Source organism: Xenopus laevis, chromosome 1S, assembly GCF_017654675.1.
Source record: "Xenopus laevis strain J_2021 chromosome 1S, Xenopus_laevis_v10.1, whole genome shotgun sequence".
NCBI classification, from domain to species: domain Eukaryota; kingdom Metazoa; phylum Chordata; class Amphibia; order Anura; family Pipidae; genus Xenopus; species Xenopus laevis.
The window spans coordinates 78,087,840-78,307,273 of record NC_054372.1 but is presented as its reverse complement, the minus strand read 5'-3'; the positions used below and the strand labels follow the sequence as shown (position 1 = coordinate 78,307,273).

The following is a 219,434-nucleotide window of genomic DNA, read 5'->3' as shown; positions in this document are numbered from 1 at the left end:
ATAATGCCATTCACTTGGACAAAATTTTGAATGTGATCCCTTAACAAGCATTCAAATAATTTGCTGGCCTACAATTGCCAGGCTAACATCTTAATCCCTTTTTAAATATTAGAATGAATCAGCTTTTCTCCAATCCATAGGTACCATACCAGATGAAAGTGAATCTGAGAAAATCAGAAATAAGAGCTGGTCACCTGAACTAAGCTCTCTTAGAACCCGGGGGTGTATGCCACCTGGCCATGGTGCCTTGTTTACATAAATTTTTGATATGAATCATATCCTGAGTCAGCCACTGACTAGATTGAGCTGAGCCATCAGGGCAGCTATGAAGTGAGCCTAGGAACTTGGACTCCTCTATTGTATACACTGAAGAAAAGAACTGATTTAGCACATTTGCCTTTTCTGTATCTGTTACAACATACTAGTACCATTGTTTAAAAGAGCAACACTCTCAACCTGCATCTTTTTACTATTAATATACTTAAAAAAACTTTTTGTGGTTAGTCTTCGCCTCAGCCGCAATGCACTCTTCATTTCCGGATTGCTGTTTTACAACATTTATTATAGTGTTTATATTCATTAAATGCAGCTTCTGCCCCAACAGACTTCTAACTTTTAAATGCCTCTCTTCTTTTCTAGGGATGTAGCGAACCGCCGAGTATGTGTTCGCGAACGCAGTTCGCGAACACCGGCAAAAAATGCGAACAGTTCGCGAACTTCGAACATCCGAAAATCGTTCGAATCGAACGATCGAAGGATTTTTAATCGTTCGATCGAACGATTTTCGTTCGAATCGAACGAAAATCGTTCGATTTTAGCGACCGAATGGTCGAATGGTCGAACGATTTTGACGCGAACGCCTATTGGAGAACGTTGCGCGACGTTCGCGAACTTGCGGCGGACGCGAACAGCCGATGTTCGCGCGAACAAGTTCGCCGCAGAACAGTTCGCTACATCCCTATTCTTTTCTATTAACTTATTTACTTTATTATATACATATTATATTAAGCCACATAGGGTGATTCTTAGTGCTTCTACATTTACTCCTTAAGGGAATAAATTGAGAACCGTAACAATTTAATTTCATTTTAAATGACAGCCAGTCCTGTTCTGTGTTTTTAGCTGTAAACATAATGCCCCAATTAATACTCTGAAGGGCAGCCCTCAAGTCACTAAAATTAGCCTGTCAAGAGTTAACACTGCTCTGACTATGTACCTATGTTAGTGCCAATTGCAAGACAATATATAATATCATGGTTGCCCCTATAACAACAGTGCCCATAGCAAGGTTGTATAGGTTTCCTTTAATTTAAAGTATGTTCTACTAAAAAATGCCCATGCTCATGCAGATGTATGAAAACATCGCTGTATAAGCATTTTAGGAATAGTTTAATACTGCAGACAGTAAAAGTAATATTCATTTAAAAGCAGTTTACAGTAAACATGTTGACCCAAATAAGATCCTAGTTGACCTTGGGTTTCCAAAGGCATTCTTCCCAAGTCTCAACCTTGAATTCAGGATAGGCCCCTGAAGCCACTCACTGTTTCTGCTTGTGCAGGGGTCAGGCCCAGAGTTGTGGCGAGGCATGCCACCCAGCCACATTGGGAACACAATGTTCCCCATTGATATGCGCAAGGCCGTGCTTGCACGCGTGCAGGGGCGATGCGAGCGATTAGTGGGTGCTAGGACCGCAAGGCTTTGGGGGGTGCCGTGGCTGGAAATCAAGCCCTGGCAAGGGTTAATCACTGCAGTTAATAACCACTGTTGCAGTTTATAAAGATTTCTGTTACTGAATATTATGAATATATTAATTTTGCTAACTTCAGAATAAAGACATGCTATTTCAGTAAAGAGTATGACTAAAAATAAGGCTATCCAGTGCTAACAAACACTTTCTTCTACTCTAGCTGATCCTGCCGCTCTTGGTTTTATTATCTCTCCTTGGTCTCTTCTGTTGCTGCCCTCTGGAAGTGTGTCGTTTACAGATGAAAATGTCTCAAACCAGGATCTGCGAGTCTTTACAGCTCCTGAGGTTCTCCAGGCCAAGTCAATATCATCACTTTCAGATATTGAAAAAGTAAGTTGATTTATTAATACCATGAAACTGTTGTATTATCTGTTACATTGCATGTGGAGTTGTCATTTGGTAATGCAATGAAATGTTAAATCTGATTTTACGAGCTTTAACTTATTATTTATCATGTACATTCTAATTCTAAAAATTAAAAATGAATTAGTTTAATTTTCCCCTCTTATGTTTCCCAGTAATCACTCAGTATCGCAAGTTGCTAGGTTTCAAAACTGTTACATGTTTAATCATTAGTTCAGTGCTGTCCAACTTCTGTGGTATCAAGGGCCAGAATTTTTCTGGCCTATGTGGTGAAGGGCCGATAATGGAAGCCAGTGCTGGCCACTCCCCTTTTAACCACACCTATTCAAACCACACCCATTCAAACCACACCCACATCTCAAGAACTAAGACCATGTCCACATTAATGGTGGTAACACACCAAAAAAAACCCAAATGGCTGGTGTTCATTGTAGGGATATCACTCATCACTCATATGTGGAAAAATGTAAGTCATACCCTTAAATGTACCATAAAGATACCCTTAAATCTATATACATGAACAAACACCTAAAAGACCCCTAACAACAATTTCCAAATGCTAACAAACCCCCAGAACAACCCCTACCAGGCTCATGTCGCAGAGGGTGCAGAGCAGGGCAAGCAGAGTATGGCACACCCAGGAAGCATACGGCATGCAGAGTATGACACACACAGAGAGCATATGGCAAGCAGATTATGGCACACATAGGGGGCATAGGGCAGGCAGAGTATGGCACACATAGGTAGCATAGGGAAGGCAGAGTATGGCACACACAGGGAGCGTAGGGCAGCCAGAGTATGACACACACACAGAGCATAGAGCAGGCAGAGTATGGCACACACAGGGAGCATAGGGCAGCCAGATTATGACACACATAGGGGTCATAGGGCAGGCAGAGTATGGCACACATAGGGGGCATAGGGCAGGCAGAGTATGGCACATATGTGGGGATAGGGCAGGCAGAGTATGGCATACACAGGGAGCATATGGCTGGCAGTGTATGGAACACACAGGGAACATAGAGCAGCCAGAGTATGGCGCATACAGGGATTATAGGGAAGGCAGAATACAGGGGAACTGGTTCAGGACTCTCAGATGAACAGTTCATTCTGTGCTGCATACAGTGAAACAATGCTGTTGCTTCTCTAGCAGTTTGTCTGGGATGTGAACAGGTGAACAATGTGGGCCATTTCAGACTGGGTTTGAGGTATGAAAAGTACAGGGTTTTAGGAGTGGGAAAACTAGAGATGTTATGTGTATGAACAATGCAGGGGGATTACAGGTGTGAACAATGCAGGAGTTTACTGTCTGAGGGTAAATAATGCAAGGGCCAGTTAAATCTCAGTACTGATACCTTTCAACGTTTACACAAGGCTAGGGAATCACAGTGGACAGACGTTCATGTGGGGGAACAGTTAAAAAGAAAACACCCAGAGGTAAATCTGTTAGCTAGGGCAAAGTTGTTTTCAGATCTCAAAATTGAGTAAGGTCAGGTTGGTCTTTTCATTAGCCAGCACAAACGAAAACATCAAATCTACTCATCTGCTTGGAATTTTAACCTATTTTAACCAATTACTTTCTAAGGAAATAAAATGTTGCACATAATTTATTAACACACTCTACTCTGCATGATCAGTATTTCAGTCGATTTGTATCAGTCAGTGATTTTAAAGTTCTATTTAGAGAAAAATATTGAATAATATTATTATTTCAATTACCATCACAGCAAAAAAATCCTCACCCTGTGTTCACATTGTGAACCCTGTGTTTGTGTTTGGTTCCTCCAGAAACACCCATACTTCAAAAAACATTTCAGAAAGTTACTGTGATGGAGCGAAAGATTGTAACATGGCACCAAAGCCATAGTCCGTTTATGAGATTTCAGTTTATGAAATGAAAACTTCATTGAAATCAATCGTAAAATTGAGAACTCAATAAGTTTGTTCTCATTTAATTGAATATGTCCCAATATCTGTAAAGTGGTGTGGAATATGTCAGCACTATATAAATAAATAATAATTTTCTTGTTATCGGTAGAATATTTTATGGGCAATGTTACATTTTCCCATTCTAATTTCTTACTAGTGGTCTTTTTATTTATTTTGGTTGCTTGGAGTGGATTGTGTCAGCCACAAAATAAGTTATGGGATAAAAAAAAGGCCCCATTGCTCAGCATATAAAGGTACAGGTATGGGATCCATTGTCTGGAAACCCATTATCCAGAAAGCTCAGAATTACAGAAATACTCCATTGTATCCAGATAATCAAAATTGTTACAAACCAGCCTATTGGATTCATTTAATGTTTACATGATTTTCTAGTAGACTTAAGGTATAAAGATCCAAATTACAGAAATTACAGAAAGATCCTTTATCAGTAAAACCCCAGGTGCCGAGCATTCTGGATAACAGGTCCCATACCTGTATATTAATTGTTAAATATTCTATTAAACTATGCAAAAGGGATTATTTTTATGGATCAAAACACAAAAGCTGTATGTCTTCACTAAGATACCATAAGATAGTAGCATGATCAGATCAATCCAATCAATATGAAATGTCTAGACTACCCTTATGGTCGGATTTTAATTAACAAACAAGGGAAAGTTGTGCTGACCACTATTTTTTAAAACCATTAGGCGGGGGTGCAATGAGGTTGTGACCACAAAATACATATAGACAAATACAGGTATAGGATCCCTTATCTGGAAACCCGATATCCAGAAAGCTCTGAATTACGGAATGTCTCCCATAGACAACATTTTATCCAAATAATCCAAATTTTTAAAAATGATATCCTTTTTCTCTGTTATAATAAAACTGAAGCTTGTACTTGAGCCAAACTCAGATATAATTATCCCTTATTGGAACCAAAACCAGGCTATTGGGTTTATTTAATGTTTAAATGATTTATAGCAGACTAAAGGCATGAAGATCCAAATTACAGAAATATCCGTTATCTGGAAAACCCCGGGTCCCGAGCATTCTGGATAACAGGTCTCATACCTGTACAAGAGTCCTCTGCACTCAACCCATTATCAATATATTTAAGACAGAGACATTTTGTGCATACTGCTACTGAAAAATGCCTTACCCTTTAAACAAAACAGGGATTGTTTGTCCATATATTGCAATATATTTAAGCTGGCCAACTACGTCGGTCATCCTATATCTGGCCAGTCCTATGCTCAATTTTATCTGATTCAATGAGAATTCTATTGCTTCGTTATACATTTTACAAAGGGACTAAGTTTTACCTGCAACTTACTAGCTGCTTTCAAAGTAAAACTCCCAAACTTGGCTGCCCTTTTATTAGACAGCAGTGGGATCACCTGACTGGAGCTGGTCACTGCTCCTGTATAAACTATAACAAACAAGGGAAAGTTGTATTCACCACTATTTTTTAAAACCATTAGGTGGGGGTGCAATGAGGCTTTTAATTAAGGCTAGGGAAGGCTAAGCTTTCCCAAATCTTGCTGATAATAAAGAAGAAAAAAATACAAAAAAGAGCTTCACGTCTTTTTTCCCCCCTCAGGATGCAAGTCCTGGTAAAGCCTCAAGAGGATTGGCTAGGCTGGTGAAAGAAATTTGAAGCTTCCGGCAGCCTAGCCAATCCCCTAGTGGCAGGACCAGGAAATGCACTTTGAGGGAAAAAAAGCTGAAGTTTAGTCCTTGTATGCTGCTATGATTAACTGTTCCTGTTAGTGGTTTATGTGCATCAGGGCCAACACCCAGGTACCTTTTTTTCTTTACTCCTTTGCTTTAATCCCCTTCTGCCCCTTTTGCCACCAGCCTGGAAACATTAAATAATAGTAGAGCATGTGTATCAAGTATGGTTTGCCACCTGTCCAGATTTCACCCAGACAGCCCAGTATTTGGTAGGGCTGTCTGAATGAAACCTTCCTGCCCGGATTTCCAAATTAGGAAATCTGGACAGGACATTGAAAATAATGACATGAGTCATCAGTCCCGCCCCCGACATCACCGCCCCACCTCCAACATCACCAGCCTCCGACACCATCTGTCTTGCCCATTTTCCAGCAGCAGAAAAGATGGCAACCCTAGTATCAAGTTAGGGAAACATGAATTAAGTGCACAGAAATGTGGAGGGGGCCACAATACAAGGTTAAAAGTAAAAACTGCAAAGGAACCGGTAAATTGATAGAAGTGAAGATGGATTGGGTAAATGAGAAGAAACGAGGAAAGGGGGAAAAAAATAGAATGTATAGTTAATGGTGGAAAACAGTATAAAAAGAGAGAGAGAGACAAATTAAAAATTAGGAATATAGCACCTGTAGATAAGACTCTAGTAAGAGAGCAAAAGGATAAATACACGGGAAAGCAGAATAGGGGGGTGCATCCTGAAAAAAGTGTCAAGTGTCAAATGCACCTCCCCTATTCATTAACTACTGTCTCTTATTGTGTGTTCTGTGCCTGTGCATAGCCGTCTCCTGTTTATTATGTGCTTGTTGTTCCACAGTCAATGTCTCTCACTATATGATGAGCTTGGGCTGTCAATAATGTAAAAGCATTGGGCAAATACTTTATAGCAAAATTATAAGAAGCATGCAAAGTCAATTTTATGGTAGAGGTAAAAAAGGTTCATTTTCTGGTGTCAGTATCTCTTTAAGTAGTGGGGGAGATGATGTGCCTTTACCCCTTACTCTGTGTGCACTAGATCCTAACCAAACCCTAAACTTCATCTACTTCCAGGGTTCATCCTGCAGCCCCATTGAAGCTACTCCATGTCTGGTCCTTGCACAGCAGATAATTAGATTCACTGTTTTCTATTATGCAGTAGGAATAAGCACTACACATACCCATCTTGCCACTAGTGAGAGGAAAATAAATGTCTTGGTAAAAAATCCGCTGGCAGCGCAGGTAGACATATCCACGGGAGGCGGTAGGATTAATATCAATAAGCGGCTTTATTTAAACATACATAGTGGTACATCAAGAGTGGGAGTGCGAAGAACTAACGCGTTTCGTGCCCCAAACAATGGGCACTGAGTTCAGTGAAAGTGACGTCAAAATTCAAACAAATAGCTTTGAACACACGTGTTGCATATTAATCAATTGATTGGTATATATCGTGCTATGCAAATTCATGTATCTTTAAAATATGTGCAATAGAAGGAAAAAGCATAAAGTCACACTATATATATATATATAATTCATTAGTGTTAAGGGAACAAGAGTAAAGGTTATAGCTCGTGATTATTATGTGTAAAATTCATTAAAAGTGACAGTTAATTAATTAAAAGTTACATTAATTCCATAAAAGTGATTCTATAAATTGTAATAATATCATCTTTATAATGCTACTATTAAAAGACTAAGCATATAACTCTGTATACATTATGTACATATTGTCAAGTTGTCCCGAAAATGTACTTTTTCAACACGTAAGTATAATACTTCTGCTAAGATGTAACTAGGTTCATCGGGGTATAATAATTAACCAATTGGTTGTTGGAATTAATCAGTAAAATCATTGCTAGTTATTTTTGATGTGATTTTATAAACTTATTATAAATTTATTCACAGGCACATGTATATTTCTCTCTCCAGACTATATAATTTATTTATTATTTATATTGTTTATTGTGGTAATAAGTCTGTTTAATCTATATAATATTTGATGTCACACTCCTTATTTAAACCTTGCGGTATAACTGTTTCCAGTGTGGACATCCATTTGATTTCCCTTTTAGACAATACTTAATCAAAGTCTCCTTTCCTCTTCCCCATTCTCATATTCTCTCTAACCTGGAAAGAGACAAAATTTTCATTAGGTCCATGTTCATCCAATATATGTGCTGCAATGGCTGATGACATGTCCTTCCTATTTACGCAGGCTAGGTGTTCAAGAACTCTATCCTTAAGTCTCCTTTTTGTCTTGCCCACATATTGCTTTCCACACCGACACGTGGCAAGATATATAACATTCGTAGTTCGACAGTTGGCGTATGTTTCATTCTTATGTATCTTGCCATTACTTGTACTGCATATTTCCTTAGATATTTTTATGAATTTGCAGCATTTACAAATATTGGCACCACACATATATGTTCCTACTGTATGTAACCAATTTCTATTCTCATTCATTCTTTCAGGTAACATACTTGGTCATAACTTATCCCTCAAATTATAGCCTCGTCTATACGTGAATTGTGGTCTCCTCAATTCCAATTGAGAGAGTAACGGGTCCGACTTCAATACTTGCCAGTGTCTGTTAATTATATGTTGTATTTTTCTTGCCTCAAGGTTATAAGTTGAAATAAACCTCATTCTTTTTGTTTTTTGTGTCCCTCGTTCATTCCTCAATATGTTATTGTCTTTATATGTTTTAAGTAAGTCATTCCTATTACTTAATACGGCCCTGTCATATGCTTTTTTTTATTGAGATCGTATCATACCCTCTATCAAGTAGTCTATCCCATAGTTCCATAGCTCTCTGCTGGAAAGCATCCCAAGTCGAGCAGCTTCTCCGTAGCCTGATGAACTGCCCTACTGGTATGTTCTCCAGCAGAGGCTCAGGGTGACAGCTCCGTCGCTGCAACAGGGCATTTCTGCTAATGCTTTTCCTATATATATCTGTGTGTATCTCATCATTCTGGGAGGAGAATTGGATATCCAAAAACTCAATTGTGGAAGGGTTAAATTTATGTGTGAAAAAGATGTTCTTCCCATTATCATTACAATAATCAACAAACTGTTGTAGTTGTATTTCAGTACCCTCCCATATCAATATGAGATCGTCAATATAATGATAATATCTCTTGATGTCATTTAGATATATTGTATCTTCTTTAAAGATGTACATCTTTTCTAACCAACCCATAAAAAGATTGGCATATGAGGGCGCAAATCAAGCCCCCATAGCTGTCCCACACTTCTGTAAGTAATAGTCATTTCCAAACATGAAATAATTATGGCCCAGCAAGTAGTCAATAGCTTGTATAATAAATTGGTTTTGTTCCGGTGCATACATATCTATTTCTCTCAGCCAATAGTGTACTGCTTGCAGACCATCATTATGTCTTATGGAGGAATACAACACTGTCACATCCATAGTCACCCATAAGTAGTCCTGTCTCCATTCCATATCACTGATCTTATTGATAATGTCCCCACTGTCTCTAAGATAGGATGCCATTTGTATTACCATAGGTTGTATAAGTTTATCTATATATTCACTTAGTCTCTCATTCAGGGAGCCTATTCCGGCCACTATTGGCCTACCTTTAGGTTGTACAGGATCCTTATGTATCTTGGGAAAGGTATGAAAAATAGGGATCCTGGGGCATTCAACCCAAATATAATTGACCTCATTGTCATTTAGGATCCCCATTTCTCTACCGTATTGTAACAGACTCTTTAATTTGGTTGGGAAAGCATATGACAGGGCCGTATTAAGTAATAGGAATGACTTACTTAAAACATATAAAGACAATAACATATTGAGGAATCAACGAGGGACACAAAAAACAAAAAGAATGAGGTTTATTTCAACTTATAACCTTGAGGCAAGAAAAATACAACATATAATTAACAGACACTGGCAAGTATTGAAGTCGGACCCATTACTCTATCAATTGGAATTGAGGAGACCACAATTCACGTATAGACGAGGCTATAATTTGAGGGATAAGTTATGACCAAGTATGTTACCTGAAAGAATGAATGAGAATAAAAATTGGTTACATACAGTAGTGTAACGGGCCCGAAGGCACAGTAATAGTGTAGACCAAAGAGGAGACCAGACCAGGTTCGAGGTACAAAAGGGTTTATCCAAAGAATCGTCAAAATACAGGCAAAAGGTCAGACCAGGCAGAAGACAAGCAAAATCGAAGAACAGGCAGGAATCGGTACACAAGAATCAAAATAGATAATAACACCCAGGAACACTGTAGCAGGAACCTATAGTTGGGCAAGGACTGGAAGGGGAAGTGAGTTTAAGTAGTCCCTGGGTTGGCGCCAAATTTTGACGCGCTTGCGTCAGACGCAGACGCCAGCGTCCCCACGCTGACGTCTTGACGCCGGCGCCCGATTTTGACGCCGGCGTCCATTCCGTCGCCGACGACCAATCCTGGACTGGGAAGGAGATGAGGTCATAGACCTGTGCCCGGCAGGAGCCATGTGGTGAGGCAGGCGGTCGCCATCTTGGACGCCATCTTGAAGACTTGGAGTAGATTCCATTACAGTACCCCCCTCCTTAGGGGGGGCCTCAGGACCACCGAGTCTAGGGGAGAGAGGGAATAATTTATGGAATCTACGAACCAAGATGGGCGCATGGACATCTGAGCTCTTGACCCAGGAGCACTCTTCGGGACCGAACCCCTTCCACTCGATGAGATATTGAAGAGTGCCCCTGGAAAGACGAGAGTCCAAAATCCTCTTCACTTCGAATTCCTGGTGATTGTCAACCAGGACTGGAGCTGGGGGAGAAGAAGAAGAAGAAAGAGACACAGCAGGCTTAAGGAGAGAGACATGGAAGACATTCGGGATCCGCATCTCTGGGGGGAGTTGAAGACGAACCGCCACCGGATTGATGATTTCAATGACAGGATAGGGACCGATGAATCTGGGACCAAGCTTTGGGGTAGGAATCTTCAGGCGGATGTTACGGGTGGAAAGCCAGACCTTATCACCAGGAGCATAGGGCGGAGCAGGAATCCTCTTCTTGTCGGCAAACCTCTTTTGGATCAGAGAGCTCTTCTGTAGATTAGAGGCAACAGCAGCCCAAATCGCCATCATGTGGGCAGCCTGGTCGTTGGCGGCAGGAACATTGGTGAGGAGAAGATCCTGGGGAAACGCCAATGGATTCTGACCGTAGACACAGAAGAAAGGGGACTGATGTGATGAAGAATGCAAGGCGTTGTTATGGGCGAACTCAGCCCAGGGAAGGAGATCCGACCAATCGTCTTGGCACAGGGAAACATGGCAGCGAAGAAATTGTTCCAACGCCTGGTTCACTCTCTCAGCAGCTCCATTGGATTGCGGGTGATAGGCAGAAGAAAATTGTAAAGAAATGTTGAGAGCTTTGCATAAGGATCTCCAAAACCTAGAGACGAATTGTGAGCCACGGTCAGAGACGATCTCGGCAGGAAACCCATGGAGACGAAAAATATGATGGATGAAAAGCTTGGAAAGTTCAGGGGCAGAGGGAAGTTTGTGGAGGGGAATGAAATGAGCCATCTTGCTAAACCTGTCAACGACAACCCAGATGACAGTGTGACCGGAGGAGACAGGCAGTTCCACAATAAAATCCATGGCAAGATGAGTCCAAGGACGAGATGGAATAGGTAATGGAAGAAGGAGTCCTTTAGGGGGAGAATGTCCAGACTTGGAAATGGCACAGATGGTACAAGAAGAAACAAAGTCTTTGACGTCTTTCTTCATGGATGGCCACCACACCAGGCGAGAAAGGAGTTCGGTAGTCTTCTCTACTCCGGGATGACCAGCCTGTTTAGAACTGTGAGCCTGGGATAGAATAGACTGGCGACAATCAGGAGGAACAAAGGCAACCCCTAGAGGAATATTGTCCGGAGCAGAAGCTTGAGCTGAAAGGATTTGCGAGGCCAAGGAGGGAAATAGGGCAGCTACGATCTTGGAGGAAGGCACAATGGGTTCAGGATCTTCGGAACAGGGAACTTCAGGGATAAAACTTCTAGACAAAGCATCGGCCTTTCTATTTCTAGAGCCAGGACGAAAGGTGATGACGAAGTTAAAACGGGAGAAGAATAGTGACCATCTGGCTTGTCGAGGATTCAAACGTTTGAGGGACTGGATAAATTCGAGGTTCTTATGGTCTGTAAAGATGGTCACGGGAATGGAGGATCCTTCCAGTAAATGTCTCCACTCCTCCAGGGCGAGTTTCACTGCCAATAACTCACGATTCCCCACATCGTAGTTCTGCTCGGAGGAGGAAAACTTCTTAGAGAAGAATGCACAGGGATGCAATTTCCCATCCAAGGAAGATCTCTGTGACAAGACAGCTCCAGCTCCCACATCTGAGGCGTCGACTTCGAGGAAGAAGGGAAGAAGAAGATCAGGGTGTCTGAGAATAGGTGCAGAAGAAAAGGCAGTTTTCAGGGATTCAAAGGCTTCCAGGGCTGGAGGAGGCCAGTGTTGTGGCTTACCCCCTTTGCGGATGAGGGCCAGGATAGGAGAGATTTTGGAAGAGAAACCTTTAATAAATTGTCTGTAATAGTTGGCAAAGCCAATAAATCTCTGGATAGCCTTGACACTTGTGGGGAGGGGCCAATCAAGAATTGCTGAAACCTTGGCTGGATCCATCTTGAAACCCTGCTGGGAGATGATGTACCCAAGAAAAGGGATGGAGGACACTTCAAACGAACACTTTTCCAATTTAGCGAAGAGATTATTCTTTCTTAGACGAAGAAGAACTTCCTTCACTTGGGAGCGATGCTCGTGGAGATTTTTGGAAAAGACAAGAATGTCATCCAGATAGACAACAACACTTTGCCCCAACAGGTCTCTGAATATATCATTCACGAACTCTTGGAAGACCGCGGGGGCGTTACATAGTCCAAATGGCATGACTAGATATTCATAATGCCCATCTCGGGTATTGAAGGCGGTCTTCCATTCGTCCCCTTCACGAACTCTAATGAGGTTATAGGCACCCCGAAGATCCAGCTTGGTGAAGATCTTGGCCCCTCTTAACTGATCGAAGAGTTCGGAGATTAGGGGGAGAGGGTAACGGTTTTTAATGGTGATTTTGTTTAACCCCCTATAGTCGATGCATGGTCGCAGACCTCCGTCCTTCTTTTCGACAAAGAAAAATCCAGCACCAGCAGGGGAGGAAGAAGGGCGGATGAAGCCTCTTTGGAGATTTTCCTGAATGTAGGTCTTCATGGCAGCCGTCTCAGAGGGGGAAAGAGGATAGGTGCGACCCCGGGGAGGCATGGAACCAGGAAGAAGTTCGACTGGACAGTCATAGGGTCGATGAGGAGGAAGAATCTCTGCAGAGCCCTTATTGAAGACGTCAGCAAAATCTTGATAGATGGACGGAAGGGTCAACTTGGGAGAAATAGAAGAAACTTTGATAAGGGGCACAGCAGGCAAACAGTTCTGTTGGCAATAGGGGCTCCAGCGGGAGACTTGAGCGGAGGTCCAGTCAATGACTGGATTATGGGTACACAACCAGGGGAGCCCCAAAACAAGTGGAGTTGAAGGGCAGTCGATGATTAGAAAGGCCAATCTCTCCAGATGCATGGTGCCCACTCTAAGAGAAAGTTCGACGGTGGTTTGAGAAATAATGGCCGAAGACAGAGGGCGGTCATCAATAGCCAAGACTCGCAGAGGAGAAGCCAAAGGTTGTAGAGGAACCGCATAGCGAGCAGCAAAAACTCTGTCCAAGAAATTTCCAGCAGCACCAGAGTCCAGGAAAGCTTGCACTGGGATCTTCTGGGAACCGAATTGGATCTGTGCCGGAAGAAGGAAGCGTTGAATAGAGGGTTGGGGAGAATGACAAACACCACCCAGATAGGTCTCCCCAAACCTACCTAGGTGCTGGCATTTCCCGGCTTCACAGGACACTCATGGGCGAAGTGTGATTTGCCCCCACAATACAGGCATAGGCCGGCAGCCCTTCTCCGTAGCTTCTCCTGTTCGGAAAGACGAGCCCGTCCGATCTGCATGGGTTCCTCAGTAGATGGAGCAGAGGAAGCAGAAGCCGCAGGAGTAGGAGAGGGGAAAGCAGAAGCCGGATTGAAGAGTAGGGGTCTCTGAAAGCGAGGAGCCAGGGTGGATTGGAACCGGGGATACTTCTTCGAACGCTCTCTGTCGAGCTCGAGTTGAAATTCCCTCTGTCGGGTGTCAACCTTTATGGCCAACGCCACCAGATCCTCCCACCGAGAAGGAATTTCCCGGGAGACCAAATCGTTTTTGATCCGCATGGCTAGGCCGTTGTAAAAGGCGGCATGGTACCCATCATTGTTCCAGGTGGTCTCCGCCACTAGGGTGCGGAACTCAATGGCGTACTCCGGAACAGAGCGAGTGCCTTGCTGGATCTGGAACAGGCGAGCAGAGGATGCCGTAGCTCGGCCAGGGGCATCAAAGACAACCCGAAGTTCACGGATGAAGGCACTGGCATCTTCAATCAAAGGATCCCTCTTTTCCCACAAAGGTGATGCCCACTCCAAAGCCTTCCCCTGTAGGCGAGTAATCATGTACCCCACTTTAGCTTGTTCAGATACAAACTGACCTGGCAGCAGGGCGAACTGGATCTCGCACTGGTTGATGAAACCTCTGCATGCAACAGGATCGCCGCTGTAGAGGGGAGGCGCAGGAATGCGAGGTTCCGAAGGCTGAAGTGGGCTTGCAGGAATGGCCACAGGGACCGGGGCCACAGGGGACAACGCCGACAACTTGTCCAGGATAGCTTCAAGAGCCTGACCGAAGTGTGTCTGCTGGGCTTCGTATGACTGCATGCAGGAAGCCAAACCGCGGATAGCACCACCGACATCAGGTGGAGCTGGAGTCTCCTCCGAAGGGTCCATGGCCCAACTATACTGTAACGGGCCCGAAGGCACAGTAATAGTGTAGACCAAAGAGGAGACCAGACCAGGTTCGAGGTACAAAAGGGTTTATCCAAAGAATCGTCAAAATACAGGCAAAAGGTCAGACCAGGCAGAAGACAAGCAAAATCGAAGAACAGGCAGGAATCGGTACACAAGAATCAAAATAGATAATAACACCCAGGAACACTGTAGCAGGAACCTATAGTTGGGCAAGGACTGGAAGGGGAAGTGAGTTTAAGTAGTCCCTGGGTTGGCGCCAAATTTTGACGCGCTTGCGTCAGACGCAGACGCCAGCGTCCCCACGCTGACGTCTTGACGCCGGCGCCCGATTTTGACGCCGGCGTCCATTCCGTCGCCGACGACCAATCCTGGACTGGGAAGGAGATGAGGTCATAGACCTGTGCCCGGCAGGAGCCATGTGGTGAGGCAGGCGGTCGCCATCTTGGACGCCATCTTGAAGACTTGGAGTAGATTCCATTACAAGTAGGAACATATATGTGTGGTGCCAATATTTGTAAATGCTGCAAATTCATAAAAATATCTAAGGAAATATGCAGTACAAGTAATGGCAAGATACATAAGAATGAAACATACGCCAACTGTCGAACTTCGAATGTTATATATCTTGCCACGTGTCGGTGTGGAAAGCAATATGTGGGAAAGACAAAAAGGAGACTTAAGGATAGTGTTCTTGAACACCTAGCCTGCGTAAATAGGAAGGACATGTCATCAGCCATTGCAGCACATATATTGGATGAACATGGAGCTAATGAAAATTTTGTCTCTTTCCAGGTTAGAGAGAATGTGAGAATGGGGAAGAGGAAAGGAGACTTTGATAAAGTATTGTCTAAAAGGGAAATCAAATGGATGTCCACACTGGAAACAGTTATACCGCAAGGTTTAAATAAGGAGTGTGACATCAAATATTATATAGATTAAACAGACTTATTACCACAATAAACAATATAAATAATAAATGAATTATATAGTCTGGAGAGAGAAATATACATGTGCCTGTGAATGAATTTATAATAAGTTTATAAAATCACATCAAAAATAACTAGCAATGATTTTACTGATTAATTCCAACAACCAATTGGTTAATTATTATACCCCGATGAACCTAGTTACATCTTAGCAGAAGTATTATACTTACGTGTTGAAAAAGTACATTTTCGGGACAACTTGACAATATGTACATAATGTATACAGAGTTATATGCATAGTCTTTTAATAGTAACATTATAAAGATGATATTATTACAATTTATAGAATCACTTTTATGGAATTAATGTCACTTTTAATGAATTTTACACATAATAATCACGAGCTATAACCTTTACTCTTGTTCCCTTAACACTAATGAATTATATATATATATATATATAGTGTGACTTTATGCTTTTTCCTTCTATTGCACATATTTTAAAGATATATGAATTTGCATAGCACGATATATACCAATAAATTGATTAATATGCAATATGTGTGTTCAAAGGTATTTATTTCAATTTTGACGTCACTTTCACTGAACTCTGAGGAAGTGCCCAGTGTTTGGGGCACGAAACGCGCTAGTTTTTCGCACTCCCCCTCTTGATGTACCACTATGTATGTTTAAATAAAGCCGCTTATTGATATTAATCCTACCGCCTCCCGTGGATATGTCTACCTGCGCTGCCAGCAGATTTTTTGTTGGATGCATTCAAGTACTCGGCTGAGAGTTACCGAGATCCCGCGATAGCTGCGGTGGACGAGGGAGAGAGGAAGGAGTGGGGAGAGCTCCACCATCTACTCCTCTTCTATTATTGGTGTCAACAGCTTTTACTACCCTACCTCCCTGAGATATGACATTCTAGAGCATTACCTATCATAGACTTAATACAGTATAACACAGTAATTGTGCTTTTCTTTTATGACAGGGTCCCAACTTTTTTGTACTATGAGCCACATACAAATGTAAAAAGAGTTTGGAAACAACACAGACATGAACCAGTTCCTGGGGCTGCCAAATAAGGGCTCTGATTGGCCTCTGTATGTACTGACAGCCTACAGGAGTCTCTGTTTGGCAGGCCTCTGTTTGTAGGCTTGCTTCCAAACCTTGAATTTCAAAAAAGAAGCACCTGCTTTAAGGCCACTGGGAGCAACATCCAAGGGGTTTGTGAGATGCCCTGTGTTTACAGGACATAAGCAGAGAGGTAAAATCAAATCATCTGGGCAAGGAATGGGTTAAGTAGCCTTCCCAAGCACAAAAATCACCCTCCACCTATGTCCTCCTTCTTCAACAATTTGAGACACACTCACGTTTTTGCCTAAAAACTCTCAGTGATCAACTGCTGCAACATTGCAGTCTCATATAGGGTTGTTTAAAACATTTTGTTCCTGCAGCGATTACTATTTCCGTTGAGGGGGACAAAATTGTCCCAATTTATTATAGTGTATGGTAAGGTAGATTTAGTTGATAATTTACAGATGTTCAGGAAACAGCTTTAAATAAATTATACATTATTATTTTAATATTATCAGTGACCAGATATAAAAAAACAAAATCCTGCAAATGTAACATTTTATTCATTTAATGTTCTCCCATAGACTCCATTATAATAAAATAATCCAATTTTTTTTTAAATCTTTCCTTTTCTTTGTAATAACAGTACCTTGCACTTGATCCAAACTAAGATACTATATAGCTAATCCTTATTGGAAGCAGAGTCAGCCTATTGGGTTTATTTAATGTTCACATGATTTTGTAGACTTAAGGTATGAAGATCCAAATAACAGAAAGATCCGTTATCCGGAAAACCTCAGTTTCCAAGTGTTCTGGATAAAATTTCCTTGTACAAACAAGCATTAATATTTCTATGTACTTTATCACTGTAATAATAAGACAGTAATCTGTATTTGATAGTAACTAAGCTGACACAAATGTATGTATTGACAGTACAATCCTGTAGGGGTTTTAGAAGGGGAAATATACATTTTATATTGTGTGTGTGTGTGTGTGTGTGTGTGTGTGTGTGTGTGTGTGTGTGTGTGTGTGTGTGTGTGTGTGTGTGTGTGTGTGTGTGTGTGTGTGTGTGTGTGTGTGTGTGTGTGTGTGTGTGTGTGTGTGTGTGTGTGTGTGTGTGTGTGTGTGTGTGTGTGTGTGTGTATATATATATATATTATTTTAATATTATCAGTGACCAGTTATAAAAAAACAAAATCCTGCAAATGTAACATTTTATTCATCATTTCACTGTTTGAGAGAAAAGTAAGAGGCAAAATACGGTAAGAATCAGAACATAAATTGGGTTTAGAATACATTCATCAAAAATCACTTTTTCCCCAGTGACATTGTTTTTTTTTTTAATTATGTTACAGCTGTTGTAGTACTCAAACACAATTTGCCTTATATTATTAATCATTATTTTATATTATTTTATATTATGATTTTCGTATAGATGCACATTTATTCCCTTGGAATGACCATGTACTGGGGTGCTGACTATGAAGTACCAGAATCACAGGTAAAGACACATTACAAAATTATAGCTGAAAACACAAAATGCCCGAAAGACCACACATAACAAAAACAATTGCTCATTGCAGACATTTTAATATGAGCTCTGTGAGGTCAACACAGTAGGAGGGGAAAGGTAATTTTACAGTCTTTTTTTTTTTAATCCTTTTCAGTACAGTAGTGGTTGGTGGCAACACAAACTTCACCTCTGCCTGCTCACAGTGGCTACTGAGCACAGAAGTTGTGCATGTTAGTTAATGTGTATTAAAATAGTTAATAGGCCATGTGCACCATTTTATATTAAAGGTAATTATAGGCATTCAATCAGTATGAATAGGTTATGATTAAAAAACATGTCCTGTCTCTTTTCAATTTTTAAAGAAATGTTTTGGTGTTTGTGATTAGTTGCAATAGGCAATTGGCTCGTGCTTCCGCCTGTAGCAGCCACCTTTGGCCTCGGGAGGAGCCCTCAGCTACTCAGATGCCGCCAGGTCTTATAACGAGAGGTGCAAGGCGAAAGATTATGACCAGGCAAAAGGGGCACAACGGTATGCAAAGTCTTTGGGCAGAAGGTCGTAGTACAAGGCGTTAGGCAATAGAGTAGTCAGCTCAGGCCGGGTCGGGGCAGACAGAGAATAAACTTAGTCAGGCAGGCAAGGGTCAAACCAGGAAGTCAATCAGAGGGGTTAAGCAGAATCAAAGTCAGTATTCAGGCAAGGGTCAGGATTCAGAAGTCAAATAGCCAGGCAGGGGTCACAACAGGAATCAAACCGGTTCAAACAGAATAGCACAAAGCTCAAATAGCACCAGGAACAAATTTCTATAACGGGCAGTGTGAAAATACAAAATACACCTTTAAAAACATTTGAATTTCACACAATTGCGCGCCGGCGTCATCACGCCAGCGCGCATGCACCTATATAAAGAGAAGATGCGCACATCCTTAGTTTACCGGATGGAAGTGGCTCGCGGCGGGTGTCCCTGCCATCCCCCCACTAGGCCACTAGGGTATGTTTTTACTACATCTATATAATATATCATATGATGTGTTTTATATTGTGCAAGTATTTGATTCTTATACAAGACTACACTAACAAAGTAAAGCGAAGTGCATATAAGATTTTTTTTTTTTTTTCGCAGGTTGATCAGCTTGGACTCAAAACCGATGAGCCAGATCGCAGTCAAGCAATCCGTGACAGATTAAGGGGAAAAGGACTTCCTACAGGTAGGAGAAATTCTCTGCAAAGCTTTATGATGTCTAAGAATGTATTGTCTCAATCTATAAAGCAAGGAAACAAACATCACTACTGACCTCACTTTCCAATCAGTGTTATCTTCAGTGACACTTGCACTGTTTGTACAACATAAACACAATAACTTTGGTAAGTTACATTTTGAATGTAATTTTTTACAATTATCAAGTGTCACTTGAAAATAAATATTTTAATACAGGAATAACATTCCAAGGTAGCTTACAAAATATTTAGTTTAACTAAAGTGACTTAAGTATCTCAAACTTTGGAAGAATTCTGTTTGGTGATATTTTTCTTAAAAGTAATTTTATACATATGCTCATCAGTAGGGCTAAGGGGAAGATTGTTGACCTAGGGCAGTGATCCTCAACCAGTAGCTTTTGAGCAACATTTTGCTCACCAACCCTTAGGATGTTGCTCTCAGTGGCCTCAAACCAGGTGCGTATTTTTGAATTCCAGGCTGGGATGCAATTTTGGTTACATGAAAACCAGGTGTATTGCCAAATAAAGCCTCCTGTAGGCTGCCAGTCCATATAGGGGCTACCAAGTAGCCAATGACAGCACTTATTTGGCTTGTGTTGCTCTCCAACTTCTGAATGTGGCTCATGAGTGACAAAGGTTGGGGACATCTGTAATGTAATAAAATACACTCTTTGCCCAGGAGCAGTAACCCATAGCAATCAGTCAGCAGGTAGCATTTACTGGTCACCTCTGATTAAAAGCAAACACCTTACTGGCTGCTATGGGTTACTGCTCCTTAGGAAACTTAGTCCATTCTATTACATATGGGGGTAGTGTTTTGTGAAGTAGGTGCTCTGGTTGCATGAGTGGTCTGAAATGGAATATCATGACACAGATAGGGGGTAGCATTTTGGTGAAAGTGGCAGCACTAAAACAGTCCACTAAAATCTCTTATTTTAGGAGATCAAATGTTTCCATCCAGCACAGAGCAAAAAGTACTGTTTCCAAGTATAGGATCTGTATCTCTGCTACAAAACATCCAGATTTTAGACTGTGCAGGTGGCAGTAGCATAAGACAGCCTGTCATGTTCGCTGAAGCAATGCATCTTTTTAAGGCTGATATCTTGAGAACCTGGATGTTATTATTTTAGGAGGATATTAGGATTTTATAGGATTTTACCTAGAAAATTACATAACTGACCGTGAGAAAATTACATAGCTGATCTTGCTCACCTTGATAACCGTAGAGCATATTTTAATCATGTTGCTCAGCTTTTGATTTTTAATATTTTCTGTACTGGAATTTCTTGTACATTTAATAATGGATATCATCACAAGGTTATTCTTTATAGGAAAGCTTTCTTTAAAAAAAAAACTCTGTATTTAGCACTTAATGATTTTTTTTATTAGCTATTGTATGGATCTGTTCCTTTAATCATTAATCCAAACCCAGTGTGAATAGTTTATTATGAATTATTTTCAGTCTGTTAAAATGCTACTACTTTTGAATAGTACTGAATAACTGTCCTTTTAAGTAATATGTTTCATTAAAATTGTTTCCCTCCATGCTCTTTATAATGGAATGTTAAAATTTGCCCTTCAGGGACTTCCGGGGGGCGGACCCGCAAGATAGTTACATAGTTAGTTAGTTACATAGTTAAATTGGGTTGAAAAAAGACAAAGTCCATCAAGTTCAACCCCTCCAAATGAAAACCCAGCATCCATACACACACCCCTCCCTACTTTTAATTAAAATTCTATATACCCATACCTATACTAACTATAGAGCTTAGTATCACAATAGCCTTTGATATTATGTGTGTCCAAAAAATCATCCAAGCCATTCTTCAAGGCATTAACTGAATCAGCCATCACAACATCACCCGGCAGTGCATTCCACAACCTCACTGTCCTGACTGTGAAGATGGCCGCGTCTTAACGAGCTCCGGCACCAGCGCTCTGGTTTTTGGCTTACTACCTGCCATATCTCCTCAACCTCGAGGTATAAACAGTAGCGGCTGGTCCCTGGATAATTGAGGAGTGAAGTGCCATCATCCAGCGGCCGGCTTCTCCTCACTTGCAATCCCGGAAGACGGCACACTTATATCGTGGACCCGGACCGTGGTACTGCACCAATTTCGCAAGCGCTCTTGTGGCGTGTGGCCTAGGTGGGACGATCGCCTCTTTGGGGGGCAGTACTGGCCACGGGAGGACGGAACCACATCAGCGTCTGTACATCCAGCTCCGGCGGTCTAACTCTCTGCGGCAGTCAGACGCGGGCCTGCACCACGTGGCCATTTGCGCATACTACTGCGCGCCGCCATTTGCCTGAGAAGACGCAGTGAGTACCGTGATATAAGGGGGTTGATCTAAGACACAACCGCTTGCTTCTTGGGCGGTGCTTTTCTCCCACCTGTGCAAAACGTCATCCCTTCACGGCTCTACTCACATAGCAGGCCTAGCCTCCCATTCTGGCCATCACGTTTCCTACTAGGAGCTGTATTAGGCCACTTCAAGCTGATATAAAAAATAGGGACATACCATAGTGGCTACAACAACAGGCCATATTCTATCTTCTGCTGCCTACATCACACGGCTTTGTATAGCACATACTGCTACTGCCGCACAGGCCTCGACCTCTACTTTTGTTTCTGTGGACTACTGCTTTGTGTGCTTTTTGCTTGCCATTTGTATACCAACTATAAAAAGGTGAACGACCACTCCGCCTTGTCCTTGCCCTCTCTTTATACTATGTGACGGACTCGATGAACACTATCTTACCCACTGCCTAATAACTCTGTCTACATGATGTGATAGTTATATACGTCTGTTCTGTGGGGGATGCCGATCTAACTGCCATTATTGGACTTTCCTGTATCACGCCAAGGCTTCCTAATTCTGTTTACAATACTATGGAAAAATACTTGAGTCCAAATCCTACCATGCCGCCGAAAGCTGCGAAAGCCAAACCCAAGGAGAACAAGAAAGATACTTCTTCCACCTCTCCTGATATGGAACCCTCCACTGCCCCTCCACCTTACAAATCCAAACTCAAGAACTTCTCTCTGCTCTGGGACCCTTGCTGGATCAAAAATTGGAAGGACTTAAAGAGTCGGTATAGGAGGTCCTAAATCAGCTTACGACCCAATCTCAGTGGATAACGGAAGCTGAGCAGCGAATCTCTGATTTGGAGGACAGCCTGGAAAAAGCTCAAACAACTCTGGACACACAACAACGCGAAATTACGATACTTGCGGAAAAAGTTGATGATTTAGAGAACAGGAGCAGGAGGAACAATTTACGTCTAGTAGGAGTCCCGGAAACTGTAAAAGGGTCAGACCTGGAAATTCTACTGACTGTTAAGTTGCCAGAACTACTGCATATGGACCAGTCACTTTTACCATACCAAATCGAACGTTTTCAACGGATCAGACCCCCCCCTGCGAAAGATGTTACTAGACCTAGGCAGGTCATATTCAAGCTCCTAAACTTTGTAGACAAAATGAACATTCTTGCAGCCTATAGGAAGATCAAGACTCTTTACTATGATGACCACAAATTGCTTCTGTTTCAAGATTTTTCCGCCTCAGTGGCAGCGAAACGAAAGGAATTTAGTCCTCTCTGCAGGATGCTTTTCTCGTCAGGACACAAATTTGCCTTGTTGTTCCCTGCCAAACTCAAAATAATAAACAAAGATGATGGTCGACCAACATTTTTTGAGGACCCTGTTCAAGCCATGTCCTACTACAAAAAGCTTCCCCACGCAGCTGGAGCACAGTTTCGACACCTGACTGCCTCTTCAACGGAAGCTTCGGACCTACGGGAACTGATGGGCCTAGATCCTTTCTGGAACTTGTGGTATCACTACCTCTAGGTTTTTGATTGGTCATGTTTTACTTCCTTATTGCTTTTAATTCAGGAAGACATTATTTCGTTGCTTTTTTCTACTTTTTCAATGGGTATTAGATATGTTGAACAAATGTTACGATTGATACGTAATTTGAATTTCACTTCTATGTTGTTATTTTGGTTTTGCTTGTTCTTCTCACTTTATGCTCTGACTTTTGATATTAGACTTCACGATTTTTGGGATCCTTTTTTCCTTAGGCCATGTATACTCGGGATGAGATCTGCTCGCTGGGACAGTTTCTCCCCCACTCACAACTGCCATATTTTGATGCCCCACCACAAGACGGGTATAGGGTAAATTATTATGGCGGAACCACATGTGACCACACAAAACTCTGTACATGCGATTTCACATTTAAAAACAATTTCCTGGAATGTGGGCGGGCTTAATACCCCAATGAAAAGACGTAAGGTCCTAGACCGGCTTCACAAAGAAAAAGCTGATATTATATTGCTACAGGAGACCCATTGGAAGTCTCAAGATAGATTATCTCTTAAGGCACACTGGCTCCAAACAGTTTTAACGGCGTCCTATAGAACCAAATCTCGGGGGGTTGCGATTCTACTTAACAAATCCATGCAATGTTCGATTCTGAGAACCTATAGTGATAAAAGGGGTCGATACCTGATAGCTGATATAGAGACTCATAATGTATTGTATACTATTGTCAACATTTATGCTCCTAACACTAACAAATTTTTTTTTACAGATGTTTTACAGAAGCTTGACTCCTGGGGGGCGACCAACTTTATCCTAGGCGGCGATGCCAACGTACTTTGGGACTCCTACATGGACAAATCCGGTAAACCTGTCTCACATACTAACACGAGGGCCAAACCTCTACATACCCTCTGTGAGCTCTTACACCTCTATGATTCCTATCGCCATTTGCACCCGACCACCAAAGATTATACCTTTTATTCAGGAGTTCATGGTACCCATTCTAGGATAGATTACATCTTTGTCTCACAGACGCTGCTGCCTCTTTTAACTGCTACTACAATATCCCCCATAGATATATCTGACCATGCTCTGATTTCAATGCAACTCAAATTATCGCAACCGCTAATGCGCTCCTCTAATTGGAGATTTCCGGCATATTTAACGTCTAATGATGACTTTGCTCTTTTTCTGAAATCTTGTTGGGCTAACTACATTGATGATAATATCGAACATTGGGATGACTCCCATCTGCTTTGGGCTGCATCGAAACCTGTCTTGAGGGGGCATATTATATCTTACCTGATTCGGAAGAGAAAACTTTATTCCGACAAATACACTCTTTTACAACGACAATTAACCCAACAATATACTGCTTTTAAATTGTCTAATCTCCCCGAGGACAAAAGTAAATACAAGGAGACTAAACAACTGTTTGATACTTTATTGACAGAAAAAGTACATAACTCATTGACTCACACTGCTAATCTCTTTTATAGATGGGGTAACAAATCTGGGAGTCTTTTAGCGAAAATAGCGAAAAAACAAACTGCAAATCACTTTATTCAGAAACTGAAATCCCCACAAGGCTGGACTAAAGACCCCACCCAAATAAAAGACATTATGACATCTCACTTTATGGATTTCTATAAAGCCCCCTCAGATGACCCCACTGATGGCCTCAAGTTTCTACAGGAAGCTGGCCTCCAGAAATTGTTGGTCCAGGACAGGGAAATCCTTGATGCCTCTATATCAAAGGAGGAAATTACGAAGGTGATTAAACAGTTGAAAACTAATAAAACCCCAGGCCCTGATGGCCTCTCGGCGGAATATTACAAATTATTAGTGAATGAAGTTTCCCCTATTTTGGCAAAACTGTATAACGCTACTCTACACGGCTCTCCGCTGTGGAGTGAAGCAAATGTTGCACGAATAATTCTAATCCCAAAAGAAGGGAAGGACCCTAACTGACGAACATCGTATAGGCCGATTTCCCTGCTTAACCAAGATCTGAAAATATTAACTAAAATTATGGCTGACAGATTACAGCTTATCCTACCCACCATACTTACCAAACACCAGGTAGGCTTCCTCAAACGTAGACAACCTGTGAAATCCATCCGACAAATACTGACGGTCGTCTATCATTGTAACCTAGATAAAAGGAAACAAGGCATGCTGATAAACTTGGATGCAGACAAAGCCTTTGATAGGATCTCACACGCCCATATTAAAAGGCTATTAAAATTCCAACACTTCGGCATACACATGCTTAACCTATTCAATAATCTGTACTCGGACCCCCGTACCTTTGTTACGGTTAATAATTCAAATTCTGATAGATTTACAGTATCTAGAGGGACGAGACAGGGATGCCCACTTTCTCCCCTACTTTTCAATTTGGCATTGGACCCTCTCCTACGCCATTTTCTGAAAGATCCACAATTACCCGGGATATTGATTAACCACACCCAGTTAAAAGTTACAGCTTTTGCGGACGACATATTACTTTTCATACAGACTCCGGCCTCGGAAATTCCACACATACTCTCTATAATCCACAGATTTGGTCAAATAGCTGGCTTTCAAATTAACGTGGATAAATCTGAAGTGTTACTACTACATGACACGACAAAACAAAACTGGCCTCCGGACTTCCCCTTTAAAAAGGCCACCCATTATATTAAATATTTAGGTATCAAAACACCAAAACTTACCACCTAAATATTCGAGCAATCATTGACAAGATTCACCAAGACACTGTTCAATGGAAACATATCAATCTAACTTTTCTAGGTAGAATCCATTTTATTAAAATGATTCTATTTCCCAAACTTTTATATCCCATTCAAATGTTGCCATATTGTGTAAAGAAATCCGACCTGAAAATACTTTGTACGTTCATATGGCAGAACAAACGTTTCCGGATTAGTCTCTATAAATTACATCTACCTAAAAACTTTGGGGGGGTCAATTTACCAAATATTAAACAATATAATGAAGCTGCACTGTTACGATATGCCGGGGACTGGCTCGCAGATCGTAACTGGTTTACAACACTGGATCTAGATGGATCCCATTCTTGCGGACTGACTCTAAACTATCTCCTACATTGCCCGCCTTCGGCCATTCCGCAACCTTTAAAAGACAATCCGCTTTTTGCAGACATCTATAAGACTTGGCGTTCCCTAAGACTAAAGTCCCAACTATCTCAGCAACACTCACCATATCTTACCTGGCTGGGCAATGCGAAATTTCCTATAGGCATGTCGAACCCAATCTTACAGGCCTGGAAAGGAGAAGGTTTATATACTGTACGTGATCTATTTAAAAACAACTTAGACTTGCTATCCCTGGCAGACTTAATTGAAAAATTTCCGTTTACCAAACCCTATCTTTTCCTCAGCATGCAATTATTACACTTCGCTAGAACTGTTATTCACGATATAAGAGATAGGGGCTTTAGTCTTGCAATAGACACTCTTTGGAAGGATTGACAAACGTATCGTTCTACTTCCCAAATCTATAGTGTGATACGCAGCAACATTGATGTAGACACTGTGGGGGACTCTTTGTTTAAATGGACGCTATCTATACCGCAAATGAACCCCACGGACGTTTTGAAACTCCACGTCCAAATGATGAAGTTGCTCCCAGCCAGTCGTTATCAGGAAATGACCATACAGATTCTCCACAACTCATACTTAACCCCCGAAAGACGTTATAAAATGGGTAATCTCCCCTCGGATAGTTGTACTCGATGCCAAGCCCCCAAAGCAGATCTCTTGCACATGTTTTGGTTTTGCCCTAAAATTTCAAACTTTTGGCTGGATGTCTCCTCCTACTGGACGCAGATGACAAACAAATTGATTCAACCTAATATAGAATGGGCATTGTTTAGCTCGGTGAAACTATATACAAACTTAACCAGAGAAGAGAAACACTTGGCGACCCGATTGGCAGCAGCTTCTAGAAAGGCAATCTTACATCAATGGCTCTCTACGGACAGCCCATCCCTTTTACTTACCAAACAAAAGCTACATTACATCTTCCATATGGACTGGCTGGAGGCCACGGCCAAAAAAGAACAACAGGTGGACAAATTCTTCTCTGTTTGGGGCACTTACATCAATGGCCTCCCATATCCGCTTAAATATCTAACCACATATACTTTCCAAAACACTACTTGGTATGACTTAGAAACTCTTAGGGATAATCCACTATTACGGGAAACTTCTCAATATATTCGAACTACTCTCTGTGGAAACGCGACAGATCCAACCTCGCCCCCCAGGACTCAGCGAACTAACAGGCTTTTGGCCTCATATTTACGGTAACTGACCTTTACCTAAGGAAATACTTTGATTTTCTTTTTTTTTTTTTTTTTTTTTTCTTAATTACGTTTCTAGATAAGAGCATATACTTCCTGCCTATTTGTTTGTTTGTTTGTTTCTGGTTTGTCATTCTATTTCATTATATATCTCATTTATGACTCATGTACATGTATCTATCTGCTATTCCACTTCTTACCATGGGTCTCTGGTAGACCCGAATGTTTTCATGATTGTACATGTCTGGCTTTCAATAAAAACAATTTGTGAAAAAAAAAATTTGCCCTTCATATTTTCTAGATTACCTTTCTTGTTCCCCAGGAAACTGGGAAAAGGGCAGTTGTATTGATTTAAAAGCTATTATTAAATGTGTGCCAGTGGCATTTTCCTTGTTCTACAATTGGACAGAATCAACTCCTCTAAAGTAGGGATGCATTGATTTTTGCTCAATGCAGGAAATACTTTTAAACTTCCTATTCTGCCTGGCATTTCATTCTTTTGCTTTTATACCCCAACATTGTTGTTTTTATGGTATAAAAAATGAAACTATCACAACTTTCACCAATTTTAGAAAATTTATTTCTCATTTCATTCTTCTATGGGTAACTTTAGCAACCATATATAGTAATATTACTCAACTGACAACTGGAAATCAGGTAGTTTGATGTTTGTAGAAACAACATTTACTGAATCTTTTGAGTTTATAGAATGTTTTTTGAGACTTCACTGAATATGGGCTTCAACCTTGATTTAGAAGTTTTTATAACCCTTTATCATTTACCTAATCTAATGTTTTATGAAAATAAGATACAGTTGCTGGATTCATGTGTTAAATCTTTGCTTTGTTTCCCTTTTCTAGTATTCTCACTATCTTTCTGTGCATTCTTATCTGATAAGTTATATACATCAACCGTGTTTTTCTATCCTTTCTGTTATCCTTCTCCTTATTTCAGATCTTTGCTTCTTATCAGTCTTTCCTCTCTACACCAATGGTCTTCCTGTCCCTCCCCTGTATATTCTTTGGATTTTTACCACCTGCTGTATATCTATTTAATAGCTCATGTCCAAGATGTTTTTCTTTAAAGGTAACTTTATTTAGTCTTTTGTTATGGATACTCTGCTGCAGAAGCATTTTCCTCATACCATTTTGCTATACGTATATATTTGCTATGGTAACTTTTAAGTAAAAAAGTAGATCCTGCTTACATTTTTATGTATTTTTATTTCAGGGAGAACCAAAACTGTTGATAGCTTTGATGCCCAGTCTGCTATATCACAGCAAGCCTTCTTTAACCGTGGCCATAGCAAATCCATGGGGTTTCTTGCATTCAAAGATCAAAGTGAGGAGGAGGACTCATGTCATTTCACATCATCTGACTGTAACTCTGGATATGAGAATGAAATGAACTCTCATCATCAGCTGATGACAAGTGAATTAGATATAAAAAACTATGATGGTGGCCAAAGGAAAAAAAACTGGGTATCTTCCTTTGACTTATTATCACTGAAGGATCAATCTACAGAAAAAGATTTCTCTACAAAACATCACAGGCCTCCTCGATACCACGAAACAGAGACTATACAGATTAGCAGTCTGCCTAAAATTAAAGATTGCAAGCACTCTGATGGAAGTTCATCCACTGATGTATTGGGTCCCTTTAGATTGGATCAAGCCCGACATGGACCTGAGGTGCCAACAGCTGTTGCAATTTCAAGTGCCTTGGACAGGATTCGTGAAAAGAAACAAAAACTTCACGTGTTGAGAGCAGCAATGACTCTAGAAGGTCAGTTTCAAGTCTGCTGTAGTGTATACTTACAAATATAAATATAAGTACATGCTGCTCTTTGCCTGGCATTATGGGCATTCACTGAAAATCAAACTGGGGATACTGACTGTGAATATAACGGATAAATAGAGAGTATTGGGGACAATAACACTGAGATTTTAATTTAAAAATGTCACCAAAACAAAGACAGCTGGGAGTTATAGCAAATACTGGACTTTTAAAGTTAAACTATCCTGCTTACAGATATTAACTATGGTTTAAAAAAACAGTAAAATATACATTATAAGAAAATTAAACTATCTCACATAAATAGTGATGATTGGGAACTCTAATACTGCTCTTTTAAAGTAAGACTTACAATGATTTTATGCCAACACTGGTCTTTTGAGTGTCTGTTAATAAAGCATTTAAAAGGGAACTTTAGGAATACAGATACTCTCCATATGGCAGAAGCATTAAGGATATAATTAAATGTTGTTTTGGAGGACAGAGCCTTTTGTCAGATGTGTACATCTATGTTAACTACATACAGTTTCTGTCTATGTTATCAAAAGTTATGTAACCTACCTAACATTTAAGGTGTTGGCACACAGGGAGATTTGTTGCCTGTTGGAAATCTGCATTTCCTTCAGACAGCAAATCTTCTGAAACATTAACTAACATTAATATCAATACATTTAAAACTCTTTACTTGTGGCAATCCAGAGTTTTAATAACATTTCACATGTGGCGATGCCAGTGTTAATTAATGAAGATTTGTCCCACACGTTTAGCCCACAATCCCAGAAGGCAGCAAATCTTCCTGTGTGCCATATCCCTTAAAGGGGAACTAACCCCTAAAAATGAATATGGCTAGAAATGCAATATTTTACATACTGAACTTATTGCACCAGCCTAAAGTTTTAGCTTCTCAATAGCAGCAATGATCCAGGACTTTAAATATGTCATAGGGGGTCAACGACACTCACATTCTCAGTGGGCTCTGAGCAGCTGCTGAGAAGCTAAGCTTAGGGGGGGGGGGGATCATCATAAATTATGAAGCATAAAATTAGGTTGGCCTGTAATATAAGATGATGCTACAGGGCTGATTATTCTGAAGATCACATGTTCTTTTGCTCTGTAATAATAAAACAGTATCTTGTACTTGACCCAATGGTTGGAACCCAGCAGGAATGAACCTGGGACAGGGCATCAACATTGCCCATTTCTGACCCGGGCCTATGTTTCACTGTGAAACAGTAGTCCTGCAGTGTGAGGAACCAACGATTCACTCGTCTATTGGTCTCCTTCTTTTGGGCCATCCATTTTAGAGGTGCGTGGTCCGTAATAAGGTCAAATTTTCTGCCTAAGAGGATATACCTTAAGGCGTCTAGGGCCCACTTTATGGCCAAACACTCCTTTTCAATTGTGGCATACTTCCTCTCACAATCATTGAGCTTTCTGCTTAAGTAAACCACGGGATGCTCTTCCCCATTATAAAGCTGGGATAATACTGCCCCTAAAAAAAGTCCACAGACTGATGCGTCTGTCTGGACCACAAAGTCCTTTGAAAAATTTGGGGAATACAAGACTGGTTGTGCACATAACGCATCTTTGAGGGCCTGAAAAGATTTTTCTGCTTTGGGGACCACTTGATCAGTTTTTTCACTTCGTTAAGTCTGTTAAGGGAGCAGCCAAGGTGGCAAAATGAGGAATAAACCTCCTGTAGTAGCCAGTGATACCCAGGAAAGCTCGCACCTGCTTCTTATTAAGAGGGCGTGGCCACTGTTGAATGGCTGCTGTTTTCATTACCTGGGGGTTTTACCACACCTCTGCCAATGGTGTAACCTAAATACTTGGCCTTCTCCAAACCAATGGCACATTTCTTGGGGTTGGCCGTAAGGCCTACTTTACGGAGAGCATCCAACACAGCCTGAACTCTGTGCAGATGAGAGTTCCAATCCATACTGTGTATCACCACATCATCTAAGTATATAGCTGCATACTGTTGGTGAGGTCTTAATATTCTATCCATAGCCCTTTAAAATGTGGCTGGGGCATTTTGTAGGCAAAAGAGCATTACTTTGTACTGGAAAGAACCACTAGGAGTGACAAAAGCAGTTTTTTTCCTTGGCCTGTTCAGATAATGGTATCTGCCAGTACCCTTTTGTTAAATCCAATGTTGTCAGATAACGAGCAGTACCCAGCATCTTTATGAGCTCATCTACCCTAGGCATTGGGAAAGTGTCAAACTTGGACACTGAATTAAGCTTGCGGAAATCATTACAGAACCATCAGCTACCATCTGGCTTGGGAACAAGAACAATCGGGCTAGACCAGTCACTACTAGACTCTTCAATTACCCCTAACTCAAGCATTTTTGCGACTTCATCAGCCACAGCTTTCTGTCTAGCTTCGGGAATCCTATAGGGTTTGAGTTTAACACAAACCCCTGTTTCAGTGACATTATCATGCTCCACAATGGCAGTCTTTCCTGGGAGATCAGAGAAGGTATCCCTATTCCTCATTAGAAATTCTTTTACCTCCTGCTTTTGGGAGGTGGTTTCTGCAATGGTAACCTCAGGGACCAGAGGGGTCTCGCGAGTTACATTAGAAACAGCATAGGCTGGTACTGCAACCAATGACATCCTGTCTTTCCAGGGTTTAAGTAAATTAACATGATAAAGTTGTTCAGGCTTCCTCTTGCCAGGTTGGTGTACCTTGTAATTTACCTCCACAACTCTCTCAATGACTTCAAAGGGTCCCTGCCATTTTGCAAGGAACTTATTCTCCACCGTGGGGACCAGAACTAGTACTCCAGGTGAAAAAACACGTATTTTAGCATTACGGTTGTATATCCTTTGTTGGGCAGCCTGGGCTTGGGCCAAGTTTTCCCTTACAAAGGGCATAATTGAAGCAATTCTATCTTGCATCTGTGATATGTGTTCAATTACACTCCGGTGGGTGTCACTTCCCCTTCCCAGGTTTCCTTGGCTATGTCTAAGAGCCCCTTAGGATGTCTCCCATAGAGTAACTCAAATGGAAAATAACCTGTGGAGGATTGGGGGACTTCCCTAATAGCAAAAATAAGATAGGGTAAAAGGCAGTCCCAGCCTTTCCCATCTTTGTCCACTACCATTTTCAACATACTTTTTAGGGTCTTGTTGAGCCGTTCTTCCAGACCATCTGTCTGAGGGTGGTATACAGAGGTCCGCAATTGTGAAATTTTAAACAGTTTACAGAGTTCCTTAGTTACTCTGGACATAAAAGTGGTACCCTGATCAGTGAGGATTTCTTTAGGGATCCCAACCCTACTGAACACCTGAAGCAATTATTTGGCAATGGTTTTAGCAGAAGTGTTGTGCAAAGGAATAGCTTCTGGGTAACGAGTGGCATATTCCATGATCACTAAAATATATTTTTTGTCCCGGCAGACTTTAACAAAGGGCCCACTAAATCCATTGCTATCCTCTCAAAGGGTATTTCAATAATAGGTAATGGGATTAGGGGACTATGAAAGTATGGCTTTGGAGCAGAACTCTGGCAAACAGGACAGGACCCGCAGTATGTCTCCCCAAAACATATGAAAATGAAGTACAAACAAAGTTCCAACCTTGTAGGGATTCAAAAATCTCTCTTGGCTCACACAGACAGCTTCCCTGTGTCTTTTTTCCTCAGACTGCAGCTCTGCACTCTGGCTTAAGCTGCCTTTTAATTAACCACCTGAGATGCCTCAGGAAAACTCAAAACACCTGGGCTGGACTAGCAGTCCCGGAACCACTCTGTTAGGAACCTGGGGCATAAATAAGCTCCGTCCTGGACTTTCCCCCGGGATCCTAGTAGTGACCTCACCACAGAAGATCTAATTAAACCTTCTTGGAAGCAAAACCAGCCTATTGGGTTTATTTAATATTTACATTATTTTTTAGTAGACACGAGTATCCATATTGCAGAAAGATCCGTTATCCAGAAAACCCCAGGTCTCGGACCTGTAATGCCTTCAAAACCACTTACCTTTGCAAATAATTTAAAATGAATTCAGAATGTGTCAATAAAATATATTGGACTGTTGCTTAGAATTGAATGCGAAATGTTCTACATGGAAAGGCGTACTTGAATACTGTCTAGTAGTGCTCCAGTTTCGTCAACTTCTAAACCATTTATTACATTCCAATTCATAGTTTTCAGAAAACCGCTTAGTACAGAAAAAACCTTGCAATGCACTGGTCCATCAGCAAGACCAAGAGCGTGTGCAGTAAACAGTCTTTCGAGGAGGTGCATGCAAACGTAATTCTTCTCATGTGTACAAGAAACGGCTACGCGCAAGGAGAGAGGGAGCGCATGCGCAGTTCGTCTATCCTGTCACTGGTCATGACATAGGATCAGTAAAGGTGGCAGCTGCAATCAATGCCCACTACAGATTGGAGCAGCGAGCGTAACAAGTGGTATCTTGGTATTTAAACTTTGCGATCGGAGAGAGGAAGGACTGCCTAATTAAATGATGCATTCTTTAAAGAAATCCTTTTCTTGTCCTTTAAGATGTACTATAGTGCTCCTGTAAGGTTTCAATCCTCTTAATGTCCATTAGGGTGTTATTATATGGGTGTATCTTATCTATCCTCAAACAGCTGACAGTTTCTTGTAGTAAGCAGAAATATGTTGGATCTTTGTCATTATGCTTTCCCTTTATGCCTATTTGGCTCAATTTAAGATTTAGCTTTGTACAATGTACAAATGAAATATTTCACAGATTAATTTTGCTGTCTTCTAGAAAAAAAACATTATTTTCTTATACAAGAAAGTCCAAAACAAAAGACAGTTGACTTTGTTTGTACAGCGATCAGTATCCTGTGACAGCGGTTTATGTTTCAGAGGAAGCTGCTTGTCATATACTGACTAAGTGTCATGCAGCGATTTCAGGGTTTCATGTATTTAACCTACAAACAGTTAGTTTTTTTATGTACTTCACTTAGGTCAACATTATATGGATACTCATTGCCCCTGTTTTTTTAGATGATTACCTTCCCTACAGTTAATTTCTCACCCCCATTCAGTTATCATAATCTCTGTAAAGTAGCCATGAATGCACCAATATTAACTGTTTAACCATCTATTTATCCTTTATAGAGCACCAAGTCGTTAAGGCGCTTAGGTTGTTCATCTGTAAAGTGAGGTTCAATGCTGCTTACATTGTAAGGCCCCTGCCATGCACACATATAGACACACACTATGCTCAGTTAGTAGCAAATTTACCTGCCTATATATTGTGTGGGAGGAAACTAGGGTACCATAAGGAAACCAAAAAAGTTACTGGCAAAATATACCCACTCCTTGCAGCTACCACATACAATGCAAGATATACTAGTGCAAAGGACAAATAAAATGGCCAATTGCACTTTGCACATTTAGCACTGACCATAAATCTCATGACTGTCTTCTATGCACTCAACTGGGGCTCATTTATCAATACTGGGCAAATTTGCCCATGGGCAGTTAACTATAGCAACCAATAAGTGATTAGCTTTTTGAAGCCAGCTACAAGTAGAATAATGAATGCAGTAAATTGATTGGTTGCCATGGGTTACTGCCCATGGGCAAATTTGCCCAGTGTTGATAAATGACCCCCACTGAGTGCATAGAAGACAGTCATGAGATTTAAGGTCAGTGCTGGACGTACTGTGCAAAGTGCAATTTGCCATTTTATTTGTCCTTTGCACTACTATATCTTGCATGGTATAACTTGCCTCAGGCCTCTGTGCTCCTTTTAGAAGTGAGAGAGGTGCAATCAAAGAACTAAAAGGAGAACCAAAGAACTAAAGCTTAAATAAAGAAGTAGTGTAGAAATGTTGCACATTATGTAATGGTCTTCTATACCAGCCTAAGGGAAGCACATCCCTTTAGCATGGACGATATGTGCCTCCAAAGATACCCCCCAGTATCCCCCCATCTATTATTTTCACATCCATATGGTATGGTTTTTTCTTTTGTGGTTTGTTATTCTAAGCTATAACCAGCACCCAGGCAATTACCAACTAGGATCGAGAGTGCACCACTGTGGACTGTATATAAGCGACAGATGGGATATTGTCAACACTGACACACATCTCCCTTTTCTTGATAAAAAGAGACCCTTATTAGCTTACCGTAGAGGACAGAATTTGGGTGACCTTCTGATGGTGAAGGATGTAACAGCTGAAGCCAAGGGGTCACTGACTTGGCTCAACAAGCCTTTGAAAAAAGGATGTTTTAAATGCTCCAATTGCCTGACCTGTAGTGGAATGCTTCAGGGTTCGTACGTCTCACACCCCAGAACTGGCCACAGGTACAGTATCAATCATAGACTAACGTGTATGTTTGATCACGTGATCTACATGGCACGGTGCCCCTGTGGGTTACATTATATTGGCAAAACTGTGACGACATACAGGGAAAGAATGAACAAAGTGTTCTGCATACTTATTTTTGTTGACCTACAGTGATACTGCTACTTTATCTTTGACCAATTGAGCAGCAAGTACTGACTTTTAGGTACCTGGATTGGGTCACCACCAGGCCAGACATAACAGATGGATTAGATGTAATTGACTACTTTTGGTTCTTTTCATAATTTTTTTTTGGTCTCATTTTATTGATTTACAGATACATGATGACAGATTGCTTCCTGTCATATTTTCTACAGTTTATTGACACAGGACACTGTGTTATGATCCATAAGACATGTTGTAAATTATCACCAACAATGAACTAATGGTCACTTAATGACAGTACAGTATGAGATAATGCTTCATTCCACAAATAAGACTGATGCTACATAGTTACTAAGAAGGATAAGCCAATTGAGCGTGTCATATTAATGTATACAGTGTTACAGATGAAACTTAGTGATTGGTTATACTATGTGTATTGTTCTTTTTTCCGTCTTCACAGGAATTTTTTCCGCTCCGTGGTGAGGTGTAGTTCAGCCATAGTCGAACGCCGGCCCCAGACAGGGTTTTGGGTTACGTGAGGCAGGACCTGTAATGATGTAAGACTGGGAACAGTTAAAGCCTATTTGCCTTTAGCGCTGTCCATCAGACCGGACGTCCTGAATTCTCTGCCCCCTTCCAGCAGAGACTATACATTGGTCTTTTCAGCACTAGATTTGAATGTGACAAGGGTGCACTCATAGCGCACACAGTGAACACTGCACAGGTCGGAGTGCCGAAAGAGTGGAGGTCTCTCCTATTGCTGAGCGGTGGGAGCGGTCTGACATTCTGGCAAAAGTTGGGTCCGTACTGACCCTGATTGGTTGCGACCTTTAATAGTCACAAGGAAGTCTCGCTTGTGCTGTAGTATGCTGCAAAGGTCAGTATAGTGCTGGGATGTAACATATGTGGTACAACAATTGGCACAGATCACACCAGGCAACTCAAAAGGCTTAACGGTGTTGGAAACAGGTAACAGGTCCTGCATTTAGTACGTTTCCTCCGTACCCACCACGGAGGTAGGTGAGGGGGATACTTCCTGACCTTACTATAAGGTCGTAGGGAGATCCTTTGATTGTTTTTATTTATTTCACTCACAGGGTATGTTTTTCCCTGTCACAACAATCACGTAATTTGATACTGGGTGTTTAATTAGCATTGAGAGTCACTGTAGTATTCACCTATACGTGATAGGTGCACTCCTATGACACTACCACTGATACAATGCACACGATTGGCTCAGCTCCATGACACTATCTCTAATGCACTCAGTACTGTAACCACACCCACTTTTTGTGATGTCACTGGCATGGTTTTGGCGCCATTTTTGAATCCTGTGTGTGTATATAAATTCATGTTCACTTTAGGCTCTGCCCTTCCTGATGACGGCTTGAGTTTGTAAGCCGAAACGTTGAAATAAATCTACCATCTTTTTTTCACTTATCAAGACCTATGTGTGCGGAAGTTTCTTTGCTTTATATATATATATATATATATATATATATATATATATATATATATATATATATATATTTTCGTCCTCGGACTGGAGCACTCATACAAACAGAGGCCAACTGCCTGGGTGCAGGTTTAAGAAAAATGTGTACAAGGATTGGAAAAACCGCACACACAGGACTTGTATAAATGAAAGAAAAAGCTTTATTGCGACGTTTCGGCTCTGATACTAGAGCCTTCCTCTATATATATATAGATATAGATATATATATATATATATATAATATTAAGTGAATGTGATTAGAGTGTTCATACAGATGAATAAAGGGATATTTTCACAAGAACTAAAACTGTATTCTCATTATTATACTGCAACACCAAATTATTTTCAGTTCATCAAATTCCTCCTTGTTTTTACATGTATTGTTGCAGTTTCTTATGCAAGTTACTTGTGCAAAAGCATCTGAGTATGTCCAGCATATTGAATTTTTTTTTCCTTATTTGCTTGCAGAGCCGCCCATATTACATCGACCTTCACACAGTGATGCCTACAGTACCTCCAGTGAAAGCCCATCCATTGTGTCGTCGGACCCAGAACTTAGGCAAGGTAAAATGATTTGAGGCAGGGTTGTCCAACTGACTGTCTGCAAGCTGGATGTGGTCCTCCAAATGACTTTTATGTCCCCCAGTCTGCTTAAAGTCTCCTTAGGCTTCCCTATATGATATCATCATTGTAATTTAATCCATCCCTCAAAGATACTGTATGAGAAATAACTGACCCCCTAGATGTAATAAGCTGGACAGCGCTGAATTGAAAGAACCATAGGTGGAGAAAAATTGAGGATCAGGAAGGCTTAGGGGCCGATTCACCAAGGGTCCAAAATCTAGGGTTAATTAACCCTCGATATTCGACTGGGAATTAAAATCCTTCGACTTCGAATAGCCAAATCGAAGGATTTTAGCGCAAATAGTTTAAAGGAATAATCCTGGATCGAACGATTAAATCCTTTGAATCGAAAGATTAGAAGGATTTTAATTCAACGATCGAAGGATTGACCTTCCCCATAGGCTAACATTGACTTCGGTAGCTTTTAGATGGCGAACTAGGGGGTCAAAGTTTTTTCTTAAAGAGACAGTACTTCGACTATTGAATAGTCGAATAGCCGAACGATTTTTAGTTTGAATCCTACGATTCGAAATCGTAGTCAAAGGTTGAAGTAGCCCATTCGATGGTCGAAGTAGCCCAAAAAACACTGAAATTCTAAGTTTTTTTTACTTCGAATCCTTCACTCGAAGTTAGTGAATCGGCCCCTTAGTCTTCCCAAAAACAAAAAACTGCCAAGGTACATATAGTTCTCCCATGGAAAATCATCTATTGGTAGCCTCTTAAATGCATAGTTAACTGCCCTCTCCTGAAAGGAACATTGTCATTGTTTCTTTACCTATTATATGACAAAACACTGTACATCATTATATAATAAGAACGGAGAAGCACACGTACATTTAGGGTTGAGGCAGACGGGCAGATTTGGGGAGATTTAGTCGTCTGTTGAACTGCCTTCCGTCTGCTTGAATGAAGAATCGTCTGCACTAATGCACTCGTGGCGCTCCGATTTCAGAAGTCGCCGAAGTTTCCTCGTGATGGTGCTGAGTCTTTGACTTCTGGCCTCTTCAGAGTAATCTTAGGTCATTGATTATGGTTTGTTTGTACATGCTGATAATTCTTGGATTGTGTTTTGTTTGAAAATAGTGATTTATGGTATCATGGTGTCTGTTTTAGTACAGTTGTAAACACGTCATATGTGGTCAAAGGGTGACAGAAGGAGCAAGCTGGGAAGACTAAATACCATTTACATTTTGTGTATACTCCCATAGGAATTACAAACATTATAGGTACTGCCACATGAGGCTGGTCAGCATTACAGGCTGTTCACTTGCAATTGCTCACTTGTGTGTCTGCACCCATTGGTGGCCTAGCTGCAGACACACTGAACAGATTTCAGTGAGAAAATACATGAGCATGCATTTTTGCATAGAATTATTTGGTGTGTACACTGATGTAGTACTCCTAGGTGCAGACATACAAGTAAGCAGATGCTAAATATACAGGACTTGAGTCTTTAGAATGCATACATTTTAAATGTAATTGCTTTTTGCAGGGTGTGAATGCAGCATGTAGCTAGTATTAATATTAAAAAATTAATAAACTTAGCTGTACCAAGCAATGCCTTTCAGCAGCAGCAAGGACAAGCATGGTATTATACTGTATTAAAAGGAGAATAGTTTGACAGGAGGAGAGGTTAGCTTTCCAAATCAGTGGTTAAGCCCCATCTAGAATATGCCATGCTTCAATAATGAATACAATTATGTTAATGAAATAGAAAAGATATCTGCAAGGTCTCATTTAACTATGTATGAATATACAGTGGGGACCATACAATTAAGTCTTTGATGCTTTATTATCTATTTGATCTTTCCACCAGATGCAAGGGCATCTATTCAAATTCATCTTAAAGAGATACTGACACCAGACATTAAACTTTTTTTTAAAATCCATCATAATATTTTCTTTGCATGCTATCTATAATTTTGCTATAAAAGTATTTGCAGATGTTTTTACATTACCCATCTGATCCCCCATTTTCCTCTATAAGGAGGCTGCCATACTTGAGCTTCAGCAGTCCGTTAGCATTAGAAACGCTAACTGGCATGTTAAGAAGGGACAGGTTGGCAAAAGGTTTAGAAACTTCAAACAACAATTACTTACAAAAGCAGCCCTATCAGAGGAAAACGATCAACATGAGCTACAGGTAACTTTTGATGTACTAATAATTTTTTAGAATCAGTATCACTTTAAAGGAATTCTGTCATGATTTTTATGATGTAGTTCTATTTCTAAAATACACTGTTTACACTGCATATAATACACTCTACAATATAAAATTTAATTCCTGAACCAGCAAGTGTATTTTTTTGTTGTTGTTGTAATATTGGCCTGTAGACAGTCATCTCAGGTCATTTTGCCTGGTCGTGTGCTTTCAGAAAGAGCCAGCACTTTCTGGCAGACTGCTTTCTGGCAGACTGTTGTTTCTCTTACTCAATGTAACAATGTGTTGAAGTGGGATCAGGATTTTACTATTGAGTGCTGGTCTTAGATCTGCCAGGCAGTTGTTATCTTGTGTTAGGGAATTTTATTTAAAATAATCAAAATTACAAAAACAAATCAGATTAGAACAAAGAAAAATATTACATTACTTACAAATCAAACATTTGAAAAAGACAAAATTAACCCCTTCCCACAAATCTTTGCACATATCAGAAAACCCAATCTCCTTAGTTTTAATAATAACAATATCTCGACAAATAGCATTGGTGAGATTTTCAATTGACAGTTGCAACTGACTCAGGGTTATTCTGCACCTCATTTGCCATAAGTGATACCTCATAACTGCCAGAATTATATACAGTGTGAGTCTGTTTATGCTTCCTGCTTTATCGTTCTTAATGACACCATATGAAAGTTCAGCAAAGTCCAAATCTCTGAACATATTAAGAGCTAAAGCTCTTGCCACACTGTCTCTTAGAGAGGAGGAAACTGGACATTCCAGTAGGAAATGCTGCTGCGTCTCTTCCACCCCACAACCCCATGGACACTCCCTGTCAACCACATTTAAATATTTCAGATTGCCTCTGACAAATAGGGCGACATTTATAAAGGCTTGTATGAATAATACGCATACATTTACGCACTAATATACGCTAAATCGAAATCTGGCAATTTATTAATGTAGTTACCGGGAAAAACTCGATGGCTGCGTTATACATACACCATGATTCGCAAGTCACGAGATTTTCTGCCACTGGAAAAGAATCGCTTATTCATCAAGTGGCGTTTTTATTTCTCTCTATAAATTACGATCCAAAATTCGCTGTTAAAATACGCCTATGGATCAATGACGATTTTATATTGGTTGCTGTTTTTGCCTTAATAAATGTTGCTGAAATTCCTTGTTAATGATCCAGTACATATAGCAAAATGTATGTAGCTCCATAAAACATAATTAGAGCTAGATGAAACAGTTTAGACAGAGACCATGATCGCTATTTAACTAGCTACGTAGAGAAATAGAGAATGAAGATAGATAGGTGAGTCAGTGGCACAAGAGGCTCCACAGGTGAATTATCGCAGGAGAATCGGTCAGTGGCACAGGTGAATCAGTCAGAGACGAGAGATGATAGATAGATAGATAACGAGGGGGAAGAGAGATGGGTAGCGAGGGGGAAGAGAGATGGATATAGATAGACAGACAGATAAGAGACTGTATCAGCCTATACATATACAGACAGACAGACAGACAGAATAGTAATTGATAAAAAAAAAACTACTTCTCAGCCAACAAAAGTACACCAGAGACTTATTTTTATTGTGTAAAGTTTACTTATGCATGTATATCAACTTTGAATTATTAACTAGGCAACACAATGGTCTGTTGTGTTACAGTAGCTCTTATTATTCTCACAGTCACATTTGAGAACTTTTAGTTACTATTAAAGAATTATCTGTAGATTAACATAATTAAACACAGGAAAACTTTTTTGGCATTATTTGCAATTTTTGCATTATCTTCTCAATGAAAATAAAGGAAGGGTAATACCCAATAGCATATGTTCAAAACATAATTACTTATGTAATATGTAGATACACATAATTTACTTATGTGTTTCTATCAATTTTAGAATATGTATTGTCTCCTTAATTAACTATGCAACACAATGGTCTGTTGTGTTACAGTTATTATTAACACAGTCACATATAGGATAACATAATTAAACAATAGAAAAAATGTTTGGCATTATCTGCAATTTTTGCATTATCTTATCAATGAAAATAAAGAAAGGGTAATACCCAAGAGGAATAGTGACACACTCCACATTGTCCTCCAACCTCTCTGAAGTTTGACACCCCCTTTCAATGAGAAAGAGAAGAGCACTCAAACACAGATTAACTGCTTTGATAAATGTTTATTCATGCTGCTAAACACTGTGTTTAGCAGAATGAATAAATATTAATCACTAAACAGACGATTGAGTGCTCTCCTCTTTCTCAATGAAAGGCTGATATTCCAGGATGATCGTTAAATCCTTCTGAGTGGATTGAAGCTTTCATTATAAAAAGTGCAATTAGGCTGAACGCAGATTCCTACATTTTTGTTGACACCCCCTCAAGTATGATGTCACTCATGAAGTTACTGACTGATGTGAGTTAGTAAAACAAAGTATTGCGGGGATGTGTGTGTAATTGAAAAAAAATTGTAAAAAAAATTCACTGTTTATATTCCAAGTTGGCATGTTGTAGTTAAAATATGGAATGTGTTAAAATATGGAATGTGTTAAAATATGGAATGTGTCACTATTCCTTTATCTAAAAAAACCCCATAAATCCATTTTTTGAAGCAGAAAGTCCACTTTGTTGTCCACTTTCTGTATTATCTCTTTCACTTCAGTTAGGTGAATGTCACAATCACATGTATGTTTTTTCTTTTTGTTTCTTTTTTTAGATGAAGGCATTGCATTTGTAGAAGTTGTTGAATCAATTGTATCTACAAAAAAAACAAATAACTTTATAACACTGCTGCTCATCGTATACAGTAACTGATCATAAGTTCACTTTTGACTACAAATCGATTCTATACAGGTGATATATTTTGAAAATGTTTTACGACAGACTGAGCTTCCATTTGGATTTGCCAAATAATTCTCTATTATTGATAATAGTAAGTAATAACTATAACAGTGTTGCCTATATACTATTTTTCTATAGACTTCAACATTATTAAGAAAACAGAAGAAAGTAGAAAGGAATGTAAGCGAAAAGTCTTGGGAAATAGGGGGAGAGAGAGAGAGAGAGAGAGAGAGAGAGAGAGAGAGAGAGAGCGAGCAGATAGAAGAATAAGGTAAATACAGTAGTCTAAAGAGAATGATAGCAAGAGTTGTAAGAAAAAAAGAAATGATAAAGGGAAAAAGATGAGGGAAAAAATAAATATATTCATCATTATACCTGATGTTTGGCTTTTTTCAGCTTCATTTGTTGAAGTTTCACCCTGGGAACTTGCTATAAAATAAATATAAATTAAAACTGATAATAGAAACAACGATAAAAAAGTTTTGAAATCATAGAAAGACATATATAATTACCTGTTTTTTGACTTGTACCAGGTTCATTTTCCATGGCTTCTGTTGACTTACCTAAAAAATGTATATGATCAGTTAATACAATAAATAACATAAAATAACTCATACTCATATTGGTATAAGGCATACAGTATATGCACCTATGTCTTGTAGTATCTGTAAATATAGCTTCTTTTCCCTTCTTTTTAGATCTGAATAGTGTACTTGAACTTCTTTTATAGATCTTTGAACTCCAGTCTTGCGTCCTAATATTCGCACTAACTTTCCCATAACTTTGTGCTTATAAGCATTCGTATTCACAACTGGTGGATTGTCATATGTATACTTATCTAGGTAGTCAACCATAAAATGCAGATCCTCAAGGGTGAAAATTTTTTTTTTGGCTAACACAGATTGTTGCTCCATTCTTCTGTTGTCCAGTGTTATCTCTATTACACATTACAAAATCTCGCGTGATTGTGGTAGTTGCGTGCGTAGCGTTATTGTGTGATGCGTATTACGCATAACGATCGCCGCAGGACAGTGAGTAGTCGGTGAGAATAATGGAAATGATTTTGTCAGACCTATCGATTTCATTAGCAAGAAGAACCATAATACACAGAAGACAGCGTGTCAGTATAACCTCTAGAAGCAACAACGCTGACAACCACCAGAATATTGTCAGAAGGCCTAGACTATTTCTAGAAAGAACTAACCTTGACAACCTAAGTGACAGTGAGATAGTTCAGAGATATCGCCTAAACAGAGAGGCTATACTCAGCTTATATAATAATATAAAAGAAAAAGTTGAACCTTTGACTGGCCGGACACATGCAGTACCTGGACAAGTAAAATTACTGGCTGTATTACACTTTTTAGCAACAGGCTCCTTTCAGGCTGTCACATCTATTGTTTCAAGCATAAGTCAACCTACCTTTTCAAGGTATTTAGAAACTGTTTTAACAGCAATTGCACTTAAAGCTAAAGAATACATTAAATTCCCTCAAAACAGAGCACAGTGGGATGATGTAAAAATTGAATTTTTCCGAATAGCTGCAATGCCTAATGTGTTAGGTGCAATTGATTGTACACACGTTCCACTGCGGCCTCCTCGCCATGGTGAAGAGCAATATAGAAACAGAAAGCACTTCCACTCAATAAATGTACAGATGGTCTGTGATGGTAAACATAGGATAATGAGTGTTAAATCAGGATTCCCAGGTTCTACACATGACTCGTATGTTCTTCGGCAGTCCTCCTTATTTCAAAAATTTGAAGATGGACACATGCCAGATGGTTGGTTACTTGGTAAGTATATCTGTGTATGCATTACAATTCATGCCTAAATAACTTACATAACATAAGCATATGATGTAAAGGAGCTTTCAGATTAGCTAACAAAAAAAAGTTTAAAAATTTAATAAAGGGGTGGTTCACCTTTTAGTTAAAGGGGAACTATAGCAAAAATGAAAATTTTATATAAGCTTCCTCATACTGAAGTAAGAAACTGTAAATGCAATCAGTTTTAAATTCTGCTTTGTTTCTGAAATAATCAAGTTTTTTTCCACTATCTCTCTCAGCATCTGTTTCTCCTCATTCTGTCTCCATGCAGCAGTTGGGTGTCCGATGAATGATCCAATATCTCTCATACGGGGCTCCTTTTGCATAGAAGATACAGAGTTCACTGTACATGCAGATTTTGTGCAAAAGGCAGTTCATTTGTCATATTATGATTGTACTGGAATCAGTTATTTGAGTGAACTCTAATACATCTGCTAGGAAAGGAGCCCCACCTACAAGATATATTGGATCATTCATCTGACACCCAACTGCTGCATGAAGACAGAATAAAAACAAACAGATGCTGAGAGAGGAAGAGTGAATATAAACTTGATTATTTTAAAGTTTGTTATTTCAGTATGAGAAAGCTTATATTAAATATTCTTTTTCGCAACATTTTCCTTTTAATTTTCACATTAATTAGTATAATGTGTATATTAATGCATATATAGTATATATGATGTATATATTATTTCTTTATTGTCTAAGGTGACTCTGGTTACGGATGTCGTCCATGGCTCATGACTCCTGTACTAAACCCACATTCACAAGCTGAGGAGAAATACAATGAAGCACATCGCAGCACACGATCAGTAATTGAAAGAACATTTGGATTGTTAAAAGCCAGATTTAGATGTCTACCCAAAAAAGTAACAAATATCATTATAGTGTGCTGCATTCTGCATAATCTGGCTTTAAAGCATGGTGTGCCTGACATAGAAACGTATTCTGAAAGTGTGCAAGAGCAGTTAAGCTCCAGCTGTAATGAAACTACTGACAGTGGAAGAAATGTGAGGATGCAGTTAATCAACTCACACTTCAGATGTAATTTTTTGTAAACTTTTTATTTTGCTTACAATGAACAAATGTTAACCATATTCTTTTTTTCCCACAGAAAATGTCAGAAATGGATTACCAATTCTCAATGTCAGTTATCTGTGACAATGTAAATTCTACGGAACCATGTCAATATTGAACTTCAGAAGAGCACTTTTTGGAAATGCAAACTTTCAAAAAATAAAACATGCTATGGAACAAAATTTGTGTTTTGCACTTTTTTTTTACTTCTTTCTCTTTTTAGTGAAAACTTTCTCAGATGTAATTTTAGCAGCATTGCTATCATTTTTATTGCGACCATTGCGGGTATTGTATTTTTGTGAACTCAAAGCAGCAGCAGAGACAGCTTCAGTAGTAGGATTACAGTGGTTTACTTGTTTTGGTTCCTGTAATATCTTGTGCAATATTTTATTATTCTCTTGCATCAGAAATAACTTTCTTGAACGGTACTGTTTGGTTCTCTGAGAATCTGCCCTTTGCTGATTATGAATCTCTAACACATGTTGATTTAACATTTTAAGGTGAGCCTCAACCTTATTCATCTTTTTTATTTTCCTTAATTCCAGCTTTCTCACAGCATTTGTATTGGTACTAAAATTTTCAATGACTTTTGAGAGAAAAAGAAGATCTGAAATTTCTCCTCTATCATTATTTTCGCTTGTATTAGGATATGTTCTACCAGGGTTGTCCATGTGATCCCCTTCACTTTGCAATACAGGTTCCAGTACCAAAGTCACAGTTGAACCAGCATCATCATTTGGGATATCTAAATCAAATATATTAGTTCATTGTATGTGACATATATACTGTAATGAAAAATAATAAACATACATAATAATACTAACCAGGGAAATCACTAGAATATAGTATGTTGTCCTCTGAAGCATCATGTTGGTTTGAAAGATCGGTATCATCTGTTAAAAAAAAATATTGTTTAGCCAACAAACTATGCATGTAGAATTTAGAATAAACATATAATACATACCTATGTCACTAGGTCCTCCAGTGGTTGCTGATGAATTTGTACCTTGAGTGGAATTTAACATCTGAGTAGGATTTTCATGGTTTCCAGTCACCACAGACCTTGATGAAACTGCAGACTCTTAAATAAAACAAATAAATCAAAGAAATAACAATAGCCATGGGGCATTTTAAATATGGCTCAATAGCCCAGGTTGATAGCAGATAACACATAAGCGCCGTTTCCCCTTGTAATGGCTGCCCACATGGCTACACAGCAGCGTAGTTTTAACAGTGCAGGGCAACAGTACATTGTTTCATTGTTTAATTTGTTCCTTTAAACAAGAATGTAAACTGCTGTAAAGGGGTACATACATATGAACATAAGAAAAAATAGAATAAAAAGAAATCTTACCATCAGTGTCAATGTGCCCATCGATGCCATCTACTACCGTATATACTCGAGTATAAGCCGATCCGAGTATAAGCCGAGGTACCTAATTTTACCTACGAAAACTGGGAAAACTTATTAACTCTAGTATAAGCCTAGACACAACTACAGCCCTGTCTCCCAGCAGCGCACCTTCCGCCAAAGAGACTCCCCCAGCGATCGACCGGACTTCTTTGCAAAGTTGATGGTGAAAGAGAATTGTGCAGAGAGTGCTGTGTGTCATAAAACCATCACTGATCTTTCGTATAACCAACAGATGGCGCTGTGTGATATTGCCATCACTGTTAATCCTTTATTCAACCAACAGATGGCGCTGTGTGATATTGCAGTTACTGTTATTCTTTGATATAACCAACAGAGGGCACTGTGTGATATTGCAGTCACTGTTATTCTTTCATACAACCAACAGATGGTGCTGTGTGATATTGCAGTCACTGTTATTCTTTGATATAACCAACAGATGGCGCTGTGTGATATTGCAGTCACTGTTATTCTTTGATACAACCAACAGATGGCGCTGTGTGATATTGCAGTCACTGTTATTCTTTGATATAACCAACAGATGGCGCTGTGTGATATTGCAGTCACTGTTATTCTTTGATATAACCAACAGATGTCGCTGTGTGATATTGCAGTCACTGTTATTCTTTGATACAACCAACAGATGGCGCTGTGTGATATTGCAGTCACTGTTATTCTTTCATACAACCAACAGATGGTGCTGTGTGATATTGCAGTCACTGTTATTCTTTGATATAACCAACAGATGGCGCTGTGTGATATTGCAGTCACTGTTATTCTTTGATACAACCAACAGATGGCGCTGTGTGATATTGCAGTCACTGTTATTCTTTGATACAACCAACAGATGGCGCTGTGTGATATTGCAGTCACTGTTATTCTTTGATATAACCAACAGAGGGCGCACTGTTATTCTTTCATAAAACCAACAGAGGGCATTGTGGGATATTGCAGTCTCTCCCCAAGTGTACTGTTGGTATAGGAATGATTAAAAGTGACTGCAATCTCGGCTATTGCCCGCTGACCCGAGTATAAGCCGAGGTAGACTTTTTCAGCACATTTTGGATGCTGAAAAACTCGGCTTATACTCGAGTATATACGGTATATCTGGTCCTATCACCTTTTTAAAATCTTCTTCATATTCCAAATAATGTATTTCATGTGGAGCACCACCTCCAGTACCACGTGCATACTTCTTTTCTTCAGCTAACTTTTTCTTCAACAACCTTTTGATGTCGCTGACTCTTTTCTTGCAATTGTCAATTGTTCGTGGATTAGGGATGTAGCGAACGTCGGAAAAAAAGTTCGCGAACATATTCGCGAACTTGCGCAAAAATGCGAGCGGTTCGCGAACGGTTCGCGAACCCCATAGACTTCAATGGGAAGGCGAACTTTAACATCTAAAAGAGACATTTCTGGCCAGAAAAATGATTTTAAAGTTGTTTAAAGGGTGCAACGACCTGGACAGTGGCATGCCAGAGGGGGATCAAGGGCAAAAATGTATCTGAAAAATCTGCCTGTGTGTGCTTGGAAGAGATAGTGTAGGGGGAGAGCTGTTAGTGATTTCAGGGACAGATGATAGTAAGTTTGCTGGCTAGTAATCTGCTTGATACTGCTCTGTATTGGAGGGACAGAAGTCTGCAGGGATTTGAGGGACATTTTAGCTTAGGTAGCTTTGCTGGCTAGTAATCTACTGTTCTCTTTAAACAACTGCCATACGTTGACCTTGTAGGCATTGTTTGCCCAGTTTTTTTGGACGCAGCCACTGAAGCACAGTTGCCAGAAAAAATATGCCATATAAATGCTGAAAATAGTAATTTTTCGCCATACGTTGACCTTGTAGACATTGTTTGCCCAGTTTTTTTGGTTGCAGCCACTGAAGCACAGTTGCCAGAAAAAATATGCCATATAAATGCTGAAAATAGTCATTTTTTGCCATACGTTGACCTTGTAGACATTGTTTGCCCAGTTTTTTTGGTTGCAGCCACTGAAGCACAGAGGCCAGAAAAAATTAAACCAGTAGGGTTTGCACCCTAGTTTGTAACGGTGGCGGAGGGAGGAGGACGCTAAAGGACAGCTGTGTGTGGAGTCATGAGGCTTGAAGAGAAGGACAGCTGCATAGAAGTCAGAACAAGTCTTCCGGCGTGCAGTAACCCTCCGAGATCCACCCCTCATTCATTTTAATAAAGGTCAGGTAATCGACACTTTTGTGACCTAGGCGAGTTCTCTTCTCAGTTACAATCCCTCCTGCTGCACTGAAGGTCCTTTCTGAGAGCACACTTGAGGCTGGGCAAGACAAGAGGTTCATGGCAAATTGTGACAGCTCTGGCCACAGATCAAGCCTGCGCACCCAGTAGTCCAGGGGTTCATCGCTCCTCAGAGTGTCGATATCTGCAGTTAATGCCAGGTAGTCCGCTACCTGCCGGTCGAGGCGTTCTTTGAGGGTGGATCCAGAAGGGTTGTGGCGCTGCCTTGGACAGAAAAACATTTGCATGTCTGACGTTACAGACTGGCCAAAGGGCTTTGTCCTTGCAGGTGTGCTCGTGGCAGGATTACTGGCACCTCTGCCCCTGGAATGTTGATGAGTTCCTGAAGTGACATCACCCTTAAAAGCATTGTACAACATGTTTTTGCAGGCTGGTTTGTAAATGCCGCATCTTTTCGGACTTGTGGTATGTTGGTAACATTTCTGACACTTTATGCTTGTACCGAGGGTCTAGTAGCGTTGCGACCCAGTACAGGTCCTTCTCCTTAAGCCTCTTGATACGGGGGTCCTTCAACAGGCATGACAGCATGAAAGACCCCATTCTCACAAGGTTGGATGCAGAGCTATCCATCTCCGCTTCCTCATTATCAAGGACTGCATCATCCACCGTCTCCTCCCCCCAGCCACGTACAAGACCAGGGGTCCCCAAAAGGTCACCACTAGCCCCCTGGGAAGCCTGCTCCTGTTGGTCCTCCTCCTCCTCCTCCACAAAGCCACCTTCCTCCTCTCTGGCACCTCTCCCTGCGTTGCAGCAGGTGCCTGGGTTCGTTCTGGTGATTCTGACCAGAAATCGCGCGCTTCCAGCTCCTCGTCACGCTGGTCTACAGCCTCATCTGTCACTCGTCGCACGGCACGCTCCAGGAAGAAAGCGAAGGGTATTAGGTCGCTGATGGTGCCTTCGGTGCGACTGACCATATTTGTCACCTCTTCAAAAGGTCGCATGAGCCTGCAGGCATCGCGCATAAGCACCCAGTAACGGGGGAAAAAAATCCCCAGCTCTGCAGATCCAGTCCTACCACCCAGTTCAAAAAGGTACTCGTTGACGGCCCTTTGTTGTTGCAGCAGACGTTCCAACATAAGGAGCGTTGAATTCCAGCGAGTCTGGCTGTCAGAAATCAAACGCCTGACTGGCATGTTGTAGCGCTGCTGAATGTCAGCAAGGCGTGCCATGGCTGTGTAGGAACGTCTGAAATGGGCCGACACCTTTCTGGACTGGGTGAGAACGTCCTGGAATCCTGGGTACTTGGAGACAAAACGTTGGACTATTAAATTTAACACATGTGCCATGCAGGGCACATGTGTTAAATTGCCCAGTCTCAACGCTGCCAACAGATTGCTTCCATTGTCACACACCACTTTTCCGATCTGCAGTTGGTGTGGGGTCAGCCACCGATCGGCCTGTGACTGCAGAGATGACAGGAGTACAGATCCGGTATGGTTTTTGCTTTCCAGACACGTCATTCCCCAAGACAGCGTGACAACGGCGTACCTGGCACGTCGAATAGCCTAGGGGGAGCTGGGGGTGCACAGGTGTGGAGGAGGAGAAGGAGGACCCAGCAGCAGAGTAAGAAGAAGAAGAGGAAGAAGACGAGGTAGAGAGCGATGGAGGAGTAGAGGTGGTGGCAGAACCGCGTGCAATCCGTGGCGGTGACACCAACTCCACTGTTGTTGTTGAGCTACCCATTCCCTGCTTCCCAGCCATTACCAAGTTCACCCAGTGGGCAGTGTAGGTGACATACCTGCCCTGACCATGCTTGGAGGACCATGCGTCAGTAGTCATATGGACCTTTGGCCCAACACTAAGTGACAGAGATGCGGTAACTTGGCTCTGCACATGTTGGTACAGGTGTGGTATTCCCTTTTTAGAAAAAAAATTGCGGCTGGGTACCTTCCACTGCGGTGTCCCAATTGCTACAAATTTGCGGAAGGCCTCAGAGTCCACCAGCTGGTATGGTAAAAGCTGGCGGGCTAAGAGTGCAGACAAGCCAGCTGTCAGACGCCGGGCAAGGGGGTGACAGTCAGACATTGGCTTCTTACGCTCAAACATGGCCTTCACAGAAACTTGGCTGGTGGCAGATGACTGGGAATGGGAACAGGTGGTCAAGGTGGAAGGCGGAGTGGAGGGTGGTTCAGACGGGTCAAGGAGAGCAGAGGTAGAGCAGTAAGATGCTGGACCAGAAGGAGGGTGGCTTTTAGTTTGCCTGTTGCCTTTGAGGTGTTGCTCCCAAAGTGCTTTGTGCTTGCCGCTCATGTGCCTTCGCATAGAAGTTGTACCTATGTGGCTGTTGGGCTTACCAAGGCTCAGTTTCTGACTGCACTCATTGCAAATTACAATGCTTTTGTCAGAGGCACACACATTAAAAAAATCCCACACTGCTGACTTTTTGGAAGTGTGCGATCTGGCGGTAACAGTAGAAGTTGGCGGCATTGGCGGCAATGGCGGGTGCGTTGGCCGGCTGAACACAGGTGCCGATACATGTTGTTGCCCTACTGATCCCTGCGGGCTGTCCTCCCTGCTTCTTCTAAGTCTTATTCTCCTACTGCCTCTCTGACTCTCCGTCTCTCCATCTGAACTACCCTCCTCTTGCTCTCTTCTACTAGGCACCCACAAAACATCAATCTCCTCATCATCATTCTCCTCAGATGCATCAATTTCTTCTGACACATCACAGAAGGAAGCAGCAGCGGGGACCTCCTCCTCATCACTCATTATGTCCATCTCTATCGTGTTCTCTGCCAGAATTAAATCTGGTGTAACGTCCTCATCTCCTTCTGGCAATAATGGTTGCGCATTACTCAGTTCAAGAAACTCATGGGAAAATAACTCCTCTGACTCCAGTGAAGAAGGGGCACCGGTGGTGGAGGAAGTGTTACGTGGGGTGGCCATAGCAGTGGAGGATGAGGAGGATGTTGTGGTAAAGTTAGAAACGGTAGAGGATGGGGTGTGCTGTGTAAGCCAGTCAACTACCTTTTCAGCATTTTGGGAGTTCAGGGTCATTGGCTTTTTAAAACTGGGCAATTTGCTAGGGCCACAGGATTGCATAGCAGCACGGCCCCTAGCACGGCCTCTGCGTGGCGGCCTGCCTTTGCCTGGCATTATTTTTAAAAAAACAACAACAACAAAAACTCAGTTGGTTTTTCTGGAAACGATAATACACACAGCTAGATGGCAGTTTGAAGAAAACAGTGTGCAAATAATGCCTACAAGATCAACGTATACACTACTACAGCGGTGGATACGGATTACGTAAAATATATGAATGCTGCTTGAAAAAAAGTAACTCAAGTGGTTTTTCTAGAGACGATAATATTATCAATATTTAGACAAAATGTGAACAAGCTCACACAGCTAGATGGCGGTTTGAAGAAAACACTGTGCAAATAATGCCTACAAGGTCAACGTATACACTACTACAGCGGTGGATACGGATTACGTAAAATATATGAATGCTGCTTGAAAAAAAGTAACTCAAGTGGTTTTTCTAGAGACGATAATATTATCAATATTTAGACAAAATGTGAACAAGCTCACACAGCTAGATGGCGGTTTGAAGAAAACACTGTGCAAATAATGCCTACAAGGTCAACGTATACACTACTACAGCGGTGGATACGGATTACGTAAAATATATGAATGCTGCTTGAAAAAAAGTAACTCAAGTGGTTTTTCTAGAGACGATAATATTATCAATATTTAGACAAAATGTGAACAAGCTCACACAGCTAGATGGCGGTTTGAAGAAAACACTGTGCAAATAATGCCTACAAGGTCAACGTATACACTACTACAGCGGTGGATACGGATTACGTAAAATATATGAATGCTGCTTGAAAAAAGTAACTCAAGTGGTTTTTCTAGAGACGATAATATTATCAATATTTAGACAAAATGTGAACAAGCTCACACAGCTAGATGGCGGTTTGAAGAAAACACTGTGCAAATACTGCCCACAAGATCAACGTATACACTACTACAGCGGTGGATACGGATTACGTAAAATATATGAATGCTGCTTGAAAAAAGTCACTCCGGTGTTTTTTCTGGAGACGGTAATATTATGGATATTTAGACAGAATGTGAACAAGGTCACACAGCTAGATGGCAGTTGGTTGAATAACACACTGGGCAAAAAATGCCTACAGGGCAAATAATGCCTAAAAGGTCAATTTATACACTAATACAGCGATGGATACGGATTACGTAAAATATATTATGGCTGCTTGAAAAAAGTCACTCCGGTGTTTTTTCTGGAGACGGTAATATTATGGATATTTAGACAGAATGTGAACAAGGTCACACAGCTAGATGGCAGTTGGTTGAATAACACACTGGGCAAAAAATGCCTACAGGGCAAATAATGCCTAAAAGGTCAATTTATACACTAATACAGCGATGGATACGGATTACGTAATTTTACGTAATCCGTAATATTATGGCTGCTTGAAAAAAGTCACTCCGGTGTTTTTTCTGGAGACGGTAATATTATGGATATTTAGACAGAATGTGAACAAGGTCACACAGCTAGATGGCAGTTGGTTGAATAACACACTGGGCAAAAAATGCCTACAGGGCAAATAATGCCTAAAAGGTCAACTTATACACTACTACAGCGATGGATACGGATTACGTAAAATATATTATGGCTGCTTGAAAAAGTCACTCCGGTGTTTTTTTCTGGAGACGGTAATATTATGGATATTTAGACAGAATGTGAACAAGGTCACACAGCTAGATGGCAGTTGGTTGAATAACACACTGGGCAAAAAATGCCTACAGGGCAAATAATGCCTAAAAGGTCAACTTATACACTACTACAGCGATGGATACGGATTACGTAAAATATATTATGGCTGCTTGAAAAAAGTCACTCCGGTGTTTTTTCTGGAGACGGTAATATTATGGATATTTAGACAGAATGTGAACAAGGTCACACAGCTAGATGGCAGTTGGTTGAATAACACACTGGGCAAAAAATGCCTACAGGGCAAATAATGCCTAAAAGGTCAACTTATACACTACTACAGCGATGGATACGGATTACGTAAAATATATTATGGCTGCTTGAAAAAAGTCACGCCGGTGTTTTTTCTGGAGACGGTAATATTATGGGATATTTAGACAGAATGTGAACAAGGTCACACAGCTAGATGGCAGTTGGTTGAATAACACACTGGGCAAAAAATGCCTACAGGGCAAATAATGCCTAAAAGGTCAACTTATACACTACTACAGCGGTAGTAAAATAAAAAAAGTAAAATAAAAAAAAAATGAATATTAAAAAAAAAAAATTAAAGTTGGTGCTGCTGAACTACTAGGAGCAGCAGATTAGCACACCAGTCCCACTCCCCAACACTGCTAGACTAATAGCACTGGGCTCTTATAGTAGTAGTAGTAGTAGTAGTAAAACAACAAAAAAATAAATAAAAGAAGTCCTTACAAGGACTACTGTTATTGCAGCAGTCAGCAGATGAGATCAGAAGCAGGACAGCTGCCCACTGCAGCTACATACAGAGCACTGCAGTAGAAGGTAGATTACTAGCCAGCAAAGCTACCTAAGCTTAAATGTCCCTCAAACCCCTGCAGACTTCTGTCCCTCCAATAACAGAGCAGTATCAAAACGATTACTAGCCAGCAAACTTTCAACTGTCCCTGAAATCACTAACAGGCAGCAGCTCTCTCCCTACACTATCTCTTCAGCACACACAGGCAGAGTGAAAAAACGCTGCAGGGCTTCGGTTTTATAGGGAAGGGGAGTGGTCCAGGGGAGAGCTTCCTGATTGGCTGCCATGTACCTGCTGGTCTGGGGTGAGAGGGCAAAAAAAGCGCCAACAATGGCGAACCCAAAATGGCGAACGTCGCGCGACGTTCGCGAACTTCCGGCGAGCGCGAACACCCGATGTTCGCGCGAACAAGTTCGCCGGCGAACAGTTCGCGCCATCTCTATCGTGGATGAGCACCCACTGCATTAACTGCTTCACATATTCTCAGCCAAAGAGCTCTTTTACGTGCCTGAGAAGTTTTTGGAGCTAAATGCCCATAAATGTGATCATAATACTGAACAACCTTGTCTACCAAAGCGCAGTTCTCATCGAAGGTGAATTTGATATTTCTTCCGGCCTTTGTTGTATGACCACCACTTTCAGAGTTATCATCAGCCACCATTACAATTCCTTCACAATGAGAAATGTGTGTTTTGCGAAGATACGCAAAATTTCAACCATGCCTTATAACAAAACGTGACGTAAATGCCAGAGCATGCGCATTAGCACCAGTGAATGCTACGAAAACGGAGGTAATGCTCATGTGCAGTAACATAACACGTCACACGTTATTCGCTGATTTACACATAATAATATCCGCATCAAATTACGATTCAGTGCGCTAACCAATCGCCCATAGTCTGCCCTGCAGAGATAACCATGTGATGTCCCAAAACTTTCTTGGCAATCTCTTATTAGTAAGAAAATGGAGACTCTCCTCCCATCACCTCCCCAGGACAATCTGCAACACTTATTGGAGAAACAAAATACAGATCTAAAACTCTCCAATAAATGACTTTCCTATGCACTAATCTTAAATCCTCTGCACTAATGTCCCACTTCTTCAGGATCTTTACAGTCTGCCTCAGATATGTGGGTAAAAAGCCTCCTCTTATCCGGACCTCTTTCACTCTGCCACCGAGTAACCAATCTCTAATAAAAGGCGATGCCCAGTCTCTAACACTGATTTCCCACAGAGATTCTCTCCCCCGCACCACCCCTCCAAAGTTAAACTTCAGAAAGATGGTGCAGAAGAAAGCCACGGGACATGGCATGTCGAACCCTCCCCTTTCTTCTGCAGGAACGTGATCCCCCTTTTTACCGGGTTGAGCCTATTCCCCCAAAGCATTTGGAAGAACAGGCTCTGGATCCGGGCATAGAGAGATTCTGGTAACAAGAATATGTAAGAAAAAAAGAGAAACAGCAGAACCAGGAAAGTCTTAATAATGTGAATCCTTTCTCTATAGGTCAGCTTCCAGGATTTCCACCGCTGAACCTTTGCCAGACCTGCATTCAGTTTGTCTTCCCAATTTTCCTTAGCATGATCTCCCTTCCCAAATTTTATCCCTAAAATTCTAACTAAACCTGGGGCCACTGGGAATTTCTCAAGCCTGAAGCTTGGTTCCCCCTCTTGGTTGATCTGAGACCCTGAGGCCTCAGAGTAACTTTCGATGCACTCCAAAACCTTTCCCTCCTCCTCAGGTGAAGTGGACTCAGAGGACATCCCTGTCTTACGCCAGCTCTCACCAAAAAGTCCTCACCTTTCCAACCATTAATCAATGGGAAGCTACTTGCCCCACTGTACAAAACCCTTAGCCATCTAATGAATTCATCCAGAATGCAGTATCTTTGCAAATCAGCCCATAGATATTCATGATTGACTTTATCAAAGGCTTTTACTTGGTCTAAAGAGAGAAAGTAGTTGCCCCATTGCCAAGCCTTGCACCTCTCCAGTGCTTCCCTGAGAGAAAGAACAGCACCAAAAATGTCCCTTCCCCCCCAGTGAACAGAACTGAGAATTAGAAAGAAGAGACCCAGCCACCAACCCAACCTTTGTGAGAGAATCCTAGCCAGAATCTTCCTATCACAATTGAGAAGGGCAATTGGCCTCCAATTCTCAACGTGCCTCGAATCCTTCCCCTTTGATATCAGAACCAGAGAGGAGGACTGCATAGATTTAGGAAGGCATCCCCTGGTCAGACAGTCATTAAAGACTGCAGTAAGAACCGGAACCAACTCTTCTTTAAACGTGCTGTAAAACTCCGCAGTGAAACCATCTTGCCCAGGGGCCCTTCTTTTATGCTGTTTTTCAATTGCCTGCAGTACTTCCTCCTCTGTTATCTCTGACACCAAAGGGGTAAAGTCCAAATTGTCAGTGTTTTAAACTGGGGTCGCCTCCAGGAAAGCTTGAATCTTACCTTTATACAAAGCCCTTTCTTTGTAAAGGTCAGTGTAATAAGACCTCACCACCTCCAGGATACCCTCCCTAGAAACTTCTAATTCACCCTGAAGGTTGTAAAGGCCCTCAACCCGCTTCTTTTTAAACGTCTCCTTACAGTTCTGGTAAGGGTCTGGGGAATTTGAGTTCCCGAGGTCCCTCTCCAGAACCAGGGACTTAAGCCGGTTGTACTGACACTGCCTCAACAAGTACGGGTAACTTTTTCTCCCCCCTCCCCGTTCAAAATACAGATCTCAAGTTTCCTTCTTAGAGACCAGCTCTCTTTCTCTCTAGCCCTCCCTTTTTTAAAAGAGGCAGTTCGGAAAGAAGTCCGGAAAGTATCCTTAGCTGATTCCCACCAATCTGAAACACAATCGAAAAACTCTATCTTAGATACTTCATTCTGTAAAAGATTCTTAAAAGTCATTCTAACACTCTCCTCCTCTAGCAGCTCCTCCCCCAACCTCCAAAGCCCTTTACCAAAACCCATCCTACCTAATAGACCATAATGAAAAAATAAAGCTAAATGGTCTGAAAATTCAACCCCTATTTCCTTAAAATTAGAAAAACTTTCCTTCTTTTTGATAAAAACCATATCAATTCTGCTGCTGCACTCCCCACATCTATATGTGTGTTTTCCTTTTCTCCCATTTACAATGGCTAAGCTCTGCATCTTCTATCAGAGGCTTAAAAAACAAGCTCTCATATTTATTCAGCCTCCCAGTTCTGTCCTCAGCAGTTAAGACCTGGTTAAAATCCCCAGCAAAAATGATTGGGACAGAAGTGTACAGAACTGCTTGACATTAGTCAATAAAGTTCTCCTCCCATAGATGTTAATTAGCCGTAGGAGTTTCCCTTCATGCTGAATATCAAGCATCATGCACCTGCCCACCTGTATGTCCACCACCTTCTTAACCACAAAGTGCTTACTGCCCTTAAAGAGAATGGCTACTCCCCCCGCTGGCTCACAGGCTATGGACCAAAAGGAAAGTCCCTCCCTCCAATCTCTCTTTGCTTCCCTGATCTCCTGTAGGGATGAAAGTCTGGTCTCCTGTAGGAAAATAATGTCTGCCTCTGTATTTCTGAGATATTCAAAGGCAACAAAGCGGGTTCTCCTGTTCTTAATGCTACAGGCATTTATAGTAAGGAAATCAAGCGACAGATCCATCTTTATGTTTTTTGTTTTTATTGATAACTGATCTGTTACTGGCCTCTCTCTTCCCACTCTAACTCCTGAGACTCCCCAGCAACATCTTTCTTTTTCTTTTTCCTACTGACACTGTCTTTTTGACAAGCGTTTTTCCTTTTCTCCCGCTCCTCCTCCTCCTCAGTCATCCTTACCAGCTCCCCCAATTCCTCCTCCACCATCTCACCCCAAGAACCCCCCTTCAACACCGCAAACCTATTTCCAGTATCAAAAGTTACTTTCCCAGGTACATTCTTTGCCTTAGATGCTTTTTTCCCATCTTTACCCACAGTTTTCCACTCATCCACCGACTACTCTTTGCAGGGGCACGTGTGTCTCTTTGTACCTTTTTTGTTCCCCCACCCTCCGTTCTCTTCTGAATGGGCACCGTAGCTTCCTTCTCCCCAGCACCCAGCACACACTCAGTACTCAATACAGAGGGAACAGCTTCAGAAAGTTTTTTTGCTCATTTGCTCCTCTATGTTTGGGCAGGACTTCTTTATGTTGTGCCAGGCCTCTGGGCAGTCCCTATAAGCATGGCCTTCCCTCAAGCATAGATTGCATCTGATCTTATTCACACACTCTTTGCAGGGATGCCCAATCTCCACACAGAAAGCACACTTTTGTACAGTACATTTCCCTGCAAAATGGGATTTTGAGCCACATTTAAAGCACAGCTTTGGCTGCCCAACATAGTAACACACACCCCTGCTCTTACCAATAAAGAATGAATTTGTCAAGTGCTGCTGAACATACCCCTGAGAATTCAGTTTTACCTGGACCTTGTACCCCCCCACCCAGAAATCCTCCTCATCATATATCTTGACTAGGGGAGACAATACAGTGCACTGCCGCTTTAGCCACATGACAATGTCTTCTGGGTGCACAGACTCACTTTTCATGATTATGGTGACATTCTGAGTTTGTGGCTTAGAGACAGGTGTTACTCTGAAACCCTCCCACTCCTTTGTCCTATTCTGCAGATGGTACAATCTCCAGAATTCCTCCAGCCCCTGTGGCAGTTTGTAACTTAGATCAAACTCTGTGTCAGTGATAATCAGCAGGGGTAAATCCCATAAGTCCCTTAATCAAATTTCTTGCCGCAAAGCGCCGGCCTGGAAATTCCTCCCTCTCTTTCACCCATTTGATTTTAACCACATTCCTTCTTTTATCAAAATCTTCCTCTAACTCTTCATCTGCATTCACATCAAACAGACACATTTGCCCCCTCTCTCCCAACAGATATTCCTGAAGCAGTTGCAAAAGACCCCCAGGCAGAGAGATACCTTGCTGCTCACTCTCATTTGCACTCACCTACCTATGGGGTGCCGTTTGTCCCAAATACATTCTGTATACAAAACTATCCCTAATACACAGAATGAATGTCTCTCATGAGACATTCTCAAGAATTTGTGACCATACACAGAGAAAAAAAATATACAAAAGACTTATTTCTATTAAAGAATGAAAACAAAATCTGGTTAGTGCACAAAAGGATGTCATATCACAAACTCTATTCTGTACAGATTAACAAGCAATCTGTCTCACAAATGTATAACCTCCATGTAACGGACACACTTATGTGCAAAGTTACTTACAGAATGAATTATGTAAAAACAAAGTTGGACATAATATATAATAGTGTAAGTAACTAGTGCATGTCAAGCTAGATTTGAATGACAAAATAGATATCTGCGACAGAAAGCAAGATTTTATAGCACAGGATTCATTCTTTCCACAAAATGACAGTTTTGTTTCACAAAACAGATAAAATAGCCATTCTGTGAAGCAACACTGTCAGTCACATTCCTGAACCAATAAGAACAAAGCTTATTGCCATATACAAACAAGATGAGAAGTAGCCAGCTCTGCTCCACATGGCTAAGGCAAAGTATCCGACATGCTATAGAGGGCGCCCTCTAATATCCCCTGTGCTTAGGGTTGCCACCTTTATTAAAAAATTTTACTGGCCAGTGGGGGGCGGGCACCAAAATGGGGCGGTCCGTGACTAAAAGGGGGCGGAGCTACGCGGGGTGCCGCGAAAGGGGCGGAGCAACAGCGCTGGAAAAAAGGTAAGTTCTTTTCGAATTGGGGGCAGGCCAGGGGCTTTTTTTAAAGGGTATTACAAATTACCGCCAATTGCATTGCAGGTAAATTTGTAATACCGGCCCCGGCCTCGGCAGGTGTTTTACCGGCTAGGCCAGTAAAATACCGGCCGGGTGGCAACTCTACCTGTGCTGCATAGTAATAAACATGAACAAACCTTTCCTAAAAGAGCTGCTGTTAAACACTACAGGTTCATAAATGGAAGTTTTTACAAATGGCTGAGAAATATAATGCTGCACTTATAATGATTGTAGAGAAAAAAGTATGTAAAACAAATATGATCATTTTAGGTGATATGGCTATTCTTAGTGTAGTAACCTGCTTGTGTGGCCATTTTGGTTAAGGGCATTCCTGCTGTTTTGCCATTATCTTATGACTCACTCCTGTTCCTCTTCCTGTCTAAGCTGAAAGCAATAATGGGACAGGCCACACCCATTTAAATGTACCAGAAGTTACTGTGCTTGTCTGGCTGCTTTGCCTGACTCAGAGACAGTTATGAGTTTTGTATATGATAGTTAGACTCCAATGTCTCCTCCTAGCTGTAATCTTGCACCAATTAGCTTGTAGCAGTCTCTTAATAATGTGCTTAGCTATAGTTCAACTACTACATAATAGCTTTAGCCAGAGACTTGGGACGGAGTATAACCTTACACGGAGGTTATACATTTGTGCTACAGATTGCTTGTTAAACTGTACAGAATGGAGTTTGTGATATAATGACATCCTTTTGTGCACTAACCAGATTTTGTTTTCATTCCTTAATAGAAATAAGTCTTTTGTATATTCTATAAATTCTTATATAACATGAGAGACATTCATTCTGTGTATTAGGGATAGTTTTGTATACAGAATGTATTTGGGACAAACGGCACCCCATACCTACCTGCAGCCATTCACTCCCAGCTGCGCCTCCCCCCCACCATGCATCCCATTCACTTCATCATGCAAGCCACCACTTCATCATGCAAGCCACCTGCCTCACGAGGAAACTTCGGGCGACTTCGGAAAACGAATCGCCGCGTGTGGTTAGCGCAGGCGATTTTTCATTTTAGCCAGGCGCAGAGCGAGGGGAGGCATTCGGGGAGAAAAGTCGCGGCGATTAGTCGCCAGGCGACTAAATCTCCCCAAATCGCCCAGTGTGTCCCTACCCTAAGCCAGTATCATGATCCAAAGTAACAGCAGCATTAACATCAGAATTTGGCATAGGGACATTTTCCTTAAGCAATTGTGTAACATTTGTGATCTCTCCAGATGAAGCATTTGCCCCCTTTCCCACTGCAGACATACCTGGAGCAGTTGCACTGAGACCCCCAGGCAGAGAAACACCTTGCTGCTCACTCTCCTGCCTGCAGCCATTCACTCCCAGCTGCCCCTGCCATTTAGTGGATTATTCAGCACACCTGAGCCTGTACACTGACCAACAGAAACAGAAATATTTGCATGAGAACTTTGCATTGAAACAGTTTCCTTTAGCAGCTCTGTAACTTTCATTATTCTCACTGATGCAACATTTCCTCCACCCTCCCGCATCTCCTAAAAGCGTTTTTTATTATCATAGAGTTCTTTCCATGGCTCAATATAGTCTAAAATGTCTTTCATTTGCAGGTCAGTCGCCTCCAACTCCTTTTTTACAAAAGCCAATTCCCTTATAGCCTTGGCTCTGCTTTCCCCAGTTAGCAGGTTTAGCTGTTGAATCAGAGAGTCAATGCTTTTAGTCAGAGAAATCTGTTTACCCTCCAAACATTTTAAGTCTCTTAGAGATTTAATGATCTTCCCATATTCTATAAGTCTCTGCTCCAGCTTTGCCTTTATTTATAGTCTCTGCACCAGTATCACCAGCACCTTGCAATGCAGTTTGTATCACAGTCCCTCCATTACTGGTCACTGCAGTCTCTACTTCAGCCTCCCCCTCACCTGGTAGCACAGTCCCTGCTCCCACTATCCCCTCACTCACCAGCCTCTCGTTTCTTGCCTCCATCGGAGAATGCTTTAACTCCATGCTGTCTCTGAGAGCACTCTCAGCCACTTCCAGTGCAATGTAGCAACCTGGCTCCTCAGCATCAGCGGCCATTTTCTGTTCATTAGACTCCATACTGCCTTTCCCAGCAGCAGCACTGACTTTTGAGGTTGCCTTTGTTGCAGCTCTACAGCTCCCCGCAGATACTCCAACTCCAGCTCCCTGCTCCAGCGCAGCATCCATTTCAAGACTCTCCTGGGCCTCACCGTAGGCAAAGCCATCACTCTCCATCAGAGTCTCATCTGTAGCCAGTGTCAGCTTTGGCTTGCTTACAACAGCACTCTCCACAAGCTCTGCCATATTGGAAGTGGCAGTCCTCCTGCTAGAACCCAACCGGGTCTTCAGCACACGGATTGAAGGCAAGGCTCCCTTCTTCTTCATGATAGAAGAGGGGCTAAAGGGGTGATGAGGGGGGGGAATGGGGAGGGGGTAGCTTTGCAGAAAAAGAAACTTAAAAAAAAAAAATGAAAAAATAAATGAGAAAACTAACCCCCCAGACCCGCAAGGGCCTGGGAGAAAACACAGCAAACAGAGCACACCCTCCACACAACCTCTCTTGTGTTAGGGAGCTGTTATCTGGTTGCCATCCCATTGTTCTGTTGTTAGGCTGCTGAGGAGGAAAGGGAGTGGGGTGATATCACTCCAACTTGCAGTACAGTAAAGAGTGACTGAAGTTTACCAGAGCACAAGTCACATGACAGGGGGCACCTGGGAAACTGACAATATGTCTAGCCCCATGTCAGATTTCAAAATGAAATATAAAAAATCTGTTTGCTCTTTTGAGAAACGGATTTCAGTGAAGAATTCTGCTGGAGCAGCACCATTAACTGATGCGTTTTGGAAAAAAACAAAATTTTTTCCCCATGACAGTATCCCTTTAAGATGTGAAAAGAGTTTTTTTTACAGTGAGGCTGTAAAGTTGTAGAACTCTCTCTCTGAGACAGCTGCATTGGCAGACTCATTGAATAGTTTCAAGAGAGGGTTGGATGCAAAGATTGATGTTAATTTTTAGTTCAAAGTTTTACATGAGCAGATTCAAGTTAATCGTGTGAAAATGCCTTTTTGTGCATGTGAATCCCTGCTGTAAGTGCCATTTGCTAGTATTTTTTCAGTGTTATGCTGCAAACAAAACAACAAATTTAATTTTATCTTTATTAACCCTTTAAGTGCCAGCAGAATTGACCATTTTGGTTACGCGAAATGCCAGACTTTTTGGAACATTCTGTGCTCTCTCACTTTAGGGGCATTTTCTGAGGGGAAACCTATAGTTCACCTAGGAAAACTATACATTGTTTTTTTCGGGAGAAACTGAGCTTTCTAAATCTGCCTGAGTTTTCATGTATTTCCACCTCTGCAAAACGATTTATAGTGCTAAATACAAAAAAAATGAAAAATTCCTATTTTTCACAATATATGAACTTATACCTGAAAAATATTTAATTTTACGCATGACAATCCAACTGATTTGGAAAGCCTCATGTCTCTCAAATGGGCCAATACCAAATATGTATAGTTTTAGGCAGATTTAGGACATCTGTACAGCAAAAACTCCCGGCAGTATATTACCAAATTTTGAAAGCAGAAGGCAGAAAACGGCATACTTTTGATTCCAAGGCCACAAAATCCTGAAACAGTATGTTTACCCCAGAAAACCATATATTTTTGGAAAGTACACATTCTGCCGATTCCAAAATGGGTAACTGTGTCTCTCTACTCCTAACTACCAAAAATCAAAGCTTGTCTGAACGTAGCATTTTTTATCAAAATGTATCAAAATTTTTAAAAATCACTTCAAAGGTTTTTTTTTGCTGCTCCGCATATCACACACTATATTAGATACCAAGAAAAAGCACCCTGAATATGATTGCCAGGGGTCCACTGAACAGTTTGATCCCCATTGTGCATAGGATTACCAAAGTACCTGGCATTTAGAGACCCCAATATGAAGTTAGCACATCCAAATTGTCCAGGACTTTACTTCAGCTACTGAAAAATCAACACATTGACTGCATTTTTTGTGGGGTAAAAACACAGAAATATACGTTTACCCCCCAAAACCATATATTTTTGGAAAGTACACATTCTACCGAATCTAAAATGGGTACCCATGCCTTTCTGCTCCAAACTACTGAGTCGCAAGGCTTTCCCAAAATTGTCGGTTTTGGTGAAATATCTGAAAATTTCCTAAAAGCTTCAAATTCCCAGCACCATATAACCCATGTATCATTACATACCAAGAAAAAGCACCCTAAATATGATTGCCAGGGTTCCTCCAAACACTTTGGTGGCCATTGTTCATAGGTTTACCAAAGTATCTGGCATTTAGAGGCCCCAAAATGAAGTTAGCGCATACAAATAGTCCTGTGGGTAACTTCAGCTAATAAAAAATCAACACATTGACTGCATTTTTTGTGGGGTAAAAACACAGAAATACACATTTACCCCCCAAAAACATATATTTTTGGAAAGTACACATTCTACCGAATCTAAAATGGGTACCCATGCCTTTCTGCTCCAAACTACTGAGTCGCATGGCTTTCCCAAAATTGTCGGTTTTGGTGAAATATCTGAAAATTGCCTCAAAGCTTCAACTTTCCAGCATTATATCGTCCAAGTATCATTACCAGCATAAAGCATCCTAAATATGAATGCCGGGGGTCTACTAAACAGTTTGATTCCCAATAAACATAGATTTACCAAACTATGTGGCATACAGAGACCCCCATATCCAAATAGGGCATATGAATTTTCAAGTATGACACTGGCTACTACAAAAAAAGCACCCAATGAGACCCCCTAACAGTATGAAGACCCTAGAAAACTATATCGTTTCTGAATTTACACATTCAGGCGAATCTAAAGCAGGTAATTACATCTTTCTACTGCAAACTACCAAACCTCAAAGCTATGCTAAACATAAGGCTTTTTTTTAATTTTCTGAAAATAGTCACAAAGCTTGCATTTTACCCCATTATATACCCAACATTTTGTAACGTACCAACAAAAGTCATCCTAAATATGAACACCAGGGGTCTACTGAACAGTTTGATGCCTGATATGAAAATATTTACCAAACTAGGTGGCAAACAGAGACGCCCAAATGAAAATAGTACATATGAAATTTCACATATGACACTCTGACTGCTACAATACAAGCACCTGGTATGTGCATTATGCACCATAAGACCCCCTAACAGTATAGAGACCCTAGAAAACAATATATTTTCTGAAAGTACACATTCAGACGAATCTAAAGCAAGTAATTACATCTTTCTACTGCAAACTACAAAACCGCAAAGCAATGCTAAACATAACGCTTTTTATGGAATTTCTGAAAATAGTCACAAAGCTTGCATTTTACCCAATTATATACCCCACATTTTGTAACGTACCAGCAAAAGTCATCCTAAATATGAAAGCAAAGAGTGTACTGAACAGTTTGATGCCTGATATGAAAAGATTTACCAAACTAGGTGGCATACAGAGACGCCCAAATGAAAATAGTACATATGAATTTTCACATATGACACTCTGACTGCTACAATACAAGCACCTGGTATGTGCATTATGCACCATAAAACCCCCTAACAGTATGGAGACCCTAGAAACCCATATATTTTCTGAAAGTACACATTCAGACAAATCTAAAGCAGGTAATTACAATTTTCTACTGCAAACTACCAAACCGCAAAGTAATGCTAAACATAACGCTTTTTATGGAAATTCTGAAAATAGTCAGAAAGCTTGCATTTTACCCATTATATACCCCACATTTTGTAACGTACCAGCAAAAGGCATCCTAAATATGAACGCCAGGGGTATACTGAACAGTTTGATGCCTGATATGAAAAGATTTACCAAACTATTTTGTACATAGAGACCTCCAAATGGTTATATAGCAGACAAAATTTCCAAGGTCAAAATGAAGTAACAAAAATCACTAAAATCCAACAAAACCGCAAAAATCAATGCTTTTTTTTCCCGCCTACTGTAATCAGCAGTCAGAATCAATTTTTGGTTATTTTAGCATGGCCAAATAGGTTTTACAAACAGGAAAAGGGCAACAACACCTTTGCAAAGCTGAAAATGTAATAAAATGGCAAAACATGCAATAAAATGTCTAAAAATGCACCAAAATCACCAAAATTGCAGTATAATCACCAAAATAACATACAAAAGGTATTGTGCAGTGCAATTAGCGAATACGCTATTCGCAATGGCAATAAAACTGTTTTTTCAGGAAAAAAAACGACAATGCGATAAGAAAAAAAAAAAAAAGACAGTGTAAGTGTGTATGTGTGTGTACAACTGACCAATTGCATGTTGTGTGTGTGTGCAAGCGTGTGGGGGTGCTGTGAATGTGTGTGACCCCCCTGATCCCCCAAAAATGTATGTGATTGTGTGTAAGTGTGAATGTAAGTGTGTAATGGGAAAATAAGTGTGTGTTTGTGTGTTTCTGTGTGTGGATGGGCACTAACCTGGGGGAAGCAAGTCCAGATCATTGTGCAGGGCTGGAGGAAGAAAATGCTGCTTCACCCAGGAAGATTCGTTGTGAGGGGGCGGAGCTTCCACTCAGGAAGTGAAAGCAGCAGCAGGACATGCAGTTTGCACGTGTCTGCTGCACGTGTCTGCTGCTGCATATGGGTGCCTCAGGGGCCACTCGTTCCCGGCCCCTGCTCGTTGTCTGGGGGCTGGGGAATGAAGAGGAACGGAGCAAGTGGCTTGAAAAGCCGCTCCTCCGTTCCCTAACTCTGAAATGCTGCAGAACGTAGAATCTACGTTCTGTGGCATTTCAAGTGCCATCCCCACAGAACGTCGATTCTACGTGGGGTGGCACTTAAAGGGTTAAAAGTGGCTTAGTTTAGGGTTGTTTACAAAGGCAAAGGAAATGTAAATAATAAAATTTAGTAATGCTAATGCCAGACGGGGATAAAATTTGGTCTGCTAAAATATGCAGGCAGAGAATCAATCTGATGCGGTCTTATTTAAATCATAGCTTTCCTGGCACTGGTCTTGTCTGAGAGCTGCTTCTGGCAAAGCTTTGTAGTGTAAATTCTGTTCTAGGTGTGTACATTGTCAGGCCTGCAAAATAAAACCAACCAATTCTGTTGAAAAACCAATTGCAAAACTATAATTTCATGTTTTAAAAGCAGGGTTATAGTAAAAAAAAAAAAAGAAAACTGACCTGGTAGGGTTGGTTCTGGTGGTTCACAGGAAACGAAGAATGAGGAAACGGCACACAGAATAGAATGCAAAAGGGGATATACCCCTATGGATTTATTGTGTCAGACAGCACAACGTTTCGGGGGCAGGCCCCTTCGTCAGGTGATATCATATCACCTGACGAAGGGGCCTGCCCCCGAAACGTTGGGGTATATCCCCTTTTGCATTCTATTCTGTGTGCCGTTTCCTCATTCTTCGTTTCCTGTGAACCCAGGGGAGTGCCGTCTCCCTAGAGGACTGAGCACCAGATTATTTAATACGAGAAGGCCTGGGAGTGCATACAATTTCTACGCTGGTTCTGGTGGTTAGCATTTGGAAATTGTTGTTAGGAGCCCCTAAGATGTTTAGTCATGTGCTGGGGTGGGGGGTGGGATGCTGTGGTATTCACAGGGGAGGAGGAGGCATATGGATTTAAGGGTATGTTTAATTTGGGTGTGGTTTAAAACAGGGAGTTGTCAACACTAGCTTCAATTATCTGCCCTCCAACACATAGGCCGGAAAAAATTCCAGTAGGCCAAGGAACCCCCTATCCCCCCAATCTGCACCTTTACATTCAATAAAAAACACAGAGACATGTTATGGCAAAAATCTGTGGAGGTCACAAGCTTTATTTAACAGTTAAAATCAAAGTTTAGGTACACCCTGACCCCAGCTGCGGCTCTCATTCTCCAAACGTGGGCTCCTGCCCAAAAAGTTTCCAAAAAACCTGAAGCAGGGATCACGGGGCCGGGCGCACTCAGTGACCGCCTTTTTGCCCATCCCCCTGCTCCCTCGTTGTGCATAATGGCGCTAACCCAGTCACTTGCATGCATCAGAGAAGACCGTGCAGTCCCAGTCTGATGCACACTCGTGACTCACCAAAGGTAGGCCTGCACTATAACCACTTCGTAGACCTAGAGCCGCACTGATGCCTTGACCACCACAGATAATGGTACTCCAGAGGAAGGCGAAAACTCTAGCACTTTTCAGCCAATTTAGTGCTAAGAGAAAAATTCCTTCCTGACCCCCAAATAGGCGATCGGTTGTAACAACCCTGGAGCACCTTGTTCTCGACCGAATCCACCTTACCTAGGGAGGGAGGGTGGGAAACAAAAACAAGTAAGTATGAGCAAAAATCACCACAGCATCACCTTAAAACACTGACCTGCCCCACGCTCCTCCTCTGCTTCCTCCCCCAACCCGCCCACTTTTTTCCCGCCGTGGCTAGCCCCTTCCTTTGTTCTACCTGAGGGGCTAGCTGGGAAGGGTTGGGGGATGCTAAACACGGGCACATTATGGGGGAAGGGGGGCCTGGCCTAAATCCATTCCTACCTAGACGGTCCTCATTCCCCCTAGGCCAAGGAACCCCCTATCCCCCCAATCTGCACCTTTACATTCAATAAAAAACACAGAGACATGTTATGGCAAAAATCTGTGGAGGTCACAAGCTTTATTTAACAGTTAAAATCAAAGTTTAGGTACACCCTGACCCCAGCTGCGGCTCTCATTCTCCAAACGTGGGCTCCTGCCCAAAAAGTTTCCAAAAAACCTGAAGCAGGGATCACGGGGCCGGGCGCACTCAGTGACCGCCTTTTTGCCCATCCCCCTGCTCCCTCGTTGTGCATAATGGCGCTAACCCAGTCACTTGCATGCATCAGAGAAGACCGTGCAGTCCCAGTCTGATGCACACTCGTGACTCACCAAAGGTAGGCCTGCACTATAACCACTTCGTAGACCTAGAGCCGCACTGATGCCAACCAATGGAAAAAGGGGAGGGGTGACACCTAACCTTTCCAATGGCCCCACTACACCACCTGTGACCTCCACCATTCCTCAATAAACACCTTAATGTTCCCAATGAACAAGTGCAAACCTTCTTCCGATAAATGAACTCCATCCTGTCTGTACAACCTTGTTGCCTACATTTTATATTTTCATGCCTTATTACACCCCCCCCGCCGGAAGAACACATGAATTTATGCATGGCCCTGTTAACCTTCTTTCTGACCTTCTCAATACCTTTTGGGGAAGAGGCGCCTCTCCAATTGCTTCTAGGAATCATATCTGACCATGCCACACATCGGATTCTCCCTTTGCTCAAAATATCTGTTAAGTCAGCCTTCATGTTCTCAATAAGAGCTGGGGTCCTATGTGACGTAAGGTCATTCCCCCCCGCATGTATGATTAATAAATCTATAGGGTTCCTTCCTGCTGCTTCCAAGGCCATACTTCTCAACTGCTCCCATCTCATCCCTCTCTTACCAAGCCAAGCGATCTTCATGTGTTCCTCCGGCAAACCCATCTGCTGTCCTGCAACCCCTGCATGCTTCATTGCCCAGAAAATAAATGAATGGCCTAATATCAAAATGTTGCAAGTTGTCGCACCTCCTGCTGCGACAAAAACAAGAACATTAGTTAAAATCTTCCCTTGCATTGTTTAAAGGTCTTATGTATTTTTTGTAAGCCTTTGACTTCCATCTTCCCAACGCCTTTATCCTCTCACTACTTTCCCCTCCCATTGCTGCTTCAGTTGCTGCACCAATTCTAAAAGAATGGGACCCGAATTTCTTAGGATCCCACCCATTATTGATCACCGCCTTTTTCAAGACCTGTCTGAACTGAAAAGCAGAGAGAGGGGAACCATCCTCATGTAATAATAATAATAATGGACCTCCTTCCGGGCGCACTACCATATATTCCCGTACTAACCTAACAGGGCATGACACTTCACCCGTTTTCGGTATACTTACCCATTTTCCTTTTCCCATCTGATCTGTCTTAGAACTACGAATATGAATCAACAATTTATTTTCTTGTATAGACACGTCTTTGTAACCTAACCCCTTTCCCATTGCCTTTTTTGAAGGTGGCACTAACTCACTGATACGAAATGCTCCTCCAAATGCCAATGCAAAAGCTGCTCTAAACAACACACACTCAAACTGGTCAAAACAAATCCCCCCCAATGATACCAATATCTGTTGCAACCTATTCTTAACAATGGGCTCCCTTTTATCCACCTTAGGACCCTCTAATCTACTCCAACCTTTTAAAAGCTTTTTAATGATAGGATTCCGTGTAAAATCAGGTCTCCCTTCTGCTAAAGAAAAATGTGAAATTGCCGCTAACGTAGTCACCGCCATCGCCTTGGACTTCCCCTCCTTGTACATTTCTTTCAAAAATTCTAACAAATCCTTAAACGCATAATTTTTCTTACCACCAGTGCAGAATAGGCGCCACCTTTCCCATGCCCTTTTATAGCTGGCGAGGGTTTTTTCCGACAACGACCTCGCATATAACTCTTCTAATATGGGTTCACCAGCTGCCACAAATGACCAGGGCACACATGAGCCATTTTTTCTGCCTTAGGGGCCAGTTTAAAGAAAAGCTCCCATCTCTCCCTTGACAATGCGTCTGCTAATGTGTTCTCTACACCTGGCACATGCTGTGCTTTGAATGATATATTGAACTTCATGCAAATTAGCACCAGCTGCCTCAATAACCTAATTACTGGAGGAGAATCGGATGACAAATTATTCACTGCATGAACTACGCCCATATTATCTGATAAAAACCTTATTGCTTTATTCTCCAGTTCTCCCGCCCACAACTCCAGCGCTACCAAAATAGGGAACAACTCTAACAGTGTCAAGTTTTTCGTTAACCCATTCGCCTGCCATACTTTTGGCCACCTACCGGCACTCCATTTTCCTGCAAAATATGCCCCAAAACCAATACTCCCTGACGCATCTGTGAGAAAATCCAATTCCTGGCTAAGCCTAGCCTCCTCAATCCATATTCTTATTCCATTAAACTTATCCAGAAACTTGTCCCACACCTTCAAATCCTCTCGTAATTCCTTTGTAATTCTGATTTTATGGAATGACTTTTTTATCCCTGCCATGGATTTTTCCAGTCGCCTATTAAAAATCTTACCCATGGGAATTACTCTACAGGCAAAGTTTAACAAACCCAACAATTTTTGCATTTCTTTCAATGTTACCTTCCCTGCTGTTATCACCTTCTTGACTGCCTGCACTGTCCTATCCACCTTATCCTTTGGTAGCCTACACACCCTTGCTTCTGAGTCAATTTCAATTCCCAAAAACGTCAATATTGTCGTAGGTAACACCGTCTTTTCCTCAGCTACTGGCACCCCCAACTCTTTCAGCATTTGCAAAAATATTATTAACGTCTTCTGACAAGTATCTTCATATCTCGGCCCAACAATCAAAAATTCATCCAAATAATGAGCTATAGCTACACTCCCTGACCTTCTGTACAATAACCAATGCAGAAATGTGCTAAAAGCCTCGAAAAACGAACAAGATATCCCACACCCCATAGGTAAACACTTATCCACATAAAAAACTCCTTGAAAATAACAACCCGTCAACTTAAAACTATCAGGATGCAATGGTAAGAGCCTAAATGCCGACTCTATATCCACCTTTGCCATCAAAGCCCCTTCTCCCTGCATCTTAACTATCTCCAATGCTTTCTCAAAAGACTGATATTGAACTGAACATTCCTCCTTGTCCAATGCATCATTTACTGATGCCCCTTCTGGATATGACAAGTGCTGGATCATCCTATATTTCCCTGGTTCTTTTTTAGGTACAATACCTAATGGTGACACCACCAAATCCTTTATGGGCATTTCCTCAAATGGACCCGCCATCCTCCCTGCCTTCAATTCTTTCTCCAGCTTCTGTTTCAATGCTTCTTCATGCTGAGTAGCCGACTTTAAATTCTTATATACTTTAATTGGAGTCGGCACCTCTAAAACTGGTATTCTAAACCCTTCCAAAAAACCCTTTGCCAAGAATTCTGCTTTACCTCTATCTGGGTAATCCCGCAAAGCCTCACTTAGCTTGCCCACCTGTACTGGCGTTTCCGCTCTTCTGTTGAGCTGCTCGAAAGGGCTGCCTAATCCCCTCCTTCTTTTTGCTGCATTCACTTACTGCATGTGATAAACCACAAGCTGAACATGCATGTCTAAATCTACAAGCATACCCCCTGCTACAGCGCTTTTCATTATAAGCAAAACAAATATTCCTTGGTTTATGAGATATCAATCCTCTACTCACATTGTTAAACCCACCTTGCTCCTTTGCTACCCATCTGGTCCATAAATCTATGTCCTTTTGACCAAATGACAACATCTTACTATTGACCATCTTTTTTCTAAATGCCCTGTCATAATCAGACCATGAAGTGCCCTTGTAAAAAAGATATGTGTCTACTATGGTATCAATGTACTTAATCACATTAAGGCATTGCTCCGGTTTTCTTTCCAGATAAACGCTAGTAAAAACCAAAAAACCTTTCAACCAATCAAAAAACGACTTATTCTTCCTTCCTTCCCCTTCAATCCTAACCCCATCTTCCTTGGCCTGCACCATTTCCCTTGTCAAATCATATATATCGACAAATTTCTCATCTTCAATTGCCTTCCTCAATTTTCTAGGCAAATGTGCTGCTGTTTCTGTCAAGGCGCATGCATAAGTATCTGCTGCTCCTACCAGCACCAACTGACTCCTCTCCTTTACTGAATCCCCTGCTTTTTTCTCCTTTCCCTTACCTTCCTTAAAGTATTTTTTAATTAAAGCCAAAATTTTCCCCCCCTCTGTCTCACTATCTGAAGTCTCTGATTCTGAATCCCGATTAACCAATACATTAGATCTCAACTCACCCAAAGCACCAACCATCCCAGATGAGCTGCGACCTTCCTTCTGAACCTGATGAACTGCTGGCGATGTAGCCGAGATGCGACTTTCCTCCCTCACAGAAAGACTTACTGCCGAAGTAGACGCCTGATCCCTCAGACTTCCAGCTTGACCGCGCCGCTGTTCCCTTCTCTCTTTTCTCCACTGTCTCCAACTGTCCTCCTCCTCTTTGTTCCTGAAAAAGAAACCTTGACCACAGTTATTATCACTGTACCTATTTCCTCGCTGCTCCACCCACCTAGGCCTCCTTGCATATTGGCAAGGACTATGATTCTGAACGCCATAATAACTGCAATCATCATAATCCTCATAAATGCCATCATCAAAATATTCATCATCAACCTCATCACCACCATAATCATCAAAATCCCCCTGGTCCCGATATTGGAAACCTCTACTGTACCTTTGCCTCTGAGAATCATGAATATATCTGACCCGGCCATTTCCCCTGAACCTGACCCTGCAACCCCCCCTTGCTCTTCCTTGCCCCAACCCCCTACCCGTAGGGGGAGGGGCAGACTCCGTTCCCCACTCCCCGTCTTCAGATTCCTCCTCCATGGCCCATCCCCCATCAGATTCAGATTCCCCACTGTTACTGTCCCCATCCTCCCACCCCCCCTCAAGAACTGCCTGCCTAAATCCCCCTCTTGAATTTGAGGCCGAGGAGCCTCCCCCTAATTCGCTGGAGGAACCACTATCATTGGAGGGAGTGGGACCCCTTCGCCCCCCATTTGCGTTGGAGGCAGTGGGACCCCCCCTAGGACCGCTAGGTGAGCCCTTATCGTTGGTGGAAGCGGGACCCCTATCATTGGTGGGAGCGGGACCCCTATCGTTGGTGGGAGCGGGACCCCTATCGTTGGCCGTTCCACTTTGCCGGGCCCTACCCGAAGAAAGATTTCCGGGACTCCTTCCCAGGCCCCGCCCCCTAGAAGGATTCCTCCCCGTGCCCCTCACCACCTTCCGATGGCTCGGTCCCTCTAAAACAAAAACAAGTAAGTATGAGCAAAAATCACCACAGCATCACCTTAAAACACTGACCTGCCCCACGCTCCTCCTCTGCTTCCTCCCCCAACCCGCCCACTTTTTTCCCGCCGTGGCTAGCCCCTTCCTTTGTTCTACCTGAGGGGCTAGCTGGGAAGGGTTGGGGGATGCTAAACACGGGCACATTATGGGGGAAGGGGGGCCTGGCCTAAATCCATTCCTACCTAGACGGTCCTCATTCCCCCTTCTCTGTACCACAGAAGTTGGACAGCACTGGCGTTGGTTAAATAGTTGATAACTAATAACACCATTATGTTTTACAGAGGTTATCTGCTGTGTAATTGTAGCCTTTTCCACCTTGAATGACTGCCCCCATTGCTACACAGCAGCTTATTTATATAAACAATAGTAATGTTTCTGACACAAAGCACAGCTGTTTTACCAGTATAGGGCAACACTGCATAAAATTTTTATTATTTTAAAACACATTAATTTTTTACTGTCTAAAGTTAGAATTAGTTTATTCTATAAAAAATTAAAGTGGTATTTTTTTTAATCCCCCCAAAGCAAGTGTTAAGAGTACCAATGGATGCAAAATCTCACCATATAGGGAAGATTTATTAAGAAGAGAGATTAGAGGTCACCACAGACAACTCAACCACTTTCTATTCATTACTAGGTGATTTTTCCACGTTAAGCACAAAATAAAAACTGTGGTACCGTGATAGCCAGTAGCAAAAATAACAAATAAAAAAACAAACAAATACAAAAAGTATTGTAGAAGTGATACCTATATTGGCTAACAATAAAAATACATTGCAAGCTTTCGGAGCATCAAGGCCCCTTCGTCAGGCAAAATACAAATGAAAGCTAGAAAGTCACAGCATATATACTGTTAGATCAGTGAAAGGTATTCATGGGCAGGTTCGTAATCCCTTTATCCCTGTGCACTTCTCTGCAGTAAGTGACATAGCAAATGAGAGATGAGAATGTTGCATGTTAATTATTGTGTCTGACTTACCTTAAACACATTTAAATACATTTTAGTTATTTTCCAGCCCTTTATTTTGCTGTGCTGTTCATGTTATTTGACTGTATAATTTCATGGTTTTATATTATGTAGGGAAAGCAAATGAAGGCTTAAAAAGAAAGGATTCAACAAGTGTTCTGGCTGGATTAGAAGATACAGATCGACTACAGTTTCCAGGATTGAGGTGCATATCATGTAGTTTTGGATGGCCTATACCCAGCCATGCTTTTTCTTTTAAATTATTTTTTATTAACATTTAGAATTATGCAAAATGGATATCAATCTATGGTTGGCAATGTATGGATTTCAGCTATCCATTTTAAAGGAAAGTAATAGTAAAGAAGGAAGAAAGGAAAAAATATCTTTTTCTAAGTTTCTGTACCTTGAAATGTCCCTCCTGGGCCAGAAAATTGTTATCCTCCCCGTCTCCCTCCCCTTCTTTGTCTCCTTCCTGCATGATTGGCACAGCACTGGGGACTGACATGTGGGAGATTTGCAAATCTCTTGAGTGTCTTCAGTGCTAAAAACTCAGTGGCTGGGTGGCATGCCAACCCTGAATTTCTGCCGCCCTAGGCCTTTGTGACCTTGACACATATCTGAGTCTGACCATTGTAATGTTTCTTAATATGAAGTGGCTATTAATTCAACTCTGCTAATTTCACCTTACCATGTAACTATCCTTGCAAGTCGAAGCACCACAGAAACCAGTTTTGTCTTACTATTCCTGCTAGTCTGCCAAAAAAAAAAAAAACTGGTCCATTGTAATAGTCAGCTCTGTGCATACATTAATGTATCTCACCTTATACATTACTAGTTCCAATCAGCATTATGGAAACCCACCAGATGGTGCAAATTTTAGACAAGAGATGCGAAAACGTCAAGAAGAAGATATGATTGAAATGCAAGCTAAAATCAGGCAGTCACGATTAAACCTCTACTCTGGTGATGTACCCCGAACTTTCATGTTGGACCTTAGTAGGGATCCTCTGAGAGAGATTGCCATGGAAAATCCATTGGCACAAAGAAATCTAAGGGTAATTTTTGTAAAAAAAATAAATAAAAAGAAATCGCTAGTCTTTGTATTTAAAATCCCTATCTTAAGATTAAACCCAAATGTACTAGAAAGCTGTAAAAATGCTCTTGCCACCTAAAGCCAATTCCTTACTATTTCTTTATTGCAAGACTAGGGCTGTCTTTGCTTGAGTGGTTTTGTGGATGGCTAGCACATTTTACACAATTGGTGTGCAGTAGCTTTTGACTCAGGGAGCAACCTGCAACCAAACAGAGAATGACTGTCAGCCACAATCCAAACACAAATCAGATGTAGAAAATAAGCAGTGGAGCAGTCATCACAGAATAATGTGCTGATAGGACAGTCCTAGGTCTTTTACATTTTGCTACTGTTCCATTCTGGACACCAATATCAATGAGTCCTTACTGTAAAATAATTAACTTGCCCTTGGTTGCATGTTTCAAATACTATAGGGCTGTATTACATTACATCTGAAACGTGATGACATTTTACTGTAGAAAATGGAGCATTTCTGTCAGATAGAAAATAGTAACATATAGACCTACTGAGATGGTTTGTTTAAAAATCCTTCAGTTAACAATGTACAATATTGTAGATTGTGTATAATATTTTTACGTATGTATTCTAATCTAACCTGGTTAACCTTTATGTGGAATTTTAGAACTTTTTGGGGCCAGAGTTTGTAAAGATGACAACAGAACCTTGCATTACGCTGGACCTTCCACCATCCATCTTGGTAAAACAGATTAAATATCACTGCAGGAAGTTAATGAAACAGCAACTCCAAAAATAAAATAATTTTAAAGTAATTAATATATTATGTACTGTTGCCCTGCAGTGGTAACGTGTGTGTTTTTGTCAGAAAACTATAATTAAACAATCTGCTGGAAAACCCTGGGGGTGGCTATTCAAGCTGAAAAAAGAGAAAAGGCAAAGGTTACATCACAGATAACGGATAACTAAAAGATAACCGATCTCCAAATTTGACACCTTCATCATGCCACTTCAGAACTGGCCTAAGTAATTAAAGTCTGTGGTTCCAGCAGAAGTAGCTGTGTTAAAAAAATGATCAACTGATTTTTTTACACATCATTTTCAAGCCACAGCTGGTTTCATGCCAGAATAAAGGAAATATAAAGGAAAACCTTTACACCTAAAATTAATAGACAACTTGAAAAATGTGCCATCTTTAAACGGCAGTGCCTTGCAACCAGATGGTGATGTGTGGTGTATTTTGTTGCAATTGTGCCATACAGCATAATAAACAGGCCATAATGTTTCTAGCATAATTTATAACTAATTCCCACTGTATCTTTATTTAGGGCTGTTGGGGGTTAAGCAATGAATATAATTACACAAGTTGGGGATTTACTATTAGTTCTTTGTAACAGATTACAAAGAGCTAATAGCAATGCACACTACTTTCTAAAGACTTTTGTTTGAACTGTAAATTGAAGGGAATTATTTTCACATCTGTTATAACTAGTCCTTAAACAGTCTGTCATTACATTTTCTTCTAATATATCTTTTAAAATATGTAGGCTAAGAAGGGGAAGACAGATGAGATCCGTTGGAAGTTAGACATAATCCTCCTCAGAGGCTTGAATTGACTTGTGACACCAAAGCTACATGCAAAGATGTCTTTGACATGGTTGTAGCCCATGTTAGACTGGTTGAGCATCACTTATTTGGTTTGGCGACCATAAAAGGTAATTAAAATATTGTTAGCATGTAAAGCCTGGTTCTCAGCAAGAATTGGCAATTTGCAGTCCTCTAGACTGCTACAAGTCAGTAGCATCCAAACAACTTTGACTTGCCCATTGTTTATTTGGTGTGTTGGAATGTTTTACCAATTTAGTAAATAGGACTACAACTAATCTAAAGCCTAATCAAAATTGTTACAGGTTTTCATCATGCTAAACAGATATTGTAAAGGTGGTCTGCATTTGAAGAGAAGCTGTTATCACATCAGGAAGTGACCCTTTAGCTGTTGCTATTAAATTACATTTTACTTTATCTAAGGTTTATGGGAGTTATTGCTTGCAGCAGAAGGACCAAACCAAATGATCCAAGAGCTTCTGCTTTAATGGAGACTGTTATACACAGTAAAGCATGTGCAAATAAATGTTTCAGGAATGAGATCTAACAGCCGATATTGGGACACAGTAAAACTTTGCTATTTAGCTGCAAATTTCACTACTTGAATTGGACTTCTATGCAAAGTACCACCACTTACTATACTGTCTCTAACTATATAGCACTTACGTAAACTTTGTCCTGATATATTTTCTGTGTATATATTTTTTTTTTGTTTCAAACACTTTTATTATTTTTTAAGGTTTGACACTGAGATGGCACAAACATACATTAGTTCAAAAACATCTTTTCTGATAACATAGTGACTTTGGTTACATAGTCTCATACAAGTTGTGAGTATTATTAAACACATTTTTCCACATTTGATTAATATCTTTACATCTTATACAATACAGGTTTCAGAAACAGATGCAGGACACCACGCACGCACAGAGGTGCATATTTTGAAGATTCTATTTCATGGGGTCATTTAACCTGGATGTGTTATAGTGTGGGGATTTTCTAACCAGGGATTCCATATCTGTTCATATTTATCTGGGCATCCCCTGTTTTTGTAGGTTATTGCTTTATGTGGGAGTGCTTTGTTCACTTGATAAATCTAACCACTTAGCGTTGGGCATTGTGGTGACAACCATCTACTGGTTATGTGTTTCCTTGCACAGTGAAGTAATTCTGCCATCACTATTCTCAAGTATGTGTTGGGGTATAGATCCTCTATAATTGCCAATAGGCAGACTTTAGGGTCCAGAGGAACTGAGGATCCTATGATATCATGTATAAACTCGGTTATTTGCACCCAGTATCTGGCAATCACTGGGCAAGCCCATACTAGGTGGAACAAGTCAGGACAATTGGAGCAACATTTGGGGAATTGTGGGTTTGTGTTTCTGTGAAAGTGCCTAAGGGTTAAGAGGGTAATGTATGCTCTATGCAGGATATAGGTTTGTACGTTCACGTACATATGGGGAGGTGTATTTAGGGGCCTCCAGGGCCTCTTCCCACTCTTCTTGATCCAGCTGGCCAACATTGTCTTGCCATGCAGATTTGGAGCATTGGGTGTGTGTGTTAGATTCGAGTGTTAGTAGAATGCCATATAGTTTCGATATCAAACCCTTAGTGTATCCAGCGTTGCATCAACTGTGAGGAGATATAGTATGGATAAAATGGGAAAGCGCTAAGCCTCCATTAGCGGTTGAGTTTTGTAGGAGGGCCAATCTAATTCTAGGTCTAGAGCCTTTCCACAGAAGTGTGAGTACATGGGATGTAAGGGTCCGAAAGAACTTTTATGCCAGAAATATCGGGGAGTGCATTACCGTGCATAGTATTTTAGGGAGGAGTACCATTTTTACCAGGTTAATTCTTCCAGCAACTGTAAGCGGTAACTTCCCTAACCCTTGTGTTTTCTCTCTTGTGTATTTCAGTAGAGGATATACATTTTCAGGCAGATAACCTAATGGGTCTCTAGTAATGCAAATGCCCAAATATTTAAGGTTATTGGTTATAAGTAATGGATGTCTCAAGGGAGGTGTATGCTCTCTGCTTTCTCTAATATGAAAAACATTGGACTTTGCCCAGTTTATGAGGAGGCCCGAGTACTGACCCATTTCATCAATTATCATAAGTGCCCGGTCTAAAGACTTGTCGGTGTCTTTTAGGAGCAGTGTTATGTCATCTGCATATAGTCCCACTTTATCATTACAGTTGGAAAGTGAGAGCCCTTCAATAAGTATATCATGTCATATTTTAACCGCTAGGGGTTCAATGGCTAGGGCGTACAACAGAGGTGTTAATGGGCACCCCTGCCTTGTTCCTCTGCAAAGTGAAACAGGTCTAGATGTCCAGCCATTATTTATCACCTTGGCCTGGGGCAGAGAGTATAACATCTGCACCCAGGCTATAAACTCCACTCCACGGCCTATTTGCTCCAGTACTGCCCACTCTACAGAATTAAAGCCATATGCACTAACAAGGTACCAGTACGCTCTCCATGTTCTAGATAATTTTGTTTTGTAAAGAATAATTCACTTTTAGCCTTAACATGTAAATAGTTAATTAGTTCTCTTTCACATAGTTTCAAGTGATCATAATTGGGGCCTGAGTGGGTCAATGTATGCACGGCCTCAGCCTTTGTCACATAATTGGGTTTCAATTACTTTGCTCACATGCTTAATGGCAGTTACCTGTGCAATCAGAGACCCCCTTAGGTGGGCTCTAAATGTGTCCCATACTAGTCGACAATTAACATTGGGGTTGTTGTTATTAAAAAAACATTTCACATAGTTGCTCCAGTATTTCCTGTTCAGGGAACAAAGTTAACAAAAAAGCTTTACACTTCCACACTAGTTGGGGCTTCATGTCATACCATTTTAACATGGCTAATATAGGGATATAGGGGAATGATCAGAAATGCCTTTTGGCAAATGCTCAATTTTAAGGATAAGCGGGTGCGTTGATTTATTCACAAACACATAGTCCAGCCTAGAGTTCTGTGTGTTGCTGAGTGACAAGTCAATAAGCGCGTTGTGGGGTTATCGTGTCGCCGCGGATCAGTTAGGCCCAGTTCAGTCATCAATCTAGCAAATGGGGTATTTCCTGATGGAGATTGTCCTGGTTGTGCCAGTACACTAAGGGGTAACTTGTCCAATGTACGGTCCGAGGTGTTGTTAAAGTCACGCAGCCAGATTGCAGGGGTGAAAACTGAGACATAAACACTGCCCCTTGAATCACTTCAGGGTGGAATGGTGGTGGTATTAACAATGGATGGGAGTTTACCACACAGTTAAGAAATAAATATCTGCCTTGTGGGTCTTGTTGTATTGTGGACAAATAAAATTGTACGGTCTTCCGGACTAAGATCGTGACTCCCCTTGAGTACTGCGAAAAGGTGGCACTGTATGCCCATCCCACCCAGGGGCGCTTGAGGGCAAGAATTTTATCACCTGTAACATGGGTCTCTTGAAGGCATAATATGTTTGGTATTGCTTTGCAAATTTAAAAACTGCAGCCCTTTTAATCCTGTAGTTTAGGCCCCTGACTTTCCAACCCATGACTCGCAACTGTTGGCAAGTTATCTTCTTTGCTTCACGTGCCATTATGCATGCAGGGGGATTCTATTTACTTATATGTCTTGCTTTTGATATCTGTGCATCGCCATCTCAGTATAACAATTTAACTGGTAACAATATATGGGGGGGGGGGGCTAGGGCTGTTGGTGCAACAGGCTGCCAAATGGTTTCCAACTGGGGGTTTCCATTCACATTTCCCACCCTGCTGCGCATTAATAACTAGTGCAGGCTTATACCCTAACCAAGGTAACTGTCAACCAAAAATATCAGTTGGGGGTATATTCCTTTCAATCACCCAAAATATGTAGCAGGTGATAATTGTGGGGTAGAGTCTATTTACATCTCTCAGTAGCGTATAGTGCAGCTATACTGAATTGAGGCTAAGTTAGTATTTATCCGTTTTGACATTGTATACCCCTGACCTCCTTGGAGACTTTGCGAAATTGTACTGTATGTTGTCTCAAGCCAGTCATGGACATCCTCCGGTGCTGTGAAGAATGAAGCTTTCCCATTATGGGTGATCTGTAGTTTTGCAGGGTACAGCATGGTGTAGCTCTATAGAGAAATCCGGGATGAAGGATACGTTGGTGTTTTCGAACTTAATGGGTCCCTTCTCCCCGGAGAGCGGAGTCCCGGTAGTTCAGCATCTTGGCAATGAAGGTTCTTGAAGGGCCCCCAGGTATGGGTGGTTTAGATGAGATTTGGTGTGCGCGTTCCACTGCAAATGCCGTAGAGAAGGCCTCTCTACCAAAGTTGCTGATCAGAAATTTTTCCAGTAAAGTCTCCGGATGATCTCCCTCTGTGCGCTCTGGAAGGCCTACTAGCCTAATGTTGCTGTGACGCATGCTGTTTTCCTGGTCGTCCGCATGGGCCTGCAGCACTGTAAGTTTGGTTTCAAGTTGTCGTACCGATGTTTGTAATGGTGGCAGTACATCCTCTGCAGCGCTCATCCTGTTCTCTGCCTCGGTCACTCTAGCTCGAATGTTTTGTAAGTCCTGGCAGAGCAGAGAGATGTCTATTTTAACCTCCTTGATTTTCGCTGTAAAGGTGGTTGTGAGCGCGGTGGTGACAGAGGTTTGGCAGTTAAAGATAGCTTCCAACACCACATTCAGGTCTGTTCCCGCAGGTGGAGAAGAGGACACACGCTGGCCTTCTTCCAGCGCATTGCACGCACCAGTACTTTAACCATCTTGTTCAGGCCGCTGAGTCTTTTCGAGCTTATCTTGTATGTCTTGCTGCTTTTTAGGAGGAGGCATTAAGCTCAGGTGGCACTCTACTACTCCTGGAGATAGATAATATATACAAAATTAAGGCTTTATCCTCCTGATTTACTGATCGGATAACGCTGAGAGAGGAGCTCTACTCAGGCACGTCTAGCTACATCACTGGTCAGGCAATGCCCCTCTGTGTATATTTATTATGTGATTTGTCTTTCCTGTGTATAATATATATATATATATATATATATATATATATATATATATATATATATACTTTACATAAATACTTTGACCCAGCACCCACGTTTATGGAAGACTGGTTCAGAGTGCAAGCGTCTGACTCAGGTTTTATATATATATATTTTTTTTTTTGTTCCTGAAGACGGCTCCAGCGGTCGAGCCGAAACGTTGAATAAAAGGTTTTCTATTTTTGTATAAAGACCTGTTGGTGCGGTTTTTCTCTCTTGCCTATGACTATTGACACATGTAACCAGCACACAGGCATTGCTTTTTTCGGTTATCCGTGTGCACTATACTCAAATTTGCTATATATATATATATATATATATATATATATATATATATATATATATATATATATATATATATATATATATATATATATATATATATATATATATATATATATAGTACTTTTATGCATTGTACAGCGCTGCGGCTCCTTAACAGCGCTTTACAAATAAAGTTATACATACTTACTATTATGACCATTACCTATGGGAGAATGAAATGACACACCCAGCCAACCTTTTAGACTAGATGTAGAGTTGTAAAGATCTATCTTTAGTTCTGACAGAATAACAATTCAAGAGGTAAAACATAATTAAAACCATTTTTGACACTAATTGATAAAGTGAGGGGGTATACTAGGAAATAAGGTTGATACTTTATATTGATTCCTAAGTGATTTTTAGAAGTACTGGTGAACTTTAACTTATATCCATGAATAAATACACATTTAATAATCCCATAGCAATCAATAGAAAGTGTGGTAAAATATGCCCCCTTTGTCTCTCTTAATAATAAGGTCTCTTTTAAGTAAACTGATTTCCTTGTATATAAATGATTTCTATAACTCAGATAGTTGAAATAGAAAAAGTTAAACAAGTCCCTAATCATTTAATTATGTGTCTATACTTTAGCAGACCAGGGATTTTACTTCATAGATCTTGGCCTCAAACTGTCCAAAGTAAGCCCAGATGGCTGGAAAGAGGATACAAAAAGGAAAGGAAAATCTGCCATAAACTTCACCTTGTACTTCAGAGTCAAGTTTTTTGTGGATGACATAAGCTTTCTACAGTAAGTGCTGGGTCTATAATTGGTGTTTACTTATGATAATATTTTTGAGAGCACTTTAGTTTGATTCAAGATTAAATCTTTTTAACACGTGAGACACATTTGACTGTAGAAATATGGGAGCAACACAAACACAAGCATGAAAAATGCTCCAGGAGGTGCCAAATAAGAGCTTTTGCTTAGCTGATGTTAGTCCCTATGAGAACTGGCAGCCCACAGGAGACTCTGTTTGGCAGGACACATGTTTTTTATGCAACCAAAACTTGCCTCCAAGCCTAGAATTAAAAAATAACATCGGGTTGAGGTCACTGGAAGCAACACTCAAGGACTTTGTGAGCAACATGTTGCTCACAAGCTGCTGTTTAGGGATCACTGCCCTAGATGCTTTTTAACAAGCTAAATTGTATGATCATTAGCCCTAAAAACTTTTTTTTTTTTTTGTCAAGGCATAGCCTCACATGCTACCAGTACTACCTACAGTAATGGAAAGACATCCTGGATGGAAAGCTTTACTGTGATGATGAAGCAGCCATGCTCCTGGCATCGCTTGCTCTTCAAGCAGAATATGGAGACTACCAGCCAGAAGTATGTACGGTTATTATTTTGTAACTAAGGGTTATTAAATCCAAAGCTTTTGTTGTAATGTACATTTATTTTTTTGCATTTACCAGTCCCACAATTTATAACATCTTGATATATATAATAAAGTTGCTATTTTTAAAAGCACTTTTCAAACATTTTTAGGACAGTGAGCTCTGGCACTAAAGAGGCAAGATAATTTAAAAAGCATGCCTTAACATAAATTATATATATTATTTCTCAAGGGTTAATGCAGGCCTTTATATTTAATGAGGCAGCAGAGCCCCACTGCTTCAGGGTTGTTACGGTCCTCTTCTGATTTCCACTCCTTACTTGGCTGCCCTCTTGTTCATCCTGGGGCCCGCTAGATTGATTATATAAATCTGCTGCTGTACTCGACAGCACTACCAGAGTCAAACTTTCTGTTAAAAAAAACAGGTTTGGCTCCTAATCCAACTTACAATCAATGGAAGCACATGCAACTTATCCCAAAAGGCTTAAACATGTCACCGCTGCATGAACACTGCCTCAGATAATAATAGTATCTAATCTCTTGCACTCGTCATGTGTGTGTGTGAAATTTGTGTACTCCATAGTGCAAGGCTAACATCAGTCTTTCACCTGGACATTGTCTAAATAATCTTCTGCTTAGCAGTACTGGTAAATCCCTCTTTGATATGTGTGACTATTTGATATTTGCAAATATTATTTGGTGTTTTGGGGTAAATTGTATTTATTTAACTAGTTTTACTCAATAAATTGTTTCTTAAAACTGCCTCATACATTCTTTAATGCACATCTTACACATTTTATTGACAAAGAAAAATCCAGACACATAGCTCTATTTACAAATACAGACAAACAGAAATGACTACAAATTCAACATTACTATTCATACCTTGGGAGGAAATTTGAATGTCAATTAACAGTCTTTAAAACCCTTTATCCTCAAGAAGAACCCCCATTCTGAGCCTCTCTGCAATTACTAAAGGGTTAGGCCAGTCAAGGGAACACAGTATTGGAGTTGGATGGGGTACAGGTGGGCAATTTGCAACTTGTTCCACTGACCAAGGTTCTGCAAAATCCAAGAGACCAGCTATAAAATATTAACTTCTTGTTATTATAGACTCCACTTATTCTGCAAACAGTTTGCAGACAGACATTGTTGTATTGCCTCTTTGCGCCACATGTTTTGGAAATAGGCTCCAGGATATATTTCTACAGGGATTGTGTAAGGAAAATGTCCTAAGAGATTATAGGTATAGATGACCCAGCCTACATGTTCTACCTGGACAGGCCCTCCTCTAGATTTTTATTTTCTATAATAGAATCACATCTACTAAATGCACTGGAAATACCCTGATGTACACACTGATGTACACACTGTGATGGGCTAATTTGGCCCGCGAAATGCGTCAGAATTGTTGCCGGCGCATTTTTGCTGCAAATTCCTGAGTTTATTCGCCAGTGGCGAAACGTGGAAATTCGCCCTGAATTTGCGCCTGCCGAATAAATTTGCCCATCACTAGTACACACCAATAAAACAATGTACCAAATTTGTATCTATGTAATCTTCCTGGATTTTATTTAAAGGGACCCTTCATCCAACAACAGTTTTTTTGCATAATGAAAAAATATAATTCTAAGCAACTTTTAAAACAATTGAAAGTTTGTAATTAAAATATTTTGAAAGTTATTTGAATATATAATGTTATTTGAATATATAAATGTGTCCGGTCTCCTCTAAATCTTTTAGTAAGTTGGTTTGCAACATTGTTTCAAGAATCCGCTCCAGGAAAGCAATGAATTATATTTTCTTTAACTATACAAAAATATTTGTGGGTGGAGGGCGTCTTTAAAAAAATATTTTTTTCTTTAGACTTTTACTCTCTCTTTTACCACCTCATGATACTTTCTTAATTGTGCCTTTATATTCACCTCCCCACACCCTCCCTACTACCCTAATAGAGACTCAATGTAGAAATAGCTTGCTATGCTTTCCTCATGATTATCATTATTATTATTCTTACTTATCATGGCAATGTTAATGCTAATTTTTGTACATTTAAATTAAACAAATTTAAATAAGTTTGTTCTATTATCACAAAATGTTCACAAAGTGCTAGTTTTATTATAATCTTTGCCATTACTTTTTTCAGGTTTACAATATGTCCTATTTTAGAATGGAACATTTTTTGCCTGCTAGAGTGACTGAGAAACTGGAACTCTCTTACCTGAAAGAAGAATTGCCCAGACTGCACAGTACCTATGCAGGAGCTTCAGATAAAGAGGCAGAGCTTGAATTCCTAAGAGTAAGCAAGTTAATTATCTCCATTGTCTCCACAAATACCCCTTGGGAAAACAGCTGTTTCCTAGACTCCGAGAGTTCCATCTTTAGTTGCTTCTGCCCTACATTGTTTCACTTTCTGAGATTCAAAAGGAAGTATTTCACTATGTCTTGATCCTTTGCTATGTACTTTAACAGAACCCACCAGTGAAAGGGGGACCACATGAGGTGGCCAGATCTCAAGGGGGGTCTGGATCAGTCAGTTACAGGGTTACAGCTTCAATTCCAGTTAGGGTGAGATCTGAAGAGAGTATGTATTTTCTGTCCTATTTATTCCTGAAAGCCTAATACAATTTTTTTTAATACCTCTGTAAGATAAGGGGGTGATAAGGGGGTGATAACCAAATGTATGCATATAAAAGGGAAGCTTAAAACCAAAAACATTTTAAACCCACTGGAATGCAGAGTACTAGAATATTTGTGGGTACAACACACAGCAAATAACAAGCAATACAATTTCAGCTGTCTGCCACTTAAGACAGCTCTACTTTCTCTTTTTTATTTCTTGCATGATGGATTTTATACAGATCTTCTTTTCTGACAGGTGTGTCAAAAGCTTCCTGAGTATGGTGTACATTTTCACAGAGTGCAGCCAGAGAAAAAGTCCCAAACTGGAATCCTTCTGGGGGTATGCCCAAAGGGAGTGCTTATCTTTGAAGTTCACAATGGTACTAGGACTCCAGTGCTTCGTTTCCCATGGAGAGAAACAAAGAAGATATCTTTTAGTGTATGTATGCTAAATGTCAAACACCAAAGATGCCAGTAATAAATATGCATAAACTATACACATTATAATTATTTTAACAGGTATGGGATCTGTTATCTGGAATGCTTGGGACCTGGGGGTTTCTGGATAAGAGATCTTTCCAGAATTTGATTCACCATACCTTAAGTCTACTGATTTTGTATGGTTACTGGCAATAATTCCAATATCAGAAACTTTATTTTTATTCGCTGATATATAAACCATAAGCTTGTTATGGATTGAAAAAGTAGTAATACTCCAGCAAAGCAACAGATTATTCATAAACCATTATTTAAAGGAGAACTAAAGAAGTAGGGCAATGCTGTAGATTATGTTTTGGGCTTCTACACCAGCCCAAGGCAACCACAGCCTCCAAATATTCCCCCAGTAGCTCTTGAGCTTCTTTTCTGCTGAATCACAGCACATGCTCTGGGCTGCTGTCAGTTACTGAGCTTAGGGATCAACTCATAATACAGTAAACTGATTATATCAAACTTCAAACTTTGACAGTATAAGGGCATCTCTGCAACATATTAAGTGGGAAATGCGTTTCACAGGGTTAAACACAGAACAAAAATGGGAAGTCTTTAAAATGCTGCTTAATAAATATACTTGTCAGTATATCCCACTTGTAAGCAAGGAACGTCGTTGCAAAGCAAAACCTTTTTGGTTCAATAGAAGCGTTGGTGTTGAGGTGGGTAAGAAAAGACATGCTTTTAAGGCTTTCAAGTTAACTGGGACAGCCAAATTAATTATAAGGTACAAGGAGGCCAATAAATCATGCAAAGAAGCTATAAGGCAAGCTAAAATTGATATAGAAAAGGATATTGCAGCAAGCAGTAAAAAAATCCAAAATTATTTTTTAAATATGTTAATAGTAAAAAAATGAAGCAGGAAGGGGTGGGACCCTTACTATCAGAGGGGTGTCAGCTAGTTGATGAAAACAAAATAAAAGCGCAGATTCTGAACTCATATTTTTCATCTGTCTACACAAATGAGGAACCATTAATTGAAGGTTTCCTTCTTAATAGTCCCAATTCTAGTAATACAACTAATGATGCATGGTTCACACATGATGAAATTCATAATTTAAGTACTCCATCCCTCCAACCAATTTAGTTGTAGGGATGTAGCGAACGTCGGAAAAAAGTTCGCGAACATATTCGCGAACTTGCGTCAAAAATGCAAACGGTTCGCGAACGTCGCGAACCCCATAGACTTCAATGGGAAGGCGAATTTTAAAAGCTAGAAAAGACATTTCTGGCCAGAAAAATGATTTTAAAGTTGTTTAAAGGGTGCAACGACCTGGACAGTGGCATGCCAGAGGGGGATCAAGGGCAAAAATGTATCTGAAAAATCCATTGTTGACACAGCGCTGCGTTTTGTGCTGTAAAGGGCAGAAATCACACTACATTTCTAAACTTGTGTAATAAACTGCTTTAAAACGTCCGGCGTCTACATGCCAATCAAGTCGTGTAAAGGTTACAGCCTGTTCACACGCAAAGACGAAACGCGGCGCTTACTGCAACGCAAAAAAATGCAAAGAGCTTTAATGAATGATACCGTCAAGTGAGCAAATAGTAGTTGTTAATTACTAGTTGAGCTTGTCACCTCCAGGATGTTCGTCCTGTCGGTGGCAATATTTCTGTAGTGGTGTGTTTAGCAGTCACCGTGCTTGTGCGCACGTGCACGGTCAGGCAGAGGTAATTCAATGTACAGTGAAGCGAACCAAAAAACACAGATTCTGCAGTGTGGGCCCAGTTTTGGTCTACTTTATTGATCACCTGCGGTGACCATAAAAGATGCGATTTTGCCACTGTTGCAGAACCCTGAAAAATTAGGCATGTGTACTTTCCTGAAAAATTATGTTTTTTTTGTCGCAGCCACTGAAGCACAGAGGCCAGAAACAATATGCCATATAAATGCTGAAAATATTAATTTTTTTTTGTCGCAGCCACTGCAGCACAGAGGCCAGAAAAAATATGCCATATAAATGCTGAAAATATTCCTTTTTTTTGTCACAGCCACTGAAGCACAGAGGCCAGAAACAATATGCCATATAAATGCTGAAAATATTCCTTTTTTTTTTGTCACAGCCACTGAAGCACAGAGGCCAGAAAAAATATGCCATATAAATGCTAACAATAGAAATTTTTTTTGTCGCAGCCACTGAAGCACAGAGGCCAGAAAAAATATGCCATATAAATGCAAACAATATAAATTTTTTTTGTCGCAGCCACTGAAGCACAGAGGCCAGAAAAAATATGCCATATAAATGCTAACAATAGAAATTATTTTTTGTCGCAGCCACTGCAGCACAGAGGCCAGAAAAAATATGCCATATAAATGCTGAAAATATTAATTTTTTTTTGTCGCAGCCACTGCAGCACAGAGGCCAGAAAAAATATGCCATATAAATGCTGAAAATATTAATTTTTTTTTGTCGCAGCCACTGCAGCACAGAGGCCAGAAAAAATATGCCATATAAATGCTGAAAATATTCCTTTTTTTTGTCACAGCCACTGAAGCACAGAGGCCAGAAACAATATGCCATATAAATGCTGAAAATATTCCTTTTTTTTGTCACAGCCACTGAAGCACAGAGGCCAGAAACAATATGCCATATAAATGCTGAAAATATTCCTTTTTTTTGTCACAGCCACTGAAGCACAGAGGCCAGAAACAATATGCCATATAAATGCTGAAAATATTCATTTTTTTTTGTCACAGCCACTGCAGCACAGAGGCCAGAAAAAATATGCCATATAAATGCTGAAAATATTCCTTTTTTTTGTCACAGCCACTGAAGCACAGAGGCCAGAAACAATATGCCATATAAATGCTGAAAATATTCCTTTTTTTTGTCACAGCCACTGAAGCACAGAGGCCAGAAACAATATGCCATATAAATGCTGAAAATATTCATTTTTTTTGTCACAGCCACTGAAGCACAGAGGCCAGAAACAATATGCCATATAAATGCTGAAAATATTCATTTTTTTTGTCACAGCCACTGAAGCACAGAGGCCAGAAAAAATATGCCATATAAATGCTAACAATAGAAATTTTTTTTGTCACAGCCACTGAAGCACAGAGGCCAGAAACAATATGCCATATAAATGCTGAAAATATTCCTTTTTTTTGTCACAGCCACTGAAGCACAGAGGCCAGAAACAATATGCCATATAAATGCTGAAAATATTCCTTTTTTTTGTCACAGCCACTGAAGCACAGAGGCCAGAAACAATATGCCATATAAATGCTGAAAATATTCCTTTTTTTTTTTGTCGCAGCCACTGAAGCACAGAGGCCAGAAAAAATATGCCATATAAATGCAAACAATATAAATTTTTTTTTGTCGCAGCCACTGCAGCACAGAGGCCAGAAAAAATATGCCATATAAATGCTGAAAATATTAATTTTTTTTTGTCGCAGCCACTGCAGCACAGAGGCCAGAAAAAATATGCCATATAAATGCTGAAAATATTAATTTTTTTTTGTCGCAGCCACTGCAGCACAGAGGCCAGAAAAAATATGCCATATAAATGCTGAAAATATTAATTTTTTTTTGTCGCAGCCACTGCAGCACAGAGGCCAGAAAAAATATGCCATATAAATGCTGAAAATATTCCTTTTTTTTGTCACAGCCACTGAAGCACAGAGGCCAGAAACAATATGCCATATAAATGCTGAAAATATTCCTTTTTTTGTCACAGCCACTGAAGCACAGAGGCCAGAAACAATATGCCATATAAATGCTGAAAATATTCCTTTTTTTTGTCACAGCCACTGAAGCACAGAGGCCAGAAACAATATGCCATATAAATGCTGAAAATATTCATTTTTTTTTGTCACAGCCACTGCAGCACAGAGGCCAGAAAAAATATGCCATATAAATGCTGAAAATATTCCTTTTTTTTGTCACAGCCACTGAAGCACAGAGGCCAGAAACAATATGCCATATAAATGCTGAAAATATTCCTTTTTTTTGTCACAGCCACTGAAGCACAGAGGCCAGAAACAATATGCCATATAAATGCTGAAAATATTCCTTTTTTTTTGTCACAGCCACTGAAGCACAGAGGCCAGAAACAATATGCCATATAAATGCTGAAAATATTCCTTTTTTTTGTCACAGCCACTGAAGCACAGAGGCCAGAAACAATATGCCATATAAATGCTGAAAATATTCATTTTTTTTTGTCACAGCCACTGAAGCACAGAGGCCAGAAACAATATGCCATATAAATGCTGAAAATATTCATTTTTTTTTGTCACAGCCACTGAAGCACAGAGGCCAGAAACAATATGCCATATAAATGCTGAAAATATTCCTTTTTTTTGTCACAGCCACTGAAGCACAGAGGCCAGAAACAATATGCCATATAAATGCTGAAAATATTCATTTTTTTTTGTCACAGCCACTGAAGCACAGAGGCCAGAAACAATATGCCATATAAATGCTGAAAATATTCCTTTTTTTTGTCACAGCCACTGAAGCACAGAGGCCAGAAACAATATGCCATATAAATGCTGAAAATATTCATTTTTTTTTTGTCACAGCCACTGAAGCACAGAGGCCAGAAAAAATATGCCATATAAATGCTAACAATAGAAATTTTTTTTGTCACAGCCACTGAAGCACAGAGGCCAGAAACAATATGCCATATAAATGCTGAAAATATTCCTTTTTTTTGTCACAGCCACTGAAGCACAGAGGCCAGAAACAATATGCCATATAAATGCTGAAAATATTCCTTTTTTTTGTCACAGCCACTGAAGCACAGAGGCCAGAAACAATATGCCATATAAATGCTGAAAATATTCCTTTTTTTTTGTCACAGCCACTGAAGCACAGAGGCCAGAAAAAATATGCCATATAAATGCTAACAATAGAATTTTTTTTTGTCGCAGCCACTGAAGCACAGAGGCCAGAAAAAATATGCCATATAAATGCAAACAATATAAAATTTTTTTGTCGCAGCCACTGCAGCACAGAGGCCAGAAAAAATATGCCATATAAATGCTGAAAATATTAATTTTTTTTTGTCGCAGCCACTGCAGCACAGAGGCCAGAAAAAATATGCCATATAAATGCTGAAAATATTAATTTTTTTTTGTCGCAGCCACTGCAGCACAGAGGCCAGAAAAAATATGCCATATAAATGCTGAAAATATTCCTTTTTTTTGTCACAGCCACTGAAGCACAGAGGCCAGAAACAATATGCCATATAAATGCTGAAAATATTCCTTTTTTTTGTCACAGCCACTGAAGCACAGAGGCCAGAAACAATATGCCATATAAATGCTGAAAATATTCCTTTTTTTTGTCACAGCCACTGAAGCACAGAGGCCAGAAACAATATGCCATATAAATGCTGAAAATATTCATTTTTTTTGTCACAGCCACTGCAGCACAGAGGCCAGAAAAAATATGCCATATAAATGCTGAAAATATTCATTTTTTTTTGTCACAGCCACTGAAGCACAGAGGCCAGAAAAAATATGCCATATAAATGCTGAAAATATTCCTTTTTTTTGTCACAGCCACTGAAGCACAGAGGCCAGAAACAATATGCCATATAAATGCTGAAAATATTCCTTTTTTTTGTCACAGCCACTGAAGCACAGAGGCCAGAAACAATATGCCATATAAATGCTGAAAATATTCATTTTTTTTTTTCACAGCCACTGAAGCACAGAGGCCAGAAACAATATGCCATATAAATGCTGAAAATATTCCTTTTTTTTGTCACAGCCACTGAAGCACAGAGGCCAGAAACAATATGCCATATAAATGCTGAAAATATTCAGTTTTTTTTTTTGTCACAGCCACTGAAGCACAGAGGCCAGAAAAACTCAGGATTTACCTGGATTCAAATTAAACCAGTAGGGTTTGCACCCTAGTTTGTAACGGTGGTGGAGGGAGGAGGACGCTAAAGGACAGCTGTGTGTGGAGTCATGAGGCGTGCAGAGAAGGACAGCTGCATGGGGAGTCAGAATCAGAAACTCAGAACAAGTCTTCCGGCGTGCAGTAACCCTCCGAGATCCACCCCTCATTCATTTTAATAAAGGTCAGGTAATCCACACTTTTGTGACCTAGGCGAGTTCTCTTCTCAGTTACAATCCCTCCTGCTGCACTGAAGGTCCTTTCTGAGAGGACACTTGAGGCGGGGCAAGACAAGAGGTTCATGGCAAATTGTGACAGCTCTGGCCACAGATCAAGCCTGCGCACCCAGTAGTCCAGGGGTTCATCGCTCCTCAGAGTGTCGATATCTGCAGTTAATGCCAGGTAGTCCGCTACCTGCCGGTCGAGGCGTTCTTTGAGGGTGGATCCAGAAGGGTTCTGCCGCTGCCTTGGACAAAAAAACATTTGCATGTCTGACGTTACAGAGTGGCCAAAGTGCTTTGTCCTTGCAGGTGCGCTCGTGGCAGGATTACTGGCACCTCTGCCCCTGGAATGTTGATGAGTTCCTGAAGTGACATCACCCTTAAAAGCATTGTACAACATGTTTTGCAGGCTGGTTTGTAAATGCAGCATCCTTTCAGACTTGTGGTATGTTGGTAACATTTCTGCCACTTTATGCTTGTACCGAGGGTCTAGTAGAGTCGCGACCCAGTACAGGTCCTTCTCCTTAAGCCTCTTGATACGGGGGTCCTTCAACAGGCATCACAGCATGAAAGACCCCATTCTCACAAGGTTGGATGCAGAGGTATCCATCTCCGCTTCCTCGTTATCAAGGACTGCATCATCCACGGTCTCCTCCCCCCAGCCACGTACAAGACCAGGGGTCCCCAAAAGGTCACCACTAGCCCCCTGGGAAGCCTGCTCCTGTTGGTCCTCCTCCTCCACAAAGCCACCTTCCTCCTCTGACTCCACTTCTGACACCTCTCCCTGCGTTGCAGCAGGTGCCTGGGTTCGTTCTGGTGATTCCGACCAGAAATCGTGCGCTTCCTGCTCCTCGTCACACTGGTCTACAGCCTCATCTGTCACTCGTCGCACGGCACGCTCCAGGAAGAAAGCAAAGGGTATTAGGTCGCTGATGGTGCCTTCGGTGCGACTGACCATATTTGTAACCTCTTCAAAAGGGCGCATGAGCCTGCAGGCATCGCGCATAAGCACCCAGTAACGGGGTAAAAAAATCCCCAGCTCTGCAGATCCAGTCCTACCACCCAGTTCAAACAGGTATTCGTTGACGGCTCTTTGTTGTTGCAGCAGACGTTCCAACATGAGGAGCGTTGAATTCCAGCGAGTCTGGCTGTCGCAAATCAAACGCCTGACTGGCATGTTGTACCGCTGCTGAATGTCAGCAAGGCGTGCCATGGCTGTGTAGGACTGTCTGAAATGGGCCGACACCTTCCTGGACTGCCTGAGAACGTCCTGGAATCCTGGGTACTTCGAAACAAAACGTTGGACTATTAAATTCAGAACATGTGCCATGCAGGGCACATGTGTTAAATTGCCCAGTCTCAGTGCTGCTAACAGATTGCTTCCGTTGTCACACACCACTTTTCCGATCTTCAGTTGGTGTGGGGTCAGCCACCGATCGGCCTGTGACTGCAGAGATGACAGGAGTACAGATCCGGTATGGTTTCTGCTTTCCAGGCACGTCATCCCCAAGACAGCATGACAACGGCGTACCTGGCACGTCGAATAGCCTAGGGGGAGCTGGGGGTGCACAGGTGTGGAGGAGGAGGACCCAGCAGCAGAGGACAAAGAAGAGGAAGAAGACGAGGTAGAGAGCGAAGGAGGAGTAGAGGTGGTGGCAGAACCGCGTGCAATCCGTGGCGGTGACACCAACTCCACTGTTGTTGTTGAGCCACACATTCCCTGCTTCCCAGCCATTACCAAGTTCACCCAGTGGGGCAGTGTAGGTGACATACCTGCCCTGACCATGCTTGGAGGACCATGCGTCAGTAGTCATATGGACCTTTGGCCCAACACTAAGTGACAGAGATGCGGTGACTTGGCTCTGCACATGGTGGTACAGGTGTGGTATTCCCTTTTTTGAAAAAAAATTGCGGCTGGGTACCTTCCACTGCGGTGTCCCAATTGCTACAAATTTGCGGAAGGCCTCAGAGTCCACCAGCTGGTATGGTAAAAGCTGGCGGGCTAAGAGTGCGGACAAGCCAGCTGTCAGACGCCGGGCAAGGGGGTGACTCGCAGACATTGGCTTCTTACGCTCAAACATGGCCCTCACAGAAACTTGGCTGGGGGCAGATGACTGGGAATGGGAACTGGTGGTCAAGGTGGAAGGCGGAGTGGAGGGTGGTTCAGACGGGTCAAGGACAGCAGAGGTAGAGCAGTAAGATGCTGGACCAGAAGGAGGGTGGCTTTTAGTTTGCCTGTTGCCTTTGAGGTGTTGCTCCCAAAGTGCTTTGTGCTTGCCGTTCATGTGCCTTCGCATAGAAGTTGTACCTATGTGGCTGTTGGGCTTCCCAAGACTCAGTTTCTGACTGCACTCATTGCAAATTACAACGCTTTTGTCAGAGGCACACACATTAAAAAAATCCCACACTGCTGACCTTTTTGAGGCTGGCAATCTGGCGGTAACAGTAGAAGTCGGCGGCGTTGGCGGCAATGGCGGGTGCGTTGGCCGGCTGACCACAGGTGCCGATACATGTTGTTGCCCTGCTGTTCCCTGCGAGCTGTCCTCCCTGCTTCTTCTAAGTCTTATTCTCCTCCTGCCTCTCTGGATACGGAATATATTATTGCTGCTTGAAAAACGTCACTCAGGCGGTGTTTCTGGAGACGGTATTATTATTGATATTTAGACAGAATGTGAACAAGCTCACACAGCTAGATGGCCGTTGTTTGAAAATGAAGAACACACTGGGCAAACAATACCTACAAGGTCAACGTATACACTTCTACAGCAGTGGATACGGAATATATTATTGCTGCCTGAAAAACGTCACTCGGGTGGTGTTTCTAGAGACGGTATTATTATTGATATTTAGACAGAATGTGAAAAAGCTCACACAGCTAAGTGGCAGTGGTTTGAAGAACACACTGGGCAAATAATGCCTGCAAGGTCAACGTATACACTACAGCAGTGGTGGATACGGAATATATTATTGCTGCTTGAAAAACGTCACTCCGGTGGTGTTTCTGGAGACGGTATTATTATTGATATTTAGACAGAATGTGAAAAAGCTCACACAGCTAGATAGCCGTTGTTTGAAAATGAAGAACACACTGGGCAAACAATGCCTACAAGGTCAACGTATACACTACTACAGCAGTGGATACGGAATATATTATTGCTGCTTGAAAAACGTCACTCAGGTGGTGTTTCTGGAGACGGTATTATTATTGATATTTAGACAGAATGTGAAAAAGCTCACACAGCTAGATGGCCGTTGTTTGAAAATGAAGAACACACTGGGCAAACAATGCCTACAAGGTCAACGTATACACTACTACAGCAGTGGATACGGAATATATTATTGCTGCTTGAAAAACGTCACTCAGGCGGTGTTTCTGGAGACGGTATTATTATTGATATTTAGACAGAATGTGAACAAGCTCACACAGCTAGATGGGAGTTGTTTGAAGATGAAGAACACACTGGGCAAACAAGGCCTACAAGGTCAACGTATACACTACTACAGCAGTGGATACGGAATATATTATTGCTGCCTGAAAAACGTCACTCGGGTGGTGTTTCTGGAGACGGTATTATTATTGATATTTAGACAGAATGTGAACAAGCTCACACAGCTAGATGGTTGTTGTTTGAAGAACACACTGGGCAAATAATGCCTGCAAGTGCACTACTATTGGTGCACTACTATGAAGAACAGCAACAGCACTGTACACGTTAAAGAACAGTAAGATAAGTAAAAGAAAAAAAAAATATATGTATATTAAAAAAAAAAAAATTCTTGGGTTGCTGCTGCTGAACTACTAGGAGCAGCACAGCAGCACACCAGTCCCACTCCCCAACACAGCTAGACTAATAGCACTGGGCTGTTAAAGTAGCAAAGTAAAACAACAAAAAAGAAAATAAAAGCAGTCCTTACAAGGACTATTGGGTTATTACAGCAGTCAGCAGATGAGATCAGAAGAGATCAGTGCCCACAGCAGGCAGCTACATACAGAGCACTGCAGTAGAAGGTAGATTACTAGCCAGCAAAGCTACCTAAACTAAAATGTCCCTCAAATCCCTGCAGACTTCTGTCCCTCCAATACAGAGCAGTATCAAGTAGATTACTAGCCAGCAAACTTACTATCAACTGTCCCTCAAAGAAATCAGTGAAATCAGTAACAGCTCTCTCCCTACACTAGCTCTTGCAAGCACACACAGGCAGAATGAAAAAACGCTGCAGGGCTTCAGTTTATATATGGAAGGGGAGTGGTCCAGGGGGTGTGGGGGTGGTCCAGGAGGGAGAGCTTCCTGATTGGCTGCCATGTATCTGCTGGTCTGGGGTGAGAGGTCAAAAAAAAGCGCCAGGTAAGGCGAACCCAAAATGGCGAACGTCGCGCGACGTTCGCGAACATTCGGCGAGCACGAACAGTCGATGTTCGCCGGCGAACAGTCCGCGACATCCCTATTTAGTTGCACGTCTCTGCACTCTCTCCAGCTCATTTATATCCCTTTTAAGGACTGGAGTCCAAAATGGGGTGATGAAACGCCATTCCTGCACGCAGTGCAGTTTTGGACTCCAGTCCTTAAGAGGGATATAAATGAGCTGGAGAGAGTGCAGAGACGTGCAACTAAATTGGTTGGAGGGATGGAGGACTTAAATTATGAGGGTAGACTGTCAAGGTTGGGGTTGTTTTCTCTGGAAAAAAGGCGCTTGCGAGGGGACATGATTACACTTTACAAGTACATCAGAGGACATTATAGACAAATATTAGGGGACCTTTTTACCCATAAAGTGGATCACCGTACCAGAGGCCACCCCTTTAGACTAGAAGAAAAGAACTTTCATTTGAAGCAACATAGGGGGTTCTTCACAGTCAGGACAGTGAGGTTGTGGAATGCACTGCCGGGTGATGTTGTGATGGCTGATTCACTTAATGCCTTTAAGAGTGGCTTGGATGATTTTTTGGACAGACATAATATCAAAGGCTATTGTGAAACTAAGCTCTATAGTTAGTATAGGTATGGGTATATAGAATTTAATTAAAAGTAGAGAGGGGTGTGTGTATGGATGCAGGGTTTTCATTTGGAGGGGTTGAATTGAACTTGATGGACTTTGTCTTTTTTCAACCCAATTTAACTATGTAACTATGTATATAGTACATTTTACAATATAAGGCTGATTAGTGAATAATTCACATTATTTGAACATGGCAGCTCAGAAACCAGCACAATCAGTCCTGTAGCATTAGCTTTCATGAAACCCCGTTCCTGTTTAATGATACATTTGGTGTGCCTTATTTTACAAGTAAATATTCTGTAAGTGCATAATAATGCTTTTTATTAATAAATGTTTGATGTCATATACCATGGGAATTCAGCACTTTTTAACTTATATCTTGTGATTTATGATATCCCCTAAGCTTAGCTTCTCAATAGCTGCCCAGAGCACACTGACCATGTGCTTGTCACAAAATCCAAGATGAGAAACTCCTTCGACAACTTTGAAGGCCTGGATCATTATTACTATAGAGATGCTGAACATTTAGGCTGGTTCAGTAAATTAAATATGGCATTTCTAGCCATATTTTTTTTTAGGTTTAGTTCTCCTTTAACTGGACTATTCACCAAAAAAGTGCTTTTGCATAATGAAAGAAATTCTAATGGCCACTTTTGGCTAATTCTCAGCCTGCAGATAAACACAAGCCAAGAATCAACCCCCTTTGCTTGAATCAGCGTCTGCATCCAGAGCCACTGTATTGGCCTGGCCTTTCAACATTTGCAATGTAATTGCAATTATTTATTCCCCTGGCACTCTCCATGTCTATACTCCTCGGGATAGCCCCTCCCCTCTCATCAAGAGAACCCAACCCCCAACGTAATAAATTAGGTGTCTTTTTTTGGGTTCTTTTCCCTCTTGGCTCCTGAGTACAGGAGCCTACTATTTTCAGGGAAAGGAGCAGGGGCTGATTACGTCCCAGAGACAAGGGTTTTTTGCCTACCTCAAGGGGACGCTGCGATAGTCCTGCTGTGTCTCCCTGTTCCTAGGCTTCAATCGGCCTGCCTCTCCAAGGGTGTCCGATAGCTGAGGGGCTGTTCACTGTTTTTTTTTTTTATTAAAGCACGCCCAGATTCTTAATATGGGGTTTATCTCTGCCTTGTTTTTGCAGATTTTTTTTTGAGCCCTGTCGTGTCCCAGCTGCCACCCCAAATAAGTCTTCTTCCCCTGGTTGAGGTAAAAAAAAACATTAAGAATGGTTTGGAGCACTTATATTACCATGTGTATTTTCTGGTTATAGTGCCATCATGAGATCGTCCAGATCAAAAGAAAGGTCCAAGGAGTTACCTGAGGACTACGAGGATGTCCAGAAGATCTCAAACATTACTTGCATGGGTTGTGCAAATCCTCCATTACAGGACAAGAAATTATGCCAATCATGCCTTACAGTGGCATTGGGCATAGAGGCAGGTTCTAGTGCAGGAATCCTAGCCTGGAAAAGGAAGCAGTGGCTAAAGAAATTTCTAGTGCTACGGCATCTACATCAAAAACCCCTCAGGTGGAGTTAGACCTGGAGCCGGATGACTCTGTGGATGCAAGTTGCAGATGACCAATTATCTCTATCATCTGAAGAAGAAGAGGAAGTTCAATCTTCCTTTGATTTCACTCTAATTCAACCCTTGATCAGGGCAGTAAGGGCGTCATTGTTATTAGAGGATGAGAGTCAAGCGTCTACTTCGACATCCTTTTTGCCATGCTCAAAATTGAAGGGGCAGACCTTTCCATTACATAAGGAAGTAATGGAGCTGATAAAAACTGAGTGGGATATCCCTTCTAAACGCATCACATTGCAATCCAGAAGCAATAAGCTATATCCGTTTAAAGAGGAGGAGGTCAGAGAATTTTGCACCATGCCAAAAGTGGATGCTACAATGTTACCCATTGAGGATCATGCGGTTATGAAAGACCCAATGGATAAAAGATTGGATGCAGATCTAAAGAGAATATTTTCCACTGCTGGGGAAGGTCTCAAACCAGCAATTGCTAACCTATCAGTAGCAAAGGCATTAGAGGTCTGGCTGGCCTGGATGCGGCCTTAAGATCCTCTTAAGGCCGTGAGACATCGGAGATCCTTGAAGGTCTTAAGGAGTTGTAGCTAGGATCGGTATTTCTCGTAAATTCTTCGGTAGACCAGATCTGTTTGCATCCAGGTCCTTGGCTCTATCAGTCTCGGCAAGGAGGGCATTATGGCTGCTGGCTTGGGAAGAAGACTTGGCTTCTAAAGCGGCTCTATGTTCCTTACCATTTCAAGGTCAGGTTCTGTTTGGAAAAAGATCTAATCTCCAAGGCCTCAGGTGGCAAGAGTCAGTTACTTCCTCAAAGGAAGAAACGGTAACCATGGTAACAACCAGCAAGGGGAAAGTCTTCAGGCTAAATCTAGATTTGTGCCTTATGACCGTTGGCCTTTTTGTCCGGCAAAAGAATCTCCAAGACAGGACAGCTGGAAGGCAGGCCAATCAGGTTTCTTTTGCCTTCCCAAAGGCAAGGCAGGGGAGAATTCCAGTAAGCAATTATGAAGGTGGTGCAACCCAGGAGCCTGCTCTAGGGGGAAGACTACACCTTTTTCAGGTGGCCTGGGAAGCATCCATAGAAGACAGATGGGTCTTAGGAATCATAAATCAAGGCTACAAGTTGGAATTCAAGACAAATCCTCCTTTTCCATGCTTTCTAACTTCTCTGTTACCAATGAATGTTCGACAAGAAGGCGGCTCTAAGAGCTTGTCTTGTCATGTTGGAAAAACAACAAGTGATAGGTCGTGTTCCACTAGACCAGAGAGGAAAAGCAGTATACTCTTGGTTCTTCATAATCCAAAAAGCATCAGGCTCATGGAGACCAATCCTGGACTTGGGAAGTGTCAACAAGGTATTGAGAATCCAACATTTCAAGATGGAGTCAATAGAGTCAATAAAATTGGCCATATCTCCGGGAGATTGGAGGTGCACCATGGACATCAGAGATGCCTATTATCACATCCCCATAACCACAGCAGATCAGAAATTTCTCCACTTCAAGGTGGAAGACCATCATTACCAATTCAAGTGTCTACCCTTCGAGCTAGCAACAGCCCCGAGGGTGTTTTCAAAGGTCCTGGTTACCTTAGTTGCCCACCTCAGATGGAGGAAGGTCCGTCTATTCCACTATTTAGATGACATAATCTTGCGGTAATCAACAAGGGATCAAGCAATCATCTAAAGGGATCTATGTCTGAAAACCTTGTCAGCTCATGGATGGCTTATCAATCAGGCAAAGAATCATCTCACTCCAACTCAAAGAATTACTTACCTGGGAGCCTCAATAGAGACTGTGTCAAGACATCTGAGGTTATCAGTGGAGAGACAGACCTCTCTGGCTTCATCAGCAGAAAGGCTAATTACAACATCAGAAGCCCCGGCAGGGACATTTCTGAAGATCTTGGGAAGGATGTCTTCCTCAATTGGGCTAGTCCCATGGGCTCATTGGAGGATGAGACCTATTCAAATGTTGTTTTTACAACAATGGGACGGAGAATCACAGGCCCAAGGGATAACATCATCACAGATAAGGTCATCTCTGCTTTGGTGTAAAGAACGGAACAACCTCAACAGGGGCACCAAATCATTTCCAGATGCCTGGGTCATAATGTCCACAGACGCCTCAGGTCTAGGTTGGGGAGCAGAGCTGGGATCCAGAATAGCACAAGGTCGTTGGCTCTATCCATTATCAGACGTACCATCAAACGTCCTGGAGTTAAGGGCAATAGGACAAGCTTGTATCTCCTTTCAAGACCAACTCAGAGGAAAAAGACTAAAAATAAAGTCGGACAATATAACAGCAGTAAACTTTATAAGAAGGCAAGGGGGCACAAGGAGTCTAGGCCTACTGGAAGAAGTCCAACCCATATTTCAATGGGTAGAAGACTTTTTAATAGACGTTACAGCGGTCTACGTTCCAGGTCAGCTGAATGTAGTAGCATATCTGCTCAGCAGAAACTTCACAGAAAGGCACGAGTGGGCACTGAGCCAGGAAATCTTCAGAGCACTAGTGCAGAAGTGGGGTCAGCCTTCGATAGACTTGATGGCATCATCCAGCAACACCAAGTGCCCTCAGTTCTTAAAAAGGAATTGGGATCCGAGAGCATTGGCAGTGGATGCCCTGACTCAATCATGGAAATTCCATTTAGGCTATATTGTTCTTCCTCTTCCTCTGATTCCGAAAGTGATACAAAAGATCAAGGAAGATCAAGGAAATAATCTGCATTGCTCCAGCTTGGCCACGAAGGCCTTGGTTCACAGACCTGATCCAGTTGTCAATAGACCATCCATGGAGACTTCCAACAGCAGGACACTTATTGATCCAGGGACCATTTGTCCATCCGGATCAGGGATCCCTAGCCCTCACAGCATGGAGACTGAAAGGCAAAATCTAGAAGCTTAAGGGCTTTCCAATGGAGTCATTCATACTTTATTACAGTCCAGAAAATCTTCAACCAGCAACAGATATGCTAGGACGTGGGATTTATTTTGATCTCACTCAAATTAAGGATCTATAGAATCTATATCAGCCTCAAAAATCTTGGAATTCCTTCAGTCAGGTTTGGATAATGGCTTGAGGCCAGGAATTCGATTTCCCTCTGGTATCTAACTCTTAAAGTGGTTTTCATGGTGGCCATAACTTCTACAAGCTACAAGCCCTAAGATTCGCGGAAGACAGTCCGGCCATTTTTCAGGACAGACTAGTATTTAGACTTTGTCCCACATTCAAACCTAAAGTGGTTTCTCCATTTCACTTAAAGGACGAGATTGTAGTCCCGACTTTTACACATCAGAATCCGGATTCGGAACTTAAGGAATTGGATGTGGCAGAACACGTCAAAATGTATTGCGAAGCAACTACAGCAATCAGAAAATCAGAAAGGCTTTTCATCTTGCCAGTTGGGGCAAGAAAAGGGGAAGCAGCAGCCAGTTCAACTATCTCCAGTTGGATACGGTTGGTTATGAAGAAGGCCTATTCTCAGGCAGATCTGACAGTGCCAAATAAGATTAAAGCACACTCAACCAGGGGCCAGGCAGCTTCATGGGCAGCAGAAGCGGGCATCTCCCTGAAAGTTATTTGCAAAGCGGCATCTTGGGCTTCTCCAACCACATTTATCTCACACTATAAGTTGGATGTCAGATCTTCAGAATATACACTATTTGGATCTAGCATTCTGAAATCAGCTTGTTCAAACAAATAAATAATTTTGCATTATTGCGTGATTCTACTTGACCCACCCAGGGACAGGCAGCTTGCTAAATCCCGAGGAGTATAGACATGGAGAGGGCCAGGGGAAAGGGACGATTGTTCCATACTTACTGTGATCTTCCTTTCCCTGGCCCTCTCCATGTCAGGTTTCCCCCCTCTGTTGGTTGTTAGAGACATAGAATTTGGTACCAGACACCGAGGGGAGGGAGTCCTCCTAATTTATTAAGTTGGGTTCTCTTGATGAGAGGGGAGGGGCTATCCTGGAGAGGGCCAGGGAAAGGAAGATCACGGTAAGTATGGAACAATCTTCCCTTTCCTTTCTGTTCTCTGCTTGTAAAAACAAGACATTTAACACAATGCTGTTATGCCCCTTTATTGTAGTTTAGCAAAAAAAAAAAATCAATTTTCTAGTGAACTTAGGTATGATGATCGAGATTATGGAAAGATTTGTTATTCAGAAACTTCCAGGTCCCAGAGCATTCGGGCAACAACAGTTAGTGACAAAATCTATGCTTTATACTTGTCACGGACACGGTACTTCCAACTGCACGTGACTTTAGGTGTGGCTATCAGGGGTCACTCACTCAGTCTCTCACCCAACTTGCACACAGGTTAGACTAACACAAAAGCACCCCAAACACCAACCAACACCCACAAAACTCATTCGCTGTCACCATCTATCATTCACAGGCGATAGAAACCTAATGTGACTATTCCCCTGTTCTCTCTAACAGGTAATAACTCACAATACACCAATGCATTAAACACTCACTATAGTCAGTAGAGATGTCGCGAACTGTTCGCCGGCGAACTTGTTCGCGCGAACATCGGGTGTTCGCGCTCGCCGGAAGTTCGCGAACGTCGCGCGACGTTCGCCATTTTGGGTTCGCCATTGTTGGCGCTTTTTTTTGCCCTCTCACCCCAGACCAGCAGGTACATGGCAGCCAATCAGGAAGCTCTCCCCTGGACCACTCCCCTTCCCTATAAAAACCGAAGCCCTGCAGCGTTTTTTAACTCTGCCTGTGTGTGCTGAAGAGATAGTGTAGGGAGAGAGCTGCTGCCTGTTAGTGATTTCAGGGACAGTTGAAAGTTTGCTGGCTAGTAATCGTTTTGATACTGCTCTGTTATTGGAGGGACAGAAGTCTGCAGGGGTTTGAGGGACATTTTAGCTTAGGTAGCTTTGCTGGCTAGTAATCTACCTTCTACTGCAGTGCTCTGTATGTAGCTGCAGTGGGCAGCTGTCCTGCTTCTGATCTCATCTGCTGACTGCTGCAATAACAGTAGTCCTTGTAAGGACTGCTTTTATTTATTTTTTTGTTGTTTTACTACTACTACTACTACTACTACTATAAGAGCCCAGTGCTATTAGTCTAGCAGTGTTGGGGAGTGGGACTGGTGTGCTAATCTGCTGCTCCTAGTAGTTCAGCAGCACCAACTTTAATTTTTTTTTTTTAATATTCATTTTTTTTTTATTTTACTTTTTTTTATTTTACTACCGCTGTAGTAGTGTATAAGTTGACCTTTTAGGCATTATTTGCCCTGTAGGCATTATTTGCACACTGTTTTCTTCAACCCGCCATCGAGCTGTGTGACCTTGTTCACATTCTGTCTAAATATCCATAATATTACCGTCTCCAGAAAAAACACCGGAGTCACTTTTTTCAAGCAGCCATAATATATTTTACGTAATCCGTATCCACCGCTGTAGTAGTGTATACGTTGGCCTTGTAGGCATTATTTGCACACTGTTTTCTTCAACCCGCCATCGAGCTGTGTGACCTTGTTCCCATTCTGTCTAAATATCCATAATATTACCGTCTCCAGAAAAAACACCGGAGTCACTTTTTTCAAGCAGCATTCATATATTTTACGTAATCCGTATCCACCGCTGTAGTAGTGTATACGTTGACCTTGTAGGCATTGTTTGCCCAGTTTTTTTGGCCACAGCCACTGAAGCACAGAGGCCAGAAAAAATATGCCATATAAATGCTGAAAATAGTCATTTTTTGCCATACGTTGACTCAACGTATATGGCAAAAAATGACTATTTTCAGCATTTATGTGGCATATTTTTTCTGGCAACTGTGCTTCAGTGGCTGCAACCAAAAAAACTGGGCAAACAATGTCTACAAGGTCAACGTATGGCGAAAAATTACTATTTTCAGCATTTATATGGCATATTTTTTCTGGCAACTGTGCTTCAGTGGCTGCGTCCAAAAAAACTGGGCAAACAATGTCTACAAGGTCAACGTATGGCGAAAAATGACTATTTTCAGCATTTATATGGCATATTTTTTCTGGCAACTGTGCTTCAGTGGCTGCGTCCAAAAAAACTGGGCAAACAATGCCTACAAGGTCAACGTATGGCAGTTGTTTAAAGAGAACAGTAGATTACTAGCCAGCAAAGCTACCTAAGCTAAAATGTCCCTCAAATCCCTGCAGACTTCTGTCCCTCCAATACAGAGCAGTATCAAGCAGATTACTAGCCAGCAAACTTACTATCATCTGTCCCTGAAATCACTAACAGCTCTCCCCCTACACTATCTCTTCCAAGCACACACAGGCAGATTTTTCAGATACATTTTTGCCCTTGATCCCCCTCTGGCATGCCACTGTCCAGGTCGTTGCACCCTTTAAACAACTTTAAAATCATTTTTCTGGCCAGAAATGTCTTTTCTAGATGTTAAAGTTCGCCTTCCCATTGAAGTCTATGGGGTTCGCGAACCGTTCGCGAACCGCTCGCATTTTTGCGCAAGTTCGCGAATATGTTCGCGAACTTTTTTTCCGATGTTCGCTACATCCCTAATAGTCAGTTAGTTCCTACTGACTCAACAAGTACTTCAGCATGCAGAGGGTTAAGGCTCACAGTTACACTCTTTCAGGCTAGGTTCGTTTAAAGCATCAAAGACAATCTTATTAAATTCTCTTTAATATTTTAAAAGGTATAACAGTGCAATATACAAAAAGATGTTACAAAAAGAGACATACATTCAATAATACAATTACAAACAGTTGTAAAATAAAAAGGAAAACATGGAAAACCTATACTTAACTCCAAAGGGCAAGGGGAAACAAACGGGATAACTTCCAATCGCAATTGGTCCTCCAAAGTAAATCCTAAGTTTAGTCAGAAGAGCTGACTATTTATTAGTGATTTCAGGGCATCAGGTAACTGCACACTCCCCCCTCCCTCAGGAATGTAAGGGGGTGTGGCCTAGCAGGACACAGATTGAGTTTTTATGACCTCCTGTGAGAAGAAACTGGACCAAGAATATAATGACCATAACTCTCCATTGGAACATAGGAGAGAGATTATATTATATTCATTGGTTATTAATTCTCTCATGGATTCCATAGATACTAAACATCTATACTGTGTGACCTGCCCCTGCCCAGATATTCACATCTAATATACAGAGTACCAAATCTAGTCATGTTTGGACTCGTTGGAAAGATGAAATTGCCTTGAACCCATCACCAGTTTTTTATACTGTTGGTACAACAGGTATGGGTTCTGTAAGGATAAATATATTTGAGTATACGTTATATGTGACCTTCACTTCACCTGTGAGGGTCTTGCTGGAACTTTAAATTCTCACTCCTTGGGCTTCCCCCTCCCCATGGAATGGCTCTTATCAGCCAGGGCATGGAGGAGGGCATTACAGCTCTGACCCCTCTGACCATAGTGAAAAGAGGCTTGTTATGTGTCTGATTTAGATGTTGGCAGAAATATTTCTCATGATACCTTGGCCTGTTTGATTAACTAATACAGGCCTGTATCATGACAATACTATTCGTAGAATATATATTTAACTGCATAATTTCACCCCTACAATCCAGCAGCAAGTATTAGGAGTCTGCCAAACTAAGCTCGGTTGGAGCATTTCAATAATTTCTACAAAATATATTTTTTTCTGAACTTCAAAGAAGTAGGCCCTCCCTGTAAGGACATCTGCATATATCCCAAGATATTCAAAACATGTTCAAAAAGTTGTAATGGCCCGAAAATACCCGATTTCTCTCAAGTGGCCGCACTGAACAGACATAATGGTATAAATATGAACAATTCAGAGCTCATTGAATCTGTGATTTACTCCAATCTTTGCTTTGCCCCTGTTCCAGTGGGGACCATGTCATGGACTCTATATAACTCTCTATCGTTATTCCAAAATAGATCACTGAATTAATGTTAACTGTATGGAAAATTATCTTATAGTACATTGCATTGTGACTGTGGGTACAACTTCAGTAAGGTAATATTATCCCTTGAATGCTTACGTCGCAAAGGCACAGAAACTCCACATTGTGTTTGCCAAGTGATCCTACTAAGTTTAGAAGCTCCCTTCCACCTATTTCTGTCATGTCTCCCTGCCTAGAAGGCACCACATGTCCCAAAGACCCTACTTTAGTGTGTATATTATATTTATATTATATGTCATTGTATGTCATTGTTTATGTTTATCAAATATTTGTAACATGTTGTGTTTCATAACTCTCTTGGTTTGCAGAAGAAAAAAATAAGCTTGCAGAACATGTCAGACAGCATAAAGCATGTGTTCCAAACAAACAGCAACAAGACTTGCCAATACCTCCTACAACTCTGTTCATCTCAGCACAAGTTCCAGCTGCAAATGAGGGCCAGACAGAGCAGTCAGGAAAGTAAGGAAATTGGTAAGTTACTATATAAATCATTTTGGAATCTAAATCTAGTAACACCACATGTTACTTTGCCCAGGGACAGCAAATGATTCTGGTGGATTAGATCCAAGTGATCACAAATTCTTCTTGTGCCGTTCAGTGTGTATTCTTTTAAACTCAAAAAGCAAATAGCACTGTGTTTATGTGCTGTGTTGTTCATCCATCTTCCTTTGCAGAGTGAATTTTCTGAAGCACACAAAAATTCTGCAAAATGTTATGTCCGGTGAAACATGAATATAATAATGTCTCTAATATCAAAAAATGTTTACTTTAACAAGCAATGTTTTACATTGCAGAAATAACTTCTATGAGGAGTCTAAACCTACCGGGAGAGTCTGTTCAAGGATTCAATATGGGTCGAGCCATCAGCACTACCAGCTTGGCAAGCAGCACATTAAATAAGGCTGCAGCGAGACCTATGTCCATTCAGCCTGATCTTTTAAAAAGACTTTCATGCTCTGACCTATCTTCCCTTCAAACCCACCTTGCCAAAGGAACAAGAGACAGAAAGACAAAAAATCCATGGGATGACAGGCCAAGGATCATAAGCAAATCATATCATGACCTTAGTCAAGTTGCTTACTCACCGCAGCAGAGGTTGCTTAATGCCAGAATGGACAATCCCCCTTACAGCATTGAAGGGTTAATGAGCCAAACATCATTACATCAAATGGCTATGTCTGATGCAGAATCAGTAATTGGATATGGAAGGTTAAACAAGTAAGTTGTTATGACTATTTGTAGGTCTTTGTATATCTGTGCTACAGCCAGGTGTCTTTTTCTGGTCTACACTAGCTTTAAGCATACTGTCAAGTTTACTGTCTTTCCCAAATTCCTGAAGTAGTCCTGCTCCAGTTGTTGATTTTTGTTTTGTTTTAAGGCAACCCTTTTTTATCATCTGTAATCCAAAGGAAGCAAGTGGTAGCAAACAAATGACATTTTCTCCATTGAGTCTTTTTGAAGTATACAGTGTTTCAGAATATAATAGTACTGTTATAACAATCCATCGATTTATGATTATAATATGATACTTATATAAAACAAATTATGCTTAAATTGAAATGTAGTGCGATGTCTCACTAGGAACCAGAGCCATTGTCATATTTCTTTGCAATATGTGAGAATCTAATTCAAAACAATCCTTCTGATCTGATACTTGCCTTGTTTATACCCAGAAGTTTCAGCAGCGTTCATAGAAGCCTTGATCTACGGAAGCCAGAGTCTGATACATCTTCCATGGATGACAGTGGCCATGCATATGTTGTAGGTCAGCATCTGATCTTAACTTGTATCTCCTAACATTAAAGCTTTAGTTATGCAACTCTTTAATTTTTAAATGTTGAACTTGATTATAGAAATAAAGGGAACGTGTTAAATTAAAAGGTCACTTTAGGCTGGTGGCACAAGGGGAAATTAGCCCCTAAGCAAAGTTTATTTGCGATGCAACTTTGGGTGACTTTGGAAAATGAAGCGCTGCAAATTCCATACCACCAGCGATTTGCATTCTTGCCAGTAAGAAGGCATTTCGTCGTGATTAGTTGCCTGCAGCAGGTAGGATTTATCGATTGGCGACTAATCTCCCCGTGTGCCACCTTAAATGAAAAGTTTGTATAAAAATGCATATTTTAAAAACTGCTATAAACTTGTTTCTTTTACCTTCGCCAGCTTGTTTTTTTTCTGTTAATGCCTTGTTATCATGCAGACATACTGTTTATAAACAATAGCCTTCTCTAAATACTGTGGTCTGAATGGTGAAAAACTGACCATACATAACAAAACAAAATAACTGGTTTATCCATGTTCTTCTGAAGGATAGGGCATTGTTGTGCACAAAGCAGTAGTTCAAAAGTAGCCAAGTTGTCAGTATCTGTCTGTTTATGCATGCCGTTAATAAGAGAAGCAGAGTCTCAGTCATAAAACATAACTGCTGCTTTGTGAGATTAAAGAAAATAGGATTTATTTCACTTCACTTTTAAAAATTTTAAACATTTCACATTTACCCTGGTTACAGTCACAAATCAACAAATAATAGTGATCCTTTATTTAAATAGTAAGTGCAGCAACAGAATGAAAAATAAAATTATTCAAAACCAAAGCAAGCCAGAAGGGTCTGGATAACCTAACAGTATGCAGTGCTCCAATTAGGGCTCTGTGAAAGGTATTTTTCAAAGGAGATAATGTATCTGTATAACCATTTTTGTATGTAAGTTTTAATCATCATTGGTACCTGTAGTAAGAATATAATTTTGTGGTAATAATGCATCTTATGTTTACTCCCTTCCTGTCATAAATCTGCTGTCTAGGCATATTTAATTATTACTTACTGACATATTTTATAACAGTGTTTACAGACCAGAAATAGAATGTTTTAGAGTCCTTTAGAGCATGCAATGTAGGCTATATGTGTACAGTGGCAATTTTATATGTATGTGCCTTGCATTGCATGTGCTTTCTTTGGTAATTTCTCACAATTTGGTAATTGTATGCAAGTTGAATACAAACACCTATACATAAAGTGACAAGGAAGCTGACACGCAAAAATCAGATGCTTGGGCCTGCTCCATTATTTTGTATGATGTGATATACTGTATCATGAAGGTACTTATATTTATTTATATTTATTAGAGACAATTCTCAACAATTTGACACTGAAAAAGTCATAATGTACCACTTGTGCCATTATCCTAAAGCACTTGCCCAGTTTTCCATTGTTGTTTTGTTCAACAAAACATCTTACAACACCTGATGAATACATGGTCTGTTTGGCCAATATATTTTGTCAAATTTGATAGATATATGTAAATGCTTGATAATTTTACAGTGTTTTTACTGGTTACATTTGTTTTGCTTTTGCAGGTGTTAGTATGCACAATATAGCAAATTCATCTTCACCTATTGCCTTCAAAGGAAACGGTATGTATACAGAATTTATTGCCATAGCAGCTAAGTAGCAGACATCTAGTTCTTCTACTGGCATAGCAGATATGCATGGTCATACTAAAAACAAACACAATAGTTGAATTATTCATAATGTTGCAAAGCAAATCACCTAGATATGAGGAGGTCATTAAGTAAACGGTTTTACCCCAGTGTAATGTTTACATTCCTTTATAAACAGCTGTGTACATAGTAGTGATCATATAGCTTCCTGCTTATCCAACACGACTCATGTTTTCGGTATTTTGTATGTCTAAAGCATAAAGTGTGAAATATTTACTGTTTACTTCATGGAATTTTTCAGCTAAATTATACATCTAATTGAGGTAAAATAAAAAATGAACAAACATTATCTACAGAGGAAGATATGAGTGCAGGTTTTGTTAGGACATTGAATACGGTTTGCCATTCTCTGGTAAGATAAGAAATGCAAAATCTGCAGTTAACTCTATCACCATTAAAACTATTCATTCTGTTGGTTATATAAATGTTCTGGATGCTAATTTTTAACATTCTTTTGGTTGCTGGCCAAAGCTTCCAAAGCTTATTTTGTCCACCCTACAGTTTGTCCTGAGGTAAACAATACATTCTTTTTTTTTCAGAACTGAAATTATGATATTAATACAGCCAATCTGTTACCCAGAAATTTAACTTTAGGATACTAAACAGGAATTAAAAAGGGGGGACCAACACATAAGAGTCAAAAGCTGGCATCATAATATGAAGTACTAGACAACTGGACTTTTAGGTTGCTATACTGACCATTAAAAATGTAAATGAAAAAATGAAAATTAATTAAAATAAAAAATGAATGAATCTTTTAAATAGCACTATTGACCCATCTCACTAGTGAGCCTGCAGAATAGAAGTGGTACACTGTTAGCCTTTAAAATAATGGCAAAGGAAAAGCAAGAACACTGGTCCCAACCTCCACCCACTTAAAGGGGTTGTTCACCCTTAAACACTTTTTTTCAGCTCACTCGGTTTCAGATAGTTCACCAGTAATAAAGATTTTTTCCAATGACTTTCTGCTTTCTATTTGTTTTTCTAATAGCATAACATCTAAATAGTGGGGGGCAGAGCTAACTGCCGATGCGGACGGAAGCTTTCTAGGGAGCTCCGTAAGGGGGAAATCCACATAGCAGGCTGGAGCACCCTAAACGCCAGCAAAAGGGTCGGAAACCTGACCTAAACCCACCGGACATCATGGGGAAGCTGATACTAAGGCTCCACTTTTTTCTTATCAAGGAACTCACCCTGAAGGCGTTAAGGGACAAACAGGACATCCCTGAGAAATACAATATGCTCCAATGCTAACCTGACCTCTCGGCCTATACGATGAAAAAACGCAAAGAATTTACTCCCATAACCACAGTGTTGCGAGAGGCAAACTTACCCTACAGATGGCTGTTTCCGGTGAAACTTCGGGTCATGTACAAAGATTCAACCTACATCATGTCGACGCCACAACATGGGGCCCAACTATTGCAGCAATGGCACCTCCTGCCGAATCAAGAAAACCCGCCACTGGCAACCACTAAACAGCCCAAAATTCCACAGGATTGGCACGTACAAAAATCTGCACATCACAGAACAGAGACCAGACAAGATACTCTTGACCGAGAACCAGGGATGGCTTCAGATGTCACTTGAAGACTTGCGCCAGCTGCAGACATCTCCTGACGACGAGCAGGATAACCAACTCCACACCTGATGACACTTTTGACAATTTTGACACTCTCCCCCAACGGAAGAACCCCTATGATGTGACCGTCTCCCCCGACCATGGCTTCACAGTGCAATACACCGCACAATATAACTCTTGAGTCAGATAGGAATATCAATGACAACCATCAATACCCAGAAGCCACTCTACTCGATGCTATCTACAGTATTGATGTACTGTACATAAGTTTCTCTATGTAAAAGTTCTTACATTACTGTTACTAATGTTCTTCTTTTCTCATACCTTTTCTATCTTCCTCTTTCCCTACATCCCCCCCCCCCCATCCCTGGCCAAGGTTTGATGATCCTTAGTAGGAAAATGCCGAAGACAGGTGCGGACACAGCTGAAACAACAGCCCAACCACCATTCCTGAGGCCTCAAACATCGAACTCTATGCAGCATCAAACAGTGAGTACCAAACCACAGCACCACGCCCACACCACATTCAAATGCCGATCACTGTTACCACGTTAAATGTCAACGGGCTTAATAGCCCGAACAAAAGGTCCCACCTTCTACTTTGGGCTAAACAGTCTAAAGCTGGCCATAGACGCAAAGATCCGATCGTACGAATCAACGTACGATCGGACTTTCCCATCTCACGACCCTCCACTAACCATTCAGATCAAAGTCTTTACCATTCCGATCAAATAAGAACAGATCACCCAATGTTCTGCCCCTGACAGCAATCGTACGATACTTATGTCTGACAACACTAGTGACAGTCTCCCACTGAAAATCGTACGATCGGCAATACATGCAGAGATATTATCGGCAGGCGACAGAAATTTTCTAACCTGTCCGATCGACCAAACGACCGATCTTCGACGGACGAAAAATGTCGGGACTCTCCACACATGGTCCGAAAATCGTACGAATCCACGATTCGTACGATCGGATCTTTGCGTCTATGGCCAGCTTAAGGCTTCCATACTGTGCCTCCAGGAAACCCATCTCACTAATGAGCAACCTAATAGATTAGCATGCAAGGATTACCCACTGCAACTCTATGCGAACAGCTCAGTGAAGAAAAGAGGGGTAGCAATTTGGTTCCACTCTACCATCACACCCCGTGTGCTTAAACAACTAACAGACCCACAGGGCAGATACCTCATTGTCACAATTGAACTACAAGACCAAATATACACTGTAGCATCTGTCTATGCCCCAAATGTGAAGCAATCCTATTTCTACCGCACCTTCTTTAGAACACTGGACAAACTGAAACAAGGCAAGATAATAGTAGGGGGTGACTTTAATGTACCACTAATACAGGAATTGGACACCAGATCTGAAACAGACTAGGGATGTAGCGAACTGTTCGCCGGCGAACTTGTTCGCGCGAACTTCGACCGTTCGCGTCCGCCGAATGTTCGCGAACGTCGCGCGACGTTCGCATTTTGAGTTCGCGTTCGATTCGAATACAAATCGTTCGACCATTCGACCATTCGAATTCCTTCGACCGCTAAAAATCGAACGATTTCCATTCGTTCGAACGATTGTAAGCATTCGATCGAATGAAAAACATTCGATCGAATGAAAAGCATTCGATCGAATGAAAAGCATTCGATCAAATGCTTCGATCGTTCGATTCGAATGAAAATCGTTCGATCGAACGATTAAAATCCTTCGATCGTTCGAATCGAACGATTTTAGCGGGTGTTCGAAGTTCGCAAACTGTTCGCGAACGTTCGCATTTTTTGCCGGTGTTCGCGAACGGCGTTCGCGAACACCAAATCGGCAGTTCGCTACATCCCTAAAACAGACCACACTCCTAGAAGAGAAGGACTTACTCATGCACTCAATTTGAAAAACCTTTTGAAAAAGCATAACCTATTTGATACCTGGAGATCGTCCCACCCAACGGAAAGAGACTATACACATTACTCGCACTCGCATACCAGATACTCTAGACTAGATTATATATTTACGGACAAGGACACCCTTCAAGCTACTGAAGAGATACAAATTGGTTTGATGACATGGACTGATCATGCCCCAGTAACTTGGACAAGTAACTTCCACAAATCGGCACCGTTCACTTCACACTGGCGACTTAACGAATCACTGCTACTAAATGGAGAAATAGCCCGAAACTGCAACCAACTACTACAGGAATACCATGATAATGGCGAGGTCTCGACCCCTACAGTTTGGTGTGCACATAAGCCAGTGCTCCGAGGTCAACTTATTAAATATGGTTCACTGATTAAAAAACAACGTGAAAATAATAGGCAAGTACTAACAAAACAACTGCAAGATCTTGAACTGCAAAACAAAGCTCACCCCAACAAACTAACGACAAAACGCATTAGAGACGTGAAGAATCAGCTATGTGAAATAGACCTATTCAAAATGCAATACCACCTCCAACGATTACGCCTCGCCCACTACACGAAAGGCAACAAAGCCTCAAAATTACTAGCAAACTTACTGCAGCAAAGACAAATAAACCAAGCTATAGACCACTTGAAGAGCGATGATGGAGGGAAAATTAAGAATCCCAAAGCCATAGCAGATACATTTGCGGACTACTATGCTACTCTTTACAATTTGCACCGAGACATCAATACTCCACAACCGATAAAACAGAATATCGCTGACTTCCTGGTGCGAGCCAACCTCCCTCAAATCTCTTCGACACAGTTAGATCTCCTTAATACACCTATCCAACCTGAAGAAATTCAGAAAGCGATCAACTCCACTCCGATAGGGAAGGCCCCAAGACAGGATGGTCTGTCCGCCGCCTATTATAAAGCTTTCCAATCTATACTGGTCCCTCAACTGACCCGTCTCTTCAACTACATACAACAGCACGGCGAAATACCAGAAGAGATGCTGAAAGCTACGATATCAACTATCCCCAAACCGGGTAAGACCCAAACCAATGCCCTAACTTTCGGACCATCTCATTGTTAAACGGTGACACCAAACTGTATGCCAAAGTTATTGCCAATAGGCTGAAGGAAATCCTACCTGACATCGTTCATAAGGATCAATCTGGCTTCACCTCGAGGCGACACGGGGCAGACAACACTAGAAAACTCATCTCTCTGATTGAAAAAAACACATGCTACCATACACCTACACTCCTGCTAGCTCTGGACGCCGAGAAGGCATTTGACAGAGTCCACTGGCTGTATCTGAAAGAATCCCTTCAGGCTTTTGGATTTAGAGGGCAGATTTTACAGGATATCCTGGTGCTCTATTCCACACCAACAGCGCAGGTTACCAACATGGGCTTTCTCTCACGTCCCTTCTGTATCACAAATGGAACGAGACAAGGTTGTCCCCTCTCCCCGCTAATATTCAACTTGATCCTGGAGCCACTAGCAAAAACAATTAGAGATTCACCAGACATCACTGGAATCACATGCGCCCACTCAGACCATAAAGTAGCGCTTTTTGCAGACGATATTATGTTAACGCTTACCAATCCAGAGACATTATTGTCAAAGCTCACTCAGATACTGAACGACTATAGCCAAGTGTCCTATTACAAGCTCAACGTAAGTAAGACACAAGCCCTCCTACTAAATGACGCAACGAATGACAAGAAAGCATTGCAGAAATTATACCCATTCCAATGGAGGAAAGATACGATATCCTACCTAGGTATTGAACTAGGTAATACAGTGGGGAAAACATACAGTAGTAACTATCCAAAACTTTTGAGAGCAACCCAGACGCAACTAGAAAAGTGGAAGACTCTTTATATCTCCTGGTTGAGAAGAATTGCCGCAGTCAAGATGATGCTCCTGCCCAAGTTCCTGTACCTTTTCCGGACTCTCCCAATCATGGTGCCAAAATCCTTTCTCCAGCAGTCACAACACACTATAGATACGTTTATTTGGGGAGGGACAAAGCCTAGAATCAAGCGAAGTCTAATGCAACTGAGCCAGAAAGAAGGTGGTTTTGGTGTTCCAAGCATAGATTACTATTACAAAGCTACTATCTTAGAACAACTTACCCTATGGAACCTTCCGGTCAACTGCAAACAATGGCTAGAAATAGAACAAGAAAAGATCCATCCACGTACGCTGCAACAACTAATGTGGTCCAAGTCTCCCTTACATAAAACAGAACCCAGCTCACTCTACCATACCACTTCGACGGCTTTAAAAATTTGGACTTCGTTAAAGAGGGATGAGCACATTCATACATTCCCAACAAAACACTCTCCTATCAGGATGCTAGAATCGGAAATCCCTGATATCACTCGGGCCAATTGGGAAACACTCGTAATTACAAGCATAGCACAACTGTTTCTGGATAAAGATCTGAATAGGTATGAGTCTTTAAAAACTAAATTTAATCTCCCTAAACACAATTTCTACAAATATCTACGAATCAGACATTTCCTGAACTCACACATAGAAAGCCTATCCAGACTACCCACACCCTTTGAACGCATATGTTTTTGCAGCGCTGGGAGCCGAAAAGGGCTGTCCAAAGTGTACCAAGCTATTATGCCTGGCCTAGGGCCAACCAAACCGTTGCTCATTCAGAGATGGGAACAGGACCTCAACATTGATCTCCCATTGACGCAATGGACCCAAATAGCAATTATTGCTTCCAAATACACCAAATGTACAAACCATGTAGAAAATGGTAGAAAGATATTGTTTAGATGGTATAAAACATCTTCAATGCTGCATAAGATGTTTCCTAATGAGTCAGACATTTGCTGGAGGTGCCACACTGTGAAGGGTGACATGCTAAATATTTGGTGGACCTGCCACAAAATATTGCCGTTCTGGCAACTAATCATTGACCTACTCTCAGAGATATTCAATACACCAATACAAGTAACACCAGCGATGGCACTTTTAAACCATGGCATACCCGACCTAATCCCAGAGGCTAGAAAACTAACCTTTCATATCCTCACTGCAGCGCGCTTTCTAATACCACGGCACTGGAAATCTATGGCTATACCTAACAGAGAAAGTCTACTCCGTCTAATAGATTCGAACCTTATACATGAAAAATATGCTGCCACGACCCTTGCACAAATTGACAAGGGTATAGTAACGCACAAGTTGTGGGAGAAATGGAAACAGGAGCATCCAACATCCAACACCTGACCACACCAGTTGTACGATCTCGAAAACTGATGAACACACAGACTATTTCAACTCCCCACTGGTCGATCCAATGGCACCGTGTTACATGACAATCATCAAACCTTCCCCCCCCCACCCAGGTTAAACAGCATGGATTCGTGGACAATGCCAGCCATATCCCTTTCCACTCCCCCCCTCCCCACCTCTACTCACCTTTCTTGCTTCACTGCTGTTTCTCTCTTCTCCCCAGTCTCTACTGGAAAATTTCTTTGTTATCTGAAAATCAATAAAAAATCTCAAATTAAAAAAAAAACATCTAAATAGTGATGTGCAGGTTGGGATGCACAGCATCTATAAAAGATGAACCCGGAAGTCGATGGTGGCGAACACGCGAAGAAGAGTGCGGGGGCGGCCCCCTCAGCTCTGGGAGGGGGGTTGTCGACACTGTAACTGTTCTAAATTGATAAATTTAGTTGATATATTTGTTGTATTTGTCCCTGCTAAGCTGAATCCCTGAGTTTAATTAAAGGCAGCTGTTAGAATTGATACAATAGTTGCTAATATTCTGCAGATACGGCTGAGAAATGTATCAACTAAATGTAGCAAATTGTAACAGTTCAGAATGTGTTCCTGGATCACTGAGCTGCCAGACTGAAACACTAGAGACAGAAACATTAAACTTTAAACTTCAATTTTCGAAAACGGTAAAAAATAAAAGATGGAAAGCAATTGAAAAAAAGTCTTTCAAAATTCTGAAAACAACTTAAGTGAAAAAAGTGTTTGGAATGCGAACAAGCCCTTTAAACACACATAACCCATGCATCATATCACAATTAGCATGTATAAATAATTTTTGACCATTGGTCAAAATAGGGGCATTTTGACTTTTAAAAGGTGTGATGTAAACCCTCCATGGTTTTTCTCTTCCTATTATAATAAGTCAATATCTACTGTGTAATTGTCCGCACAACTGCACATATGTAATTGCTCACTTTGTGACTAAAAAACATCCTGTTTACACTAGTGTCAAGTCGATTCCATTCAAGTAATTGACAGGCTGCCCAGCCTTGTTCAAGTTCTCCTCCACCAGCTGTAAAATGGCAACAGGCGTTATGTTGGTTTTCAAACATACTGCTTAACATTTCCCCAGAGACAAGAAAGTGTCTCCTCGAGCACTATTGCTAAAAAAATGCAAATACTGGCTTACAAAGAGAAAAAAAATGTAAAAAAAGAATAATGCCATGGTTTCAAGAAATGCACATGCTAAATTCATGGTTTCAGGGTTCTGGTGCAGACTTTATTGTAATTTCTTTTAGGAGTCAAATAGCTTAAAGGGGCAGTGTATGCTGTAAATGTTTATGCTGAAGATACCTAGGAAATGTGTATGGTTTTGTTATTTTTTGTAATAAACCAGGCAGCCTCTGAACTGAAACTTGTTCTAACACGCTTGATTATAACATGTAACCAAAAAGCTTTCATATAAGGAACAGCTTCTACATACAAAAGGCTTCTCAGATTACAGCTATTGTTTTCCCCCTTTTGGTGCAAGAAATTACAAAAAACAAATATATTTCCTAATCAACACAATAGACAAAAAGTATGTTCAGCACAAGACCCAATTAGAGAATTAATGTTAAAAAAGTGAGTAATTTGCCACTTCAATATGCATTTAGGTATAATAGACAACAATTAGATTTAATGATCAGCAATTTGTATTAAATACTCTATAAGGAAGAAGACCTGATTGGTGGCAATTGTGCATTACGTTTTTTTTATACCTGTACTATTGTATTTCTACAACTACCATTTTTCTGGCTTTCTTTCCTTAGAGAACCCACATAACTGTGTAACTGCTACATCTACATCTGAAAGAGAGATTACTCTGGTAAAGTTTAAGAAAGACCCCAAGTACAATCTTGGTAAGTATTATCAAACCCATTATGTCCTGTGGGATTTGTTAAATCAATTTTTGTAACTTGAATAACACTTTGAGCAAAAAAAGAGCGGTATTAAGAGATAAATTAACTAAACGTTTTGCCTTTTTTGACAAAAACCATGGCTGACCGTGTAATAATCTACTTGCAGTGTCGGACTGGCCCACAGGGATACCAGGAAAAGTCCCGGTGGGCCAAGGTGTCAGTGGGCCCTCATGCTGCTAAACATTTGGCCTATTTCATGGCCATTCCACAAAGTGGCTAAATAGATTGAATAATAGATTATAGTATGGAAAGAAAAGGAGAATAAATTAGTGAGGAAAGGAACAATAATAGTACTAAGAGTGGGCCCCTGGTCTAAGATTAATTGGTGGACCCCTAGTCGAATGTTTTTGGGTGGGCCCCTGGTGTCCCAGTCTGACACTGTCTACTTGTGTTCTTTGCCTAGAAAGAGTAAAATACATTTGGGCTACTACCACACAGGGGAGTTTCTAGGCAGATCCACTTGCTTGTCTGCACTTACAGGCATTGTGTTGGCCTGGGTGCAGGCACACAGAGTGGACTTCAGTGTGAAAAAAATCTACTTTTGCACTTTCACACCAAAATCCACTGCATGTGTCTGTATCCAGACCAGTGACTGTCATTGCAGACTGAGGAGTTAGCAGAGGCGAGAGGATTGGCTGTTTTTCAGCCTGTGTTTATATGGTAGCCCTGTGTTGCAGTAGCCTTAGGTGACCAATTTAATTCCATAATTAAGAAGGCTGGGAAAAGTATGATTCTCCTCAGAAACAAAGATTTAGGTTAAAAAGCATGTAATGCAAACAGTAGTATGTTTGTTATTATCTCTAGTAGGACAGCTATAGTTTAAGATCTTTTATAGTTAAAGGAACAGTTCAGTGTAAAAATAAAAACTTGGTAAATAGACTGTGCAAAATAAAAATGTTGCTAATATAGTTAGTTAGCCAAAAATTTAATCTATAAAGGCTGGAGTGAGCAGATGTCTAACATAATCTCCAGAACCCAACTTCCTGCTTTTCAGCTCTATAACTCTGTTAGTCTGCAACGTGAAGGGGGTTACCAAAAGGTTGCAAAGTTTGGGCCCCCAAAAATACTAGCCAGGGTATATACTGGGGGTCTTTGACCAGTGTTAAGTGCCTCAATGCTATGGTCACATTATTTTGTGTCTTTTGCAAATGGACAGGGATTCTTGCAAGAAGTGCTGAACTATGCTGAAACAGCCTTTATTGCCCCCCAATATATCACCCAACCTATGCCTCCTGGGTATTACAGAAACATTACCACTGAGACCCTCTGCTAAACTATGCTATTTACAGCTATATTATTAAGACATAAAAGCAATATTATTACACTGGAAATCTTCTGGGCCTCCTGCACTGAACTTTTGGAAAAATATCATAAATTACTGCATACCCAAATAGATATTTATATACCAAACACATGGATGCCCAGCTAAGTTTGATGCTATTTGGGAAACATGGCTAGAGGCAAATTACTCGACTTAACTGAGTACTAGATACTAGAACAGAATACTTAGCTAATGTTCCTAACCCCCATTTCTGCCCCCCCATGAGCATATTTTGTTCATGAGCTTCTTAACCCCAGTAGGATCACTGCAGAAATGGATAACAAGCACATTAACCTTGATTTACCAGTACTGCAATAACCCCAGTTTTACCATTATCACTGCGAAAAATGGATATTGAGCATATTAACAGAGCATGCTGGTACAATCAATTGATTACATTAGCCATAGATTCACCAGTAGGATCACTGCAAAAATGGACAGTGAGAACAAAGTAACTTCCAAATCTAGCAGCAAGATCAATGCAGTAAATTGATAATGAGCACTCCATTAAAATGACTGGAAAAAATTAATAATGAACATACAGTAGAACCTCAATTTTCTTATAGTAAATAAGAGTGCTCATTATCAATGTAAAATGGGGGTTCTACTGTATTAACCCTAGGAATGCCAGTAAGATCCTAATGAAGTGAGTTTATTCATGTATCTTTAAAGAAACAGATGTTTTGGGCATACAGCCTAGTGTTAAGTAAGCAGAGGACAGCTATTGCTTAATGTTGGAATGGAAAGGTGACTAGGAACCCAATAGATATAACATAGTGCATGTTCTTACAGGTGGTTAGGTGAGTACAGCATTGTGGGTTGGCTGGTACAATCCGATGGTGCCTTGGCACTTGTTAGGGAAACCATACTCTAAGGGTTAATATTTTTAGTTGTTGGCTGTGAACCAGTGAGATTTGGTAGCCATATGTGCTCACCTAATTAGTTGATTGACAAAGTCAAGGTAGCATATGTTTTTTTGTTATTTGTACCTTATAGTGGACCAGGCAAACTATTGAAATATGTGGTCTTATGGCTATTTATTTTTTTTCAGGATTTCAAATTGTGGGTGGTGATACATCTGGAAAGTTTATCACTTCTATTACACCTGGAGGACCAGCAGATCTTGATGGTCGCTTGAAACCAGGTATGATTGTGTATCAAAGCACCTGCCTTTAATATTTTGTAACATTTAAATTAGTGGTGACTAAATAGCTCTTCTAGTTTTCTTAGAGAAATAAATGACTCGCATGTTTAGATTTCAAAGTTTTGTTTGATTTCAAAACAGGTATCCATCTTTAGATACTATAATCCTTGTAATCTTCCCATCCCTTTGTGTCTCGGCACATTCAGTTGCTCTACTATCTCCTCTTACTGGGGTTTAACTGGGAAGGGTAATTTGAATAACTACAACATCCTCCTTCCACAATTGCTGTAAAGAACCAAGGAGGTGGGATCAATAAAATTTAATTTGCACTCCAAGGTCCCCCTCTCTCTCATCGCCTAAGGGACAGGCAAAATTAGCTTACACAGGGTTCCTTAATATTTACTGTAAATTTACTTTAAATAATGTTTATATTATATATATTTTCAGACTGTTTCATTCTGTTTTTTAATTTTGTGCAGGGGACCGACTAATATCCATAAACAGTATTAGCTTAGAAGGTGTCAGCCGCCAGTTCGCTTTAGATATTCTTCAAAGCTGTCCAGAAGATGTCTCCATTCTTGTGTCTCAAGCAAAAGAAAAATGTCTTAAAGGTAAACATTTGGTTTCTGTTAATTCCCCTTCTTTGATCATTTGTACATAAAGTAACAAGTTATCCTTAAAGGGTAAAGGGTCACATAATCTCTGTTGTCATTGTATGTGTTCAGTTATGAGGGTGTTTTAGAAAATTACTATTCAAACCTGTAATGTATTTATTAGTTTTATATATTTGTTTATATATTTTGCTTTGTAGATAATCAATCCACTCATTCAAGCAATCAGTCACAGCGAGTATTTCCTCTTCAAGACATTGAGGCAGATTCCTCCTCAGAGGAACAGAGCAAGTTACGAGGGCACCAAAGACTAATATCTAGCAGCTCATTTGGTATGTCAGTAGGCAAATGTGAAGGAAGTTTATGCTCCCAGGATTCACGGACAGAAAGTGCAAGCTTATCAAATAGTCAAATTAAAAGCCCAACTAACTCTGCTAAAGAACACACAGAAAAGCAATCAGCACGTACAGCCAAGTACCTTTCACTAGACAGTACTAGGAATGGAGACAGAAAGAGAACACAAGGGGATGGCAGCAAAGGAAAAAGTATGGGCTTGACAGAATCAGTAGACTCTGATAGAGGAGACTCTGACATGGATGAAGAAACCTATTCAGGTAGCCAAGCGCAAAGGACAACCAAGAAGGTTCGGTTTATTTTTCAGATTTAAAATATTATAGAATCATTTGTCACGTTCCACTTGCTTCTGTTAAACAGAAACTGGTATAAATGATGCAACTTAAGTGTTGCCACTGTGGCCCTTTGCTTTATCCATAAAATACAAGTGGCCAATGTGGTTAATTGTGTTATTTAAAAAAGATAAAGTTATTTTTAGTGATGGGCGAATTTATTCGCCAGGTGCGAATTTGCGCGATTCGCCGCCAGCGAATAAATTCGCAAAATGCCCGCGAAAATTCGCCTGAAAAAAATTCGCCGGCGTCAAAAAAAAATTTCCGCTGCGTCGAAAAATACGGCCGCCGGCGCGGAGACGCCTGTGCCGTTTCACAAATTTTCCGCCGTTTCGTGAAATTCGCGAATTTTCGGGCGAAGCGAAACAGCGCAAATTCGCCCATTACTAGTTATTTTAATTAGACATTTTACTTTGCATTTGCTCACGTCTGATTGAGGAAAAACTGCCATCTCAGACCCTTTTGCCTGCCATCTACCACCTATGTGGACTTCTAAGTTCTCTTCAAAATGCTTGACAACCCCATGTTCCTGTGGGGATATATTTGATAATCACATGATTGGTTTATCACTTGAATACAATTCATTTTAAACTGAGACATATTGTGCAAAGAAAAAGGTGTATTATACACGTTTAAATATAAAATCAATGTGCTTTAAAAAGTTGTGTTTGGGGTTGATTTTTTATAAGATTGCAATTCCCCATTCTTCTGTGCTTTTTGTAGGGACCGTTAAAACATCCCACTTATCATTTCAAAACCAGACAGGGACAGTATTAGATCTATAGGGGTCCATTTTTAAAGATATCATTTTTAGCCCAGAGTGAAAGCTGACACATATATTCATTATGTCTACCTGATTAGGGGGTTTCACTTATACTATAAGTTCCCTAAGTGTTATAAAATGCATATTCCTTTTTAACAGAATGTTCTACTTCCTACTGACTAGCATCAAGTAAAACTGGCTAAATTAGAGTCACTTTGAGCAACATCTATAATTGATGTTTGGCAATGTCACCCATGCCAGACTGCTCATTGCATCACGTAACAAAGTGAATGAGGTTGGACCAAGACTCACACCCATATATAGTAGATCTTGCTCCTCCCATTTTTTATTTATGTTTTTTTGTGTAGTTTGTCAAACCTTTCTTAAAGGTATAAACTTAATTTTTCAACCATTTGTTATTGTGAAGCTTATAATGGTTGTAAATTAATACATATTATTTTTTTAATTTTAAGTTTTATTTTAACAATGGAAGTAGATAATTTGGGATCAATCTGCTTTCTCAGTCTTACTCTATTCTCAAACTGAGCAGAGACCACAAATGTTTTTTTAGGCGTCCACTTCTGAATAGGTTGAAAGTCTCCTTCCATGCTAATTCTCATTTTGTAATTTTTTAAAGCCTGATATTCCTACTGTCATTCACGTCATGCTATTTTGGCCAGCTTTGTACAATTCAGCACAATCCCTTGTAAACTACTATATAACAGAGCTTATTTTGTGTCTTCTGCAAAGGAATCTACTTTTGAGAGGGCAGCACAGAAAATGAACTGCATTAAGCTTTCTCCTACATCCTTAAAGCCTGGAGATTCATTCACTGTAGTTCTGGCAAAGAAAGATGACAGCTTGGGGATAAGTGTCACGGTACTGTTTGACAAGGTTTTTAGATCTTTTTTCCCCTCCTTAATACATTTGAGTGCAATGAGCTTTCATTTATTGCTTGACTTGTACCATTGTACTAATTTATCTGTGGTAGAAATGGATAACTGAAGAGATAATATTGGTTATGTGTGTGCTTATGGAACAGTAATGGAGCTGTGCAGATTTCAGGTTAGGGAACCCCCTCCTGTCAGTGTTAGTGTCAAGTAGATTTCATTTATGTAAATAGGCTTCCTAGCCACGTTTGTGTGCTTCTCCACGTACATGCTGTTTGCGCCATGAGCCTTAGATACCACAGTAAAACGAAAACAAGCATTTTCAACAATGGAATGTTATTCTAAACAGTACACAGGAAGTTCATTTTTAAAGGTTTTAACAGTATTGATAATTATATGTAAATTAATTATTTATTTGCCCCTCCTACACTGCTGATTTTTGAAACAGTGCAGCAGAAGCCAGGTGTCAGCTCCAGCAAAGACTCCCAATTCACATAACCTTTGTATAATTCTACTTTGCATAATGTTTTCTGGAAGGTTGCTTTAAATAACTTTTTATTTCATTTTTCAAAAAAGGAAACATTTTGTGTATTTCCCTTTTAGGCTAGTGGCTTTTTGTTTACCCTTGCTATCTGAAAATGTGGTGGACAATACACACCTGCCTGTCACTTCTCTTAATACTTTTCAAAGTAAATTGCTCAAGCTGATGCACACAGCTCAGGTAGAAGTTGATGCCAAGGTCCATCTGGCACTGATCTCTGGAAGTCCATTATGCCATTAGCTTTAAGACAAATGCTTAATTATAATACAGGTATGGGGCCTTTTATGCAGAATGATTAGGACCTAGGGTTTGCTGTATAAGGAGTCTTTCAGTAATTTGGATCTTATACCATAAGTCTACTAAATAATCATTTAAACATTAAATAAAACCAATAGTTTTGCATTCAAAAATAATTTATTATATTTTAATTTAGATCAAGTACAAGGTACTGTTTTAATATTACAGAGGAAAAGGAAATAATGTTTACAATTTTAATTATTTGGATAAAATGGAACCTATGGGAGATGGCCTTCCGGATAACAGATCCCAGACTTGTAAATTGTTTCATCTTTATGATCCTGAAGCAACTCAGTGTTTGCTGTGGTATTGCAAATGCTTTTTTTTTGTAGTTCCTAAGGTCACCACCCTAAACCTCTGCAGTACCATAAGCATCTATTGAAATGACTGCCATAGTATGGCAATTTGGTTATGAATAAAGTAGGAAAGTCACTTAGCCAGTTTAACTTCACATTATCCAGATCTGAAATATATTTCAAAAGGGTATGGATTGAAGTAGTTAATTTACTGGCATAAATTCCCTTCTGTTCTGTAGCTTACAAAGACTGTTTTCAGCTTCCATGTCTATGCAACTTGAGTTAAAGTTTACTAAATAATCTTTAGATCATTTCCTTATGTTAATTCCGCTGTTGCTTTACCTTCAGGCTAATTTAATGCTCTCAAAACTTAGAGATACTGACACCAGAAAATAAACTTTTTTAATATCTATCATAACATTATCTGTTTTTAATTTTGCCATAAAAGTATTTGCCTGATGCTTTTACATTACCTTTTCTTACTACCCTGTTCCTCTATGAGGGGGCTGCCATATCTGTGTAGCAGTCGTCTGACAAGTTGAGAAGGGACAGTCAGGTTGACAAAATAGTCAGGTTTAGGAACTTCAAGTAACAACAAAAACTTACAAAAGCAGAACTATCTGCAAAAAACGATCAACATGACCTACAGTATAGGTAACTTTTCATGTAGATTTTGAAATAACATTTTTAGAGTCAGTATCACAAATGTTATTTTATAAAATTAGAAAATTGAGGTACTTGTGATTTATAGTAGTATAGCAGTGAATTCTTGTTTCTTTTAGGGTGGTCTAAACACAAGTGTGAAACATGGAGGAATATATGTGAAAGCTGTTATCCCAAAAGGAACAGCTGAGGCTGATGGGCGAATAAGGAAAGGTAAGCTTGAATTAGACTAGTCTAAATGCACATGCACATATGGATTCTTAGACTGCTGTGGCTCAGCTGAGCTACTGAGCTTTTCATTTGGCTTAATACTTTTTTTAGGTAAAAGTGAGAGGGCCCCATATTGGGGTAGGGTTTCAAGCTACACATTTGATGACAGGCTAACCTAATTTTATTGACTACAATAATCTTGTAAAGTCACCATGATATCCAAACAGGATATGCAGGGAATGCCTCCATGGAAAAAGACACCAGCGCATTCTGCAACATTATTATTTTTTTTTTAAAGGTTTTTATTTAGCATTTTTAATAACAGAACAAAACATACACAAACACATGCATTGCTATGACTTTACCAACATGAGGGTTTACACATATACAGTATTATAGTGCAACATGGAGAATAGGGTTCAGCTAAGGCATCTGGCAGAGAGACATTGGGGGAAGGGGGGGCCCAGAATAGGTTATCTGTTTAAAATTGGCCTTCTCAGGCTTAAGGGTCAGCTTCTGGGTTAGCCTCCAACCAGGGATACAATTATATGTCACCTGTATAATGTAAAAATATTGTCAGTCTGCAATTGTTGGCTTTTTTATTTAGTACTAGCACATCTATAGTGTATAGTGTATAGTAACTGGTAAAGCATATTCAATACTATAACAATGTGTCATCTTGATTTTTTTTTGTTGTTTTGGGGGGGGTGCAAGCAACACATGCAAAGTTTGTCATAGTCATGTAACACCCCCTCATTGTGAGACCCTTATTATTTTAGGCTGCAGAGTCTTTTTTTATACAGTTACACCACTGGGTTTTGGGTTTGATTCCAGGCATGACACTGTCTACTTGAAGTTGGTATATTCTGCGCTGGTTTGCTTTGTGTACTCTAGTTTCTTCCAACCCTCCAAAAACATACAGGCAGGTTAACATAGCATGTGTGAATATGATAAGAGCCTCAGACCGAAATCACAAATAAAAGTATACTAATAATATTGCAACGCTTGCCTATAACTGCCCACACAGGGTCACGTTTAGTAACCAAGTTACTCCCTAGATGTGTCAAAAAGATTCTGACAATGAAATTCCAGATTGTTCAAATAAGCAAACTAGAGGTAACTGCATTGCTATTGATATTGTATTCATAAGGCATATCGTTTTCTGAACAACGTGCATTTATAATCATAAACTTTACTTTTTCAAAGGGGACCGTTTGCTTTCAGTTAATGGGACAAGTTTGGAAGGAGCTACACATAAGCAAGCTGTGGAAATGCTACGAAATACTGGACAGGTAAAGGTATTAATGTCACAGTGCAAAATATCACAGTGCAGATTGTACATGTTATTTATTCTCCCATTGTATGATCAATGGTACATGTTTGGCCTCGAAAGCAAATATGCAGATCAACCTCTGGTGAAATCACACAAATTACCTAAATGAACCAATTTATCACTATTTGGCACATGTACTGTATAGTCCACCAGTTAATATGGAACCACTTGGGTCACTTCTGTCTAGTGATCCAACAAATACATAAAATCAACAAGATTGCTGTCACGAACGCCGCCCGGAGCAGTTCCAGGAGCTCCGGGTGGCGCGTCTATCTCTTCCGGCGTTGCTCCCAAAATGGCGGTGCCCATGGCCGCCACGTGGGTAGCGGCGCCGGCGCAAACACGCCAGCGCATCGACGCCAGCGTCAGGACGTCGATGACGTCACTATGGCGCCAAATTCAAACATAAAAACCGCTACCCAGACGCCAGCAGTACCGCATAGGGCAGGCACTCGATACCCTTCCCATGGCGGTCGTCTCGTCTACCACAGGTTTCTCATCTGGTGAGCCTCGTATTCCGCCTCCCCCTCGCTTCAGTGGGGACCCACAGGCCTGCAGAGGTTTTGCTACACAGTGCCAGATCCAGTTCGAGTTTCAACCCTCGCACTTCCCCAATGAACGTTCCAAGGTGGGCTATGTGATGTCTCGTTTGGTGGGCAAACCGCTTGAGTGGGCAACAGCTCTTTGGGAGAAGAATTCTCCACTGACTTTTGATGCCAAGGCTTTTCTTCAAGCATTTCGAACTGTGTTTGATGCCCCGGGTCGGGTCACCAATGCCCCATCTCGTCTTCTGCAACTCCGGCAGGGGAACTGCAGTGTCAGTGACTATGCTATTGACTTTAGAACTTTGATGGCTGAGACTTCCTGGAATGACGATGCCTATAAGGCCGTATTCTATCAAGGTCTGTCTATTCGCATTAAAGATGATCTTGTCTCCAGGGAGTTCCCTGATCTGCTGGGAGATCTGATTGCACTATCCATTAAGGTGGACACTCGTCTCAGAGAGCATCAAGTAGAGAGGGAGCGTTGTAAAAGATTTCAACCCTTGTTGGCACCCCGCTTCCAGAGACCTCTCTTGCATACTCCAGCTACTCAAGCTTCTACTTCTCCTCCGGAGGAACCGATGCAAGTTGGAAGGGCTCGTCTCTCCGAACAAGAAAGACTCCGTAGACGAATGGCTGGCCTATGTCTGTATTGTGGCGGACAGTCTCATTTTGCGAACTCTTGTCCGGTGAAGCCCACGAGTTCTGTACCCCGAGGTATATCTAGGGTAACTCATGTAGGGGGCACTACTCCGAAGTCTCAAGAGAACACTCACAGGTTTCTCCTTCCTTTACAGATTCGTCTAGCCACTAAGACCATTGTCGGCTCAGCCTTCATTGACTCTGGAGCTGCTGGGAACTTCATGGACGCTCTTTTTGCCAAACACATGGAAGTTCCCTTATTCCCATTGTCCACTCCTCTTCGCGTCACTGCTATTGACGACAGACCCCTGTAGGCTGAATTTATTGCTATGACGACTGAGGAAATGCCTGTGCAGGTTGGGACGCTGCATAAAGAAAGACTATCGTTCCTAATTATTTCCTGCCCATCCGTTCCTGTCGTTTTGGGTCTCCCTTGGCTGCACCTGCATAATCCCACCATTGATTGGTCCGCAGGACAGATTTCCCGTTGGAGCCCATTTTGCCAGCAGCACTGTCTTCCTGCTGAACCCCTCCAGAGGGTGAATATCTCTATGTCTGATCTGAAGACTCTACCCTCCTTTTACAGGGAATTCTCTGATGTATTCTGTAAGAAGTCCGCAGAATTCCTTCCTCCACATTGACCATACGATTGTCCTATCGATCTCCTGCCAGGAACCATGCCCCCTAGGGGTCGCACCTATCCTCTTTCTCTGGCTGAGACTTCCGCTATGAAAGACTATATTCAGGAAAATCTCCAGCGGGGGTTTATTCGCCCCTCTACTTCTCCTGCCGGGGCAGGTTTCTTCTTCGTGGAAAAGAAGGATGGAGGCCTACGTCCTTGCATTGACTACTGGGGCCTTAGTAAGATCACTGTTAAAAACCGGTACCCCTTGCCTCTAATTGCTGAACTCTTTGACCAATTGAAAGGGGCTAAGATTTTCACTAAATTAGATCTCCGTGGGGCGTACAACCTCATCCGCATCCGTGAAGGGGACGAATGGAAGACGGCATTCAACACTCGGGATGGGCACTATGAATATCTCGTGATGCCCTTTGGCAACTGTAATGCCCCCGCTGTCTTTCAAGAGCTCATGAATGACATCTTCCGGGATCTCTTGGGAAAGTCTGTGGTCGTGTACCTGGATGACATCCTGATCTTCTCGAAAGACCTTGTATCTCATCGCTCCCAAGTGAAAGAAGTACTCTTTCTTCGCTAAGTTGGAGAAATGTGTCTTTGAGGTGTCTAAGATTCCTTTCTTGGGTTATATCATCTCCCCAGAAGGTTTCGAGATGGATCCCATTAAGGTGTCAGCAATCCAAGAGTGGCCCCTTCCCTTGAGCACCAAGGCTATTCAAAGGTTCATCGGATTTGCCAACTACTACCGGTAATTCATCAGGGGATTCTCATCCCGTATTGCACCTATCCTTACTCTCATCCGAAAAGGGGGTAATCCCAGGTCCTGGCCTCCAGTTGCTGTAGAAGCTTTTCAGTCTCTAAAGGACGCATTTTCTTCTGCCCCAGTCCTCCGTCATCCGGATCCTAAGTTACCCTTTTCCATTGAGGTGGATGCATCTGAAGTAGGTGCTGGGGCTATTCTATCCCAGAGACATTCTGCCGATGGGAAATTGCACCCCTGTGCCTTTTACTCCAGAAAGTTTTCTCCTGCAGAACAGAATTACGATGTAGGGAATTGAGAACTTCTGGCAGTCAAGCTTGCTCTTGAAGAGTGGCGTCACCTCCTAGAGGGTTCTTCAATTCCGGTCACGATTTATACTGATCATAAGAACTTGGAGTTCATACATTCTCTCAAGAGACTGAATCCTCGTCAGGCCAGGTGGGCCCTGTTCTTCTCCCGCTTTAACTTTGTTCTGACCTATTGTCCTGGCTCCAAGAATCGGAAGGCCGATGCGCTCTCCAGAAGTTTCACTCCGGGTGATCGTCTACCAGAAAGACTTGAACCTATTATTCCCCCCACCAAGATTATTGCATCTCTTTTTCCCCAATTTGCCGAACAAATCTTGGCTGGACAGTCTTCTGCTCCTCCGGATACCCCCATTGGGATGTTCCCTCCGAGTTACGACTTCCTATTCTTCAACAAACCCACTGCTCCAAGCAAGCAGGACACCCTGGTCCTGAAAAAACTCTTGAACTCCTTAGACGTTTAGTTTGGTGGCCGACTATTCGTAAAGATGTCAAAGACTTTGTTGCTGCCTGTACCATTTGTGCCACATCCAAACCTAGCCATTCTCGCCCCAGTGGGTTATTACAACCATTGCCTGTCCCCTCTCGTCCATGGACTCATTTAGCAATGGACTTCATTGTTGAACTTCCCCCCTCTAGTGGAAACACTGTGATCTGGGTTGTGATTGACCGCTTTAGCAAGGTGGCCCATTTCATTCCCCTGCGGAAGCTTCCCTCTGCTGTGGAGTTGTCTCAGCTCTTCATCCAGTATATTTTCCGTCTGCATGGTTTTCCTGTGGAAGTTGTCTCCGACAGAGGTTCCCAGTTTACAGCTAAATTTTGGCGTTCCCTGTGCAAAGTTCTGGGTATTACTCTCCAGTTTTCCTCCGCTTATCATCCCCAGACAAATGGGGCAGCTGAACGTGTGAACCAAGCTCTGGAGCAGTTCTTGAGGAACCATGTGTCCCTTTGCCAAGATGATTGGTCTGATCTTCTCCCGTGGGCGGAATTCGCTCATAACAATGCCTGCCACACTTCCACTGGAAGGTCTCTGTTCATGTCGGTGTATGGTCAGCATCCTCAAGCCTTCCCCCAGGACTTTGTGTTGTCTGACGTCCCGGCTGCTGATGACCATGCGGCCCACATGTCTGCTATTTGGGCTGCAACCAAGTCAAACTTGGAGAAGAGCGCTCTGGTTCATAAGACGTTTGCAGATCGTAGACGTAGACCCTCTCCTCCCTACAAGGTTGGTGATAAAGTCTGGTTGTCTTCCAGGAACATTCGGTTGAAGGTGCCATCTCCTAAGTTGGGTCCGAAGTTTGTGGGTCCATTCTCCATCTTGGAGGTGATCAATCCTGTGGCTGTCAGACTTCAGCTTCCCCCTGAGATGCGAATTCCCAACGTGTTTCATGTCTCTTTGGTGAAACCCGCTACCTCCAACCACTTTTCTGTGAACCAGTCTCCTCCTCCTACTATTTCTGTGGATGGTCAACAAGAATATGAGGTGGAAAAGATCCTTGATTCCAGAATTTCCAGGGGCTCTCTCCAGTACCTCATCAAGTGGAAGGGCTTTGGCCCCGAAGAATGCTCCTGGGAAGGACACTCTGGTGTGCACGCTCCCCGTCTGGTGAGGGATTTCTCTAAGTTTCCCCAGAAGCCCAGTCTTGGTGGTCCAGTGGCCCCCCGTGGGGGGGGGGTACTGTCACGAACGCCGCCCGGAGCAGTTCCAGGAGCTCCGGGCGGCGCGTCTATCTCTTCCGGCGTCGCTCCCAAAATGGCGGCGCCCATGGCCGCCACGTGGGTAGCGGCGCCGGCGCAAACACGCCAGCGCATCGACGCCAGCGTCAGGACGTCGGTGACGTCACTATGGCGCCAAATTCAAACATAAAAACGCTACCCAGACGCAGAATGGCGCCCAAGTATAGGAAACATTGCCTATGTGTATCCTGGGTTCCCTGACATTTGATATTGCTATATTCTTGTTCCTGATTGTTATCCTGACCCTTTGCCTGGACTTTGCTGTTATCTGCCTGCCAGTGAAACTCTTGCCTGGATTCTGACTACTCCTTTGTTTAACCCTTTGGACACCGCGACCTTGCTCCCTCAAGAGGGCTTCCTCCTTGCTCCAGACTACCTCCCTGGAGGGAGCTCCCGGCTCCCTGACATTTGCAGACTCTTACAGGAAGGACTGTGTTTAAATTTCATGAAAGCTTTCCTCTTATCTTCAGTATTTGACTTTATGTCTGTTAGCTTCACTCACCATAATTACACTGCAAGCTTCATGGGCATATGTGTGAAAATTTCTTGGAGGAACAGTTTTTGTAATTAGTAAAACAATGAAGATAACTAAATAGTGAGGAGGGCCAATAATGGAAGCTAGTTTTGTTTTTAATGCACACCCACTTGAAACGGTGTAGGGTAGGCAGGGTAGGGCACACACAGGCAGAGCAGAGCAAAAGACAGGCAATCAACCACTGAGAGGCAACTACAGGAAACTTCCCAAAGGCAATTTACTTTATTACCAATGAGAAAGCATTTCGGGAAGATTTGTTGCCTGCAGTAGTGCAAATTTATATGTCGGTGACAAATCTCCCTGTGTGCCATAATCCTTGCATGTGTGAAAAATATAGGGTTTTACAGGTGTGAACAAATCAGGGGTTTACAGGTGTGAACAATGTAGGGTCTTATAGGTGTGAAAAATGTAGGATGTTACAGGGGTGAACAGTGCAGGGGATTACAGTCTGAGTTTGGGGTATGGTAAACAAATTGAGGAGTGCAGGAGCCAGTTAATATGGACTGGGGCCCTGATGGAATACTCCCTAGTGTATTAGTGAATTTAGTTTTTAGTTCTAGCCAGGCCACTTATTCTGAGTTTCTTAGACTCACCTTCTTCAGGCATGATACCTATGGATTAGTAAAAAACTGATATAATTCCAATATTTAAAAAACATTATGGAATCCCATAAGTCTGACATGAAGTGGGCAGGCAAGCTGTTTAAAGGTTTGTTAAGGGATCACATTCAAGATTATGTTCTTAAGAATGGCATTATAGGAAATAATCAACATGGCTGAAGGATAGATCATGCATGTATGTAGTTACAACTGGTGCAGAGTGGTTTCAGTGGAACATTTTCTACTTGGAGAAGGGTTCTTAGTGGGGGGCTGCAGGGTCCACTTGCATCCACTTTTGATAATTTTGTTCATTATCAACTTAAGGGAGGGCAAACCAGTGTGCCTTATCTAAACCTTTGCAACAGCAGTTTCTGGAATGTGAATATTATGTAACACATATATGTGTGCATGTAAGTGTGTCTGCACCAAAAATGTATTGTTTTTATTTTATCAAATCAATAAATATACCATCGCAATAACATACTAAGTGCTTATGAATTTATACACTTTTGCAGGTGGTTACTCTGCAGCTAGAGAAAGGGCAGTTTCCTGTAACTAAAGTTTATGCACCAATTACACCCCAGGGCACACTGCCAAGTCAAAATGATCAGGTTACCCTGCAAGGAATGGATGGGAAGAAAACGCTGGACTATAACTTTGTAACTGATGGTAATGGCACACATGTTACGGGGGTATAAATGCTTAAGTGTTTGAAAACATATTTTAATTTTATGTTATTCTTGTACTTTATTGTTTGAGTCAGATGACTTCTCGATTTCGGAAACACAGCCTGTGTCATAAAAAGTAACTAGGTTTTTAATAAATAAAATAAAACCTTGGTAATCCCAAACAACATACAGCACATGAAAAATGTAGTTTAATAATAGTTCAGATTTATTGTACAGCTCTGTTGAATATGTTGGCATTTTATACATACAGATTATTATTATTATTATTATTATTATTATTACTCATAATATTACTTCTAATAATAATAATTGTGGAAGCAAATGGTTCACTTTTTGTGCAGGTTGTACATGTATATTATACAGAAAGATGGCACCTTATTTAATGGTCTTTTTCTTCACTTCTTCATATCCTTTCCTTTAGAGAATGCATTTGAAGTGAAATTAATAAAGAACAGTTCAGGCCTTGGCTTCAGTTTTTCTCGGGAAGAGAACAATTTGCCTGGCCAGGCTGGCTCAAGTATTGTACGTGTAAAGAAGCTGTTCCCTGGGCAGCCAGCTTCTGAAAGTGGCAAAATAGACATAGAAGATGTAATTTTAAAGGTAAATGGAGTGTCTCTGAAAGGCCTATCTCAACAGGTGAGCGTTTGTTGTACAGCCATTGTAGTTCTAGTTGGGGTCTGCTAACACTTCATGTAAAGGCTGATGTCGTCTCATATTGATTGAATTACCTTATGGGTTCACAGCAACTTATTTCAGCTAACTATAACAGTGCTTCTTAAACACACAGTTTGTGTGGGGTAGCTGTACAAAATAAATTTTTGGTGTTACTGTTCCTTTAGCAAACAAAGATTTAACACTCATGCAGAACTTGTAAAGTCGTTTTCAAATTCTGTGACTAGAGAAATTCTTAGGCAAATAGCATGTGACATGCATTAATGGATAATCAGATGAGCTTTTACTCTATGACTTACTTTTAGGAAGTTGTTTCTGTTCTGAGAGGAACTTCTCCAGAAGTCACCTTGTTGATGTGTCAACCACCTGCTGGAGTATTACCAGAAATCATTCCATTGATGCTGGTAAGAAACGATGTAGAAATGTAAAAAGTATGTGCTCTAACAGTGATGCAGATATGAATTAGAGGGTACCTGTCAACCTAAGAAATACTTTCAAATTCTATTTCACTGTGTTAGTCTAGCAAAATAAACTTATATTACACTCTATTATTTATTTAAATCTAGTTTCCTTCACTCTTGGAATTCACAGTCAAATCATGCAGGCAGGCACCATTTTGTGGACACTGTTATTAAAGGAGAGGAAAAGGTTAAAACTAAGTAAGCCTTATCAGAAAGGTCCACCTAAATATACCAGTAAACCCTCAAAGTAGTGCTGCTCTAAATCCTCTGTCAAAAGAAACACTGCATTTCTTTCCTTCTATTGTGTACACATGGGCTTCTGTATTAGACTTCGTGCCTTCAGCTTAAACCTCCTTGCCCTGGGCGTGAGCATGCTCAGTTTGCTCCTCTCCCCCCCCCTTCTTCTGTAATTTGAGCTCAGATCTATAATTGAGCTGGGAGAGACTCGGGCAGGAAGTGATGTCACATCAAGCTAATACTGCAGCTGCTATCCTAAACAAACAGAAGGCTGCCAGAGCTTTTTACTCTGGTATTGTAAAACATTCTACAGAATGAATATAGCATTCTAGCTTGCACTATTGCAGCTAATATATTTTCGCAATAAAATGCCTCCATAGCTTTCCTTCTCCTTTTAGACATACGTAGGCTTTCCCCAAATCCCAAACAACATTAGCCTTGGCTGTGTCCATGTTTGGGTCCCAGTATTAGGATAGTAAGGGGGCGGATTGTTTTGCCACAGATTTGTGAGTTGCCCACATGGGGTATAGCTTCCATCTTGGAGGTCGGGCGTCCTGATCCCCAGTAAAGGCAACTAGTAACGGAGCATGATCCAAGCATACTTGAGGGAGGAACTTACTAGATGTCAGGCTCTGCAGCAGGTCCGTGGATACCAGGACCAAGTCAATGCACAAGAGGGCTGAGGAGGCACTAGTATAAAAAGAGCATTGCCTGCCGCTAGGGTTGAGCCATCACCAGGAGTCTGTGAGGCCCAGGCCCAAGACACTGAGCTAAAGCGATGGTGTCCCCTGTGTGCGGTAAGAAATTGAGGGGCATGGTCCTCTAGATGACTATGGACAACAAGCTTGAGGATTATCCAAACTGAGGAATAACAAAGGCAAAAGGTAAAAATGGCAAATTGCCTATTGAGGAAAGTAGAGAATTGGCATCACTCTAACAGGGGTGCTGTACTAATAACTGTGCACCAATCTAGAAGAAAAATGTCCTGTAGGGCCTAGCAAAAAGTTAGTGGTAATTGTAATAGTAGACAATAGGCCTCACTTTCCGGTGTCCCCATTAAATATATCCTCCCCAACTTCAAAAAGTAGTGTTTTTCCAGTGATTACGGGGCATCCTTTCACAAAACATATGGAAGCTGAGACATACGTGGAGCAATTTTTTAGAGCTAAGTAGAGCAGTTTCGTGCTCCATCCAGTGCACCAGATGAAGGGTAGCAGTCGGTCACTTTAGGAGAAGTAGGCACTCAAAGTTCAGGACCCGCTGGTCCATGTCTTACAGCTCAGATCTTTAAATGAGTTTAGAACAGGTATGGATTGTTAAATTAAAAAAAAAAGTGGCTTTATGTTTCATTTGGAAAAGACTATTATACAGCTTTTTATGGCAGGGTGATAGGTCCCCTTTAAGGTTTATTATTTATACACTAAACCTTGTGAGGCACCACATAAAGTGACAAAATAATGTTGTTTAGAATTTACTTTATAGCTCTTATAGTTTTTTCAGCACAAATCCCATCATCATTAAACTCATACAGTATTAAGCAAGAAGGTAAACCCCCCTTTTTGAAGTGAGCTCATTAAGTTGGAATAACAGTATGTAGAAAAGGTGCATATACACTATCTGAACAGATGTTGTATTTTTATAAACAATGTTACCTGGCTTCTTGGCAGTTATTGCTGACATGCAAAGGGGAGGCTAATAAACTAGGCATGTTTCTGCTTGGGGACTGCTGCCAAGGAGGCATTAACTGGACCAGTTGTGGCTGCTGAAAATTTTACTGCCCAAACCCTGCAGTCACAGAATAGGTCCAGGGTCCCAGACCCTTCTAGGTGCAGACAACAATTCGGTTGAGTATGGGGGTTGGTCTGTGAGGGTGGGAGTTTAGTCTTCTTAATTCCAGAAAGTAGACATCAGTGTTGCTTTCTATCATAATTAATGGGTGTCACTCATTATTTGGTGAGTAGTAATTTATGGACATTCTCTAAACTTGGTACACTTTGTCCAAGGCTAATGGTTATCATGGGAAGCAAAACTTGACAGTTCTTTGTGCCTTTTCCAGGTTTTGTTTCAGAAGGTCATATTTAGGACGTTAATTTAAACAAATAGCCATTGATTTTTAATTTTGTCACTTTTATTTTTTTTTGTAGACCCCGTTAAAATCCCCACTCACATCCAACCAAAATGATGGTCAATACAACACAAAGGCTGCGGGTTACAGTTCAGATGAGGACGAAGAGGCAAATGAGAAAAGCACGAAGAACCCATTTAGAAGGGATAGCTACAGTGACAGCAGTGGCACAGGAGAAGAAGACATCATACCTGTAACAGATGAAGCAAATGCATGGAACACAACCACCTACCAAATGCCCAGTAGTGTTATCGCACCAATTCACAGCCAGTGCAACACACCAGGGATCCAGGAAGAGACAATTCGCACAAGTTTCTACACCCCACAATAGTCCCCTTGCAAACCAGAATTTCAGGACAGGTGATTAAGAAATTCTCTTTATTACTCACCAAGTATTCTAAAAGAATTAACTAAAACGTTGCTTATTAATTCATTATCATATATAGGTTTTTTTGCCTTTTCAGAGATATAAATTGTTTATGTGTACTTCCTTAAACTAGAATTTTTGCCTAACAACTCAAACATGTTGCAACTGATCAGACCACGATCTAACGGATGAAGAGTTTATGAGGGGCCTCAAGTAGTTTGGCAACCTTTCTATAGTTCTGATTGCAGTCAAAGAGAATGAATAATCCAAACAACAGGAAGTAAATAGTAGCTGTGGCTCCTCTTCACTTCCTCATTTGCTGATGCACCATACACTGGCTGACATGATTTTATTAAACGTTCAGCACAGTTTACCATATTTCTATAATATAATAAGATATCCTGATATCTTTATTTTTCAGGACAAAGTAAACTTTCAAAAAGAAACGGGCTTCTAAATCTGTACAAAATGACAAAAAAACACATTTTCCTTAATATAAACAGATATACATAATTTATTTCATGCAAATGAAATTACAACTGATTTGAAAAGTCTTATGTCTCCTGAATGCTTCTAAATAGTTATAGTTTTATGAATCTTTCTTACTTACTGTATATAGGTCTAAAACTCTCAGCAGTACACTACAAAATTTCCAAAGCACCTTTCCAGAAATCATCATACAAAGATTCCAGGGTGAAAATTCCACTAACAGTATTCCCTAACAACCATAGGCTTTTAGAAAGAATAGATTCTGACAAATCCAAAGTAGGTAAATATGTATTTCTTCGAAAAAAACAAAATTACAAAGGCTTCTTTAATTTTTTTTAAATGACCTCAAAGCTTTCAGTTTACAGCATCTTCTTTCCTACAGTTCATTAGGTAACTAGATAAAATATCCTAAATATATAGCTGCTTTCAGAATACTAGCAGTGTTTTGAAAAAAGTGAATAAAGCTCAAAATCCTTACGATAGCTTTTATTTCCATTGGGAACACTGCACATTTTATTCAAAATCAAAACACAAAGAAAAATGTATTGAATTTGTGTTATTCCTTTACAGAAAGTGAAGAAAAGGGAAAATTAATCTGTTCAAAAAAGGTTGTGGTGTCTGCATTCTTCTTTACAAACTCAAACATTCACTGTATAAATTTAAACATATTTCAAGGTTTCCTTTGAATCACTGAACTAATATGTAGCTGCATAACCACTGTTTCTGCTGCACATCTGTGTTGCAAGGAGTTGACCAACTTCCGGCACCTGTTACATTTTACAATTCTTCTGCAATTTCTTGGTTTTGCCTCAGAAACAACATTTTGATGTCACCCCACAAGTTTTCTATTGGAATTTAGCTGGCCACTCCATAACGTCAGTCTTGTTCGTCTGGAACCAAGATGTCTCTCATTTACTGGTGTGTTTGGGGTTGTTGTTGTCTTGTTTAAACACCCATTTCAAGGTCATCTTTGGCATAAGGCAACATGACTTCTTCAAGTATTTTGATGTATTGAAACTGATCCATGATCTCTGGTATGCGATAAATAGGCTCAACACCATATCATAATGCTTCCACAACCATGCTTCACTGCTTTTACAGTGTACTGTGGCTTGGTTTTAGTGTTTGGGGGTTGTCTTTGGCTCCTAGACCCAAAAAGAGCAATGCTGCTTTCATCAGTCCACAAAATGTCACATGGCAAATTGTAACCTCTTCAGCAGGAATTTTTTTCAATAATGGGATTTTGCGGGGGCTTCTTGCTTGGCTTCACATAGGTGTCTTTTAAAGGAGAAGGAAACCCTAAAAATTAATATTGCTAAAAATGCCATATTTTATATAATGAACTTATTGCACCAGCGTAAAGTTTCAGCTTCTCAATAGCAGCAATGATCCAGGACTTCAAACTTGTCACAGGGGGTCACCAGTTGGGAAAGTTTCTGTGGCACTCACATGCTCAGTGGGCTCTGAGTAGCTGTTGAGAAGCTAAGCTTAGGGGTCATCGCAAATTATCAATCAGAAAATGAGGTTGGCCTGTTATATAAGCTGATGCTACAGGGCTGATTATTAAATTCTAAAGTTGCACTGGTTTCTGTGCTGCCATGTAGTAATTATCTGTATTAATTACTATTTTATATTGTGACATTTCTATTCTATGTGTACTGTATATTGTGAGTGGGTCCCTAAGCTCAGCAAGTCACATCAGCACAGAGTATGTGCAGCGACTCAGCAGAAAAGAAGATGGGGAGCTACTGCGGCATCTTTGGAGACACAGATCTTTACTGCTAAAGGGCTGTGGTTGCCTTGGGCTGGTACAGAAACCCAAAACATAATGTACAACATTTCTAGCTACTTCTTTAGTTAGGCTTTAGTTCTCCTTTAATTGTTACAGTACTCGCAGGTAACGTTAGACCTTCTTTGATCTTCCTGGATTATTGTCTTATAGACTTTGCCATTTTGACTATTCTTCTATCCATTCGAATGTCAGTTTTCTGTTTTCTTCCAAGTCTTTCAGGTTTTACAGTAATTGCCATATTAAAGTGTTTAGGATCATTTTAGTTGAGCAGCCTATCATTTTCTGCACTTCTTTATATGTTTTCCTCCCCTCCAATCAACTTTTTTTTATCAAAGTACACTGTTCTTCTGATCAATGTCTGGAACAACCCATTTTATTCAGATTTTCAGAGAGAAATGCACTATAACTAGCATGCACAACATTTGCTGCCTTCCTTCCTTAACCCTTTCGCCCGACAGACAATTTGGCTGATTTGGTACTTTTATTGCAAGACCATTTTTCAACATTTTGTACTCTTTTATGTTAAGGGCTTTTCCTGGGGGAGGTCTTTCAGTTTACCCAGCAAAACAATATATTGTTTTTTTCGGGACAACCTGAGCTTTCAAAATATTCTAGAATTTTGGTGTAATTCCACTTCTGTAAAAAAATATAGGCTTCTAAGTGTCTAAAAATATGATGTTTCATATAGTACAATCACATATATCAGAAACATAATTTATTATATGTACAAGAACACAGCCTATTTGGAAAGTTCTTTGTCTCCTGAATGCGACAGTACCAAATATATCTATCTATCTATTCATATATATATATATATATATATATATATATATATATATATATAATATATATATATATATATATATATATATATATATATATATATATATATATATATAGTTTTATGGAGATTTCTCACTTGTGTAGATCAAAATCTCTAAGCAGTAGACTACCAAATTTCCAAAGCACCACTCCACAAAACAGCATACTTCTGATTTCAAGGCCAAACATTCCACTAACAGTAAGTTTACCCTAGAAAACTACCCATTATTAGAAATAACAGATTCTGGAGAATCAAAAACGGGTAAATATATCTATGTACTCCAAACTACCAAGTTGTAAAAGTTGTAATTTTTTATATAAATTGTGAATTGTTAGAAATATTACCTCAAAACTCCACCCTGCAGCATTTTATCTCCCATATAATATTATGTATAAAGATAAATCACCACAAATATGAAAGCCTGGGGTCCTCTGAACAGTTTGATATCCAATGTACATGGGTTTATAGAAGTACATGGCATGTAAAGACCCCAGAATCTACCTTGTGCATACTTATTTAATAGCTTACATTTATACTAATTTATAAATACAGCCAGTTTTATGTGGGATAAAAGGTACAAAAAAATTATGGTGACCCTTGAAAACCATATATCTTTGGAAAGTACACATTCTGACGAATCCAAAATGGTTAATTATGTCTTTCTACTCCAAACTTCTCAACTGCAAAGCTACACTAAAGGCAGCATTTTTATGACATTTCTGAAAGTCGCCTACAAATATTGCAATTGACCACATTTATCTCACCCAATTTTTTACATACAAAAATATTGATGCCAAGCGTCTAATGAACAGTTTGATGCCAAAAATACATAGATATACCAAAGCAGCTGGTACGTGTGGATCCCCAATAAAAATAGTGCATATGAATTTTCCATGCCGATTCCCCTTCTGTGAACAAAGACCTCCGACTTTGTATTACATGCTACAAGAACCCCCAAAACCCATATATTTTTGGAAAGTACACATTCTGTCAAATCCAAAATAGGTAATTATGTCTTTCTACTCCAAACTACCGTACTGCAAAGCTACGCTAAAGGCAGTGGTTTTTATGAGATTTCTGAAAATTGCCAAAAAATATTGCAATTGGCTTCATTTATCTCACCCAATTTCTTACATACAATTGTAAAACACCCTAAATATTGATGCCAAGGGTTTACTGAACAGTTTGATGCCCAATATGTATAGATACACCAAAGCAGCTGGCATGTCCGGACCCCAAATAAAAATAGTGCATATGAATTTTCTCGGCTGCCACTTCGCCTTCTGTGAACAAAGTCCCTGACTGCGTATTATGTGCCACAAGACCCTCCTAATAGCACAAAGTCCAAATATTTTTGTAAAGTACACATTCTGACAGATCTAAAATAGGTAAAGACTTCTTTCTACACCAAATGATCACACTTCAAAACTGTTCTAATAAACATGTAATGAGCAAAAATGCAATAAGTAAAAAAAAAAAGGTGTGTGTGTACTAGAAAAGGTTGTGTTAGCATGTGTGTATATGTAAGTTTGTGTGTGTGTGTAAATTCGAAGAAAGAACAGGGTTGTTCAGCACTCAAACGGATCCACAGGACCAGAAAAGTTTAAGTTAAAAAATTTATATTTATTTTTGTATTAAAAAAGTGTATGCTTGCATCTCCATCTGCCCTACGCGTTTTGTACCCACCAGGGCACTTAATATGGGTCCATGATTAAGTGCCCTGGTGGGTACGAAACGCTTAGGGCGGATGGAGATGCAAGCATACACTTTATCAACCTGTACGACTGATTCAGTGAGAGAATTCCACATCTTCACAGCTCTCACTGTAAAAAAAAACCCTTCCGAATATTTAGGTGGAACTTTCTTCTAATCGGAATGGGTGACCTTGTGTCAGCTGGAAAGGCCTACTGGTAAATAAAGCATTAGAGAGATTATATGATCCCCTTATATATTTATACATAGTTATCAAATCACGCCTCTTCTCCAGCGTGAACATCCACAATTTGAACAGTCTTTCCTTATAACTAAGTTTTCCCATACCTTTTACGAGGTTAGTTGCCCTTCTCTGTACCCTTTCTAATTCAGTAATGTCCTGTTTGAGCACTGGAGACTGTACAGCATATTCTAGATGGGGCCTTACCAGTGCTTTATAAAGTGGAAGAGTGAACCCCTCCTCCGGTGAATCTATGTCCCTTTTAATACAGCTCAAGACCTTATTTGCACTTGATGCTCCTGACTGGCATTGCTTGCTACAGCCAAGTTTATCATCTACAAGGACCCCAAGGTCCTTTTCCATAATGAATTTGCCTAGTGCAGTGGCTTGGATATTTTTACATCCCAGGTGCACGACTTTACATTTATCAACCTTGAATCTCATTTGCCCAGATTGCTAGTTTGTCAAGATCCTGTTGCAAGGATGCCGCATCCTGGATGGAATTAATTGGGTTGGATAGTTTGTGTCATCTGCAAACACTGATACATTACTTACAATACCTTCATTAAGTCATTAATGAATAAGTTAAACAAAAGTGGACCCAATACCAAGCCCTGAGGGACCCCACTAAGAACCTTACTCCAAGCAGAGAATGTACCATTAACATCCACCCTCTGTACCCTATATTGTAGCCAGTTTCCTCTCCATGTGCAAACAACTTTTTACCCCAACAGACCTTAGTTTAGAAAGCAGTAGTTTGTGAGGCACGGTATCAAATGCTTTGGCAAAATCCAAATAGATCATATCTACTGCCTCCCCATTGTCCAGCATCTTAATTACCTCATCATAAAAAGCAATCAAATTTGGCTGACATGCTGATTGCTTCTCATATTGCCATTCACTAGGACAACATTTTGAATGTGATCCCTTAACAATCCTTCAAATAATTTGCCCACCACAGATGTCAAATTTACTGGCTCCAAGGCTGAGCTCTTAATCCCTTTTTAAATATTGGAATGACATCAGCTTTTCTCCAATCCATAGGTACCATACCAGGTGAAAGCGAAGCTGAGAAAATCAGAAATAGGGGCTTGTCTAAAACTGATCTAAGCTCTCTTAAAACCCAGGGGTGTATGTCATCAGGCCCTAGAGCCTTGTTTACATAAATTTTTATTAAAGCTTTATGAACCATATCTTGTCAGCCACTAACTAGATTGAACTGAGCCATCAGTGCAGCTATGAAGTGAGCCTGGGAACTCAGACTCCTTTATTGTATACACTGAAGAAAAGAACTGATTTAGCACATTTGCCTTTTTTGTCTATTACAACCATACTGGTACCATTATTTAAAGGAGCAACACTCTCAACCCGCATCTTTTTACTATTAATATGCTTAAAAACTTTTTCGGGTTAGTCTTAGCCTCCGCCGCTGTGCACTTTTTCATTTCCTTTCTTTGCCTTCCAGATTGCTGTTTTACAACATTTATTATAGTGTTTATATTCATTAAATGCAGCTTCTGTCCCCACAGACTTGTGTTTTTTTAAATAAATGCCTTTGTCCTCTTTCCTATAAACATCTTTACTTCCTTGAGGGAATAAATTGAGAACAGTAACAATTTAATATAATTTTAAATGACAACCAATTCTGTTCTGTTTTTAGCTAAAAAAAAAACGTCCTAATCAATTTTCTGAAGGGCAGCCCTGTTTTTTGCACCAGACATTAAATTATATAATATTATGGTCACTATTACCAAGGGGATCAATGACTTGCACATTTGCTATTAGTTCTGGGTCATTTCAGATCACTAGATCCAGAATAGAATTTTTTCGGGTTGTCTCCTCAACTACCTGTGCCATAAAATTCTCATGCAACAAGTTTATAAACGTGTTCCCATTAACTGATCTGTTACTGTTGCTCCAGTCAATATCTGGGTAATTAAAATCCCCCATTATCATTACTTTACCCAAACTAGCAGCCTTTTCTATTTGCATCAAGAGCTTAGCCTCCTCCTCACTTACATAAGGGGGTCTATAGCATACTCCTACAATTAATTTGCTGGACTCTTTACAATTGGAGAAGAACTCCACCCATAAAACTTCTGCCCCATCATTTTCTAACATCACCTCCTCCTTTATATAAGCTTTTAAATCTTGCCCAACAAACAGACATACCCCTCCTCCTTTTATATTGCCTCTGTATAGCCGCTGATATTAACTGCCCATTCAGCCATGTTTCAGTCACACCAGTCACATCATATTTTCCCTCCAGCATCAGCACCTCCAGCTCTCCCATTTTACCAGTCAGACTCCTTGCATTTGCAAACATACATTTAATACTGGTACCATATTGAACATATGACATGTGGTCCTCCTTATCCTTAATAGTACCCCCAACCAAATCTCCGCCACCATTTTCCCTTCCTTTGCCCACTATCTCATCTAACCTGTTATACATTGAATCTTTTACTGAACCCTTTAGCCATCTTCTCTCCCAAAACAGTTGCACCATCATCACTGAGGTGCAGCCCATCCCTAGCAAAGATCCTGTAGCCGAGAAATTAGCCCAGTCCTCCAAACCCTCCTCCCTACACCAATCTCTCAGCCACGCATTAAATCTCCCTAAGCTCCCGCTGCGTTCTGAGCGTTGCTCGTGGCACAGGTAATATCTCTGAGAAAATGACCTTGGAGGCCTTGCCCTCAACTTTACTCTTAGTTTTTTAAAATCATTTAAAGTGAGGACTTCACCACCTCCTCTAACTTTGTTATTGGTATCTATGTATACCAAGATGGCTAGAACGCTAGACCCCAGCCCCTCCCAATAATCTGTCCACTCATCCCACCACATGCCAAACCCTAGCACCAGGCAAGCAGCAGACTGTTCGGCATGAAGGGTCCTTACGGCAGATTACCCTATCCACCTTTCTCATAATTGACTTCCTTGCACTCCCCCCCACCACCCGTATTAGAGTCACTGCCTCCCATGGTGCTCTGAGAGTCAGCCTGCATGCCAGTTCAAAGCTTTCCTCCCAAGCATCTTCAGCCAAAAGGGCGAATCTGTTCTTTTGGACAAGCTGTGGACCAGCCCCCTATTTCCCCTCATAACTGTAACAAACTTGCCTCCCTCATTAGCCTACACTGCCCCTTCTCCTCCCCCCACTTCACTGGCTCCTGCCAGTGGTTGCTCTGCGAGCCTCCTTTCCTCACTCACGTTTGCCTCTGCCCTCAATGCTGCAAGTTCCCCCCTTAGATTTTGCAGTTCAGATTCCAAGATGAAAACCCACCGACACCTTTCACATGTAAATACTGCATGGAACTGCTGCTCCAACACCATATACATGTGACATGACACACACTGAGTGATACCAGCAAACCCACTTGCACTCATATTTACGCTGGGTACTTAGTCTCCCAAGTGCAATTCCTCACAAATGCCTTTTTAGTTTTAAAAGTTTTAAGGTTTTTAACGCTCCTTAACACTTAATTCACATACAACGCTTAGATCACATGCAACACTTGCTAAGCAGCTCCCACACTCGCTACAATAAGTGCAAATCTATGAAATAACAAAATAACTGCTCCTACAGCATGATAATGGTCAATATACCTGATCCAATAGTTACTCTGCAATAAAAACCATTTCAGGTAAAAAATAAATAAATAGGGGCATGTCCTGATGGGGCACTGACACATTTTCTGGAGCTCCCTTAAAAACGTTAAGACAAACTCGCTATAATGCGAAAAATCATAAAACTCTATCCACTGGCTCAACTCCAAAGCCTCTTGGGGTGAAGTGCAACAGGGATATTGAAAAGTTTTTCGAGAAACTACCCGAAGACACAGAGCAGCCTGAGGATTCCAACATGGTGGATGAAGAGATACAAGGCCCCACTACTGTGCCAACCAACATTGAAACAGAAACACCATCACTCCATTCTCTACTCTCTGATTTACCTAACAAGTCAGACTTCGCACAGCTCTTTATGGACATTAAAACTTCCATTAAACAAGAAGTCACTGTTCTGCAATTGGAACTGGCAAAACTTTCTAGTAAGCTGACCTCCTTGGAAACTGCACAGACTATTCTACATGATAAAACAGCTCACTTATCAGCCAAAATTGATAACTAGGATCGGCAAATATACATGAAATGGAGGACAATGGAGGACATGGAAAATACGAACTAGCGATGCAACATAAGGATTAAAGGAATCCCGGCAGTATATCTCCCAGAAGCCTGCTAAAATCATGGAAGATCTTTTCTGACAGCTCTTGAGACTTGATAAAGAGGTACCAATCTGGATAGATCGGTTCCATAGAGTGATGGCAGGCAAACAGAGGAAACCCAGAGATGTCCTATGCTGTCTCCACCACTTCACTTAGAAGGAAGAAATCCTTTGCATGGCTAGGGAAGTGGGAGAACTAAAGACAGAAGAAGATCACAGGTTACTAGAAATTATATCAACTGCCTTCAACCCAAGAAAGGTGGGAAAATCCACAGTAGCCCAGTACAGTACTGTAGCACAGTACTATACTGAACTGTATCAAATACAGACCCCCACATCAATAGAGGATCTCAACCATGCTGAAGCTACTAATAAGTTCCTCAATACTCTTCCAATACCTCCGTTATCCCCACACAAACCCTCAGCACTACTTACACCTCACATGACAAAAGCATTCAACACGCTGCAAAATAATGCTCCGTTCTCACACCCTCTTAAAAATTTCATACTGTATAAAGCAGTCATCATTGTTGTTTTCCCCCTCCCTCTCTTCCCTTTATTTACTTTTTGTATTTCTTATCCCATATATTTGAATGCTAAATAAAAATCTATAATATGAAAAAAATATATAGTAGAATGAATAAATATGTATGTGTGTATATACAGTATGACCAGGTAAGTTTGCTAATGTGTTCAAAAGTGTGAAAAAAGTCTACTAAAAAATAAGGCACGTATGTATTCTTATTGCAGAGAAAAGGGACATTTTTAAAACGTTTATGGGAGATGGCTTTTCCATAATTCAGAGCTTTCTGAATAACTTGTCCCATACTTAGACAAAGTTCTCCTAATTACAGTTAAGGGTGAGGCAGTTAGCAATGGTATTCACAAAATGATTATTTAGTGCATACAGTAAAAATATAGCAAAAGTATGTTTTTTTTTTAATTAAAAAAATATGTAGAATACATTTTCAAAACAAATCCTGTTAACTTTGCTTATGCTGAACAAAGGTGTGCAGTTGCTGAATTCTTGTTTTTCTTTTAGATTTTAATATTATTTATAATAATATTTTTCCAGCAGCAATCCTCCTTCTCCCATTCCTTATGATTCTGACACCAGACCAAGGTGCAGTTATCCCACAGATCGTACTTTCTGAATCTTTCTCGGAAGGGCAGTTGTCTATCAAGAGCTTTGGGTTAAAAGACCTTGAGGAATTTGAACCTGTAAGTTACCAGTGCTTTTGTGGTTTTTATATATAAAAATATGTTTTTATTGAGCATTGTTGGTAACAGAGCATTGTTGGTAACAGAAATATTGACTATAGTACGCATAGGTTTCTCTATAGTTTTAAAAATTATTGACTTTTTATTGTTGTTATGGTACCATCCTAAATGTGCTATTATTCTTTTTTATATTATTTTTTAATTGTAGGAGGTGGAGCTCCATGTCACCCTGACCAAATCAGACAAGGGGAGTTTGGGCTTCACAGTGACCAAAGCCAATGACTGCATTGGCTGCTATATTCATGACATCATTCAGGATCCTGCTAAAAGTGATGGAAGTCTACATCCAGGAGATAGGCTTATTAAAGTGTGTTTATTTTAAGAATATATTTTGTTAGTTTCTATATGTTAATATGTAACATTCCCAGTTATTTTTCAGTGTTTTTTTATTATATATGTTGGTGTAGGTGTGTACGTAGACACATGGAGCTACTAGTAGCAGCTAATTGTTGTGGCTACAAAATGACAAAAAAAATACCCTGCCTTGGATTGAGAAGTGCCTCTGCCCTTGCACAATCTTTCCCAGGAAATAGTTGGCGCAAGTAATTATCCCCAGAGAAGTACAGTATATGGATGAAACTCCCACTACTGTGTTTCTTGCAGTTGGCATTCACATTGGTCAGCTTCCCCACTGGAGAATTCCTTAGCTAAGGCAAATAATACAGCAGTTCACATATTTATACTGTAGGTATTGCTTGTGTTATACAGATAATGAGCTTGTTAGTCAAAATGTGCAGACAAGCTCTTAATGCAGTACAGAAAGTAAAGATATAAGTTTTTATTACTTTGCTTGACTATATTAATCCTTTGCTTGAATTTGGTACCTGTGATATCTTTTCATTACAGACCGAAAAAAAAAATTGCACTGACCATTTCGATTTACCAAGGGACATGAATACACTTTGTTCTAAAATATTGTTTATTTATTGAAATCTATTTAAATTGGCCAACCATGTTAGAGGCATCTCTAGTCAGGCCAATTGTAAACTCTCTCTCATATGATTCTTTAAGAACCGAACCCTTTTCTTACATGTTGTAATTTTCCTTTCATCCTAATCATTATTTTACAGGTTAATGATGTTGATGTGACAAACATGAGTCATACAGAAGCAGTCAATTTACTAAGAGCTGCACCAAAGCCTTGTGCTTGGTCGTGTCCTTGAATTCCCTTCACACCTTTTGCCTGATATTTTATTGACTTGCCACAAAGGAAACATAGGTAAGTCTTTTGAAAATCAAGGTACTACATTATACATTATGAAGAGAGTTTGAAATAAATAATTGCGTGCCAATTGCAGGAAATTGCATGAAAATTGCCAATTGCATGAAAATAATGGGAAAATCATATACTGTATATTTTTACAAAGTTCTACAAGCTTGACATAGCAGCCTCTCAAGAAGCAGCCTTTAGCAGTACAGTTTGGGTATCTGCCTTGGCAGAGAAATAATGATCCCTCCCTGTGTTTAGCTTGCTAAATCCCAATTGTGATGTGCTGCCTGTAGGACGTAAAGAAAATCAAAAATTTAGTCTTACCTGAAATTTTCCTTTTCTTTAGTCCGAAAGGCAGCACAATAATCCCTCCCGATAAATTTAAAGTAGTGGTGTGTTTTTATTTAAGAAGCTAGAAAATGAACACTGATGCCTGGGGGGAGGAGGTGACTCTTATAGGGGTTAATTAAGCTTGTTTATTATTCTGTCCTATCAGGGGAAATGGAATCTATTACCAATTTTGATGTGCTGCCTGTAGGACGTAAAGAAAATCAAAAATTTAGTCTTACCTGAAATTTTCCTTTTCTTTAGTCCGAAAGGCAGCAAATAAACTAATTATTGTGCTGCCTTTCAGACTAAAGAAAAGGAAAATTTCAGGTAAGACTAAATTTTTGATGTTTTCTTTTTCATTAAAGAAAGTAAAAATGGAATTTTAGTTTTTTGCCTTTACATTTTGTTTGGCTCAGGTGTAAGGCTAATGGAAATAAAGAGGAATATGTGGGGATTAATATATATGTGGCAGGCTATTAATATTTATAGGCTGTTTAGATGTTTTAATTTGATAAACTATATCTTGCTGATCACTACATATGATAGTGCTAAGTGTTTAGGATAAACATAGTCTAAAGCTCCCAATAGACGCGACGATTCTTGCCGAACGACCGATTTTAGGGAAGCCCCACCAATCCTTTGAAATTATCGTGCGTTTAGTGGTATTTGAACGATCGTACATCTTACGATTTTTCGGCCGACATCTGTCGAGAAAATGATCGGCCAGGTCAAAAAATCTTTGTCGGCCCCAGTGCAAGCTCCCCTTTGTTTTCCTGGCAAATTGGTCTTTTTAGTTGATGGTAAATTCGTACGATTGTACGATCGTTCTGAGAAGATCGTTGTCTCACGATCAGGATCTGATATTTTAAAAATCTCAACGTCTATGGCCAGCTTTAGGCTGAACAAAGTTGTAAAATACTCAGACGTTGGTATTTTATTTTGTAGGTTTACCTGCAAATTAAAAAGCTCGCAAATATACATTTATACATATGTCAATCTAATTATGTGTCCATTTATTCTGCAAAGTTTTATTTATTTATTTTTAAATATCTTTGTGAATATTTCCCAACAAAAGGTGCCAGCAGTACACCTGGAAATTAAACTGATAATATTTAATACTACATTTACTTTTGCCTTCCTGCTTGAGAAAGTACTGCAAGTGACAGGGCAGAAAATTGCCAGGCTGGTGACATCATTGTCTTAGAATGGGCAGGTAAATGGGCTGACTGGGAAAATGTAAGCAGCTGGAGAAGGGAATGCAGGTTTTAAAGGGAGGGTTAAGCATCAACACCCTTTAGGGAGGGTGGAAGAGATGAGCAATTAAAAATTTACATGCAACTACATTACCAATAAATTTGTAATACCAGCTCTGGCTCTGGCTTGTGGAATACAAGCTTGGTAGCAACCCTATTTATTGCTCGCAATCAATCTTTTAAAATAGAAGTCCAACCATATAAAATTGCAGTACTGAGTGAGCAACCGTGGGTAAATGAGTGGAAACTCATTTACAGCAGTAGAGGAGCTGTAATATAATAGCCAGAGGTTTAAAGATTATGCATGAATAAATAACTAAAATGTGAGTATTACATTTTAACTGCATTCTGTGGATTAACCTCCCATGTACCAAGTAGGGTCCCTTTGTACAGTATCCAGGCTTGTGTTTTGCTCCCTGTACGACTGCCTTTAAATTAAAGCAACAGTAACTCCAAAAAATGTAAACGTGCTTTAAAGTATTTTAAGTTACAATTACATTTGTAATAATAATTGTATTGTTATGTTAAAACTGGGGGGGCGGAGTCAAGCCATCAAGCGTGATGGACGTGTACTAGGGGAGCACTAGGCAAGCGGGAGCGAAATAAGAATCGAGGACTGGTTTTGCAACCAGAGCCATACTCAGCATATAGCAGCAAGAATATGGGGAAGACATGTAAGAAAGCTTCTCCGGTCAAGATGCTTTTTACCCCAAGACGGCCTCGAATCAGGGTTCGCGGACTCCGTCACAAGATGGCGGCGACTCCACAGGTAGCAGCCCAGCGCATTGCACGTGCTTTACAGATAAGCTGCCGGCACCCCTAGAAAATCCAGCCGAATACTCACCGCTCACTGTTGAGTCATTGAAAGGGGACAGAAATCCAGGGAGATTTCAGATCGGCTCTTTCCTCGCTGCACACGGACATCCTTCAGGTGGGTGAACGCACTGATCACCTAGAACAGAAAATGGCTGAGTTACTCACTTCACATAACGAACTGATAGACGACAAATAGCGCATTAGAAGAAGATGTTCAAACTCTGACTGCTAAATTAGCTGATTTAGAAGACTGGAATAGACGCAATAATCTTAGGCTGCGGGGCATTCCGGAAACGGTCCCTGCGCAAGATCTAAATGCTTATGTCTGTACTATGATGGGTGGGCTGTTACCAGATATGCCACATGATCATCTAATGTTGGACAGAATTCACAGACTACCCCGAGCCCAAACTGCGCCACAAGGGGCCCCAAGGGACACCATCCTAAGGGTTCATTATTATTACGTCAAGGAAAAACTACAACAGCGTTTCAGAATCAAGTCAATCTGAACACACCACTACATGCAGAGCAACTTTTGGAAAAATGGGGCCTCACTTCAGCGATACCAAACCAGGCAACTGATCCACCCCAAAAAAGACCTTGCATCCAGCCAGAATGGGTGACACAGACAAGACAAAGCAGGAAAATCAACAAAGCCATAACCGAACCAGGAGAAGCAGACTTTGATGCCGGATAAACAGCCTGGCTCTACACGGTCACCAATCTGACAACCAGTCTTCACAAGGACTATACAACTAAACAACATCTATGATGCCTTAACGATGTTTCTTTGTTTTGCTGCCCCGAGCTAGGAACCCCCCTTTAGAGTGGATACCATCCCACAAACCCCTCCCAGTTATTCTGCCCGACCATAGTGGTCCAGTCCCTTGCAACCTCAGTTTCCTTCCAGGGTACACCGGGCAGTCCCCCCCTTTAGCCAATACCTTAGAAGTATTGTTGTATATAAGTTGTAAACATATTGTTGATGTTAAACATATATGTTTTCTTTTTCTCTCTAGCTCTTCTTCCTTTCCTGCTTTCTCTCTCCTCTTTCCTGACCACCAGCAACCACCAGCAAGAAACCTATGCCCCACCATCTATTCTGCAGAGGGATGAGCTGTCACCTGCTCCTACGAAGATGTCACAGTCACTGCCTCGCATTTCCGAGACTCTGATTCTGAGTAAGTCCATTCCAATCTATAACCACACTTTCATACCAACATGGGGATCAAGATAATATCACAAAATGTGAATGGGCTCAATAGCCCACAAAAACGTACAAAGCTTGTAAACTGGAGCACTAAACTGAATGTAGACATACTTGTGTTACAAGAAACACATTTTACTAGCCAAAACCCAACAAAACTTAACTCCAAGCATTTCCCCACACAAATCTATGCCTCAAACTCCATCAAAAAACATGGAGTAGCAATTTGGATCAACAAACGGCTCCCGCACCGCGTACTATCACAACAGATTGACCCGTTGGGACGATACCTTATTATCTCCATACAGATACAAGAATGATCCTACACCATTGTGAATGTATACAGTCCAAACAAACGTCAGGCCAAATTCTACAACATGCTATTTAAAACAATAGATAAAGCAACCACTGGACCCCTCATTGGAGGCGATTTTAATGTCCCACTGAACTATGAGATAGACACGAGTACATCTAGGCCTGCCACTAGTCCTCGGGGTATCGCTTACCAGGCCAAAATCCTGAAAAAACGTTTGGCACAACGAGCACTTTACGATGTATGGAGAACACAACATACCGCGAAAAGAGACTATACCTTCTTCTCTCATGCTCATGCTAAATACTCCCGGATAGACTATTTTTTGGTTGACAAAACCGTATTACAAGCCGTAACAAGCTCTGGGATCGGAACCAGCACTTGGGCCGACCATGCACCGATAGACATAGAACTCGATATCAATCAGTATTTGAGGTCCCGTCCACATTGGCGTCTCAACGAATCCCTACTACACAACCAACCAACAACTTTTCGAACTGGAGGCCTTGAACAAAAAATACCCGACCCGCACTAGGACGAAATCCATACAAGAGCTGAGATACCAAATACAAAGCCTAGAAAATAGAAAAGTAGAATGGCAACTCCGACGTTTAAACCTCAATAAATATACCAAAGGCAACAAAGCCAGCAGGCTACTGGCCACTACACTTAAGCAAAGACAAATAGCCCACTCATAGCTCAGGTAACATCAGCTAAAGGCCATCCAATTACTAACCCAAAGGCGATAGCTAACAGATTCGCAGAATATTACTCCTCCTTGTATAATTTGAAACATGATACAACAATGCCACAGCCTACCATGGAGGCCATTCATAATTTCCTTGAAGCAGCCGATATACCACAACTCTCACTTCCACAATTGCAAAAACTCAATGCAGATATTACGTTGGAAGAGATAAAAGAGGCCATAAAAACAACTCCACAAGGGAAAGCTCCAGGCCCAGATGGTCTCGCCACTGGCTATTACAAACACTTCCAAGAAATATTACTTCCGCATCTCGTTACCCTATTTAACTGCGTCCTCCACGGAGGCTCCTTCCCTACTTAAATGCTAACGGCAACGATTACTACAATACCAAAGCCAGGGAAAAATGCAGAAGAATGTGCCAATTATAGACCCATCTCCCTACTAAATGCGGATCTCAAACTTTACGCTAAAGTAATCTCCTCCAGACTAATGTCAACTATACCCCCCTTATTACACTTAGACCAAACTGTTTTTTTGAAGGGGAGGCAGGGGCCAGATAATACTAGAAAGATGCTAGCACTAATAGAACTATCGTCTAAAAGGAAAGAACCCACTATTTTATTCAGTCTGGACGCCGAAAAGGCCTTTGACAGAGTGGACTGGGGATACCTTGATCAAACACTTCAGTATTTTGGTCTCCATGGCCCTATTAAACATGCAATTTTGTCCCTGTATTCCAACCCCACCGCACAAGTCAACAATATGGCATTCCTTTCCAGCCCCTTTAAGATATCAAATGGCACCAGACAAGGTTGCCCCCTGTCGCCCCTAATCTTCAACCTGACTTTGGAACCGCTTGCCAGGACGATTCGGAGAGTGGTAGATGTTACTGGTATACAGGTAGAAGGTATCACCCACAAGATGGCTATGTTTGCTGACGACATTATTCTTACCTTGACGAATCCGGAAATATCACTACCGGCAGCCACAAAGATTATGCAAAACTTTAGTGCAATCTCCTACTACAAGCTTAACGACAAAATCACAGATTCTTCCACTGGGAATGTCCCAAGTTTCTATAACACGCTTAAAGGCAAACCATACATTCCAATGGCAGTCACATTCCATAACTTATCTAGGAATAGAACTAAGCAGCTCTATATCCAAGACCTATGACGCCAATTATCCCAAGATGCTGATTAAAGCACAAGAACTTTTGACAAAGTGGGCTCCACTATATACTTCCTGGCTAGGTAGAATAGCCACCGTCAAAATGATGATTTTACCTAAATTTATATACCGCTTTCGGTCTCTACCCCTGTTGGTCCCGCAACCATATTTCCATAAAGCCCAACGAAGAAATCCAAAACTACATATGGGCCAATCAAAGACCGAGGATCCAGCAAAAATACCTACAGAAAGCGACATCTGCTGGGGGCTTTGGGGTCCCTAACCTAGAAGCTTACTACCAGGCAACGATTCTGGACAAAATCAGAGCGGGAACCTTCCCACTGACAACTTACACTGGCTACAGCTGGAACAAGCCTCTATCAAACCGCTGCCACTTAGAGGATTATTGTGGGTACACCCCCGAGCCCTTCCCATCCAACACACTCTAACCAACCATACCCTAAAGACGGCGGTACACATTTGGTCCAAAGTCAATGGGAAACGTTCCCTTATTGGATTCCCAGCCCAAAAGGCGAACCTAGAAATGCTAGAGGTGGCTATCCCTCATCTCAATTTACCGAGATGGCGTAACAATGGTCTGACAACCATTGGTCAATTGTATGAAGACTCTTCTCTAAAACCCTTTGACATACTGATGAAATAATTTAATATCCCGAAACAGGAGTTCTACAAGTACTTACAAATTCGGCATTTATTAAACAACACAGAGAACTTCACGGGATTCCAATCCACCAGCTACGAGAAACTCACCTCACAGAATCCCCGTAGTAAAAATGGAATTACCACAATATACAAATTACTAACTGATACACCTACCATTGAGAAAGCTGTTCACATACGGAAATGGGAACAGGAGATTAACATAGATCTGGACTTAGACCAATGGACTAAAATGGCCAATATGGCGTTTAAGTACTCGAAAATGCACTAATCATATTGAAAATGCGAGAGAACTTTTTTACAGATGGTACAAAACTCCACACTTATTACACAAATACTACCCGGGTGCAACCAATACATGCTGGAGAGAATGCAACGGCATTGGAACCTTAACTCACATTTGGTGGTATTGCCCGCGGATCTCCACTTTATGGTCCCATACTGAAAATATTCTAAGACAAGCAACTCACTTGCATTTGACATTGACTCTGTCATTAGCCTTGCTGAACCATAACCTGAATACCTTCCCTAAACCACTTCGACACCTTATATTCCACGTTCTCACAGCTGCCAGACTTTTAATACCAAAATACTGGAAGACAACGAAAGTCCCTCACAAGCAAGAATTGATCTCGCTTATAGACTCTAACCTTATGTATGAACAACTATTGATGGGAACACATCAACTAAATAGAAATTGCACACATTCCAAACACCTGTGGGAAAAATGGAAAGTAAATGATCACTTACCTCTTTATCAGCAAATCACGCAGGACGCTCCGACCTCGAAAGGACTGTAGATCCTCAGGGACTATACGATGAACAAAAGAGATAAAGGAAATTATTTGTGCTCCCAATCATTAATACCCCCCTCTCTATCCCTCACCTATGTAGGTGGTGCCTTACCTAGCTGGTTGTTACATCCCTCCCACCCCTTCTTCTTCCCCTTCTATTTTCTTGATCTACTCTTTTCTTTGTCTCTCTATCACTCTTTTCTTTCCGTGGACATGGTTATTAATGTTGTTTTACAGACGATTCTGTCACTGTGAGATAATCTATGACTCTATGTTCATTGGAATAACTTGTTAAACTCAATAAAAATCTTTAATATAAAAAAAAAACCACTGGTAAAACTGGTTTGTTTGCTTCAGAAACACTGCTTTTATATAATGAAGCTGCTCTTAATAACTACCCCATGGCTTTATAGCAACTTAAGGTGCCCATACATACAGAGATACTGTACGCTGATTTGGCGAGGTCACCAAACAAGCGGGTCTCTTCCCCCATATCGATATTGGGCTGATTCGATCGTGGACCCTAGGGCCCAAGATTGGATCACAAAGAGGATAATACAGGCTATTGGATCAAGGATAGCATTAACAAACCAATCTGGCCCTTGATCCTACTGGATTTTTTAAAACATTACAATGACTTTTGGCAGGTATAGATTGGGGAAGCCTGTTTGGAGGACCACATACACTGCCTAATGAGCTTCACGGAAATTTACATTATTACCAGTGGTAAGCACTGGCAGGAGATTAGTTGCCTGGGGAAGAGGACATTTATCATATTGTTCTATGCCCTAATCAGAGGTTAAAGGGGATCTTTAATGAAAAAGAAATCTATCTCCAATATACTTTAAAAAATGTGTACAGTTTTGTAATAAACCTGACTGTATGCAGTGAAATTTCCCCTTCATTTTACTTGCTCTGACAGCTGCAGATAGGAAACTTCAGACCAGTGGCGTAAATAGATATTACTGGACCCCACAGCAAATTATTTCTCATACCCCCAAAAAGAGGTTGACCTGTTTTACCAATATGTATTGAAATTGTACATGAATTAGGACCTTATGGGACCCCTATACCTCCTGTGCCACAGGGTCTGCTTCCTCTGTAGTTAAGCCCCTGCTTCAGATGGTCCCTGACTGCTCTGCAGGGAAACAATCATACTTTCAAATGGAAGATGAAAGCCCCCCCACCTTACTTCCCAGAACTCGAGCAGCTTTGTTTGTTTCCCTATTAAGCAGCCAGCAACTGTGTATAGATTTGTATCTGCAGACCCAGTGTAGTCTGCATATTCTGATTATTAATCAGTCTTGCTGTATTGGCTTCTATGGCAGATATTATTTGACTTGTGCTGTTTTGATATTTTATGACGATCCCTAAGCTTAACCTCCCAACTGAAGCCCAGACCACTCTAAGCATGTGCATGGTCTTGCAAAGATGTTTAACAAAGTTACAAGATGACAGTCCCCTGCAGTCAAATGGCTTCTGGTGCAGTAAATTCATGTTTATGCTTAGTATACAAAATACAGCATTTCTATTCTATTTTAGACTTTCGTTCCCCATTAAGCCATATATTGATATGCTTTTGTTGGAAAATGGGCTGCCTGACATCTTATCTCAAAACTAAGGGTGCTAATATTAAATTAGTCTTCTCTTTGCTGCTAAAACACCATGTCTTCTGGAAAGGCTTTTCACTAGATGTTGGATGGGCTTTATGGATGTGTATCATGGCTCAAACAAAGAAGGTGTCTGAAGACCTCAGAAAATTGTTGTTGATGCCCACAAAGCTGGAAAATGTTACAAGACTATCTCTATAAAGAGTTTGGACTCAACCAATCGACACAGTCTGTGTACAAATGGTGGTAGAGGTTGACCATCAAAGTTAACTCCATCTGAAAGGTGTCTAATAGTGCGAGAGGTTACAAAGGAAAGCAAGGTAACTTCAACTGAAGGCCAGTCTCACATTGGTGAATGTTGATGTTCATGAGTCCACCATCAGGAGAACACTGAACAGCAATGATGTGTATGGCAGGGTACCTAGGAGAGAGCAACTACTTGCCCCCAAAAATATTACTGGCCATCAACAGTTTGCTAAAGATTATGTAGACAAACCTGAAGGATACTGGAAGAATGTTTAGTGGACGGATGAAGCCAAAATATAACTTTTGGTTTAAATGTGGAGAGTTACATTTGGAGAAAGAAAAACACTGCATTCTACCATAAGAACCCTATACCATCTGTAAAACATAGTGGTGGGGGTGTTCTGGTTTGGTCCTGTTTTACTGAATCTGGGCCTGGACAGCTTGCCATCATTGACGGAACTTTGAATTCTGAAATATACAGGGGAATTCTAAAGGAAAGTGTCCAGACAACTGTCCATGAACGGAATCTCAAGAGATAGTGGATCATGCAGCAAGACAATGATCCTAAACACAAAAGTCATTCTACCAAAGAATGGTTAATAGAATAATAAAGTGAATGTTCTGGAATGGCCAAGCCCTGACCATAATCCAATTAAAATGTTGTGGAAACACCTAAAATGAGTTCATGTGAAGAAACCCACAAACATCCAAGAGCTGTTCTGCATGGAGGAATGGTCTAAAAGTCCTCAGATTCGATGTGCGGGATTGATCAACAGTTACCACACACATTTAGTTGCAGTTATTGCTGAACAAGGAGGTCACACCAAATACTGAGTGAAAGTAAGTGAATACTGATTTGCTTACTTTTGCCAAAAGCATATATGTTATTGCTAATTATTCAGTTATTTTTTTCAATAAATACATGACCAAGTATAATTATTTTTGTTTTCATTCTTAACTAGGTTTTCTTCATCTATTTCTAGGACTTTTTTGAAAAGCAGATTGTCGGGGGCCTTGCGGCTCTAGTATCGGAGAAGTCCTGACCAAGGAGGAAGCTCTAGACCAAGGGGTAAATTTATCAAAGAGTGAAGTTCCGCCACTAGAGTGAAATTCCGCAGCTCTCAATTCATTTCTATGGGATTTTGAAAGGTGTATTTCTCAATGGATGAAGTGAAAGTTCACCCTTTGATAAATACGCCTATAAAAAATCCCATAGAAATGAATGGAGAGTGGCGGAATTTCACTCTAGTGGTGGAACTTCACTATTAACTTCACTCTTTGATGAATATACCCCCCAGAGTTCAGTATGTGGTAGCCAAGGCTTAAACAGAAGGCGTAGTCAGGAACGGGCCGAAGTTCAGAAGGCAGGCAGCAATAATCGTAGTCCGGGTCAAAGCAGGGGTCAAAAGTCCAGAATAAATCAGTCCAACAATATAATAGCAGCCAGGAACACCAGAAATATGAACCCATAATTGGGCAATGAACTGGTGTCCTGGGCATCTTTTATTTTGAATTTTCGCCTTTGCATGCCGACATCATGGCGCCTAAGGACGTGTCATCTTGGATTTCGCGCCGGAACGAACCCGAGTGCCTCAGAGCGTTTCTGGGGAAATTGTCTGTAGAAGACTTGCACCAACCGAGTGGCATGAGCATATGTATGTTTCTCCCAAGAGCATTCTTCAGGGCCAAAACCCTTCCATTTAACGGGGAATTGTAATGAACCCCTAGAGAATCTGAGAATCTGGAGTCCAAAATCTTCACTTCATACTACACTTTATAACAGTCCACGGTGATAGGAGGGGGAGACTGGTCTGGAGAAAAACTATTTTAGATTGCTGGTTTCACCAGGGAAACATGGAAGACATTGGGAATTTGCATCTCATAGGGAAGTTGCAGTTGGACAGCCACAGCATTAACGATTTCCAGAATGGGAAAAGGACCAACGAATATTGGGCCCAACTTCGGAGAAGGAATTCTGAAATGAATGTTTCTTGTAGAGAGCCACGCTTTGTCTCCTACCTTTATATTGAGGAGAAGATTTCTACAGTCAGCATAATCTTCTGGACCAAAGAACTCTTTTCCAGATTGGCCTTGGTAGTAGACCAAATGGCAGGAGCATCCGACAAGAGGAAATCCTGGTGAAAGGCTTGAGGATGCTGTCCGTACACAGTCAGGAATGGAGACTTCCCCGTGGTGGTATGTTATGAGTGAATTCTGCCCAAGGGAGAAGATCAGACCAATCATCCTGACAGAGGGCGACGTGATTTCTCAGAAATGGTTCCAGTGCCTGATTCTCTCGCTCTGCTGCCCCATTGGTTTGCGGATGGTACACAAATGAGAATTGGAGTGCAATACCCAGAGTCTTACATAGTGAACGCCAAAACCGAGATATGAATTGGGAACCTCTGTCAGAGACTATCTCTGCTGGAAAGCCATGTAAATGGGAAATTAATTGAGTGAATAGTTGGGAGAGTTCCACCACTGAGGAAAGTTTCTCGAAGAGGAATAAAGTGTGCCATCTTACTGAAGCGGTTGACAACCACCCAAATGACGGTGTTTCCTTTGGAGGGAGGTACTGTAGTTTCACTATGCAATCCATGGCAAGGTGGATCCATGGATGAGAAGGAAATAGGGAAGAGGTTGCAGTAGACCACTGGGACGGGAATGGCTGGGCTTGGAGGTGGCACAAATAGTGCAAGCAGCAACAAAGTCTTTAAAATCTTTCTGTATGGTCGGCCACCAGACTAGATGATTCAAAAATTCTAAAGTCTTTCCAATGCCAGGGTGACCGGCCTGCTTTGAGCAATGAGTTTGCTGCAAAATGGGGAGCCAGAGGTCGTGTGGTATAAAAGCCATTGCAATGGGTGTATCTGGAGGAGCAAAAGACTGACTTTACAAAATTTGATTGGCGAATTGAGGGAACAAGGAAGCAATGACTTTAGTGGGAGGAATAACAGGATCCAAAGCCTCAGTATGGTGATCATCAGGGGTAAAACTTCTAGAAAAAGGGCATCCATTTCTGGTTCTTGGAACCAGGACGACAGATCAGAAAAGAAGAGAGACCACCTCACCTGCCGGGGATTCAGTCTTTTGAGAGTCTGTATAAATTCCAGATTCTTATGATCAGTGTAAATAGTGACTGGATGAGGGGCACCCTCCAATAAATGACGCCAATCCTCAAGAGCAAGCTTTACAGCCAAGAGTTCTCGATTTCCAATATCGTAGTTCTGCTCCGCTGGGGAGTATTTCTTGGAGAAAGAAGCACACGGGTGTAATTTCCCATCAGCCGAGTGACTTTGGGAAAGCATAGTACCAGCATCGACATCAGCAGCATCCACCTCGATGAAGAAGGATAACTGAGGGTCAGGATGACGGAGGGCTAAAGGTGAATTGAAAGCGTCTTTTTAGGGACTGGAAGACATCCATGGCAGGAGGAGGCCAGGAATTAGGTTTAACTCCCTTTCAAATAAGAGCAAGGATGGGGTTTATGGGGGAGGAAAACTGCTTGATGAACTGTCAGTAATAGTTGACATACCCTATGAATCTCTGTATGGCTTTGGTGCTTAAAGGAAGAGGCCACTTCTGGATCGCAGAGCTCTTGGCGGGGTCCATCTCAAATCCTTCTGGGGAGATGACCTAGCCGAGAAAAGGAATTTTGGGCACCTTGAAGACACATTTCTCCAACTTGGCAAAGAGGGAATTTTTCCTTAAATGAGAGAGTACCTCCCTCACCTGGGAGCGATGATTTTCCAAGTCTTTGGACAAGATTAAGATGTCATCTAGGTATGCGACCACTGATCTCCCCAAGTATTCTCGCAAGATGTCTTTCACAAACTCCTGAAAGACAGCGGGGGCATTGCAGAGGCCTAAGAGCATTACCAGGTACTCATAATGACCATCCCTGGTGTTGAATGCCGTCTTCCTTTCATCGCCCACTCAGATGCGAGTAAGCTCCTCGAAGATCCAATTTGATGAAAATCTTAACCCTCTCAATTGATCAAACAGTTCAGAGATTAGGGGCAAAGGGTACCGGTTCTTGACTATAAATTTATTCAAACCCCGATAGCCTATACATGGACGTAACCCTCCATCTTTCTTTTCCACGAAGAAGAAAGTGGCTCCTGCCGGAGAGGTAGAGGTATGAATGAATCCCCGCTGGAGATTCTCCTGAATATACACTTTCATGGCAGGAGATTAGGGATGTCGCGGACTGTTCTGCGGCGAACTTGTTCGCGCGAACATCGGCTGTTCGCGTCCGCCGCAAGTTCGCGAACGTCGCGCGACGTTCGCCAATAGGCGTTCGCGTCAAAATCGTTCGACCATTCGACCATTCGGTCGCTAAAATCGAACGATTTTCGTTCGATTAGAACGAAAATCGTTCGATCGAACGATTAAAATCCTTCGATCGTTCGAATCGAACGATTTTCGGATGTTCGAAGTTCGCGAACTGTTCGCGAACTGTTCGCATTTTTTGCCGGTGTTCGCGAACGGCGTTCGCGAACACATTATCGGCGGTTCGCTACATCCCTACAGGAGATAAGGGATAAGTACAACCGCTGGGAGGCATAGTCCTGGGAAGAAGATCTACAGGGCAGTTGTAGAGGCGAAATTCAGCAGATTTTTACAGAAGACATCAGCGAAATGCTGCCGGCAGGGGGCGAAGATCGGTAGAGGAAACGGATACCTTCTGGATGGGGGATAACCGGTAGACAATGGGTTTAATAATACGAACTCCAACGGGAGATTTGACTTGAAGCCCAATCAATGGAGGGGTTGTGCAGACGAAGCCAGGTAATCCCCAACATCACAGGAGCGGAAGGACAGGCAATAATAGGGAACTATAGTTTCTCTTTATGCAACATCCCAACCTGCACATGTAACTCCCCCGTAGTCTTGGAGATAATTGCAGAGGTTAATGGTCTGTCATCTATGGCCGTAACCCGCAAGGTAGTAGACAAGGGGTATAAGGGGACACCCATGTATTTGGCAAAGGAAGCGTCCATGAAATTCCCTGCAGCTCCGGAATCAAGGAAGGCAGAACCATTGCTAATCTGATGAATCTGTAGAGGTAGGAGAAACCGGTGAGAATCCCCTTGGGGAACAGGTGCAACGCTCCCCACATGACCCCAGTTTTACCTTGGCGAGAGGAACCTCCTGGCTTCAATGGGCAGAAGTTGGTGAAGTGAGCCTGGCCACAACAATATAAACATAGGCCAGACAAGCGTCTCCAAAGTTTCTCCTTTTCAGAGAGACGTGCCCCTTGATCTGCATATGCTCCTCCAGAGGAATGACAGGAGGTTGCAGAGAGGGGGCAAGCAAAAGGGGTCGCTGGAAGCGTGCTGCTAATATTGGCTGGAACCTCTTGCTGCACTCCTTGTCAGCTTGGTCGCGTGTCGATCTTGATTGCCAGTGCAATCAAATCCTCCAATTGCTCAGGGAGGTCTCTCGAGACCAAATCATCTTAAGTCTGCATCGAAAGTCCCTGATAGAAAACTGCCCCATAAGCCGCATTATTCCAATAAGTTTCTGCCATCAAATTTCTAAAGTCTATTGTGTACACACTGGCACTGCGGCTCCCTTGTCGGATCTGTAGGAGACGGGAAGAGGCATTAGCGACACGACCAGGAGTATCAAAGACAGTCCAAAATGACTGCAGAAAAGCCTTGGCATCAAACGTCAAGGGCAAATTCTTCTCCCAGAGAGCAGTCACCCACTCTAGCGGTTTAACCTCCAATCTAGACCTCACATTCCCCACCTTAGCCCATTCGTTGGAGAATTCCGATGGTTGAAACTCAAACTGGATGAGGCATTGGGTTAGAAAGCCTCTACAGGCCTAAGGATCCCCATTATAGTGGAGGAATGCGGGGCTCCGCAGCCAAAGAGACCGCAGAAGGAGGAATCACTGCAGCATGAGGGTTTTCCATGAATGAAGAGGCGGAAAGCAACCGAAAAAGGAGAGTGTCCAGTACTTGCCCAATGCGGACCTGTTGATCTTCATAAACTTCCATGTGGGACGCCAATCCCCGGAGAGCTATTCCAACATCAGGCATAGCTTCCTCTGTGGGGTTCATGGCCCAATTATAATGTCAGGGGGCCTTGTGGCTCCAGTAGCGGAGAAGTTCGGACCAAGGAGGAAGCTCTAGGATAAGAGTCCAGTATGTGGTAGCAAAAGGGCTAAACAGAAGGCGTAGTCAGGAACGGGCTGAAGTTCAGAACACAGGCGGCAATAATCGTAGTCAGGGTCAAAGCAGGGGTCAAAAGTCCAGAATTAATCAGTCCAACAATATAATAGCAGCCAGGAACACCAGAAATATGAACCTATAATTGGGCAATGAACTGGTATCCTGGGCGTCTTTTATTTAGAATTTTTGCGCCAAGCGGAGCGTCATGACATCACGAGTTTACGTGCTGACGTCATGATGCCAGCGGCACAACCCATGTGGTGCCTAAGGGTGCCGCCATCTTGGATTTCGAGCCGGAATGGATGGGAGCACCGCAGAGCGCTCCGGGCACTCGTGACACAGATGATGTTTTAGGTCACATTAAAATATAGAACATTTTAAAGGGTTCACAAACTTTCAAGCAAAACTATAATTGTACACAGGGCTGGGCCAAGGCAACAGGGCACCCTTGGCACCCTGTCGACTACCCCACCCTACCCCCATGTGTATGTGTGTGCGCGAGAGTGAATGTGCATGTGAGAGTGAACGCGCACAAGTGTGCATGTGTCCACTAGCAATGAAGGGGAATGAAGAACAAGGAGGACGGAGTGACGGAGGTGGGGGGAGTGACAATGGGAGGTAGGGAAGCAGGGGGCAGTGCTAGAGTGGAGGGGAGAAGGGAGCGAGGCAAGATTGGCAGAGGATGAACACGGACTAGGGGTAGGCAGAAGACCTTTGAACAGGTACCTGCCTGGCACCCCCACATCGTTTCGCCCTAGGCAGGTGCCTCTTCTGCCTACCCCTAGTTTCGGCCATGAATGTGCAAATGTGTGAATGAACTTTTGTGTGATTGTGCAATTTAAGTTTTTTTACCAGCAGCAATTCACAATATCTGCAGCTTTTTTGTCACAGCCACAAATCACTTTGTCTGGCTATGTCATATGTTCAGCTAGAGTCTGTATTGGACCAAAATGTAAACTTTTTGTGACAACATACTCATACAGACATCTGTTTACAAAATAGTTGCTGGTAGAACAGATACAGCAAGTTATTGTTAAAAGCTGCCATTCCAGCTTAAGTAGATTAGTAAAATGCCTGTCTCTTACAAAATGTTAAGTGCGTGCGCAGTCATTTGGAATCATATACAATATTCATAAGTTGTGTTGGAACCAAATGTATGTTTATTATTGAACAGATAATGTTTTTAAGAAGAAAAAAATACTGAGGCCTTATCATTCTGGCTGAAATGCATTCGTTATATATGAAACTGCAGGGGTTAACATGCTTGTACAAGAAAACGGATGACCAATAGTATTGCAGCATTCTGTTTTATATTGTTTTTATCAGGTAACACTGGTAACATTAGCTACACCACAAGGCAACCTTCATCAATTCAAATGTTAAACAACTTTTAAATTTTAAGGCCTCATCTGGAGTATGCAGTGCAGTTTTGGACTCCAGTCCTTAAGAGGGATATAAATGAGCTGGAGAGAGTGCAGAGACGTGCAACTAAATTGGTTAGAGAGACGGAAGACTTAAATTATGAGGGTAGACTGTCAAGGTTGGGGTACATTAGAGGACATTATAGACAAATAGCAGGGGACCTTTTTACCCATAAAGTGTATCACCGTACCAGAAGCCACCCCTTTAGACTAGAAAAGAACTTTCATTTGAAGCAACGTAGGGGGTTCTTCACAGTCAGGACAGTGAGGATGTGGAATGCACTGTCGGGTGATGTTGTGATGGCTGATTCAGTTAATGCCTTTAAGAATGGCTTGGATGATTTTTTGGACAAACATAATATCAAAGGCTATTGTGATACTAAGCTCTATAGTTAGTATAGGTATGGGTATATAGAATTTAATTAAAAGTAGGGGTGTGTGTATGGATGCTGGGTTTTCATTTGGAGGGGTTGAACTTGATGGACTTAGTCTTTTTTCAACCCAATTTAACTATGTAACTATGTAACTTTGATCCCATCGCCCAAAGATACAGAGCTCACAGCATCGCATGATAGCTGATGGTGACCAAAGACTGCTTGGTTGTAGGAATAATGGCAACAAAACAGTTTGTAATTTTTCCAACATCTAGAGCCCCGCAAGTTGCCTCACCTCAAACTAACCTAAATTGTGTGTCTGTATAAAGAGCTCCCAAAGAGCTCTATTTTTTGTAGGTGTGCCTAATGTGTTCAACTATTGGAGAAAAACGGCAGGCACTCACAGATCTCACAAACAGTCTTGTAAAAGAACTGAGAACTTTATTTAGGGCACAAAAATGGCCAATTACATAGCCTTATGCATTTTGTGCCAATAGGCAGTTAATCATAGGCTGTACAAAGATACAAATCAGTATACCAAATATATACCCTGAACCCACCAATCACCAAAGTACATTAATTAACCAATAGAAAAAAGGGGAAGGGCATTAAAAACAATATGCAAATAAGAGACATTGAAGGGCTCATAGTAGATGATTCTCAATTAACAACTCATTGGGAACGAATAAGAAATATTAGAGGAGAATGTTTGAGGAAAAGTATATACATATACTGTATATACACAATAGAAGAAATTAACAACTCAATATAAAAAAATAAGAATTGTTGTGGAAAATGTTAGGAAAAAAATTGTTATAGGAAAAAAATATATATATATATACATGTATGCACTAAACTGTCAAATTCGACTACAGAGTTATTCAAATTCGATTCGAATTTATCATACTGAGGCCCTTTAAGATCTCAAATTAGACTATACGCCACCTAAAACCTGCTGAATTGCTGTATAAGTCATTGGGAGCAGTCCATGGATCAATTTGGAGTTGTTTGCAGCCTTCTCTGAAAAAAACACAAATCAAGTTTTTTTTAATTCGAATCAAATTTGAATCAAATTCAATTTGAGCAAGTTTTCGGGTCGATTTTTTTCGATTGGTTGAATTTCTAATTTATGGGAGTTTATGGGAATTCGACATTCAACCTTTGACAAATGTGCCTTCCGGAGTATCTTACTTGATTTTATCAGATAAAGTATAGTAAAAGGTGTTTACCTTTGCGCAAGTAAAGGGAAAAAAGATCACAACAGTCCACGGTTACTAAGGAGGTCCCATGGGTACTTAGGCTTTCTTCCCCTCCAGCCCCACCTTCACAGAAATACAATCCTTTTAATAAAATCCAAACGCTTCTAAGCTGACCTAGGGGCATTTTTGAAAACTAGAAGTGTTTGTGTGTGTGTATCAGCTTCTCACCATGTCTTCTTCGTGCTAGTCAACAAGCTGCCAGAGGGACAGATGTTGCCAATTTCAACTGTACAGAGCGGAAGGCAAATATTGCTAAGCAACCATTTACTTGATAGAGCATATTTAGGAGCACAGCCAAGGGAATTATGCCTGGGAGCTCAGTGAGACTTCTCATGGCCCTGCCTGTGCGAGGGAACAGATTAAAAGTTCTTTCCTGCCACTGTGGAGCCGAAAACAAAAAGCAGACTAACCTGTTCGCATTGATTAGGACTGACAAGTGGGCTTATGTGGAGACGGAAAAAGCTTTCGGCCATGTAGGAGAGATGTAAGACATGTTCACAGAAGTAAGTGCTGCTTGCTGGGAGATCAGGGTTAAGCCTGTCAACATCTGATAGAAGGTGCAAGGTTAAGTTGTTTTCTATCGACATGCGATTTCTGCACAAAGATGTTCTCCCCCTTTTATTTATAGTTTTTAAGGCAGACTAAATTGTCTTCTTAATAGTGCTCTGGGCCAAACATATGTTAATGATCTCATGACAGGAGCGTGAGGCATGTTTATAACCAAGATAACCTGCTTTGGGAAAGCCTAAGTGGGATTTTGCCCCTCCTTCTTATACAGTACGCCAAGATTAATGGATTGAGTGTGCATTTCTTTATGGGTAGGGATTTAAAAATGTTCACTTTACTATCTCTTGAGGGCCTGCTGTTGGGAAGCAATGTTTATCAAGGGTCTTTATTTAGTTTTGTGTCAAAAAAAGAAGCGTGTGTATATTGTATAACCTGTAAAATATATCCTTATAAATGAAATTTAGTAATATAACCAATAACCAATGTATTGGCTGCAACATATACATTTATTGAACTTTAACTTCCCGCCGTATGCAAATTAGGCAACGCTAACACAACTTTGCTTCGCTTGCCGCAGTAACGCTAGTGCTACTTCGCCAGTGTTTGGTGCCCTGGATACAACTTCGGATTTAAGTGAATTAGAATTGTCCTGGCGAATCTACGCCTGGCGAAGTGTTGCGATGTGAGCAAAGCCGTCACTGGACGGAGGTTAGTGAATTTGCCCCTTAGTCACCCATGGGATTGTCGATCTCTTCCTCACATAAAGTGCTGAAAATATATCAGTGCTGTATAAATAAAGGGGAATCTGCAGGACAAAAAGCTGTTATACCCTAATGGACTACAGTATAAATTCTTGATGGAGGTACTTGTGGGTTATAAACTTTAACCTTCCAGGTTCTGGCTTGCATTGCTTGCTACAGCAAACATGGTTTTGAGATGTATTAAAATGGGCATAGTTGAGGGCATAATCCTTCCCATTTACAAAGCACTGGTAAAACCCCATTGTGATTATGTAATTCAGTTTTGGTCTATTTGCTTAAACTACATTGAATTAGAGCGTATAAGAAGGGACAGTGCTGTTAATGGCTATAGTTTGCAATGTTAACAATAGAGAAGAGGTCTGTAAGAAGCAACATGTATAACTAAAAAAATGGGGGTAGTGACATTGTGATGCTTTATTACCCAGCATTTTTTTCATACAAATTGAATTGTGCGCAACACAAATTGTTGTTTACACTATGCTCAAAATTTGTGTGAGTGCACAGCTTTTTTTTACAGTGAAAGCTGCGATATTTTGGCATTCTTTCCATGAAGTGGTTGCAATGACTGATACATTAGATAGCTCATCCTCCTAGCTTCTGCACTTAAAAGTACAGCTTCTGATTGCTAGCAGGCACTCAAAATGGAGGTCATCCCAAAAAACAGGCATTTTAGGGCCAATAACCTCTCTGCTTCTCTGCATGTGTCTGCACGCAAGTGGAAATTGTATTTTAAGTGCCAAAACATTGACCCGGGCAATGAAGCAGATCTGCTTTTGAAAAAGGAGGCACCGCTCACACACCCTGGCCTTCAATCCTAGACGCCTGGTGCATGGTGAAGTAGGGATCAGCACCCTCCCAATATTACATAGAAGAGAGAATTTTACTGGCACTCAAAGGCAGGTGCAAGCAGGGATATGCCAGAATATAGAAGAGAGGCATTAATGGCGGAGCTCACACGCACAGAGAGCCTCACCTTGTCCGTAGCTACTATCGCGGGATGTCAGTAGCTTCATAAGATACTTTGTATGCGCAGAAATGTTACCCGCTCGCAGCGCTGACAAGACTTATCCACGGGAGGCTAGAGTGATATTTTCAACTGTACCACCGTGTATTGTTTCAATAAAGCCGCAGTTTGAAAGTATCACTCTGGCCTCCCGTGGATAAGTCTGTCAGCGCGGCGAGCTGGTAACATTTCTGTGCAAGCAGGGATATGCTCTTGCGTTTTATTAGCAGAAAGGTGCAACGTTATAATCTTTATATCATTTTACATCTGTTTTTTTTTCCATATAAATTTCCATAAGAAAGCCTCATCCAATGTTTATTTCCTAATTGTATGTTTTTTATGACCATTATTTTGTAAAGCTAATTGAAGGGGTAGAGGACATCTTGTCCTAAATTTGCCTTCGGTCAAGTGCCTTTCCTTCCATTCAAATGATTTTTCCACTGATTTGTGTACAGGAAACTGGCAAAAAATTTGCGAAATGCATTGACGTCAACATAATTTTTACGTGCGCAACTTTTTTGTCGCAGCAAATTTTTCGTTGCCAAATTTTTGCAGCAGTTTCACGAAAAAATTCACAGGTGGTGAAATCCAATCACCGCGAATCCATGCCTAGCGAAATAAATTCGCCCATCACTGTCTTATGACCATGGCTATTGCAGCTGTAATGCACCACACGCTAGACCTGTTACTTCCTGAACAACCCGATGCTGTGGGCATTCTACTCCACTTCCCTAGACAAGACAAGACTATGCATCCAAATATTGGAGTCACATGGTGCATTGACTCAAAAAGCACTCTTCAGCCATCTATAACCTCATGTTTGTGAAGACTCATTCATCCAGGTCATGGTATATCTGTAGAAACGAGTCAAATCAACTGGACTTGCTGTGTTTTTTCCTTGAAGATGTTACACCAGTCATCCAACTGGCTTTCTCAAGTCAGAATAACTTGTAAATAGAATCTTTCTTTGGCAATATATCCTCTGGAATGTTGCTCCAATCAGCATAATCTGTTTATCATAATCCACAAGGATGTCATGAAGTTAGGTGTTGTTTGTATTAGCAAAATTGGAGCTTTTATGTGTTATTAATAGGGATGGGCGAATTTTTTCGCCTCATTTCGCCGAAAAAATGACGCCCATAGACTCGTATGGCAGCGTGCGTCAAAAAAAAAAAGACGCGCGTCAAAACAGTTTCGCCGCGCGACAATTTTTTTGACGCCTTTAATGGGCGTCTGCGACAATTCGCCGGCAGCGAATTTTTGGCGAAGCGAAACGGGTCAAATTCGCCAACCCTAGTTATTAAACACATTAAACACTCTTGTGTACCTACATCTAAAAGAAAAAGGACACACGTTTGAAGACTGCCAAGTCCGGGAGAGTGACTGGTTCAAAAGAGGTGTTAAAGAAGCAAGTTTGAATAGAGGTGGGGACTGAGACATCTACTGTCTGTCACATACAATGCTGTATTGAAACGTCTTCAAGGAAAAAACAAAGCAAGTCCAGTTGATTTGACTTATTTCTACAGATATGTATACAACCTCAGTTTCACACTAAGACTTTCAGATCTAGCAAGGAATTCTCTGTGCTGGATAGGGTCTCTTCTCTTCAAGACTGGCTAGGTATTTTAACAGATGCCAGCCTCACCAGTTGGGGAGGCATGTTCACCCATAGAACTGTGCAAACCCAGTGGTCATATGACATGCACATCAGAGAATTCAAGCTCAGATTCATTTATTAATTCTTTATTCACTAAAAGCATTTCCCCAAATCCGTAAATATGAAGTTCACAGAGGTGTTGATTCTGTGTAGTTACTGTGATAGGATTATCCAATGTGTTATGCAACTACTAGAACATGTGTTACTTGTGAGAGTTGCATGAATGGATGTGTGAAGTGTTCTGAAACCGCCGGGGTACGGATGTTAGAACAGCATTGTATGTAGCAGACAGGTGGTGTTGAAGGCCCCCGCCTCTGTTCAGGGATGGTTTCTCCACCTTGACATGAATCGCCTCTTTCGCGCCTCGTTCAAACCAGCGGTCTTCTTTATCCAAGATTTGGACCTTGCTATCTTCAAAGGAGTGTCCCTTGTCTTTTAGGTGTAGAAAGACAGCTGAGTTTTGCCTTGTAGACTTTGCCCTCCTATGCTGAGCCATTCGCTTGGAGAGCAGTTGTTTTGTCTCCCCAATGTATAGACCTGTGCACTCCTCGCTGCACAGGTCTATACATTTAGGACTCCGTATACCACATTGCTTTGTTTTTCTTTTGGTGTTGGATCCTTTGGGTGTACCGGTTTTTGTCTCGGTGTGTTGCTAGGTTTGAAAAACACAGGGACGTGGTGTTTGTTTATCTGCACTCAATTCTGGGGCCATACACCCAGATACTTTAGACCACCTTACTGACATCCACTGGGATACTTTGCAAATCATTTAAAACCTATATTAAATTGCAAATAGTAAAATACAACATATCAAATGTTTAAACTGAGGAATGTTATTGAATATATGAGCATCTATAATCTGATGCCAGCATTACATTTAAAAAAAAAAATTTACCAGCCAGGCCAGTAAAATACTGTCTAGGTGGCAAACAGATTAAGATTAAAAGGTGAAGAGGAGCTGCAGCAGTGTATGGCCCCTTATATGGTATTGAACAATTTGAAATAATAGGTTGGAAGCTGTTTGTGGGGTTGCAGTGCATATGGCCACATTTACAGGTGTGACATGCCACTGGCCTGCACATGCACTTTTTGGGGGAATTAGCGTTTGGTAGGCAGGTAGCGTAGGATTTTGGAGTTTAGAGACAGGGACACCAAGGTTTAGGACAAAAACACAGGTTTATTAAGCACTGGACATTCCCAACAAAAAGGCAACAGAAAAAATGTTCAGGTTACAGTTCAACTTCACTGTAGAACATGCAGGGTACAGTTCAGTAAATACACTGCAAAACATTCAGGGTTTTCCCCCCTCTGGTCGCTCACCATCAAGGGAAACTCTCACCCTCTTGCACCTTGAAGTATTTGGGCTTCACACTCAGCCCTGCTGGCTTACCCTCCTGGGGCTCAGACTCACTAGCCTCTGCCAGTCCTTTCCTCTTTCTTTCCCCACAAGGGATTTAGGCTCCAAGCTCTGTAACTCGCTTGCTGGCAGAAAAGCTCCTTCTGCCCAGCTCTGTCTCTCACAGCCCCTCACTTTCCTGGAGAGCCCTGAACTGTACTCACACAGCCCTTTTACATTGTCAGGTAGCTCCTCTCTCAGCTGCCACTTAATTACCTGGCTGAGAGGGAATATTAACCCTACCTGAGCCAAATATTCCTTTGCAGCACATACAATGCAGTTTAAATGCACTCTTTTATGTGCCTTTTGCTCTAAGACAGTGGTGTTTCCCAAACACCCTGTCACACAGGGCACATTTCCAATGCCAGAGACACCAAAAATGAAGGGTTTTGTATACTGTTGATGCTATTTAAAGGAGCAGTACATGTTTTGTTTGAAGTGAGTTAGGTCTGTGCTCTACACCTTGTATTTTTAAACAGTAAAATGTTAGCTTTCTGTGTAATGTTTAAATGAGCAACTTATAAATAAATACTGAAAAAAAAATTTATTCACATATGAAAGTCTTAATTTTAATCTGATTGGAAATGTAATAAATAAACCTTGGTATGGTAAAAGCAGCACCGGAAAGATCATTTTGCACTTTGCCCAGAAGATAAATCAACAGTTTCAAACACAGCAAAGCTTTTTAACACCTTGAATGAAGGCTGTAATACATGAAAGTTACTTTGATGCATTTCTCTACTTTTCTTTTAAAAGTTATTGATGATCGTATGATTTTTGCTATTTTTGTGATTCAGGGAAATAAATTAGCTTAGAACTGATTTCCTGCTGCAGCTTCTAACCATAATTCATTATATACTTTTGAAATGAAGAAATGAGCAAATTTGCTGCCCCCTCCAGTTACTTCTGATAATAGCTAATGTAATAAGCTTCTAAAACATTTTCCACATCTCACCATGGACGTGATCTTGTTTTCTGTCATATAAACATAGTTAGGTATCTTAAAGCATCAACCCCACCTGCTGCTTCCCAAGCAAAGTAAAACCTTTTACTTTCTAAAAGTAAAAAAAAAAAATGTATTTAACTTAATCCTGTTATCTGCCCTTTGAGACTGAAATAAAATCATTTTTGATTTACATGTACTGTAGTGATATGCTCTTTAAAAGTATCCCTATATCCACACAACTCCTTTTTTTTCTGCTCCGGACTTGTACAGCAGGAGGAGCTTAAATAGACTGTAACATTAGTAGTTACAGGCAATTATTGCTGATGTCTACAAGGCACATTTGGGGGCAGATTTAATAAGCTTGAGTGAAGAATTCGAATGAAAAAAAAATTGAATTTCAAATTATTTTTTTGGGTACTTCGACCATCGAATGATTCGAATGATTTAAAGTAAAAATCGTTCGACTATTCGATAGACGAAGTACTGTCTCTTTCAAAAATACTTTCGACTTCATACTTTGCCACTTTAACCATACCGAGGAGTAATTTTAGCCTAAGGGGACCTTCCCCAGCACTTTTCTTAGCTTTTTTTGATTGAATATAAATCCTTCAATCGATCGCTTAAAATCGTTCGAAACGTTCGATTCGAAGGATTTTTTTTATTTTTATCGAACGATTTTTTTCGTTCGAAGTATTTGCGCTAAATCCTGCAAATTCGATATTCGAATTCGAAGGATTTAACTTCGAGGGTCGAATTCGAGGGTTTATTAACCCTCAAAATTCGACCCTTGATAAATCTGCCCCTTGTTGTTGAAAACACTGACTTTCCCTTAGTAGCTGAGCATTATTATGAAACAAATGTCACTTTGTTTCTAAGTTGGTCTTCCATTGTACATGAAATATCTCCATATTTTATGGTTGACTCTTTGTTGTACTGGCATAAGCAATTTGTGTTTTACAAACCCCGTAGGCATGGGGAAAATTGGTTGTTCTCCCATGGAAATCAGTGCTGTGCTTGTGTGACAATCATTCCACATGGCTTTCCATAAATAAAAATATCTACAATTTGCCCATGGCTATTTTATTATATCTTTGCATGAGCAAGTATTAATAACAATCATCATTTTTACAAATACATTTAATACAAACTGCTGGACTCCTAAGTGTACTAGTAACTATGATAACTGAATTACAGTAACTGGTGCTAAGCATGCGTTTAGTGCATATTATATATATATTTTACAGTATGTTTTGAATTGAGTTGTAAATCAAGTTATGGCCAATTTGCCCATTTCAAGTGTATTGTATAGCATAGAATGCAGAAACGATGCTTATTATAATACAGCCTTTTAAAGATGAGTGGGTAAAAAAAAAGAATCTATCTGGATCAAAACTGACCCACATTGTTCATAGGAGTGATTTATAAACTGTGGGCATATTTTTACTTGGGCAGTAACCCAATTAGATGATTGCTTTCAATGTCCAACTTGTAGTTGGGTGAGGGCATGCTGGGGATGGGCAAAAATGTAACAGAAGCACCAAAAAATTAAAGTATTTTAAAGGAATGGCAATATATATATATATATATATATATATATATATATATATATATATATATATATATATATATTTCAAATTGGACCAGCACTCCCAACTGTTTTTCAAATGGTTTTATTCAAACATCACGTATTCTGAGGGCCGAAACTTTGGAAACACGAGTAACACTGAACAGTCAGAAAAATATACAAAGTTAATAAAACTTAATTGGTTTTTGGCAGTGAGCCCAGTATATGTGACAGGAACACTTAGATACACTTAAATTGCAACAATTTAAGATTAGCAAGTCTCTTGGGTCTCTTTAATATGAGAAGGTCTCTTGGGGAAACTGTGACTTGCAGTTTAAATGCCAATTCACCTTCAATAGCAAAACTGTAATAACCCATACAAACAACAGAAATGTGTTCAAACTTTAATAACCTAGAGCACTGGGCTGACTTTTCGTTGGGGTACAACCTATACAGCCGTGACGGTTTGCACCTCAATGGAAGGGGGTCCGCGGTGCTAGGGGAAAGAATGGCTAAGAGGTTGGAGGAGTGTTTAAACTAGGCAAGGGGGGGTGGGTGAGATAAAGGATTATGGAGAAGCTAGTGTAGACGGGGCAGTGGGGTTAGTAAGGGGTCATGGGGGTGGAGTGAGGGGGGCATACAGTTTACCAGCTAAGGAGGTCCCTCTGTTACAAGGAAAACAGAATAATACTAACTTAACATATAATTCTTCACTAAGTAATGCTCATTTCAAAAGTAAAAGTAGTAACCTCTGCTGTATGCTGGCAAATGCACGGAGTTTGTCAGGTAAAATGGGAGACCTAGAATTAATTGCATGCTCTAAAAATTATGATATAATTGGTATCACTGAGACCTGGTGGGATGAAACATGTGACTGGATTGTGAATTTAAATGGTTACACCCTTTTTAGGAGGGACAGAGGGATTAAAAAGGGTGGAGGAGTGTGTTTGTATGTAAAGCCTGAATTAAAGCCATGCGCTAAAGAAATAAAAATAGCTGGCACTGGTGAGGGTGTAGAATCACTCTGGGTAGAGATTTTGACTGGGCAAAAGGTAACTGTCAGGTACTTACCGCGATTCTGGGAGACACGGATCCTCAGCGCGATGCGTCCCAGCGATGCGTTCCAGCGATGCGTTCCAGCGATGCGTTCCAGCGATGCGTTCCAGTGACGTCACGGCGCAGGCGCCTTGACGCCGGCGCAGGGGAATTGCTGGGCGCAGCGTGATGACGCAGGCAAGGGTATTTCTGCCGGCGCAGAGTTTCTCCCAGTGCTCAGACATCGCTTTCTAGCTGTTGTGAGTAAAAGTTATCTGAATATTTTTGTACTTTGGTTTGACCCTGCTTTGCTCTTGACTACGCTCCTGCTTAACCCCTTGGAACCCTGCTTGACCTTTTGAATTCCTGTTGCCGAACCTGCTTGTTTAAGACTACGCTTCTGTGTTAACCCTCTGTACTCTGCTTGATGTATTGATCTCCCGTTGCCGAATCCCTGCCTGCTTTCTGACTTCGCTGCTGAATTAACCCTTGGACCTTTGCTTGTATCTGATCACCTGTTGCCGAACTTTGCCTGTCTCTCGATTACGTTTTACCTCGACCCTTGCCTATCGACGGAAGTGATCCTTGCTGCCGATCCAGTTACCCAACTTCGTCTCCAATCCTGTCTCGTCTTGGGAGCCTATTTCCTGTGATCCTACCAACGTGCGCTCTTACCATATTCGCAAGTTCTGTGTAGCAGCCCAAGTGTCATCGGTGCCAGCCTGCTGTTCATCAACGACTCCTTCATCCCGAGCCAGCAGTAACACTTAGGTGATTGTTCGTCCAGCTCCTGCACGTCCTTCTTGTTTCAACTACTCAGCAAACTTAACCCGTGCCTTCCTGTATCCTCACAGGCACCCGACCTGCTTCTTCACAGACCAGCGCACTTCGCCAGGAATCCAGACTCCCCTACTACGCCTTCACTGCTCTCCCTCTGTTCCCATTTGGAGGGTGTACTAGTTGAGGAGCTGTAAGGGCTGTCTTCCTCTCGTCAGTGGTTCCACCCGGTTGGGTAAGTCTGACAGTAACAAATAGAATTATCATTGCTGTATGCTATAAACCACCTCGTATAAGTGTCGAGTATGAAGCCCAGCTACTCTTGCAGATACAAGCGGCTTCACAGCTGGGTCAAGTTGTTGCTATGGGTGACTTTAATTATCCAGACATTGACTGGGGTAATGGGGTTGCTAAGACAGAAAAAGCTAGTAGGTTTGTAAATATGCTGAATGACAACTTTTTATTCCAGCTCGTTCAAGAACCTACTAGGAATAACTCTCTTTTGGACCTTGTAATAACTAACAATACTGAACTCATCTCTAACATTTGTGTGGGTGAGCATTTAGGGAATAGTGATCATAACATGGTCTCCTTTGAGATTCTGTTGCAGAAGCAATTCTATAAGGGAGTAACTAAAACAGTAAATTTCAGACGTGCAAACTTTGACAGTATAAGGGCATCTCTGCAACATATTAAGTGGGAAATGCTTTTCACAGGGTTAAACACAGAACAAAAATGGGAAGTCTTTAAAATGCTGCTTAATAAATATACTTGTCAGTATATTCCACTTGTAAGCAAGGAACGTCGTTGCAAAGCAAAACCTTTTTGGTTCAATAGAAGCGTTGGTGTTGAGGTGGGTAAGAAAAAACGTGCTTTTAAGGCTTTCAAGTTAGCTGGTACAGCCGAAACATTTATAAGGTACAAGGAGGCCAATAAATCATGCAAAGAAGCTATAAGGCAAGCTAAAATTGCTATAGAAAAGGATATTGCAGCAAGCAGTAAAAAAAATCCAAAATTATTTTTTAAATATGTTAATAGTAAAAAGATGAAGCAGGAAGGGGTGGGACCCTTACTATCAGAGGGGGGTCAGCTGGTTGATGAAAACAAAATAAAAGCGCAGATTCTGAACTCATATTTTTCATCTGTCTACACAAATGAGGAACCAGTAAGTGAAGGTTTCCTTGTTAACAGTCCCAATTCTAGTAATACAACTAATGATGCATGGTTCACACATGAAGAAATTCAAAAGAGACTTGAACATGTTAAGATTAACAAAGGTCCAGGGCCAGATGGTATTCATCCCAGGGTAATTAGCGATCTTAGCTCTGTGATTGCCAAACCTCTTTACTTAATTTTTCAGGATTCATTGAGATCTGGCATAGTGTCGAGAGACTGGCGAATTGCTAATGTGGTGCCTCTATTCAAAAAAGGATCCCGTTCTCAGCCTCAAAACTATAGGCCAGTTAGTCTGACGTCAGTGGTAGGAAAGCTTTTCGAAGGGTTAATAAAGGATAAGATACTGGACTTCATAGCAAATCATAATACTATGAGTTTGTGCCAGCATGGTTTTATGCGTAATAGATCTTGCCAGACTAACATAATTTCTTTTTACGAGAATGTAAGTAGAGACCTCGATTCTGGGATGGCAGTGGATGTGATTTACTTAGACTTTGCTAAAGCATTTGATACAGTGCCACACAAAAGGTTACTGGTTAAATTAAAGGGGTTGTTCACCTTTGTAACAAATTGACAAATCTAACAGTTCACATGAATAGAACAAACTTTTCCATAGAAATAGTTAACAGAAAAAGTACAGTTCATGAGATATTCACCTCAGAAGTGTCCCTGTACTAATCCTTCAGTTCCACACAGACCCTGTGCTGGGAGGGGGTCACTGACCCCCAAAAACACTACAGTGTTCACTTCCTCTTCCTTATATGACATCACACATTGTACTGGCAGCTAACTTAACTCCTATTGGCTATGTCTGCTGTCAATCTGCCACTGCTTCCTGTGCTGGCTGTGCTGGGGAATTTGAGCAGCATTCAGGTACTGAAGAGAAACTGTTACAAGTTTGTGAGAGGGAGGGGGAGTGTGGGCTGTGTACTGCAGAGACTTCAACTGTGGCAGATGGGGGATCAAGGTGCTTGGGACCAGGAGTTTTCTTGATAATGGATCTTTCCATAATTTGGATCTTCATACCTTAAGTCTACTAGAAAATCATGTAAACATTAAATAAACCCAATAGGCTGGTTTTGCTTCCAATAAGGATTAATTATATCTTAGTTGGGATCAAGTACATGGTACAGGTATGGCATCTGTTATACAGAATGCTTGCGACCTGGGGTCTTCTGGATAGCAGATCTTTCTGTAATTTGGATCTTAGTACTAGAAAATGGTGTAAACACTAAATAAACCCAATAGGCTGGTTTTGCTTCCAATAAGGATTAATTATATCTTAGTTGGGATCAAGTACAAGCTACTGTTTTATTATTACACAGGAAAAAGAAATCATTTTTAAAATTTTAATTATTGGATTATAATGGCTACTATGGGAGATGACACTTGTACTTTCCAGAGATATATTTTTTTTTTGGGGGGGGGGGGTCCATGTATTATTTTGTGTATTTACGTCATAAAAAGGTAAAATATTTTTCTGGTATAGATCCCTATATCATGAAAAATATAACTTTTTCATTTTTTGGTATTTAGAGCTCTAAATCTTGTTCCAGAAGTGGAACACTTAAAAAAGGTATCGTTTTCCTAGGTAAATTACCGCCCCCCCCCCCGTACCTGCCCTCATCACTGCTCTGCCTGTCACTTAGGGCTGCCACCTCACCCTTTTAAAACCAAACACATGAAATCCACAGCCTGCATGGCTAATTAGCAATTCATTTAGATGCGTGATACATGGCTGCACAGAAATCAGTTCAGTCTGCAGCATCTAAATGAATTGCTAATTAGCCATGCAGCCTGTGGATTTCATATGTGTTTGGTTTTAAAAGGGTGAGGTGGCAGCCCTACTGTCCCTGCTAGACGTGTAAGTTACATACGTTTCTAAGTAAGTCAGTGCTGGTTTTGTTGCAATTTTGTAAATAACTGACATTATGCTTAATGCCAAAGGTTGCCAAACAATGTTGCTCCTTCATTTTCTGCAGTATTTGTCTGCATGGATGTGTGATTGTTTGTTGCAAGGCAGGTTTGTTTATCTGCTGCGTCTGTTAACCTCTGCCATTACAATTGAGTAATCAACCAATGACCATTCAAATTATGTGACCGGTTACAGTTCACAAGCACCCAATCAATTACTAGGAGGAGGGCAGTATCAACATCCAATAGGAAACAAGTAAGGGCAAAGCCTGGGCATGATGATGTCATCATATAGGAAGTTCTTGGTGTGTCAGGTTCAAAATAGGCCACTCCCATCACTTCAGAAAACTGGTCAGAGAGACAGGAGAAGGGCTGAGTTAATAGGTATAGAAATTAGCTTTTACAATGGCATTTTTACTTTTTGTTATGGAAAATGGTTTTTCTAACACATTGAGAGCATTGTTAGTGGTTTCATAAGATTTGTACATTGAAGGTGAACAACCCCTTTAAGGAATGTTGGCCTGGAACATAGTATTTGTACCTGGATAGAGAACTGGCTAAAAGATGTCAGACTACAAAGAGTGGTGGTAAATGGAACATTTTCTAATTGGACCAGTGTTGTTAGTGGAGTACCGCAGGGCTCTGTACTAGGTCCCTTGCTTTTCAACTTGTTTATTAATGACCTGGAGTTAGGCATTGAAAGTACTGTTTCTATTTTTGCAGATGATACTAAATTGTGCAGAACTATAGGTTCCATGCAGGATGCTGCCACTTTGCAAAGTGATTTGTCTAAACTGGAAAACTGGGCAGCAAACTGGAAAATGAGGTTCAGTGTTGATAAATGCAAGGTTATGCACTTTGGCAAAAATAATATAAATGCAAGTTATACACTAAATGGCAATGTGTTGGGAGTTTCCTTAAATGAAAAGGATCTAGGGGTCTTTGTAGATAACAAGTTGTCTAATTCTGGGCAGTGTCATTCTGTGGCTACTAAAGCAAATAAAGTTCTGTCTTGCATAAAAAAGGGCATTAACTCAAAGGATGAAAACATAATTATGCCTCTTTATAGGTCCCTGGTAAGGCCTCATCTGGAGTATGCAGTTCAGTTTTGGACTCCAGTCCTTAAGAGGGATATAAATGAGCTGGAGAGAGTGCAGAGACGTGCAACTAAATTGGTTAGAGGGACGGAAGACTTAAATTATGAGGGTAGACTGTCAAGGTTGGGGTTGTTTTCTCTGGAAAAAAGGCGCTTGCGAGGGGACATGATTACACTTTACAAGTACATTAGAGGACATTATAGACAAATGGCAGGGGACCTTTTTACCCATAAAGAGGATCACCGTACCAGAGGCCACCCCTTTAGACTAGAAGAAAAGAACTTTCATTTGAAGCAACGTAGAGGGTTCTTCAAAGTCAGGACAGTGAGGTTGTGGAATGCACTGCCGGGTGATGTTGTGATGGCTGATTCAGTTAATGCCTTTAAGAATGGCTTGGATGATTTTTTGGACAGACATAATATCAAAGGCTATTGTGATACTAAACTCTATAGTTAGTATAGGTATGGGTATATAGAATTTTAATTAAAAGTAGGGAGGGGTGTGTGTATGGATGCTGGGTTTTCATTTGGAGGGGTTGAACTTGATGGACTTTGTCTTTTTTCAACCCAATTTAACTATGTAATTATGTAACTATGTAAATATTGTAAAATGAACATGGAAATGACGGTGTGTGGCCACAAAATGGGCACTTCACGCAGCAAATCTTTTTCTCCCTCTTTCTATCTCCAAAATGTTGGGAGGTATAATATAGTAGAGTTTCTGAAGCAAACATACAGTTGTACCAGTGTAGAGCAACAATGAGAAGGGTCTTCATCCAGAGTCTTTCTTGTGCGCAGCTTTACTTTTTTGTAATCCAGTGAGGATTGTCTCTTAATGATATTTCTTTTTGAACTGATTTTCCCTCCTGATACCATTACACAGAAGATGTGTAAAGCTGAGCAATCAGTTGGGACAGGTTTGGTTAGCAGGAGAACCAATCGGTTAGGGGAGGTGTGCTTTGCATGGCTAGAGGGTGGGAAAAGGGTGTGTTTAAGTTGTTATCTGCCTGGTAGATAGAGCTGCCTGGAAGGCACTCTTCGTTCCCTATTCCTCCCTACTCCCCCTTTCACAGCCTGTTCCAGGGTTGGCATTCACCAATTGTAACAACTATACCTGGTGGTCTAGCAGGAGGGGGTCTGCAGGGACGCCTGCCACGCTGCTCCTCTGGGGCGCAAAAGGGGAATGGTTAGGGTGAGCGCGGCGTGTTCCTACTTGATTTATGTGCGCATGTGCGCTGGCGTGTGACGTCAGCGCGCAGTGGCGCGAAATTTAAAAGTATTAAAGGCACAGTTTGGATTTTTCACATTGCTCGTTATAGGAATTGCTCCTGGTGCTTTCTGAGCCTTGTGCTAATTTGTTATTCTGATTCTGATTCCTGTTTTGACCCCTGCCTGGCTATTTGACAATCCTGACTTCTGAATCCTGACCCTTGCCTGATTAGTGACTTTGATTCTGCTTCCCTCTGATTGACTTCCTGGTTTGACCCTTGCTTGCCTGACTACGTTTACTCTCTGCCTGCCTCGACCTGGCCTGATCTGACTACTCTCTTGCCTAACGCCTTGTACTACGACCTTCTGTCCAAAGACTTTGCTCTACAGTCGTGCCCCTCTGCCTATCCAGAACTCTCAACTTGCACCTCTCGTTTAAGTCCAGATGGCATCCAAGTAAGCCTAGGGCTCCTCCCGAGGCCCAAAGGCGGTCACACTACTGGTGAACACGAGCCGAGACCAGGGTGCCTGGTGTTTGCTCTGGTGTTGGGTGCTGACCGTTACATTATAACTGGCCCAAAATGGATGAAGAATGTCAAGCCGCTGCTGCCGCTGCTCCTTCCACCACTGATGCACTATTCACCACCTTTTTACAGCGCCTGGAAGAACATGAGCAGAGGCAAGATTACCTGATGCAAGGTTTTCACAATTTGACTCGTCGATTTGATGCTTCTGTTCAGTCTCTAGCTCCAGTAGTCATCCCTCCTATGGCCGCTCCTGTGGGTTCTTCTGCCATAATGGGTAACGTGCATAAAACTCATGAACCCAAGATCGTGTTCCTCGATAAGTTTAATGGGGACATATCTAAATTCTTTGTTTTTCAGAGGCCTGCAAACTATACCTCAGCTTTTTCCCCCACTCTTTCGCTACTGGCGAAGAAAAAGTGAGGTTCGTAATGACCCTGCTACAGGGTGATCCCCAAATTTGGGCCCTTCGGTTACCTCCCACTGACCCTGCCTGCTTTTCTTTAGAAACTTTCTTTAAGTCTATGGCCATTCTTTACGATGACCCGGATCGTGCTTCCTCTGCCGATTCTGCAATTCGTAAGCTGCGCCAGGGAAAGCGGGATGCGGAGGTGTACTGCACTGAGTACTGAGCGACATGGCTCTTCGTAGCCTGTTCCGGATAGGGCTCTCTGACTCTGTCAAAGACAGCTTAGTAAATTACCCGCTATCTACTAACCTGGATGACCTCATGTCTTTAGCCATCCAAGTAGATAGAAGACAGAGGGAGAGAAGGGGTGAGAGGGGAACTTCTTTTCATTCTGGGATTTCTAATGTCAAGTCTTTCCTTCCTAATGTGGTTACTCATGTCAAACCCTCTATTCCCTCTGTGCCTTTTCCTCAGGATGAACCTATGCAACTGGAACTGGGCATATCCCATCTAACCCCTGAGGAAAAGGCCATTAGGCATAATTTGGATCTTTGCATTTACTGTAGGGAAAAGGGTCATTTTCTGAGTCAATGTCCTAAGAGGCCGGGAAACTTCCAAGCCTAAAAGGAGAAGGGGAGCTCCATTTGGGTAAAGAAGTTTCCTCTCCCCAGCCTACCTCTAGGATTTTGATACCGGTTAAGTTAACCTGGCCTACGGGCTCTGTCAAAGTTTCCGCTTTTGTAGATGCGGGGGCGGAGGGGAATTTCTTGGATACTGCTTTCGCAGTAAGGTTTAATATTCCTTTAACCCCTTTAAATCCTCCCATGAGAATTTTAGCGGTGGATAAAAAACCCTTAGGGTCAGGTTTAGTAACCAAAAAGACTAAGGTCTTAACCATGAGCACTGACAACCTGCACTGTGAGGAATTAACCTTTTATATTATTGAGGGTGCTTCATCTCCTTTAATATTGGGGATACCTTGGCTCCAAACTCATAACCCTCATATTGATTGGGTAACCAGGGAGGTTCTTCAGTGGTGTTCTAGATGTGGTGTTTCTTGTGTTCCTCAAGTGGTGGCTACTACCTCTTTAGAAAGTTTACCTGCTGCTTATGCTGAATATGCTGATGTTTTTTCTAAAAAAGCCACAGAGACCCTACCCCCACACAGACAGTATGACTGTCCGATTGACCTTGTCCCAGGTTCCTCTCCCCCTCGTGGTAGAACTTACCCTCTCTCCTTGCCTGAGGCCCAGGCAATGAGAGAGTATATTCAGGAAAACCTAGAGAGAGGTTTTATTAGACCCTCTACTTCCCCTGCTGGTGCAGGATTCTTTTTTGTAGGGAAAAAAGATGGTGGGCTTCGCCCCTGTATAGATTACAGGGGTCTTAATAAGATCACCATAAAGAATCGTTACCCCACTTCCTTTGATTTCTGAATTGTTTGATCAAGTAAAAAATGCCAAGATCTATTCTAAACTTGATCTTAGGGGCGCTTATAACCTCATCCGTATCAGGGAGGGAGATCAGTGGAAAACGGCCTTTAACACCAGGGACGGCCACTACGAATACCTTGTTATGCCATTTGGCCTTTGTAACGCGCCTGTTCCAGGAATTCGTTAATGATATCTTCCGGGACCTATTGGGTTTATTCGTGGTGGTCTATTTAGAGGACATTCTAATTTTTTCCTCTAACTTGTCTGATCACCGTAAGCATGTTCGGGAGGTATTGTTAAGGAGGAATAATCTCTTTGCTAAACTCGAAAAGTGTACCTTTTGAGGTTTTTTCTGTTCAGTTTTTGGGGTTCAACATTTCCAGTAAGGGTCTTGAAATGGATCCTGGAAAGGTTAAAGCTGTCCTGGAGTGGGCCCAACCTCTGTCCTTGCGGGCAACCCAGAGGTTCTTGGGGTTTGCTAATTATTACCGTCAGTTTATTAAAAACTTTTCTTTGATTGTGGCCCCTATTCCTAACTTAACCAAGAAAGGTGCAGATCGGAGCATGTGGCCTCCAGAGGCCATTCAAGCCTTTGAGTTTCTCAAAAAAGCATTTGTATCTGCTCCCATTCTTCGTCACCCGGACACTACTCTCCCTTTCATTGTTGAAGTTGATGCCTCAGAGATCAGAGTAGGGGCAGTCCTTTCTCAGAGGCATCCAACAACCAACAAGGTACACCCTTGTGCTTTCTTCTCTAAAAATTTTTCGCCTGCAGAGGCCAATTATGACATTGGGAATAGTGAGTTGTTGGCTGTCAAATGGGCCTTTGAGGAATGGCGACACCTGTTGGAGGGGGCTAAACATTTGATTACTGTGTTCACTGACCACAAAAATCTGCTTTATATTGAATCTGCCAAGCAGTTGAATCCTAGGCAAGCCAGATGGGCCCTGTTTTTCACCAGGTTTAACTTTTCCCTTACCTACAGGCCAGGTTCCAAGAACACTAAAGTGGATGCACTCTCGAGGAGTTTTGAATCCAATTCATCTGAGTCTAGTGAGTGCATTCCCATCATCCCTAGTGAATTAATTGTGGCAGCTCTGGAGCTCTGCTCAGTCTGGTGCCCCTGTAGAGACTCCTCCCGTGAGGTTATTTGTTCCTGAGAATCTTAGGGAACAAGTATTGGGTGAAGCCCACAATTCCAAGATGGCAGGACACCCTGGCATCTCCAAAACGGTGTCCCTTTTGTCTCATAGCGTTTGGTGGCCTTCCTTTAAACAAGACGCTAAAGATATTGTTAATTCATGCCCTATCTGTCAGAGGTCTAAATCCTCTAGGAATATGTCTCAGGGTTTATTGAGGCCACTACCCATTCCTGATAAACCCTGGTCCCATCTTTCGATGGATTTCATTGTTGATTTGCCCCCTTCTCAGGGGAAAACTGTGATTTGGGTGGTGGTGGATAGGTTCAGCAAAATGAGTCACTTCATTTCCCTCCCACACCTCCCTTCTGCCAAGACATTGGCCGAGTTATTCATTTCCAATATTTTTCATAGTTAATGGATTGCATCCCAAAGCTTTTTCTTTTTCTGGCTCTACTTCTTCTGTACCCTCTGCCAATGTTTCTGTAGAACAATTTTCTAAGATTTAGTCCCAGGCCCACAAATCTCTGTCCGCAGCTTCCTCGGCTCAGAAAAAAGCTGCTGACAGATCCCGTAGAGAGGCACCTCAGTACAAGGTGGGGGACTTGGTATGGTTATCTACAAAGAATATTAAACTGAAGGTTCCCTCTCCCAAATTTGGTCCCAGGTTCATTGGTCCATATCCCATCATTGCCATAATCAATCCTTCCTCTGTTCGTCTAAAATTACCTTCTAATTTCAAAATTTCTAACTCTTTTCATGTTTCCCTCCTGAAACCCGCCACACAGGTACGCCAACAATCTTTTCCTCCCGCATTACTGGTAGCCTGAATTCATTATCCAAGAGCTCCTCGATTCTCGCACAGTGCGAGGTAAGTTACAATACCTTGTCAGATGGAAGGGCTATGGCCCTGAGGAGAACTCTTGGGTTCCTGTTGGTGACATTAGGGCTGATCGTCTCAGAAAACAATTTCATTCAAAGTTTCCTGAGAGACCTGGGGGTCCTGTGGCCACCCCTCGAGGGGGGGGGTAATGTAACAACTACTGTATACCTGGTGGTCTAGCGCAGGGGTCAGCAACCTTTACTATCAAAAGAGCCATTTGCCCCTCTCCCACTAAAGAAAAATAGTCTGGAGCTGCAAAACATAACACAGCTTATAAACTTTAACCTTTTTTTAATTTTAACTGTTACAACAACAGAATACAACAAACAGAAGTGCATTGTGTATATTCAGGGCTACTTTGAAATAAATTAAACACTGAATAGCCCTATTAAATGCTAGTGTTCTAATCTGTTTAATGTGACTTCTGTTTCTGAAGCTCCATGCTGATCGTCTCTCTCTCTTGTCTTGAGTGTGTGACCGCGGTAAGGACCATGATGAATCATCTTGCTGTGGCTCAGTCTTGCCACTCCTGGGACATCTATACAGCCCTCGCACCTGCTGGCGGCTTCTTGAGTGTGCTTACCGCGGTCGCACACTCAAGAAGCCACCAGCAGGTGCGAGGGCTGTAAATACGACCTGACAGGCAAAGCCGCAAGACTGAGCTGCAGCAAGCAGGATGAAGAGCCGCATGAGGCTCTGGAGCCGCAGGTTCCCTACCCCTGGTCTAGCGGGAGGGGGTCTGCAGGGACGCCTGCAGCCCCCTCGGCGGGGATGCCCGCCATGCTGCTCCTCAGGGCCGCAAAAGGGGAATGGTTAGGGTGAGCGCGGCGCGTTCCTACTTGATTTATGTGCGCATGCACCTGCGTGTGACGTCAGCGCGCAGTGGCGCGAAATTTAAAAGTATTAAAGGCACAGTTTGGATTTTTCACATTGCCCGTTATAGGAATTGCTCCTGGTGCTTTCTGAGCTTTGTGCAAATTTGTTATTCTGATTCCTGTTTTTCTGATTTCCTGTATTCTGATTTCCTGGCTATTTGACGATCCTGACTTCTGAATCCTGACCCTTGCCTGATTAGTGACTTTGATTCTGCTTTAACCCCTCTGATTGACTTCCTGGTTTTACCCTTGCCTGCCTGACTACGTTTACTCTCTGCCTCGACCCGGCCTGATCTGACTACTCTCTTGCCTAACGCCTTGTACTACGACCTTCTGTCCAAAGACTTTGCTCTACAGTCGTGCCCCTCTGCCTATCCAGAACTTTCATCTTGCACCTCTCGTTTTAAGTCCAGATGGCATCCAAGTAAGCCGAGGGCTCCTCCCGAGGCCCAAAGGCGGTCACACTACTGGTGAAGCACGAGCCGAGACCAGGGTGTCTGGTGTTTGTTCTGGTGTTGGGTGCCGACACCAATATTACCTACACAGTTTGTTTGTTTGTTTGTTAATGCAGGAAGAAACACCACTACACTGGAAATCAGAAGTTCCAGAAATTACTGGATTTCCAAAAGTGCTCTATCACTTTGAAAAACTCATCATCACTACTTCAGTTCTCAGTCAATGGAACTAGATTCTGAATCAAAAACTATCACTGTCTTGAGTAAGAGACATAGTACATCATCCAGATTAGAAGAAAGGAGGTTTAGTCTTAAATGCAGAGCTGTGTAGTTGACTCACTGGGGCTGTTGTTTTGGCACATATATTAGATAGTTTCAAGAAAGGGTTGGGTTGCATCAATATGTCATAAATAAAAAAAAAACTACATAAACAATTGAAGTGCAAAAGTTCTGTATAATTCACTGCGCAATTTTAAACAAATCTGTAAACCGAATATATCCAGATATTATATAAGCAAACTTAACATAAACAAACTAAAGTAGAAGTGTTCATATGCAAAAATAATACTCTTCAAATCATCAATTTAATTTAATGTATAAAAAGTGTCCCCTTAACAGCTGCCCCAAAAAGTGTGGTTCTAAATCAAAAAATGAAATCAAGCACATAAAATATGATATTGAGCAAGGATAGGCGAGGATATTATCCCAAACAAGTCGAAGCATACAACTTAGAATTGTCCTCATCATCAAGGGTGAATAAAAAAACATGTATGGATGTACTATATGTGTGCTCACTGAATTAAAGAAAATTCCCATGCAACTTGTAGGGCTGTATACAAACCTCTCTTCCAACACATATTCTATCCAAGTTTGAGCCACTGCATCTTGATATCTTATGCAGATGTATAGGGATTATACATTAATATACCATATACAAACCTTGAAAAAGGCCCCAAGCAGGATCTTGGTGGAATTGGAAAATTTGAATACGAAACACAAGCACTTTAAGAAACACTGATATTGGAGTGTGGACCACCTTTATAGTATGTATAATTAGTAGTGTGTATTTATTAGTATGTATCTTGTGGTATTATATGTGCATGGTAGATCAAAGTTACATTTTCATGTTTTTCTGGAGCAGCTCTGTTTAGCATAATCCCTGAATTTTATTAAAGTCCGCTGTTCTAATTAATATAATAGTTGCTAACATTCTATGCCGCTGAAAAATGTCAATTCATTTTGCAAATTATTACAGTTTAGAGACTGATGTCTGGTTTGCACTATTTCTTAATTTTATAAAGGTGCACTCATCACACATATAACAAATGCAGTTGTTTCAAAATAAATAACAAAAAAAAAATTGTTTTAAACGTTACCATCACCTTTTATGCTTTTGATGTAATTTGTATTTTCTTGGTACTCATGTTTATAGCTATATTTATAATACATCATTCTTTCATATGAGCCAATAACCACAGTTTCACTGTTTTCACAAAGAATTAAAAATTCAGAAAAATGTCAATTTCTTTAATAGATTTATAATTATTCAGTGTCTGGATTTATTGGCGTAGATCTACAACTGCAATTGCTTAATACATGATGTGTCTTAATCAGGCAATAAAGCTAGGGCAACATTCAGTTGAAAGCAGTGGTATAACTAGATATCACTGGGCCCCACAGCAAATTATTTTTCAGGTCCCTAAAATGTCTAGAGGTTTATTGTAATTGCATATGAATACATGGGCCCCCTGCTTCCTCTGTAGTTGTGCCCCTGCTTGAAAGCTAGAGAAAAATAGAGGGCTGCTAAAAAAGGACAGAAAGTGCAGACAACAGCCGCCCCCCAAAAAAAACAGTTTTACTGTATATGGCACACCTACATTAGTAAAGTTTAGGAAAATCTATTTGTAAATGCTATGTGATCCTTTAACTGGAAATGAGAATGTTATTAAATAGCTTTTGCTATTCTCACAATTTATCTCAAGAGCCCAGTAAATTGAATCAGTTGCAGTTTACTGTACATATAGTTTATTGAAAAAAACTGAAGAATTAACTCTTCTCAATTAAAATATTCCCCTTGCTCCACAGACACCAAAGGAGTTATAATGAAACTTATTTTAAAAAAGAAGAAAGAAAGAACCTTGTTTGTGACTGTGTAGATTTTTTACATTTTTCCGTATATCAAACCCACTTTTATATCATCATTAACCAATTCTCAATACTTCAAACGTGATATCTTCTGGATGCAAGATCAATTATTAAACAATAGTCACTTATTTATTAAGTGAACTTTCACCTCCAATTATTGTTTTACTTCTTTTACAATGGCTAATTGTGATCTCAGATGGTTTCTCCACCACCCAAATCAATCCCACTTAAATTAAATATAAAGTGCCACGTGCCAAGCTTCACATCTGTGCCATCACTCTTATGAGTTAATATCTTTAAAAATTTCCATTGCTTAATTTATTGAGAACTAAAGTGCTAAGTGCTTGAATTACCACAACTGTTACCACAAGTTAATTCACCACCAATTAATTCAATTCGAGATTAATTAATTAGATTAATTATATATTTTTTTTTAACAGTGTTTATTTTGTTTTCAAGGTGGGGGGGGTACAGAAGAGAAAAGGGGGGGCATCAGGTACATTCCACACAGTCCACAAAATACAGAATAATAGCAAAGATATTAGACCTCATCTCAGTACACAATGCATAGCATATACAAGAAGCACAGAGTAATAAATGCATAGAGACATTGTAATATCAGGTGCACCTAATTTTATCTCCGGACACGAGCCTGTGTATCACTATAGAAGCCCTATTATCTAGGAATTGGCCTCCGTCCAATTCTCCCAGGTTTTTTCAAATTTGGCGGGGCACCCTTTAGCTAGATATGTCATCTGAATCAGCGGAAGATTTTTATTAATAAGGTCCAACCAAAACTGTAAGGAGGGTACTTTTGGGTCCATCCATTTCATAAGGAGTGCTTTCCTAGCATAATACAGTAGGCTACGCCAGAGGTCTCTCTTTGCTCTAAAGGGGGTCACCTCGTCCACAACTCCAAGAACACAGACTTGTGGTGACATTGTTTTGGGGAAGGTCGTTTTTTCCTGTATATGGATCAACACTCTGTTCCAAAATCTATTCACCTTAGGGCATTCCCATATCATATGAAGATATCCCAACTCCCTCTGTTGACATTTGGGACAGCACGCCTTGCTTGTATCACCCATACGACTCAGCCTCAATGGTGTAATGTGGAGCTGATGTATTATTTTAAATTGAATTAACCTGTCCCTAGTAGCAATGAGATATTGATATGCTGTAGAGGTGGATTCGTCCCACTCCTCCTGTGTAAGATCATGAATTCCGGTCTGCCACATTGTGTATGCCCTGGCAAACGGTGAGGGAAATGTAGAGAGCAAATTACTATACAATTTGGTCACCAATTTTTTCTGAGATGGAGACTTCAGTATTTCCAACACAGGAGGTAAAGCCAACTCCAACCTGCTAGATGTAAATTGTGCCACAAAGGCGTGTCAAAATTGCAAATAGCCCATATGACTAATCTGTGCCCCCGGGTGTGCCTGGATCATTTGATCCCTAGTGAGGAGTAGCCCATCCGGCGCCGCATCCCCCAACGTCATAATCCCAGCCCTTGGCCATCTCATGTAAGTTAGGAGTGTCTCAAAGTGGGGCAAGTGTGAGTTGCCCCACAGTGGGAGATCCTCGGTAAGCAGCGGAATGGAAAGGCGATGAGTTCGCATGGCCATTGTCCATGCCCTATGGGGGGTAGTAAGGACCGGATGTTTTACTGGTAAGTCTGATAATTTCCGATACAGTATATATTTTAAGGAATCAACCGAGCCAGCCAAAGTAGTTTGCAATTTAAGATTGGGGTTGTGTGGGTCTGGTACCAGCCACCAGGCTATATAAAACAGCTGCGAGGCCAGGAAATAACAGAAAAGGTCTGGGAATCCCAGTCCCCCTTCACTGAGCGGGGCTTTTAATTTAAGTTTAGAGAACCGGGGGGATTTCTTTTCCCATATAAACGAGGACTGGATTTGCTCTATACGCTGGAAAACAGGTTTGGGTATATATACAGGGGAATTATGTAGGATGTACAGATATTTAGGTAGGAAGACCATTTTTAGCATGTTGATTCTGCCCCATAGGGTAAGAGGTAAATTTTCCCACTGCTTAAGCTTAAGTGACATATTATCTGTTATTGGGGTTAGATTTAGGTCTTTGTATCTGGAGCTATCTTTTTCAATTATAATACCTAAGTATCTAAATGAGTTAACCCATTTCAATGGCGAGGGGGGGTAATCCAAAGGCTCTAAACCTTCATCTACGGGGAAGACACTCGACTTGTCCCAGTTAATGCATAATCCTGAGTATCGACAAATTCTGTAGTGATTTCAAGTACTGCCTGTAGGGAGGGGCCAGGATCATTCAGGTATAACAGCACATCATCCGCATATAGGGATATCCGTTCCTCATCCTGCCCCAAATACATTCCCCTGATAGTATGGGCTGAGCGTATTAGGATCGCCAAGGGTTCTATGGCCAGGGCGAATAGTAATGGTGAGAATGGCCTGAACTCTTGTGACATCACCCCATTGACGCTGATCCGTGCCTGAGGGTTCTTATATAGAAGTTGTACCCATTCAATAAAGGGATCACCTAAGCCAAACCTCTGCATGACCCCCCATAGGTACCCCCACTCTCTTATGAATATTCACTTTTTTCACAAACTAATTTTTATTCACAAATAAATTTTTATTCACAAATGTATTTATGAGAAATTTTTTATTGAGATATTCCACCTACTATGATATTTTACGTTTAATATATGTATTTATTGGCAAATGCACTTTCGTTTAGATTATTTGTATCCCAACGAATTATTAATTAATTAATAAATTAATGTTAACCACGTGCTCACTTCAGGTCACGTTATCTCCTCACGCTTTAAATTGGTATGTGCATAATGTGTCTGTATGCTTGATAAAGGGGGTTTCCCCGAAATGTTGCATGTTGCAAACCATTTAATAAATCAGCAAGGGTTTAGTACCTGTGTGCCAGTGAATTTTCATCTGACCCCCCAAACTTCACAATAGTTTCAGTATTTGCTATAACACATCTGCTTCCATACAAATATACAATTCGTCAATAAACAGTATATATGTGTATCAAATAATAAAAAGAAAAGAAGGGAAAAAAATCAAGTAAAATGTAAATCAAAGTAAAACCATAATATATTCAAATAAAATGATAAAACGCTAAGGCAAGGCGTGTATATCTATTCAATATAGTATAATAAACCGAGTAAAGTTTTTCTGGCATGTCTATTTCTTAGATGGGTGTATCCCTTTGGTTTGCTATAAATGCGTCCAGAGAGACCAGATAGCCGCAAATTTCTCATGGGTGTTATTAATGTATGCTGTCAGCTCTTCCATTCGGTAAATCTCATTCACCTCTTTGTACCATTCCTCCCTAGTAGGTGGTAATGGACTTCTCCAGTGTAAAGGTATCAATGATTTTGCTGCCATCAGGAGCTGTAACAACAATTTAGTCCTGGAGGAGTCATAGGACTTAATCTGGTGAAATAACAATATGGTTGGGTAAGATTTAGGTAGTAGAACCCCTGTAATTTCTTTACAGCCGGACAGTATATTTAACCAGAATGAGTCTAAGACCGGGCAATCAAGCCATAGATGTGATGGAGTCCCTCTGCCTATTGCACCGCCAACAGAGATCGTCTGTAAGCAGGCCCATTTGCTTTAACCTCACTGGAGTTCTATACCACTAGGACATTAATTTAAAAGAGTATTCTTGATATCTATTACTATTAGAACACCTAGAGTTAGTTTGGAAGATGCAATCCCAATCAAAGTCAGAGATTATTATATTCAGTTCAGTCTCCCATTGATTCACATATGTTGGTCGATCTACACTTTAAACTGTGTATTAACTTATACAACACTGAAATCTGATGTGGGATAGCACCTTCTTTAGCACAAAAAGATGCAAAAGTGGTCAGGTCCCTACCATTCCTTCCAGGTTTACTTTTAATTTCTCCCTCCAATGTGAAAGTTGTAGATACCTCCACTGATCCTGTGGGGGTTTTTGCCGTAAAAGGTGCAGCAATCTCGGTTTGGAAATTCCAAAGGCTTGCTGGTACCCATCATTGGACTGGGACACCAGGGGCCCGCCAAAAACCCTTAGACCAGGGGCCCACCCAAAAACCCTTAGACCAGGGGCCCACCCAAAAACCTTTAGACCAGGGGCCCACTCTAAGTATTATTTTCTTCCTTTCCTTACTCAACCTCTATTGCCCTATTCTCTTTTCTTTACATACTATAACCTATTATTCCATCTGTTTAGCCTCTTTGTTTTCATAGAAATAGGGAATGGCCATGAAATAGGCCAAATGTTTAGAAGAAGGAGGGCCCACTGGCACCTTGGCCCACAGAGAGTTTTCCTGGTATCCCTGTGGGCCAGTCCGACACTGATCTTGTAGGCTAGGCTGAAATTCAGGGTTTTTATATAACGGCAGAAGTGGAGAGGGAAAACAAGTTAACTCTAATTTATGGCTAATCTTTTTCCATATTTGGAGAGAGGGGGCCAATAATACATGAGGGCGTAGTTTCTTAATATGATGTTCCAAATTCTGGACCCATGGCAGAGAGTGAAGTGTAGTACCAACCCATGCATCCTCCATTTGTCTCCATTGGAGGGAGGAATTAGAATCCGCATATTCCCTTATTCGAGCTAATATACTAGCCTGATAGTATGATTCTAGGTCTGGGTATCCCAAACCTCCAGTTTGTTTTGATTTATACAGTGTTAGGGTCCTCACTCTTCCTCTTTTTCCTCTGTTAACATATGCTCTAATCAAGATGTTACATTCTTTAAACGCAATCCGGATACCCAGATATTTGATACTTATGGGTTGGCATTTAAAGGCAAAATTGGCTTTTAACTGAAGTTTCAGTTGGGGGGTTGCGTTTATAAACAGGGCCTCCGATTTATCCATATTAACCTTGTAGTTCAATAATATTCCAAATTCCTGTAGTTCCCGGAGTAAGTTTGGAATAGTAATGATTGGTTGAGAAATAATGAATAGAAGGTCGTCAGCGAATGCTGCTACTTTATAATAGTTATTTCCAATTTTTAGACCTCTTATATCCGGATTTCCTCTGACCGCGTTTAATAAGAACTCCATAGTTATCACATAGATAAGTGGGGACAGGGGGCAACCTTGCCTTGTCCCATTCCTTATATCAACTCGCACTTGTGCCAATAGAACCGTATAGGAAGCCATGATTTTACCTCTACACTTGGGACCTATCTCCAAACTTTCCAGTGCTAGATCTAGAAAGTCCCAACTCACTCTATTGAAGGCCTTCTCTGCATCCGTTGAGAGAAGCAGAGAACTCCCTCCTTGCTTTTGTGCCCACGTGATCCAATTAAATGTATTTTCCTTTGCTTCCTGACCCATTACAAAGCCTACTTGGTCCCTATGTATAATTAAGGGAAGAATAGGTTTTAAACGCTGGGCCAAAATTTTAGTAAACAGTTTCAAGTCTATATTGAAAAGAGAAATGGGTCTGTAGCTACTGCAATTAGTTTCCTCCTTACCCTGTTTCAGGATGACTGCAATGTGTGCTAGTAAGAATTCCTGATTCGGCAGGTTTAGTATCTATAGTATTGAACAGTGTTTCCAAAAGGGGTTACATAAGTTACATACATTACAGGGCATTGTTTATAAATAGACTATTTTTATGTGACACTTCTAGCTTATGTATTTGTTCCAATAAAAGGGTAATTTGTAAATTCCTTCATTTTTTTTATTTGTGAGCCATGTTTTTTTTTTTTTTAAAGGTTTTTATTTTCCGTTTTGAAACAAACAACACACTTAACAACAGACAATGTAGGCATTGGTGATAAAAAGTGCAGTTGGTCACGCAGGACCACAACATATCAGTTTAAGGCATCAAGGTACACAATCGGAGCATAAAGTCTGCCACATGTTAGGTTAAAGTGAGTATTACATGATACTTCCAAGACTCACAGGATTGGAGTACTCTTAGATAAGACTCAATTCGCTGAAAAAGAAACAGTTATATTACAAATATGTTCTGCCATATACACGCATTTATTGAGACTCTGGGTCTACTTCGGGACAGAGCTCCAACCAGGGTTCCCAGATTTTCCCAAATTTTTCTGGGCACTGTCTGGCTATGTATGTTAGTTTTATCACCGGGAGCCTGGTATTGATCAGTCTTAACCATTGCTTTACTGTAGGGGGTCGTGGGCTCATCCATGTCATGGCAATTTGCTTTTTGGCGTAAAATAGAAGGGTCTTTAGTAAATACCGCGTTTTATTTAGAGGTGCCAATTCGTCCACCAGTCCCAGTAGGCACACCTCTGGTGTTAGTGCTCCATGGAGCAAAATTTCATTAGTCAAGTAGGCTATTACCTTGTCCCAGAATCTCTGCACCAGGGGACATGACCAAAGCAAATGAAAGAAATCAGCGTCCGGGAGATGGCATTTGGGACAGTTTCCATTGAGACTTTTGCCCATGGCTTTGAGCCTGACTGGAGTAATATATGTACAATGTATGATACGGAATTGCACCATCCTATCTTTTGTAGAGATCAGAAAGCTGTATAGTTCCCCTATTGCATCTTCCCACATATCATCATCTAGAGCAGGGATAAGGCCATTCCACTTGTTTTTTGCTTTGTTAAGTGGACTATGGATGGTGGATATTAGTATCTTGTATAGCCCAGAGACCAGCTTTTGTGGATTCGGGTCCCAAAGTCTGTCTTCATGTGGTTGGGTGTTTGTACAGATTACCAGGCTACCAAATTGGGCCACAAATGCATGTCTGAGTTGGAAATATCGGTGCCAAGCTATGTTTGGGTGGTTCAGTTTAGTCGCTAGCTGGGTAAGGGTCGGGAAGGTGCTGTTAACTAAGAGATCCGATAGGTGTCTGACCCCTAATTTTGGCCAGTACGCAAAGTCCGGTAGATGAACTAGGTGCTGTAGATTGGAGTTTCTCCATAGTGGGGTATAGGGGGATGGAAGGCTTGCAGCTTTTGCAAGAACTTTAGTGGCAAGCATCCAGGCTCTTTGTGGGCAGCTTAGCGTGGGTGGCAGTTCAGGGGTGTCTTTGGCATTCCTGTAGGGCGTATTTCTAATTGCTTCGAGGGAGCCCGCCAGCGTGGCGTGTAAAGCTGTGAGTGTGTTTTCGGGGTCGTAGTTAAACCAGTTATGTATGAATGCTAATTGACTAGCATAGTAGTACATTTGCAGATGCGGAAGGGCTAATCCCCCCTTATCCAATGGGGCCTGGAGCGTTAGCCTGTTGACTCTAGGGGGTTTGTTTGCCCAAATGAAGGGGAAGAGAATAGCGTCAATGCGTTTAAAGACCTGCGGGGGTATCCATATTGGGGCATTCTGCAAGAAGTACAGGAATTTGGGTAGGTATACCATTTTGAATAGGTTGACCCTGCCCCAGACCGTTAGAGGTAAGCCGGCCCATTGGCTGACAGTGGTTTTGAAACCTTGTATCACTGGTTCAAGGTTGTCTGTAACATAGTCTTGCGTGTTTGGAGAGATAGTCACCCCAAGGTATTTAAAGCTGGATACCCACCGCAGTCCCTGAATTGCATTTGTTCTCTGCGCAGCTTCTAGATTAAATAAGATTGTCTTCCCTTTATTTATAACCAGACCGCTGTATGTGCCAAACTTGTCAGCTAGGCAGAGCGCCAGCGTGAGTGAGTCATGTGGATCTGCTAGGAGCAGTAGAAGATCATCTGCATATAGTGCAATTTTTTCCTCCAATTTCCCACATTTGAGTCCCTTAATTTCAGGGGTTTGACGGACCATAATGGCATAAGGCTCTATCGCTAAGGTGAAAAGGAGGGGAGAGAGGGGGCAGCCCTGCCTGGTGCCTCGAGTAAGAGGGAAGACTCTGGAGAGAGTGTTATTGACTCTGACCTGTGCAACTGGGTTTAGGTAGAGGAGTTTAAGCCAAGCTATGAAGGTAGGGCCTACGCCAAACTTCTCTAGGGTTTTCCATAGGTAAGGCCATTCAACGGAGTCGAAGGCTTTAGTGTGAGTCTGGTACCTCTGTTCGTATGAGTGGCCTGCATATGGGTATGTAATCTGCGTAAGTTTATAGCCATACTTTTATTGGGCATGAAGCCTGTTTGGTCTGGGTGAACAATCGAGGTTATAACTTTGTTAAGGCGCTTGGAGAGAATTTTGGCCAGAATTTTGACATCCGTGTTTATAAGTGAAATGGGACGGTAGGAGTCGCAGAGGTCCGGGTCCTTCCCCTCCTTTGGTATAAGCACAATCAGTGCGGAGTAGAAGGACTGAGGGAGGGAGCCTGTATTGTAAGCCTCTAAAAGAGTGGTATGAAGTTGCGGGGCAAGTGTTTCACTAAGGAGTCTGTACCAGGCTACCGGGTGCCCGTCAAGGCCTGGGGTCTTCCCTGACGGGAGACTGCCAATGGCGTCTACTACCTCTCCTAGTGTAATTGGGCTGTCTAGATAGGAGGATTCTGCTCTGGAAAGATTAGGAAAGGGGATTCCTTGTAGGAACTGTTCTAGTTCGGTGTCAGAGTATTTGACTCGTGAGGTGTATAAGTTGGCAAAGTGGCATGCGAACATTTCTGCCATATCTGTTGGGTCAGAGGTATATGTGCCTGCATTCGTTTTGATCCTAGGAATCAGTGTGGTCGGTCGGACTGCTTTAGCTAGGTATGCTAAAGTCTTCCCATTTTTATCTCCTTGGTCAAAGGATCTCTGGGCTGCATACAGTAATTTTTTCCTGGTAATAGCCGTTTGTGCCAGTTCTAAGTTTCTTTGGGCAAGTACTAGTGCCTGGTGGTATCATCCTCCACACTATCACCATATGCACGTTCTGCTTCCCAGACCCTCTCCTCTGCCTCAGCAACAGCCTGTTTAGCCAATTTGCATACCCCAGCAATTGCCGAGATGAGTGTGCCCCTAGCAGCTGCCTTGGACGCTTCCCAGACCATATTAGAACTACTGGTTCCTGCATTAACACCCCAATATGCAGTGTATTCAGATTTACATGCCTCCGTCACCTCTGTGCTGTTGAGCCACAGGGGGGATAGTCTCCAAGGAGAGTGTCCCTGCCTTGGTGTAGTGCAAATCAGCAGATGCAGAGGGGTGTGGTCTGACAAGGCTCTCGGGAGGCAACTGGTGTCTTTCACCCATTGTGTAAAGTCTGGAGATGCAATGGCCATATCTAACTGTGACAAGGTATGTTTCCCCACCGCATGATAGGAAAATTGACGTCCCATGGGGTTTTTAAGCCTCCAGATGTCTAATAGCCCTAGAGCTTCAGTCCATTGTTTTAGTGGGCCAGGTTGGTGTGTTGCAGTGGGGTGCCTATCATGTTGAGGGTCCATTACTGTATTCCAGTCTCCAATGATACAGAGCGGGTTGGGGAGATATAGTGACACCTTGGTAAATACTAGGTCTAGTGTCTCCCTACTGAAGGGGGGTGGCATATATAAGTTTACAAGTACCATTTCTTGGTTATTTATTCTGCAGTGGAGAACTATGAATCGCCCATAGTGGTCAGTGGTTAGGTCTAGGAGCTCAAATTGTAGGGTTTTACGGATTAGTACAGAAACTCCTCTGGAGTGAGTGGAATAGTGGGAGTGATAAGCATACCCAACCCACCGTTTTTTAAGTGCCAGCAACTTTTGCCCTACCAGATGTGTCTCCTGCAGTAGTAGTATGTCTGGCTTGTGTCTGGTTACATAATCAAATACTAGGGCCCTCTTAAATTTAGAGTTCAGACCTCGAACGTTCCATGACATTAACTTTATGTCCCCCATAATAATTCTGGATAATGACTGACAGACTGGGACCGTATTGGTGCTTGATTTGTGCTCCTGTCAATTCTTGTTGTGGTAGAGTGCTTTGCATACATATGTCTGTTAAACATCAAACAATAGACAAACAAACAATCCCTTCCCTCCCTGCCCACCCCCCAAACCTGGGTGGGCCTATACCCATAACAATTACATGACATGGGGAGTGTTGCTGTGGCGGCCTAAGCAGCGCTCCTTCTTAACCCAGAAACATAGTAATATAACAGTAGTAAGCAACAAATGCAATAATAAATTGTTCAAAAATTTAAATGGGACACCGTATGTCACAGCCGCCCATGCACCTGTCGTGTTGACCGGCACAACTCTGATGAGAGTGAGTTCAACATGGAACCTTGTAAGCAATGTGTAGCCCCGTAACCAGGAATGAGTATTCTGGCACCAGCATTAGTCTCTATGTGTCAAGATGCAATGATTCAGTACCCCCAAGTTCAAAAGTCTGACAATAAGGGGTCCAGTAAATGTTTATGCGTTCCACTTGAGCATATCTAAGGGCTGGGCCTTATCAGGCCTGTGCTCCGAAGGTGAGAGCAGTGGTGAGGCCCACAGCCATTTGCCGGGCTGGTCAGCAAGGGATCGATGTTGGGGGGGGGGCAGCTTGCTGGGCCATGGATGAGTGTGCGAGGGAAACTGTAGCTTACAGGAGGGGTGCATAATAACAGCTACTCACCAATATGACAGTATGTATGACTCAGGTCATACCGATGGGGCACACTATATGCAGAGCGTCCGGTCTTTAAAGTGTTATTCTTCAGCTTAGTTGCGGGGTGGTGATCTCCTGGGTTGTTTGCGGGTGATCCAATCGTCTCTGTCTCCTTCCTGTATGCGTAGTTTAGCGGGGTAGATCACACTGTATGGAATCTTAGCATCTCTGAGCCTCTTCTTGACTGCAGTGAAGGTAGCCCTCTGTTTCTGTATGGTCGGTGAATAGTCTGGATACAGTGACACCGTGGTTCCATTAAAGGAGAGAGGCCCTTTGAGTCTAGCCGCTCGTAGCGCAGCATCGCGATCTCTGTAATTTAGCATGCGGAGAAGAAATGGTCGAGGAGGGGCCCCCGGTGGTAGGGGTCTAGTCGGTACTCTGTGCGCTCTCTCAACCACGAAAATATTGGAGAATGTCTCCACTCCCAGTAAATCTTTGAGCCAGTTCTCTATGAATAATTCAGGGTGTTGACCTTCTGACTTCTCTGGTAGACCTATGATACGCACATTATTTCTGCGTAGTCGGTTTTCTAGGTCGTCAGATTTGTCAAGAGCCGACTTCAGTTGCTGTTTAATCTCCGAGATGTCATTTGGAAGAGGAGTTACAGTGTCCTCCAGTGTGGAGACCCTTGTCTCCAATTCAGTAGTGCGTTCTCTGATATTTTGGAGATCGTGCCGTAAGAGCGAGAGATCCACTTTTATTTCCTCGAGCTGTGTTGTAGTCGCTGTACGACTCTCCATTATCGCTGCAAGCAGCTCTGACGAGGATGGTTCTCTCGTCTCCTGGTCCATAGGAGGGGAGGCCGGTGATGATGGAGATGAAGTATTATCAGAGTCTTGCGATGGGCCTTGAGATGTTGTTCTTGCAAAGCGTTCAAGCTTCGTTGCTGTGTCAGATTTTTGTTTTTGGGAGTGTTTTCCCATCTTTGTATTCCACTGGACAAAACGATCTGCAACCGTAGTATTCCGCTTATGAAGACTTGGTTAGTGGAAGAAGAAGGCGTACGTGAGGATTACTGGTGGTGCATGGGTCGACCAATCAGGGTAGCAGGTCAATCTGGCATGATAGAGGGTACAGGTCTACCACTTGAACACCAGACCGTTTTCCATAATCCACTGGTGCATGCAGAGGGGTCTGTGAGCACCATACACTGTGCTCCTAAAAGTTCCTGGGCTCAGGTCCAAAGTGACAGTCCAGGAGCAGTGAGTAGACCCACCGGGCCCAGAGGTATGTATGCCCCGGTACACAGTGGCAGTGCCTGACCCTGGGTTCGTGCTGACTAGAGTCCTTTGGGTCAAAAGGAGACCGGTAGGCAATAGCAGGTGCCACTCAAACTTGCTGGATACAGGGAGCCACAATGGCTTAGCCGGATACTAGGTGGGGCCTTGGTTGTTGGTGCTGCTGGGCACTTGCAGTGCGGATATTATGTGGCAGTGGGGGGCCCCAGGGGCTTTAAATCACTCACCCCCTGCTGCTGGGCACTGTGTCAGCCGTCCAGGCTCTGGAGTTGGGTTCCGGCGGGGACCGCGCCGCCAGGCACTTGCGCCGCGTCACGCCCTCGGGCTCTGTCAGAGCTGGGAAGCCCGGACCTGTCGGAGCGGACACCGGATCGCCTCCCCGCTTTCAGGATGCCGGCGGTAAGTGCCCCACTAGCGTATGCGGCAGGGTATAGGGGGTTTTAGTACACAGCCCCGGGAGCACCCAGAAGATGCGGCCACGTTGCTGCTCAGTCGGCCACGCCCCCCATTTGTGAGCCATGTTTAATAAAAATTCCTCTGGCTAGGCACTTAAGAGCTTGCCATTTGGCTAAAGGGGAAGATGTTGTGTCTGATCGTATGGCTTCCTTATAGGCCGAAAATGACTGTCAACTCCTTCATACAATCTTGGTTCTCTAACAACGATTCATTAAGTTTCCATCTCCATTCCGAGGTATGTTTATGTGGCAGATGCAATTTTATTTTAGTAGCCCCATGATCTGACCACAATATCTTGTATCGTTGCTGCTGACAGCCATTCCAGGTGGTGTTGAGAAATCAATATATAATCGATTCTCGTGTATACTGTTTTAGCAGGGGAATAAAATGTAAATTTTTTCTCCATAGGATGGAGATATCTCCAAGTGTCTATTAACTGGGCTCGTTTAAGATCTTTATGTATTAGGTTGATGGTGGAGTATGGCAATGCGGATATCCCCTTAGAAGAGTCTAATATAGGTTGGAGAGTTAAATTAAGATCTCCCCCAAGGATCAGACAGCCTTCTCCAAAATTCTCTATACTCTTTAATATCTTTCGTAAATACGAAGGCTGAGTCTTATTAGGAAAATAAGCACTCCCTATAGTACATTTAGTATGGTGAATTAACCCTTTAACAAATATGAATCTTCCCTCATCATCTTTTAATGTATCTATTAATTTAAAGTCCAAGTTCTTATGTAGACCAGTTGCAACTCCCTTATTTTTCTGTAATGGGTTATTACTATAAAACCACCTGGAATAGGCGCCGTGCTTAATGGGATGACAATCTTCACCTTTTAGATGCGTTTCTTGCAATGTTTTCCCCTTATACATTGCATATAAAATCTTACGCCGTTTTTTGGAATGTTGAAACCGTTCACATTCAGAGATGTCACTGTAATATCACCCGTCGATAGAGAAATCTTCCTTACACAGCCTTGCCCAGCATAGAAAAAAAAATTAAAAATTGCATATCGCAATGAAACATGTAACAGAATAAACAGCATGTAAAATAACCAATATAATAAATCTCTGAAATTGGGGTATAGATAGAATCACCTTCTCAGGTGAGACTTGTATGGCACCAAGAAGGGCAATAACCAATATCCTCCTCTATGTATACCAAATCCCCTTGCGGGGTGGAGAGACAAGTATGGTGTTATAACCTCTCCGGGGGTTTTTTATGATCCAGGTAACAGTGTTGAAAAAAAAATGAAAAAAGTTATTTTTTACCGTCTTGCAAAAGAGAAGAAGAAAAAAAATTATACCATAAAAGTTATCGAAAAGAAGACATCATAGACATAACTGTTCCAACAAACTAAGCCCCACATCGAAGCTCAAAGAAAACTGGCCTGTAACCAAAGGCTCATATGACTAATAGACGGAAAGTTATATGGTGTATACTTATCCCTCTGGCGACTTTTCTTTGGCCGGGGTGGTCTTGCTTTTCTTTCACTGTCCTTTAGGCGTTGTCACCTCAGTCCATGGCTCTCGATTAGGCAAAAGTGGTAGTTTTGACATATGGCAAAATTTTAACCATTCGGAGAGATCTACAGCAGTGAGCTCCAGTCCAGCAAGAAACAGGGCCAAGTCATCCGGGCCTGTAAGCACAAAGGACTGACCGTTGTTGATTACTTATAAACTGAAAGGATATCCCCATCTGAAGGAGAAATTATTCTCTTTAAGCGCTATAAGGAGTGGTCGAAGCAATCTCCGGTGTTGAAAAGTAGACCAAGATAAATTTTGGAGAATTATCAGCTGTGCCTCTTGAAATGGAACAACCTGCATTTTTCTGGATTTTTGCAGAATTTCATCCTTCACCGGATATCTGGTTAGACAACAAATCACGTCTCTGGGCTTATCTGTAGGAAGACCCTTAGGCCTCAATGCCCTGTGGACCCGTTCCAGGTCAATCTGATTTGTGTCCGGTTGTTCCAGTATTTGATTGAAAATTTTCACTACAGTGTCTTGGAGACTTGCTCCGTCTGCATGTTCTGGAAGGCCTCTAATGCGCAGATTACAGCGTCAGCCGTGGTTGTCCAAGTCTTCCATTCGTTTTTGTATGGAATAAAGCATCTTATTCTGGGCAGTATGTGAGTGTATTAAAGAATTTGTAGCCATCTGGACTGTAACTTGGCGTGCTTCCGCCACACGTGAATGTAGAGTCGCCATTTCCATCTTAAGGTCCGCGACTTCTTCACAAACAGTCTTTTTAATTTGTGTTATTAATTTTCAAAGTCTCATTTAGATGGCAGCGACTTTAGATAAGAGAGAGTAGCATTGTCATTACTCACCGACTCGCTGTCGGAGTCATCAAACACACTGCGTGGGCGTCTCAGCGCCATTTTGGATTTGTGCGACGCAGCTTCTGCGTCCAAGTCTGTGGAGGTAAAGAATTGCTTCAATGAACGCTGTGCTTCTCTCACTTTAGGGGTCTTGGAGTCCTCTTGGGCTGTTTCTTTAGGTTTGCCGTGTTTACCCATGTTTAGTAAGAGGGATTACCACTGTTTTGGATCAAGTTAGACCGGAGACACTAGATCACACGTCCACCATGCTCGGCTGCAGGCCACCCCCCAGGAGAAAGGTATTTATCCTGTAAAACTGCAAACCCAACAGCTCTTGGAAAGAAAAATAAATTTGAGTAAAGCGTCAAGGAGAAGCTTGTTAAAAAGTAGTTTACACTATTTACCAGAAACTCTCCGATATTTTTTTTAATGGGCTATACTGCCATATAATGCATATAGTTTTTGCCAAATAACCCTTTTCATAAATTGGAAAGAACATTTACAAAGGAAAGAACATTTACATTTAAAGTGTGTGCAAAGTAAATTGGACATGTCAGTTATTTGAAAACTACGTTTATAGCTTCTTCACTTTAAATGTAATGCATTGTGTTAGAGCAACAAATAACATAGTAACATAGTAAGTTAGGTTGAAAAAAGACACAAGTCCATCAAGTTCAACCTTTTAACTTTTTTAACCTGCTTAACTGCTAGTTGATCCAGAGGAAGGCAAAAAAAACCTGACCATCTGAAGACTCTCCAATTTGCCTCAGAGAGGGAAAAAAATTCCTTCCTGACTCCAAAATGACAATCGGACTAGCCCCAACTTGTACTATGAGCTATCTTCCATAACCCTGTATTCCCTCACTTGCTAAAAAGCCATCCAACCCCTTTTTAAAGCTATCTAATGAACAAGTGATTCAGGGAGAGAATTCCACATCTTCACAGCTCTGTAAAAAAACCCTTCCGAATATTTATAACTCTTTTCTAAACGTAATGGATGACATTGTGTCAGCTGGAAAGACCTACTGGTAAATAAAGCATTAGAGAGATTATTATACGATACCCTTATATATTTATACATATCATATCATATCAACCTTAAGCGCCTCATCTCCAGCGTGAACAACCCCAACTTTGGCAGTCTTTCCTCATAGTTAAGATTTTCCATACCTTTTACCAGCTTAGTTGCGCTTGTCTGTAACCTCTCTAATACAATAATGTTCTGTTTGAGCTCTGGAGACAAAAACTGTACAGCATATTCTAGATGGGGCGAAATGGGTCATTCTTCCGCTGTATAGAGCACTGGCTCTATACAGCGGAAGAATGACCCATTTCGTGCAGTAAATCAATGCCCCTTTTAATACCTCTCAAGACCTTATCAAGACCTTATTTCTCCTTGATGCTGCTGACTGGAATTGCTTGCTACAGCCAAGTTTATCATCTACAAGGACTACAAATTCCTTTTCCATAATGGATTTGCCTAGTGCAGTCCCATTAAGGGTATAAGTGGCTTGGATATTTTTACATCCCAGGTGCATGACTTTACATTTATCAACATAGAATCTCATTTGCCACTTAGCTGCCCATATTGCCAGTTTGTCAAGATCCTGTTCCTACAAGGATGCCACATCCTGTATGGTATTAATTGGGCTGGATAGTTTTGTGTCATTTGCAAACACTGATACATTATTTAAAATACCTTCCCCTAAGTCATTAATGAACAAGTTAAATAAAAAAGGACCCAATACCGAGCTCTGAGGAACCCCACTAAGTTTGTCAAATTTGTCTGACACGACCTATTCTTCATAAAGCCATGCTGATTGCTGCTCATAATGCCATTCACTAGGATAATATTTTGAATGTGATCCCTTAACAAGCCTTCAAATAATTTGCCCACCATAGATGTCAAACTTACAGGCCTATAATTGCCAGTCTTAGATCATAATCCTTTTTTAATTATTGGAATGACAGCTTTTCTCCAATCCATAGGTACCATACCAGATAAAAGTGAATCTTAGAAAATCAGAAATAGGGGCCGGTCTAAGCTCATCTGGCCCTAGCACCTTGTTTACATAAATTTTTATTAAAGCTTTAGGAATCATATCCTGAGTCAGCTACTGACTATATTGAGCTGAGCCATCAGTACAGCCAGGGCCGCCATTAGAAATCACGGGGCCCCGTACAACAAAATTTTTGGGGCCCCCTGGGCCCCGCCCACACTGACGACCAAGCTCCGCCCCATATCCCGCCCACATCGCAGTTAAAAGACCACACAGACATCAGCGCTAAAAAAGTAACCCCCCCCCCCCACACAAGTTGTAAAAAGCTATTGATGGTCAGGGCCCCCTTATAAAAAAAATTGGGGCCCCAAAAAATTAAAAAAATTTTTTTTTTAAAAACATTGGTGGCAGGGGCCCCCTGTTAAAAAAAACTTGGGGCCCCAACAAAAAAAAATGTAAAAAAAACTAAAAAATAAACAAACATTGGTGGCAGGGGCCCCCTTCTAAGTTAAAAACAAATTGGGGCCCCAAAAAAAAATTTGAAAAAAATTAATTTTTTTTTGAAAAAAAAAAAAAAACATTGGCGGCAGGGGCCCCCTTATAAGTTAAAAACAAATTGGGGCCCCAAAAAAAAATTTGAAAACAAATTAATTTTTTTTTGAAAAAAAAAAAAACATTGGCGGCAGGGGCCCCCTTATAAGTTAAAAACAAATTGGGGCCCGAAAAAAAAAATTTTTTTGAAAAAAAAATTTTTTTGAAAAAAAAAAAAATGGTGGCAGGGGCCCCCTTACAAGTTAAAAACAAATTGGGGCCCCAAAAAAAATTTAAAAAAAAAATAATTTTTTTTTGAAAAAAAAAAAACTGGTGGCAGGGGCCCCCTTACAAGTTAAAAAAATTTGGGGCCACCAAAAAGAAAATTAATTTTTTTTTAAAAAAAAAAAACCCAAAAAAAAACAATGGTGGCAAGGGGCCCCTTACGAGTTAAAAAAAAAATTGGGGCCCCAAAAACAAAAGTTTTAAAAAAAAGATTGGTGGCAGGGGCCTATAGAATATTAAAATAATACATTGGTGGCCAGGGGATTAAAAAAAAAAAAAACACAAACTGGTGTTCAGTAGAATTGAACTCATGGCTTCAGTACTTCAACTTCGCCTCCTTTCGTGACTTCGGGTCTTTTCACCGCTTCAGGACTTCGGCTTCGGCTGTTTTCGTGACTTCGGGTCTTTGCGCTGCTTCAGGACTTCGGCTTCGGCTGTTTTCGTGACTTCGGGTCTTTTCGGCGCTTCGTGACTTCGGCTTTTTCCGTGACTTCGGGTCTTTTCGTCGCATCGGCTTCGGCTTTTCGGCACTTCCGCATTCGGCACTGAAGAGGCAAGACGTACGGCTCGGGCGCTCGTAAGGGGGGCCCGGATCTTCAAAAAAATGCAGCGCTGCCGGGCCCCCCTTCATGCCCGGGCCCGGTACGCTTGTCCCCCCTGTCCCCCCCTGATGGCGGCCCTGAGTACAGCTATGAAGTGAGCCTGGGAACTCAGACTCCTCTATTGTATACACTGAAGAAAATATTTGATTTTGCACATTAGCCTTTTATGTATCTTTTACAACCATACTGGTACCATTATTTAAATGAGCAACACTCTCAACCTGCATAATTTTACTATTAATATACTTTAAAAACTTTTTGGGGTTATTCTTAGCCTCAGCCACAATGCGTGATTCTTAGTGCTTCTACATTTACTTCTTAAGGGAATAAATTGAGAACAGTAATGATTTAATATCATTTTAAATGACAACCATTTCTGTTCTGTGTTTTTAGCTGAAAACATAATGCCCCGATCAGTGCTCTGAATGGCAGCCCCCAAGGCACTAACATTAGCTTTTCTGAAATTCATGGTTTTTGTTGCCCTGGTGTATATTTGTTTTTTGCACCAGACATTAAATGATATAACATTATGGTCACTATTACCCAGGGGTTCAATGACTTGCACATATGCTATAAATTCTGGATCATTAGAGCTCACTAGATCCAGAATAGCATTTTTTTCTGGTTGGCTCCTCAACAAACTGTGCTATAAAATTGTCATGTAACAAGTTTATAAAATTGTTCCCATTAACTGACCTAGCAGAACTGTTGCTCCAGACAATATCTTGGCAATTAAAATCCCCCATTGTCATTACTTTACCCAAACCAGCACTAACACTATATATATATATATATATATATATATATATATATATATATATATATATATATATATATATATATATATATATATATATATATATATATATTACCTGTAATCTGAAGATTTTTTCATATTAAATCAATAGGCAAAATACATTTTAAAAACAATCATTAGTTATTGGGCTCATGTTGGACACAGGTTTAGGTTGCTCCTTTAATTTGCTTTGCACCATGTGGTCTGGCAGCTTTTTGTATCTGACAAGCTTTAACCTGTCTTTTTAGAATGCAGTGGAACAATGTCCTCCTGTGACCACATTGTGATATAAAATAATATCATGAAATACCTTATGAACTGGCCAGTCCTCAAGAATCTCAAAGAGCTAAACACAAATACTGTTCAATATGCTTGGTCACTTCCCATTGTTCCATTTGTTTGGGCCTACAGCCTGAACTATTGAAAATGCAGGAAGTAAATAGTAGTTGTGACTCACTTCCTCTTTTGTTAATGCATCATCTGTCAAACAGGACAGATCTGCAGCTGTATCTGTTGAAAGTGACTCCTGACCTGGCATATATGCCTACATGATCGTGCAATATGGTAAAAATTTACCAAAATGCCCCCACCCAAATCTGGACATGTATGGCTAGCTTTAGTTTTATTTAGAATCCATTAGTATTTCAAGCTCAGAAGTGGTTAGGATTATTTAATTAATCTAGTAATGAATCTGTGTATAGTCTGTATATTATTCCAGAAATGGTTGTATTTGCAATATTTTTTATTAATTTCTTTCAGACTCTCTCCAAGGAAGCCCAATGTGTTGAAGAGATACTTAAGGTAACTAATTTGTCTTTCTATTTTCAATCTTGACATTTGAACTACATACAGTATTTGGGGACCAATTTAAGACCCACTTTACTGGAGACCCTCTAGTTGTTTCTGAGATAGAGTTCCCATGATTTGTTTTTAAAGATTTAGTATTATGATTATGGCTATTTTTTTTTTGCTACTGCTTTATTTGACAATTCTAAAATGAAGGGCGAATTAAGGTCCGAATTTATCTTAATTGTTTCTGAAAAAGATCTCACAGATTTTTTCAGGTTTTTTATGTATTAATAAACTTTTCCAAAAATTTCCAAAAAAATCGTGAAATATACGAATCGTACAAATTTTTCAGATTTTCCACCTGAAAACGGATTTTTGCCTGAAACCCAGCGCAAATCAAAAAATCTTTGCGACTTCTCCCATTGACTTATATGCAACCTCGGCAGGTCTGAGATGCCGGATTTTTGGATTCAGACTTTTTCCTAGGAGTATAATAAATCCCAAAAAATTTCTGGGTTTTTTTCCCCACTAAAAACTCGAATTTTATACTAAAGAAACACAATTTTTTCTGGTTTTTGGCATTTGGAGTTTAGTTAATAACCCCCTAAATCAGAGATCCCCAACCTTTTTCACCTGTGAGCAACATTCAGATGTGAAAAGAGTTGGGGAGCAACACAAGAACGAAAACTTTTCCTGGGTGATGCCAAATAAATGCTGTGATTGACTATTGGTAGCCTCATGTGGACTGGCAGCCTACAGGAGGCTCTGTTTAGCAGTACGCCTGGTTTTTATGCAACCAAACTTGCCTCCAAGCCTTAAATTCAAAACTAAGCACTGGCTCTGAGGCCACTGAGAGCAACATCCAAGGGGTTGGAGAGCAACATGTCGCTCACGAGCTACTGGTTGGGGATCTCTGCCCTAAATGTTTCTACGTGTTGCTTAAATTGCAAGAAGCAGGTTTCAAATATATATTTGCCCATCTTGGGACAAAAATTCAGAATTTTATGCTATACCATTGTAACATTCACAGCGAGGAACCGCTGTAACCGAGGAGAGCCACTCCAAGGGGAGTGGATATGGTGGGAGCCCAGGGGTGTAGCCATAGGTGATTGGAGGCAAAGACATGATGATGATGAAAGTAATAGGTTTATTGGCAGTCAGAACACAGAAACCAAAAGGCAGGAACAGGCAAAAAGGCTAATCAAGGTATCCAGATGGTGAGTGAAAATTGGGGAACACAGGAACAAAAGGTACTCACTCAGGAAACAAGGTAACAAGGTTTTCAGGAACAAGGCATACAAGGTTTTCAAGGTTCAGATTCAGGTTGGCAGGTCAGGAACAAACAGAATACAGGTGATTAGGAATGGGAAACACATGAGGGTAAACGAGGTGGGTGGAAAACATACAGTGAACAAGCAGATGACAGAAACACTAAACACAAGAGTTCGGAACCAGTCCTGAGAGCCCCCAGTGGCTCATGAGTTAAGTGCTGCAAATTGCCAGAACAGCACCACCAGAGTTCAAGTCCCGGGCTGATCTTGACAGCCATATGCCGTGCCTATGATATATCTCAGAGGATGGAATATATCCTGGAATATATATGTGTTTATATCTACTGTATTGTACAGCATTTTTTGCAGATGCAGATATTTCATCTAAACGCATGCTTTTAGAACTTTATACAGTATACTGGTGATCGTGCAGGCCTTTGCACATTCAGTATAGTAAAGAGTGGAAAATTGTAATGCAATGTAAAAATACATAGTAACATAGTAAGTAAGGTTGAAAAAAGACACATGTCCATCGAGTTCAACCTTTTTTTTTTTTTTTTTTTATTAACTACCTGCCAGTTGATCCAGAGGAAGGCAAAAAACCCATCTGAAGCCTCTCCAATTTGCCTTAGAGGGGGGAAAATTCCTTCCTGACTCCAAAATGGCAATCGGACTAGTCCCTGGATCAACTTGGACTATGAGCTATTTCCCATAACCCTGTATTCCCTTACTTGCTAAAAAGCCATCCAACCCCTTCTTAAAGCTATCTAATGTATCAGCCTGTACAACTGATTCAGGGAGAGAATTCCACATCTTCACAGCTCTCACTGTAAAAAACCCCTTCCGAATATTTAGGCGGAACCTCTTTTCTTCTAATCGGAATGGGTGACCTCATGTCAGCTGGAAGGACCTACTGGTAAATAAAGCATTAGAGAGATTATTATATGATCCCCTTATATATTTATACATAGTCATCATATCACCCCTTAAGCGCCTCTTCTCCAGCGTGAACATCTCCAATTTGGCCAGTCTTTCCTCATAGCTAAGATTTTAAATACCTTTTACCAGCTTAGTTGCCCTTCTCTGTACCCTCTCTAATACAATAATGTCCTGTTTGAGTGATGGAGACCAAAACTGTACGGCATATTCTAGATGGGGCATTACAAGTGCTCTATACAGTGGAAGAATGACCCCCTCCTCCCTTGACTCTATGCCCCTTTTAATACAGCTCAAGACCTTATTTGCCCTTGATGCTGCTGACTGGCATTGCTTGCTACAGCCAAGTTTATCATCTACAAGGACTCCAAGGTCCTTTTCCATAATGGATTTGCCTAGTGCAGTCCAATTAAGGGTATAAGTGGCTTGGATATTTTTACATCCCAGGTGCATGACTTTACATTTATCAACATTGAATCTCATTTGCCACTTAGCTGCCCAGATTGCCAGTTTGTCAAGATCATGTTGCAAGGATGCCACATCATGGATGGAATTAATTGGGCTGGATAATTTTGTGTCATCTGCAAACACTGATACATTACTTACAACACCCTCCCCTAAGTCATTAATGAACAAGTTAAATAAAAGTGGACCCAATACTGAGCCCTGGGGGACCCCACTAAGAACCTTACTCCAAGTAGAGAATGTCCCATTAACAACCACCCTCTGTACCCGATCCTGTAGCCAGTTTCCTATCCACGTGCAAACGACTTCATTAAGCCCAACAGACCTTAGTTTAGAAAGCAGTCGTTTGTGGGGCACAGTATCAAACGCTTTGGCAAAATCCAAATAGATCACATCTACTGCCCCCCCCACTATCCAGAATCTTACTTACTACATCATAAAATGCAATCAAATTCGTCTGACATGACCTATCCTTCATAAAGCCATGCTGATTGTTGCTCATAATGCCATTCATTAGGACAAAATTTTGAATGTGATCCCTTAACAAGCCTTCAAATAATTTGCCCACCACAGATGTCAGACTTACTGGCCTATAATTGCCAGGCTGAGATCGTAATCCCTTTTTAAATATTGGAATAACATCAGCTTTTCTCCAATCCATAGGCACCATACCAGATGACAGTGAATCTGAGAAAATCAGAAATAAGGGCTGGTCTAAAACTGAACTAAGCTCTCTTAGAACCCGGGGGTGTATGCCATCAGGCCCTGGAGCCTTGTTTACATTAATTTGTATTAAAGCTTTTTGAATCATATCCTGAGTCAGCCACTGACTAGATTGAGCTGAACCATTTGTGCAGTTATTAAGTGAGCCTGTGAACCCAGACTCCTCTATTGTATACACTGATGAAAAGAACTGATTTAACACATTTGCCTTATCTGTATCTGTTACAACTATACTGGTACCATTATTTAATGGAGCAACACTCTCAACCTGCATCTTTTTACTATTAATATATTTAAAAAACTTTTTACGGTTAGTTTTCACCTCCACCGCAATTAACTCTTCATTTATTTTCTTAGCCTTCCGGATTGCTGATTTACAACATTTATTACAGTGTTTATATTCATTAAATGCAGCTTCTGTCCCTACAGATTTGTAGTTTTTAAATGCCTTTCTCTTCTTTCCCATTAACTTCTTTACTTCTGTATTAAGCCACACAGGATGATTCTTAGAGCTTCTACGTTTAGTCCTTAAGCGAATAAATTGAGAACAGTAATGATTTAATATCATTTTAAAGGACAACCATTTCTTTTCTGTGTTTTTAGCTGAAAACCTAATGCCCCAATTAATGCTCTGTAGGGCAGCCCTCAAGGCACTAAAATTAGCTTTTGCAAAATTCATGGTTTTCGTTGCCCCAGTATATTTTTGTTTTTTGCACCAGACTTTAAATGATATAACATTATGGTCACTATTACCCAGGGGTTCAATGACTTGCACATTTGCTATAAGTTCTGGGTCATTTGAGATCACTAAATCAAGAATAGCATTTTTTCTGGTAGGCTCCTCAACAACCTGTGCTAAAAAACTGTTGTGCAATAAGTTTATAAACTTGTTCCCATTAACTGATCTAGCAGTACCGTTGCTCCAGTCAATATCTGGGTAATTAAAATCCCCCATTATCATTACTTTACCTAAACTAGCAGCCTTTTCTATTTGCATTAGGAGCTTTGTCTCTTCCTCCTCACCTACATTAGGGGGTCTATAGCATACGCCTACAATTAATTTGCTGGATTCTTTACAATTGGTGAAGAACTCCACCCATACGACTTCTGCCCCCTCATTTTCTAACATAACCTCCTCCTTTATATGAGCTTTTAAATCCTGCCTAACATACAGACATACCCCTCCTCCTTTTCTATTGCCTCTGTCCCTCCGAAACAAAGTATAGCCACTGATATTTACTGCCCAGTCATGCGACTCATTCAGCCATGTTTCGGCCACACCAATCACATCATATTTTCCTTCCATCACAAATGTGTGCTTTTGTCCTTTATTTACCTGTGGATATAATGACCACTTTGCTACATGTTCAGCAATCACACACATGCACCAATGGTACCAGCATGTGCACATCTAAGTATAGCATAAGCTCAGCCCATTTTATTGTTGATTCTATTATTCTATTGAAAAGGTCATCCTATTAGGCTCCTATAGAGTTAATCCCTACCTTTCCTTAAGTTCTTTTATCCCTTGTTATTGGGCCAAGCCCTTTATACTGGTTAAGTGTAACATCTTCACCTATTGGACAAAGAGTGTAATGACACTCCCTTGCCACACTGCTATATAGTGTTGTGCATGGTGTGGCCTCTTCCTCTTTGGCTCCTGGTGTCTGTGCTGCTAGGTGTTTCCCATTGAGCATGGGATCACCAAGGCCCCAGTAAAGCATTTACCCCAAAGGGACCTGTACCTTTGGTGCTGAAATCGGGAACCAGGCTCTCCCGTGAATGAGGATTAGCTATCATTAGGGCAGATCTGTAATAGTCTCTGTAGGAGAGAGAGAGAGAGAGACAGATTTATGTAGTATGAGCAGTTGTGTGCTCCATCAAGGAGAATAGCAGGGAGTAGCCTCCCAAAGGCTTCTAAGGTTGCCTTTAGTGTAGGGAACTCAGAGATAGGGAATTCAGTTTAGTAGAGCACTGCCTGGTCTCTACCTGAGAGTGAGATATTCTGCCTACTATTTGACTATGGGAGTGACATCTGTGCATGCTGCATCATCATCATGCTATGCTTCCTCCTCTGTGATATGCTCTGTGATAAGTCCTGCTACAGCTCCTGCGTGAGTAAACCTGTGGTCAATTGCCTTTGCATATTTCTTTTCAATAAATCATCTCACTTGTTTCACTATTTAAGAACCTCCTGGCGTCCAATCTATCTATTTTAACACTAATTAGCCTGTGGGTTGTAGTTTTACACCATCTTAAAGGGGAAGCTTCCATTTAGCAAAGGCTCCGCCCTGAGTGTAGTTTCGCAGTGTAAACCATGCTCACTACTTAGCTGGACACCCTTAACTCCTAATTGGCAGGATAGCCCAAAAAAGCGTTACATATACTTCAGACTAATTTATACTAATCATAGATGCTGTTGAATCGGAATAGATTGTTAGCCATACAGTGTGTTCAGTTTTGAATGCATGATCTGACTACACTTTACTATACAGTACAATAAGTAAATTACTGTACTATAACTGTAAAAGGTGGAAGGAAACATGTAAAGAATCTAAAACAAATTTAAATTTTACAGTGGCACGGAAAACCAGTAGTCTATTTCTTTAGTTTACTATGTATTTATTTTTATTTTGTAGTTTTACAATTGAAATTAGTCAAGTAACAGAGCATACATATGAGAAATTCACAGGGGTTAGGGGAAGGAGAAGGGCGAAAAATAATAAAAGTTAAAGGGATACTGTCATGGGAAAAAATTATTTTTTCAAAATGAATCAGTTAATAGTGCTGCTCCAGCAGAATTCTGCACTGAAATCCATTTCTCAAAAGAGCAAAAAGACTTTTTTATATTAAATTTTGAAATCTGACATGGGGTTAGACATATTGTCAATTTCCCAGCTGCCCCAAGTCATGTGACTTGTGCTCTGATAAACTTCAATCACTCTTTACTGCTCTACTGCAAGTTAGAGTGATATCACCCCCCTCCCTTTTTCCACCCAGCAGCCAAACAAAAGAACAATGGGAAGGTAACCAGATAGCAGCTCCCTAACACAAGATAACAGCTGCCTGGTAGATCTAAGAACAGCACTTAATAGTAAAAACCCATGTCCCACTGAGACACATTCAGATTACACATTACATTGTGAAGGAAAAACAGCAGCCTGCCAGAAAGCATTTCTCTCCTGAAGTGCAGGCACACGTCACATGACTTGGGGCAGCTGGGAAATTGACAAAATGTCTAGGCCCATGTCAGATTTTAAAATTAAATATAAAAAAATCTATTCGGCAATACCAAATATATATAGTTTTATGGAGATTTCTCACTTGTATAGCTCAAAATCTACAAGCAGTACACAATCAAAATTCCAAAGCAACGCTCCCCAAACGGCATACTTTTGATTTCAAGGCCAAACATTCCGCTAACAGTAGGTTTACCCTAGAAAACTACCCATTACTAGAAAGAACAGATTCTGTTGAATCAAAAATGGGTAAAAATATCTTTGTACTCCAAAT

At 41.2% G+C, this 219,434-nt stretch overlaps 2 pseudogenes; both read left to right on the top strand.

The window, feature by feature from the left end:
* The first annotated feature begins 1,586 nt into the window (after window positions 1-1,586).
* LOC108704104 lies at window positions 1,587-158,478 on the top strand (annotated as a pseudogene).
* A 53,390-nt stretch (window positions 158,479-211,868) lies between these two features.
* The window catches only part of LOC108704103, a 46,646-nt pseudogene continuing 39,080 nt past the window's right edge, over window positions 211,869-219,434 (top strand).